The sequence below is a fragment of the Choloepus didactylus genome, chromosome 18 (genome assembly GCF_015220235.1).
Source record: "Choloepus didactylus isolate mChoDid1 chromosome 18, mChoDid1.pri, whole genome shotgun sequence".
Classification (NCBI taxonomy): domain Eukaryota; kingdom Metazoa; phylum Chordata; class Mammalia; order Pilosa; family Megalonychidae; genus Choloepus; species Choloepus didactylus.
The window spans coordinates 3,363,135-3,651,492 of NC_051324.1; the positions used below are offsets into that span (position 1 = coordinate 3,363,135).

Consider the following 288,358-nt stretch of genomic DNA (forward strand, 5'->3'; position numbering starts at 1 on the left):
GCTGTGGAGGGCGCTGTCGCCCGTGCCCACCACCCTCCCCAGGGGTGGATCCGGTCCCCTGGCCCAGGCCCGCCAAGCTGAAGCACGTAATCAGTGTCCCGCATTTCCCCCTTCTTTTCAAATTGAAGGAAGAAGCTTACCGGAGAGGTCCGCTAAGGGATGAGGGAAGGGGGAGGCCGGGGAGGGGAAAAGGGGTTGACGGTGGCTCAGTGAGGCTGGAGCTTGACGTTGGTGTGGCGCCCGGGCGCTCGACAGGGGCCTCGCTGCTTGCGGGATGGACGAGGGTGGCGACGCTGAGGAGGGTCAGCTTTTTCAGTGGAGGCAAGTTGTTGATATTGGACTTGCACAAATGATGAGAGGACAGCATTGGTATTGGCCTGGCTTTTAGCAAGTTGGCGAAGTCTGCGGATAACCCAGGGTCCTAGGGTGAGAGCTTTACTTGAGCGAGGGCGGATGCACTTTCCTGTAAAGGAGACTGAATGAAAGGTTAGGGGGACGGCAGAGGTATTCCAATTGCATTCCGAGGGGCTGTCCTCTGTGTTTTCTGAAAAGGAGAGGTTGGAGGCAATTGGCTCATACAGGGGGGAGGAAGTGGAGAGGCAAAGCCAACAAGAGGAGGTAAGATTGGGGTTGGAGGAATTCACTGAGGCGAAGGCCGCTTGGATAAGGCCGAGGAGGGGAGAGGAGTAACGAGAGGGGGGTAGGAAAGGTTGGGGTGGTGGGGTTGGCGATGCGTTGTTTGCAGCTGAGGTGCGGCTGGTTGGAGCTGAGGTGCGGCTGGAGGGCTGTGGAAAAAGGGGGTTCACTCGGACTGGGGTCCAGGCCCAGGTGCACTGTTGTCATCTGGTGCACCAGGTTGCGAAGACGATGGCATTCTCGTCTCGTTAGACGCGTGGTTGCTGGTGGCGGGCCGGATTGCCCTTCCTGGGATCCAGATTGGCTGTGCTGCATCATCTGGGAAAACACAAGCAAACCCGCGCCCCTGGGCGAGGAGTGGGGAGGGACCCTTCCAGGCATTATTCTCTGGGTCCTTCCAGTAAACCATCGGGGCCTGGGTGGGCCTATACGAGGGCCCCCAATGTTTATGTAGGGGCGAAAGCCCTTCTTTATTGAATGTGAGTAGATTAAGGTGAATAAGGGCTGCTATGATAAGGTCCCCTGGAGTTGCCTGGGGGAGCATTGCCCTTTCTTTTTCAATTTGTGTTTTTAAGCGGCGATGGACTGCTTTTACAATGGCTTGCTCCTGTGGATTATAGGGGATGCCGAAATGATGGGTGATGTTATATAACTGAAGAAAGGCCGCAAAGGAGGCACTGCGATAGGCAGGCCCATTGTCTGTTTTTATGTCCCAGGGGACTCCCATGAAGAGAATTCCTTGTCTTAGGGCCTTGATACAGTGTTTGGCCATTTCCCCGGCAAGGGGGACTGCATAACACATGGCCGAGAAGGTGTCAATTATTACATGCACATATTTGAGGCGTCCAAAGGACGGAACGTGAGTTACATCCATTTGCCATCTAGAATTGGGTTTTAGGCCTCGTGGGTTGACTCCCTGAGGTTGCAGGGGGCCAAGCGGCGCAAAGGGCGCACAAGTTGCACAATTGCGGACAAGATGTTTACAGGTATCTAGGGGGAGGCCACATAAATGATGCAATGACGTAGCCGAAAAGTGAAACCTGGAATGCAATAACTTGGCCTGGTTAACAGCGTCCCCCGGAGGGGCCGCTGTGTGGGTCAGCATAGCTTGGGTAGTCTGAGCTGAGACCGCTTGGTCTACTATACTACTGCCATTAGCCAGGGGCCCCGGAAGGCCTGAGTGACTACGAATGTGGCTAATGAACCAAGGATCCTGTCGATGCTCCAGGATGCTTCTGAGGTCAGAAAGTGCTTTATCAATGGCCGAGTCTCCCGGGAAAAAGGTGGAAAACGCGAGGACTCGGCAGACCTGATACGTGTAGAGGCTGTCTGTGAAAAGGTTTACTGGGTGGTTGCAGTGGGCGTTTAGCGCGTATGACACCGCCAGAATTTCCCCCACTTGGACTGAATGAAGGTTGACATAGCTGAATAGGCGGGGTTTTGGGTGGTCCTGAGAATAAGAGAGGAAGGCGAAATGGGTTTTGGAGGCGTCAGTGAAGACGGTAGTGGCACCCGGGATGGGTGCAGAGGAGGGGAAAGGATGGAAGGGGCTGCGGAAGGGAAGCTTGGCGAGCCCCTGTAACAGTCGATGGCTAGGATAGTGGCAGCTGAATTCCCCCTGAAATCCTTCTAAGAGGATTTGCATGTCCGGGTTATCACGTATAAGCAGGCGGGTTTGGCCTGCGTCCAGGGGCCAAACAATTTTTTCTGGCAGCTCTCCAAATACATGAACAGCCAGAGTGACTAGATCTGAAGCTAGGCTGATCCAGAGCCGCACTGCGGGGCAAATTTTCCTAAGTCGACTTTTAGCAGGGTGCACCCAAAGTAGAGGGCCTGGCACGGGAGTGGGGGTAGGGGCAGCGCTGTCCGAAGGGTTGCCTTGAGGTGTAGAAGGCAGCCAGGGGTTGTTAGTCGGCAGGGTGGGAGGAGTAGCGGCAACTGCCGGTAGCGGCTCCGAGGGGGAGCTTGTCGAAGGGGGAGGCGGAAGTGGGAGGCCCCAAGCGTCGCAAGATGGCGGCGTGGTGGGCGTGGCTAAGACACAAGATGGCGGACTAGCTCCGCCCTATGAAAGGGCGGGGCTTAAGGCATAAGATGGTGGACTAGCTCCGCCCTGTGAAAGGGCGGGGCCTAAGGCATAAGATGGCGGACTAGCTCCGCCCTGTGAAAGGGCGGGGCCCAAGGCATAAGATGGCGGACTAGCTCCGCCCTGTGAAAGGGCGGGGTAAAGCGCATGCGGTTTCCGGCCGGCTTAGGGCTGACGTCTGACGTCATCACTAGAGCACTTCCTCCCCTCAGTAGAAGAAGAAGGAGGAAGTTCACCATTTTGGAGCAGTCTGGGGGGGGCGGTTACAAAGAGGCACACGGCGCCAAACAAAGAAACAAAGACACAAAGGACTACAGCAAAGTAATGGAGGGGAAGAGGGAGAGCTACTGGAGGAAGAGTGTCAGGAGGAATGGGGGACATAGGAAGAGAGGACGAAAGGTAGTCGGGGGCAATAGCCGGGTTAATACGGGAAAGGAGGAGCGGCTCGGGCGCGGAGCGGCGAGGGAGAGGCGGCTCCGGACGTGGGGCGGCGAGGGAGAGGCGGCCCTTACCTTGCAGGCGAGGAGAAGGGGAGCTGGAGAGGCGTCCGGGCGAGCGGGCAGTTTACTGGACCGCTGCGTGGAGAGGACGGGCCCCACGTTGGGCGCCAGTTGCGGTCGCAGTTGATTCGTCTGGGGGGGGGGGTGGCGGCCGGTTGCTAAATCCTAGGCTCTCAGGATTGCTCCGAGGGTACCGGCGGCGGGGGCTCTTTCCCGGAGGCGAGGGCGAGGCGGGGGACTTGGCCAGGTCCCCGGCGGTGGCGTGCAAGGTGTGGAGGGCGGCGAGAAGGGAAAGACAAGACACTCTTCCTCCAGTAGGGGTAGAACAAAAGGACAAAAGGCCTTTATTCAGGGGTGAGCACAGGTTATATAGGCTGGCATAGAGGGCGGGGGTTGTTACAAGCCAATGCTGAGGGGATAAAGGCTAGGATTGGTTCTGAGAGGGTGCGGAGGTTAGGATTGGTTCTAAGAGGGCACGGAGGTTGTTTGAAAAGGGGCGGGAGTTGCTCTGGCAACGGTGTCTGGCAACAATGTATGCGCACTGGTGGTGATGGGAGTTGCACTGGCAACTGGGAGTGTCCGGGCAAGATAAGGGGGTGGGGAAAAGGCGGTTCCCTCCGGCAAGCCTCCCCTAACGGTGGTATTTTGGGTGAGGAAATGGGGCCTGCCTCCGGCCTCACTTTCCCAGGCCTGGGGGGCTGTGGAGGGCGCTGTCGCCCGTGCCCACCACCCTCCCCAGGGGTGGATCCGGTCCCCTGGCCCAGGCCTGCCAAGTTGAAGCACGTAATCAGTGTCCCGCACTAAGTGATGATAATGTGAGATATGGATGGATTATCATGGACAGAACATATGCTCTGTGAACTTAGGAACCCTCTACTTTATAAGTCAAGCCCTTGATCTTGAGGGTGGTTCTTCTGAAACTTATGGTTGTAAAGGGGAGGCTAAGCCCACCTTTAAATGTGGTTAGGAGTCACCTCCAGAGAACCTCTTTTATTGCTCAAATGTGGACTTTCTCTCTCTAAGCCCAACTCTGCAAATAAATTCATCACCCTCCCCCCAATGTGGGAGAGAACCTCCCAGGTGAATGATCCTCCCTGGCAACATGGGACATGGGTTCCAGGAGTGAGCCCGACCTTGGCATCGAGGGGTCGAGAATGCCTTTTTGACCAAAGAGGGGAAAAGCAACTAACAAAATAAGGTTTCGGTGGCTAAGAGAATTCAAACAGAGTTGAGAGGCTGTCCCGGAGGTTACTCCTAGACATGCCAAATGGCCACAATATTGTAAGGCCAAGACAACAATAGTCCCCAAAACTCTAAAGGATACCCAGATCCCTATCTGAGACTCTATAAAAGTTTCACTCACTAAGTGTATTCATCAGAAACTTAGATCCTTCAGAGAACTCCTATGCCAGCTAAGTCCCAAAACCCAGAGGCAACAGCCTCTTCAAGAACATCAACCGGATGTGTCCCCTTTACCAAAAATGTTGACTTCTCTTTTCAACATGGAAAAGTTAGGGTGGTCACTGCCTAGACATCCCTTTAGATTGGGAAAATGATTAAACTACAGAAGGGGTCACAATGGACAAAATGGAATTTCACAAAGGATTATGAATACTGAATCTCTATATGATTTTCATTTTCTTAGTTGCTGGGATATTAGAATAGCTAGAAGGAAAGAACTGAGATGGTGGAACTACCAGAGCATTCTTTGAAATTTCCTCTATAACTGCTTGTTAAATAATTGGAAAGTTATCACTTTATTCTATATATTTCACAATAATGAAATAATTAAACTGTGGTACTATAACTCATAACAACTTTGGAAGTCTCCCATATATCTGCTTTTTAAATCATACCTTGAAAAATGTTGCCTTTTGTATATATGTTATATTTCATAAGAAGGAAATAACCGAAATTACAGTACTGTAACTCATAATATTTTTGAAAATTTCTTATGTAAGTACTTGTTAAATCATACTCTGAAAGGTACCTCTTTGGATATATGCTATATTTCACAATAAGGAAATAACTGAAATGTGGAAATTTGACCCATAACATTCTTTGATAGTTGTTCTCTAACTACTTGTTAAGTTGCACTTGGAAAGTTATCATGTCCATGTATTGTAGAATATGTGATTTACTACAATAAAAAACATGATTAAAAAAAACAAAACAGGCTGAGGCAACAACATTGACCCCTGTCCTCAGAGGGGGAGCCTGAGAATCAGACACGTGAGCAGTCTCAGGTCCCCAGTGGAAGGTTCTCTTGGACACGAGTCCTGGGTTTGAGTCCAGCTCTCCCACCTGTGGGCCCGGGGAGGCCCCACCCTTGGGAGCCATCATCCCGGCTCCGACCAATCAGATCCCTGGTGATGACCTCACCAAGCCATTGTCAGGGCAACCAGGCATTGTTTTGAAAGGACACTGCCTGGTGACTAGGCAGTTAGGGTGGAGAGTGAGGCTGGCCCAGCCCCTGGAGAAGGTTCTAGTTGGGACCACCAGGGCGGGCGGGCAGCAGCAGGTTCTCCCACAGCCCTGCCCCCCAGACCCATGTGACGAGGACAAGGAAAGTCAGGAGAAATGGATCTTCTCACCGTGAGTGTCTACTGGGGAGAGCAGCCCTCGCTGTCCCTCGTACAAAACCTCCGCTCTCCCCACTGGCAGGGTCTGGACAGCATCTCCTACGTCACCAGCCCCCGGGGGAGGACACTAAAGAGTCCCCCGTCCACACTCTGCCTGCAGCCCCAGGAGGGGCCTTCAGTGGCCCTTGGGGGGACTCGGGTCCTCTGTCCTCTAAGTGGGGAGGTCTCTGCATCCCTCCAAGGACCAGCTTCTCCTTAACCCAGAGCTGACCACGGCTGTGGGGAGGACAGGCCCGGCCCTCCCCCCGTGGAAAGGCCTGTGGGAGAGGGTGGGGGACAGGGGCAGCTCCATGCTTTGACCCATCCTTGGCTGCTCGTGTGGGCAGTTAGTGGGAGCACATGGAGGGGGTGAGTGTGCCCCTCTCTCAGGTCACGGGTGGTTCTGGCCATGCACTGGGGAAGGTCTCAGAAGACTCTGAGAATCCACATCTTTCTTCCTGAGCTCTGAGCCCCAGCGTACACTTGGGAGGGCCTCAAGGAACCTCCTGGATTTAGGGGATAGAGTGACTGTGGGGTCCATGAGAACACAGACACACATCCGGGAGGGGGTCCCAGCTTCCCCCACCTCCAAGGGACAAATGGCCCACAATCATTTTCAGTGGACAAGGACCTCTGAGTTGACTTGGCCCAGGGTGGCTGGTCTGGGGGGACCTGCTGGGCCCAGGGGCTCCGTGACTGCCTCCTCGGGACCAATTAGAAGGAAGCTCAGGATTTCCAAGCTTGGCCTGCAGGTCACATGAGATGAGCTCATGACAGAGTGTGGACGTCATGAGGTCTATGGGTTTCTGAAGTAGGAGCTCAGTGACCCCAGGGGTGAGGACCCTGGTGGGCGGAGCCTTCCCTGCTGCAGAAGGTGCACGTCAATGGCCCGAAAGAGGGTTTATGGAGGAGACCCTCCCTCGTGTCATCACGTTGGACAGTAGCTCCACCTCACTGGGAATTGGGGGACTCCATAGGGAGGAACTCCCCATGGTTCTCAGGACTTGGGGTGCACTTAGGTGAACAGGACCTGGGGGGAGCTCACCGGCGGCCAGGCTCACAGCTGAGATTTCAGGGAGTCCTGTGAGCTCCTCCCTTCCTAAACACACCTGGACCTGGACATTTACACGTTTCCAGCACCTGAATATAGCTGGGACCCCCCGGGAGGGACGTGTCTGTCATCCGGGCTGCACAGCACACCCCTTGGCTCCTCAGGCTCAGAGAACAGGGACCAGGAGGGGCTCCCGGGGCTCAGGAAGCCCCCGCTGCCCTGTGCCCTCAGCCTGGGGCCTCACCTGGAACCCTCCCCTCCCTCCCCTCCAGGCCGTGTGACCTGCCCCTGGCCGCGCTAAATGGCAGCATCGGAGCAGAGCGCGGGTCGGGGAGCACGTGCCCAGGTAACGGGGCTCATCCAGCCCTCAGAGGGGTCCCAGCCCCAGGGGGTCCCTGGACGGGGGTCAGACCCTGCAGGAGCTCACCTTCCGCAAAGAGCTAAGGAGCCCTGGATGGGCGCCAGGGGCCCTGCGTCCACCTCCACGGCCAGAAAGGTCTGTCCCTAAACCAGATGCATTCAAAGAATTTTATAATTATTTTAATATCTTCTGGTCCTGGAAATATGTCCCTGTTCCGATGCTCAGCTGAAGGATGTGAACTTCACACTTTTCTATCTGCGTTAGGCAGGTGGGGATTGGTTTCCATGACCCTCACTAATCCCACTCCCCGGGGCCCTCACCAGACACTCGCATCACCTGGCAAATGCCCACTTCCCATTTAGGTTCTGCTCAGCCACCCCCCCCTCAGGAAGCTCTGCTCTGCGTCCAGCTCTGAGCCGGGCAGGCCCGTCCCCGCTCGAACCCCAGGCTCCTCCTGGTCCCCGCAGGGCTGGGCAGGGGGCTGTTCTCTCCCACCCCCCTCAGCTCTGCTGGAGGGTCAGAGGCTCCAGGCCCGGGGAACCCCCTCTGCCCAGGGCCCCATTTCTCACCTAGAATTATAGGGGTGAGTGAGTGGGAACAGAAGGATCTGGGGACTCTGTTGAGGACCGAGCTCATTGGCAGCCAGGGAAGGGCAGCGGGTGGGGGACGTGGAGCTGGAGGCTCAGGGAAGGTGGCGACTGAGTGTGGGATGGTGGCGCCAACGGGGCTGGGCCTGGACAGAGATTTAGAGTCAAGGGGGGACAGCGCACCTGGACGGCCCTCGGCAGACCCGTCCCCTCTGTCTGCTCGGGAGCTAGAGTGGGTGCAGGAAAGGGATGGGGACCCCGGGCTGTGTGTGGGGTTCGGGAAGCTTCTGTGCGCTGCCCCGTGGGACGTCCCCGGCCTCTTCCCTGTCCTGAGGGTCATGGGGGGCCCTGTCCGTGGTCCTGGGAGACCGCAGGCTGCCCGTCGTCCGCTGAGTGGACACATCCCCTGGGCTGGGGCTCCCCTCCCCCAGCTCCCTGCAGCACCCCTGCTCCCCGTCTTCTCAGGTCCGCGGGGCCCGTGTGGAGGAACCACCTTCCCCAGCTGCAGCCTGGCCCCTCAGCAGAGCCACCATTGTGGGCTGAATCAGAACCAGCCCTTCGGGGGTCCTTTCCGGAAGGTTCCACAGGTGCGGGGTGGGGACCGAATCCCAGGGGCTTCCCCCTCCCCCACCCCTGCTCCCCCCGCGCAGACCCCTGTCCTCACGGGGGCTGTGTCCTGCTTGCTGTGACTGCCGAGCCGTCGGGGGTCTCCGTCCTCGATCTCAGGGGCCACCCCTGACCCAGGAGTGTTGACGTGTGAACCCCAGGGTCACTGGTCAGTCTCCAGGTCACACAGCGCTGCTCGGACGTGACCACGGGAGCCCCAGTGGCCTCTTCCTTCTGAACATGGGGTCCGAGGGGAAGCTGCAGGGACCTTTCTGTCTGGGGCCCGAGTTCCTCTTTGCAGCAACTCTGGGGTCGGTCGTTGTCCACATCTCTCTCTGCCCCTCAAGGTGGTGGGTGCTGGGGAAGACCCTCTGTCTCATGGCTGACTCCTGTCCCTGTGCCCACAGGGGAGAGCCCTCCACGGGCAGGCCCCCAGCCTCCCGGGGGAAACAGGGGTCCAGGGCGCCCTGGAAGGCAGAGCCAGTGGGACCAGGACGAGCAGGGCCGTGAGCCAAGCTGCACGGACGCCCGACCTGGGCGCCCAGGGACCCCACTGCTCACCTGGTGGGCAGGTCAAGGCCAGGAGACCCTGAGAATCAGTTTATTTTGCTTCTGGGTCCTTGGGGTACTTTTAAAGGGACCTCACCTTGGGTCACCCAGGGCAGTGGCTCAGCCCGAGGCCCCCGCCCTCTCCTGTCCCATAGAACCGTCTGTCCCTCAGACGCTCCTGGGAGCTGTGGCCATCGCAGGAGCCCGAGCTGCGGAGTCTCATACCTGCGGACCCCAAAGGGAACCCTGAGGAGGAGACTGGGGTCCACAGCAGGGACCCCGAGGAGACTGCGGAGCCCAAATTCAAGGTGGGCCCTTGCACCTGAACACCAGTGACCCTTCTGAGCTTCCTTCCATGTGTGTGTGAGCACTGGGGGTGCTCGGGCATCACTCTGGGTCGGAGGGGACAGCAGGGACCGTGGGGACAAACCAGATGTGGTGACTGTCCCTCCCATATGGTCCTCCCTAAGTTACACCTCTGGCCGTGTGTTTGAGTGAGGGTCTGACGTGGATTCGGTGTTTGTTGGTTTTAGGTCGGACACCTGGAGGCTGAGGGTGACAGCCCCGTGGTCCCCGCTCCGTGTCCCCTGGACAACACCCCGCTGGGCCCGGGGCCGCACGGTCTCCCGGGGGCCGTCACCTTCCTCTGGCCCCTGGGCCTGGTCCTGGCTCAGCCCCCGCCGAGCCCCAGGCGCTTTCAGAGGCTTCTCCTCCTCCAGGCCTGCCTCCAGCTCCCCTGCTGCGGCCCCGGAAGGTTCTCTGTCCAGAGGGGGCAGTTCCGCCAGGACGGGGTCACCTCGGTGAGGGCCCGGCCTCAGGTGGGTTGAGTGTGGGTTCTCCTGCTCCTGTTTCAGCACCGTGGGGTCTGCGGGCAGAGGTGAGGCTCGCCCAGGACACTGCTGAGATATTTAGCTCATTTTACTTCTGAGCCTTTGGGACATTTTTATGGTGACCTCACCTGGGTTCACCCAGGACAGCGGCTGATCCCGAGGCCCCCTGCCCTCTCCTGTCCCGTAGAACCGTCTGTCCCTCAGAGGCTCTTGGCTGCTGCGGTCATCGCACAAGCCCAAGCTTCCGACGCTCTTTCCTGCTGACCCCAAAGGGAACCCCCAGGAGGAGACTGGGGTCCAGAGCAGGGACCCCGAGGAGACTGCGGAGCCCAAATTCAAGGTGGGCCCTTGCACCTGAACACCAGTGACCCTTCTGAGCTTCCTTCCGTGTGTGTATGAGCCCTGGCTGTGCTCGGGCGTCACTCTGGGTTGGAGGGGACAGCAGGGACCGTGGGGACAAACCAGAGGTGGTGACCGTCCCTCCCATATGGTCCTCCCTAAATTACACCTCTGGCCGTGTGTTTGAGTGAGGGTCTGACGTGGATTCGGTGTTTGTTGGTTTTAGATCAGACACCTGGAGGCTGAGGGTGACAGCCCCGTGGTCCCCGCTCTGTGTCCCCTGGACAACGCCCCGCTGGGCCCGGGGCTGCACGGTCTCCTGGGGGCCGTCACCTTCCTCTGGCCCCTGGGCCTGGTCCTGGCTCAGCCCCCGCCGAGTCCCAGGCGCTTTCAGAGGCTTCTCCTCCTCCGGGCCTGCCTCCAGCTCCCCTGCTGCGGCCCCGGAAGGTTCTCCGTCCAGAGGGGGCAGTTCCGCCAGGACGGGGTCACCTCGGTGAGGGCCCGGCCTCAGGTGGGTGGTGTGTGGGTTCTCCTGCTCCTGTTTCAGCACCGTGGGTTCTGTGGGCAGAGGTGAGGCTCGCCCAGGACACTGCTGAGATATTTAGCTCATTTTACTTCTGAGCCTTTGGGACATTTTTATGGTGACCTCACCTGGGTTCACCCAGGGCAGCGGCTCATCTTGAGGCCCCCTGCCCTCTCTTGTCCCATAGAACCGTCTGTCCCTCAGAGGGTCCGGGCTGCTGCGGACATTGCACAAGCCCAAGCTACTGATGCTCTTTCCTGCTGACCCCAAAGGGAACCCCCAGGAGGAGACTGGGGTCCAGAGCAGGGACCCCGAGGAGACCACAGAGCCCAAGTCCAAAGTGGGATCTTGTACCTGCCCACAAGTGACCCTTTTGAGCTTCCTTCTGTGTGTGTGTGAGCCCTGGCTGTGCTCAGGAGTCACTCTGGGTCAGAGGGGACAGCAGGGACCATAGGAACAAATCAGATGTGGTGGCCGTCCCTCCTAAATGATCCTCCCTAAATTACACCTTTGGCTATGTGTTTGAGTGAGAGTCTGACTTGGATTTGATGTTCGTTGGTTTTAGGTCGGACACCTGGAGGCTGAGGGTGACAGCCCCGTGGTCCCCGCTCTGTGTTCCCCGGACAACTCCCCGTTGGGCCCGGGCAACTCATGAGGTTTTTCCGAGGGGCTGAGAACTGCAGCTGCAAATCTGGTCTCCCCTCCCTGAAAAGAGATTCCCCTTCCAGAGTCAGCCTTGGGGTCTCCAGGTTTCCTCTTTATTAATGGAGATTATATTTCTTTGCAGTCCATCCCCTAGCCAAAGTCTCTTTCTGGCAAACTTTATCCCACCCGGCACTTATGCTACAGCCCCCAACCTTCCCTCCTTCCATAGACCCCACGTACCACGGTGAAATCCATCTTCCCCAAATACAGCTCACTCCCTTCCTGTCGGCTCAGGGCCTGCTCAATAAAGTTCAAGTTGCTCCACCAGATGGTCCCAGGATTCCTTTTGTGCCAGTTTGAATGAATTATGTCCCCCAAACGCCATTATGTTTGATGTAATCTTGTGTGGGTAGACCTATCAGTGTTGATTAGATTGTAATTTTTTGAGTGTTTCCATGGAGATGCGCCCCACCCAACTGTGGGTGATGACTCTGATTGGATAATTTCCATGGAGGTGTTGGCCCACCCATTGGGTGGGTCTGAATTAAATTACTGGAGCACTACATAAGCTCAGAGAGAAGGAGCAAGCTGCTACAGCCAAGAGGGACACTCTGAAGAACGTCCAGGAGCTGAGAGATTAGCTGCGGATGAGAGACAGTTTGAAGATGGCTGTTGAAAGCAGACTTTTGCTCCAGAGAAGCTAAGAGAGGACAAACGCCCCAAGAGCAACTAAGAGTGACTTTTTTGAGGAACTGCAGCCTAGAGAGGAAGTCCTGGGAGAAAGCCATTTTGAAACCAGAACTTTAAAGCAGACGCCAGCCACGTGCCTTCCCAGCTAACAGAGGTTTTCCGGATGCCATTGGCCATCCTTCAGTGAAGGTACCCAATTGCTGATGTGTTACCTTGGACACTTTATAGCCTTAAGACTGTAACTGTGTAACCACATAAACCCCCCTTTTTATAAAAGCCAGTCCGTCTCTGGTGTTTTGCATTCCGGCAGCATTAGCAAACTAGAACACCTTCCCAGGCATATCCTCTACTACACTCATCCCTGATCCCTTTGCTCCAACCAATGGAAATCTCACACCCGTTTCTGGGCTGCCTTTATTCGTAAAATTCCCTACACTGTTTCTGCCCATCACAATTCCACAATTCATCTTATTTTTCTGTGCCCACCTTTAAATTCCACCTCCTCTATTTAGCTCTCCTTGATTCCAGAAGCAAGCGCAACCCCCACCCCTCGCTCATTGTTTCCATCTCTCTCCTCCCTTCCAGCCTTCAGATAGCACTCATTCTGCATTACTTGAATGACACTTATCCTACTTTTTCTTTTGTGAAATATCTCTCATGACACCGTGAGCACAAGGGCAGCTCTATTTCCTCTCCACAATGTGGTCATGTGTGTGGTGCAGCACCTGGTTCATAAGTCTCCAAGAAATGTTGAGTTGGACAGAGCTGCTGCCCCAGCTCCATGTGCCCTGCTGCCCCTTCCAAGTTCTTTATTGCTACCACCCCCTTCTGAGTCAATGAACACTCAGTCTGCCAGAAGGAATATTTTTCTCTCTCTTTTCATATTTTGACCCATGGAAGGAATTGATTTTGTTCTCTGCCCCTCTAGGGGAGTGTTGAAGAGAGCACGTCCAGCCTTTCTCTATATACATCCTTCCAGAGAGGAGAAGTGATTATCTGATTCACCACAACTTGAAGTTGATGATGTCTACCAGTGGGCTGGGTGAAAGCCAGCGCCGTGGGCCACCTGGTCCCTCTGGGGGCTTCAGCTGCTTCCTACAGCGGCCGGTCACCATCAGTCCTGTGGGAGAGTCACCAGCTGAGCCCGGAGTCCTCCTGAGGCCAAACGTCCCCTCTCTCCACTGGCACCTGAGACTGTGGGTCCCCAGGTTTCTACTCTGGGGTAAGGGTCAGGAAGGAAGGGACCCCCATTTTATCCCAAGCCTGAGAACTCGTCTCCAATCCAGATATTTCCAGAACTTTGCTTGAGGTTCTGGGGTCTTCATGGGGACACCTGCTACCCCAAAGACCAGGAGCAGGGCTGGGTTCTCGGTTGCTTGGGGAGATGCACCCCACCAGGAGGACAAAGACTGTCCCTCCACATATCTATTTGGGCCATGGCGATTGGTCAGAAGAGGGAAGGAGAGCTCACGTAATAACCGGGGCAGCCAGCGTATAGAGGGTAAAAAATTTATAAAGGGTTTGGGGTAATGAGAGGGACATTGTCTGATAACCTGGAGAAAAACATGCCCAGTTCCTCTGGACATCTCAAGCTTTCACCCTTTCAATTTGATTCTCATTTTCTAAGAACCATAGAGGTAAGGTTCTCAAATTATCTGCCTCTAGGCGTACAGAATTCTGCTGATATCTTTTCACAAATCGCCTAAATACAGCCTCTCCTGAGCATATGAGCTACCCCCCATCAAAGTTGTTTACTCAGAAATATGATAAACTTAATTTGCTGGTAAATTACCTTCCTGACCAACCCACTCAGTGGGAAAATGGTTTCCGTTGAAGACTGTAGAAAATGGAATATTCCTTTAAGTCAACTTTTATTAAACATATCTGTTCTGTACAGTGAGGTCTCCCTAATTCATTTAACACTTATTTTTATTTTCTTTGAGAGTTATTCTATGTTTAAAAAAAATGTATCCACTTTTTGTTGTCACTGTTGTGTTGTATTAAATCCCCAGTTACAAAAACGAATTAATGACTCACAAATGGTTTGTTAAAGAATAAAAATATACTGAAAAGAGTAACTTAAATACTACAGATCAAAATAACTTCAAAATATAAATAGGAAAGAGAACTCCAGTCTAGTTCTAATATAGTGTCTGATCTGCGTGTACCAGAAACAAGTGATAGACAAATATATTTCCTACAAACAGCTCCAACTGAAGAGTTAAATGGGAAGTCTGACAATGAATTTTCAAATCTGATTTCATGGGACAAAGGAATTTATTTGCTTCTACTCCTCAGTGCGTTGTCTGTTTAGAAACTTTGCTAAACAGGGATATGAAGATTTTTCATCATTTTCCAACAGTGACCTTTTTAATAAACCATTGAGATTTTGAGGTGGTTTTTCTTTCTAGAACAAACACAAAATATTGCTTTCCGGTTTTGAATTGAATAATTTTTTTATTGGCGTCTAAACCTCCCAAGGCAACGATCAAAGCCTTCTCCAAAGCATACGCAGGTTTGAGCCAAAATATTTCCCCAAAGTTGGTAAAACTAATTGCAAAGTTTTGGGCACCATGGTCTCAGAGGGTTTGCCAAATAAGCTTGTGGAGGTCAATAGCACCATGCACCACTTCCTTGCAACTCTCTGCCTTCTGTGCGTGATGGGACCGCAGTTCTCTGCTGCCTGTGAAGTTGGACATGGCCATGTGGCCTGTTTCAGTCAATGAAATAAGAATGGACAACAGCTTCTAAGACCCCGTGTGCAGTGCAGCGTGCTGCCTCCTCCGCTGCCGCCACGACCACTTAGCAGTGTGGCAGTGGGGGCTGTTCCACCAGCCTAGCGCCCAAAGGGAAGGGTCCACGCAGCAGAGCCCGCAGCTGATGGGCCGTGGACGTGAGGCGGCTCTGTGAGGTTCGGGGGTCACTTGTGACTGCAGCATAACTCAGCCCTTCCTGAGCGATACAGAGTCACCGATGGAATTCATTAGCCAGTGGGCACAAGTGGAGAATTACAGCATTTCATGCAGAAGAGTGACATCCCGCGGAGGTGGTAGAAGGGCTTTTGTTTGTTTTTGGTTAATGGTTGGATTCCACCACTGTGTACAAACGCTTGGAAATTGTTCTTGCTGTTTGGATGACTTAAGAGCAAGGAAGAAGTGGCCAATGACCTTCTTCCGTTGGAAACTTATCGCTTAGGTGAAGACGTGTTTGCTTTAGCCAGTAATTATTGCGTGAGTCATGGTGAGGACTGGAAAATGTGTGCTGGGGTTGGGATATCTGGAGCACTAGCTAAGCGGGCATGGAGGAAGGGAGTTGCCATGAAAATCTTTCAAAAAATTTACTTCTCAATGTGAGTATTCTCGCCACTCTCTCTCCAGAGAACCATTGGTTTTCACCAATATGCATCCTGATCATGACCCAGTAATGAAGGAAATACACTCAAACTGGAAGTTAAAATCAAGTGGGAAGGAAGCAATTGTCAGAGAGTACCAGACTTTATTTTTTCACACGGGCTCTATTAGGTAAAAAGCCACTCACATGAGTATTTGAAATCAGAGACAAAGTTTTATTTTTTTAAGCCTTTCTTTGCAGCACTGATAACACCAATTAAGGACCCTTCTGTGATGTCAAGTGGCTTGCCCAGGTGACATGGGGAACATCTTAGCTATTTATTTGACAACTTATGAGGATTCTTGATGAGATGGACTCTTGGTGCAAATTACTTAATCATTAAGAATTTGACTCCTTCCTGATGTTTGATGATTTTTTTTCTATCACTGGGAAAGAAATAGGAGCCATGTCATCGCATGTACAGTTGTTTAAAACTCTAACAGAATTTGAAAAATTCCAAAGTCAGTTCAACCAAAAAGTGCATTAGGAGCCATTCACTGCTATTTTCCGGCATTTGAGTTTACCGTGCTCTTGTCATAGTTCTGGATGTTTGAGTGGATGCAGAGAGCATGGAAGTGTTTCTCAGTACAGGTTATTTCATCAGATGCTTTCTGACACCCAGCAATTGCTTCTCTCCTCAGTGGCTGTAATTGTGAGTCTTAGAATTTATGCTTTTGATATCATGCTTAGATTATTTAAAAATTTACCTGTATTTCCTTTGAGGACATGTCATGGTTTTTGTCATCGGCAATCATCTAGGATTTATGCTAATATATTACCAAAAAATGACTACCTAAATGTATTTTTTTCAATTAGACTACTGCTGAACAACCCATTTCCTCTCACAGTTACAATGTGTTGTTTTCATTAGCTCCACATACGTACATGGGCTCATTTTTGGTCTTTCTCTTCCCTTGATCTGTCTGCCTACCCCTGTGCTAGTACAATAGTTTTAGTTACTATAGTTTTAAAATGCTGCTTCTGGAATAATAAACAAGGATGGCCCAGAAGATTATTGTGAAGGACAGTGAGAGAAGTCTTACCTTAGCATAACGTGAAAGTCGTTATCAAGAACTTCACCCATCATAGAACATAACATGTGTGTGTGATTCTTCCCATATATTGAAGTTCTCTCTCTCACTGTTTCTTTGCCTGTGTCTACAACAGGAACACATTTTCTCTATCTTGAAGAAACTTGTGTTGACTTCATTGTGTGTTTCTGGTTGTTGTGTTCCTCGCCTTTCTGTCACTGCAGCCAACCCCTGCTCTGTTCTTCTGCATAAGCCTCATTCCTTTAATTCCTGTGTTATCTGGCTACACCACACCCCCCAAAGAGAACTATTATAAGGTCCCCGTGACCTCCGTGTCTTTCACACCTGTTTTGGGTCCTTGACCTCCCACAACCTTTTCCGCCAGTGGCTGCAGAGCCTGGCCCTACCTTTGGCCCTGGTGTTTGCTTTCCGACCCTTGACCTCTTCGGACCTTTCTGGGGGTGCTCTCTGCCCCTGGCTCTCCCTGGCTGCTTTCTCACGCACTTCTCTTCCAGGTGGGCCGCACAGCCTTGTGCAACGTCCTTGACCTCAGTCTCCCCCAAATCCAAAGAGCACGTTGTTGCTCAGCCTGTGCAGTTTAGCTCATGCTGACTGTGGGTGAGTGTCAGGCACTGCTGGACGTTTCCGCAGCCTGCCCTGCTGGCAGTTAACGTCCCCTGCTCTGCAGATGCACTGCTCACCTGTCCGTGGCCTCCGGGGCGGTCCGTCTCTCGGATTTTTCTGTGTCGGACGTCGATGCCTGCATCGTTCCCAGCAGCTCCACGGTGTCTGCTGGCTGGGAGAGGAAGGAGCCCCTAGGTTACAGGGCCTCACCTCCTAGCTCCTCCTGAGCCCCCTGCACTTCCACTCGGAGGCCACCACCGGCTTGCTCTTCCTACAGCCCCGTCCAAGGCTTCTGGAGCCTCCTGCAGCCGACTGCGTCAAATCCAAATCTCTCAGACAGGGCACACATCCTGTTTGCAGCATCTGCACCCACCAAAGCCCTAAATACCACTCAGGCCAGCGAGACCTGGATTTCAGTCGTGGCTGCATCTCTGAGTAGCTGGGGGACTTGGCGTATTACTCAGCCTCGCTCTCCCCACGGGAGCTGGGGTTGCGTCACCCACGGGGTTTGGCTTGCGCAGCCACGTGCCAAACCCTGAATGACCTTGAGGGCTCGTGAGTCCTGCGTGGGGACGAGAGAGGCAGCAGGTCACTGGCCTGGTGGCAGCAGTCGTGGTCACTGGGCTCAGGAGGGGACAAAGCAACCCTGGCCTCATTCCTCCGTGCTCTAGAGGTGAACCTGGAAACTCCGTTCCTTTCACAGTGCTCGTGGAGACAAACACAGGAGCCTGCTCTACCTTTCTCTGTGTTCAGAGGTGAACAGAAGGGCCCTCTCTTCTTTCCTTGGTGCTCTAGGAGAACACAGGGACCCTCCCCACCCTCCTTAAGGCTTTGGGAGGTGAACAAAGGGATTCTCCTTTTTTTTTTTCTAATTGCCAGCCCCCCATTGACAGAAGGAGACATTTTATTTATTGGCATCTACAAAATACCTGTTACACTTATTAGGTGCTCAACAAAACTGCAAATAAATGAATGCAGGAGACCTCTCGATCATAGTGTAGAGGAAAGATCATTGAGAAGAAGAAGACAGGTTAAATCTGGATTTCTCCTTTCGTAGCTGTGTGACACAGGGGAACTTAATTAACCTTGCTGAGCTTCATTGCCCTTAACTATTAATGTGGAACTGAGGGTAAAGGTGCAGCCCACCTCACAGGGTGTTTTCAGGGTGCAGTGAGGTAATGTTGTGAAAGCTCTGAGGCTGCAAGTGTAGACATCACTTGGAACACCTGGGTTGCTTGGCAGGGGGGATTCCCCACCCCCACCCCCACCCCGAGCTCTCCAGAGCAATCCCAGGGCCCTGGGTTCCCCCTCCGCGGCTCAGCCCCCAGCCCACCACACTGTCTCTCCCATGGACCCTGCCGGGACAGCTCCGTGGACCCCGCCATTCCCCTCTGCCCACACCACCGCTCTATTTACTCACCCAGATGCTCAGAGCTCAGATCTGTGTCTACACAAGGAGAGCAGCGGCGAGGGCCCCAGAGGTCGATTTAGAAAATTACTACAGTTCCGTCAAGACGGAAAAACGGTTCTGTGGTAGAGTGACTTGTGTCCCCCACAAAGCTTGTTCAGCCACCACCAGAACCCTACGGACTTTGGGGAAAGTGTGGCCTGTCAACGCCTGGACTGCAGACTTCCAGCCTCCCAAACTGTGAGACGGTAACTGCTTGTTGTTTAGCCAACTAGTCTGCGGCGTTTTGTTACAGCAGCCCTGGCAGACCAACCCTGCTTTAGTATGTTTGTTTGTTTGTCTTTGAAACACTATACACCAAGGAGAGCAAACCAAATGAGACTTGAGAGGCGTGTACCAGGACAGGAAGTGGGAAAAAAACACCAAGAGGACCATTTCTGTCACATTCTCTGGGGCACATACAGCATCTCGGCAGAAGGATATTCTTTTAAACAAACTAAAACATGCGGGTCTTTCCGCAGTAACCCGTGCCCATCCCTGGGAGGTGCTACCACTGGCCATGGCTCTCAGTTGCGTTTTTCATATGAATGACACCGAGATGTGTTCATCAGAGCTGCTCTTTAGATTTTTAAAAATGGTGCCTCTTGGGACTGGGGGAGGAGGGAAGGCCGAGTTTGTGTGGTGCCTTCAAAGAGTTGTTCGGGGCAAGCTTGAGTCCCAGCAGAAGGTGAGCACGTCACCCTGTCCCAGGCCTCTCTGCGGAGCCACCCCCAGGCCACGGCCGATGCCCAGTCTCCCCCCGCAGCTGCCTTCCAGGCTTCACCCCGATCCCCATCTTTCCTCGTCTCTGCCTGTTCCTCTGTGTTTCTCACTCTGGTGTCCGTAACTCACACCACTGCAGTCTTTTAAGTAAATACTCTGTCTTTGGACATTTTTCAGCTCAGGCAATTCTGGATTGTTCTCCTCCCCCTTCTCCTGCCCTTCCTCAAGTTTTCTAACACCAGTTTCTTTTGTTTGCACCAAACACCCTGACTTGTAGATATCACCACATCACTTCAAGTTGGCTCCTATGGCAGACGGCTAGCGGCTCACCCCAACTTCCATTTCCTCTCTTCTCTTTCATAACAGGACAGCACAGTCTGACTCATGGGGGAAGGTTGTTCCCCAGGATATGTGACTCTATGCTCCAGGTGCCTTGCAGTGGCAATGTGGCAGAGACTGTTCAACAAAAGCATTTCCTTTTCTTCCTAGGGACACAGGTAGACTGTGTTTTCCAGCCTCCCTTGCAGCTAGACATGGCCGTGGGCCTGAGGTCTGGTCAGTGGAATGTGAGCAGAAACAGGTGCCTCTTCCTGACCTGTCTGTAAAAGTTTCCTGTGTGGGTCCTCCCTGCGCTTTCCTCCAATCCATGAGGCTGCTTGGTGCAGGTGATGCAGCAACCCTGCAGGTCACGGGGGGAAGAAGGCCGAGCCACAAGAAGGAGAAGCCGGGCCCCTAAATCATCTCTGAGGGAAAAACCAATCACTGGGCAGGAAAATGTGTTTTTTACTTGTTGTGAGTGAGAAATAAATCACGATAGTGTTAAGCCTTTGAGAGTTGGGTGCTTAAGTGCTAAAAAAGCACATACAGATACCTTAAGTAACATAGAAATACATGTACGGAACCTCCAGAAAGGCTGTTAAAGGGAGACTCCACTGGGAGATAACACCTTTTGTCCCTCTGCCTTTTCCCTCTCTTGTAGTTGGCCGCTCCTATGCAATAGCTGGAGCTCCAGCAGCCATCTCGACCAGGAGACGGCCTTAGAAAAGGAAAGCCGGGAAGGTAAAGCACAAAGACAAGAACCTGGGTCTCTGGTGACACTGTGGGATCAGCTGCCTGCACTGCCTGTCTAGACTCCTTTTATATGAGAGAGAAACCAGCTTCTCTCTCTGTTGTTTAATCTGCAGCCAAATGCTCTTCCTAACTGATAGAGACCTGCAAAAAATTTCTAACCAGAGTTTTAGCATGTCTTTAAAAGGCTGGTAGAATTCTGTTAAAGAACAAATTAACAGGGCCTGGGGATCCTTATTGTATGAAGGATAAGTCATCCCTTTGGGTTGAGGTTAAGAATAAACTCAATGAAATTTTTACAAGCTCAAAATGGTAAAAACGAGTTTTAGAAGACATTCCAGGAAAACTCTGCCTCTAGGGATCAGGTTTGTTCATAGTCTGAAGGAAGAATAGATTCATTCAAAAAGAAAAAAGGAGGTTTTGTGCTTGTAGACACAACAGGAGCAATGGAAAATTAAAAGCAGAATAAAGAAAACCATGCTGGTAAACCTGAAATAAAAGAAGGATTTCCTTAAATGAAAGGAGGCTAAACTAGATAAAATAGCAAAGAGAAAAATGAATTTCACTTAAAGATTGGATGAGGGCATAGTAATTACTAGAGAGGGAGGGTGACTGGCACTCAACGTGATTTAGTAGAAGACGAGAGGTGAGATCACAGTAAACAAACTGGGACATTCCCAGAAGGAGCCTGAAGTCCCGGAATCTCTTCACCAGTATCCAGTTAAAGCTTCAGACGGGGGGTGAATAAGGAAAGTTAGTCAACTGCTGCTTAAATAGTGAGAGCACTACAGTCGGCAGCTCCAGAGTATTTGGACAGATTTGTGGAGGAAGATTAAGAAAATCCACACAAATATCTTCAATCATTACTAGGTGAATTTCAAGGAAAACTGGTCTTGGTTGATGGGATGCAGGTGTGGCTGGGAAGGAGGCTCGAGGACGGCACGAGAAGGGACACACGGAACAGGACCCGGGAAGGACTCGACTCCGCAGAGTCTCCTCCTCCTCGGGGATCAGTTCTGAAGCCAACTCAGAGGGCAAATGGTGAAGCTGCTCAAAGTTACCCTCACGAACTTCTTAAATTGCCCTCCAAGCACAGAGTCATAAAACCAAATCATTCAATTGTTTTATGCGTCTAATTGGATGACTTCAGTGACATAAATGAAGATTCCAACTTGCTCCTTCGCGGTTGTCTTCATCCTGTTTGTCTTCTGTAGACTATTTTATTCGTTCCTCTGTACACTGTGTCTCCAGGATCCTCAATGCTTCAATTGCTTCCCAGGGGTGGGATTTGGGGTGGAAAGTTGTTATTCCCTACTTAGCTGGCCCAGGAACGGTGGTCACCTTTTTTAATCAGTTGATCAGGAAATCCTTAAAATCATTCCTTTTCATGGATTTCTCAGACATGCATTGACTGTTTCTGGTGTGGTCGTGCTCACATTTTGAAAAGTACATGGGGCTGAGAATAAGGGAACAACAATCACATCTCCCGACACACACAGCTGCTAAGTGCACGTGCTTGTCAGTGGACTGGTGGGCAAACTGCTGAGCGCATAGAGTGTTCTCCGTCCATCTTTCCTCTCTTTCTTCTATATCCCCCACCCCACCCCACCAAATACTAATAGATAAATTCACCTATGTTCAATGCACTTATGACGTGGTTCCATTTTAGAGGGACCCAGATGGTGGACGGCAGAAGCAGGTATCCTGGGTACAATGACTCCACTCTAGAAAGGTCAGTGGACAAGATTTACGGATGCTTTTGGCAGGTGGAGAACCTGGTGACTTTATATCTCTCACTCTGGGAAAATCCCAAGGCAGAACCCAGAAGAGCATACGAGGCAAACCAAGGTCTAGGCCCAAGAGAGCACAAAAGGAAAGGAAAGGGAAAATTAAAAAACAAAAAAGAAAGAAAGAAAGGAAATGTGCCAGCCCAACACCTGGTGGACGGAGGACAAGTTCAGCTTTCTAAAGAGTCAGACTAAAATGCTAACAACTCCCTGAGCCTGCCTGAAAGGAACAGAACCACGTGGAGAAACGGATCCCAAGGGCACATCTTCCCATCAGAGACACAGATTGGCAGAAATGAATATTTCTGCTGCTCTTTTTGGGCCAGTGACATGAGGCCTGACAAAATTCCAAAGAGGAGGAAAAGAGGGTTTCGAGGATACAGGCTGAAAGTATATACTGATGTTCGCTGGGCCCTGGCGGTACACGTGTGATGTGAACATCAATAGCAGTTTCAGTTCTGGGTTCTGCTGAGGGGTCTCTCCAGGTGAAGCAAATGCAGAGATGATGAAGGAGACAGGAAGCAGGTGTCCGAGGCCTGAAGACGTCTGGAAAGAAAGACATCACTGTGTCTTGGTATCTTTTTTGGGGGTGGCGGAATAGAACAGGGGAGTGGGCTTCTGTAGCACGCAAAGCTGGGAGAGTTTTCAGCTATCAGTGTGGGGTGCCCTGTTTCAAAGGGGATCGGGGCAGTTCCCTGTCTTTTTAATTCTTTTTGTCATGGGAAACTTCAGACATATTCTAAAGCAGTCAGAACGGTACAGTGAACCCCATGCACTCATGACCCATCTTCAACAACCTCCAACTCAATTACATTTCATCTACACCCCACCCCTCCCATTGCAGAAAATACAAGAAATCATATCATTTCGTGCATAAATGTTTAAGCAAATATCTCTAAGAGATAAGTTCTCCCTTTTCAAAGAATCTCAATACCATTATCCATCATAAAAACATTTATAAAAATTTCTTATGTATTCAGTCAATGTTCAAATTTCCTACTGTCTCATAAATATCATGGAGTTGTTGCTATCTTTTTTTCCAGGTTCTTTCTTTGATATGGGCTACACATTGCAATTGGTTGCCCTCTCTCATCTCCTCAAGTTGGACCTCCCCGACTCTCTCACTATGGTTTAAATACCCCAGCAATAGGGCATGGAAGTGTGACTTTCCTGTGCAGCAATCTGTGGCCACAGCAGAATAGCAGCTCCCTCTTTCAGACTGTGCACACACTCTTCATTCTGTTCAAGACCTGCTCATCAGCCTCCAGCACTCTCTGCTGTTTCTCTAACACAGAAGCTGAATTTCAGATGCCATTTATTCTCCTGATTGCGTGATCTTTCTTATAGCAGAATAAAACCAAGAAAGTTAAAAATTTTTTCATTTCCATCTTCCAGCTAACCTGGCAGACATTTGTGTTTGCCATTCCAGCCCTGCAGCCCTTGGGAATTTTGACAATAAGTTTCTGTGGGTTGTTTGGGCTCTTACAGACTTGGGAACACCTGTTTCTCTGGACTGGCTGCTTCTGTGCTTGGAAGGCCACGTTGTGTCCTATTTCCAGCCTGCTACTTCTGGGGATGGAGTGGTTACTTAATCCAGTTGTTTACTGCTTACATTCTGGGAAGATAAGGAGGCCGAATTTCAGAGTGGAAAATGCCCATTCTCCACTTAGTCCCTGCCTTCAGCTGTTTCTTTTTTTCTGGTGGCTGGTGTATCAGTAAGGATAGGATAGGGTATGCTGCAGTAACAAACACCCCCAAAGGGTCAATAGCTTGAAACAACAGAACTCTATTTCTGACTCATGCTACTCAGCCACCATGGGCCAGCAGGTAAGTTCTGCTTATAATAATCACTCAAGGAACATCACAAATGTTGCTGTTGTCATGTCAAAAGGAAGAGAATTCTGGAGGGTCACAAACGGCAATCAAATACTCAAGCCTGAAGAGGCTCACATCCCTTCTACTCATACCTCACGGGCTAGAACTGGTCACAAGGATCAGCTCATCCACCAGGGGACCAGGGGGGTGGAACGCTGGAAACGACTCAATGTGCAACACTAACGGCCACCATCACTGGTTCCCAATAATGAAGCTTAACTAATAGAGCAACCCTCTCCTCAGTTCTTTTCTTGGTCACAGCTTTTGCCCCAAATTCAGAACAAACCATCATGTGGCCATCTCATTTCTGCATTGTGCCCAATGGGTTCCTTCGCCTCAAATTGTGTTGTGTTTTTTTTTTTTTTTTTTTTTTTTTTTTTTCCAGTTCTAACAGGCCCTATAAGGCACAACTTTATTTTTTGACCATGCTAAAAAAAAAAAAATGGAAATGATTCCCTCTGCCATCAACTTTATCACCAGCATTCAACAAAGTTTAGTTCCTTAAGGTGCTTCCCTGATTAATATTTGTAAAGATAAGCACTCAAAATATTTTATGTAAAAAAAGGTTGTATATCAACACCACAGTACATGCTTACAAAATTCACTTTCACTACTGTCATTAAGTCTTTGGCCAAAATCGATGCAAACTTGTGGGCTCACTTGGATCACTTATTTCAAGCAATATTTGTAGCATAAAATTCAAATTGAACAAATAATTTGAAGAGTCACTTGGAGTTCATTATATTTTATGACTAGTGGTCATTTAAGATGTTACCTTAAATTGAGTTCAAGTTTACACTCATTAATTTCCTTTTGCTCCAGACTTAATTAGCAGTTCAGAAGATTACTATTTCAATGACTTTAGCTGCAGTTCACGCTTCACTAATCTTATTGACTTTAGAACTACCCCAAACTGAGAAATGTCTTTACTAAGTACTTTTGAGAGAAAAATTGGAAGATTCTCTCAACATTTTTAATTTCTGAAATACAAATCAAAATATGTTTTTGTTACATATCATTTTAACAAGCTTGACATTCCTTTCAATACAGGATGACTTAAATAGGTACTTTAAAAACTGCCTTTTAAAAATATGTTTTATTTTAGAATGAAACAGCTCATTAAAAAGATACATAGATACATGGCTATTATTTTTCATTATTTTATTTTATTTATTTTAGTGTTTATGAATGCCCTCCAACTTAAAGTTTGGTCCACTAAAAACCATAAGGATTCCTCCTATAACAAAAATAAATTACACCTTATGATTGAGAAAAAAAAAAAAATGAAAATTTTGGCATAGGCCTCCAAATCAGCTTGGAAAACAAGGGTAAGTTTCAACTGTATGGAGGAACATTCTAGAATCCACCTAGAAACATTTGGCAAAACAAGTGGCCTGGTGCTACTGGGGTTGTTTTGCCTCAGAGGGGGAGACGGTGCACGGGAGGATGCCAAAGATGCACAATGATCACAGACTCACTTACCCAAAATTAGCTAAAATTCAATATAGAATAATATACAACAACAAGAACACTCTCAACAGTTATTCAATGCTTGGACAGCAAGTTGTAAGCTTAGAACAAGTACCTTAGCAAGAACCATATTCAACATGTTACAAGACTTTACAGGTGAGAAAAACTTCATCATACATAGATGAAGTCTTGTGCACAAAGTACATTAGTTTCCGGGACATTGAGGACAACCATAAAATTGTGTTGTGTTTTGCAACACTATTTTGCAATACAGCAAGAGGCAGCACCCGCCCGGACAAGGGCAGCAGAGCAGAAGTTCCCCAATGTGGACCCCAATTGGGATAATAATGATCAGGGGACTAGAATACACATGGAAGATCTTAGAGAACTAGTTAAACTGGGAATATAATTGGCTGTACACAAATCCCAGAACCTAAGTAAGGTCTTTGAGGTAAATCCGGAAAAAGATGAGACCCCCTCAGCCCACCTGCAAGGGTTGAGGGACCAGGTGATGATCCTGTGGCCCAGGGAATGCTAAAGGTCAGCTACGTAAAGGGATCTTGGCCTGATATTCAGAAAAAGATCCAGGAAATGGACGGCTGGCTGGATAAGCCATTGGAGGAGTTATTGAGAGAGTCTCAGAAAGTGTTTGTGAGAAGGAGGAGGGAAAGCAGAAGCAGAAAGGCAAGGTCATCATGAGCACGGCTGACCTCAGGGTCAAGGAGAGATTAGGGATGAGGCAGGAAGGAGACAGACAGAGGCGAGATAGAGAAGTAGTCGGGGCCAGTTAGAAAGAAAGAGGGGGAATTGGTCTGGAGGGAACTCAGGCCATGGTTGGCTTGCCTCTTCCCTGGACAAAAAGGGAACTAAGGAAATTTCTGGGTTGTTGGGGTGTCATATACGTTGAGATGTAAGGATTCTGTGGCATGGGGTTTGTGTGATTCTCCATCCATATACTTAAGTGATGTGGGGCTGGGTAGGTATCGGTGGACATATTTGCATACTTTAGCATATGCATTCTGGGAGTTGAAGATTCGTGTATCTAATGGAAGCTTGGGTTGTGTGTTTACACAGGGATGTGGGATAATTGTATTTGTATGTAACGGAAGCATGTGATACGATTATGTAGGAGTCTTTGGAGACATGGGAGTTTGTCAGTGTATGGTTTGGGACTTGGCAGAGGTTTCCTTCCAAGGAAATCTGTGGTAGACTGTTGATATTACTGTGTCTTTGTAGCATATACTAATTTGTGTGTACTCTAGAGCTGGACAATTGTGTGCAGGTTCACAATAGTTTGGAGGATGAGACAACTCTTTACTTGAAAGTGTGAGAGAGACTGTGTTTGTGTAGAGGTTTTCTGTGTACATGTAACAGTGTGTCGGCTGTACGTGCTTGAAAAGGGTATAATGTTGCGTGTTTTATACGGTTATGGGTGTGTATATATGAATTTTCCTGTGTGCGGCATTTTCCCTTAGTTAGGTAGAAGTGGTTTGAATATGTGTGAGTTGTGTGTGTTTGTCTGTGTTCCAAATATATATAAGGGGCTGTGTGTTCCTGTGATTCGTAGTATGGTTTTCTTGATATCTTTTGGGCAAAAGCAAAAGCTTTGTAGTCAGATTATATGCACATGTTTCTGTAAAAGGGGTTGAGGTTCACTGAAGCTGAATCGAATGAACTTGGGACAGTGAGTGGTGCATGTCTCTTCCCAGCTCTGCATTTGGTGATGCCGGGTTGCTAGTTTGAAATTGGCTCTGGTGGGAATAGAGACACCACATATATTGTCAAATGCCACACACCAAATCTTGTTGTCATCCCCCTGGAGAGTGGGTTATTACTCGTCCAGCAGCAAACCTTGTTTGTGTGTTTAAGGTGTACATATACGTGAATCAAGTATATTCAGGCATCACTGAACTAGGTGTATTGAGGACTGGATTTGGAGTGGGTGTTTCAGAATGGTGAGCCTTTTGTGTTCATTAATCCTGGGTTATTCTGAATTAATGTTGTCCTTCAGTCTAATTGCTCCACTCTTTTTAACCAGTAAATAACCTTAAATGTTGATGAATTCTTGCTGTGCTTCATGCAAATAAGTTCAGGGGCGTCTGTACCTGAGGGAGGTGTTAGCAGTTTTACACCAGGGAAGTCATTGGAGAGAACAGGCCATGTGTGTTCTGGTTTTCTCACACTACCCCTTCCTCTAGTTTAATCACTTTCCCAATCTTAGGGATGTCTAGGGAATGACCACCCTAACTTGTTCATGTTGAAAAGGGGTGTCGACATTGTGGGAAAAGGTACAAACTGGTGGATGTTCTTGAAGAGGTTATTGCCTCTGGGTTTGGAGACTTAGCTGGCAAAGGAGCTCTCCAGGGGATTTAAGTTTCTGATGAATAAACTAGTGAGTGAAACTTCTACAGTCTCAGAGAGGGATCCGGGTGGAGAGAGAAAGGAAAGGTTTCCATGACCCTCACTAATCCCACTCCCCGGGGCCCTCACCAGACACTCGCATCACCCGGCAAATGCCCACTTCCCATTTAGGTTCTGCTCAGCCATCCCCCCTCAGGAAGCTCTGCTCTGCGTCCAGCTCTGAGCCGGGCAGGCCCGTCCCCGCTCGAACCCCAGGCTCCTCCTGGTCCCCGCAGGGCTGGGCAGGGGGCTGCTCTCTCCCACCCCCCTCAGCTCTGCTGGAGGGTCAGAGGCTCCAGGCCCGGGGAACCCCCTCTGCCCAGGGCCCCATTTCTCACCTAGAAATTATAGGGGTGAGTGAGTGAGAACAGAAGGATCTGGGGACACTGTTGAGGACCGAGCTCACTGGCAGCCAGGGAAGGGCAGCGGGTGGGGGACGTGGAGCTGGAGGCTCAGGGAAGGTGGCGACTGAGTGTGGGATGGTGGCGCCAACGGGGCTGGGCCTGGACAGAGATTTAGATTCAAGGGGGGACACCGCACCTGGACGGCCCTCGGCAGACCCGTCCCCTCTATCTGCTCGGGAGCCACAGTGGGTGCAGGAAAGGGATGGGGACCCTGGGCTGTGTGTGGGGTTCAGGAAGCTTCTGTGCGCTGCCCCGTGGGACGTCCCCGGCCTCTTCCCTGTCCTGAGGGTCATGGGGGGCCCTGTCCGTGGTCCTGGGAGACCGCAGGCTGCCCGTCGTCCGCTGAGTGGACACATCCCCTGGGCTGGGGCTCCCCTCCCCCAGCTCCCTGCAGCACCCCTGCTCCCCGTCTCCTCAGGTCCGCGGGGCCCGTGTGGAGGAACCACCTTCCCCCGCTGCAGCCTGGCCCCTCAGCAGAGCCACCATTGTGGGCTGAATCAGAACCAGCCCTTCGGGGGTCCTTTCCTCAGGTGCAGGGCGGGGGCCGAAGGTGGATCAAGGTAAGGACGGTCCTGACCTCGGAGGGTCACGGAGGGAGTGACGTGGGGAGCAGGTGACGCTGTCCGACCCCAGATGGAGGCCCCGGGGGAAAGGGCTGGTGAAGAGCCACGACCCGGGGCCTGGGGTTGGCTCCAGCGTCCTCCCCGGGCAGTGAGGGCAGGAGGGGCCGTCTCGGGCTGTGACACGTCCTCCTGCTCCTGTGACAGCACCGTGGGGGCTGCAGGCAGAGGTGAGGCTCGCCCAGGACACTCCTGAGACAACTGGCTCATTTTACTTTTGGATCTTTGGGACATTTTTATGGTGACCTCACCTGGGTTCACCCAGGGCAGCGGCTGATCCCGAGGCCCCCTGCCCTCTCCTGTCCCGTAGAACCGTCTGTCCCTCAGAGGCTCTTGGCTGCTGCGGTCATCGCACAAGCCCAAGCTTCCGATGCTCTTTCCTGCTGACCCCAAAGGGAACCCCCAGGAGGAGACTGGGGTCCACAGCAGGGACCCCGAGGAGACTGCGGAGCCCAAATTCAAGGTGGGCCCTTGCACCTGAACACCAGTGACCCTTCTGAGCTTCCTTTCGTGTGTGTGTGAGCCCCGGCTGTGCTCGGGCGTCACTCTGGGTCGGAGGGGACAGCAGGGACCGTGGGGACAAACCAGATGTGGTGGCCGTCCCTCCCATATGGTCCTCCCTAAATTACACCTCTGGCCGTGTGTTTGAGTGAGGGTCTGACGTGGATTCCGTGTTTGTTGGTTTTAGGTCGGACACCTGGAGGCTGAGGGTGACAGCCCCGTCGTCCCCGCTCCGTGTCCCCTGGACAACGCCCCGTTGGGCCCGGGGCCGCACGGTCTCCCGGGGGCCGTCACCTTCCTCTGGCCCCTGGGCCTGGTCCTGGCTCAGCCCCCGCCGAGCCCCAGGCGCTTTCAGAGGCTTCTCCTCCTCCGGGCCTGCCTCCAGCTCCCCTGCTGCGGCCCCGGAAGGTTCTCCGTCCAGAGGGGGCAGTTCCGCCAGGACGGGGTCACCTCGGTGAGGGCCCGGCCTCAGGTGGGTTGAGTGTGACCGGATCGAGGTACGGCCCCCCATCGGCTCGGGCCCCTCACACCCCAGAACAGAGGCCAGCGGGCCTCGCCCAGGGGACCCCAGGGGCCTGGAGCTGGGGGAGGGCGGCCCTCAGCCTACGGGAAAGCAGGGGCCTGCACCCCCAGGGGCTGGAGCGGGGGCCTTGGGGTGCCCCCACCATGGAACTGGAGGTCCTCAGGGCCCTTTCTGCTGTGCCCCTGCCCGCTGAGCCCCTCAGCACCCCCCGAGCCTCCCGTCATTCTCCCCTTTAATGACCATGGCCCAGGCCTGAGGACACTGCTGCACCCAAGGGGCCCTGCCCCCGGCACCCCTGAGCTTCAGGGATCCTGCCGTATGCACCTCCCTTTCCATCTGGGCCCTGGTGGCCCAGGAGAGGGGTCCTAGGCCCCCTATTTGTCTGTTCTGGGCCCTGGGGAGGAAGGGGCAGCACCGCCTGCTCCCAGCACCCACAGAGCTTGTGGCTCACCCAACGGCCAGGCCTAGGGCGGGTGCAGGGCCGGGTAAGTGGGCACCACACTTGGCAGGACCGAGGTTTAAGGCCCAGGCTCTGCCCTGGACCCTGGTGACTTCGGTGAAGTCACCCTGTCACTCTGACCCTCTGTGTCTTCCTCTGTCCATGGGACACACTTCGTCCACCAGTCACCTGGAGGGGACGCACTCAGGCCCCCGCTTCTCCCAGAGCCATCCCCACTCGCAGCTGGGCCAGGGGTCTGCTCCCCCCTGGCCTCCCACGGCCCCTGGGTGGGTCCTCAGGCCCTGGGCCCCGGGCGCTGGGTGACCGCTTCTCTCCCTCAGGCCTCCGCCCGTGTCCACGTCAGGAAGTCACTGCTGCCCTTCGCCAGCGTCAGGCCCGAAGTTCCTGGAGCAGCGAGAGGTTTCAGCCTCATCATGGAGGAGAGACTCTGCCCTCTTCTTGGTTTCTAGGACATTTATTCGCAAGCGGATATTTAGGGATTTTACAAATACTCTCTTATTTTGTTTACCAGCCTTTTCGGGGGGTTGGGGTGGGAGATGGGTGGGGAATCGTAAAAAGATTTTCTCTATTTTGTTTTGGGGAAATAGGATCCATTAAAATTTGTACCTTACAGATCTGCTGTTCGTTATTTACTCTTTAATGTTGTTCAAAACTCCTATTGATTTTCCACATAATCTTTTTTCACATAAGTTGTTCATTCATTTCTTGGTACCCCTTTTTTTTTATTTTTAAAATCTTTTTTGGGAAAAGATGGAAAATACTTCTGCACAAAATCTAGAGAGGTTTTAGGGGCAGTTGCCTAAGTTTGTCTTCACAGGGTGAAAATTCAATGTGGCGTTTTCATGGATGAGGGTCTTACAGCACACACTCGAGCACTCGGTACCCCGTCACCTCTATTGACAGGACGGGTGTTTACTATTTGTGCTCACGTTCTACTTCTCTCACTTTCTCTCTCTCTGTCTCTCTCTCTGGATATACACATGACACACAGACACACACACACACCCATGTATGTCCACTTACACAGACACACACAAACGTCCCCACACATTGTAATTTTTTCTTTGAACGATTAAGGTGTGGTTCCTTCCACTTTGGCATCTGCCCCTGGGCCCTCAGTGTGTTTTTACTAAGAATCGAGATATCCTCATACATCAGGACATGTATTTACGTGGGGACAATGGTTTTTATCTCTCTTACTCTCCCTATTGTAATTTTGTCAAATGACTCAAAATGTACTTTTTTCCCTGCGAGACAGTTTCTGGTCTACACTGAATTACCGAGTATCTCTTGCTGGTTTTACTCTGAAGTATTTCCACGCTTTTCTAGAAATACAGGTTTAAAAAGAGCAACCCGAACTATCATTAGCTCTGAGGTTCACGATAATTACAATTACTCGGGTCATTCTCAGAAGACTCCACGATCCGGCGTCTTCCCAGCGTTTCCCATTGGAGGCACCACAACGTCCATCTGTCCCTCAGTGGGAACGGTAACTGCATGACCCCCGAGGACGTTCTCCCAACTCTACAATATGTAATTGGTGCCCCCACCCCGTCCCCTCCTGAGAACTGCGGGGGACACACGAGAAGACCAGGCACGTACCCGGCCCCTCAGAGACCCTTCCCCTGCGTTCCCCGATGTCCCCCCTCGTGGGCGAGTCTGGCCTCATCCGTCTATGCTGGGTGATGGCGGAAGGGACGGTCTCCACCTGAGTCCTCCCCGTTCACCAGACGGGTCTCGGGTTCCCCTTAAAGGAGGAGTCATCCTACCTGTCCTCCTTATTGTTTATTGTCCATTAATACTCAGTCAATATTTCCATACTCTGATTGTCCCAGCTCTGGCTACTAGGCCCCCTGTGAGCTGGTTGGCTTCTTTAGGAAAGGCCCAGTTAGTTTTTGACATTTCCTTTTTTTCCTAACAGTTTTTTATTTTCCACCTGAAGAAAATGTTCCACGGATATTATATTCCTACATGACACAGACAGATTCAGCCCCCACCATAAGACTCCCGATCTTATTGATTTTTAGAGACTGTGATCTGGTCACTAGGTGTGCTTTTTGTTGCTGGGGTGCCTTTGGCCTGTTGTCACTTAGAGTGGGTGGAGATGTGAGATACAGGCATGTATATGCACGCACACATATATGGTTAGACATTGCCATACGTGTGTTTATATATCTGTGCATCTGCACATGCATGCCTATATGTGTGAATATTTGTATATATGTGTATATACTGTGGAAACCCCTTTGAGCCAGCTCCATCACAATGAGCCCATTATTCTAACTCCTTCCGTACACATGTTCTGGCTTAACAAAGTAGCCCAGAGTCACCTTTTTTTCCCCTGTCCTAGGCCTAGACTCAGACTTTTCTCCCAACTGCCCTGGCTCCTTTTGATAGCAAATATCATTTCAAACTAAGATATTGACCCTAGATGTGCAGGGGTTTCTTTTCTCTCAGATGTTTTCAGTGGTCAGAAGATTTTACTCTAATCCATCTGAAATACATGTTGATGTGTGGTGTGAAGTGGGGCTCTCTCTACCTTCTATATGGTTCACTAATTCTACCAGCACTAGTCCTGCTTAATTCTGTCTTTTCCCACTGATTTGTGAGGTCTCCTTCATTACAGATTTAATTATTAAACTAAAGAGCCTTTGTTTCTGGGTCTGCAACTCCAAGCCATTCTTCTGTAAAAGTGTGCACCATGGCCACTTCATATTTCAATTTTTTTCTTTTTGTTTTTAGGTAGTGTTCTAGTTTGCTAATGCTGCCAGAATGCAAAACACCAGAAATGGACTGGCTTTTCTAAAGGGGGTTTATTTGGTTATACAGTTACAGTCTTAAGGCCATAAAGTGTCCAAGGTAAGGCATCAACAATCGGGTACCTTCACCGGAGGATGGCCAATGGCGTCTGGAAAACCTGTTAGCTGGGAAGGCACGTGGCTGGCATCTGCTCCAAAGTTCTGGTTTCAAAATGGCTTTCTCCCAGGACGTTCCTCTCTAGGCTGCAGCTCCTTAAAAATGTCACTCTTAGTTGCTCTTGGGGTGTTTGTCCTCTCTTAGCTTCTCTGGAGCAAAAGTCTGCTTTCAACATCCATCTTCAAACTGTCTCTCATCTGCAGCTACTCTCTCAGCACCTGTGCATTCTTCAATGTGTCCCTCTTGGCTGTAGCTCCTTTTCAAAATGTCACTCTCAGTTGGTCTTCAAAATGTCACTCTCAGCTGCACTGAGTTCCTTCTGTTTGTCAGCTCATTTATATGGCTCCAGTGATTTAATTTAGACCCACCCTGAATGGAAATTTCCATGGAAATTATCCAATCAGAGTTATCACCCACAGTTGGGTGGGGTGCATCTCCACAGAAAAACTCAAAGGATTCCAAAATCTAAACACTGATAGGTCTGCCCACACAAGATTGCATGAAAGATAATGGCATTTATGGGGACATAATACATCTAACTGGCACGTGTAGTCATTGGTTTAGTCTTCCAGAAAGGCATTAGAAAAATTTTGTAAAGTTCTAAAAAATCTCTATTGTTATTTCGATTGGGTTTGGGTCAAGCCTCAAATAAGTGGGCACAAGGATAGCCTCAAAATATTTAGGACACTATTTCTTCAAGCATTTGTATAGCTTAAGAAAGTTGTTTACTTTTTTTTTTTTTTACAAAGATCTAACATATTTCTTATCAAGGTTACTGTTCCAGTTTGCTAATGCTGCTGGAATGCGAAACACCAGAAATGGATTGGCTTTTATAAAAGGGGATTTATTTGGTTACACAGTTACAGTTTTTTTTTTTTTTTTATAGTTTTTTTTTTTAATCATCATTTTATTGAGATATATTCACATACCACGCAGTCATACAAAACAAATTGTACTTTCGATTGTTTACAGTACCATTACATAGTTGTACATTCATCACCTAAATCAATCCCTGACACCTTCATTAGCACACACACAAAAATAACAAGAATAATAATTAGAGTGAAAAAGAGCAATTGAAGTAAAAAAGAACACTGGGTACCTTTGTCTGTTTGTTTGCTTTCCCTACTTTTCTACACATCCATCCATAAACTAGACAAAGTGGAGTTTGGTCCTTATGGCATTCCCAATCCCACTGTCACCCCCTCATAAGCTACATTTTTATACAACTGTCTTCGAGATTCATGGGTTCTGGGTTGTAGTTTAATAGTTTCAGGTATCCACCACCAGCTACCCCAATTCTTTAGAACCTAAAAAAGGTTGTCTAAAGTGTGCGTAAGAGTGCCCACCAGAGTGATCTCTCGGCTCGTTTTGGAATCTCTCTGCCACTGAAGCTTATTTCATTTCCTTTCACATCCCCCTTTTGGTCAAGAAGATGTTCTCCATCCCACGATGCCGGGTCTACATTCCTCCCCGGGAGTCATATTCCACGTTGCCAGGGAGATTCACTTCCCTGGGTGTCTGATCCCACGTAGGGGGGAGGGCAGTGATTTCACCTTTCAAGTTGGCTTAGCCAGAGAGAGAGGGCCACATCTGAGCAACAAAGAGGCATTCAGGAGGAGACTCTTAGGCACAAATACAGGGAGGCCTAGCCTCTCCTTTGCAGCAACCGTCTTCCCAAGGGTAAAACTTATGGTAGAGGGCTCAACCCATCAAACCACCAGTCCCCTATGTCTGTGGTCATGTTAGCAACCGTGGAGGTGGGGTAGGCAAATACCCCTGCATTCTCCACAGGCTCCTCAAGGGGGCACTACATCTTTTTTTTTTTTTTTCCTTGTTTGTCTTTTTTCTTTTCTTTTTTTTTTTTTTTTAACTTTCCCTTCTTTTTTAAATCAACTGTATGAAAAAAAAAGTTAAAAAGAAAACAAACATACTATAAAAGAACATTTCAAAGAGACCATAACAAGGGAGTAAGAAAAAGACAACTAACCTAAGATAACTGCTTAACTTCCAACATGTTCCTACTTTACCCCAAGAAAGTTACATAATATAGCAACATTTCAGTGAACTTGTTCCTACTACATCCATCAGAAATTAACAGACCATAGTCATTTCTGGGCATCCCCAGAACGTTAAATAGCTTATCTGTTCTTCTTGGATTATTGTTCCCCCTTCCTTAATTGCTCTCTACTGCTAGTTCCCCTACATTCTACATTATAAACCATTTGTTTTACATTTTTCAAAGTTCACATTAGTGGTAGCATATAATATTTCTCTTTTTGTGCCTGGCTTATTTCGCTCAGCACTATGTCTTCAAGGTTCATCCATGTTGTCATATGTTTCACCAGATCGTTCCTTCTTACTGCCGCGTAGTATTCCATCGTGTGTATATACCACATTTTATTTATCCACTCATCTGTTGAAGGACATTTGGGTTGTTTCCATCTCTTGGCAATTGTGAATAATGCTGCTATGAACATTGGCGTGCAGATATCTGTTCGTGTCACTGCTTTCCGATCTTCCGGGTATATACCGAGAAGTGCAATCGCTGAATCGAATGGTAGCTCTATATCTAGTTTTCTAAGGAACTGCCAGACTGACTTCCAGAGTGGCTGAACCATTATACAGTCCCACCAACAATGAATAAGAGTTCCAATTTCTCCACATCCCCTCCAGCATTTGTAGTTTCCTGTTTGTTTAATGGCAGCCATTCTAACCGGTGTTAGATGGTATCTCATTGTGGTCTTAATTTGCATCTCTCTAATAGCTAGTGAAGCTGAACATTTTTTCATGTGTTTCTTGGCCATTTGTATTTCCTCTTCAGAGAACTGTCTTTTCATATCTTTTGCCCATTTTATAATTGGGCTGTCTGTACTATTGTCATTGAGTTGTAGGATTTCTTTGTATATGCAAGATATCAGTCTTTTGTCAGATACATGGTTTCCAAAAATTTTTTCCCATTGAGTTGGCTGCCTCTTTACCTTTTTGAGAAATTCCTTTGAGGTGCAGAAACTTCTAAGCTTGAGGAGTTCCCATTTATCTATTTTCTCTTTTGTTGCTTGTGCTTTGGGTGTAAAGTCTAGGAAGTGGCCTCCTAATACAAGGTCTTGAAGATGTTTTCCTACATTATCTTCTAGGAGTTTTATGGTACTTTCTTTTATATTGAGATCTTTGGTCCATTTTGAGTTAATTTTTGTGTAGGGGGTGAGGTAGGGGTCCTCTTTCATTCTTTTGGATATGGATATCCAACTCTCCCAGCCCCATTTGTTGAAAAGACCATTATGGCTCAGTTCGGTGACTTTGGGGGCCTTATCAAAGATCAGTCGGCCATAGATCTGAGGGTCTATCTCTGAATTCTCAATTCGATTCCATTGATCTATATGTCTATCTTTGTGCCAGTACCATGCTGTTTTGGCAACTGTGGCTTTATAATAAGCTTCAAAATCAGGGAGTGTAAGTCCTCCCACTTCGTTTTTCTTTTTAGAGTGTCTTTAGCAATTCGAGGCATCTTCCCTTTCCAAATAAATTTGATAACTAGCTTTTCCAAGTCTGCAAAGTAGGTTGTTGGAATTTTGATTGGGATTGCATTGAATCTGTAGATGAGTTTGGGTAGAATTGACATCTTAATGACATTTAGCCTTCCTATCCATGAACATGGAATATTTTTCCATCTTTTAAGGTCCCCTTCTATTTCTTTTAGTAGAGTTATGTAGTTTTCTTTGTATAGGTCTTTTACATCTTTGGTTAAGTTTATTCCTAGGTACTTGATTTTTTTAGTTGCTATTGAAAATGGTATCTTTTTCTTGAGTGTCTCTTCAGTTTGTTCATTTCTAGCATATAGAAACATTACTGACTTATGTGCATTAATCTTGTATCCTGCTACTTTGCTAAATTTGTTTATTAGCTCTAGTAGGTGTATCGTCGATTTCTCAGGGTTTTCTAGATATAAGATCATATCATCTGCAAACAATGACAGTTTTACTTCTTCTTTTCCAATTTGGATGCCTTTTATTTCTTTGTCTTGCCGGATTGCCCTGGCTAGCACTTCCAGCACAATGTTGAATAACAGTGGTGACAGCGGGCATCCTTGTCTTGTTCCTGATCTTAGAGGGAAGGCTTTCAGTCTCTCACCATTGAGTACTATGCTGGCTGTGGGTTTTTCATATATGCTCTTTATCATGTTGAGGAAGTTTCCTTCAATTCCTACCTTTTGAAGTGTTTTTATCAAAAAGGGATGTTGGATTTTGTCAAATGCTTTTTCAGCATCTATTGAGATGATCAATTGATTTTTCCCTTTCGAGTTTTTAATGTGTTGTAATACATTGATTGTTTTTCTTATGTTGAACCATCCTTGCATGCCTGGAATGAACCCCACTTGGTCATGGTGTATGATTTTTTTAATGTGTCTTTGGATTCGATTTGCAAGTATTTTGTTGAGGATTTTTGCATCTATATTCATTAGGGAGATTGGCCGGTAGTTTTCCTTTTTTGTAGCATCTTTGCCTGGTTTTGGTATTAGATTGATGTTAGCTTCATAAAATGAGTTAGGTAGTGTTCCATTTTTTTCAATGTTTTGAAAGAGTTTGAGTAAGATTGGTGTCAGTTCTTTCTGGAAAGTTTGGTAGAATTCCCCTGTGAAGCCATCTGGCCCTGGGCATTTATTTGTGGGAAGATTTTTGATGACTGATTGGATCTCTTTGCTTGTGATGGGTTGGTTGAGGTCTTCTATTTCTTCTCTGGTCAGTCTAGGTTGTTCATATGTTTCCAGGAAATTGTCCATTTCTTTACATTATCCAGTTTGTTGCCATACAGTTGTTCATAATATCCTCTTATAATTTTTTTAATTTCTTCAGGATCTGCAGTTATGTCACCTTTTTCATTCATTATTTTGTTTATATGGGTCTTCTCTCTTTTTGATTTTGTCAGTCTAGCTAGGGGCTTGTCAATCTTGTTGATCTTCTCAAAGAACCAACTTTTGGTGATATTTATCCTTTCTATTGTTTTTTTGTTCTCTATGTCATTTATTTCTGCTTTAATCCTTGTTATTTCTTTTCTTGTACTTGGTTTAGGATTGGTTTGCTGTTCATTTTCTAGCTTCTTCAGTTGATCCATTAGTTCTTTGATTTTGGCTCTTTCTTCCTTTTTAATATATGCGTTTAGTGCTATAAATTTCCCCCTTAGCACTGCTTTTGCTGCATCCCACAGGTTTTGGTATGTTGTGTTCTCATTTTCATTCGTCTCTATATATTTAGCAATTTCTCTTGCTATTTCTTCTTTAACCCACTGATTGTTTAGGAGTGTGTTGTTTAACCTCCAGGTATTTGTGAATTTTCTAAGTCTCTGATGGTTATTGACTTCTAATTGTATTCCATTGTGGTCAGAGAATGTGCTTTGAATAATTTCAATCTTTTTAAATTTATTGAGGCTTGTTTTATGTCCCAGCATATGATCTATTCTGGAGAAAGTTCCGTGAGCACTAGAAAAGTATGTGTATCCTGGTGATTTGGGATGTAATGTCCTGTAGATGTCTGTTAAATCTAATTCATTTATCAGATTGTTTAGGTTTTCAATTTCTTTATTGGTCTTCTGTCTGGTTGATCTATCTATAGGAGAGAGTGATGTGTTGAAGTCTCCCACAATTATTGTGGAAACATCAATTGCTTCCTTTAGTTTTGCCAATGTTTCTCTCATGTATTTTGTGGCACCTTGATTGGGTGCATAGACATTTACGATTGTTATTTCTTCTTGCTGAATTGCCCCTTTTATTAGTATGTAGTGGCCTTCTTTGTCTCTCAAAACATCCCTGCATTTGAAGTCTATTTTATCTGAGATTAATATTGCTACACCTGCTTTCTTTTGGCTGTAGCTTGCATGAAATATTTTTTTCCATCCTTTCACTTTCAGTTTCTTTGTGTCCCTGTGTCTAAGATGAGTCTCTTGTATGCAACATATTGATGGTTCATTTTTTTTGATCCATTCTGCGAATCTATATCTTTTAATTGGGGAGTTTAATCCATTTACATTCAACGTTAAAACTGTGAAGGCATTTCTTGAATCGGCCATCTTATCCTTTGGATTATGTTTGCCATATTTTTCCCTCTGTCTATTAATATCCTTTATTGTACCCATACCGAATCTCTTTAGTACTGAACCTTTCTCCAGGTCTCTCTGTCCTGTCTTTGTTTCTCTGTCTGTAGGGCTCCCTTTAGTATCTCCAGTAGGGCAGGTCTCTTGTTAGCAAATTCTCTCAGCATTTGTTTGTCTGTGAAAAATTTAAGCTCTCCCTCAAATTTGAAGGAGAGCTTTGCTGGATAAAGTATTCTTGGCTGGAAATTCCTCTCACTCAGAATTTTAAATATATCGTGCCACTGCCTTCTTGCCTCCATGGTGGCTGCTGAGTAGTCGCTACTTAGTCTTATGCTGTTTCCTTTGTATGTGGTGAATTGCTTTTCTCTTGCTGCTTTCAGAACTTGCTCCTTCTCTTCTGTGTTTGACAGTGTGATCAGTATATGTCTCGGAGTGGGTTTTTTTGGATTTATTCTATTTGGAGTTCGCTGAGCATTTATGATTTGTGTATTTATGTTGTTTAGAAGATTTGGGAAGTTTTCCCCAACAATTTCTTTGAATACTCTTCCTAGACCTTTACCCTTTTCTTCCCCTTCTGGGACACCAATGAGTCTTATATTCGGACGTTTCATATTATCTATCATATCTCTGAGGTCCATTTCGAGTTTTTCAATTTTTTTCCCCATTCTTTCTTTTATGCTTTCATTTTCCATTCTGTCATCTTCCAGGTCACTGATTCGTTGTTCAACTTCCTCTAGTCTTGTACTATGAGTGTCCAGAATCTTTTTAATTTGGTCAACAGTTTCTTTAATTTCCATAAGATCATCCATTTTTTTATTTAGTCTTGCAATGTCTTCTTTATGCTCTTCTAGGGTCTTCTTGATTTCCTTCATATCCCGTACTAGGGTCTCATTGTTCATCTTTAGTTCTTTGAGTAGCTGCTCTAGGTGGTGTGTCTCTTCTGGTCTTTTGATTTGGGTGCTTGGGCTTGGGTTATCCATATCGTCTGGTTTTTTCATATGCTTTATAATTTTCTGTTGTTTTTGGCCTCGTGGCATTTGCTGAACTTGATAGGGTTCTTTTAGGGTTTGTAGACCAGTTGAAGTCCTTATCTCTAATTTATCAGATCTACAGCTTCGTGGAGTACACTTTCTCTAACTAACCAGCAGATGGCGTCCACGAGCCACCTGTTCTCCACAAGCCAGATCTCCCCTGCTTAGCCTTTTTGGTGAGTGGGGGAGTGAGTCTTGTGGGGCCCAATTGGTGTACCAAGCTTGCGTGTGTAGTTGGTGTTGCCTGCCCTGTATGTGGGGCGTGTTTCTGGGCAGTCGGGGAGGGGGGGTGGCCCTAACAATCACACAGTTACAGTTTTAAGGCCATAAAGTGTCTAAGGTAACACAACAACAATCAGGTACCTTCACTGGAGGATTGCCAGTGGTGTCTGGAAAACCTGTTAGCTGGGAAGGCACGTGGCTGGCGTCTGCTCTAAAGTTCTGGTTTCAAAATGGCTTTCTCCCAGGACGTTCCTCTCTGGGCTGCAGTTCCTCAAAAATGTCACTCTTAGTTGCACTTGGGATATTTGTCCTCTCTCAGCTTCTCCGGATCAAGAGTCTGCTTTCAACAGCCTTCTTCAAACTCTCTCATCTGCAGCTACTCTCTCAGCTCCTGTGCATTCTTCAAAGTGTCCCTCTTGGCTGTAGCAAGCTCACTCCTTCTGTCTTAGCTTATACAGCGCTCCAGTAATTTAATTCAGACCCATCCTGAATGGGTGGGGCAACACCTCCATGGAAATTATCCAATCAGGGTCATCACCCACAGTTGGGTGGGGCGCATCTCCATGGAAACACTCAAGAATTACAATCTAATCAGTACTGATAAGTCTGCCCACATAAGATTACATCAAAGATAATGGCATTTTGGGGGACATAGTACATTCAAACCAGTACAGTTATTGTTTTACATGTCACTTTTTGTTATGCTGTGGTGAATAAAATTTTTTTTTGCTTTTTTCCTTTATTTTTTTATGGTGAATATATTCTTACTTTTATTGCCAAATTAAAAAATTTATCACAGTAACATATGAATATGTGTATACATGCAAATATATACATGTGGATATAGGTATATCTACAAATATGTTTATATTACATGGGTATTACATGCATATGTGAAATATGGATATGTTGTATGCATTATGTGATACATGTGTATATATTATATAGACATATGAATATGTGTCTATATAGCATATACATATATGTGAATACTAGTATATTTCTTTAAAATAAAATAATGCAGACTTAGAAAAATAAGCTTGTTCATTATCTCAGGAACTATTCAATGAGCTTATTTACTTACACATTTTATTCAGTTATTCACATATGCAATTATTTCTACATGACAGATTTCTAGAAGTTACATGACTAGATATTGGATCAAAGGGTATTGCACTTTAAATCTCAAAGGTTATTACCAAATTATCTTCAAAAGTGGTCCTACCAATTTACATCCCCATCATAATATATGAGCTTGCTAGTTTGCCCACAGCTTCCACCTTGGCATTCAGCTTTTTGGTCATGCCAATCTCGTGTTAAATATAGCTCATTGAAATTTTAATTTTAATTTGCATTTCTGAAAGCACGTCCTTTTCATATGTTTAAAATCATTCATGTTTCATTTTCTGTGAAACGCTTTTCTCCTTTACCTGTCGTCATAATTTATCAGGCCACTATGACACATAGCACACAACGGGTTGGCTAAAACCACAGGGATTTAGTAATATACAAGTATTCATATATATGTATATGCTATATACACACATATTCATATGTGTTTCCAGCAGTATTTGCAGCTTGAGAAAATGTTCCTGGGAAGGAAGGGGTGCAGTCTGTTCCAGCAGGACTTCTGTGTCCCACCCCCACCCCACGCCCAGTGTGTGGTAATGTCCCTCGAAGGCCCATCTGGGAGGCCCGGTCCCTGGAGAGCCACTGCCTGCAGCCTTTCCTTTTTGGGGGGTTGGAGGGGGCATTTAAAAAAATCTACTACCATGAGTTGACATCATAGGAACACCTCCCTAAACATTTTGGTGGCTCATCCTTGGAGTTTGGTCTTACAGACAAATCCAGCCTCATCTTTGACCAACTCTCCTAGGGGGAGGGGATCGGTGTGGGGAAAGGAAAAAAGAAACGAAACGAAGAGCAAACCTCACTGCCATTTAACCAAACTGAATCTGCACCGGACCATTTAATTGATGACCGGGTATTTTAAAGACAATGTTCATTGCAAGACGGTTGTAGGTATTGCAGTTCAGTACAGCTGTCTGTTTTAGTTTTTATTTGCTAAATCGGAAACAGAAGCTTAAGGTTTTGGGGGGACAGCAGAAAACAAGTGACACCAAGCTTACCTTTCATCCGTGTGGTTTTTACCACCACCACCTGCGCGGGGCTCATCCGTGCGCGGGTCGGGGCGCTGAGCACCCATTTAGGCTCCGCGGCAGGTCAGTTCCCGCTCCAGCGCCCGGGACTCGGGGGGCTGCCAGCCGGGGACCTCGGCCCCTTTCCCAAGGGCATGCTGAGAACCCCTCCGCGGGCCCTGCGGACGCCCCCTGCACCCCGACGGCCCAGCCGCAGCCGCAGGAGCCGCAGCGTGTGCTTGCCGGGTTTTCAAGTGGATTTCTGCAGCTGTCACATCCCGGCTTATCTCGTCCCGGGACTGGCATAACGGTTGCTGCAAAGGAGAGGCTAGGCCTCCCTGTATTTGTGCCTAAGAGTCTCCTCCTGAATGCCTCTTTGTTGCTCAGATGTGGCCCTCTCTCTCTAGCTAAGCCAACTTGAAAGGTGAAATCACTGCCCTCCCCCCTACGTGGGATCAGACACCCAGGGGAGTGAATCTCCCTGGCAACGTGGAATATGACTCCCGGGGAGGAATGTAGACCTGGCGTCGTGGGACGGAGAACATCTTCTTGACCAAAAGGGGGATGTGAAAGGAAATGAAATAAGCTTCAGTGGCAGAGAGAATCCAAAAGGAGCCGAGAGGTCACTCTGGTGGGCACTCTTACGCACACTTTAGACAACCCTTTTTAGGTTCTAAAGAATTGGGGTAGCTGGTGGTGGATACCTGAAACTATCAAACTACAACCCAGAACCCATGAATCTCGAAGACAGTTGTATAAAAATGTAGCTTATGAGGGGTGACAATGGGATTGGGAAAGCCATAAGGACCACACTCCACTTTGTCTAGTTTATGGATGGATGAGTAGAAAAATAGGGGAAGGAAACAAACAGACAAAGGTACCCAGTGTTCTTTTTTACTTCAATTGCTCTTTTTCACTCTAATTATTATTCTTGTTATTCTTGTGTGTGTGCTAATGAAGGTGTCAGGGATTGATTTAGGTGATGAATGTACAACTATGTAATGGTACTGTGAACAATCGAAAGTACAATTTGTTTTGTATGACTGCGTGGTATGTGAATATATCTCCCCTCCCCCCTCCCCCTCCCCCTCCCCCCACCCCTCCCCCTCCTCTTCCCCCTCCCCCGAGTGGCCCGGTGGAGGTGCTGCGGGCGGGCAGGAAAACACCCCGTTTCCTCCTCCCAGTGCAGGGACCTGGGGCTGCTGGGACCCGGGAGAGGCGGGAAGGCGGGGCTCCCTCTGCATTTACCCCCAGAGGGTCCCGGGACCCAGGGCCTCCGTGGGGGAAGGAGTCCCGAGGCCCGTTTTCCAGGCCGCCCGGGTGACTGGTACAGGGGCTTCCTGACGCTGTCCTATTGTTCCGTACGTTAGAATTTTTTCCTATGGAAGAGTGAGAAGGCAGCAAGCTCCACGGGGCTGCGAGGAACTTTTTAGAGGAAAGTCATGTGGGATTTCTTTGGTCGACTGCATAGATGTATTTAGTAAATGTTCAAGCTGGTTTCTTTACAAACACAACTATTTTTTTATTTTTTAATTGTCTTTCCTAAAGCAATGAAGTATGCAAACAGACACCCTCCCTGCGGCCTGGGGCAGCTCCCAAGAGGGAGCGGCTGTGTTTCGGATGAGAGAGCAGGGCCTCTGCTGGGTAGGCGGCGGCCGAGGATCCACTGCCAGGGCCCGGGGCTTCCCTCCCCTGGGGCCCTTCCCCGGGGAAGGGCGCGGGCCTGATGCATCCCCAGCGGACACGAAAAGATGCTGCCGGCTCAGCTGCAGGGAAGCCCGGGGTCCGCGCACACCGCGCTGGCGGCGGCCGGAGCATCAGCTGGGAAAACTGGCGGCCCTGACCCCGACGTGACTTGAACACGCAACCTTCTGATCTGGAGTCAGACGCGCCACCATTGCGCCACGGGGTCACTGGCGGATTCTCTCTCTCTCTCCTGTCCTTTAAGACTCTGTCCTCTGGCTAATCCCAGCAGTTTTTCCTGGGAATTTCAGGTCGAGCATGAAAGGAGGAAAAGGACGGGGCGGAGCAGCCAATGGGCGCCGGCGCTGGGGCCGGGAGGCGGGAGCTCGGGAGCTGGGGACGGGGCCGGGTTCGAGGGGCGGGGCAGAGGGCGGGGCCTGGTCAGGAGGGGCGGGGCCCGGCGAGGGGCGAGACAGAGGGCGGGGACTCGCCGGGAGGGGGTGGGACCCAGCGAGGGGCGGGGAAGAGGGCGGGGCTTGGCCGGGAGGGGTGGGACCCAGCGAGGGGCGGGGGCAGAGGGCGGGGCCTGGCCGGGAGGGGTGGGGCCCGGCGAGGGGCGGGGGAAGAGGGCGGGGCCTGGCCGGGAGGGGTGGGACCCAGCGAGGGGCGGGGGCAGAGGGCGGGGCCTGGCCGGGAGGGGTGGGGCCCGGCGAGGGGCGGGGAAGAGGGCGGGGCCTGGCCGAGAGGGGGTGGGGCCCGGCGAGGGGCGGGGGAAGAGGGCGGGGCCTGGGCGGGAGGGGGTGGGACCCAGCGAGGGGCGGGGAAGAGGGCGGGGCCTGGTCAGGAGGGGCGGGGCCCGGCGAGGGGCGGGACAGAGGGCGGGGCCTCGCCGGGAGGGGTGGGACCCAGCGAGGGGCGGGTCAGAGGGCGGCGCCTGGCCAGGAGGGGTGGGGCCAGGCGAGGGGCGTGGCCGAGGGTGGGGCCTGGCCGGGAGGGGGTGGGACCCAGCGAGGGGCGGGGAAGAGGGCGGGGCTTGGCCGGGAGGGGTGGGACCCAGCGAGGGGCGGGGGCGGAGGGCGGGGCCTGGCCGGGAGGGGTGGGGCCCGGCGAGGGGCGGGACAGAGGGCGGGGCCTGGGCGGGGCCTGGGCGGGAGGGGTGGGGCCCGGCGAGGGGCGGGGCCGAGGCTGCCATCCCTGCGGGCTCCGATTTTGGGGCGAGGTGGGCACCCCGCGAGGTTACGCCCCCTCCGGGTACCCCAAGAGGCGCGCCGCAGTGCGGGTGGGGGGGACGCGCGACCCCCGACTTGGGCAGTTGGCGTAAAAACAGCCTGCGCATGCATTCCCCGCCCCACGCCCATCGTAAACTAAAACTCAGTTTAGAAAACGTGGACGTTATAGAATAAGGAATGAAACTTTGATTCATCGATGATCCCCTCACGCACTCCTCATATTTGCATGCGCTTCTCTCCAGCTTTCCCAGTCGACACGTGCGCACCTCTGAGTTTTAAACTTCGGTGACACACGGTCACCGAAGGCCGCGCAGACAGACAGACGCAGCTTAGTGCGAGCTCGAACATGGGGAAGCTTTTTGCAGCTTCTTGACTCGGTAGCTTAGATAAGTGACTTCCAACTTATTTTCTGATGTGTGCATTGAAAACAACACACCGTCTTCTGAAGATTGCTTTAGCTGCAGCCCCCAAGCTTGGATATGACATATTTTCTTCATCATTCAGCCCAAAATATTTTACTTACATTGTGAATTTTTTTCTTTAACCCATTTTTCCCCCTTTTAACCCAAACATGAGAGCTTTTCTCAGTTATCCTTTGTTGAGTGCTACACAGCCCGCCAGGCCCCCGAGGCTCGTCCCCCGCGACCCTTCCTTCCCCAACACAACCCCCGGCCTCACCCCGGTGGCCACTGCCCTGCTTTCCTCTGCAGCTTTAGTCTCCAGAGGTGCGCCCAGGAAGGCCGCAGTGTGGTTCTGCCTGGAGCATTTGTTACTCTTAATCTGCCGGTGGTTTCTGTACGTGCAAACGGGGTTCGTGTCTGTCTTGTTGCTGGCGATGCCCACTTGGATCACTGAGTTAATGGGGTCCGCTGGGTTTTCCCACTGAAAAGCGACTATTTTCCCCTTTGTCTTCCATAAATATCCTGGCATAAATACTTTGAGACCATGCAAATATACTGTTTCTCCTCAGATTTGCAACCACTGATGCACACACACCAAATCTATATTCACTAAATATACTGGCCTGTGATTTTTCTTCCTTGCAATCACTTTGCAAGGTTTTAGTATCAAGGTTATGTTGGCCTCATATAACGAATTGGGAATTGGTCCCTTCTTTTCTAGTCTCTGGAGGAGTTTGTGTAAGACTGGTATTTTTCCTCCTTAAATGTTTGTAAGAATTCACTGATGAAGCCATCTGAGATACAACTTTTCTTTACAGGAACTTTGAAATAATGGGCTCAGTTTAATTAATAGATAGAAGGCTATTCCGATTTTCTATTTCTTTTTGTGTCAGTTTTGGTATATACTGTGCTTTACAAGGACTTTTTCCATCTTGTCTAAGTTTTAAAATTTATTTCCATAAAAAATTTCATGGTATTCTCCTATTCTTTTAATGATTGTAGGACATATAATGATAATACATTTTTTATTCCTTATATTTGTATTTTGTACTCTCCATTTTTTAAAAATTAAAACTTTCCACAGGTTTATCAATTTTATTGATAATTTTAAGGAACCAATTTTTAATTTCATTGGGTTTTCCCTACTTTATAACTTTGTTCTATTTCATTATTTATTTTACTTTTTTAGTATTTCCTTCATTCTACTTAAATATTTGGGGTGCTTTTTCCAGCTTCTTGACTTGGTAGCTTAGATAAGTGACTTTCAACTTATTTTCTAAAGTGTGCATTTAAAGCAATACATTGTCTTCTGAATACTGCTTTAGCTGCATCCACCAAGCTTCGATATGTCATATTTTCCTCATCATTCAGCCCAAAATATTTTATTTACATTGTGAATTTTTTTCTTTAGCTCAATTTTTTCTTTTAACCCAATTATTTCTTTTAACCCAGAAATTACAGCTTTTCTCAGCTATCCTTTGTTTATTGAGTTCTAGTTTATTTCAATAGTTGCCCAAGAACATACACCATATAATTTCAATCCTTTGAAACTTATTGAAACTTGCTTTATGGCCCAGCATACAGTCTATTTTGATTAATTTGCTATGCACAGTTGAAAAGCTGTATTTCACATTTGTTGTATGGCATTTCCCAGGGCAACATGGAAAATATGCTGATCAAATCTACTATATCCTTACTGTTTTACACATTGCTTATTTCAATATATTATGAAAAATTTTGAACATACACCTAAACTGAAATATTACAATAGATACCCAAATATCTACCACCTCAATTTTATTATTATTGTTTTACTATACATACGTTATCATGTTTATCCATTTATACCTCCATTGAGCCAACTTATTTTTTATGAAGTTCAAAGTAAATTGCAAATATTAGTATGCTTGCTCTTAAAATATTCAGTGTATATACATTAACTACAGTTCAATAATTCTTACATTGTTTTCCTTTGAAAATTTTACAAAAATGAAATGCACAAATGTTAAGCATATATTCACTGAGTTTTGACAGATATATATACCTATGTGACCCAAACCTGTATCAAGATCTAGAATATTGGCATCACTCTAGAAAGTTCCCACATGCCACTTCACAATCCATTCTACAGCCAGCCCCTGGATGGAACCACTATTCTGAAATTTTTCTAACATAGATTATTTTGCCTGTTCTAGAATTTCAAATAAGTGGAATCATACTGTATGTACTCTTTTTTTGTAAAAGTTTCTTTCATTCGACATAATGTTTTCATTCATCTTGTTGTGTGTATCTGTAGCTTATCCCTTTTTATTGCTGAGTAGTATTCCACTGTATGCATAACATTTTGTTGACCTAGTCTTTTGTTGATGGACACTTGGATCACGTTATTCAAAACAGTATGATACTGCATAAGGATTAACAAATAGTTAAATGGAACAGATAGATAGATAGCTCAGAAAAATACCAACACTTATATAGTCATTTGATTTCCAACAAAGACACCAAAGTAATCCAATGAGGAAAGGAAAGTCTGTTGGAATAACTCAATATTTACATGGAAAAGAATGAATCTCCTGCTTCCTACCTCACATCATACACCAAAATTAATTCAAGTTGGATTACATGTCTAAACCTAAATGCTAAAATCATGAAGTTTTTAGAGGAAAAATAGGAGGACATCTTCATGTCTTGGATATAGGCAAAGTTTTCTTAGACAGGTTATACAAGCAATGGGTATATGAGAAAAAATTGATCAATTGAACTTCATCAAAATTAAAATCTGCTCATCAAAATCTTCTACTTCATCACCATTAAGAAAATGAATAGGCAAGTTACAGACTGGGAGAAAATATTTGTAAAACATATATTTGACAAAAAAAATGGTATCCAGGATATAAAAAGAACCTCTACAACTCAATAATGAAAAACAGCCCAATAAAAGTGTAGAGAAGTTTTTAAAAAACCCTTCGCAAAAGAAGATATATGAATGGCCAGTAGACACATGAAAATGTATCATCATTCAAAAGAAATGAAAATGAAAAGCAAAATGAGATGTTACTACAAACTCATTAGAATAGCTAAAATTAAAAAGATTGACAATATCAAATGTGAAGATATTCTGCAATCATAACTTCCATACATTGTTGGTAGAAATGTAAAATGCAGCTTCTGATAAACTGAGCATATGCCTACTCGATGCAATAATTGCATTCCTAGGTTTTTCTTAAGGGAAATGATATGATATGCCTACAAAAAACCTTGCCCACAAATATTCATAGAAGCTTAATTAATAATGGCCCAGAATTAGAAACATCACACACATACTTTTTTTAACTTTTATTTTGAAGTAATTTCAAACTTGCAGGGCAGTTACAAAAATAATACAAATCCCATACAGAGAACTCCAACATATCCCCACCCACCCTAGATTCACCAATTTTAACATTTTGCCCCTTTTGCCATTTATTTGTTTGCCTTTCTTTCTATCATCACAACTGTTCCATTTTCTGAACATTTGAGAACACATAATACTTCTATGTACATTTCCTATGAACAAGGATGTTCACTTAAGTAATCACCTTAAGTACAGTTACCAAATTCAGAAATTTAACATTTATATAAAGCTTACATTCTATATTCCAAATTGTTCTTATGTTCCAACAATGTCCTTTTGAGCCTTTTCTCCTCCATTCTTATATCATATCAAAGATCATGTATTGCATTTAATTGACATTATCTCTTTAGTTTATCTTTCTATTTTTTAATTGTGAACACATATCCAACATAAATCTTACCATTCCCACCCCTCCCAAGCACAGCATTCATGGGATTAATTACATCCACAGTGTTGAAGTCCCCTCACTTCCATCCACTGATAGAGCTTTCCCTTCACCCCAGACAGAAACTCAACGCTCAACACTCATTTTGCAGTAACTCCCCACTGTCCCTTCTGGTAACCTGTACTCGACTTTCTGCATCTATGAGGTATTTTCTTTGTGGTTACCCTGGGGCTTAAATTTAATATCCTAAATCTATAACAATGTCATATGCTCTGTTACCAGCTTAAATACTCCAACAGCATACATAAATTATATTCCTACACCCCTTCTTCCTCCCATCATTACATAGTTCTTGCCACAAATTATATGTTTATACATTATATGTCCAAAATCATTGATTTATCATCCCATTTTATGCATTTTCCTTGTATATCCTGTAGGAAGAAAAAAGTAGAGTTACAAATAAAAATACAATAGTACTGTGCTTATATTCCCCACGTCATTATCTTTAATGAGGTCTTGATTTCTTCATGTGGCTTCAGTCAGTCGTCTGGTGTCATTTCCTTTCATCCTGCAGAAATCCCTTCACCATTTCTCGTAGGGCTGGTCTTGTGGTGACAAAGTCCTTGAGCTTTTATTTATCTGGAAATGTCTTAATCCCTCCCTCATTTTTGAAAGGCAGTTTTGCCATATATAGAATCCTTGGTTGGCAATTTTTTGCTTTTGGCACATTAAATATGCCTTCCCACTGCCTTCTTGCCTCCATGGTTTCTGATGAGACTTTTACTCTTATGCAGTTTTGCTTGTATGTGACACAATGTTTCTCTCTTGCAGCTTTGAGAATTCTCTATCTTTGGCACTTGACAGTTTTATTGTAACATGGAATGGTGTAGTTCAGTTTGGGTTGATCCTTTTTGGAGTTTGTTGCACATCATGGATATATATATTCATATATTTTGTTAAATTTTGGATGTTTTCAGACATATTTATTTGATTATTCTTTCTGCTTTTTTCTCTCCTTCTTCTGGGATTCCATAATGTGTATGTATATCGGTATGCTTGTGTGGCAAGAGAAACCCCCTTTCCCAATTTCTATAGGATGCAAAAATTCTCAAAACTTAGGTAAGAAAATTTTATCAAAACATCAATTATAAAAAGGATGCGATTTCCTGATATTGGCCAAGGCGTGTAGAAGCAAGCCCATTCATACAGAACTGGAGAAAGTGCAATGTTTTGGGGAGGCATTTTGGCAATGTATCTCAAAATGCCTTATTGATGTGTGTACTTTGCCACAGAAATTCCATTTCTAGGGCTCTATGGAAAAAATTAAGTATGTTTGCAAGTGTTTTCCATTAGTGTTATAAAAATTGTGTATCTTACAGTGGAAAATTAGAAGCAATATTAGCTGCTCTGTTCCATAAGTGAGGTTTAGTTATCAAGGCATGGAAGGAGATTATCCTATTGAGTTCCCCAGGAAGCAGACCTGGAGATGGAGGTTTGCTTGGAAGCCTTAGGGATCACAACCTGTGGAGGGAAGAGAAGGAAGCAGGACTGGATGGAGGGAGAAGTTTGGCTGTTATGCAGTCATAGTGAAGGTATCAGCTGATTCCACCAAGATCTGCAAAGCTGATGGGGCCCATCAAAATTGTCCCAACTTTGAGTCAGAGGGCCATATCCTTACACCCCTGTATCAACCAGTCTTTGGATGTGTGCTGCCCCAGGATGGGTGTGCTCTGGGGTGAGGTGATTTCTTCATCTGAGGTCTGTCTGCCAGCAGCACCTGGCATCTTGAGAGTAAACTCTTCAGATCTGAAGGGTGAAACTGTGTAACACACCCACAGCATGCACTACAGTTCTGACCTTCCACCACTTACATTTAATTCTTCATATAAATTTTGGAAGAAGCAACTCCAGGATTGGGTTGAGTCTCTTTTCTTTTCCTGGGAGAAACTAACAAAGGCAGAGAGATGAACTACAGCCCCTGCCTCTGCAGCAAGTCTTAGGGCTTCAATAGACTTCATTGTTGCCCTCCTCTAATAGCTGTTCTAGATGCACCCCAACGTGGGCTAGCTCCTCTGTTGAGCTTGCTGGCTTACTTCCAGACACTCATCCTTCAGTCCCTGGGCACCAATTCTATCTCAGACTTTGTAAAGTACTGCCACCAAGCCGGCATTTCAGCTGCACTTTTAATAGGTAACTTCACCCCTGTCACTCTGTCAGGCTGACAGCTTCTGGGGGATGTGGGATGTGATATGATCAGTGGATCCCATGACAATATGCCCACTCATTCATCCCCTTTGCTATAAGTTGGTTTCTTTGTTTGACGTGATATTATATGGGATCCCATGCCAGTGGATCAAACACTCTTTAAACCTGTAGATAGTGAGTGCTGTTGTCTCAGGCCCTGCAGGTAGTAAAGCCAAACACATATCCAGAATATGGGTTGAATCCGGTCAAATTAATTTCTGCTGCTACCATAATAGAAGGGATCCAGTGTAGCCAACTTGCCACCAAGTGTCTGAGTAATCTCCTACTAGGATGGTAACCATATTGAAGACAGCATTGGTCTCCATCCCAGGAAGGTTGGACATTCACCAGTTGCAGAGCTAGATCTGTTTTGTAAAAAGGCAGGCCGTGCTGTTGGGTATTTGTAAAGCCTCCATCCTTGCCACCACGGCTACTCAATTCATGCTTCCATTGTGCCGGCACTGTGTGGATAATGAGAGTAGCTGGCTGATGCCAAGTATCTTTGAAAGAAACGAAGTCTGAGAGGTGAGCTCTACATTTGCCTGGCTTTTCCTCTGTAGGAAGTTTGCAGTTCACTGAGGCCAAGCAGAAATGTAACACTTTTACTTTCAGAGTTTAGGTATGCCACTAGAAGTAAGGGGCAATATCCTGGAAGAGGCAGACCGAACGGAACATTTTCATTACATTTCCCTCAACTCTTTAGCTGACTCCTAAGCTGTCTGTGTTCATGGTGAGAATCAGAGAAACCCAGTGGAAAGCAGAAGCTAAGAGGGTAAAGCATTGAGCATAGATTCCAGCAGCTGCTCAATACTAGGAAGACAAAGATTACAGTTTAAGATCAAGCCCTACAAGTTGAGAGGGGCTTAATAAACACCTTGGAATTTACACTGAGACCCCAAAGGATCATGCTATAGAAGTAAGGACAAAACAGAAATAGACCAGGTTTCACAAAGCCTGAAATCAGTCATAAATGGGATGAGGATGATCCACTAGTAACATAGCTATTTATTAAAAGAAAACAACCCTCATTGGAGGGAGATAAGTCAGAGGTCTCTAAAAATTTTTCATCTGTAATGTCTGGGATCATATTAAATATAGAAGGCATGATTAAAAAAAAGATCAGCCGACCAGATAGCAAAAACAACAACAAAATAAGAGACTCACGTGATTCAGATACTGTAGTTAAGTCAAGGAATTTAGAATAAATACTAACATATTCAAGAAAAGAAGAGAAAAGAATGGAGAGTTTCAGCAGATACCTAGTATCCATACAAAAAGAAAACAGATTATACAAATTAAAAATCTGACTAAAATTATGAATTCAAAAGTTGGGGTTAATAGCAGATTAAAAACAGAACAAATATTAGTTAACTGAAAGACAGGTTAGTAGAAAGTATATAGATTAATGTACAGAGAAAAAAAGGTGTGGAAAATATAGAAACCTTTGAGACATCTGGACATAATGAAAAGGTCTAAAATATGTATAGTCAGAACCCCAGGATGGGGGAGAGAGAAGATGGGGCAGAAGCAATATTTGAAGAAACACTGGCTGAGAATTTCCCCACATTGGTGAAAGATCTCATGAATTGATAGATGACTTTTAACAGAAACTCTGGAAGCCAGAAGACAATGGAATGTAGTTGTTTTTTTAGAGTGACAGCAGTGTGTTGGTCACAAGGACTCACACCCCAGGGGAGGACACACAGGCCATGTGGGGCCATGAGGGGTGGGGGCACGCGGGTGGAGAGTGGACCAGCAGGGGCTGCGGGAGGCGGGTGCTGGAGTGACAAGAGGCTTCCTGCAGGGGACGTGACTGTCGTGCTTGAATAATTCCACAGACGGGCAGGGAGCTGAAATCCACTACTCAGTAGCAGTGCCTGGTCCTCTGGCTAAGGAGGGTTGTTTGGCTTAGGGACCTTATCTCAGGAGCAGCAGGGAGGGGACCTTGCAGTTAGGCCACTGGGGGCTCTCCCAGGGTCCCCAGCTGTCCAGGCAGCACATCATATTGGACCTTAAAAGGCACGAGAGAGGTAGCCCAGTGGAGATCTGGGGAAGAGACCCCAGGCAGAGGGAACCATCAGCCTATTTCAGAGCCAGAGGCCAGAGCTGAACAAAACCATTGAAGGATTTTGGGGTTTATTCTGCAAGAATGTAATTTTTTAAAAAGTGCTGACAGAATTAAAAGCCAGTCTATAACTCTATCCCAAGTGAAAATATCTTTCAGAAATGAATGCAGAATAGATATTACAGACAATAGCAGCAGACCTATGACACAAGAAATGCTAAGTGGAGTTAATCAGGCAGAAGTAAAATGATCCTAGTTGTAACAAGGAACTTCTGGAAAGAATAAAATGAGCCAGAAAATGCAAATATCTGGGTAAATATAAATAAATATTGCTTAAAACAATAACAATGGAACAGTCAGGGTTTTCCAGAAACAGAAGCAATAGAATTTCATGTATATATAAAGAGATTTGTTTAAAGAGTTGTCTCACATGGTTGTGAGGGATGGCACGTCTGAGATGTGTAGGGCATATTGCTGAGCCCATGCGCAACCTCCATCCCTGAGCCCACTAGGCAGTGACAGGAGTGGCTGAGGAAAGAGGCTGAGGGCATCCACAAATGGGTCATCCTAGCCACGTGATTATTAAAATCCTCCTCTGCTAAGGTCACTCTGGTGAACATTAACATAGGACATAAATATCTTCATGTTTTTTGCCCATTCAAAAAGGTCTATCCACATACTGTTCCCCCAGACCTCCTTGTCACCAATTTTCCAATCATGTTCTTTCAAAGTTCCTGGCTATCCAGCCAAACCGTTGGCCACAGCCTGTAAATTGGTGCATGAGAACACCTCAGATAATTTCTCTTTCCAAGAAAAATGAACAACCAGCTGCACTACTTGAAGTTCTGTGCACATGATTTCCCTTCACCACTGCCCTGCAGCGATGTCCCACAAAGGGGCTCCCGTGCTTCAGCTGTCCACTTTCATGTGGTGCCTGTACATCGTGCAGAGCCATCCATAAATGAGGCTTGAGTTCTACTGTCCTTATTTAACTGATCTTAGGGAACTCCCTAGGAGGCCACAGGTCCAGGCTGGAAGTGAGAGAGTAACATGGCAGGAGTGGATACCACAGGCATTCAGGCCACTCCTTTGTGTATCTTAGTTGTGCCTTCAGGGCCTGATTGAGTCTGATCTCATGTACACCACTTCCATTTGATGATGGAGTCCTTCTGTGAAAGCCTAACTTTATGGCTTTGTTGGTCACACAACACCCAGCTCATGGTGGGCAGCTCAGGTCTCACAGTAACTTGGTGGCCCATGGTTACACATTCGGTCTCTACTGAGGCCCAGCAGCAAGCTAGTCAAAAGCTGTTTCTCAAAGGGAGAGTAGTTATCTGCTGAGATTGACAGGGCTTTGTTCCAAAATCCATGCCCATATAAAGAATATGTAGCCTCCAAAATTCAGAGAAGCTCATTTGGCTTTTGTCTCTTCTCTGGTTATAAGCAACAACTTTTATGCCACCTTATAAGGGTTATTTTGACAAGCTCTACACTACTGAACCCCTACAAATTTCACTGTGGAAGTCCCCTGAATTTTTGTTTGGCAGATTCCAACCCCCCCCCCCCCCCACATTTCTAACATGTGAATTTCTTACCAATAAGTCTAGAGTAGTCACTACTTCTTCCTCATTGGGTCCAATCAGCACACCGTCATCAGTGAATGGACCAGTGCGATGTGCTGTGGAAGAGGAAGGTGATCAATGTCCTTGCCGACTAACTTATGATATGGGGCTGGAGAGTCGATATGCTCCTTGGGTAGGAAAGTGAAGGTGTATTGCTGGCCACGCCGGCTAAAAGAAAACTGCTTCTGGTGGCCTTTACTAACAGGTGTCAAGAAAAAAAGCATTTTCCAGATCAGTGGCTACATACCAGGTACCCAGGGTGTGTTTTTGCTCAAGCTGTGATACCACATCTGAAGCAGCAGCTGAAATTGGAGTCACCAACTGGTTAAATTTATGATAATCCAACTGCCATTCTCCAAGAGTCATGTGTTTACTGCACAGGACTAATAGGCAAGCTGAACAGGGATGTGGTGGGAATTACCACCCCTGCATGCTGCAAGTCCTTGATGGTGGCACTAATGTTTGCAATTCCTCCAAGAATGCAGTTTTGCTTTTGGTTTACTATTTTCCCAGGTAGATGCAGTCCTAGTAGCTTCCACTTGGCCCTTCTTACCATTAACAGAGTTCACTCCAGAAGTCAGGGAATCAGTGTGTGGATTCTGCAGTTGCTGATAATGTCTATTACAATTACACCTTCCCAAACTGGAGAAATAACCACAGGATGTGCTCAGGAATCCACTGGGCCCACTGAGAGATGGGCCTGAGCTCAATCTCCATTGATTACCTAACATCCGTAAGCCATTACTCTTGACTGCCAGACCACACTGATGTTTTGGCTCTCCTGGAATGAGTGTCAGTTCAATAACCCCCCTAAAGTCTGACTATTTCCTTTTCCCCTATGCAGTCACCCTGGTAAAAGGCTGTAGGTCTTTTTGGTGACATCTGGAAGAAAGATTAACAGTACAAATTTTTGACATGTAGCAGGTGCCTTCCTCAAGGGGACCCCACCTCCCTTTCATTCAGGGAGTTCTGCATCTGCAAAGTGTCTCAAGCCCGGGAATTGACTGACTCTCTGTTTGGGTAATTTAAGTTTCACTTCCATTCACTTGACCTAGAACTTTTCCATTTATATGAATCAAGTAAAAATCGAGTAGATGGCCCATCTACTTTGCTTCTAGGCAGGATCAACTAGAAGCAAAGTCAGACTACTCTGATTACTGAGTTGACTTTTTGTCCACTACGATAACCATGCCCACCTTGTCTCTGACGAGTAAGTGCTGCCACTTAGCCCCTGCCACTCTGGGATTCAACTATCCCCACTGCATTTAAGGATCCCAGGCCAGTGGTAGCAGTTCCCACTGTAATTTCTGACCTACAGACAGGGGCATCCACAGGGCTTTTCAAGGATGTTGGGACTCCCCTCACAAACTTATTTCTCACAGTTGTGGTGCAAGATGTGTCCTTTGGACACTCCCATAGAAGGCAAGCAGGTCTTACATGATAAATCCACTTTAACATTCCAATCTCCCTAAGTCATTGGATACCATCCTCCAAGGTACATCAAGGCAGTTCTGGCATTTCAAGTTCATTTCGTGCAGGTCACTTTTGGGTCCATCTTTCATCCAACTACCCAACACAGCTGTTAGAACCCTTTCTAAGTCCTCCAGCTACTAGATTGGAGCCTGAAGCCCTGCTTAGTGGACCCGTATCAATAAATTCAGCCTGATCCAACTTTATGTTCCTTCCATCATTTTCCCACACCATCAATATCCATTCCTAGGTACATGACCCTGGTATCTGTCTGAATAAATTGGAAGAGTTACTCGTGATTTTTTGGAGTGTGGCCCACCTCCCGGGGTCACATTTTGTACCTCACCTTTCAGGGCCTGATGGGACTTCAGTCTAATTATAGTGCTGCAAGCAGAGGTGGTTCCTGAGAATTATCCATGTCTACAAGTCAGTTATCACAGTGGAGTCCATTACAAGTTCATCAAGCAAAGCACGGTTGACTCCCTCAGATGGGGCATGTAAGGGTTGCTTCTACTTGCAAAGACGACTCAGCAGACTTTAGGATTCAGTGTCCCCAGTACCACCAAGATCTGCACATACATCCCCATTGCAATTTTCAGGAACACATCCCTTCCAAAACAATGCCCTCATTTTAACAACAGACACCCTGTGAGATAGGGAATTCAGCTTGCGTTGTAATTAAGCCACTCACAGGATAAGACTCTTGTTTTCGGAAATCACAACTCTGAGGCTACAAGAGATAAGTGTTTCTTTGAAGGTACACATAGAAAGCTTTAGGTGTTGTGAACTTTGCTTGGGTGCCATGTTGAAAATGGCTTGTGGTCTCCTGGTATATAGTCTGGACACAAGTCCCAGGTATTCTTGGATATATTTTTAATGTATCTAGAATATCCATCATCTTTGTACCCTCCTCCAAATGAAATTCAGGGGGTAAGGGAAGTGAGGTGCTGGATACTTTCGTTTGGATGCCTAGACTCTTGGATTCATGAGCTTGCAACCACTCATATAACCCCTACCCACAATGTCTACCCAATCCCTAGGAAAGTTCCTGGTGCACAGAAGGTGCCCAATAAATATGTTTCACAAGCAAAATGTTTTTCCTGTTTATAAATATTACATATTTGTTGCAAGGAAAATTTAAAAAATACAGAAAAGAAAGCCAAACAAAAAACACCTGATACTCCACCAACCCTGAAACAACCATTGTTAACTCTTTTTTTGGAGGGCATTCATTCATCTCTCTCAAAACTAATCCAAATACATAACTTTACACAGAGTTTTATGCCATATATGCTGCATTTAACATTTTCTTTTTTAGTTGTATTGGATTTTTTTTTCTTATCTCCCACTTCCCATTTTTTCCATCCCCTCAAGGTAACCAATATTAACAGACTGGTGCATATCTTCCATACCTATCTCCATGCTCACCTAATCATATACACACATATATACATACATGGGGCAGGTCATTTAAACAAAAATGAAATACACACACACACATATATACACACACACAGCTCTGTAATAATTATTTATTAGAACATTGTGGAAACTCCTTGAAGTCAACTAGTATACATTTAACTCATTTTTAATGACTCCCATGTTAATCCACTATATGGATATATCATAATTTTATTCAACTATTAACCTACTGATGGGCATTACCTTTGTTTCCAGTTGTCTTTTTTTGTGCCTTTTAAAACAATACTTCAGTAAACACCTTAATTATATACATTGTTTTGTGTTGACACTTTTATTTCAATGGGACAATTCCAGAAGTGAGACTACTAAATCAAAGATTATGTATATTTAAAAACTGTTAATACATATTTCTGGATTGCTGGTGGAAATATAAGTTGATATAATCTTTCTGGAAGAGTACATCATTTGCCAAACTCTACTAGCAAATGATCTGATTTTGCCAACTCAAGGAGTGCATAGAAGAGACATCTCACTGGTATTTCAATTTCTATTTCCCTGAGTACTATTTAGGTTGAAAATCTTCATATGTTAACAATCATTTGGAGTTGCTCTTCTATGAACAGCCATCCAGTACAGATGGATTAAAGATGTCAGTGTATAAAAAAACCTAATTCATCAAAATCTTAGAAATAAATTCAGGAGACTAAGTATAATTCAAAGATTAATGAGACCCTTTTAATTAAAAGAGCAAATCAAGAATCTAAAATGGAAAAGATATAAACATTTTACTATAAAATAATGTGGCTTCTTTTGCTATATAAAAATGTATAAACAAATGTTTTTTAAAGAAAAACGTGCAACACACACGACGAAGGATTAATTTCTAAAACACATAAAGAACATCCACAGACATCAAAGAAGACTGAAACCAACATAATAGGCAAAAATGTTTATGCAATTCATAGAAGATAACTTATTGAATGAATAAAATATGAAATCTAGATGAAGGCTTTCATTTGTCCATTATTTTTCTTTAGTGTAAATGTTCCTATAATCTCTAACATTTAATATGGCTAAATGTTTTTCCACATTTCATTAAGTTTATAGAATATATCTCTTCAGTGTGTATTTCTGGTGAATTGTTCTAGAAGATTTTTCCATTCATGAAAATATATAGTTCATAAGATTCTTCTTGTGGAGCTGACATCTTATTGAATGATTTATTGTTCTCTATATTAACTGAGTTTCTCTCTGATGGATTCTTTGATGTACAGTAAGGCTTGAGCTACTTCTGAAAGCTTTTCCACACTCATTACATTTATAGGGTTTTTCTCCAGTATGCATCCTCAGATGTACAGTAAAATCTGAGTTAGTTCTGAAGGCTTTTCCACAATCTTCACATTTATAGGGTCTCTCCCCAGTATGAATTCTCTGATGTAGAGTTAGCTGTGATAGAGTAATACAACCTTTTCCACATTCCTTACATGTATAGGGTTTTTCTCCAGTGTGTGTTCTCCAATGCACTGTAAGGTATGAACCCCTCCTGAAAGCTTTCCCACAGACATCACATTTATAAGGTTTCTCTCCACTATGGATTTTCTGATGTTCTGTGACATGCACCATCTGGCTAAATGCTTTCCCACAGTCACTACATTTAAATGGTTTCTCTCCAGTATGTGTTCTTTGATGAGTATTAAAGCCTGAGTTACTTGTGAAAACTTTCCCACATTCATTACATTTATAGGGTTTCTCTCCAGTATGCCTTCTTTGATGCACAGTAAGCTGTGATGTATTAGTGAAAGCTTTCTCACATTCATTACATTTATATGGTTTTTCTCCAGTATGGGTCCTTTGATGTACAATAAGGTATGATTTAGTCCTGAAGGATTTTCCACAATCATAACATGTATAGGGTTTCACTCCAGTATGAATTTTCTGATGCTCCTTGAGATTTACCATTTTGGTGAATGCTCTCTCACAGTCAGTACATTTATATGGTTTCTCTCCAGTATGAATCCTCTGATGTACAGTTAAATGTGATTTTATTCTGAAAGATTCCCCACATTCATTACATAGGTAAGGTTTCTCTTCAGTATGAATTCGCTGATGTATAATAAGAGATGAAGAACGCATGAAGGCTTTTCCACATTCATTACATTTATATGGTTTCTCTCCGGTATGCATTCTGTGATGTACAGTAAGGCATGAATAATTAATGAAAGCCTTCCCACATTCATTACATTTATATGGTTTTTCTCCTGTATGAATTCTCTGATGTTCTGTGAAATTTGCTATTCGGTTGAAAGCTTTCCCACATTCATTACATTCGTAGGGTTTTTCCCCAGTATGAGTTCTTATATGTACAATAAGGCTTGAATTACTTCTATAGGCTTTCCCACATTCATCACACCTAAAGGGTTTCTCTCCAGTATGAATTCTCTGATGAACATTAAAAATTGTGGTGTTCTTGAAAGATTTTCCACACTCATTGCATTTATATGGTTTCTCTTCAGTATGGGTCTTTTGATGTACACTAAGGTATGACTTATTCCTAAAGGCTTTATCACAATCATTACATTTGTAGGGTTTTTCTCCAGTGTGTGTTTCCTGATGTCTTGCAAGTTTTGATTTATCACTAAAAGCTTTCCCGCACTCAATACATTTATAAGGTTTCTCTCCAGTTTGAATTCTCTGGTGCTGATTAAGGCGGGCACATTGGCTGAAGGATTTTCCACAGACATTGCACTGATAAGGTTTCTCTTTAGTATGAATTCTCTGATGTACCATAAGAGATGAAGAAGCAATGAAGGCCTTTCCACATTCATTACATTTAAAGGGTTTTTCTCCAGTGTGAATTTTTTTATGCTGGCTAAGATATGAAGGCTGGCTGAACGTTTTCCCACATTCATTACATTCATATGGTTTTTCTTTAGTGTGAGTTCTCTGGTGTTGAATCAGTAATGACCTATAACGAAAGGCTTTTTCACATGTACTACATTTATAAGGTTTTTCTTTATTGGTTTTCTTTTCCAATGTAAGTTCTGAAGACTGCCTTATGGCTTTGTTGCCTTCAGTATCCTTGTAAATTTTCTTCCCCAAATAGGTATCTGTAACCACATCTAAATTCTCTGTGAAATTTTCCTTATGTGTTGGACATTTGCTGTGGGGTTCTGGGAAAAGAGCAGACTCAAATCTAAAGCCTCTCTGACCAGTGGGAGTTTTCTTATATGTAATTATTCTTTGATTCAAATGACTCTCTTGACTATTTTGCAATCTCAGTATGCTATTATTCCATTTCCATGATCCTCTCAAACTGGAATCCCATAGACCATTCTCTGTGACCACTATGGTCCTCTGTGTTATATCTTCGGAAATGTCCTCTATTGGCACTGCATCCTTGGTTGCCTGTCTGGTCTCCAAGTCTGGGGGGGAAAGAGAAAAATCTAATGACTTTTTTTTCCTAAGTTGGGGAGACCTTGTTAAACAGGACAGTAAAATGGGGAACTGGCCTAAAATGAATACATGGCTTTAACTGCTTGTAAATTGACAGGTAATAATAATGTCTTATGGTAGCTGACATATGTATAGAATTTAAATACATAATCTCAATAGTATATAAGTGAAGTAAATGAAATAAACAGTTCTAAGATCCTTACATTGTTTGGGAAGAGGGAAAATATATATTTGACCCTGTTGACTCAAGGTGCTTTAATCTCTAGGTTAACTACTTATCAAATAATAAAAGAATTTATAATTACCATGTGATCATAAGAGGAAAATAGAAGTTGATAAAACAATTAAAGATTGAACAATAAAAGATTATATATCTAAAGTCAGGCATGAATGGTTTGAAAAAGAATACAGAACAGGCAAGACACATAGAAAGAAAATAGTTACATGGTAGATTTAAACATTATGTAATTACATGATATATAAATGGACTAAAAGACTAAAGACTGTCAGATTGGTTAAAAAGAGAGAAGAAAACCTAAGAATATGCTACTTATAAGAGAAACACACAAAATACAAGGATATAGAAAAGATGACAATGAACTGATGAGAAAAGGCATACCATACAAACAGTAAACAAAAGAAAGGTGTTACAGTAACATTATCAGTTAAAATAGACTTTAAGATAAAAGCATTCTCCGAGATAAAGAAGACATTTCATAATATAAAATGTACAATTTACTGGGAAGATACGAGTTCTAACTTTGTATTCACTTAATAACCTCAAAATACACAAAGCAAAAACTGATGGCACTAAAATAAGAAACAAATGATTCTACAGTCATGTTTGGAGACTTTAAAAAACCTTTATTAATAACTTATAAAGTAAGCTGATGAGCAGTTTAAGTACATGGACTATTTTAACAACATGATCAACAAACATGACCTCTTGACATATCTAGAACACTGCAGTCAATACCTGCAGACTCCACATTATTTCTACAGGTATAAAAGATGTTTACAAAAATTGAACTTGTGCTGGGCCTTAAAGCAAGTTTTAAGAAATTTGAAAAGACTGAAATCACACAGAGTATGTTCTCTGACTGCAGGAGAATTAAAGATAATATCCTTAGGAAAGCCCCAGATGGTAGAAAATTAAGGAAATTCTTCTAAAAAATCCTAGTGTCAAAAGATATCACAGTGGAAATTATCAACTACTTTGAACTCAATAATTACGAAGGTGCTACATAATAAACAGCCCTAGACACATTATTAGAAAAATGGCTGAAAATCAATGATGTAAAGCAGCCAACTGAAGAAGTTAGAAAAGATCAGCAAATTAAACCCTAAGAAAGTAAAATTAATGAAATACAGATAAGAGCAGAAAGTAAAGAAACAGAAAATACAACAGAAAATATTCAAAAAACCAAAAAAAAAAAAACAAAACAAAAACCAAAACAAAACAAAAAAACACTGGTTCTTTAAAAGACAAATAATGCTGATAAACTCTGGCAAAATTGACTAATGGATAAAAGAAAGAAGGCACAAAAAAGTTAATTTAAGAATGAAGGACTTTGTTGCTCAGATGTGGCCCTCTCTCTCTAGCTAAGCCAACTTGAAAGGTGAAATCACTGCCCACCCCACTACGTGGGATCAGACACCCAGGGGAGTGAATCTCCCTGGCAACGTGGAATATGACTCCCAGGGAGGAATGTAGACGTGGCATCGTGGGACAGAGAACATCTTCTTGACCAAAAGGGGGATGTGAAAGGAAATGAAATAAGCTTCAGTGGCAGAGAGATTCCAAAAGGAGCCGAGAGGTCACTCTGGTGGGCACTCTTACGCACAATTTAGACAACCCTTTTTAGGTTCTAAAGAATTGGGGTAGCTGGTGGTGGATACCTGAAACTATCAAACTACAACCCAGAACCCATGAATCTCAAAGACAATTGTATAAAAATGTAGCTTATGAGGGGTGACAATGGGATTGGGAAAGCCATAAGGACCACACTCCACTTTGTCTAGTTTATGGATGGATGAGTAGAAAAATAGGGGAAGGAAACAAACAGACAAAGGTACCCAGTGTTCTTTTTTACTTCAATTGCTCTTTTTCACTTTAATTATTATTCTTGTTATTTTTGTGTGTGTGCTGATGAAGGTGTCAGGGATTGATTTAGGTGATGAATGTACAACTATGTAATGGTACCGTGAACAATCGAATGTACGATTTGTTTTGTATGACCGCGTGGTATGTGAATATATCTCAATAAAATGAAGATAAAAAAAAAAAAATGAAGGAGATATCACTTCAAATCCACACAGGCATTTAAAAGATAAACAGAGGATATCATGCCAATAAATTTAAAATTTAGACAAATGGACTAATTCCTAGATAAATATAACTTACTAAATTAAAACAAAAAATGATGAAAATATGAATAGTCCTAAAATTACTAAAGGAATAGAAGCTATAATTAAATGCCTTCCATGATAAAAGTTTCAGACCAAGATGGCTTCCTTGTTGAATTCTATGTACTCTACGTACCATGAAAAATACAGCTTTTCCTCTTTCACAACTCTCTTTTGCCCACTCTATAAGCTGATTTGCTTCCATTTTACTGAGAACAGGGAAACCACCTTTATGGAATGAATGCTGTGATCTTCCCGCCACCAGCTGGCCTACACCTGTACCCGTCTTCTCCACCTTTCCTTGTGTTACAACAGAGGACGTGGCCTCACTGTGTATCAAAGATAAATCCTTTCTTTTCCATCTAGATTCCACCCTGTTTCATTTTCTCAAAGACTTTAATCCTTCAGTGGTCTCATTTGTCTTGCAACATCGATTTCTCCCTCTCTGTTGGGCATTCCTGTCAGCACTCAAACATGCCAAAAAATGCCCATCAAAAATAAAACAAAGGGGTTTTTTCTTGACTCCATATTTTGCTCTAGCTGCTGCTCCATTTCTGTTCCTCTTCATGGAGAAAAAGAAAAATATCTCCTCTAAATCTTCTACAATAAAACTTTTATTCACTCTTAAAAATAGAAAATATTTGATATATATAAAAAAATAAATGTAACACATATGTAAGTTATGGATGGCCTTGTAATAAAATCAATATCCAAATAAACTAGAATTTATTTTTTCCCTTCTCCTCTAATTACCACCTTAATTAAAGTTACTGTCATCTCTTGCCTAAATTATTGCACTAACCTCTTAATTGATTGCCTGCTTTATCCCCCCAAATTCAATATCCATAAACAGGGTTGTCTTCTAAAATACTTGATTAAAACCTTTAAATGCTTTCCTACTCATTTAGATTAAAATGCAAACTCCTTACCATCATCTACAAAGCCTTGTATGGGCAGGCTCCTGTCTAATTCTCTAATCTCATTTTATACCAGTCTCCCCCTCAAGTTAGGCTTTAGTCGCAGAAGCTTCCTTCTGGTTATTAGAACACCTTACACTCTCTCCTGCGTCAGGTCCTTTGCGTCACTGTTGCCCTTACCTGGAATGCGTCTCTTCTCCCCTTCCCATGACTGCCTCATTCCGACCCGCTGTCCCCCTCAGAGCCTTCCCCGGCCTTCCAGCTGAAGGAGGCATCCTCATCCCAGTCCCTGTTCCTCTCCCACATCCCTTAGTTTATCTCATAGCCAAAAACTTATTGCAGTCAGTAGTTAACAAGTTTTGTTTATTTGTTAATTATCTATTCTTAGAATTAAAGCTTGGGGGGGTGTCCATCTTACTTATTTCATTACTGTAGCCCTAATTTATAGCATACATATGTTTAATGAATATTGATTAAATAAATGAATTTTGATTCTCAATTGATTCCTAGTTTGTATTCGGAATTATTAAGAACCTGGAGGGCAGGAGGAGGGTTCCCCTCAAGTTTTGGCAGGCATGCAGGTAAAGAAAGTTAAACAATGAGTAAATAACTTTGACTTAAAAGAAACCAGGGGCAACCCTGAAGAAAAAATTTTCAGGAAAACTAAGGAAGAGATGTCAGAGAATGGTGAAAGAAATGAGAAAAACTAAAAATTAACTACAGTGGTTTTATTCATGTTTGAATGAACGAGGAATGAAGGAATAATTACGAAAGCCATGCCCCCAAGGAAGCATAGTACTGGAGGGGAACCAAGTAGAGAACTGGGAGCGAGAAAGAGAGAAGGGGTGGGTGAGGGGACGGAAAGAGACAGGAAGGGAGGGAACATTTCCTTCTCTCAGACAGCTTTGAGCAGTCACCGCAAGAAGTATTTCAAATGTGCTGCTCCATCTTTGACCTACTAATTGAAATAAATCCCTTCTTCCCGGTTCCTATTCACTCACCTGAATAGGGAGCTCTTGGAATTTCTCTTACTAGCACCCAAGGTCCTTTCCCATCCTCCAAATGAGATATCATGTCTGGTTTGGAAACTGCAAGCCCTGTTCAGAGAAAAATCATCGGGATTTGATTGTGGCTGTGAGCAAGAACTATTTTCAAATTCAGTCTCGTTCTTAATCTTCAGTGCAGAGTGGCTACTATAGGAAGTCGTAGAGCTGTGCTAATACAGTTGCTACTAGCCACATGTGGCTAATTAAATATTAATTTGAGTTAGTAAAATTAAACAAAATTTAAAACTCAGTTCCTCAGTTGCACTAGTCAACTTTTAAGTGCTCAACAGCTACACATGTGAAGTGGCTTCCATACGGGACAACACAGCTATAGAATATTCCCACCGCAGCAGAATATTCTAATATATAGTGGTGTTCTAGAGAATTAAAAAAGTATCTCAAAGGATCTCAACACTATAATCCCAGACTTTGGGATAACAAATCTTGGGAATAACTCAAGTTTAGAAAGGAAATAAACACATTGTTTCCTCTCTATCTAAAGGCGTTGACAATAACTTCCATTTATTGAAGTGTCTAGAAAAGACTGGTCCTATGTTTGGAGAACAATCCACAATCTCCAGTATTCCAATGAAATATGTATTTCTTTTTTTACAATGAGTAGCGGCTTTAGTTGAAAGAAAGGAACACCATAACTCCCACAAACGTGTCCTTAAGATTTGAGATTTTATTGCCTACACTCTAAAACAAAATTCGGTTAACTGCTAGAGCCTCCATATTTTTGGCAAACCTGGTAAAATGGACAGAGACAGAAACACAGAAGAGAAGTTACGCTTACCCAGGGAGACCAGGTTCCTGTAATTCTCCAGCATCACATCCTTGTGCAGGTTTCTCTGAGTAGGGTCCATCAGCCTCCACTCCTCCAGTGTGAAGTCTATAGCTACATCCTTAAAAGTTACTGATTCCTAAAACAAATACATTGTGATTGTCCAGGGACTATACAAGACATGTTCGGCAAAATAATACATACAAAACTGAGGAAGAATTCCAGAAATGAGAATCACCAAATGGCTACGGAGATCACCCAGTTCAATCCCTAGAAGATGTATGAATCTCTCCAGTGACAAGAATTTAACACATCAAGATAAAGCCCATTCCATTTTCAGAGTTTCCACCGTTAGCAGGATTTTTCAGACTAATTCAAACCTGGCTTTCATATGGTGTCAACATACTGGTTGTCAATGGAAGCGTTTTGGTAATGGACAGTGCTGATGGCAGCACAACACTGTGAATGTGGTTGGCAGCAATGAAGTATGTATCTGAATGTGGTTAGGAGAAATGTTAGGTTGTATATATGGTGACAATAAAAAATTTTTAAAAATCCATGGAACTACACAAATGGTGAACCCTAAGTTAAAACATGGACTATAGTTAACAGTACAATTATGAAAATGTGTGCTTTCATCAATGGTAACCAATGTTCCACACCAATGCAAGGTGTTAATAATAGGGTGATATATGGGAATCTTGTATTTTATGTATGATTGTTTGGTAAACCCATAACTGCTCTAATAAAAAAAACATTGGTTCTATTATATTATCTGGAGGCAAACAGCATTGTTTCCTCCTTCCCTGGAAACTCTTTTCAGCTAGGAGTTCCCACCTAAATAATCTTTTCTCCCTCAAAACCGGGCTTACCTATATCAGCAATCTTTCAGCACTAATCTACTACTAGTGTAAACAGAATCCTATAAATTCTCTCTTTGAGAAAGAAAAATAAGAAATCATGTGACTTTGGGAATGTCTTTGGTAAGGATATGAAAATATCTATATATAGTTATATAAAAAATGGAACAATGACAGATAAAATTTTTAATGGTTACCTATGGGGAAAGGAGGAATATTGTGTGTGTGTGTCGGGGGGGGGGACTGGAATAGAAGCCAGATTTTTCTGAATATTAGTTATTTTGTAGATTTGGCTTTTGAACCACATAAATACTTTACAGTAGTATAAAACAAAAATTAAAATTTTAAAAATAGTGAAAGTAAAAGGAAGCCAGTTGGTAGCATATTCATGCAGAGAGGAACTATGCTGAGTACCTTTAAAACAGTAATTTGACTATGTACTCCTAGTGAAACATACCCTGAGGATGAAAAGAACTGCCAAAAAAAAAAAAAATTAACTGTTTTCAGTAATATTGTTGGTGGTAGTGACTGTGATGCTATTCTCTAACTGTTGTGTGTGTGGTGTCAGATAAAGCAAATGGTAATTACACCAAAGTCATCGAGAAATAGTAAATTTGGCATGGGATAAAGAAGATATCAATGTAATATTGATGAGATTAGGCAAAAACACTGTAGTTCTTAATCTGAATTGGAAGTATAATTATAAACATGTGAACTATTTTATCTTGAAGGAAAAATAAAAAAAACATAAAAACATACTTCCTAGCTTCATCCACTGAAAAGGCCTAGAAACAATAACCAACCCAGTAGCATTATGCAACCCAGATTGTGGCCTCTAAATAGTATTTATCACTAAAAGGAACTGGGAACATTCTGTCATACTAAAAGGGAAGGAAGCGATCAAAGACCATTACAGTCATGTCTAAGGCTCAGGAGAAAACTTGAAGAGGCTCCCATTGGCCAATGATGGGACAATTTGAGCATCAATAAGAATAATAACTGCAATGGATTTGAAAAATATCTAATACATTTTACTGAAGTAAAAACTCATTGATCTTCTTTGGAGGATGTCTGGAAACTGGTAAATAAAGAGAAAGAATCAAACTTTTGTCTTTTCTTTCTTACAGAAATTATACATCAGTGTAATCAAATATTTAATAAGAGGGGGATTCTCTTTATGGAAGTACTCAGGCTAATAAATGAAGAATGAATGACAGAATTAGAACATCACATTTTGCAACTTCTAATGAATTAAATCATCTAAGCAACGACCATCAGAGGCTGCTAATATAACAGACAGGGACTCAACTAGGCATTATGTACCCTAGTTGGAGTATGTATCACCAATATGAAATATTCTTGCTCAAAACAAAAAAAAATCAAAACCTGAATCTAATCAAGTCTTTAGAGCTAACAGTTTAAAGGAAATATAGGGACCAGAGGGGCATGACAGATAAACACATGGGGATATAATCAGTAAAACCCAGGCTATGGGAAATTCTAAAGCAATGCTGTCCAAGAGAAATATTATGCAAACTACATATGTAATTTAAAATTTTTGGTAGCCATATTGAAAAAAATTGAAAGAAACAGATTAATTTTAACAATATACTTTATTTAATCCAATATATTTAAAATACTATAATTTTAACATATAATCAATATAAAACTATTGAGGTATTTTACAATTTTTTGTATTGTCTTTGAAATCTGATTTTTAAAAAATTTACAGCACATCTCAATTTGGACTAGTCAGCTTTCAGATGCTCAATAGCTACATGTGGCTGGTGACAATTGTATTTGAATAGTGTGGCCCTAAAGTACAAACAGTGTAGACCTAGTTTCTTGAATACATTATTACAGGAAAAAGAAAGAGGGAGGGGAAACCTCTTAAAAGTGATCTAAGAGACTATTAACTAATTAAAACACATGAATCAACTGAGAAAACAATTATTAACTAGAAATTTGAGGAAATGAAAGTTTATTAATTTTTTTAACTGTAGTAGTCAAATCATAAATAGCATTTAAAAAGTAATCTGTTAAAGATGTAAAATATTTATAGATGAGATGAAGATGATACGATGTCTTGGATTTGATTCAAAATAATTAATGATGGAAGGTGGGATTGGAAAGGAAATATGATTGTCCTCAGTTGACAATTTTTGAAAATGGGCAATAGATACATGGGGATTCATCAGACAACTCTCTCTGATTATAACCACTATAAGCCACTGAATAAACTGGTCAACTAAGTAAAGGCAAAGGTCTCAAGTTATATCAAATCTGGCTATGGTCTGATCTATACCAAAAGAAACAGTTTTCCTCTGGGGTGATTTCTGCCATTCAGATACATATGCTCGTCAAATTGTTTAAATCTCTATTTATTTGGATAGCAAAGTTTGTGAAACATGTTTTATATAATTCTGCAAAAAAAACACCATGGCTAGTGTGGGATATGATGACAGTTCAAAATTGTATTGTTAATCACTTCAGACATAACTTAAATTATAACAAATTTACTGGGATTTATTTTCTTCTCACCACCAAAAACTAAGTCCCAGGAAAAGTCCTGGTAAAGCCTTCAGCTCACACCTCTGGCTGACACGGTTTCTTTAGTTCTTTGAACACATTTGTAATAGCTGAGTTAAAGTCTTTGTCTGCTAAGTACAATCCCTCCGCTTCCTCAGGAAGAATTTCTATTGTTTTGTGTACGTGTGTGTTTTATACTTTGTTGTTGAAAACGGAATGTTTTAAATAATATGATGTAGCAATTCGGGAAATTAGATGTCCCCCCTCCCCAGGGTTTGTTTGTTTGTTGTGGTTTGTTGTTGTTGTTTCTGCTGCTGTTTGTTTAGTGATTTTCCTGGACTAATTCTGTCAAGTCTGTATCTTTTGTCGCATGTGGCCACTGAAATCGCTCGTTGGTTAACTTAGGGTTAACTACTGATTGAACAAATGTTTCCTTACATGCCTTGAACTTATAAGTCTTTTGGCATTTTCCAAAGGTTTCTGGGTATGTGTTGGAGCACACCCTCTACTCTCAGGCAGGCTGTTTATAATTTTGACTTAGCCTTCACTTCTTGCTTGCACAGACTCTAAAGGTCAGCCGTAACTTTTGGGACTATCTTTTCTGAGTAACAATAATTTGTAATTTATCAATCTTCTCAAATTAACCTCTTGAGGATCTGCATATTAATAAGCCAAACAATGTAACTTCCCCTTAATATGTCAGATGACCCTTAGACAGGCTGGTGAGGCTGAAAGGGCATTCATTTATCTTTTGCCTTATTTTTAAGTTTTGGATAATTTTTCTGGAAAGATCAGGTGGATTCTGTACTCAGAATAAGAAAGTAAGTTTAACCAGTGTAATAAAATTTAAAATCCAAATGAATTTAAACTCTTCTTTAAAATATTTCTCCAAATATTGATGTATTCTTAGTATTTTTAATAGCACTGGGTCTTAATACAAAGCAAGAATCACTATTTGATGGCAGGATTCAATACTTAGCAATTATGATGTGACTATCTGTCAAATTAGGGCTGTCACTTCTGAGAGAAATGAAATCTGTCAAATTAATGCTACCAGCCCTGGGGATACCACACCTAACAGGCAAGATGGCATGCACTGTAAACGTACGATGGACTGGGAACCTTAAGACTTAGTGACAGTAAAAAGGGGCATGTTCCCTTTCTCTTTTTCTTACATACAATGCTAGGTACTACCTTTACCAGTTCTGGTTCTTCTGCTTCCCACTGAAGATCTCCATCTGGCTGGGCAGCTCCAGGACTCTGAAGGGACACACAGGAAGGCCACTCAGCGGCAGGCTGCCCATAACCTCAACAAGCACCCTTGTTTTACTCAGGGCTGAAATTAAGGTCCCATAAAAACATCCAAACATAATTTTTCACCTTGTTTGAGACAATGACAAACACACAAGGCTGAGACAGACGTAACTGCATAATTTAAAAGGGAGCTTTTAAAAAAGAAGTTTTGATATAGCATAATTACCAAACAAAATAAACTTAAAATAAAGGCCTTCAGACACCATATAATTCATCATAGAATGAAATCTATTTCTCAGAAACTATGTTATTCAAAAAATAATATTAAAAAGCTACGAACACCATCTATTCTTACACAACTGAAAAATCCCATTACGTCAAGGTGGGCTGTGTCTCAGGAGCCATTCAGCAAATATTTCAGGGACCCCCCCAATATTGTTTTCATGCAAACCTTAAAAACAGTATCGCTGTAAGGGCCGGATTTTATAAATGAAATGAAATTTTTTTTTAAGTGACACAAAACCTAAGAAGGATATGTTATGGGTAATAAAACTATTTAAATCCAAATGGGGAAAATGCTATCCTAGATCCCCCCCACCCCCACCACTGCTTCTCGGCCTTTTGACTAAGATCACAAGTAGCGTCTAGTTACCCCCTCCCAAATTCTTGTCTAAAAAAGTACATAAATTCATCTTCCAGAAAATTAATGATAATATGAATCTCACTTTCTAATAATTAGGGATGAGTTTGAGCTGACCGTGATCTATGACCAGACACATATGGATGGACTACGGATCAAAGGCAACATTTTGCTCTTTATTTATCTTTTTTTTTTTTTAATGAGAGAAGTTATAGGTTTACAGAAAAATCATGCAAAAAATACAGAGCTCCCATATATGACCCTATTATGAGCACCTTGCATTAGCGTGGTACATTTGTTATACTTCATGAAAGAACATTTTTTATAATTGTACTTGGAAATATGTTGAGCAAAATAAGCCAGACACAAAAGGACAAATACTGTACAACCTCCTGATATGAAGGGATTATTTATCTTCTAAGGGTATGTTTTAAGGATTAAGTATGTGTTCTATAAGCTGGCTACAAAGAATAAAAGATTATTACCACAGAATATGGCAGATCATTACTATAACGAATTATATTTGACGGTATTACCTTACTTCTGAATCTCCTATTAAAAAAAAAATCCCTAGTAAAACATGGCTTTTGTCATATTGATACCTACTTCAAACACACAGACACACATATGTATACACTCACATGCCTTTAGGGAAAGATTAAAAGATTTGGCCTAAATACCAAATTTCCAGCCTTATCTTTCACAACTTTCCAATCTGAACCAACAGCTTACCCATTGGTCTCTGCTTCAGGGCCTTGCCCCTAAACTCCCTTCTCACCTGTAGTATACTGACAGATACTTCATTAGTATTTAAATACCAGTTGCAACTGAATGCCAACTTAAATCTAAGTATCTTCATGAGCTTTCCACGGCCAACTTAGCCCACACTAATCTACCATTTCTTTCCTTACACAGCATTCATCATTTTTATCATTCTGCTTAGCAACTATCAACAAATTATATAACTATTTCTTTTGTATGCCTTACCTCAATGAGACTGTAAGCTCCCTACAGCCAAGCACTGTGTCTTACACATCTTCTTTCTCTCCATGTCATCTATTAAGCTTGATCACTTCTTAATGGGTAGAAAAGAGGAGATCACTGAGAGTGGGCACAAGGGGAACAGTCCCTATGAATTAGGAATCTGTGGGTGTGGGTGTGTATAGATCTTTTCCCAAAATCTCCTAAACAAAATTTCCCAATTAAGAAATATTTCATTCTACTGCCCCATAAATCACTGACATTTCCATTTTAACATCAAAAGTAAATTTCTCAGATTGCCTATCATATCTAAAGATAGCCCACATATTCTTCAAAAGAACATACGTCCTGAAATTTGGTTCGATATGTTTAGTGAATCCTCTTATAGATTACGACCTTTACCATGACAAACTCAAGTTCACGGGTCAAGAAATTTGGTTCGGTTCTCAGATGGGGAGTGGGTGAAGAAGAGAAGTCACAAGACTTCAGGAAAAGCAGAAATGCTCTCAACCCAAGAGAGCAATTCGGAAACAGAAGAAACCCAAACTTACCAGAGGTCCAACTGAAAAAACCACAGCAGCCATAATTTCTTCCTCTGTGTTCCCCCTTCTGGAAAGAGTGGAGTCCCACAAAGACATATCTGAGGACGAGAAATAAGGCATGAAAACTGAATCTGCCATGGAAATCTCAGACTCACCATGTTAGAAATCCTGATATTCAAATGAGCAGGCCTCCCCTTAAGGGAAACAACAGCGGTCCCCAGGATCAGGGGCAAAGATCCTTAGCAGGCTAGGCCTTCTACAAGGAACTTTTTAAAAATATCTCATTGAATCTCACAATAACCCACTTGGCATTCTATTTCCATTCCACAGATGAGGAAAACTGAGGCTTAGAAAAATTAAACTACTTATCCAAGGCTATACAGATACATGACTCCAGATCAGTCTAATTTCAAAACCCACACTCTCCCCACTGAATCAACTTGCTGTGTGATGTGAAAGAAAAGAATTCATTAAAGAGCATCTTCCATGAAGAAATGACTGATTCCAGGTGTTGGGAGAACATTAAAAGATGAGCCTAGAATATCCTGTCATATTGCATGACAGGGAAACTATTAAATATTTTTTTCCTAGGGCTGTGTTAAAAAGATTCAGGACACCACTTGAAGAGGCTCCCGCTGACCAAAACTGGAACAATCTGAACATCAGTAAGGTATAATAATGACTGCAATCAAGTATGTTTAAACATCAGTTCATATTCATACAGTGGTCACCTCTAGAGAATGGCTCGAAAATATTACTAGAAAATTAGTAAAGATTAGCAAAGAAGGGGAAAGAATCAAGCATTTATTCAACCATTCTTATAGAAATATACCAAATAGTTGATGAGGGGAAATTTGTTTTTATATAAGTATTCCAGCTAATAAATGAGTCAATGAATGACTCATTGGAATGTCACAATTTTGCAACTCCAAATGAATTAATGGCTCTAATCTAGATCTAGGCATTGAACATCAATGGCTGCTAAAAATACAAAAAGATTTTTTATGTGATTATAAACCTCCTGATTAAAGAACATACCACCAAATTAGATGCTCAAAACTCATCTAATCCAAACATGATCAAGCCTACAGATCCAATTAGGAATTTTCAAGAAAAACAGAGGATAGAAAAATATAAAATACAGACTTTGGGAAATGGCAGGTCAAATGATATGGTTTCTTCAACAGAGAGAAATAATAAAGGTAAAAACAGAAACTAATAAATTAGAAAACAATAATTATAAAAAAAGCAGCTGACAAAGCCAAGAGCTGATTCTCTAAGTAATGAAACATAAAAACAACTGGTTAATCAAAAAAGAAAAAAAAAATCAATCAACCGAAATAGTAACACGTAGGAGACTGTAACAAATAAAACATTTTAAAACTGTATGCTATTAAAAAATAAAATTTCCCTAAGAAAATTTGTTAAATTTTCTAAAACTGACTCAAACAGCAGAAAACTTAAATAGGCCAATGTAGCAGAGACGGTTAATTGCCTTTCAATATCCAGACTCCTCTTCTTCTGTTTGACAGAGCCTTGAAGTTAGGACACACAACTGGACATCCCCTGACCTCCCCTACAGGCAGGTGTGGCCATGCCACTAAATTATAGCAAAAGAGATCTGAGTAGAAGAGATGTATGCAACTTTCAGGTCACATCTTTAAAAGGGAGCTTCTGGCCCTTCATGTCCCTTCCCCCTCCAGTGGGCTGAAATGCCAACACTATGATACGGAGCCAGCTTGTACCACAGGAGGGGGACATCAACCCCTAGGGGACGGTGGAGCAACAAGATGGAAGGAACATGGGTTTCTAGAACACCTAATAAGTGGATCAGAAGCTGCCTACACCTACCCACCTGATCACTACCAGCCAGCTACTAACTCAGACTTTCATGTGAGAAAGAAATGAACTTTCTTGTTCAAATCACTATTATTTGGTGCGCCAGTTCAATGTATTATGTCCCCCCAAATGCCATTATCTTTGATGCAATCTTGTGTGGGCAGACATATTAGTGTTGATTAGATTTTGGAATCCTTTGGGTGTTTCCATGGAGAGGTGATTCAATCAACAGTGGACTAGACCGTTGGTTGGATAATTTCCATGGAGGTGTTGCCCCACCCATTCAGGGTGGGTCTGAATTAAATTACTGGAGCACTATATAAGTTCAGACAGAAGGAGCAAGCTTGCTACAACCAAGAGGGACACTGAAGAATGCCCAGGAACTGAGAGAAGAGCTACAGATGAGAGACAGTTTGAAGACGGCTGTTGACAGCAGACTCTTGCTCCGGAGAAGCTAAGAGAGGACAAATGCTCCAAGAGCAACTGAGAGTGACATTTTTGAGGAACTGCAGCCTAGAGAGGAATGTCCTGGGAGAAAGGCATTTTGAAACCAGAACTTCGGAGCAGACGCCAGCCATGTACATTCCCAGCTAACAGGTTTTCTGGACACCATTGGTCATCCTCCAGTGAAGGTACCCGACTGTTGATGCCTTACCTTGGACACTTGATGGCCTTAAGACCGTAACTCTGTAACCAAATAAACCCCCTTTATAAAAGCTGATCCATTTCTGGTGTATTGCGTCCCAGCAGCATTAGCAAACCATAACATTTGGTCTCTGTTAAAGCTGCCAAACTAATATCTTAATTAATGGAGTGAATAGTCATGAGAGAAAAATTTTAAGTTATCAAGTAAGCAGGGATTAAATCAAGGGAATATATGGATATCTTAAGAATGGAGAGTAGTCTTTTTTTCCATGACACTGGGATTTCACTAGGCACAGTGACAAGATTTCGGTGGAAGAGAAACAATAAGAAATTGAGGGAAGAAAAACATAGTGCAGTATGGAGACAGGATTTTGGTAAAGAATTTGGTCAAGAATTATCTCAGGGATTTCTATATGGAAACCTCAAGGTTAAATTGGTATTCCCTTATACCAGTGTTTCTCCACAAGGTCATGGATCTTTTGGCAAATCTAATGTAATTATTAATCCTCTCCCAGAAAACCCCCATATATAATTAGAAGGGTGTCAAATGTGAAGTCCCATAAAATTCACTAGGCATGTTTATTAAAAAAAGTAATTATCTGGATCCATCCCAGCTCTTCTAAACCAAGGCCTCTACTTTAGGTGTGTGGCACGGAAATCTACATTTTCAACAAATACCTCAAGTGCTTACCTTGAGAGATACTGTCCTAAAGCCAACACCTGAACTTGGATTTACACATTTGAAAATCAAATTTAAATGTTTTATCAAGAGGACTCTAGAGCCCAGGAAAGCTGCAGCCTTGCATTAGCTCCCTCAGCAGAGGTTCTGCTTCCAGCCTCATAATGTATCTCAAACCACTCCTCATTTCACATTTCAGGAGCAACACTTTTGCCAAGTCTGAATACAATTAAACAATAATTAAGGCTCATCTAACAAATACTGACAGCTATATAACAACACCAGTAGATTTTAACTTTTGGAGGGCTGCAGACTCATTTGAGAATCTGATAAAAGCCGTGGACCTTATCCCCAGAACAATGCTCATGCATATAAAATGTTGCATAATATTTCAGGGAGCTTGAAGACTCCCTCATCCAAGTCTACACACTTACCGCAAAGCAAAGAAATCCAATTTTATAAGAAGGGGGGAGGGGGAGGGGGGGAAATGGGTTAGGAGAAATAATAAAAACTATTTTTTTCCCCAAACATAAAAGCCGACATACACAAAACAATACAAGACATTTTCAGTTCCAAGGAACTACAATAGTAGTTTTCTGCATCTTTAAAACTCATTCTGAATGACATGAGTCTTCATTGCTTTTGAAATTGGTAAAAATTACTAAACTCCTCCTTGGCAATATGCCACACAGATACTGTCATTCACCTATGCTTAATAACCAAAATGTGCAATAAACATCTTAATTTTATAATCAAAAATTTTTAAATGTTACTTAAAATTCAATATATTCAGCTTGATCTGAATTGTATAAAAATGCAGGAAAAAAAAAAAAAAAAAAGACTGCAAGTGAATAAGCCAAAACGGTACTGAGACTTCTGAGATCTGGAATTGAGATTTTACCTTTCTTTCTACCTGTCCGTACTTTCCGGGTATTTAATAAGAAGTATCTGCATATACCCAGGAGCTCAGTAGGATAAAATCCCCGAGTGGCTGTCCACACGGCCAGATTTGAATCTCTGATTTGGCTCCCGTAGAAACGGGACTATAGGGCGGACGAATCTCAGTTAACTTATTAGCAAATGAGGTTATTCACATTTTAAGCACCAACATCCCTCTCTGCCACTACGCAGAAGAAATCTAGGCCAATACTTCCCCAGAGTCATAATTTCACAAATATTTTTTTTCCAGATGTGACTTCATCCAAACCTTGTCTTCCCAAGAACGGCAGAAGCACTCGGGGCTTCCGGAGAAACTTCCGTCGCTGTGGTCGTCTGGACGGAGCAGTTATTTAAAATAATAATGAGGGGTCCCCGTTCCTGCCAGCCCCGACACCACGGTCATGACAGGCAGAGAGGAGGGGGCTAAAGCATGGCTTGGAAAGCCCTAAAAAGAGCGGCAAGGAAAAGGAGCCCCAGGTAACGGAGGCCGGCGGGGAGCGCCCACCTGTCAGGCAGCGCAGGCATCAGGTGCGCGCCCAGCGCCGTCCCCGCAGCTTCGCCCCGGCCTCGCCCCCTGGCCCTAGCTGCCCTTCTCTCCGCACCCGGGGTCCCCTCCTCGCTCCGCCGACGGTGCGGGGCTGGCAGGAGGAGGGAGGCCCGGGAGGGGCCGGCTCGCCGCGCCGAGCCCGAGCGCAGGCCCCGCGCCCGGCGCTTCCCTCCGGGGAAGGGGGACCGCCCCGGGCCCGGGCGAAGGGCCCTGAGGGCCGACACCCAGGCGCGCGGCCCTGCCCCGCTCCTCTCAGGCTCGGGGACGGCGACTCGGGAGGGAAACGGCCACGCCCCGGGCGCCGCGGGGAGCCGAGCGCCGAGGGAGGGACGGCGGGGACGCTAGCCAGGCGCCCGGGGCGAAGGATACCTGGCTGCCGCTCTGAGGAAGACTGAGGGCGCGCGCGGAGCAGGGCGGGAACGCGTCCAGCAATGGCGCCCGCTTCCGGGAGCCGGGCCGACTGCGCGTGCGCAGCCGGGAGCGCGAACTACGCCCCCCAGAATCCTCTGCGCCTGGGCTCGCCCCATGCGTCTCTGCTTTGCATGGGTCAGGGAATTGATGGCGCTTATCAGCCCTTTGGGGGGTGGAGGGGAATCTAAAATATTCAAATTGAACAGACTTGTGTTGAGAGGTCACACCATGTGTCGAGCACCGGTCCACATGCGACTAAAGAAATAAAGCCACGGAGAGAACGGCTTGTCCTCCTGTAGCTTAGTTAAAACACCAGACGCTGGAGGACTTATGGGTGTGTGCACGCGTTTGCTTGTCTCTCACTCAAGTTCTTGAAGAAAAACCGACAGTGCCTTCATTATAACTTCTGGGTCTTTGATCCCCCAGCTTCCTTCCTCAGCTCCTGCAAATAGCAACAACCATGCGTTTCCCTTTGCCGCAGTCCCAAAAGCTCACATTGTCCACAGCGGGCAAGCCGAGAATCCTTAGGGATTCCAGAGTTGCTTCCCTCAATGATGGATCCAATTCCTGTCCAACCCATTCCTACCTTGGATTAAGAAATATGTAATAATAAGGTCTGCTGCTTTGATTATGTGTGAAGCCCACAGGGTCAGACCCCTCCAGATGGCGATCTGCAGGGAAATATAAACCTCAGTGGAACTGAAATCTGGGCAAAATCGGGCTCTTGAGATCTCAGAAGTATGCTACAACCCAGTGGTGACCCTTGAACTCTCAGATGGGAAATACAAGTGAGACTTAAGGCGTGAAACAACGTGCACGTAGGTGAATGGCTCTCAACTGAAAATCAAACTGTGTTTTATACCTATATCTTTTCCATCCCTTTCACAGTCACACTTTTCGAAAGAAGTGACAATAATGCTCATGTTCATTTTAGCAACTCCTATTCACTCTTCAGTACAGAAAAATCAGTCCTCTTTTTCCCATCTCTGACACAGATCTGCTAAGGTTTCACATTTCAGTCCTTATTTTAGTTCCATTAGTTCTACACAACAACTAATACTGTTAACTACATTTTACTTTTCAGAACCATCTCTTCCATTAGCTTCAGTGGCACCACAGTCTTTTGGAATTTCTCCTACTTCTCTAGCTGCTCCAACACAGGCTCTTGCAGGTTCTTTAAATTCAAAGATTCCTTAGGTCCTCTTGTCTTCCCAAGTTATCTCATCCACACTTCGGTTGCCATCGTACATGCCAACAAATCCTAAATCTATATATCTAGCTCAAGACTTCTCTACCGAGTTCCAGGTGTCAATAACAAATTACTGTATTGATAGCTCCTCTGGGACGTCCAAAACGGAACTGATTATCTTGCTCCATTCCCTACAACATAAACCTGCTCTGCCTGTGTTCCCTAGTGCATCTCTAGTCTACTGAAGAGGCATTTTCCCCTGCCCCTGCTGCCTATGTTCCAGAAAGTGAGTAGAATTCTAGCTGCCTCTCAGATAGGGGTCAAAGGTATGCATATTTATACCTCAATAAAATTGAATTAAAATAAAAAAATGCATATTTAAAATACAAGTTTTAAATAAAATTTAACCACCTCTTCAATAAATTGGTCAGTGTTGTCTTTTACATTTATTTCCCAAATATATGTCCCAAGCAATATAATAAAGTTAAAAATAATCTTTTTAGGTGAACTTCCTCTTCTGGAAAGATGGAGTACATGTACTTTTCCCTATTCCTCCCACTAAGTTCAACTGAAAAACCTGGACCGTGTATGAAATATACATAAGAAGATTCTGAAAAGTGCAAAGAAGACAGCAGACCAGTTAGGGACCTTGGGACGTGAAAAACAACGTGGTGGTGAGTTACCTGAGTTTTCTTTTTTCCTAATGTATCCAAGACATTGTACTAGAGAAGCTTACAACTCAGAAATACCAGTGGGTTTAGACCAAAAATCAAAACAAGTAAAAGTCTACTCTCTCCAGGTAAAGGACCAGGAAAGGAGAAGGCTAGCAAGACAGAAAACTTTTAGATAGTACCCGCTCGATCCCATCTAAACACCACCGAAAACTCTGTGCCTCTCATCATGTGCCTGCAAAAGCTGAGTGGAAAGCCTTGACTTCCACCATTCCAAGGTGTGATGGCTTCAAGCTGTTTGTACCCAGGAAAGATCATGTTCAGAGAAGATCAGCTAATCCATTCCTGTGGGTGTAGACCTATTGTAGGTGGGAACTTTTGATTAGGTTATTTCAATTGAGATGTGACCCACCTCATCAAGGTGGGTCTTAATCCTCTTATTGGAGCCCTTTATAAGAGGATAAAAGACAGAGAGAAGACACAGAAAAAAAAACAAAAAACAAAACAAACCCACGGAAACTAAGAGAGACAGAAGCTAAAAGAGAGAAACACGCAGAAGCTCAGAGAAGAAGCCACTGAATGCAGAAGCTGGAAGCAATGAAACCCAGGACAAAAGGAACAGCAGACCTTGCCGTGTGCCCTGCTATCTGACAGAGGAGCCCAAGCTTTCAGTAGCTGGTCTTCAAGGTGAAGGGATCATCCTGTTGATGCCTTAATTTGGACATTTTTCACGGCCTCAGAACTGTAAACATGTAGGTTAGTAAATCCCTGTTGTAAAAGACAACCCATTTCTAGTATACTGAATTTCATCAACTTTAGCAAACTGTTCTAGTTTGCTAATGCTGCGGAATGCAAAACACCAGAGATGGATTGGCTTTTATAAAAAGGGGGTTTATTTGGCTACACAGTTACAGTCTTAAGGCCATAAAGTGTCCAACGTAACACATCAGCAATTGGGTACCTTCACTGGAGGATGGCCAATGGCATCTGGAAAACCTCTGTTAGCTGGGAAGTTACGTGTCTGGTGTCTGCTCCAAAGTTCTGGTTTCAAAATGGCTTTCTCCCAGGATGTTCCTCTCTAGCAAGCTTGCTCCTCTTCAAAACATCACCCACAGCTGCACTGAGTTCCTTCTCTTTGAGTCAGGTCATTTATATGACTCCACTGATCAAGGACCATCCTGAATGGGTGGGGCCACGCCTCCATGGAAATATCCCATCAGTTATCATCTACAGTTGGGTGGGGCGCATCTCCATACAAACAACCTAATCTAAATGTTCCAACTTAATCCCCACTATTATGTCTGCCCCACAAGATTGCATCAAAGAATATGGCTTTTTCTGGGGGACATAATACATTCAAACCAGCACATTCCACCCCCTGGACCCCAGAAAAACATATTCTTTCCAAATACAAAATACATTCATCCCACAATACCACAGAAACTTATATCATTTCAGGAACAATAGTTAAGTACAAGATCCCATCAAAATCAAATATAGGCATGGTCAGTCCTAAGGCATACTTTTCCTTTAGCTTTGGATCTGTGGACTTAGAACAAGTTATATGCTTCCAATATACAAAGGAGGGACATTCATAGGATAAACATTCCCACTGCCATAAGGAGAAACAGTAAGGTAAACAGAGTTAACAGGACCAAAACAGTTCCTAAAACCTGCAGGACAAACTCCATTAGATTTCAAAGTCTGAGAGTCATTTACAGAACAATGTTGCATCCTTGGGGCTTGAGAGAGCGGGAGCCTAACCCTTCCTAAGGGCCTTCTTGGCAGCCCTTTCCTCTCCAAATGCTTGGGTGAGTGCTCCAACATATCCACACATTGGGGAGACCACCTTCTCGGCCCCACCCTCCTCAAACATTGGGGCATTCAAACCGGCACACAAACTAAAATACAAGGCTATAAGGATGTGCCCCAACATTTCTGCCAGTGTGACAGCAGGCAAAGTCACATGGGACCTGACACTTCCACCCACAAAGGGCAGCAAGGACCACCCTCCCACACACACTCTCTGGTATGGGTGGGGACCATATGAGGAGCCTGGACATCCATCTCCACTTGGTGACAATGAGGTCATCCTCATCCTCCCCCTCCTTTCTGGGGTGGTGGTGGAGGAGGACTCCTAGAGAGCCAGTGTTCTCACCACCAAGGTTTCAAGGCACATTTACCCATCCGGTGTCAGTGGAAGCCATGTGAGGAGCAATAACCAGACATTCCTCCCTCTCCCAGTCAGGGTGGTATCAGAAGAGGTCCAGTGGGATGCCTGAGTTCCCCCACCCAGCATTAACAGCAAACCACCCCCCACCCCCTGTCAACAGAGGCTGAGTGGAGAACCTGGATTCCAGCCCCACCTGGCAGGAATCTGTTGGAGCCCCCTTTTTACCTTCCAAAGCAATGTCAAAAGAGGCTTGCTAAAATAGATTTAGATAAGAGCCAGAGTCTTAGAACATAAAACAAAATGTCCAGGTTTTGATAAAAAAATTACTTATCATACCAAGAACTAGGAATATCTCAAATTAAATGAGAAAAGACAATCGACAGTTGCCAACATGGTGATGATAACAATGTTAGCATTATCTGACAAAGATTTTAAAGCAGTCATCATAAAAATGATTCAATAAGCAATTATGAACATGCTTGAAACATGAAAAACTATAAAGTATTGGCAAGGAAATATAAAGTCTCAACAGATATATAGAAGATATAAAGAAACAATGACAATTTTAGAACTGAAAAATACAACAACAGAAACATTAACAACTTAATGGATGGGTTCAAGCACAGAATGGAGATGACAGAAAAAGAAAAAGTGAGCTTGAATATAGAATAGAAATCATCAAATCTAAAAAAGTGAGAAAAAATTTTAAAAAGAGAACAGGACCTTATAATCTTTTAATTTTAATAAAAGAGGTAATATCCATGCCATCTGAGTCTCAGAAAGAGAGAAAAATGAGTTTGAGGCTGAAAAAAATATTCAAAGAAATAATGGCTGAAAATTTCCAAAACTTGGCAAAACACATCAACCTACTGAATCCAGAAACTGAGCAAACCTCAGACAGAATAAATTCAAAGAAATTCAAACCAGGGCATGTGATAATCAAATTTCTGAAAACTAAAGAGAAAGGAAAAAATTCTTGAAAGCACCTAGCTATAAATGATTCACTATCTATAGGGGAACAAATAAATCTTCAGGACCTAGGATTTGTTGAAGGGTTCTTAGACATGATACTAAAAGCATGATTCATAAAAGAAAAAAAAAAAAAGATAAATTGGACTTCATTAAAATTAAAACCTTTGCTCTGCAAAAGATCCTCTTAAAAGAGTGAAAAGCCAAACTGCACAGTGGGATAAAATATTTGCAAATCACATATCCAACAAAGGATTAGTATCTGGAATATAGACAAAGCAATCTTTCAAAATTGAAAACACACACACACACACACACACACACACACACACAAAACAATCTAATTGGAACATGGGAAAAGACACAAAGAAACATTTCACCAAAGAAGATACAAAATGGCAAGTAAGCACATGGAATGATACTCAATATGATTATGCATTAGGGAAATACAAATTAACACCATGGTGAATTATAAGTACACACTTACCGGAACATTTAAAATGAAAAGTAGTGACAATACCAAATTCTGGTAAGATTGAGGAGAATTGTCTACTCATATGTTGCTGGTGGAATGTAAAACATTACAGCTACTCTGAAAAACATTTTGGAAGTGTCATAGAAAGTGAAACCTGGACTTAGCTGCTCTCCCCCGATGGCGGCTCAGCGCTGGGGGCTTGAGCCAGGAGCAGCAGCTGCAGGACGAGGGGTGGCCTTCGATGGCCAGTCCACAATACTGGCTTTAAAATGTCCCTCTTCCAGTGGAATGAACAATGCAGACATCTCTCTCATAAACTTACAGTGTGTTTCAGAAGTGGAAATAGTGAACAGACACCCCACCTCCCCTAGCTTTGCTCAGTGTTGGTAAGCTGGCCAGCAAAGCAGGGACGGAGAAGGTGGGGAAACTGAGTCAGGCTGGCCAGCAGCTCTTCCAGACCATTCCCAAGACCATTAAAGACTGTAAATGGCAAGAAAAAAAAATACACTGTAGTCGTGGAAGAAGTTGTTATTACACCCCCGTATCAGGTGGAAAACTGTAAAGACAAGGAGGGCAATGCACTTAGCCATGTATGCAAAATAGTTGAAGAACATTTTAGAGACGTGGAAAGCCAAAAGATACCGCAGCGTTCAGGAGCCCAGCAACCACAGGGGGAGGCTGCCCCGTCACCCTGGGGACTCTCCCAGCGTCCGGCCAAGGAGGCGACCTCGGCTTCAGTGACGCAGACCGGGAGAGGGAAGCCATCCTTTATTTCCCACTGGCTCCTGTTAACAAAGTCTAAGATTTGGCATTTCCAAATCTTAGACTTGAACAAACAAAACACCCAACAAAAAAGAACGAGAGAATAATTTAAAAGTTGGGTCATTACTTGACTGACAGACCTCGATCCACCCATATCCTTTCCACGGCCCCCTTTTGGAGCAATCACCTTGTTAATTTTATTTTTGAAAATTCTCTTCCTCTCCTGCTCTGCCCTCTCACCTCCGACTTTCCTTTTCTTCTCTGTTCCCTGCCATTCTGTTTTTATAAGTGGTTACACTTGCCATCTGAGTGATTGAAAGAAACTGTTACATCTTCTCTTCCAAAATAAAAGTAACAAGTTGACTGTGATACTTAAGCTGAGACCAGAGCAGCAGATGGAGAGTTCTCAATTTAAATTTGTCTTTTTTTCTTTTCTTTCTCTCTCTGTCTCTCTCTTTTTTTTCACACAGGGCATGGCCTGAATTAATTTTATGTTTCATAACTTTAAATATATATGTATATATATATGAAAATATATATTAAAATGTTCTCTAAATATTTTTTGCTTCTTGCAGGCCTCTTTTTACTAGATCATGGCCGTATTTTTCCCATCTCATCACTCCAAAAATAAAAATGTATTGCCCTCTCACCACTTATAGCCAGGCAATTAACTTGACTTAGTTCACAGCATGAATCTCCTGCGGCACTTTGTAGAGTCAGTGTGTGCAGATGGGATTTGGGGATTGAGGGTTCTTGATGGCTTTTTAGGCTTTAACTGGGTGTGCCAGTCTCACATCTGGCTAAAACCTCAGGATTCTCCCTCTGCCTTTTATCGACTTCTTGGTACTAGAAGAACCTTCTCACCACATGGCACATCTCAGCTCCTCCTCCTTGAGGAATGACTTTCTTTTATAAGGAACCTGGAGTTCACCCACCTGACCTCTCTTTATGTTGAGCCACTAGCCCTGGAAAAAGCTAGGGTGACCTATGGTTTCTTTTCTCCAGCCAACCTCCTGCTCCGGTGTGCTGTCATCCCCCAACCCCTTTACATTTTACAAGCTTATGAGTTTGTATGTGCTCTCAGCCAGTGGGCAGAAAACCCAAAGTTTCTGGACTTTGCCCACCAGTCTGTCTGGTTTTGACCAACCTGCCGAGAGCTAAAACTGGCACCCATTGGCCCTGTGCCTTCAGGTGGTCATGTGGGACAGTATGTGCCACCAGCTGAAGATCAAGCACTGAGGGGGATGTGGGTGACACTCGTGTGACTGGCTAGAGCTCTGGGAGTGGGGTTAGTTACTATATTTTTGGCCATGATCTCTTTCCCCTTCCTTTTTTTTTTTAATTAAATAAATGGATCAAAATTAAATAATTCAAGCCCTCCCTTCAAAATGAAATTTTTTTAGTATTGTTTAGCAAAAACAATAAAACCAACTTTTTTAACCATAAAAAAAAAAAAAAAGTGAAAGATGCAACTACCATAGAACCCAGCAATTTCACTCCTGGGCAGGAGAGAAATGAGAACTTAGGTCCACAGAAAATCCTGTATGTGGTAGTCTATGTCAGCTTTATTTCTAACTGCTAGAAGCAGGAAACAGACAAAATGTCCCTCAGTAGGTGAACAGTTAAACTATGGTGCATCCATACCATGGAATGCTACTCAGCAATAAAAAGGAATGAACCACTGACATTCACAATAACTAGGATGAATCTCAAAGGCTTTAAGCTGAGGAGGGGAAAAAAGAAAGCCAATCTTGAATGGTCACACAATATGTAACTGTATAAAAAATTCTCAAAATGATAAAATTAGATGGAAAACAGATTATTGTTGTCCCGGGTTAGGGATGGTGGGCAGAGGGGATGGATGTGACTATACCGAGGTAGCATGAGAGCTTTGTGATGGGACAGCTCTGGATGTTGATTGTGGTAGTGGTTATATACATGGTAAAATGACATAGAACTATATACATGTATTGTACAATGTCAAATTCCTGGATTTGACATTGTACTATAATTATACAAGATATAACCTCTGAGGGAAACTAGGAGAAAGGTATTCAGTACCTCTCTAGTGCTATCTTTGCAACTTCCTGTGAATTTATAATTATTTCAAAATCAAAAGTTTTAAAAAATCATTTGAACTTAATATATCTTAAATAGACCTTTATTCTAGTAGCCATCTGCAATAGAAATAAATGAACATTTACTCTGAGATGAATTTATGTTTAACCCAAACTTCTACATGTTTGATAGTTATACTAGGATACAATACCTATGTGTGCAGAGAAAAAACTTGTAATTTAATTTTCAAGGTAAAGAGCAATAAAATATGTATTTCATATCTAAATTCCATGGGCATTTTGAAAAATCAGATAGTAAGTTTACACAATTCATTTGAAGATACTCTAGGTATCTCCAATATGAAATTTGGCAGTATTATCCAATGATAAGTTTAAAGTAATTTGGGCATATTTCAAATTAGAATTCTAAGAAACAATCTTCAACGGACTCTTCTCTTCCAACAACTAGACATTAAGTTCCACGTAATAAAGAGCTCAAGTTTAAGGCAGAATAAAGCTGATTGCCTTAGATGGAATTTACTCTCCTATAAGAGCCAGGAATTTATTGTTTAATTTATTTGAATTGCCTATATTTCTCATTTTATTTTACGTGAATGACAAACTAATAAAAATCACTATAATGCTATTGAGAAGAAAACACAGGAGACAATATTTGTGGCCTTGTGTTAGGTAAAAGACATTTAGATAAGACACCAAAAGAATGATCTATAAAATTGAAACTCTGCCCTTCAAAATACAATGTAAAAGAATGAAGACAATCCACATACTATCAGAAAATATTTGCAAAACACATATCTCATAAAGGCTTATAAACATATACAAAGAATTTTCAAAATTCGATAGGAAGAAAGCAACCTACACAACTTTAAAAATAGGCATAAGATTGCCTGAATGTCAATGTCATCTTCCTCAACCAGGGGAGGCCTCATCTGTAATCCATGGGTTGGACACAGTAGCTGTGATGTCACCATGGTCAGGCTATTCCACAGCAACCAGGAAGGAGACCCCCGAGGCCACCTCACACTCAGCCTGGTGGGCACCATCAGGCATGTCACATTAGCTTTCTGGACTCGGCTGCCACGTGGGCAGGGGCCACCACTGGGGCATCCTGACCACCGTGGCCCTCCTCGAGCTCCGATGGGAACGAGACCTCCTAGGACGTTGCAAGGTGGCTGTTACCGATCTTATCTCATCTGATCCAATAGGTTTGCAGGTTAAACCTTTTCTCAACTCGTGCTGTTTTAGACAATCAAGGCTTCACTGTGACTTTAACAAATACTATCTCCCACACACCAGAACTACTGGATATTTGTTTCACATGGGAAAAATTATTTAGAACTTTTCCTGAAGTTGCAAAAAATTAAACAAAAATCATATTTTGACACATTTTCTCTCCCAGAATGAAGAAAACAGCAAAATTTAATGCCTTGTTTCCTGTATTGGAAAATGGAAGCAGCTGTTATAAGAACATGATAATAAAAACAAAAATAGTGTCTCTAAGCAGTGTGTGTGCGGTGGTGGTGGAGGGGTGTGCCTGGATCTTTATAAGCTCTTAATTATAGCTTTGAAACCTAGAAGAGAAATGAAAGAATATGAAGAATGCCAGCCAGAAGGGTGGAAAAAGGGAGAAAGTTTAATCTGGAACACTATTGTCTCTTACCTATATTATTGCTACAACTTCCTAATTTGTTCCCAGCCATTTATTTTGCCCCTCTCCAGTCCGTTCTTCTCATTGCAGCCATGACGATATTTCAAAAATGAAAATTTGATCATGTTACTCTCATTTGGAAAAAAAAAAAACAACAAAAAACACAATTCAAAGCCTGTTACCTTTCTCCCCCCATATCCCTCAGGACCAACTCCAAATGAACTTACAAAGCCCTTCAAGATCTGACCATCCTTAATTCTCACCATTCCTACCCTTGTTCTCTAAGCCTGAGGCAATACTAAACTACACACAGTTCCTGAACTACATCACTCTCCATCTCTCCATCTCACACATTGCTCCTTCCACTTAACCTCTTCACCGTGCAATTTCTCCTCCTTGGGATCTAGCTGTGATGGCATCTTCCTGACTTTCTTACCATGAAAGGCTGGTTTAGGTGTCCCTCTTGTGTGTTCCTACAGTCTCTTCTGCATTCTTGTTTTGCAGCACTTATGCTTCCATATTGTAACGGCCCATTTCCTTAGCTATATCTCTCAGTTAAGAGCAGAGTCTGTCTTAACCATCAAATTATCCCTAGCCTCTAGCATATGGTGCCTGGCACACGGTAGTCGCTAAAAAGTACTTGCTGAATAATTCTGAGTGTTGACAGGGAATGGCCACAAGAGCATACTGCTGTAGTGAAAAGCAGTGGTTATTCAAACTGAGGAGTTCAAATAACTGTTAAGGTCAGAATATTGGGGTGCCATCCATATGGCCTCTGATATCACTCATGATGATAATGAAAGGGATGCCAAAATGGAGAACATCAAATGTCTCAATGAATGCAGAGGAGTGAGCAGGGAGTCTGTAGATGATGGTGACAAGGAGGGTAAGAAGAAATATGGTCAGAGTTATTAGCCTCAGAGAAAGTATGTGTACATGGGGATTGATGAGGATGCTTCTAAAAAGTAGAATGGAGGGCAAGGATGCGGGGCCATTTGCTGATCCTAGGGAGTGAGAAGTGTGGGAGAATGAACCTCCTCTCCTGCAGAGAGCTGCACAGGAGGTGGCACTTCCTGACCCTCGCTTGAGGTTGGACAGAGCCATGGGACTTGTTTTGGTGAATACAGCTATGAGTGGAAGTGAAGTCTGTCAGTGCAAGGCCCTTTGCATCCCTCCTCTCCTTCTAGCATGGCAAAACGACACTTGAGATGGTGGCTGCTTCATCATTTTGGGTCCCTGATTGACTAGGATGGATGGAACTTCCCTGTCAACCCACCAAGAACAAGCCACACGAGAAGGCAGACAACGACACTCAAGTGTGTTGCTAACGTCACAATCTGGTTAAGTGACTGGGAAAATCCGGGAGATCCTTCTCTGATGTCACTGCAGGGGGAAAAAATACCAGATACCACTTCCACTCTCTCACATATTTACCTCTTCTTTGGACTCCTTCTACTTTAGGATATGTTGGAGTAGATGTGGCAAACTGCCTCACCATCACGTAAACCTCAGATTTCCTCCTCCTGCTTTCGATTATATTTATCACAGATGACAGATGGGACTCAAACTCTTAGGGAGGCTTTAAATGTCAAAGGAGATGGAATTAAATATTTAGCAACTACTACAGGGGCTAAAATCCACTCAACTCGATCCTTTTCTGTGGAGGGCATGAAAGATCTGTTTCAATGTTTACATTGATGTGCACACAGAGCCCTCTGAAATAAGATCCCTGGAAATAAAAAGCCAAATTCTTCTACCCTTTTGGATTGCCTTAAATCTGAGGTAAACTACAACTCTGGAGAGAGATGAAATCAGTAGAGTAATTGGTTTTCACAGTTCTTGTCATCTCACATTACTGCCTTCCAGCTCTATAGAAGGCAGAATGCTTTCATTTTGTACTCTCTTAGTAAGTAAAGTCTCTGTCCTTTGATTAGTAGGCATAGATCCTGGCTTAATTTTTTGTTTTGATCAGCACACTTTCCCTGCTCCCCTTCTGAAAATGGAATCCTTGTGGGAACCTGTTCTAGTTTGATAATGCTGCCTTTTTGCAAAACACCAGAAATGGATCAGCTTTCATAAAGGGGATTTATTTGGTTACAAAGTTACAGTCTTAAGGCCATAAACTGTCCAAGGTTAAGTCATCAACAATCAGGTACCTTCACCAGAGGATGGCCAACGGTGTCTGGAAAACATCTGTTAGCTGGGAAAGCACGTGGCTGGTGTCTGATCCAGAATTCTGGTTTTAAAATGGCTTTCTCCCAGGACATTCCTCTCTAGGCTGCGGTTCCTCAAAAATGTCACTCTCAGTTGCTCTTGGGGTGTTTGTCCTCTTAGCTTCTCCGGAGCAAGAGTCTGCTTTCAACGGCTGTCTTCAAACTGTCTCTCATCTGCAGCTACTTTCTCAGCCTCTGTGCATTCTTCAAAGTGTCCCTCTTGGCTGTAGCAAGCCTGCTCCTTCTGTTTGAGTTTATAGAGTGCTCCAGTAATTTAATTCCGACCCACCCTGAATGGGTGGGGCAACACTTCCATGGAAATTATCCAACCAAAGGTCTTGTCCACAGTTGACTGAATCACATCTCCATGGAAACACCCAAAGGATTCCAAAATCCAATCAACACTAATATGTCTGCTCACACAAGATTGCATCAAAGATAATGGCTTTTGGGGGAACATAATACATCAAACTGGCAGAGAACCCATTCTACATGATTTGGATAAGATTAAATTCCACCCAGCTGCACCCCAACTCAGAATATCTAATTCCCTTGGCCACAATGATTGGTTAAAGGATGGGTAAGTGATCCAAGTCATTCAATCAGAATCTTCCTTGAGATTTGTAATGGCATGATGGACAATGAAATACTCTTTTCTCCAGAAACAATAGCTGTTAGAATAATGCAAGTCAATGACCATCTTTACTATTCTCCCTGCTGAGAATGAAACCAATTCCAAGGAAAGGTGCCAAGAAACCAAGAGAATAATCTGGTGACATTCGAACACCTGAATCCAGTCACGTCTGGAGCCAGGTCTACCCCTTAAACTCTCTTGTCAGAGCAAATTACTTTTGTTTAAGCTAGCCTGAATTGGTTTTTCACAAATTAAATAGTCCTGGATAACCCAGTAGATTAAAGTCCCTACAACAGGTGATGCATGGAACATGAGACTGGAATTGAGTTAACTATATTTAAAATAATCAAGTTTTAGTACGGTAAAGTAACGTTTAAGATGGTAGCTGCTCGCTATCCTTAAATAACCATTGAGAAGCATGAGAGACTTCCTATCAACATCAACCCACAAAGGAAAGTAGCATAAGCAAGAATTAAGAATTGGAATCCTGGTGAAAAGAATATGGTTTTTGTGTATATACCAAAGCGTGACACCAAAGAATAGAAAATAACTATCGTAATACTATAATTTGGCAATGTGCTTTATAGTTACAAAGCACTTTCACATATACCATCTCATGTAATCTCCCCAGATATCCTAAGAGGTAGGTGTTGCAAATGTTTTCTTAGGGTTTGGCCTTCTTCTATCAGTGGGTTACTGCTTCATCTTCGGCAAACAGCTCTTTTATTTGGAGGAGGGGGTGCTGAAGTTTGCTTCCCAATTGCAGTGCACGTCTGTTGGTTTTACCTGCCCAGCATCTCTGGATTTCTTTTAGGGAAGCACCTCTTCCCCACTCACTGTGCAAGTTGTTTGAGTGGGATGGACTTGGCTCCTCCCTGCTCCAGGGGTTTACCTGGACTCAGGCCTGGTCATTGAGAGGACCCCATTTCCGAAGCAGTAAATGGTTAGTTCAGTTACCAGCATGACTCAGGCAAAGCTGAGAAGTACCCTGGAGAGATTTGCTGATGTTTTTGAAAGAGGCCCTCTCCTTGGGATTGTAAATGTGAAGAACCACACTGGCTTGGGGTTGCCCCTGGACTCCTCTGTAACCACTGGAGGAGAGACATGAAAATGTAGTAACACGGAGGCAACCAGCACAGAGGTGGAGTAAACCATCCTTGATCTAGCAATGCCCAAACATTCCCCAGACATGTGAACTTATTTTGACATCATGATAACTTGTTTGGGGCCGAATTGGTGGGAGTGGGGAACGGATGAGGTATGCACATTTTACGTACAGTGAACTCAATCTAAGGGCAGATTATGTGGTTTGTGGACTAATAACAGAGGTTGAAAAATAAGAAGTTACATCGAAAAAAAAGCAAAGAAACCTTTTTAATGAAAACACCTGATTTCTAGAGGGCATTAACTGCAACCACAACGTAACACAGTTGTTACATTACATGTAGGACCAGAGAGGACCTCTTGCCAATAAAACCTGTGGCGAGGGGCAGCTCAGGTGGCTCTGGAGCTTGAGACTGCCCACTGGGGACTTGGCAAGACTTAGGTAAGGATAGGAAGAGGGAAAGCAGGGATATATAGCTTCCCACTTGGGTCCAGTCCTGATATTTAACTGATAACTTATCTAAGAAAATAACTATTATGACTTTTAATAGATAATTTAGTTAGTAATTGTCAAGTAATCTGAATAATGTTTAGAATTTTTTTTTACTATTGTTTTTATACTTTTGGATGATGACACACTGTACTCTCCCAGACCAACTTTAACTCTAAATTTACACTAAATCAGTTGTTTTAGCCACATTTAGCCTAGTTTTAATTGTGGTTTTGATATGACATTCTTCTCTCCCACTTCCCCCCATTAAATCTGCTAAGTGAGAGGTGCTTGTAGTTGGTCTCAGGACTCTTGGCACCATTTGGTAGAAACTCTACTCGCTTTTCTTCTACTCTTTTTTGCAGATATGTGGGATATGTGGGCCCTCATCCCATCTCTTCAGAACTTATGAAGTTCAAACACAATTAGAAACACAATTTCCTGAATGATATGGAGATATTTTATGGTTGCTCTTTATCTCTGAAAATGTGCTAAAATTAGAAGAATTTAAAAGGAATTTACAAAAAGTTTCTGACAATATATAAACAACTTTTTATTGACAGTGGGTCAGTAAGAGCATAGGTTTCATTTAGAAGACACAAAAAACATGTGGAATGTAGAACATTAAAACTTCCAACATTCATGTTCGAGTACAAACATGTAGTCAGATTGAACACCGAGCATAAAAAGGACAAATACTGAAAGGCAAGGGGCCAGAGTTCCCAGTAAAACCAACCTGGACGAAGTTCTTTAACACTATTGAAACTGCAATTAGAGTGCAAACTTGAGTCTCTGGAACCAACAGGTAGCTCCTGGTTAAGTGATGCGCATATGGAAAAAAAAAAAGCAGATTCCTCCAGGTCTCAAGCAGGCTGTGTAGGGATCAGCACCAAATGGAAGCAAAAGCAGAAAGTGAACCTCTGTTTTTAAGTCCAGAAAGAATGGTCACAGTTCTTAATTGGTAAACACAAGGTGTGGAAGATACACTCATTCTTGGGTAATTTCTACTGACTAATGCTTAGCTACTTCATTAAAAAAACAAGAAAAAGATATGGATGTTCTAGGCCTTGGGTTGGCAAACATTATCTATAAAGGACCAAATAAAAATATTTTAGGCTTTTCTAGACATACAATATCTGTTGCAACTATTCAACTCCACTTTTGTAGCACCAAAGCAGCAATAGACAACATGTACAAGAATGAGTATGGCTGAGTTCCAATAAATTTTTATTTATAAAAATAGGTGGCGGACTGAACTCGGCCCAGGGGTGCAGGCCACTGCTTCTCAATCCTTGCTCCAGACCATTAATTAACATGGAGTATTACAGTAATGACACTTAAGAACATGGAATATTAAAGTAATAAGAATTAAGCCCTTTCCAGTATTCTGTTCTCAAGTCAGCCATTCTCCTCCTGATATCTTAGACTCTGAGCCTTTCTACCCATCTCAACCCCCTTCAATGTGTTTTTCATTCCCAAATCTCTTCCCAGCTGAGTCTGGTTTTCTATGATTTCCACAATTGCTGGATATATGCTCTATCCATCCTTAATGAGCTTGCTTGCTGCTACCACCACTTGTTTAAATTCTAGCCCCTAGTTTTCCTCAATAACACAATGAAGGTCTGTTGAGAGGAAATTAGAAGAGTCATTGGGATAAGGTAGAGGGGCAGAAGTAGGGACTGGGTGGTGGACAGTCATGGAGGGCAGGACTTCAGGATAGCAGAAAGAAGGAACATAGGAAAGAAGGAAACTATCACTTTTTCTATAATTCTCTATAGTTTTCTTTCCATACAACATGTAATATGCACTAGAATAACAATAAAAACTGTTATTTGCATAATGTTTTACTAAATATTTATTTGAAGTTTTGCTTTTGTGTCACCAATCCCACGACTGGTCTTTGGTCACCCCTGTAGCTTACGTCCAATGTATCTTGTGGTTTCACTTTTTCGAGCTACTTTAGGGCTCTGGGACATAGCAAACACCAGCCAGCACAGAGAGAGAACAAGAGTGACCACAGAAAGGTGGGTGAACATGAGAGCCAGGAAATGGCAACTTGTTCTTCATGGAGGGAAGCTGCTTATTGTCAAGTACGTCTGTCCTGGGAGCTGTTCTCCATACTCTGACAGAAAGGCATGTGCTGGTGTCTCACGGGTGCTTCAGTTCTTCTATTTGATCAGCATCCTAAATACAGTAACACATTGAATCCATCAACTTTTCAGACATTCAGTGTCCCTGGGGCCTCTTTTCAAGGTGATATATAAGAGTTTACAGAAAGCTGAATAATGCAGAGAAATGGTCTCCCTGATAATGTGATTTTAGAAAACAAAGGACTCACTCAATACTGAGGATAAGAAAAGAGCAACTTGATCAACAACCACTGTTAAAATTTTGACCCATTCTCTATTTCAGGGTAACCTCCAGGGAAATGGAAGAATAACTATTATTTAAATCTGTAACCAACATAACCCATGTGAACATAACTTACAAACTGCTTTGTAAATAAATTCTAGTTACGTTCATCAAATTAGATTGCAGCTTGGGGAGGGGCCCTAAGCAGCTTCCAACTTTTAGTCTTTAAGTTTTTATGGCTAACATAAAAGAAATGACACTTTCTAGAGAAATTCCACTGTCTGTATATTTGGATCTCTATTTTTGATGATAAGGATATGAGCCTTTGGCCTAACTGAAAAAATAACAATTTCCTTATAAAGTTATAAGCTTCACTGGGGCTTTGATATGAACAAGAGCAAGGGAAATTTGATTTCCCAGTGATTATATTGTTACCTACCCTCAGGGATGTCTTGAATTTCCTCAAGCGGGTATTTGGCAGGGGAGATGATTAAAATTTGAGATCTCTGGCTAGAAGCTTTCAAAATTCTCAAACCAGTGAATATAAGGGACATTCTGTCTATGGCTCGAAATTACGTATTATGCAAGTGAGATGAGATGGTCTTCAAGCAGCATTTTATGTGTCCTCCACTTAAACAACCAAGTATTTAACAAGTGATAAGACTGACTTACATTTCTTCTTCTCACTCAGTATCTTATCAGGGTTGCCCTTCAGTGTGAATTCTTTGATGTCTGAGGAGGGAGGAACTGCACTTAAAGCTTTTCCCACATTCATTACATCTATACGGTTTCTCTCCAGTATGAGTTCTCTGATGCTGAATAAGAGCTGATGAATGAATGAAGGCTTTTCCACATTCACTGCATTTGTAGGGCTTTTTTCCAAGATGAATTCTCTGATGTTTAGCAAAATTTGAACTCCGGCTGAAGGTTTTCCCACATTCATTACACTCATAGGGTTTCTCTCCAGTATGAATTCTCTGATGCTGAACAAGATGTGTGCTCTGACTAAACGTTTTTCCACACTCACCACATTCATATGGCTTTTCTCCAGTATGAACTCTCTGATGTTTAGTAAGGGAAGAACAATGGCTAAAGGCTTTCCCACATTCTTGACATTTATAGGGCTTCTCTCCAGTATGAGTTCTTTGATGTTTAATGAGGGCTGATGAATGAATAAAAGCTTTATCACATTCATTGCATTCATAAGGCTTCACTCCAGTATGAATCAACTGATGCTGAACGAGATGTGTACTTCGATTAAAGCCTTTCCCACATTCACTGCACTCATACGGTCTCTCTCCAATGTGAATCCTCTGATGTACTGCAAGGGATGAGCTTTCTGTGAAGGTTTTCTTACATTCACTGCACTCAAACAGAATTCTAGTATGAGTTCTCTGATGCTTGGTTAAATTAGCTCTGTGGCTAAAAGATTTCCCACATTCATTGCAGGTATATGGTTTCTCTCCAGTATGGACTCTCTGGTGTCGAATAAGTACAGAATGGTAAGTAAAGAGTTCACCACAATCATTACATTTATGAGGTTTTTTCTCTTTATAAGTTCTCTGCTTTTTCATTAAGTTTGATTTCTGTTTCAATCTTTTTTCAAGTGTATGAAAGGCACAGGATCCTTTGGGAACTCTGTCTTGAGTGATAAGGACAGACTTCTGACTGAAAGTTTTCCAATATATATCATGTTCATGAGTTTTTTGCCCAGAGAGTGGATTCATATGGGTAAACATTTCTCTTAAATGTCTCTCTTGATTTCCTTGCTGATTCCCTAACCAATTTTCACATTCAAGAGTTGTTTCCAAGTTGGAATCATAAACACTATTCTTTGTCAATCTGTCAATTATTGCAACCTGGCATGATTCTTCCTTGGAAAAATCTTGCACTGAAGTTGATTCCTTGCTCTCAGGTCTAGTCTCCCAGTCTGAAAGAAATTGGAAATGTGAAATCCTTTGTTTTCTGTGCTCAAGAAAAAGGCAGTTCTTTAGTAGGTAAGAATTAAAGAAGATGAAAAACAAGCCTTCAAGGAGTGTACATACAAAAAGAAGAAAGTGAAGGAAAACTAATGCACAGTATAGGTAGAGCAAATGAGCAGGGCCCATCTAGGAGAGTAGGAAAATGGGAAAGATGACCAGGAATAGAGGAGAAGAAGGAAGGATGCAGATGAAGAAACACATCTTTGGATGAGCAGGTAATGAAAACACTAGGTCAGGATAAGGGAGAAATAACACAGAACCCTACTATTCTAATAAATATCCAGGCAGTTAATACTTCGGTTTAGATTATAGTTTTGATTTCTAAATTTCCATTCCTCCAATCTTACTCATGTCCAGATATGCATTCCTTTGCCAGTTTAATATTCCCCTACAATGCTCTAATAGTACGCCCCTAGTAAAAAATCTTCTATGAGCTCCGAAAGATACATTTGCAAAAATATGACATGATACCTGCAGAAGGCTTGTATACATATCAAATACTCTACTATGGAGAATAAACTATGGCATGTTCATACAATGGCGTCCCATGCAACCTTAAGGGGGGGGTGGTGATCTCTATATATTGCTATGAAGTGATCCCCAGGACATATCAAGTGAAAAAAGAAAGGTAAAAGTGAGTGCATAGGAAAAAAAATATGGGGATGGGGAGGCGGTTAGATTCATATATACAGACATATTTGGTTCTATTTTCAGAGACCATGGAAGAATCAGTCTGAAGCCAATAAAAATTGTTACCTATAGGGTAAGTGTCAGAAAGAGGTGAGAGAGCAGGGATGGAAGTAAATCTCCTAAACACACCCAATATAAATATATTGGAATGTTTATATCCAATGTAAAACTATTTTATAACATTAAAATAATCTGAATAGTGTGGTTCTGTTGAAGGAATAGACAAATGAGTGAAACAAAAGAGCAAGCTTAGAAATAAACTGAAGTATATACAAGAATTAAAGGCAATATGAAGGTGACATTTCAATCAATAAACAAAAGATTTTGTTTTTCCAACAAATGCTGCTATAACTGAATAAACATTTGAAAAAAAAAATTAAGTTAGATCTGTCCCTCACTCCACATACCCGAATGTATTCTATTCATTCATCTATCTATCCTTTTGTCTATCCATTCATTCGGCAAGTATCTACTGAACGAGCACCATGTACTACACTCTGCAGCAGGCAGTACGGAAAAACAGATGCAGTCCCTGTGCTCAGGGAAGGGGGAGGAATTTAACGTAACATTAAAAAATAAGTTTACAACTGTGGAGAGTATTGGGAGAGAACGTCAAGTGTTGCTTTGAGAGAATCTGGGGAGACACGGGGAAGCTTTCCTGAAGAAGGTATCACTGAGCTGGGTGATGAATACAAGGAAGAAGAGGCCAGGTAAATGATACTGGGTTTGGGTGAGTGTTCCACGTGACACATACAAAAGCACTGAGGATCGCCTTCTGGGTAGAGGGAATGGGACGTACAACCCTGAGAAAAGAGGGACATTTAAGAACAGCAGCCTGGCATAATGGTTGAGAATGTGGACTGTGGAGGGAGGATGTGTGAATTTGAATCCCAGCTCTGCCATTTACTGGCTGGTGACCTTAGGCAAGTTATCTAACCTCTCTGATCAATTTCTTCCGTGTAAGATAGGGCGATATAGCAGCTGCATCCTGAGGGTTAATAAGAGCACCTACCTGTACGGGAATTAAGTAAGAATAAAGCATTTAAAACTCTGCCAACACTGAGTAAGTGCTACACAGGTGTTTGCCAAAGAAATCAAACAAATAAGCTGACGTAAGTTTGGTGGAGGTGGGTAGAGGTAGAGATCGCCAATGTGGTCGATGCATCCCTGGCAGTCTGCAAGTTCAAAACTATTTCCAAAGTAATATGTAGACGGTATTTGTCTTTTTCACTGTCTTGACAGTCATGCTGACAGTGCAAAATCAACGATGGCAAAACTGCCGGGGCATCGGCATGAATCAGGATAGTGACTCCACACTAGTCTAGTTATTTTCCTTCCCACCATGTACTCAGTTGCCAGTTTCACTTTAAAACACCCAAGGAAGCAGTAAAAAATTATTAATTTCATTAAATCTCAGCCCCTGGGAACATGCCTTTTTAATATTCTGTGTGATGAGATGGAAAACGTTCCTAACAAAGTATGATGGCTGTCTTGAGAAAAACGACTTATGCAATTATTTGAGTATAGGGGGCTGTGCTAGTCACTCTTTTTATGGAACAGCATTTTTATGTGACAGGCAGACAAACAATGTTATTTAGGTTGGGTATTTGGCAGACATTCTCTTGAAATGAACTTCCCAATACTTAGAGACTTTTCTAATGACATCCGTGGTGCTATTAGAAAACATAATGACTCAATGTTTGGAAGATCTGCATAACTTGGTGAACCAATATTTTCCAAAAGAGCAATGGAACTTAATATAACAAGATTATGAAAAGTTTCTGCATATGGTTTCAGATTCCACAATGTACCTAAGCTTTAAGAAATTATCACCTGTCCAGTTTTGGTGTGGTATCACAGAATATCCACAATTTTATGAAAAGGCTATTAAATACTCCTCCTATTTCCAACTATATATTTGTGTGAGATTGGATTTTCTTCATACATTTCAACTAAAACAAAATTATCACAAAATTTGCACTCAGAAGCAAGTATGAGAATCCCATGCTATTAAGCCAGACATTAGAGATTTGCAAAAGTGTGAAACAATGTCATTCTTCTTGATAATGTTTTTCATTTCAGAAAATAATTTTCTTTTAAAAATTATTTTATTTTGTAATATAGTAGGTTTATAATTGTTATTTTTAAATGATTTAATAAATAGCTTAAAATTTGATCAGTTTTAACTTCGAATACACTAAATATTAGTAGATACAGCTCTTGAGGGTCCTTGTGGTAGGTTAAATTATATACTCCAACAAACACAGGTTCTTAATCTTAATCTATGTCCCTATGGATGTGAAACCACTGAAAATAGGACTTTTTGAAGATGTTAATTTTAGTTAAGGTATGGCCGTCTGATTAAGGGTGGGTCTTAATCCATATTACTGAAAGTCCCAAAAGCCAGAAGGAAGAAGACATATAAACCATAAAAACCAAGGAAACTCAAGGACTGCTGGCAGCCAGCACCAGGATACTACAGATTCCGAGGGAAGGCAAACCTTGCTGATGTCTTGATTTTGAACTTCTTCTAGTCTCAAAACTGTGAGCCAATAAATTCCTGTTGTTACGCCGCAACCAACTGTGTGCTATCTGCTGTAAAAGCCTGGTAAACCAAGACAGTCGGCAATGATTTTCGAGGAGTTAAACTAGGTCCTTGGTCAAAACGTGTAAGAACTGCTAGGATAGAACACAGAGAGAGAAGGAAAATAGTCTGAGATAAGGCTGGAAGAATGAATAAAAGAAAGATTTTGCAGGACTTTGGAGGCCTCGAGAATTGGCATTGTTTTCCTAACAGCAATGGGAAACCGCTGAACTGTTTTAAGCAAAGGGGTGACATGATCAGATTTGTATTTTGAAAATCTGCATTTTGTACAATTTGAGAAGACAGTGAGTGTTGTTAAAAGAGGAAATCTGAGTGTATATCAGACATTCAGTTTTAAACATGTTGTATTGAGGTATTTTTGACAGGCAAACAGAAACATCAAGCAGTTACAAAGGAAATATAAATTTGTGATTCATCTGCATAGAGATGATAATTCGGTTGAGGAAATGAATGAAACTATCTCAGGAGAAAGTAGAGGCTGCAAACAGGTGGTGCTAAGAAAACGTAAAAATAAAAAAAACATAATTGTAATGCCTAACCATAACGGAATGGTTAAATAAACTATGGAATATAATTATGATGACTATTAGGCAAGTATAAAGCAATGAGATGAAATAGATCTATATCTATATATTTCCTTGAATGATCTCCAGCACACACACCATCAGCTAGGGGGAGAGGGGAGGGAGAAAGTAGCATAAAAATGCATTCGCTATGGTACTATTTACCACCAAAATGATAGTAGCAGAGAGGAGACTGAGGATGGAAGGAGTGATCAAGGGGGGATTTGGTTTGTTTATACTGTTTTAATTTTTCACTAGGAGACTATAATTAAAAACACACTTAAAGGATGGAAAGCAATACTTTGACCTTTAAGACAGAGAAAGCACAAGAGGAAGAAGTCTAGCTCCACTTCCACATTTCCCATTGTCTCCTCATTCCTCTCCAATGTGTTTCCTGGGCCTTCCACTCCATGGAAACTAACTTTTGTTAAGTTAAACTATGTCTTCCATGTTGTCAAATCCAACCGTCTCCCTTCTGTCCCTATCTTATTCCACCTTTCAGCTGCACTCAATATTCTTATCCTTTGTGAAGCACCTTCCTTACCCAGTCTCACGGCTTGAAGTACCTCTATTCGTCAATGACTCCCAGAAGTTCTTAAGAAGGAAATGTACTGCCTTAATTGCTCTTATTAGAATGGCTGAAAATTAATGAGCTATTCTTTCAAATAAAGAAGTTAGTAAGAGATCAAGTTTTAAAAAGTACAAGGAAGGAAATAATAAAGATTAGAGCATAAGGTAATGAAACAGAAAAGAATGACAAACAGACAAACTTCTGATAGTACCCAAATGCAACAATATTTGGAAAGAAAAGGGCAAAATAACAGATAGAGCAGAGACTTAAAAATTGTAAGAGAACATTATGTACAATTCATGCCAATTACTTTAGAAATCCACAATAACATGGATAATATCCTAGGCAAAACAATTTAACAACAATAAAAACAAATTGTCTAAAAAAAGAACTAGAACTGTATCCATTAAAGATACTGAATCTATAGTTAAACACACATACACACAAACACACACACACAGGCCCAAGTGGTCTGTAAGTACCTTCTGAAACCTTCAAGAAAAAAGGATCAATAGTTTTTACACTGGCACCTCTAGGATTATATTATTCTTTCAGTTAGAGAATAATGGAATCCAATTCAATTAATTTTGTGAGACAATTATAATGGCAATACCAAAAGTTTATGAGAAAACAATTAATGGGCCAATCTCACTTACGACTATGGGCACAGAATTCCCAAATAAGATAATGGCAAAACAAAGTATAAAAATGGAATACATCATGACCAGAGATGCAAACATAGTTTAACTTTAGAAAAACTATTATTGCAATTCACCACAATAACAAACTTAAAAGAAAAAATATATGACCAGATCGCCAAATGCACAAAGAACAGTCAATAAAATTCAACATTCAATTTAAAAGTGAAAACAAAACCTTAGCAAATCAGGAATAGAAAGTAATCTTTTAAATGTTACCTATCAAAAAATGTACTGAAAACACATTTAATGGTGAAAAGTTCACAGCAAAAGAACATGAAAAAGATAGCCTTCTTTTTAAACATGATTCTGAAAATCCTAGTAAAACAGTAAGACAAGAAACAGAAATAAGATATAAGGATGGGAAAGGAGGAAATAAAACCGTCATTATTTGCAAACTAAATGACTTCCCATGTAGAAAACTTAAAGTCTCTACAAATAGTAATTAGAACTAAAAAGAGTTGAACAAGGCTAATGGTTATAAGATCAGTATATAAAATGAGTTTTCCTATACATTAGCAATATAGGAAATATAATTTTAACAAAAGAAAAACACCAACAAATCAAGAAAAAAAGATGACCAGCCCAATTTTAAAAGAATGGGGAAAGGATACCAACAGTTAATTCAAAAAGAGGAAATCGGAATACCCCAAAACAAACAAAAAGCTCTAACTCATAACTAAAGAAATAAAATGCAAAGAAAATGAGATATTTCATACCCATCAGAGTGACAAAAATTTCTAAGTCTGATGACATCAATTGCTGGTGGGACTGTGACAGTTCCTAGTAAAGCCAAACGTGATACTTTAAGATCCAGTATTCCTTCCCACTGTCTACCCTAAAGCAACTAGCACAGCTGGACTTAAGGAGTCAATAAAAGGATGAACACTACAACTCTGTTGCTAATGACAAAAAAGAGAAAATAAACTTTGATTCACACAATGGACTTACTACGTAGCAGTTAAAATGAATAAAGGCTATTCATATGTATTAACATAGATGAATCTCAAAACACAATGTGAAGTTTAAAAAAATCAATTACAAAGAAAAAAGCAAAACACAATAAAATATATGTATATTTTATGTACACAAAAACAAGGGAACAGTTCACACTAACTTTAGGAGAGTGGTTACCTCTGAGGAGAAAGTGAATACAAGGATTTTAATGGAATCTGTATTTTATTTTTTAAAAAGTAAAAGATATCACACACCTACTGGGATGGCTAAGATGAAAAAAGGACAGGCAACATTAAGTGTTGGTGAGGATGTGGAGCAACCAGAACCCTCAAACTCTGCTAGGAGTGTGAATTGGTATGACTTTGGAAACCCTACAACTGAGCAATCCCACTCCTACATTTATAACCAGAAGAAATGCATGTGTCCACCCAAAGATGTGTAGAAGAATGTTCCTAACAGCCCTATTTCTAATAGCCCAAGCCTGGACACGACCCAAAGGCCCATCTTCAGTAAGAGGTAAACCGAGGTATGACATAATGGAACACTGTTCAATAATAAGGAAGGAACTACAACTGTATGAGACAGTGTGGACGAATTTCCCAGCTCACGTTCAGTGAAGTAAGCCAGGCAGGAAGAGAAGACACAATATGATTCCATTTATATGACGTTCAGGAACAGTCCAAGCTACTCTGTGGCGCTGCTAGTTAGGATGAGGTTGTTCTTCATGAAGGGAGATGTGGCGGGAAAAGCGCACCAGGTGCCTCTAGGTGCTGATGAACTTCCGGTTCTAGATCTCGGTGCTGCTGACAGGAAAGTGCTTCAGTGTGTGAAAATCACAGAACTACAGGCTCACGATAGAAGTGCCTATGTCCCTCTACTTTTTTTTAATATTAAAAACATTCTGAATAAAGTCCCAGAAGCACTTCTAATATTACTTATTAAGCAAATGAAAAGTGCCACTGCTTCACTGCCCTCTGGGCTATTATTTCTGAAGACACACTTCTAATGGACTTACCTGAATAGCTGCTTTTGGGTTTTTTTTTCTCAAGCATCCATGGTTCTTTTCCATTCTCCAAATTGTAGCTTTCAGCTTTGGAAACTGGAAGCCCTGCTCATAAAAAAGTAAAAAGAAAAAAAAAAAAAAGAAATGGACCTTAGCTCTTTGTGATGGGCAAGAAGGTCTCTCCTGGAGCTGAGTGATCTACAGAGAAGGGATCTGTAGAGAGGAGAGGATATCGCAGAAAGATCTGGAGTGAGGGAGGACAGGCTTCTAAATGGAGCTGAAAATACTTGCAGCAAGTATGATAAGGACTTCCCTGGGTTTGAAAAGATAAATGTTTTCTACAGTTAAAATAAAGGAAATTTCCCTTCCCTTCCTGAGTGAGGATATTTTGGAAACACATTGGGGATCGGTCCTTGGCTTAGGGAAGCAGCTGGAGCAACTGGGACCTCAGTGGCAGCACCACAAAGTGGTGACTGTGCTAACTACAGTTTTCGTCTTCTAACGTTTTCCTTTTCCTGTATCTTTAGTCACTTTCTTGGGGAATACAGTACATGAGGTTTGTGAGGGGCTAACACTCCTCACACAAACACATGCACACACAACGGTGGACATGGGATCTGGAACCCACCCGAGTTTCAATGACGGCATGTGACCCTATCTGAGCCTCTCTGAGCCCTCTCCACGTTTTGCTGAAAACTCCAAGGACACAAGCCCTTCTTTTTCTTGCTTAGCTCTCTAACCAGAGAAACAATGTAATCCTAGAGGCGCCAATGGCTGTCTTTGCCACATGGGGAGATCCTAAGAATAAAGCCAACATGGGCAAAGCCAAGTCAAATGGTAGAAAATTCCTGATGATATATTTGATTCTCTGAATCAAGATTTACCCTTTAAGCTAGTGTGAATTGGGTTTCTAATCCTTGAATCCAAAGAATCTTGACACACAAGCACAGACATTTCACCAAGAACCTAGAGCAGAAACAGATTTTTCCCTAGGCCCAAAGGGATTAATGCGTTATGAATCCTGAATGCCAGAGTGAAAGCTTTATGAAGCTATTTTATTTTCAGTGATGTAATGGTGCCCCCCAGGCAGGTTTCAGAGTCACAGTGAGACGCTGTCCTTACAAAGTGACACCAGGTTCCTATAGTTCTCCAGCATCACGTCCCGCTGTGCAGGGTCCAGCTTCCCCCACTCCTCTGGTGTGAAGTCCATGGCCACATCCTTGAATGTCACTGACTCCTAAAACACAAAACATGCTTTTGCTCATCATTCTTCACTCCACAGCCTCCCTTCCATTCCCCAGGTTCCTGTGGCCCTGGAGCAGAGGCGTGAGATACATTCAACAGAGGGATGTAACTATGACATATGAGAACGGTTCAAATAGAACTCAGATTGTGCATATTCTACACAAAGTCACTGGGTATCAGTTACTTGCTTGGCGCACCGTGCTTGACTCAATGTGGGAACCAAAAAATGATTCCAGGGTTTCTCCATTGAGACTACAATGTTTCAGGGGAATAAGGAACTAAAACGTGAAAGAATGAGTCAACAATGTAAGCTGGCCAAGTAAACAAATGGAGGCAAAAGCAAAAAAAAAAAGGCATGCCTGCATAACTCAATTGTAAGTCATCAATGAAAACGTGAAGAAAATTTGAAGAATCCAGCCAATAAGAAGATAAATCAAAATATAGGGCTTAGGAAGGGAGAAGTCATGGAATGAAAAGACTGGCAGTGAGCACCAAATCCAGTTAAACATGGAATCAGGTCAATAATTTTGGGTATCAACTTTTCGTCACTACCAAAAAGAATGCAAATATAGAAGTATTTTAAAAGTTGCATGCGGAGGTGGGGCAAGATGGCGGCATAGAGAGGAGTGGAAGCTAAGTAGTCCCCCTGGAACAACTACAAAAAAACCAGAAACAACTAGTAAATAATCCAGAATAACTGCGGGGGGACAAACGAGACCATCCACTCATCATACACCAACCTGAATTGGGAGGAATGCCCGAGAACACAGCATAAAATCTGTAAGTAAAACCTGCGGATCCAAGTCGTGAGACCCCCTCCCCCGTAGCCGGAGCTGCAAAGCCTCGTGGTGCCAGAGAGAAGCTCTCTCCCAGCAAGCAAATATAGCTCAGCTGAGCTCCAATTGGGGTTTTAAGTAGCGAGTGTGAACTGCTCACTACAGGTACGCATCCCCAAAAACAGACAGAGGCTTTGGGTGACAACTGACCTTGGAGAGCCGGAGGGTCGCCTTGGACTGGGTCTGAAGGGGACTATCTGTTTCTTTTTCGGCTCGGTGGAGAAAGCCCCAGTCATTTTCAGTTTCCAGGGCTGTGACTCGGGGAAGGGTGGAGACAGCACAAGCAGAGAGCAAGACCATTGAAATGCTAATGACCTCCACCTGGGGGGTCTATCTTCTCTAGGAGGAAAGGGGTGGGGCCCTTTCCATTCAGAACCAGACCCCAGAGCCTGGGGGAACACGGCCACACCTCCTCACACCAGTCAAGAATTATAGGCTAACAGGCATCACCTGCTGGGCAGAAAAGCACAGTGACCTGAGGCATCACAGGGTGGAGAAATTTTCTAAGACACACCCGCAGGGAAACCAGATACTGAATATTTCTTCCCTCTGGGACCTGAGCCTGTTCTGGTCTGGGAAAACTTGATTTGGATAACCAAGGAAACCATGCCTAGACAACAGAAAATTACAACCTACACCAAGAAAAACAAAGTTATGGCCCAGTCAAAGGAACAGACACTTCAACTGAGATACAGGAATTTAAACAACTAATGCTAAACCAAATCAAAAAGTTTAGAGAAGATATTGCAAAAGAGATAGAGGCTGTAAAGGAAACACTGGGCATATATACGGCAGAAATCAAAAGTTCAAAAAAACAACTAGTAGAATCTATGGAAACGAAAGGCACAACACAAGAGATGAAAGACACAATGGAAGCATACAACAGCAGATCTGAAGAGGCAGAAGAAAACACTCAGGAACTGGAGAACAAAACACCTGAAAGCCTACACGCAAAGGAGCAGATGGAGAAAAGAATGAAAAAATACGAGCAACGTCTCCAGGAACTCAAGGATGAAACAAAGTACAATAATGTACGTATCATTGGTGTCCCAGAAGGAGAATAGAAGGGAAAGGGGGCAGAAGCAATATTAGAGGAAATAATTAATGAAAATTTCCCATCTCTTATGAAAGACATAAAATTATAGATCCAAGAAGCGCAGTGTACTCCAAACAGAAGAGATATGAATAGGCCCATGCCAAGACACTTAATAATCAGATTATCAAATGTCAAAGACAAAGAGAGAATCCTGAAAGCAGCAAGAGAAAAGCGATCCATTACATACAAAGGAAGCTTCATAAGACTATGTGCGGATCTCTCAGCAGAAACCATGGAGGCAAGAAGGAAGTGGTGTGATATATTTAAGATACTGAAAGAGAAAAACCGCCAACCAAGAATCCTGTATCCAGCAAAGCTGTCCTTCAAACATGAGGGAGAGCTCAAAATATTTTCTGACAAACAGACAATGAGTGACTTTGTGAACGAGACACCTGCCCTACAGGAAATACTAAAGGGAGCACTACAGGGTGATAGAAGACAGGAGTGCGTGGTTTGGAACAGAATTTTGGGACATGGTAGCACAACAATGTAAGTACACTGAACAAAGGTAACTATGAATACGGTTGAGAGAGGAAGGTGGGGAGCATGTGAGACACCACAAGAAAGGAGGAAAGATAAAGGCTGGGACTGTGTAACTTGGTGAAATCTAGAGTACTCAACAATTGTGATAAAATGTACAAATATGTTCTTTTATGAGGGAGAACAAGCAAATGTCAACCTTGCAAGGTGTTAAAAATGGGGAGGCATTGGGGGAGGGATGCAATCAGCATAAACTAGAGACTGTAACTAATAGAATCATTGTATTATGCTCCCTTTAATGTAACAAAAGTGATATACCACGGTAAATGCAGATAAGAAGGGGGGATAGGGGAGGCATGTTAGACACTTGACATTGGTGGTATTGTCTGATTCTTTATTCTACTTTGATTTAAGGTTATTTTTCCTTTTGCTGCTTCTTAGCTGTCATTTTTTTTTTCCTCTTTCTTTTGCCTCCCTACCTTCTTTGACTCTCCCTCCTGCCTTGTGGAAGAAATGTAGAAGAAATGTAGATGCCCATATATAGATAGTGGTGAAGGTGGTGAACACATAAATGTATGACCATGCAGAGAACCATCGATTATTTACTTGGGATGGAATGTATGGTGAGTGAACAAAACCATATTAAAAAAAAAAATGGGTTGATGACAAAACCTCGAGGGCAATATACTGAGTGACATAAGCCAGACACATAGGGACAATTATTGCAGGGTCTCACTGATAGGAACTAATTATAATATGTAAACTCATAGACATGAAATATAAGGTACCAAGATATAGGACAAGGCTTAAGAATGGGGAGTGTTTGCTTAGTATGAGCAGAATGTTCAATTAGGATGAACTTAAATGTTTGGAAATGAACAGGGGTGTTGGCAGCAAGATGTGAGAATAACTAACAGTGCCGAATGGTGTGTGAATGAGGTGGAAAGGGGAAGCTCAGAGCCATATATGTCACCAGAAGGAAAGTTGGAGGTCAAAAGATGGGAATGTATAAAACTGAATCCTATGGTGGGCAATGTCCATGATCAACTGTACAAATACTAGAAATCGCTTCCATGAACCAGAACAAATGTATGACAATACAATTAGAAGTTAATAATAGAGGGGCATACAGGGAAGAACTATATACCTATTACAAACTATATACTACAGTTAGTAGTGTTTCAACATTTCTTCATAAACAGTAACAAATGTACTATATCAATACTACGAGTCAACAATTGAAGGAGGTTGGTTAGGGATAGGGGAGGATTAGAGTTTCCTTTTCTTTTTTTCTTTTTTCATCTTTCACTTTATTTCTTGTCTGGAGTAATGAAAAGTTTCTAAAAATTGAACAAAAATTAAGTGTGGTGATGGATGCACAGCTGTATGAGGGTACCCAGGGGCAAGTGATTGTACACTTTGGATCTTTGGATAATTGTATGGTATCTGAACAATCTCAATAAAAATGAAAAAAAAAAAAAGTTGCATGCAGAATACAAAAATACACAACAATAGAGTGTTTATGTGTGTGTACGAGAGGGTGAGAAGGGTAAGGAAGGTGAAGAGATAAAGAGAATGAGACAGAAGGGAAAAAATACATAGTTGTGTTGCTCTTTCCATCTTTCCTGGGGGCAGAGGCATCTTGACAATTTTATTCCTGAAACTAATAAGTTGAGAATTATAGGTTTGCATACATTATATATCCAATAGTAGCAAAAGTAGACCTCCAAATATTTTCTAATTAACCAGGACATGAGGTAAAGACAAAGCAGGGAAAGAAAAACAAAATGAAATAATGAAAAACAAAAAATAAAAAAATTATTTTGCAGAAGATAGAAAACAGCAAGAAAACAGAGATAAGTATTTGTGTTTGCAAGTGCATAGGTGTGGATAGTTAAGAAGATGACAAAAGTGACCTAAACATATAAAACCAAAAATAAACTGGGTAAACTTACTTACTAAAAAAAAAAAAAAAGATTTTTAGAGTAGGTAAAAAATACTATATGTTAACTAAAAGATAAAAATCTAAACTAAAGGCACTACTAAACTCAAAAGCAAAAATATAGTTATTGGGCAAATGCAAACAAACTTTTAAAAAATGTCACTATAGTATTATCAAGAAAAAATGAGTTCAAAGCAAAAATGCTAGATTGGCAAATGATGTCAACAAATTGATTAAGGGTACAGCTATTAACTCATAAAAGTTTATGAGTAAAATATCATAGGACTAAGTTTGTGTAAGAGAAAAACTACAAAAACTATAAAGAGATGGATATGCATCAATATTGAATGACTTTAACATATCTCTTCAAGTAAAGCCATAGAGAATATTCCAAGGTTATTCAAGTAAATATGAATCAAATACTATAACTTCACAGAAAACAACTTCTGTTTAAACATTTGTGAAGTATTTGCAAAATGTGACCATGAATTAGGACACAAAGCAAATTTCAATAAGTTCCAAAACAGCAATAGAACGGGGCAATAACTGTTGATAATGGAAAAAACATATTGCAAAATTATCAAAATAAAAATAAAACATAAAAACAAATGCCACATGGCTAAAACTATACTCAGAAGAAACTGGGTAGCTTTAAACACTTCCATTTCTTAAAGAGAATGCAAACAAATGCACTGAGTATCCCAGCCAAGTTAGAAAAAGAACAAGACGTTTGAATGAGGTCAGCAGGTTATAGTATTATATAGCAATGCTAATTTCCCAATTTTGGAAAAGGAGAACAATAAAGTAAGTTAGGAAAATATTAACTTACGGAGAATCTGCATGAAAGTTATATGAGACATTTTTGTACTATTAACGACATTTATTTAAGTCTGAAATCATTTCAAAATGAAGTTCTGACTAAATAATCTTGAGTACTACAAGAATGGTTCTTTGAAAATAAAATTAACTGTATAGATCACAAAGCAGCCATCAAGTAGACAAGCTGTGACAAGGACAAAGTTCCTGGATGGCAGAATCTGCACAGAAATAGCTAAACTGACCCTCAAGTGGGAATGAACCTCCAAACCCTAAAACCATTAGAAGAAAATAACCGGGACAACAAAAGTGCAAACCAAAGCGCAAAGGGCATAGAAAACAAAAGAAGAAATAAAGAAAGCATCATGAACAGAATTATAAAATCACATGGCAAGAAAAATTTGAAACACACAAGTAAGCCAATAAATTACATGAATAATTAATTTAAATGAGAATGGGTTATGTTCCCCTATAAAGAAAACAGGTTTTGTTTTGTTTTTTTTTTTTAAAGCCACAGTCTATTTACACGATGAGACACCCAAACAAAATAATATTGCAAGGTTGGGGTGGAGGAAAGACTGGAAGGAAATATAGTATAACACGTGTCTAAATACAGCAGTATGAGCTCTACAAAATCGATGGGGAAACAGACATCAAACTGTTAACTGCAGCAGGGAGAGAAGAAAGGAGTTAAATTTGGAAAGGGGGATAGTATTACTTTTTTCTTTATATCCATCTAAGCTGTTTAACTTGTTACAACGAGCAAGAATTAAAACTTTAATTTAAAAAAATATAGGGAAAAGATACAAAATATTCTAGGCAAACTCTAAGAAAGTTGCATATTAGCTTCAAAAAAATCAAGTGCAAAGCAAAAAGGGTTTATTTCCATAAAAGGTTCAATTCACTTTGAAGTTATAAGAGTCTTGAATCTTACATCAAAGAGTTAAAATACATAAAGCACTTTTCCTATTTTCCTCTGGCCAATATCCCAGGTCATTTTTAGTCTGTGTAGCTCAGGAGGTACTCACTGCACCTGTGCTTGAGGGGAGTGTGTGTTTGTGTGTGCACACTTCTATATGTGTGCAGGTAGGTGTGTTCCACAGCTTTGGGCAATTAGAGAACAATATGGAGATCTGGTCACTGATGGTCCAGGAATGGACAAAATACTCCCAGGACTTCTGCTAGAAAGACTGGGAAAGATGGCTGGGAGAGAAGCTGGTCCTCAACTTGGGAAGACGGTAAGCCCAATCAGATAAGGGCAGGCAGGACTAGGAGAAAAGCTTGCCTGACAGCAAAACCCACGGACACAGAACAGGTCAGTGAAATGGAGAGAACAGGACCTAATGCTACCCTATATCTACCCCAACTGGAAACCCCTGGATTGTTCAGTTATGTTAGTTCAGAATCCAGGTTTGGTTTTGTTTTGCTTATGCTAGTATGAGTTGAGTTTTCATCAGCGTTCGTCAACTTAAAGCATCTTGACATTAAGGCTAATGAAAGACAGTCAAGAAGCCAATGGAGACAGGCAAATATATAAAGGACTCTGAGAAGTGACTTTTACAAACATTAACGGTGTGCAAAAGCCACCTTTTTATATCTAAAGGCTAAGTAAGGAATCTTTGGGCTGCGGCATGCCATGTCACAGAGAGTTCTTTTTTTTCTACCCGTTTATGAATAAAAATTTTCAAACATGGAAAAGTTGGAAGACTGATACACTGATCACCCATGTCGTATATCCACCACCTAAATTCTACAATTCTTCCTATTTGCCATAACGCTCTTTTTGGGGGTGGAGTGGGTGGATTTCAAAGTAAGTTACAGACACAATAACATTTCGCCCATAAAATGCTCTAGCATTCCTCATCTTGGAAGGCTGGATTCTAACTGTAGCTCTAAAAATTCTAACTGTAGGCTGGATTCTAGCTGTAGCATCCCTGCATTCCTCTCAACTACTGCAATATTATTTGTATAATTTGCTCCAGCACTTAAGGTGCTTTCTTAAATTCTGACTTAATGGCCATGCGTATCTTGTTAACCCGAGGGAAACAAAAGTTTTAACAGGTGTGTACCACATTTTCTTTTAACGTAATTTCCCACATTACCAAGCTGTAGATTTGAATGATGTCCTCTAGAAGGACATGTTCAGGCCCCAACCTCCAGTCCTCTGGGTGTAGACTCAATTGTAAACAGCATCTTCGGAGATCCTAGTTAGATGAGGCCAAATTAAATCAGGACTGGAGTCCTTACAAGAAGAGGAAATCTAGACAGACACACAGAGGACTGAACAGGAGGGAGAGAAGCCACAAGAGACAGATTGTCAGGTGGCAGAGAAAGAGAGTGAGCCACCACCGGAATGCTACAGATTTCAGAGAAACAATGCCTTGCTGGGCTAGTCTGGATATATTATGTCCCGCCAAAAGCCATATTCTTTATAATGCAATCTTGTGGGGGCAGACGTTATTAGTGTTGATTAGGCTGGAATCTTTGGATTAGATTATTTCCATGGAGATGTGACCCCCACCCATTCAGTGGAGGTCTTGATTAGTTTACTAGAGCCATATAAAAGAGCTGACAAACAGAAGGAACTCAGAGCGGCAGCTAAGAGAGGACAAAAGCAACATTTTGGAGAATGCCATTTTGAACGCAACCTGGAAGCCATGTGCCTTTCGAGCTAACAGAGGTTTTCCAGACGGCAATGGCCATCCTTCAGTGAACGTACCCTGTTGTTGATGCTGTACCTTGGACATCTTATGGCCTTAAGACTAGCTTTGTAACCAAATAAACCCCCTTCATAAAAGCCAATCCATTTCTGGTATATTGCATAACGGCAGCATTAGCAACCTGGAATACATGCCAACACCTGACTTTGGTACTTCTAGCTTCTGAACCTGTGAGACAATAAATATTCGCTGTTCAAGTTACCTAGTGTGTGGTGTTTGTTACAGCGGCCCTGGTAAACTAAGACACAAGCAAAGAAATCATGTAGGAGGCTGAAGAAGGTAATGACTCATCATATAGAGTGACAGTTAATGCTAGGCAGAAAAGAAAGGTGCCATAGATAAAGAAAAAACTGTTTCTACTGATTCCGTTTGTCACCATCAGTAGTCTCTTAGAATTAGAACTCCGCTTTCTAGATGGGCTTTTGTGGACAAATAAACTCCACAGCTAAAAAAAGGAGTTGTGTCTGTACTCTGAGAAATAAGGAGGAATTTCAGTCATCAGTGGAAACTCAAACCCACCTGGGATCTGGCTGTTAGGCGCAGAGATCCCACTTCCCTCTCTTCTGTGCTCCTCTCTCGGGGAAGGGCAGGATCCTGTGATGGCAGAGCTGAGGGCAAGAAAGTAGCAAAAATGGGGCTTGGAATTATCCTGTGATTCAGAGTCTAGATATCCCTCCACCATATTCATGAAGCTTCCTCTATGCTCTCTACAAAAACTGAGGCTGAAAGGAGCCCCAAACAACTCTTCCCAGGATTGTGGGAGAATGTCAAGGAATGTTGTTACTTGGGGCTCAAATTCGGTACCTTTGATCATAACACATTTGGAAGATGGCACTCGTTGGTCTAGAAATTAGAACAAGTCAGTTGATTGCCTAGCTTAATCTACACTAAATTAACACCAGAGAAGTAGCTGAAGGGTTTTCAAAAATCACCCTGAATACTTATTTAAAATGTAGATTCTCGGACTCCACCCTCAAGTCATTTTCATTGGTTGAATCTGGGATGTAGTCTAGAAATCTGAAGTTCTAACTGCCACCCCAGGGGGATAATTCTGATATAGGTTATACACCAAAACCAAGAATTCAGTCAGGCATCGACCTCTATGCCTCTTCTCTTTTGTAAAACAAATACAACATTTGCTCCATTAGAAAACATCGCTTGTTGTGAGAGCAAAGTGAGATAAACGGCGTGGAAAAATATTTTCGCCAACTGAAATGCTAAATTCTCAGACCCACTGATGGAGACTACAATAGCATCGTCGTTTGGGAGGAAGAATATGTGAGAAATTAAAGTAACTGAGGTTATGGTCAGGTTTAGTGGCTAGCAGTTTGCCCACATTTTTGGGGTGACTTTGAAGGGTCCTTTGTGGACATAGCTGGAAAGGGGAGTGATTCCAAACCGAGCCCCCCACCCAACCCTGAGGTAAAAGAGACAGCCCTCTCTGGAGGAAACCGAGGAAGAATTTCGCCCGCCAGGACCCCAGTTCAACCCTCCAGCAATGCTCACCTGTCTTCTCAGGCATTTCGGCCAAATCGGTCTCCATGGCCACCGCCGCCTCGTCTTCAGCCCAGTTCAGACAGCTCTGCGCAGAACAGTGAGAAGTCCCCGAGACCTCGTGGTCCTCCTTGCTGCCCGTCCTCGGCGGGCTCCGCCGAGGGGTCTCGCTCAGGTCAGGTGTCCTCACTCGGGAGCCCGGCTCGGTCCTGCGGAACCCGGGACAGCATCCCTGGGGCTGGGTCCTCACCGCTCGGATGCCCGCCTCTACCGCTGGGAGCGGTCCCCGGGGGGCACCGAGCGCTCGGCCGTGGCCCGGGAGCGCAGACTCGCCCCGCCGCGGACCCCCGACCCCGGGAGGCAGCAGCGCCGGGAGAGCGCACAGGACGCGGGAGCCCGCAGAGCGCGGGGCCGGAGGGATGCAGGCCCGGGCCGGGGGGATGCGGCTCAGGGTCTGCCCTCAGGGCCCCTTGCAGACACGCGCACTCCACCCCGATTCCGCGCAGGATGACCCCGGGGGTCACCACCCAGACCCCGCGGCGAGAAGCGGCGTCCGAACCGACAACTCACCTCCCTCCGCCGACATGACAAAGGATACCAACTTCTTGAGCCGCCTCGAAGTCGCGCATGCGTAAAAAGGAGCAGGACGAGGGCGGCAGGCATGGTTCCGCCGCGGAACTACAATTCCCAGAAGACTCTGGGCGCCGCAGGCGCCGTTTCCCAGCAGGTGGGAGCGGATGGGAGACTCGAAGGACTGGCACGTCCCGCACCTCTCGCGAGAGTTTCGGGTTGCGGCGATGGAGTCAGATTTAGTATAGGGTGTGTGCACGCGCACGCGAGTTCTTGCCTCTGTTCTGTTTTTGTCTGTGCAGTGCTCAAAGCTTTGATCACTCTAATAAAGAATATATTAGAGTATATGGCTTTTACCCATGTGTTTCTTCTCCCCAAACTCATTTTTTTGCCTTCAAACAATGTGAAAGGTGTGTTTTCAGGAACAACACGTTCCTGGTTGTACATTCAATCCCCGATGTCACGCGTCTGTAGACAAAGGCTAAAACTTCACATAGGTGAGATGGGTAGAAAAGATCAAACCAGTTTCAACACATTTGAACAATAGGTTCTTTGCAGGCATAAAAAAATTTCAATTTATGAAGAGAGGTTGTTCTTTCAAGGGAACTTAGTTAATTGTCTAATTCTGTTATCAGACTAATCCACCCACCTAGAAATAAACGTGTACAGAATTTATCTTGAGTCTCAAACTCGCTCAGCGATACTTATTCTTACTACATGCAAATGCACTCTAGTGTTTTTTTCTCATTTTCTGTTTTATTTCCTTCTCTTTTACTTCACATTTAAAAAAAAAAATGCTGGTGGTGTGGTACTGAATTGATTATATGAAACTTTAATAGTAAGAACTTTGGATTTTACTCTGCAATGGGAGGCCAGCTGAAGATTTCAAGCAGAGGAGAGGCACAATCTAACGTGTTTGCTTTTTGTAATTTAATTTTAAAATTTACTTTATGGAAAACTTCAAACATAGACAAAAATAGAAGGCAAGTATAATGAACTGTCATGTACCTATCACCCAGTGTCGACAACTATCAACAATTTGCCATTCTGGTTTCTCCTATAACTCCTTCCCCCATTTTTAATAAACCATTAGATGATCGAAGACTCTTTTTGGTGGGGGCAAGGGAGGGAAGAGTCGGGAGGACAGAGTGTCCTGTGCCATTTCCCTCCTGGTCACTGAACCCAAAATTGTACAGGCTTCAGCACTTTTCCAGAAATCCCAGCACAGAGGGTTGAGGTTTTTCCCGATGCCCAGAGTGTTCTGTCCAGAAGGTGCTTAGAAAGACAGGACCCAGAACATGGGTGTGAAGACTGGATAGAGTGGATGTAGGTGACGTTCTCCTTCTCAGGGGAGGGCTGGGTGGTGGAGGTGGTGGTAAACCTGGGGCTGCCCTGGAAGTTGGAGTCCGCCTGCTGTCAACACCTGCCACTTCTGGAAGTGATAAAGTCCCAACAACCTGATTGTCTTCTGTCCCAACCCAGTAGAACTGAGTCTAACTGAAGGTCCCATTGCAGAGCAGAATTAACTGAATCTTGGAGAACATATAAAATAAATCACCAAGGCATTTGGAGGACTGCCATGGATATGAAAGTGGCTTACAAACAGGAAATAACGAATGGGAATAACGAGACACTTTTCTAGGCAGAGACGTGTAAAAACATTGTGGTGTGGTTCTTACAGTTACACTTATCAGATTTATTCATCGCCTAGTATATCAGAACACTGCAATTCAGTGGTAGAAAACCAAATGGCCGTCAAAGAAGGACACTCTCAGCGCTAAGAGTACAGGGGTGTGGGAGCAACTTTAGAAGGTGGCATGCTCAAGTCCCGGGACTACATTTCCCAGGAGCCTCGGCGCGCATCTCTGCTTCCGGCCCTGTGGTCTGGACGCGCTCGGCATGCTGGGAGGCTGTGTCTCCGCTCTCCTCCCTGGCCCGGGCGTGGCGGGTGTCAGGACCCGGCAGGTGCAGACGCGGTTCTGGGGTGCGTGTCCGGCCGGGGACTGTCAGACTAGGGGCCCGGCTGCGCCCCGCTGAGTCTCTTCCTGGGCCTTCTGGTCTGACCGTAATCCCCCCTTCAAGAGCTGGAGTGATGCCTGTCTGGGCTCGGCCACCTTGACCCTGTCCCTGTGCCCCACGAGTGTGTCTCTGGGTTTTGTCTGTGCCTGACTGTGGGTGTGACACCTCCGGGTTCTTTGCTTGGAAGCGGGGTGAGAGTCCCCACAGTCTGAAGCAGGTAGGACCCAACCCACAGCGTGGTGGAACCGTTTTATGGACTGCGACGGTGTTCACGTGGGAGGGGATGGATGAAAGAGATCCCGCTCGTCCACTTGGCAAAACACGGAATCGCTCAGAGAGGGGATGTTAGGCAAGTTTCTGACCTCTGTGCTTTGTGTACCTCACCTGTAAAAAGAAGTTTATTGTTCCTTCCGTAAGTGGCGAATGTGAGGATTAAATGAATTTGATAGAAGACAATTGAAGGAGTGCCGGGCACGGAGCAAGGGCTCGATCAGTAGTAGCTATAATTATTAGTAGGCATTCATCTCCCCATTTGACATAAAAAGAAACAGAGGCCCAGGGAGGTAAAGTGACTTGTTCTGGGTCATCCAGCCACTGGGCACAGAGTAGAAATTAGAACCCAGGTGCCCTCACTCCCAGCAAGGGCATTTTCACCTTCGGTCTTGTTGGTAGCAGTATCTTTATCGCTGATTGTGATTGTCTGTGTTCCTGAGTGTCTCCCTGTGCAGGTCCCTGGGGTAAAAGTTGTAGTGATGCTCGCTGGTGTTCAGTGCTTCCTGGAGACCAGTGGCTGCTGAAATTTGCAGCTTTAGCCTTAGTGAAAATGATACTGCTTCAGAGTCCCTGATTATTGTTATGAGTGGGATCTGAGAGAATGAAAAAAAAAAAAGCAACTGAAAAAGGAGAAAAATTCAATCCAGAATCTCAGAGTTTCTGGGAGAAAACTGGCAGTCCCCAAGAAGAGATGTGGAGGACTTAGGTGACGTTGCTACAACCATTTGATGTGAAAAGGCTGTGATTATGGAGAATTGGACCTACACACTTGAGAACAGAGTTAAGAAATACACAAATGAGGGAAGTTCTGCCATTAGCTGGGCACCTGGAGTGTGCAGTTAGTCTTTTAGTTTTTCTTTACAGCAAGCTTGTAAAATGAGTATGGGCAGCTATGAGATCTTGTGCAAGTTATCAGTTTCCTTGTCTGTCAAAAGTGATTTATGGAAAGTACCTGGTGAAAGGAGAGTGTTCAGTAAGCGCTGGTGATTTTACTAATATCGTACTTTTTTGACTTGAAGCTCTGAGAAAGTAAGAAATCTCACTCATTCCATTATACTGTCTGCCTTTCTGAGGGATGAGAGATTGGGCAAGTCTGATGCCCAGGAAGGAGAAGGAGATGGAGAAGCTGATTTGATTGGGCAACAAAGGAGGACTCTGGTCTGTTGAACCTTCTCTGAGCCCAAGTACAGAGCCCTGCTGCCTGGTTTTGGCAGCGTTGGGGACAGCCCTGGCTCCCTTTCAGTTCACTCTAAGAAGTGTTCCCTTTCAGGGAGATACGAAGGGATGGTCTGGGTTACAAGGAACTTGCATAATGCCTCTAACATAATGATGTGCCCAGGGCCCCTTCCTGGAGCTTATGAGATTCCTCTCTTTGCTTTACCCAACCACTGATTCCCAGTGTTCACTCCAATGAGGGGCAGTCATCTTGTGGGCAAGTGGGGACTTGGGAAGCTGACCAATCATATAGATAGCATTATTATTCCCATTTTTCAAACCCAGACCATCCCTTCGTATCTCCCTGAAAGGGAACACTTCTTAGAGTGAACTGAAAGGGAGCCAGGGCTGTCCCCAATGCTGCCAGAACCAGCAGCAGGGCTCTGCACTTGGGCTCAGAGAAGGTTCAACAGACCAGAGTCTTCCTTTGTTGCCCAGTCAAATCAGCTTCTCCATCTCCTTCTCCTTCCTGGGCATCAGACTTGCCCAATCTCTCATCCTTCAGAAAGGCAGCCGGTATAATGGAATGAGTGAGATTTCTTACTTTCTCAGAGCTTCAAGTTAAAAAAATACTAATATTAGTAAAATCTTTTGTTGTCAGAAAACAAAGTAGAGAAAGCAGACCCCATAAAATCTTGGTTAGCGGTGACATGCTGAAAATACAGTAATCATTGGCTGATAATTAACTGACTGCTTATTCTGTACCAGGTACTGGTTTGGGTTTCTTATATGCATTAGTGCACAGTGTTGTGAAGTAGATAGCATTATTATTCCCATTTTTCAAATGAGGAAATTGAAGCACAGAAGAAGCTTGCCTGTGGTCATGTAGAGCCAGAGTGAAAGCAGATGCCAAAGCCAGTGTTCTAGTGGGAAAGGATTGTAGGTGGCATGGATTTAAGTATTGCTTTTTGAGAGGATAAAGGCTAGAAGGGATGATTAAACAAATAATGAACTGTAGAATATTAGGAAAATACAGAATCATATATAGGGTAAAATAAATAGCCTGTAACTCTACCCTACTACTCAGAGATAAGCTCAGACAATGCTTAAAGTTAATATGATCGGCAGTTTTCTCCTATAGGCAAAATCGAAATGTAAATGTAAATCATGAGCAGAAGGTTGCTTGATGGGCATGGAAATCAGATAATAGGAGTTGGGTGGATCATCATTCACTCATTCACAATTTATGGGGCCTGCTGTCAGCCAGGTGCACTGTCAAGATGCTCAGATACAGGGATGAATGAGGCGACACACTACAATTTAGAGGAGTGTGTGTGTAGTGGGACCAACCCAAGATGGTCGCAGCTTACCATGGGGTTGGAATATCACAGTCCAGTGGCCCGGAAGCTCCCTAGGAAGCACCAAGACCCTCAACTGCTAGAATGACCACTGTTGACCTTTGCCTCTGTGCCTCCTTTATCTATAATGTTGGACAGTTTCCATTTTTGTGAATAAGGAGTTGAGGCTAGAGGTCTTGGAGGTTTCCTCTGACTCTAACTTTGTGTGCTGTTTTTGGTCCCAGGGAATGTTTTCATTTCCTTGGCTGCTCAAGCAAATACCATGTAATGGGTCAGGTTAAACAATGGGAATTTATTAGTTTTGAGGCTTGGAGAAGTTTGGTCAAGGTGTCATCAAGGTGAGGCTTTCTTCCTGAAGACTGTGGCCTTGTGGGACTGGGTCCCAGGATCCTTGGCTCCTCTGTCACATAGCAATGCACTTGATGGTGTCTCCTGGCCTCTCCTTTCTCTACTGGGTTCTGTTGAATTTCAGCTTCTTGCTTCCCATCTGTATCTGTATCTATCTATCTGAATTTCATTCTGCTTATAAAGGATTCCAGTAATAAGATTAAGACCCATCCTGATTGAGTTGGGCCACACCTTCATTGAAGTAACCTCCTCAAAATGTCCTGCTTACAATGGGTTCACACCGCAGAAATGGATTATTTTAAGAACATGTTTTTCTGAGGCACATAGCTTCAAACCACCCCAAGGAACCTTATTTTCAGATCAAAGTCTTGGGCAAATCTTGAGACCAGTTAATTGTCATATTTTGCTCTGCTTCGGAAGTGACATTCAGTCTACCCTTGGGGGTTATCTTTGCGTTGTCTGCATAATCTTCAAACCATACAACAGCCAAGATCAGAGGCACATTTTGTCATAAATGGCTGTTTCTAATCTCATAGGTCTGAGATACATAAAGATCAGTGAATACCTTTTTTACTTCTCTTCCAGCTCTGCCATCTAGGGACTCCGCCCTTCCCCAAAAGGGGCATCTTGAAGAGGAAAACACGGCTGCTCTTCGCCAGACAGTAAAGTCCCAGGTGAATTGGAAATTTTCCTCTCTTCCCTAAAATCTCCATTTTAATTCCTGAAGCAAATAGATTTCTTTTCTCGTAGCATGAAGTTTGTCAGCCCCTCTAGCAGCAGCAATTTGAAAAAACAGGAACAAGTGGTGGGGGGTGACGTGTCAAGAAAATGGTGACTGTGGTGTTCATCAGGTTTCTGGAAGTTGTAATGACAGTCAGAAGGCTTGGCTGCCTCCCACTGGTTTGTAGTGGAGGAGATGGGGAAGATCAAGTCTCTTTAGCAGATTACCAGGGAAGAGGACTGATAGAGCATGGTTGGGGGGGATCAGGCTTTGGTTTGTTTATTTGAGACATTTAGCTTAGATATCCAAAGGCACATGAGATTTCTCTTACTTCTATCTACTTAGAATCTCCTGGGGAGAAGAGACGTGAACACAAAGCTAGATCATACAAATCAGCAGATTTATTACAGGCCTACTCAATAATAAAATTATTTCCTTATTGTGATATATAACATATATATAAAAAGGTATAGCTTTCAAATTACAATTCAGAAAGTAGCTATAGAACAAACTTCAAAGGATGCTCTGGGTTACAGTTCCACCATTTCAGTTCTTTCCTTCTAACTATTCCAACACCCCAGCAACTAAGAAAAAGAAAATTTTATAAAGATTCAGCATTCATAATCCTCTGTTAAATTCCATCTTGTCTGTTGCTACCCCTCCCTCTAGTTTAATCACTTTCCTGATCATCAGGGATGCCCAAGCAGCAACCACCCCAACCTGTTCATGTTAAAAAGGGGTGTCAGAAAAAGGGGGTATCAACTTTATAAGCAAAGGGGACACATCTGGTTGATGTTCTTGAAGAGGCTATTGCCTTTGGGTTTTGGGATTTAGCTGGCATAGGAGCACTCTGAAGGATCTAAGCTTCTGACGAAAAAAATTAGTGAGTGAAACCTTTATAGAGTCTTGGATAGGGATCCGGATATTCTTTAGGGTTTTCAGAACCACTCTTGACTTGGGCTTATCATACTGTGGCCATTTGGCATATCTAGGTGAAGCTTGCATAGGAGTAACCTCCAGGACAGCCTCTTGACTATTTGAATTCTCTTAGCCACTAAAACCTTATTTTGTTGCCTTTCTTTTCCCCCTTTTGGTCAGAAAGGCATTCTCAGTCCCTCGATGCCAAGGTCAGACTCATTCCTGGAATCCACGTCCCACATCGCCAGGAAGGCTTATTCATCTTGGGGATCCTGTCCCACAACGGGGGGCAGGTGATGAATTTATTTATACCTGATTTTCAGAGAAGGAATTACTGTATCAAAAGAATATGAACATTTGAAGGCTGTTTAATACACAAGTCAATAAAAAACTTGCCTTTGACACTTAAAGCTGTGGACACCGTGGGATCCATTTCCTTTACATCCCATCAGTATCTCCCAGTTCTGCCTTTTTTCAGCCTTTCCTTCAGGACCCCAGGCTGGTGTTTCAAGGCTTTGTGTCATTCAGAGATGTGACTGTGAACTTCACAGAGGAAGAAAGGAGAGAACTGGACCCTGCTCACAGAGCCTTGTACAGAGCTGTACTGCTCAAGAATTATAGTAACCTGGCCTTCTTGGATAAGGTCAGGACCTTTTGTTTCAGGTCTGTCTTTTGTGGTGCCTTTGCTTTCTGAAAACTCCCTCGTTCCTATTATGGGGAAATAACAAATGGGCTTTTGTGTTTTTTTTTTCCCCCAGAATCCAGATCAGATCCTTAAATTGTTTCTCACCTACTTAGGTACAACATTCATTTATTTTGACAATTAATTGTCCTGTTCTTTGCTCTCTAAAACAAAACAGAGTGGGAGTAAGAATAGGATTTTTGTCTTTCAAACCAGCAATCACATTCATTTTTCTTTCCCTTGAGCAGGATTTCCATTTTCTAAACCTGGTATCATCTTCCAGTTGGAACGAGCAGTGGACCGGTGGATGATGGAGGGAGAAGTGCTAAGAAGCAGCTGCACATGTAAGTGAAAACAAGGCAGATTGCATCTTTTGAAATATGAATTAGGGAGTCTTTCCAAATTCCTCTAGGCCTTTAAAATGTTGAGGCTTCTGATGGTCTTATTTTGTTTTAAACATATCAGAGTCCTGACAGCTTAACTCTCTACTTCTGCCTAGACTCAGGGAAGTTACACCCTAACACTTGATTCTGGAGTCACATTTGCGCCTTGCCCACAGGCATTTTATGCCATCATTCCCTTATCCTGTCTGGTAGCCTAATCATACCTAGTTTTCCCTACCTAAAAACATGAAGAGAATGAAAGAATTTGAGTAATTTTAATCATATAGAATTGGCCGAATTTGCTGCCTGAGTAGATATGAGAGATGAGAGAATAGGAGACAAAGATAATTCCCAGGTCTGACTTGAAGTGTAGGTGAATGGATGCTCTTTTCCTTGAGATAGAGAAGTAAGGAGAAGTATCAGGTTTAGAGGGTGGAAGATGAATTCGGTTTTTTCTAAGTTGAATTGAAGTGTCTGTGGTAGGCCTGAAAGTGGTTCTCAACTAGGGACAGTTTTCCCCCCAGGAACACTTGGTAATGTCTGGAGACTGGGAGAGTGCTGTGGGCATCTAGTGGGTAGAGGCCAAGGATGCTGCTAAACATCCTAAAATGCACTAGACATGCCTCCACACAAAGATTTACCCAGCCTAAAATGTCAATAGGGCTGTATTGAGAAACGCTGGTCCAAATGGAAATGTCTGGAGGTAGAGGATATAAGGGGTGTGTCAGGGGTCCCCAAGACCACTCTCGGGTTCTGTTCAGTAATTTGCTAAGAGAACTCACAGGACTCAGCATATGGCTGTCGGTGCGGCTATGATTTATTACCGTGAATGGATACCAAGCACAATCAGCAAAGGAAAAAGGCACATGGAGCAAGGTCCAGGGAAAACCAGGTTCAAGTTTCCAAGGGTTCTCTCCCAGGGAAGTAGTTTCCCCAGCAATGAGTTGTGACAACACGAGTGAAATGTCATCAACTAGGAAGCTCATTAGAGACTCATTGCCCAGGATTTAACTGGGGGCTGATTAGTAGGCACCCCCTGCTTGTTATGTCCCCAAATCCCAGATTCCCAGAAGGAAAGCAGGTACTTAGCATAAACTGTATTGTTTACATATGCAGGCACAGTGAGCTACTCTTACCCGTTAGTGGCGGGAACCCTCCTGAAATCCAAGTTTCCAGACGCCAGCCAAGGACCAACTTTGTAAGCTGCCCTTTTGTAGGATAAGTGGCCAGGTCTGCTGTGCTAACTCTTTTACACACAGGGGGATTTGTTAAATGAATTTTAGTGAAAGAAGGAGATCTTACTCAGTAGTACTGATTTGGGAATCAGGTGAGGATAGATAGTAATTTAAGCCAGGGGGAGTGGATGAGATCATGAAAAGTATATGTCAAAAGAGGGTCTAGAACCCTAATGAACATAAACATTTAAATATTTGCAAAATAAGTCATATGTATATATCACATGTGATTTTTTGAAAGGAAATATATGGGGAAAAACTGGTAACATATATAAGAAAATGGTAATAGTTTTTTGGTAATGTGGGGGGAAATAGAGGTATGATATATAAATTTTTGTATTTTTAGCATTTCTCAGCATAAGAAAAAGAAAGAGATTCCAAAAGAAGTTTGAGGAAAGAGTTGCCAGCGTGAGGAGGAAAACCAGGTCAGATTATTTGTCATGGAAGCCAAGAGAAGAGAGCATTGCAGTAGGAGGGGCTGGGCTCAAGGTGTTAAATGCCAGAGAGGTCAAGTGCAAGAGGGTTGCAAGTTGTCCATTGGGCTTAAAAGTAATAGGTCGTTCGTTCTTTTTGGGTGGCCTAATAGTGGATTAGTCCCCTCGCTCCGACTTCTGTCCTCCACTCAATGCTATTGACTTCTTTTAACTTTCATTTTCTTAAATTATATAAGAATGTCAAATCCACAAATTAAGATTATTTTAAAAATAGTCCTCAACTATTTATGTTGAGGAGATATATGTTGTTTGTTTTACCCATAATAAAGTTGAAATAGTACTAATTGTAGGCCTAATCCCCTGATCCTTATAAAGTTTCTGCATTCTTCTGAACTTTGACCCGCTGTGAGCCTTGGATGGGAGTGTGTGTGTGTATGTGTGTGTGTGTGCACACGTGCATGCGTAGGTGTGTGTTGGGAGGCTCAGAGAGAGGGAAAGACAGTGATGTTAAAGGAAGTCTCTCACAAATGGGTAGCATCACTCAGGCTAGCAAAGGAAAATATGGAAAATTATTGAATCTGTTAGCAACCCCAGCAATCATCAAGGAAAGTTTTTTTTTCAGGGTACTGTGGCAGTAGGGGTGGCATTAAGAGACGACCCTTGCTGGGGTGGACTCCAGGCAAGGGGGCTATCAAAAGCCAGGGAAGGTTCCTGTAATTCAGAGGCTAGGGCCAGTTACCATTCAGATGTACAGTATTGATCATTCTCCAAATGAGATTCATCCTACTTGAAATTATTTGATTAATCCTTGTGTTCTCCAATAGACGGTAAGTTTTAAAAGAGCTTGTACTGTATGTGTTTCTCTAATCACTGAATCCTAGCATAGCACAATGCCTAGCACATAATAGATATTCAGTAAATCATTTGTAGACTGGGTTACTTACATTTGTGACTACTGATATATTTAGTATTATTACCTCATTCCCACTCTAGCCATTTCCTTTCAGGGAGCAGTTTTACTTCTGACATGGAGACTTGGAAGTCAAAACCAAAGAAGGTATTTTCTAGAAAAAAAAGAAAATCATCCTAAAGGATAAACATGGACAGAAACACAAAAGGTGATCCAAGGACCTCCACTTTGAAGGAGACCTTGAGATATTATGGTCACTCAGAAATTGTACAGGGTAATCAGGAGAAACTCTGGAAACAAGCAACAGTTATTTACAAGAAAAACACTTCTGTAGCAAGTAGCAACCCTAAATGTATTGAATATGGCAGAAATGTTAGTCTGAAGTCCGACTTTGTTATACAATCAGTATTTCCTAAAGAAGCAAGACTTTATGTATGTGATGCTGGAAAGAGTTTGAAACAGAATTCAAACCTAGTCAGACGTAAGAAAGCTCAAATGAGAAAGTTCTTCAGTGGAATGAATGTGGTAAAATCTTCAGTGATTACTTGGTCTATGTTAACATTGTATAGTTCATACTGGAGAAAGGTTTGGAATGTAATCCGTATGAGAAGGTTTTTGGTCATTGTACACCAAACTGAACATCAGAAAACAAATATTGGAGAGAAATCATATGAAGGTAGAAAAGCCTTTAATTGGAACTTGTGCCTTACCAAACGTTATCGGAGCATTCACAGTGGGAAGGAATATATTGTGCATGGAAGAACCTTAGTTTGAACTACACCATTTATTCGACATCAGAGAATCCGTAATAGAACAAAACCTTATGAATGTAGTGAATGTAGAAGAACTTTAAATAATTGTTCAGCCCTCATGGTACATCAGAGGATTCTTAATGGAGAGAGAAACCCTATGAATGTAATAAATGTGGGAAGGCTTTTATTCAGATAACCCACTTTATTCAACATCAGTGAATTCATACTGCAGAGAAACCTTATGAATGTAAGGAATGTGGCAAAGCCTTCAGCCACAGTTCATCCCATATTGAACATCAGTTCATGCTGGAGCCTTTGGTCGCAGCTCTTCCCTTATTGTCCATCAATTTATTCACACTGGAGAGAAACCCTATGAATGCAGTCAATGAGGCAGAATCTTCAGTCAGAGCTCACATCTTTATCAACATCAGAGAATTCACACTGGAGAGAAACCTTATTCCTGCAATGACTGTGGGAAAGCCTTCAGTGATTGATCAGCCCATATTAGACATCAGAGAACTCACACTGGAGAAAAAACCTACAAATGTAAAGAATATGGTAAAGCCTCCTGTCAAAGCTCAATGCTCATAAAACACAAAAAAATCCACACTGGAGAGAAACTCTACACATGTAAAGATTGTGGGAAGGCCTTCAGCCAGAGTTCATCCCTTACTCAACATCAGAGGGTTCATACAGGAGAGAAATCCTTTGAATATAATGGGTGTGGGAAAGCCTTTAATAGAAGTGCCCATCTTTCTCAACATCGAAGAATTCATGCTGGAGAGAAATCTTGTGAGTGCAATGTATGTGGTAGAGCTTTCAGGTGTAGTTCAGCGCTAGTGAGGCATCAGAGACTTCACAGTGGAGAATAACCCTGAATTTATGGACAAATTCATGCAGATACTAAATACCAAAGAATCACACTTTTACAGATTGTTACAATTGTGTTGCCTTTTGATTTTGAAGACTGAAAATGGCCCCCTCCATTTTCTGCCAGAATATTACACATTCAAGTGAAGAAATGCTGATCTGAAAAATCTGGAATAGCCTAATATAGACTGTAAACATCAGTCTTCACATTGTGTGTGTGTGTGTATGTGTATTTTTATCCATACCTGTAAATTACTGACATCACCAGGCTTCTGCTTGCAGTGATTTTTTTTTTCATGGCCTCAGGCTTAGGCTATTCCAACAGGCCATGAGCCTCCAACTTTCCAGAATTGAGCTGCCTGCCTCTCTCTCTCTTTTATTTCCCCAAGTGTTGGAGAGAATGCAGAGCAGTAGGAACTCATTCATTGCTGGTGGGAATGCAAAATGGTGCAGCAGGTGTGGACGACAGTTTGGTGTCTTCCCAGAAAGTACAGAATTACCATATGACCCAGCAATCCCACCGCTAGGCATATAGCTAGGAGTATAACATTTTTTAAAATTTTTTAATGCTATTTTATTGAGATATATTCACATACCATATAATCTTCCAAAGTGTATAGTTGTTCACAGTATGATCATATAGTTGTGCATTCATCACCACAATCAATTTTTGAACATTTTCATTACTCCAAAAAAAAAGAATAAAAATAAAAGTAAAAAAGAACACCCAAAACATCCTATACCGCCCTTTTATTCATTTACTTTTTGTTCCCGTTTTTCTACTCATCTGTCCATACACTGTATAAAGGGTGAGCCACAAGGTTTTCTCAATCACATGGTCACACCATTTGAGCTATATAGTTATACAGTCATCTTCAAGAATCAAGGCTACTGCTCAGAGCTAGAGCTCGGCAGATATGAATGTCAGTATTAGTGCATACAGCCACTGTCAAAAAAAAAAAAAAAGCTGAAAAAGAGCCCAGACTTCAATTAGTGATATGAATGAAGCAGGTCTGGTTAAGACCAGGGCAAGCCAGGCCAAAGGATAAAGGTTGAAACTGATTGTGTTTTAAAACTTCAACTTTCATATGAGACTAAGGGAATAGATATCTATTTGGTACAGGATCTAAATTTTCTAAACGGTACAACTCTACAGTCGATTTGTTCAAACACCACAATTGCATGGAACTTTGAATAGGAAGTGAGATACGGTAGGTTAGTATAGGCTGGAGTGAAATAGTGACACATCCTAGAGTAATTTGGGCAGATAATAAAAAATATATTTACAGCCTCCACCTCCCCAGCCCCGAGGATCTGGGGGAAGGTGCGGATGTGTTGGACATCCTCACCTGGACTGGTGTTGATGTTGTCACAAACATTGGGACTGGCGGTTTGATGTGCTGAGCCCTTGAGCATGGGACTTGCCCTTATGAAGCTCATTACCACAAAGGAGAGTCTAACGTTGTATGTAATGGTGCCTAAGGGTCTCCCCCTGAGAACCTCTTTGTTGCTCAGATGTGGCCCTCTCTCTCTCTAACTGAGCCATCTCAACAGGTGAACTAGCTGCCCTCCCCTCTACGTGGGACCCGACTCTCAGGGGTGTAAATCTCCCTGGCAATGCAGAGTATGACTCCCGGGGATGAATGTGGACCCGGCATCGTGGGACTGAGAGTTTCTTCTTGACCAAAAGGGGGATGCAAAATGAGACGAAATAGTTTCAGTGGCTGAGAGATTCCAAATGGAGTCGAGAGGTCACTCTGGTGGACATTCTTATGCACTATATAGATAACGCCTCTTAGGCTTTAATGTATTGGAATAGCTAGAAGTAAATACCTGAAACTACCAAATTCCAACCCAGCAGTCTGGACTCCTGAAGACAATTATAGAATAATGTAGATTACAAGGGGTGACAGTGTGATTGTGAAGACCTTGTGGATCACACCCCCTTTATCTAGTGTATGGATGAGTGGAGGAATGGGGATAAAAACTAAAGGACAAATGGGGTGGGATGGGGGGATGATTTGGGTGTTCTTTTTTCACTTTTATTTTCTATTCTTGTTCTGGTTCTTTCTGATGTAAGGAAAATGTTCAGAGATAGATTGTGGTGATGAACGCATAACTATGTTATACTGTGGACAGTGGATTGTATACCATGGATGATTGTATGGTGTATGAATGTATTTCAATAAAAATGAATTTAATAAAAAAAAAATCAAGGCTACTGGATTGCAGTTCAACAGTTTCAGGTGTTTCCTTCTAGCTGTTCTAATACACTAAAAACTAAAAAGAGATTTCTGTGTATTGCATAAGAATAACCTCCAGGATGACCTCTTCATTCCATTTGAAATCTCAGCCACTGAAACTTTATTTTGTTTCATTTCTCTTCCCTCTTTTGGTCAAGAAGGCTTTCTCAATTCCACAATGCTGGGAACAATCTCATCCCTGGGAGCCATGTCCCACCTTTCCAGGGAGATTTATATTCCTGGGAGTCACGTCCCATGTAGGGAGAAGGGCAGTGAGTCCGCCTGCCTGCCTCTCTTAATTATGGGTATAGTGCCATGTCCAAGCTATAGAGAAATGCTTGGTTGATTGTATTTACTAATACCACCTCCCTATAAATCTCTGCCCCAATATAGCCATCCTACAGCTCATTTCCTCCTGTGTTTGTTGTCTGCTTTACCTTTTCCTACTGGTTTCTGGTTACCTCTCAGAGGCCAGAAGGGCCCCTTTCCAATTAATAGGTCAGCTGTTGAGACTGACAACACTTCATACACCAAGGGGATGTGAAAGAAGTGTATTACTTCCTTACACAAGCAAGTTCATGGGAGAGCAGAGTACATGCCAGCCAATTTGGAGTAGCAAGGGCAGAGAGTAGGTTGGGCCTTTCTAGTGTTTAGGGGGTGGATATAGAGAAGTTCCTCCACATGGGCTAGTGCTGCAGGACTCAGACTTCCTGCTGGTGACAAGAGTTCAGAAGGCATGCACAGGTTTCCTTCTCTAAAGTACAAGATGTGTGCTGGCAGGAAAGGGGAGGGTAGAAGTCCAAATGCTCTTGATGGTCAAAATGGAGTAAGACGCTGTGCTGGTTTGGATTTATTACGTACCCCCCAAACCATGTTCTTTAATGTAATCTTGTGATTGTGGGGGCAGATTCATTAGTCTTTTGATTAGAGTGGAATTTTTGATTGAGTGTTTCCATGGAGATGTGACTCACCCATCTGTGGGTGATACTTTTGATGAGATTATTTCCACGGAGGTGTGGCCCCACCCATTCAGGTTGGGTCTTGATTAGTTCACTGGAGTATTTAAGAGAGAATCTAAGAGCTGACACAGATCCAGATGCTTGTTGATGCTGAGAGATGCTTGGAATTGTGGACAGAAAGATGTATGGAGATGCTAAGCTAAGAGATGAAGCCCAGAGTTTGCCCTGGAGAAGCTAAGAGAGGACCCCCAGATGCTTAGAGTGAAAGCCGCTGGACTCAGAAGCTGAAAGCAAAGCAACTCAGGAGCAAAGGGCCAGCAAACACCAGCCATGCGCCTTCCCAGCCAACCGAGGTGTTCTGGATGCCATCGGTCTTCCTTCAGTGAAGGATGGAGGTATCCTCTTGTTGGTGCCTTAGTTTGGATACTTTTATGGCCTTAGGACAGTAAATTTTAACCAAATAACCCCCCTTTATAAAAGCCAATCCATTTCCTGTATTTTGCATAATGACAGCATTAGCAAACTTGAACAGATGCGTTATTACACCCACTTTCTTAGAAAATCTTTGTTCACTGATCTCAAAGTAGGTCTTTTATTTCAGTCTGTTTTCTCTTGATGCTGGATCTATAGTTTTCTCCATCTCCACATTTCTAGAATCTTCTTTCTTTCCCCTTTCCACAAGGCTGAAACTATTGCCATCATTTCTCAGAAACACCATTTACCCTGGAAACTGACAGTGTACTTAGTAACTACTGTCTCATACAATCCTGATGAAAGGGTTTTAGTGGACTGAAAATAATATCCTTAGAATATTTAAGGGAGAAAAAAAAAAGAAATAGACATATGAATTTGTAGCAAGCTATCCACAGATTATATCACATGGAGTTGCTTGATGAAGATACCTGTACATGACTAAGAAGTTTTATGTGTCCTTCATAATGCCATGCATTATTTTGTTAGTCTATGGCAAGTGTATGCATTTATGCAGAGTTTTTCTTTCTTTAGAATCAATCCAAACGTAAATTGCTCTTAGAGTCATTTGTTTGTTTGTTTGTTTCTGTGAATTGGTTCTGCTTCCTTTTTTCTTATTTTAGGCATTTCTCAGTTACTTAGGAGGAACCTAAGATATGCATAGGATTGGTGTACTTTGATTTTCCTGTATCATTCCTGATTATCTATCCAGGACTTGAGATTTCCATGCTTTATGTTTTTCTCACATCCAGGGCTACTCTGAACTCTTCCTTTCCTGCCTTTTTTTTCTGTTTAAAGTATGCTGTTAACTACTGCATGAAGTTCTATGGAGCTTGAGTTACAGAGCTGGAAAGCACAACTGAAGTTAGAGAAGAATGGATTTTTGTTCAGAAGATTAGTTGTAACAGACCAAAAACTATTTGAAGAAATAGTGAAATCCAGCAATAATTTTCATGATACCTGAAATCCTTAGTAACTTCCTTTTGAAATGGAAAGGTCATCTATAAGAATGGTGATCTTTAGAATCAGACCTCTTAAAATAATGTTTGTTAACTTCAGTAACAAAGTCCTTCAACAAATATTTCTTCCTTTTTGCCAGTGCTTTGGTTGGGGAGAAACCTTTGCCCCTCTTTCAGAGGCCTCATCTATGGTAACCTCTTTTTTAACTAAAAACTCAGGACAGGTGTCCCTGACTGAGAAGCCAAGCTTACAATGGGTGGCTTGCATGAGTGAATAGATTGCACTGCAGTGAACTGGTTTAATTCCGATTTGGTCTAAATATAGTTTGGATCTTGAAATGTTAAAAGTTGTAGGAGGCAAGATGGCAGCATAGAGAGGAGTGGAAGCTAAGTAGTCCCCCTGGAACAACTACAAAAAACCAGAAACAACTAGTAAATAATCCAGAATAACTGCAGGGGGACAAACGAGACCATCCACTCATCCTACACCAACCTGAATTGGGAAGAATGCCCGAGAACACAGCATAAAATCTGTAAGTAAAACCTGCGGATCCAAGTCGTGAGACCCCCTCCCCCATAGCCCAAGCTGCAATGCCTCGTGGTGCCAGAGAGAAGCTCTCTCCCAGCAAGCGAATATAGCTCAGCTGAGCTCCAACTGGGGTTTTAAGTAGCGAGTGTGAACTGATCACTACAGGTACGCAGCCCCAAAAAACAGACAGAGGCTTTGGGTGATGACTGACCTTGGAGAGCCAGAGGGTCGCCTTGGACTGGGTCTGAAGGGGACTATCTGTTTCTTTTTTGGCTCAGTGGAGAAAGCCCCAGTCATTTTCAGTTTCCAGGGCTGTGACTCGGGGAAGGGTGGAGACAGCACAAGCAGAGAGGGAGACCATTGAAATGCTAATGACCTCCACCTGGGGGGTCTGTCTTCTCTAGGAGGAAAGGGGTGGGGCCCTTTCCATTCAGAACCAGACCCCAGAGCCTGGGGGAACACGGCCATACCTCCTCACACCAGTCAAGAATTATAGGCTAACAGGCATCACCTGCTGGGCAGAAAAGCACAGTGACCTGAGGCATCACAGGGTGGAGAAATTTTCTAAGACACACCTGCAGGGAAACCAGATACTGAATATTTCTTCCCTCTGGGACCTGAGCCTGTTCTGGTCTGGGAAAACCTGATTTGGATAACCAAGGAAACCATGCCTAGACAACAGAAAATTACAACCTACACTAAGAAAAACAAAGTTATGGCTCAGTCAAAGGAACAAACGTACACTTCAACTGAGATACAGGAATTTAAACAACTAATGCTAAATCAATTCAAAAAGTTTAGAGAAGATATTGCAAAAGAGATAGAGGCTGTAAAGGAAGCACTGCACATGTATATGGCAGAAATCAAAAGTTCAAAAACACAACTAGGAGAATCTATGGAAATGAAAGGCACAACACAAGAGATGAAAGACACAATGGAAACATACAACAGCAGATCTCAAGAGGCAGAAGAAAACACTCAGGAACTGGAGAACAAAACACCTGAAAGCCTACATGCAAAGGAGCAGATGGAGAAAAGAATGAAAAAATATGAGCAACGTCTCCGGGAACTCAAGGATGAAACAAAGTACAATCATGTACATATCATTGATGTCCCAGAAGGAGAAGAGAAGGGAAAGGGGGCAGAAGCAATAATAGAGGAAATAATTAATGAAAATTTCCCATCTCTTATGAAAGACATAAAAGTACAGATCCAAGAAGCGCAGTGTACTCCAAACAGAAGAGATATGAATAGGCCTACGCCAAGACACTTAATAATCAGATTATCAAATGTCAAAGACAGAGAGAATCCTGAAAGCAGCAAGAGAAAAGCAATCCATTACATACAAAGGAAGCTTCATAAGACTATGTGCGGATCTCTCAGCAGAAACCATGGAGGCAAGAAGGAAGTGGTGTGATATATTTAAGATACTGAAAGAGAAAAACCACCAACCAAGAATCCTGTATCCAGCAAAGCTGTCCTTCGAATATGAGGGAGAGCTCAAAATATTTTCTGACGAACAGACAATGAGAGACTTTGTGAACAAGACACCTGCCCTACAGGAAATACTAAAGGGAGCGCTACAGGGTGATAGAAGACAGGAGTGCGTGGTTTGGAACACAATTTTGGGAGATGGTAGCACAACAATGTAAGTACACTGAACAAAGGTAACTATGAATATGGATGAGAGAGGAAGGTGGGGAGCATGTGAGACACCACAAGAAAGGAGGAAAGATAAAGACTGGGACTGTGTAACTTGGTGAAATCTAGAGTATTCAACAATTGTGATAAAATGTACAAATATGTTCTTTTACGAGGGAGAACAAGCAAATGTCAACCTTGCAAGGTGTTAAAAATGGGGAGGCATTGGAGGAGGGATGCAATCAGCATAAACTAGAGACTGTAACTAATAGAATCATTGTATTATGCTTCCTTTAATGTAACAAAGGTGATATACCAAGGTGAATGCAGATAAGAGGGGGGGATAGGGGAGGCATGTTAGACACTTGACTTTGGTGGTATTGTCTGATTCTTTATTCTACTTTGATTTAAGGTTATTTTTCCTTTTGATGCTTCCTAGCTGTCATTTTTTTTTCCTCTTTCTTTTGCCTCTCTACCTTCTTTGACTCTCCCTCCTGCCTTGTGGAAGAAATGTAGATGCTCTTATATAGATAGTGGTGAAGGTGGTGAACACATAAATGTATGACCATGCAGAGAACCATTGATTATTTACTTGGGATGGAATGTATGGTGAGTGAACAAAACCATATTAAAAAAAAAGAGTTGATGACAAAACCTCGAGGGCAATATACTCAGTGAAATAAGCCAGACACATTAGGACAATTATTGCAGGGTCTCACTGATAGGAACTAATTATAATATGTAAACTCATAGGCATGGAGTATAAGGTACCAGGATATGGGACGAGGCTTAAGATTGGGGAGTGGTTGCTTAGTATGAGCAGAATGTTCGATTAGGATGAGCTTGGATGTTTGGAAATGGACAGGGGTTTTGGTGGCAGGATGTGAGAATAACTAACAGCGCCGAATGGTGTGTGAATGAGGTGGAAAGGGGAAGCTCAGAGTCATATATGTAACCAGAAGGGAAGTTGGAGGTCAAAAGATGGGAATGTATAAAACTGAATCCTATGGTGAGCAATGTCCATGATCAGCTGTACAAATACTAGAAATCACTTCATGAACCAGAGCAAATGTATGACAATACAATTAGAAGTTAATAATAGAGGGGCATATAGGGAAGAACTATGTACCTATTACAAACTATATACTACAGTTAGTAGTATTTCAACATTTTTTCATAAACAGTAACAAATGTACTATATCAATACTAGGAGTCAACAATTGAGGGGGGTTTGTTAGGGATAGGAGAGGATTAGAGTTTCCTTTTCTTTTTTTCTTTTTTCATCTTTCACTTTATTTCTTGTCTGGAGTAATGAAAAGTTTCGAAAAATTGAACAAAAATTAACTGTGATGGATGCACAGCTGTATGAGGGTACCCAGGGGCAAGTGATTGTACACTTTGGATCTTTGGATAATTGTATGGTATCTGAACAATCTCAATAAAAATGAAAAAAAAAATAAATGCGATTTTCCTTTTCCCTTGGAAAAAAAGTCTTAAAAAATGAAAAATAAATCCCCATTGTAAAAGCCAACCCATTTCTGGTATATTGCATTTGACAGCTTTAGCAAACCCAAACAGGTAGTATTGGTGATTAAAGCAGGACTTTATGCCTTTTCTGAGGAGGAATTAACACTTTAAAGTTCTGTTGTTTTAGCAAAAGAGGTTCTCACATTATCACTCTTTCAGTTTGCAGTTAGTCTCCTTTAGGTCCTACCTTAAAGTGTCATCGCCTCCCCAACCTTTTCCTTGAGCACCAGAGTTGGAAACAGTCTCCTCTGAATACCTGTGCCACTCATTGTTTATATCACTCACATATGCCTATACCACATGATATTTTAAATTTGATTTTAATATATACTCTTATCCCCAACTGTATTACAGTTCTTCCCCTAAGGAAGGTAACTCTATCGTTTACATCTTTTGCTGTTGCTGATTGTAAACAATGATATTTGCACATGGTTCTGAAAACCTTATAAAACAGAAGGGTTTCCAATAAAAAGTCATCCCTCTAGTGCCTTTGACCTATTAAAGACACATTATACATTTGATGATTGCTGCCTATTGTTTTGCCAAGATTCATCCATACAAAACAGTGGCTTGAGATAAACATCTTGGGGAAAATCATATCATACTTACATTTTACTTGGTGAGAATTCATCTGTAAGCACCGAGATTCCTCCCATCCCAACCCCCAAGAAAACCAACAGAGAAATAGATTAGTGAAATTAAAAATATTATAAAATTCTATTTTGCATATTTGTATTACATTCTATTATTTACTTATACATTTATACAAACGTGGTATTATCAGAGTTACACATAAACTATACATCCATATTTTGTGTGCAAATTAAGGGATTTACAAGGGCAATAGTGATGATCCCCGATTTTCACCTGGATTGTGGTAGCTAACCTTGTGTGAGAGCTTGTCTCCAAGAATCCACTGGCATAGCCGATGTCCATGTGTGTTCATTTGTTCTTCTCTGTTAATATTTTTACTTGGTTTGCTAAAGGTAACTATATCAGAAGATACGCCAATTTATCCTATTAGGAAGGTCGATATGACAGAGCAACATAGAGAACTGAGAAACCCATCTCGCTAACCAGGACAAAGAGTTCCTATCCCACAATACACCTGTCCCTAGGTATCTGCATAATTGCCTTAGTTTATAAAGCAGGTGTAATTTAAATCTCCTTTTTAGTAAAGGTAAAAAAGGAAATCTACCTGACTTTCATCCTTATCCTAGAAATGTGACAGGGGAGTTGACATTGATATTCCATGGGTTATCATTTTTATGGGTTTGTGGTAAAGGAGAATTTATAGGCTTCCTCTTCTAGCTCCTCCCCCAACCCTGGTGCCAGATGCCCCTGGCATAATGAGTGCTAATGCTTTCAAAGCACACACGTGCCGAGAGAGGCCAATGTTTTTGGCAGCTCCCACGCAGTCCCTAAGAGGAGCTGGAGGTCTGGAGATTAAATGTTGTGCCCAAGCCATTGCACAGTTCATAGCAGAGCTAACTTCAGCAGATATTTTGTTTCCCAAAAATACCTCTCAGCAATAAGTAGAAGAGGGATACCTTGGGTGCTGTGGACATGGGGACGCTCCCAAATGGGGAAACTAGTGGGCTGGACGAGGGACAAGAGGGGACTGGTCAGTATTTAGTGGTGGTCATGGACTGGACAGCGGTGATGGGGTCTCTACCTAGAGTGTGCGATCACTGCGGTAGGCCTGGCATGTGGGGCACGTGTGCCAGGGCTTGCCCTCCTGCTGCCTCTGCCCGAGGCAGTAGGGATTCACTGAACAAGACTGGATTTTCTTCTTCCTGGATTTAAACTTCAGAATATCCCAGACCTGGGACAATAACTGTGTGAGAGCCCCATGGATTAGACATCACGCAGTTCCCACTGATGCTAGAAAATCATCTCATAAATGCTTTGCCCTCGTGTGATGTGCGAGCGAATGAATGAACACGTTTTGTTTACATGCTTTGCACTCACAAGACTTGTGCTCGCTTGGATCAGTGGTTCTCAATGGGCGGAAGGGGGTGGAGAGGTGGTGGCGATTTTGCCCCGCAGGGTGCGTTTCACAATGTCTGGGGACATTTTTGGTTGTCATAACTTGGGGAGGGAGTGTTACTGGCATCCACTGGGTAGAGCCGAGGATGCTGCTCAAAATCCTACAGTGTGGAGGACAGCTGCCCACGGCGAAAAGTGATCCTGCCACAGTTTTCCATGGTGCTGAGGTTGAGAAAGCCCTAGAGCAGCGATCTGGCAAGGCGGGGTGCTGCCACCAGAGGGCCGTCCTGTCCGCCACCGAGACGCTGGGTGCGAGCTGCGCTTGGGGTTCACCGAGGGCGGGGCTGGTTGAGTTAATCAAGCCATTCTATTCAGTCCCGCAAAGCTGAACAAAGACGCAACACCCTTAAATGGCTCTGCAATTACAAAAGTGAACTATTATTCATGACAAATTCACATAATATAGAACTGTATAAAGTAAAAAATAAGGGTTCCTCGGTTCCCACTTCAATTTCTTATCCTTTAGGTTTAAATTTTATGTTTCAATCCAGATTGTGTGTGTGTGTGTGTGTGTGTGTGTGTGTACACACATAACTAGTGTTTTTACTGTTCCTTTTGTTTTGTAACTTGCTTTTAACTCTCAATATTATACTGTGGACATCTTTTCAAGTAGTTTAGAGCGATCTCTTTTTTTTTTTTTTTTTTTTTAAATGGATGCATAGTGTTCTGCTGCTGGATGTACCATAATTTATTTATATATATTCCTATTGGTGGGAATTTGGTGTTTTTTTATTTAATTTTTAAATTTTATTTATTTATTTATTTGCTGCTGGCAGCAGTTCTGTGGCCCTGTTGTTACGTTATTTCTATAGAACTGTTTCCTGGGAATGTGACAGCTGGGTCAGAACATGTGTACATTTAAAATCTTGATGAATTGACCATGCTAATATATACTTTGACTAACAATGCCCATTTTCCCATATTCTCCCCAACACTTGATACTATAAACATTTTATTATTGTTTTAATATATATTTTATATTTCATTATTAATGAAGTTGACTTTCTTTTCATATGCTTGTCAGTCATTTGTATTTCTTCCTTGAGATGCCTATTTATTTCCAACATTTTAAAAATCAGTTTGAAGTTGCTCTTGATATATTTTGCTTATGAATGCTTGGGCTGCAGTTTGTTTTGACTGTGGGGTGAATTAGGGATAAACTTAATATTTTCTCTTAGCCAGTCTAGCTGAGAGCATCTATGAAGCCATCCCTCCTTTTGTGGTTGAATTGAATGCGTGTAAGCATGGCTCAGGGTTTGGAGGCTGTTCTGCCTAATCCGGTGCTAGTTTCACCATATTTGATTTATTGTAGATTCATAGCCTCTGCAGAAGGGTGGGAGGACGTCAGGTAGTGTGGCTGGGATGGGGCCAGGGCTAGAGGAAACACGGCAAGGGCTTGCAAGAAGGCTGGAGGCTGGACAGGGAGCAAGGTGGAGGCTGGACAGGGAGCACGGTGGAGACTGGACATGGAGCAGGGACAGAGGAGAAAGGGAATGAGGTTGGAATGTGGTTGAGGTTCAGCTCATACAGGACCCTGAAGGCCATGTTAAAATTTGGTTCTTTTTTCTTCAAGCCACAGAAGGGTTTTAACCAGAAGAATAACATGATCAGATCTGTGTTTTATAAAGTTTCCTCTGGACTTCTGTTTCTAACCATTATGGAGTACCAGACTAGCCCTCCCCTCATAAACTGCTGTTGTCTTCCTCCCAAAACCTATCGCCCGGTCTAAGAGACTGTCACAGTCAGGAGGCGACGTGACAACTAACTGCATGTGTGGGACCCTGGGACAGAAAAGGACAATAAGTAAAAACTAAGGAAATCTGAAACAAGTATGGACTTTAGTTAATAATAATGTAGAAATTTTGGTTCATTAATTCTGATAAACATATCACAGTCATGTAAGATGTTAACCATAGGGGAAACTAGATGTGGGGTATATGGCAATGCTCTGTAAGAAAAAAAAAAGTTTCTTCTACCATGGGAGAGAAATGCATTCTTTCTATAGAGATATAAAGTTCTCATTTGAAGAAACACTCAAAAAGAAGGCAGCCAGAAATACAGGAAGAAAGTATCAGAGAGGTGTGTCAGGAAATGAGTAAATTGAAATATTGTTATTTTTTTCTGGGAAAAAAAAAGTTAAGCTTGCATCTCATACAATTGCACATGTGCATTTCCTCTAGAAAACCATCAGAAGTGCCTTTTGCATAGTTACCTTTTTGTCGCTTAGAGGATTTTAAAAAGTTGTGGACTCAGGGTCTGAGCTTTAATAAAGTTATTAATTTTTGCTGCTTTGTTATGTATATGCTTAAAAGGCCAGTTTTTTTTTTAAAAATCTGCAATTGTATGGCGGGGAAGAGAATAATGGTTTCTAGTACATCTTGGTGCCCCTGCTTTATTCCAAGACCCCAGCAGTTTTTTTCCACTGTTGCTTCCACATCAGTGCAAATGTCAATGCAGTGAAAAAGGCAAATAATATCTGAGTTATTATTATGAAAGTGGTTTTGATCTCACAGACTCCCTGAAAAGGTTGTAGTGAATCCTAGGGGTCTGCCGACCACATTTTTAAAACCAGAATTTTTGGTATCCAGAGTTTGGGGAAGATGAAAGCAGGCCTTTATAAATATTTTATCCCATTAATAAAATCAATTAGTTTGCCTCTCCTCCAAAGGGAAAGCAAGGCTAACCCATATGATGCTTACAAAAGATGAGTTTTAAATATCAAGACCCAGGTAGGTTGGGAAAAGGATGAGAAAAAGATAATCCCACACAAACAATTAGCATAAGAAATTTGGTATGGCTGTGTGAATATGAGATTCATAAAAGCCAAAAACTGTAAACAATAGATGAATAGAGAAACACATCATGGTACATTTATGCAACAGGATACTGCTCACCCAAAAATGAACAAACTACTGATATACACTGTAACACAGATGAATCCCATAGAAAGTATGCTGAGTGAAAGAAACCAGACACAAAAGAGTACGTACTATATGTTTTCATTTATATGAAATTCTAGAACAAACAAAACTAATCTATAGTGATAAATAAACGTCAGATTTAAAACAACCCAGATCAGTGGTTACCTGGAACCAAAGGTGAGAGAGATTAACTGTAAAAGGGCATGGGGAACTTCCTGGTGCAGCTTGGTACCACTGCTTGGATTCATGCCACAGCCCCAGCAGTTTTACCCAACATTGCTTCCGCATCATCAGTGCAAATGTCCACACAGTGGAAAAGGCAAATAGTATCCTAGCATTATTAGCAAAGTAGTTTTGACCTCATAGATCCCCTGAAAAGGTTTCAGTGAATCCCAGGGGTCTGCAGACCACACTGGAAATATTCTTTATCTTGGTAGTATGGTGGTTAGGGAACATTGTGTCAGTTTGGATGTATTGTGTTCCCCAAAATGCCATGTTCTTTAATGCAATCTTGTGGAGGCTGACGTGTTAGTGTTGATTAGGTTGGAATCTTTAGATTAGGCTGTTTCCATGGAGACCTGACCCACCCAACTGTGGGTAATACCTTTGATTAGATTATTTCCATGGAAGTGTGGCCCTGTCCATTCAGTGTGGGTCTTGATTAGTTCACTGGAACCCTATAAAAGCTCACAAAGAGAAGGACCTCAGAAAAGCTACAGTTTAGAGAGACATTTTGGAGAGCGCCATTTTGAAATGCAACCTAGGAGCAAGCAGACACCAGCTACGTGCCTTCCCAGCTAACAGGAATTTTCCAAACTCCATCGGTGTTCTTCAGCGAAGGTACCCTACTGTTGATGCCTTTGTTTGGACATTTGCATGGCCGTAAGACTGTAACTTTGTAACCAAATAAACACCCTTTATAAAAGCCAATCCATTTCTGGTATTTTGCATAACAGCAGCATTAGCAAACTGGAACAAATGCATACATTTGTCAAACTCATTGACATTTACAGTTCAAATCTGTGAATTTTATTGCATGTAAATTATATCTCAGTAAAGTTGATTTTTTTTCTAAAACTTTCTCTGGATGCAATGTGGAGAATGGATTGGAGGGAGCAAAGAGTGGGTGCAGGCACTCTAGTGTGGAGGCTTTTGGCATAATTCAGGTGAGAGAAAATGATGTAAAGGTGGTGGAAGTATAGAGGGGAAAGATTCTGGAGATCTTTGGGATGTAAAATAGTGTTGTGGGGGTATGGAGGAGGAAGAAAAGGGAGGAATCGGGGTGCTCCCTGGGATTCTGGTTTGTACACCTGCTCTGTGCAGTTCCCAAGAAAAGAACCATGAAGGGGCCAGGTTTGTTATGGTGAGATCAGGGAAGGTCATATGTTTAGTTTTAGATATGTTATATCCAAGGTGCCATGAGAAAGTAAAACTTTAATATTGAGAAAGTGGTTGGATATATAGGTAGGAAAGTCAGAGAAGTCTGGGATGGAAACATCAATTGGTGACTCTCTTAGTCTGCCAGGCTGCTATGACAAATATCAGACAATCATTGGCTTAAAAACAGGAATTTATTGGCTCAAAGTTCCAGAGGCTAAATGTTCAACATTGGCAAGTGTTCCAGGTTGCCAGTGCTGCCATTATGCAAAATACCAGAAATGGATTGGCTTTTATAAAGGGAATTTATTAGGTCACAAATTTACAGTTCTGAAGCCATAAAAATGTCCAAACTAAGGCATCAACAAGAGATACCTTCACTGAAAAATGGCCAGTGGTGTCTGGAACACCTTTGTCAGCTGGGAAGGCACGTGGCTGGAGTCTGCTGGTCCTGGGTTGTGTTTCAGCTCCTCTCTCATCTCCCATATGTCCTTAGCTTAGCATCTCCAAATGTCCTTCAGTCCACAACTCCAAGTATCTCTGAGCATCTCTGTCAGCTCCCAAGCATCTCTCCAAAAGTCTGTCTCAGCAGCTCTTGCAGCATTTTAGCTTCTCTGGAGCAAACCCTGGGCTAGCATCTTAAAGTGTCAGCAAGCATCTGGGTCTGCTCCTTTTAAAGGACTCCAATAAACTAATCAAGACCCACGCTGAATGGGCGAGGTCATACCTCCATGGAAATAATCTAATTAGAAGTATCACTTACAGTTGAGTGAGTCACATCTCCTTAGAAACAACCTAATCCAAATATCCCACAAGATTGGATTAAAACATGGCTTTTGGGGGGGCATAATATATCCAAACTGGCACAGCAAGGTTATGCTTTCTCCCGGGGTCAGTAGCGTTCTGGTGCTGACTTGCCACAATCCTCGGGGTTCCTTGGCTTGCATCTCTACCTCCTGTCAATGGTGATGTCCTTGGTTTTCTCCTCCAGCTTTCCTTGACATCTCTTTATAAGGCCTCCAGTGATATGATCTTGACCCACCCTGATTCAGTTGGAACACACCTTAACTAAAAATTACGTCTTTAGAAGGTCATGTTTACAATGGGTTCACACCTCCAGGGATGTGGGTCAAGATTAAGAACATGTCTTTTGTCGGGATACCTAATTGAATCTACCACAGTGACTCATTTCTACGTATGGTAGCTGAACCCTTGGTAATGGAGGAGCTCTTCTAAGGAGAGAGAAGAGCTTGGGAAGAGGAGGTGGCCAGCAGTTGGGCCTTGAAGAGCTTCTCACCTTTAACAACCAGGTAGAGGAAAAGGAGCAAGAAAAGCAGACTAAAAAGTAATGGCTGCAGAGATGAGGGTAACCAGGAAATGTGTCAATTGAATGTTACCCATTCATTATCTAGTTTTCCAATTCATTTTCTTGTCTTAAAATTTAGAATCCTAACAATAACCCCGAGGGTTAGGCAAAGCAGATGCTACACTAATTTTGTAGGTGAAGAAACTTGAAGCACAGAAGATAAATGACTTTCCCAAAGTCCTAGATAGTAAATGGCTGACCTTGGATGCAGCCAAAGACTTCTGACTCCTAGGTCCTCCATGATTTACCATGATTTACCCAGGCAGGGGCAAGCAGACTAAACAGTATCAGAGTCCTTTCATGACATTTACTATATGGAGATTGGTCGGGAGAAGATCTCTTTCCTGTTTGGATCTGGAGCTGTAAGGGTATAACTTGGGCCCACCAACTGCTATCTTTCCTCCAGATGAGGGAGTGTATCACTTAGGATACTTCCAGATAGAGCAGTAAGGACCTTCATTATCTCATATAATTGGAAGCCTGAAGATAAGCTTTTTTAAAGTTAGCAACTCAAGAATTTCACCACTGCCCTTTCCATTTTTCAGTTCTGTCATCTTCAACTTACCAATGCGGCTCTTGGGTTGATCTTCATGATCCCAAATGGCTGCTCCATAGCTGTCAGTCAAGTTAGAAAGGAAGGTGAAGTTCCAGAGACTTTGTACATATAGGGTTGGCATGTATCCTTTTTGAATCCAGGGTATGTGTCACCCCCTGCTACTTGTTTTGTGACCTCCACAGTATCTAGCACTCAGCATGTCATGGATGCAGAATACATGCTTGATGAGTGACTGAACCAGTCCCAGGTGGAAAGGAGACAGGCACCTGGAAATATTCCCGTAGTCACCTGGTTCAGACAGGCCTGGCTCTGGGGCAGACAAATGGACACACTTCTCTCTGGAGGTCACATGCTTAGTCAGAAAAGATTTCAAATGAGATAAAGGTGTGTCGAGAGAGAGAGAAAATGCAAGCTCATTGGAAGTTATTGTGTCCATTTTCTCCTCTCTTGAGGAGAAGGATCCTTGGAAGACCAAGCTCAAGTGAAGATGGGAAAACAGTCCAGTCTTGGCACTACCAGCTAAGTCAAAAGAAACTTGCATGAATTTCCTACTGAGTAACCACCTCACTCTCTACTGAGAGATTAAAATATATCTACAATTAGCCCTGTTCTATCCCAGGACCAGGGAGAAGGACCACTTTCCAGTATTCCTAGAACCTTGACTGGCTTTGGAGTCACCAGTACGCATTCAAATTCTGACTCCACCCTATATCGAAGTGTGGTTTTGGGCAAGTTACACAATCTCATTAAACTACAATTTCTCATCTGTTAAGACCCTATCTCATAGAATTAACAAGTATTCATTGCTTAGCACAGTCCTTGGCACAGAGTGAATAGTTAGCTGTTATTACGATGCTAATGGTGGTGGTGGTGGTGGTCATGGTAATGGAGGTGGTGGTGATGGTGGTGGTGATGGTGATGAGAGTGATGGATGTGGTGGTGATGGTGATGGTGGTGGTGGTGGTGATGAAGGTAGTGGTGGTGATGGTGATGTTAGTGATGGAGGTGGTGGTGATGGAGGTGTTGGGATGGAGGTGGTGATGATGGTGGTGGTGATGGAGGAGGTGGTGGCGGTGGTGGCAGCAGCAGTGACAGGATTCAAAGACAGGGAAGACTTTAGAACGGAAATTACAGCTTTATGCTAGAAATGATCTGTTACTGGGAGGACAGAAGAAAGAGTTCTAAGGTCCCAACTGTGTGACAAACTGGAATTTGAGAACTGTGGGGGACTGAAGGATTCAAAATAGAACAGTGTATAAGTAGTAGAAGAGAGGGAAGTGAATGTTTACTTAAGATGTTCAAAGAAACTCCACACTGTATTAGGAATCTTGGGACTCTTGTGAGAATTGGGGAGCAGTGTGACTAGAGACTTGGTTTTGAGGTGGCCACATCTGGGCTTACATTTGACTTTGGTCCCAGCCCTTCACAACCAGGTCTTGGTAGATTTCGTTTGAATGAGATTTATTAAGCACCTACTGTATACTTTATAGAACTTACCAAATGCCATACTGTTAGCATAGATGATAAATAATAGGGGCAGTGGAACAGAGGAAAATCATTAATTACGAAGGGGTTAGTGAAGGAGAGTTTCATAACTTGAGCTGGCATGTGCAGGATGGATGTTTAGGGGGAAGACAGCGGGAAATCGAGGCCAAAATGGTCCTCTGACTTGAGCTTTGCATCTGGGATAATGGGTGTATGAGTTAGGGTTCTCTAGGGAAACAGAATCAATGAGAGATATCTATAAATATAAGATTTATAAAAGTGTCTCACGCAACTGTGGGTATGCACGAGTCTGAATTTCACAGGGTGGGCAGCAAACTAGCAACTGCAATGAAGATGTTTGATGAACTCCTCAGGAAACAAACTGGCAACTTTGATGGACTCCTCACGAAACACTTCATTGGGCAGCTGAAGAAGTGAAGGTCCTCTATCTGTCTCACTTAAAAGTCTTCAACTGATTGGATTAAATCCAGTGGACTGCATTCTCTCAATGTGGAAGACATGCCCTTCGTTGACGTCATCAGTCACAGCTGCAGCCAATTGACTGATGATTTAATAAACCAGCCTTCTGGTTTATTAACGAGCCACAAACGTCCTCACAGCAGCCAGTGCTTGCTTGATCAGACATCTGGGCACCATGGTTGTTTCCGTGGAGATGTGACCTACCCAACCGTGGGTAATACCTTTGATTATATTATTTCCATGGAGGTGTGGCCCCGCCCATTCAGTGTGGGTCTTGATTAGCTTACTGCAGCCCTATAAGAGCTCAGGCAGGAGCTCAGTGCTGCAGCTTAGAGAGACATTTTGGAGATGGTCATTGAAAGCAGACTTTTGCTGACGCTTTGGAGATACTAGCCCAGAGTTTGCCCCGAGAAGCTAAGCCTAGAGACATTATGGAGAACTCCATTTTGAAGCACAACCTGGGAGCAAGCAGACGCCAGCCACGTGCCTCCCTAGCTAACAGGTTTTCCATCGGCCATCCTTCGGTGAAGGTATACTCATGTTTATGCCTTGGCTGGACACTTTTATGGCTGCAGAACTGTAAATTTGTAACCAAATAAAACCCCTTTATAAAAGCCAATCCATTTCTGGTATTTTGCATAATGGCAGCATTAGCAAACCGGAACACACACCATATAATCCATCCAACATGTACAGTCTGTGGCTCCCAGCATAATCAAAGAGTTGTGCTTTCATCACCACAACCAATTTTAGAACATTTTCATTTTTTCACAAAGAAAAACCCCATAACTCTATGCCCCCCTATTAGTGACACTTAGCATTGGTGTGGTACTTTTGTTACAATTGTTGGAAGAATATTATAATATTACTGCTAACTATAGTCCATAGTTTGCATTGGTGAATTTTTTCCCCATATACCCACCCTATTAACACCTTGTAACAGTGACATGTATTTGTTTTAGTTCATAGAAGAACATTCTTTTATTTGTACTATTAACCACCTTCATCAACCACAGCAGGGTTCACTGTGTGCTACAGCCCCATGTTTCATCCTCTGGCTTTCCTTCTAGTGACACACACAACCCTGAGCTTCCCCTTTCAACCACAGTCTCACGTAAGATTCGTTGCTGTTAATTACACTCACAATAATGTGCTACCATCACCTCTATCCATTTCTAAACATTTACAATCAACCTTATTAAAAATTCTGCACAAATTAGGCAGTGTCTGATTTTTTGTTGTTGAATGTGGGATAAGAGAAGAAAAGGAAGAGGAGCTGTGGGTGGACAGGCCATTTCCCCCAAGGGGCCATCTTACACAGTCACATATTGGTTATCGTTTGACCTTTCATCAAAATTTCCTAGGGAAAAATGCATGTGGGGATTTATTAGATAAGGCCTCTGTTCTCACTGTTCTCTCAGGAAAACAAAAAGCTGCATCCTGCCATTGGCGGTTTAGAGTGGATGTTGACTGTGGGTTTCAAAAAAGTCTGGGCATATTTTGGGAACTCATGGGGCAGCCCCCAGGAGAGTTGCTGTGGGAGAGACCGAGGAGCCTCCTGGCGGAGCGCTCACCCTGGGAAGGAAGTAAGTGTGAGGAGTGACTCAGGGGCAGGGTGCAGAAGTGGTTGTGAGTTGGGCGGAATCTGTCTCTAGGGTCTGCCCTGGAGCTGGTGTGGGGGTTTGGAGCTATACGTACCCCAGGAAAGCATGTTCTTAAAACTGAACCCATTGTAAGCAGGACCTTTTCAGGGGGTGACTTCAGTTAAGGGGTGGCCCACCTCCATCAGGATGGGTCTTAATCCTCTTACTGGAGTCCTTGATAAGCAGAGTGAAATTCACACAGAGACAGAAGAAGCCACTGGAAAAAGGGGTGAAGGTCAACAGAAACCAAAGAGAAGGCAGAGGCCAGGAGAGGCCACCGTGTGCATCGCCATGTGACAGAGGAGCCCAGGACCAAGGATCACCAGCAGCCAGCCCAGAATGCCAGCCTTTGGAAAGAAGACATTGCCTTGATGATGCCTTGACTTGGACTTCTCCTGGCCTCAAAACCATGAGCCAATAAAATCCCATTGTTTAGTTCCCCCGGGAAGGGTACCAGGCCGGTTGGCGCCCGATGTGGGCTGGGAATGTCAGACGCTTAGGCTCACTCGTCGCCGAAATAGGAGGCTTGTGTAGAAGGAGGGTTCAAGTTATTTATGCTTAGGTCCTGGGACAGAGATAGGAAGGACCCCTGAGTGGTGAGGTTGGTTTTAAAAAACCTATCTTTTGTTAATAAATTTCTCATCCCTGTCCCAACCCTAGACCATCTGTCCATCATGGCCCTCGCCAAGACCTGCTCCAGCTTCCAGTGAGACCTAGATTTCTGCCCGGACTGCAGCTCGGTTCTGCCTCTGCCCGGGACTCAAGATACAGTCATTTGTACTCGCTGTGGCTTCCCCGTCAATGTGCGGGACTTCAAAGGAAGGTTGTGAAAACCTCATTTGTGTTCCACAAACTGGGAACAGCCATGCCTATGTCAGCGGAAGAAGGACCAGAGTTCCAAGGGCCCGTGGTTGACAGACGCTGCTCTCGATGTGGTCGTGGAGGCAGGGCGTACCACACCAGACACATGCGCTCTGCCGGTGAGGGGCGGACTGTCTTCTCCACCTGCACCAACTGCAAGTTCCAGGAGAAGGAAGACTCTTGATCTTTTTTTCTCAGCTACTCAGCAATGCCTCCCTCTCCTCTTGGAAGGTGAAGGATACTAGGTCTTTAGGTCTCCTGTCCATCCCCCCTGGGTGTAATGTCTTGCTCCCAGAAGGAGTATCAGATCCTCGAGTGGAGATTGCCATTGTCCTCGGAGCATCCTACTCCTAGTTGAGTTTCCTTAAAGTCATATTTCTCAGTAAGAATATGTCATTTACAATCTGCTCTGTTGCCACAAAAATTTAAATGAGCTAGCAGAGATATATTTGTCCTTTCAGCAAATATATCAACTGCAAAAGATAATATAAACTAATAGTATGCGAGAAAGAAAAAGAGGGAGAAAAAATTAGAGCCAGAAGTTATGGTAATATAAAAAATAATTGTAAGAACCCTCACCTTCCAAATCTATTTGATTACTGAGTTTAGGAAAACAAAAAGTGGAAGTTTGGATAGTGAGAATTCAACTGAAAATTTAACCAAATCTGTTTGGTATATAAGTTTGGACAACAAAAAATTCTGATACCAATTGATATAAATGAACAAGAAGTTACTTAAATGGTAATTGTGGTCTTTTAATTGCTCTTGAAGTGAATGTAATGTATATATTCTTTGTAATAGATTCACATATAGAAAGGAGGAAAGAAATAAAGTACAAAGCATGGGGAATTCCACTATTCAGAGATAAACAAATGATATACATGTGTGTGAATTGTGAATATATATATATTTAATGGGTCTTACTATACATGCTGAGCCGTATCTTGCTTTTTCAGTTTGAACCAAAAATTTACAAAAGAAGTAGAGTCCAGAAACAATAAACATTTTCAAAGTTTAGTCTGGAAAAAAAAAAAATCCCATTGTTTAAGCCACCCCATTGCATGGTATTTGCTTGATCAGCCAAGGAAACTAAAACAGCCGGCCTCCAAGGAGACATGGAGCCTTGGGAGAAAAGGGGCTCTGAGTAAAACCAGAATGAGTGATTTCAGTAGAATCCAGAGGGACATGGTGTACGGGGTGAGCCTTGTTCGGGGCTCCTCTAACAAAGCACATTACACTTTGCTCCCTGCAATTCCCTTCGCTCCCCTTGTGGGCACCAGCACCTCCGTGGCTGGGGTTCAGGGGAAGTGTCCAATGGATGCTGTGGGCCCCCCAGGATCTCCAAGAATTACCGGGAGGAGGGGTTGGGGGCTGAGAACTGAGCTCCAGTCACCAGGCGAAGGAGCAGGGAACAGTACGGTAAGTATGAATGTGATCCCGCTGATATTCGCAGGCTGCTGTGACCTCGGGAAACTAGGGTTTCAGCCACTCTGGGGAGAGGAGGGTGACCCTTGGCTGGCCCCCGTTTCACACCCAGCACATCCCGGCGTAATAGTGATTGTGACCAGGATGTTAGGAGTCTGCTGGTTAGCTTTATGTGTCCCCTTGGCTGGGCTCTGGTGCCCAATTATTTAATCTGACACTGAGCTAGGAGTGGCTGCGAAGGTTTTTTGTAGAGGTGGTCAATGAGCATCTACAGCCAGCTGACTTGAAATAAAGCAGATTGTTCCTGATGATACGGGTGGGCCTCCTCCAAATCAGTTGAAAAGTCCTAAAAGCAAAGCTGGGCTTTCCCTAAGGAAGAGGAGAATTTGACTTAACTCCTGCCACACAGACCATTTCCAGCCAGCCTGCCTGTTGTACGGATTTCAGACCTGCCGGCCCCACAGTGGCATAAACCAAGTCTTTGAAATAAATCTCTTTATAGACATATGTTTGTGGGTGTGTGTCCCACTGGTTCTGTTTCTCTGGAGAATTCTGACCGGGGCAAAGTCACTTGCATTTGTGTGGTGTCTTTACTTCCATTTCCTTATGAACTGTACCATACCATAAGGTAGTTGAAACAGAAGCCGCATCCCCATTTGACAGATGTGGAAAACGAGGCTCAGAGAGGTTAAGCTACTTACCAAGGTCACACAGCCAGCAGGCACCCTTGCCAGGTCTCTGACCCGACATTTCCAACTCCAGATTCTCCTTCCAGCTAACTGTGGATTCCTCCCATAACATACGCTTACAAGCTTCATAAGCCTGCATTCTTCCAACTAGAATATTCTCTGCGAGACAGCAATTATTTCCCTCTCGTGGAGGTGATGGCTCCGCCATCTTGGTTTGTGCACTCTTGCTGTTTCGATTATTTAGTTCCTTGGTCTCTGCACCATGCTTTGGAGAACGGCTGCACCCCCATCCCCAGAAAACCACACCTAGATGTTAAACTATCTCCACCCAGGCAGTCGTGGTGCGGTAATACCATGTGGCTTTCAACAAGGAGGCAGAAATAGAAACCATTCGAGCAAATGGATGTCTCGGGAAGTGGAACTAAGTGGTTCTAAGTGGAGCGAAGGGACCTGGGTTGTCCTGAGAAATAAGCGATCTTCTTCCAGGGGGGACCCTGGGGAGGCAGAGAGAGCGTGTGCCTGTGCTGTTTCTGGAAAATGGGGCCCGTTACCTTCTGACAACCCACCACAAACAGTCCCTGGGGGAGCGGCGGGTTTCTGGCCCCAGAATGAGAAGTGTTTTTTTCCTGCTTTTGATCAGGGATCTGCGTCAGTAGTTCCTACCTATTGTTAAAAAATAAACAAATAAAAGGAGACCCATTCCCAGATTGAGGCGGGGAGCTTTAATACAATACGGTGTTGTCATTCACGTTGTCATAGAAAAGACGTGTCCCTCTTAGCCGCACAGGCTGAGTTGCCTGCTGGCCTCAAACCACTCACTGCAGGTCTCTGGGCGGGTGATTGAACCCCAACAAGCCTGCACCTCCTCACCTACCAAAGAGGGGTCCTGCGGTCCTTGGGCTGCTGTGAGGATAAAGTGAGGCACTCTGTGTGCATCCTCGGCACTGACGTTGCTAGTGCTGTCCTCGTGCCTGCCATTGTTTGAGCCTCTTCCAACTAGACACTTAGAGATAGCTCCGCCAGCTCCGGATCGTACCTCTTCTGGATTGTTCTGGATTTCGTGTTTGTGCTGCCTGGGCCAGCACGTGCCCAGTTGTGCCAACTTGTGCACCAAAAGTGGCAGGAAGGCTCTGAAACTTTGGGCAGTGTCAACTTCTTGCGGCGGCCCCTGTCCCCCATTCCACCTCTCTCCTTGGGAAAGGCTCCCCTTCCCTGTCCCCTGGGGTGCCTGGCTGTGTTCCAGTGGCACGGCGGCATCTCGCTCTTCACAGATGGCACACCAGCTCCGGGGTGGCCCAGACGCCCGCTTCTGGCCTCCTCGTCTCCCAGTTAGTTTGTGACCCCCTTGGGAGTGGCCGGCAGGGTTCCCGGGAGCATGGCCCACTTTGATCAGAGCCAGACGCTCCAGTGACACACACGTGGTGCACATGCAGACAGACATTTGACTGCCCCTGGGTGGGGGCAAGGCTTTTGGTTCATCTTTCCGCATCCTGTGGTCATCCTTTCCCTCTGCGGTGATGTGTGCAACTCTGTTCCAAACTCAGATCCCGTTCCTGGGTAATGCACAGGTCCTCTTAACTGCTCTTGTGCATGTTGTCAATCCTTCTCCGTCCTTTCTGATTTATCTGACGTCACACGCGCACTCTCCATGCCTCGTGGTGGAAGCAAGAAGCTCCTCACCTGGTTCTGTAACCTGTCGTCTCAGCAGGCTACTGGTGCTTGTCACGCCTGGGCTGGGCGGAGGTCACTCGGCCCTTATCAAGGTGCTCTCACACCCTGGAGTAGGTGCTATCCCAGCCAACAGCAAGATCCAAGGTGCCCATTTTGACGGGGGGCTGGGCAGCTGCCCGGAAAACCGGCAGTTCCAAAACAGGTGGCTTAAGGCCCTCTGGGGTGAACCAAACCTGGAAAGCATCTTTCATCCCCAACAAAAGAGAGAACTTTTGTACATGCTTAAAAGATTTAGTTCATGTGTTACATGTAGGCTATTTTGCCCTTTTAGGCACAACCCTTAAAGATAACTAGATGACTCGTGTCATTACTTGGGGCTTTATTCTACTGTAATTCTTAGAGTTATGACGGAAGTTGCTACGAATATTTAACAGAGCACAGTTCAACAAACGTGCTAACTATGTGCCAGAGAAAATGCCTGCCATTGTGCATGGGATTTATTAAGAATAATTGAGGGGCATGGTGCAATTCCTGAGGTCTCCATTTCCAGCCTCCCCGCCACTTCCAGTAGCTTCCACGGTTGTCCGGCTGCTGATTCCGGTCCTGTAAGCTCAGGTGGCTTGAAAAGGGCTGACCAGGGTGTACCAGCGCCCCAGGACCTCGCCTCCTTGGCAAACAAAAAGGGGCCCCGGGGACAGCCAGAACCAGGCCTTGGTGACTTGGGCTGGAAATGAGCCCAGTGCACTTCCCTAGCTGGAGGGACAGGGGACGCTGGTTTGGGCTGGTTTTCTTCACCCAGCAGCAGCTTTGCCTTCAGGCCTGGCTCTAGGGGCTGGGCAGAGGGGCGGTGAGCGAGGCAGAGCCTCCCCTCCTTCCGTGGAGCTTGCCATCGATTCCCACGGGCATCCTCCCGCCTCTGTGCAGGGGGGCACGGGCAGAGCCCTGGGGCCAGCACCTGCTCACTGAGGCCACCGGTCACTACCCCGTAAGGAGACGTCGGTGGCTTGGGGAACCACGATGGCCATCGTGTTCTGAGACTGTCACGCTCCGTTCTCCTCTTCTTCATTTTCATCCCTTGTTTTGCTACCAATAATCAATCACCAAGACAACCCAAGAGGCTGTCTTCTTCTGATAGGAGAAGAGACTGGGTGGGACTGGTTTGCTGATGTTGACCTCAAGCCTGAGAAACCACTGGGCTGACAGCCCCAGGCGAACCAAGGAAATTCCGGGCTCTTTTCTGAAAGAGTGGTGCACCTTCCAGATCAGAGGTTCTCGCTCACCTTTGGGGATTTTCCCAGCAGACTTTGGATGTGACTCTTCCAGGCAAACCCACCCCCATCATTTTCACCATTATTTCATAAAAGTTAAGACTTTTAATGAAAAGAATAATGGGAAGGACCCAGTCTCATTAAAGTCCAATCCCTTAACTCGATCAAATTCAGCTTCTGACCAGTTTATGATATTCTGTTTCTCAGTCTGGTGGGCTGAGACTCTTATTTTCTGCAGTCTGATGGATAAATATTACCTACATTTTTGAATCACAGCTTTATACGGCTCAGCAGAGACACAAATGAAAACACCCGGTGAGATTTTCGGAGACCACCTGAAGGCTGTTTGCATAAGAGAAAAATTGGGGTGTGTGTGGGGGTGTCCCTATCCAGGAACAGCCAGAAAGAGACTCTGGGCCTAGAAGGCTCGAACAGTGAATTCTCCCGGATTACTCGGGGTGGCAGCCCTGAGCCCCTGAATGAGGAGAGCGTCTGTGGGCACTCATTGTTAACGCACCCGTGGGTCGTTTGTCAGTTGTTGGGATTATTTGTCACAGACTCAACTGGATGAAAGAATGATATGATTTGGTAGAATTTGAGTCCCTGAAATTCTGAGTGGGAACCTACCCCATTCTGGAAAGGAAGACCAAGCCACTACATGGCCCCAACGTTCCTGGTGGCAGTTTTGACTCAGAAAAGAAGGATGCCCTGGGGGAAATGGCTGAGAGCCTAGAATGCACTCAGGGGTGTCCAGTTAATGACACTGGCTGGGCCTCCACCCAGATGACATTGTTTGCCTGACCTCGTTTCAGTGCATTGTCCGGACACTATAATCTGCTGCCGCGGAGAGCTACCAGCAGGCCGGTGAATGCTGGGAATGCCAGGGAATGCCAGGGAATGCCGGGAATGCCGGGCAGCACGTGGAGCCGGAGCAGGAGTGGCTGGGGCCGGGGTGGAGGACACTGGCAGCCAGACCTCCAGGAAGACACCCCCTGTGTGGCCATGGGGAGCAGCTGGCCTTGCTCAGGGCCCGGCTTCCTGCTGTGGCATGGGACATGGCACGGGAAATGAAGGACAGGCCGTTCCAGCCGGAAGGGGCCTTAGACAGACCAGCTGAGCCGCAGGAGCAGAGTCAGTCACTCGCCCAGCAGGTGTACAGCTCAGGTGACAGGTGCTGGGTAAACAGTGACACGGAGCAGCAGGAGTGGCCAGGGACACTGAAGCTAAGGCAGGTGGATCAGATCCGGACGGGCATGGGGTGGGGGGAGTCCAGGGAAATTTTCTTTTTTAAGATGGAAGGTACTAGAACATGTTTGCCTGATGCTGGGAGCTACTGGCAGAGAGGAGCACAGCTGAAGGGGAGGGTCCCCATTAGGTAAGAGGGGAGGGAGTGCAGCACCCACGAGGAGCAGCTAGACCTGAATGGGTGAAGGGATGGAAACCACTTCCATCCCGCAGGAAGGAAGGGGAGAGAGCCTGCTGGTGAAGATCTGGTCACAGGAAGATGAGGGGCTCCTAACTGGTGGCTTCCGTTTTCACAGTAAAGAATGAGTCAAGGTCCTCTGTGTAGAGTGAACGTGGGAAGAAGTGGGAAGGCTGAGGACGGAGGGACACGGCCCTGGGGGAGAGAAGAGGGTCCTCCCCAGAGAAACGCAGAGGGTGGCTGTGCCGGCTGAGAGCCCACCACGCGGGGAATCACAGTCCGGCCACTGCGATGGGGCATGAGGTGGACCCCAGCCCCCTGCACCTCTAAGATGGGTGGAGTGGGAGAGCCCCCAGCTGAGAGCGCTGCAGGAGAAGTAGTGTCTTCAGGAGACAGCCAGATTTCGGATAAGGCAAGGAGGCAGAGGAAACTTTCCAAGAAGACGGAGGACATGGAGATGCCACCGGGCCCGGCGGGAGGGAAGGGACAGGGCTTGGTTCACCAGGAAATTTGAGTTTAGAAGACACACGTGATTCCATGGGCTCAATCTGAGGTAAGTTAAACAAGGGATTCAAAGCCAGATGAGATGTGGCACCGGCCCTGGAGTAGAAGCTTCGACCTGACAGCTCGTTCCTGAGGCTCTGCTTGGAGCTTGACGATGGTGGGGATTCTGTCATCGTGGTGAATTCTGTGGCCCTCAAGGGCCGGAGGCAGGTTCCCGGGGGGCTGCGGCTCTCCAACCCTTCCTCCACTAATTGTGCTCTGGGCTCTTTTCCAATAAGTTCAGACGTGAACTCTCACCACAATTCCCCAAACCAGAAATCTACTTGCCAGCCCTGGTTTAGGCCAACACACTCATGTTATGGATGAGGAAACTGAGGTTAAGGGAGGGCAAACGGTTTGCTCACACCAGGCTGGGACCAAAACCGAGGTCCCCTGTGTTGTCTCTGTACCCCAGGCCTCCAGCGGGGCTTTAACCAGGAGCTGAGCATTGCCTTGAGCTGCCTGCAGGGTTTAGCAGTGGAGAAGGGGCATAGAAAGCAGAAAGCGTGGGCACCAGACGGAGAGGGAGAGAATGAGAGAAAAGTGAGAGGCCACAAGGAAGTCTAGGCAGGCTCAGCCCCTTCTCCTCCGCCCTGGAGCCTGGGGCACCTGCTGGGCAGGGCCAGCCCCTCCCTTCCTCCTCCTCCTGGATCAGAGGCTCTATGATGAGGGTGGACCAATTTAATCAGCACCAGGTCATTCTGCAAACGGGAAGAAAAAGGAAGCAAACCTGTTTGTTCATATCGGAGCAGCTGGGGAGAAAGTGCTAGAAACAGTCTGGATGGGTAGGAGCCAGCTCCTTTCCCTCCTGGCCAAGATGTAAAGACCTTGAGATTAAGAGCAAGGAAATTTCTTCTGCAGGTTTCAGCCATGAAGGAGGGTGCTCAAGACAGGGACATTTAGGAGCCTTTACCCCACTGAAAGGGGCTGCTGTCGGGCAATCGTGGTGTGTATATTCCTCGTGTGGTTGAAAATAACCAGAGATGCACATGAAATGGGTTTTTAGTCTTCCGTGTCCTCTGGGTGGCCTGTGGAATCCTTAGATTTCTGAAATGTCCTGGTTAATGACAAGAAACATCCCTGGGTTTATGCAGTTTAATCCAGATCCTGCAGAACCCACTGCATCCACTGGATCCACCCTCTCCCACCACCCCATCCTGCTGCGTTCCATTCCCTTTCCAAATCCATTTGAGTTCAAACCTACATCTGAAGAAATTCTGAGGGGAAGCTTGGCGCTTCTCCAAGATACAGAAGTTTGGGTCCAGGGTCCTGGAATAATTCTGGGTTTCTTGGTGCCCCTCAGGCAGTTGCCAAGTACCCTGTGCAGCCCCATGCAGCCGTCCAGCCTAGAAGCTCCTTCTTCTAAGATGCTGAATGCACCACATTTTCTCGTCCCTCGGCCGCGTCTAGAACTCTTTATTAAGTGGGCAAAGGGGCTTGTCTTCAGCACCCACCACCCTCTGGGGACCCCAGGGCAGGGCGTGTGGCCTGGAAGGGATAACTGGAGGCAGTTTCATGGGGAGAGACAGATCTTCCCCTACCTTTCCCTTCCCCACTGGGTGCTCATCTCCTGGAATGTTCCGGAAAGAGCTATAGAAAAGGTCAGAGTCAGAACACGGTCCTTTCCCGAGCTGCCTCATGTCTGGTTCTGTGAGGCAGGGGGGCGGACAGGCTGCCTTCCCTCTGAGGTCCTACAGGTCAGTCCCTCACCAGGAAACGGGGGTGGGGGGTAGGAACTGAGCCTGTCCCACAGCGTGAAGCAAGAATGACGTGCGGCAGAGTCTGGGAATCTCTGGGCCCTTCCACAGCAGCCGCAGACATGCGCGGGCGTCAGCAGGGGCAGTGGGTCCAGTGATCCCTGTGGGAATAGAAGTTTCCGGACCCGAGGCGGGACCTGAGCCTGTGGGACTTCCTGAGCTGAGTGCTGCAGCTCTTGTCCCCCTTGTCCCCCCAGCCCCTTGTCCCCGCAGCCCCTTGTCCCCTCAGCCCCTTGTCCCCGCAGCCCCTTGTCCCCTCAGCCCCTTGTCCCTTTAGCCCCTTGTCCCCTCAGTCCCTTCTCCCCGCAGCCCCTTGTCCCTTCAGCCCCTTGTCCCCGCAGCCCCTTGTCCCTTCAGCCCCTTGTCCCTTCAGCCCCTTGTCCCCACAGCCCCTTGTCCCTTCAGCCCCTTGTCCCCTCAGCCCCTTGTCCCCGCAGCCCCTTGTCCCTCAGCCCCTTGTCCCCGCAGCCCCTTGTCCCCTCAGCCCCTTGTCCCCACAGCCCCTTGTCCCCTCAGTCCCTTGTCCCCACAGCCGCTTGTCCCGCAGCCCCTTGTCCCCACAGCCCCTTGTCCCCTCAGTCCCTTGTCCCCTCACTCCCTTGTGCCCACAGCCCCTTGTCCCACAGCCCTTTCTCCCCGCAGCCCCTTGTCCCTCAGCCCCTTGTCCCCGCAGCCCCTTCTCCCCGCAGCCCCTTGTCCCCGCAGCCCCTTGTCCCCTCAGTCCCTTGTCCCCTCAGCCCCTTGTCCCTCAGCCCCTTGTCCCCGCAGCCCCTTGTCCCCTCAGCCCCTTGTCCCCGCAGCCCCTTGTCCCTTCAGCCCCTTGTCCCTTCAGCCCCTTGTCCCCACAGCCCCTTGTCCCTTCAGCCCCTTGTCCCCTCAGCCCCTTGTCCCCGCAGCCCCTTGTCCCTCAGCCCCTTGTCCCCTCAGTCCCTTGTCCCCTCAGCCCCTTGTCCCTCAGCCCCTTGTCCCTTCAGCCCCTTGTCCCCTCAGCCCCTTGTCCCGCAGCCCCTTGTCCCCTCAGCCCCTTGTCCCCTCAGCCCCTTGTCCCGCAGCCCCTTGTCCCCTCAGCCCCTTGTCCCCGCAGCCCCTTGTCCCTTCAGCCCCTTGTCCCCTCAGCCCCTTGTCCCGCAGCCCCTTGTCCCTCAGCCCCTTGTCCCCTCAGCCCCTTGTCCCTCAGCCCCTTGTCCCCGCAGCCCCTTGTCCCCTCAGCCCCTTCTCCCCGCAGCCCCTTGTCCCCGCAGCCCCTTGTCCCCTCAGTCCCTTGTCCCCTCAGTCCCTTGTCCCCCCCAGCCCCTTGTCCCTTCAGCCCCTTCTTCCCTCAGCCCCTTGTCCCCTCAGTCCCTTGTCCCTCAGCCCCTTGTCCCCGCAGCCCCTTGTCCCCTCAGCCCCTTGTCCCCTCAGCCCCTTGTCCCCGCAGCCCCTTGTCCCTCAGCCCCTTGTCCCCTCAGCCCCTTGTCCCTCAGCCCCTTGTCCCCTCAGCCCCTTGTCCCCTCAGCCCCTTGTCCCTCAGCCCCTTCTCCCCTCAGCCCCTTGTCCCCGCAGCCCCTTGTCCCCTCAGCCCCTTGTCCCCGCAGCCCCTTGTCCCCTCAGCCCCTTGTCCCTCAGCCCCTTGTCCCCGCAGCCCCTTGTCCCCTCAGCCCCTTGTCCCCGCAGCCCCTTGTCCCCACAGCCCCTTGTCCCCTCAGCCCCTTGTCCCTCAGCCCCCTTGTCCCCGCAGCCCCTTGTCCCCTCAGCCCCTTGTCCCCGCAGCCCCTTGTCCCCGCAGCCCCTTGTCCCTGAGCCCCTTGTCCCCTCAGCCCCTTGTCCCTCAGCCCCTTGTCCCCACAGCCCCTTGTCCCCTCAGCCCCTTGTCCCTCAGCCCCTTGTCCCCGCAGCCCCTTGTCCCCTCAGCCCCTTGTCCCCGCGGCCCGTTGTCCCCACAGTCCCTTGTCCCCGCGGCCCCTTGTCCCCTCAGTCCCTTGTCCCCTCAGCCCCTTCTCCCCTCAGCCCCTTGTCCCCGCAGCCCCTTGTCCCCTCAGCCCCTTGTCCCCTCAGTCCCTTGTCCCCTCAGCCCCTTGTCGCCGCAGCCCCTTGTCCCCGCAGCCCCTTGTCCCCTCAGCCCCTTCTCCCCTCAGCCCCTTGTCCCTCAGCCCCTTGTCCCCTCAGCCCCTTGTCCCTCAGCTCCTTGTCCCCGCGGCCCCTTGTCCCCTCAGCCCCTTGTCCCCGCGGCCCGTTGTCCCCTCAGTCCCTTGTCCCCGCAGCCCCTTGTCCCCTCAGTCCCTTGTCCCCTCAGCCCCTTGTCCCCGCGGCCCCTTGTCCCCTCAGCCCCTTGTCCCCGCGGCCCGTTGTCCCCTCAGTCCCTTGTCCCTTCAGCCCCTTGTCCCCTCAGTCCCTTGTCCCCTCAGCCCCTTGTCCCTCAGCCCCTTGTCCCCACAGCCCCTTGTCCCCTCAGCCCCTTGTCCCCCGCAGCCCCTTGTCCCCTCAGCCCCTTGTCCCTGCAGCCCCTTGTCCCTCAGCCCCTTCTCCCCTCAGCCCCTTGTCCTCGCAGCCCCTTGTCGCCGCAGCCCCTTGTCCCCGCAGCCCCTTGTCCCCTCAGCCCCTTCTCCCCTCAGCCCCTTGTCCCTCAGCCCCTTGTCCCCTCAGCCCCTTGTCCCTCAGCTCCTTGTCCCCGCGGCCCCTTGTCCCCTCAGCCCCTTGTCCCCGCGGCCCGTTGTCCCCTCAGTCCCTTGTCCCCGCAGCCCCTTGTCCCCTCAGTCCCTTGTCCCTCAGCCCCTTGTCCCCGCGGCCCCTTGTCCCCTCAGCCCCTTGTCCCCGCGGCCCGTTGTCCCCTCAGTCCCTTGTCCCTTCAGCCCCTTGTCCCCTCAGTCCCTTGTCCCCTCAGCCCCTTCTCCCCTCAGCCCCTTGTCCCCGCAGCCCCTTGTCCCCTCAGCCCCTTGTCCCCTCAGTCCCTTGTCCCCTCAGCCCCTTGTCTCCGCAGCCCCTTGTCCCCTCAGCCCCTTGTCCCCACAGCCCCTTGTCCCCTCAGCCCCTTCTCCCCTCAGCCCCTTGTCCTCACAGCCCCTTGTCGCCGCAGCCCCTTGTCCCCTCAGCCCCTTGTCCCTCAGCCCCTTGTCCCCGCAGCCCCTTGTCCCCGCAGCCCCTTGTCCCTGAGCCCCTTGTCCCCTCAGCCCCTTGTCCCTCAGCCCCTTGTCCCCACAGCCCCTTGTCCCCTCAGCCCCTTGTCCCTCAGCCCCTTGTCCCCGCAGCCCCTTGTCCCCGCAGCCCCTTGTCCCCTCAGCCCCTTGTCCCCGCGGCCCGTTGTCCCCACAGTCCCTTGTCCCCGCGGCCCCTTGTCCCCTCAGTCCCTTGTCCCCTCAGCCCCTTCTCCCCTCAGCCCCTTGTCCCCGCAGCCCCTTGTCCCCTCAGCCCCTTGTCCCCTCAGTCCCTTGTCCCCTCAGCCCCTTGTCGCCGCAGCCCCTTGTCCCCGCAGCCCCTTGTCCCCTCAGCCCCTTCTCCCCTCAGCCCCTTGTCCCTCAGCCCCTTGTCCCCTCAGCCCCTTGTCCCTCAGCTCCTTGTCCCCGCGGCCCCTTGTCCCCTCAGCCCCTTGTCCCCGCGGCCCGTTGTCCCCTCAGTCCCTTGTCCCCGCAGCCCCTTGTCCCCTCAGTCCCTTGTCCCCTCAGCCCCTTGTCCCCGCGGCCCCTTGTCCCCTCAGCCCCTTGTCCCCGCGGCCCGTTGTCCCCTCAGTCCCTTGTCCCTTCAGCCCCTTGTCCCCTCAGTCCCTTGTCCCCTCAGCCCCTTGTCCCTCAGCCCCTTGTCCCCACAGCCCCTTGTCCCCTCAGCCCCTTGTCCCCGCAGCCCCTTGTCCCCTCAGCCCCTTGTCCCTACAGCCCCTTGTCCCTCAGCCCCTTCTCCCCTCAGCCCCTTGTCCTCGCAGCCCCTTGTCGCCGCAGCCCCTTGTCCCCGCAGCCCCTTGTCCCCTCAGCCCCTTCTCCCCTCAGCCCCTTGTCCCTCAGCCCCTTGTCCCCTCAGCCCCTTGTCCCTCAGCTCCTTGTCCCCGCGGCCCCTTGTCCCCTCAGCCCCTTGTCCCCGCGGCCCGTTGTCCCCTCAGTCCCTTGTCCCCGCAGCCCCTTGTCCCCTCAGTCCCTTGTCCCCTCAGCCCCTTGTCCCCGCGGCCCCTTGTCCCCTCAGCCCCTTGTCCCCGCGGCCCGTTGTACCCTCAGTCCCTTGTCCCTTCAGCCCCTTGTCCCCTCAGTCCCTTGTCCCCTCAGCCCCTTCTCCCCTCAGCCCCTTGTCCCCGCAGCCCCTTGTCCCCTCAGCCCCTTGTCCCCTCAGTCCCTTGTCCCCTCAGCCCCTTGTCTCCGCAGCCCCTTGTCCCCTCAGCCCCTTGTCCCCACAGCCCCTTGTCCCCTCAGCCCCTTCTCCCCTCAGCCCCTTGTCCCCGCAGCCCCTTGTCCCCGCAGCTGGCTGTGGTCCCCGTCTCGAGCCGGGGGCTGAGTCACAGCGCTCCTCTGGGAGACAGGAAACAGTTAAGCTCCTGCAGCCGCGCGGTCGCCGGGCCGTGGCTCCTCTAGTGACTTGGGCTGCACAGTTCCCAGCCGGGGCGGAGGGCGGCCGGCCTAGAGCAGAGCCCTCCGGATGGCCGAGCTGGACCTGACGTTCCCGGGGCCCCCGGCCCGGGTCGGCGCACACGCCCCAGGCCCCCTTGGCCCGGACCCCGGGAGGACCAGCCCGACGGGAGAGGATGGGGGTTCCCCGGAGAGGCCCGAGGGGGACCCAGGGGGACAGGGCGGCGACTCTGCAGGGCAGGGGGCTCCCGGTGACGGCGACGCGGCTGAGGAGGACATCCTGTGTGACTTCTGCCTCGGGGCCAGCAGAGTGCCGGCCGTGAAGTCCTGCCTGACGTGCATGGTCAGCTACTGCGGGGAGCACCTGCGGCCGCACCGGGAGAACAGCAGGCTGCACGGCCACCAGCTGGCGGAGCCCCTGCGGGACTGTCACCTGCGCACCTGCCGCGCCCACCGCAGCCCGCTGGTGGCCTTCTGCCGGCCCGACCGCCAGTGCATCTGCGAGGAGTGTGGCCAGGGCCAGCACAGGGGACACGCCACCGCCCCCCTGGACACAGCCCGCAGGGACACGGAGGTGAGTGTCTTGGGGATCCCCAGAGGGCCGGGGGTGGGTGCCGCACGCAGGGACAGGCCCCTGGGCTTGTCCCGTTCCCCTCACTTGGAAAAGGACTTTCATCTTTTTAAAGTGGCCCTTGGCTTTGGAAACTGTGAGTAAGTCACTGTGTCCCCAGCTGGGTCCCCCTTGTCCTGCTGAACCTCTGCCCGTTCCTCGTCTCCCCACGCTTGCTAGTTTCCTTCCAGCTTTTGGTGAGGTGTGTTTGGGGCTCAGCATGGAGACACTTCTCTCTGACTGCCAACACACGGCATTTCCACCGGCAGTTAAAGTTAACAAAACACAAGCTTTGGCAGCATTTCAAGAGAAAAGAATTCAGCCTTTGCCCTACTTCTTCTTTTCCCTGTACCCCAAGCAAAGGACCTGTATAGAGATACAGATATGAAATCCAAGCGCTGGAAAACATCAGATTTGAAACCTACAGCCAGGTGTAACATCAAGTGTGGCTTAACGTTGGGAAAACATACCAGCTCCTCACCTGACAGGGGAATCAGGAGACACTGAGCAGCACCGCGTGCTTAACTGTCATTTTATTCCCATCAGATGAGGAAACTGCTTACACAACAGCCAGCTTTTCTTTGCCCTACAGCCGAGACATGGAGGAGTTCTTGGATCTGAGAAGAACAACTTTCTGTGCTTTCTCATACATTGACTTTCCACGAACACTTTTTTTCCATCGAGAAGTGTAGCTGACTTTTGTCCCACATTCCCATATTCACGTGGCACTTCTCTCTGCACACAGAATCCGGCCCCCAGATCCACAGGGACCCCTTCGCTCACAATTCCTGGGCAGCCACAGAAAGGGGTTCCTGGGAAGGAGGGTTCTTTCGGATGGTTTGCTCCCCCCGCCCCTCCCCGCCCATCCCTAAATAATCTGGTCTGTCTAGTGTTAGTGGGAACTGTTCTGGAAAGCTCCGTTTCCAGTGAGTCACTGTTTCCGGCTTGTGAAACCAATTGCAGCTGTGTCTGGCATCTCCAGGGCCAGGCTGCATCCTGTCAGGACGATGCAGCCACCTCATTTCCCGGCTTCCGTAACCAGTTACAGCTCCGCAGCAACAGATAGATGCACCAAAGGGGAGCACTCCAGAAAATCGAGGAAGGTAGCACTGATTCGTCATCACTATGCGCTAAATGCTTCACGTACTTGAGTCTTCACAGAACTCCATGAGGCGGGGACTCATTACTTTTGCCACATTTGTTCAAGCTCTTACAATTAGCTAAGTCACGGAATAAGGAATGGAAGCTTCTGGAAAGCCCTCCTACTAGAGGAACATGTGCGAAGGACCCCAGGAACACAGCATTATAACCTCACTTTTGTTTTTTTGGCACCAAAATCTGCCACACGTATGCCAGCAGAGATGTTAAAACAAAGCTTCTCCTCTTGGGTGTGCGATCTGAATTTTACTTTATTTTTACCTGGAAAAGTAATGCATGTACATGTTAAAAACAATCTCCAACAAACATTGCAATAGACTACACCTTCTAGGAGGCAAACACTGTCTACAATTTCCTGTTTCTTTTTCGATGTGTTCTGTGCTTGTACCAGAACATAGACAACGTGAATTTTAAACATAGGACACCTGGTGTGTATAAAAAAGCCTTAGAGTCATTGTAATTCCGGGCCCGGAAGAGTCTTTTTGAGCATGTCCAGAATCCCAAATTGAGATATCCTAGAACTGAGCTGTGTGAGGTAAAGTAAGGACACCTGGGTAAAGGGACATGACAACAGTTTTTGGTGCCAAAAAGCAATCACGGCTACAGGTACAGCACCATGTCCCAGAGCGCAGATTTCTAGTGATGGCTCCAATTCAGTCTTCTGCTTCCTGGTATCAGCTCAGAGGGCAAGTCTACTCCCTAAGGGGATTTACACTCCGGGTGGTTCCTCCAAATAATAGTAGCTGAAAGTTTCCTTTCAAGGAGCCCAGGAAACCAGCCCAGAAGACATGGTTCCCTGATGAGCCGCACCTCTGCCAGGGTTATCAGATGCAATCACCAAGGCTCCAGAAACCCCGTGTTCCCTTAAGTCAGTCCCAGCTTGCGGGGGTTACTTGCTGAAGGTCACCTTGGAGCCCCTTAGAGGCTAATAATTACTCAGGCTGGCATGTTCTGCATAGGAAATTGCAAATGGCAGGGGAAGCCAAGCACATGAGGGTCCACAAGGCTAGTTACTTCTCTATCAGGGAAGTGAGAACTTTCTGAAGCACCTATGGTTCCTGACTATGTCAGTGAGCAGAAGCTGTTTGGCTTTTGAGAGGGGGGTACTCTTTGATTAAATATCTGTTCTGCCCTGCTGGGATTCCAGGGCCCAGCTCTTCCTCTGGGGAGCTTAGCACTCCCCTAGACCCCAGGCCAGCTTCCTGAGGACCCTCCCCTCTTAAGAGCTTGGTCTTGCCTGGGCGTCGTTTGGTCCTCTCCCCTGTTCTGAATCTCAGGCTGGCTGCAAATGAGAGCTCGTCTGTGTGTGTGTGTGTGTGTGTGTGTGTGTGTGTTGTAACATTTAGACTCCTTCTGAGACCTACTTTTCTAGTTTGTTCTGACACCTGGTTCTTTCCTGTACTTCTTCAAACTTCTCAAACATTTCCGAGTGCATACTATGGGCTAAGTGCTAGGCTCCACTGTCTACCCTCAGGGAGCTTGAACTCGGATCAGGAAGCCAATGCACATACCACGGCTCTGTGGTGAGCCAGGTTGGTTCAGTGCAACCACCCTGTGTTCAAAAAAGGGAGAGCTCAGCAGCCCGAGACGCCGGGGCAGGATTTGGAGGAGGAAACACTGGAGCTGGGCCTGTCTTGGATCCTTGAAGTCCATGAGTGCCAGGTCAAAACATTCAACCGCAGTCTCAGTATTGGTTCCGGAAAGTTCTGGACTGGATGCCGACCCGGGGCACAATCTCTGCATAGAGCAGAAGTCCCAGTACCCAGTATCCATGCTTGTCTGGTAGCCAAAAGAGGATGACTCAAGGCCACTCAGGAAAAGAATTTCTTCTAGAACTTCTGAAGAATGTCTTGCATTCAGTGTTGTGTAACTTGTTTTGTCTTAACTACGCCATCAGGCTGTAAAGTCTTTCATGAGCAGGGAGTTGGTGTTATTTGACTGGACTGGCGTGTGGGAGGTTCTGACCAAATGACGGAGGTTTGGAGTCAGAATCCAGAATCTAGAATAAAGGCAGACTCCCCGGACGAGCCAACGTGGCATGGTTGGAAACATGGAGGGACTGGCACCATCTGGAATTTTCTTCTCCCTTCTCACTCCCTCTGCTATACTTTTTGCCTCTTCATCTCAACCCCCGGCCACCAAGCTCCGGGTGCAAACTTTGCCCTAGAGATGAAGCAGGAGCCTGTGTGTGTGGCTAGAACCAGAGCAGAGGAAACTGAATGATTGGTCCCAGTTCGATTAACCAGCAAGGGGCAGGTCTTCTGCCCCCAAATATTGACCCTTTTGCACAACATTTTTCAGTGCCTTGCTGAAAGAGGCAGGATGTGCGGTCCCTTAGACCTGTGGCCATCTAAGCTTGTAGGCAGCAACGTCCTGCTTTTGTACAGGGTCCACCCTGGCCTGAGATGTGTATATGGAGCTCTGAAGCCATCACTGGAAGCACCCCATCATTTTCTTAGAATAGAAATAACCGGAGACACTGGTCTCCCAAAGAGGCCCCACCTTTTGTCATCATTGGGAGAGCCTGCTCTCGGGTGTCTCACTCAGGGAGGCCCCGTTAGTTGGCTAAGATCCTTCTCTCCTTTTAAGGCTCTCTGGAGAAGGGCAAGAAGCCTCCTTCCCCAGCCCCCTCACAGGATCCTCCCTGAGCGTGTCCCCAGGGCTTTGGGTCATGCTGAGTTGACTGCAGACACCCATTCTCGTCTACACTGTGTAGGTGCCCCGTCACACGAGCCCGTTGATAGGGTGTGTTTTGTGCGTCTTCCGCCACCTTTGATTGAACAGTTCATGTTTTCTGCTCCCCTGGAATGGGTCACCTTGGGGCATGATTGCTCCCAGGCAGGCAGGTCAGACGTCCCCCAACCCCTCCCCACTCCTGGTCTCAGGTCTCGGGGGTCCCTCTGGGGTGGGAGGGTCCTGGGGCTCCCCCCACTCCACATCAGCTACCCAGAGCCTCAGACCTGCCCTATGGAGCGTGTCCTCCCCGCCTGCTGCTTCCTTCGCAGTTGGGGCTGGAATTCCCCCAACCTCAGTGCCCGAGGGGAGAGACACTCAGTGGGCGGCATGACTCAGCCTCTAACGCAGGCATTAGCCACTGAAAGTGCTTCAAGCTGTTCTTGACATGTCTTTTTGGCTGTCTCCTGCCCTCGCAGAGCAGGAACGTGGTGGGACCTTTGAAGTTTGGAAAGGGCTAGGTTTTGTGCCTTGGCACACTTCCTGGCAGAAAGTGCTGGTGAGCGTAGGAGGAGACAGTGGTGCTTGGCAGTGAGGTCAAAGCAGGCAAACCTCAGCTTCTCCAGAGAAGACAGAGCAGGGAGGGTGACGATGAGAGCGATGACGCACCATGACCACGATCACGATCGTGACAATCGCTGCATGTGCGGATCATTTACGGTGTGCCAGGTGCTATACTGAATCCTTGCTTAACCCACTATAACCATGTAAAGCACGTGCTTTATCTTCATTACACAGGTAAAGAATTGGAAGTTTAGAGAAATTAAGCCAACGTGTCCAAAGACTCAGCTGCTGGGTAGAAAAACTGGCCTCCTGGCTCCAAAGCCGACCCTCCTTGCCGTGCTATTCCGATTTGTGGACTCGGGTCAGAATGAGCAAGTTCAAATCCACTGATTACCCTGTGTGGCCTTATGGATAAATGCTTCAATTTTGTCACCTGTAAAGTGGAGTTAATGGTTATATCTACCTAATACGGTTGTTGTAAGGATGATGTGAGGCCATCAGTATATAGTGCTTAAAATGATGACCAGCACAACATACGTGTTCAGTGAGTTCTCAGCTGATGCTTGCTGAGTTCAGCCCTGGGAGGACACTGGTGCACAGCTGATCCTTTGACCTCTGCTTGGGGCGCTGTAGGATAGTTCCTGAGAGCACCTCCAGGGTCAGACTCTCCTCTCCCTGAAAGAAGGCCTGGGACCTCAGAGGTGGATAGAGCCCTTGTTTTGGGGGGAACTTCTATGTGGGCTGAGCTGCTCCCCCTGACCACTCTCCTTCCTCTTCTCAGGCTGAACTTCAGCGCACCCAGGTAGACCTGGAGAGGAAACTGAAGTTGAATGAAAATGCCATCACCAGGCTCCAAGCCAACGAAAAATCCGTCCTGGTAAGTCTGCTCTGGGTGACTCGTCAGTCTTCAGCCCACCTGGCTGGGGGTGTGTGGGCGTGGGGCAGCCATCCGTCCATCCATCCATCCATCCATCCATCCATCCATCCATCCATCTGTAATACATGGACTCGTTTAATTTCCTCTCCTCAGTGTTTACCACTAACTAGCTGCTGAAGGATGAACAACTCCTTCTTTCCCACATAATCTTCTGAAGGGAAGAAAAATAAATGCCATTTTAAAGCCTTATAAGCCTTCAAAGATTGTTGTTTCCCAGGCTTAAGATAATCGGAAGCCTCCCCCAGAGCACTTTGCCTATTCCCAGCTCTTTAATTTCCAGACACTTTGATCCCTACTCGGTTGTCTGATATCTGCACAGTGATGGAGGAGATGGTTATGACAATGGCCACCATGTACAAGGGAACTGATGACACAGAGATGACACGACCTGTCAAGGGCCTCCTCGCTGCTTGGGTGGGCAGGAAGACCTGGGGTTGTTACTCCTTTGACCCAGATTGACAGACATGTGCACCATCCTAAGCATCTTTAAACCATAAAAAGAAAAACAATTGGCCACTTTTATATGTCTGTAGCCCCTTCTCTCTGTAGCATTTGCTTGTCATCACTTGGGCAGTAAATGACATCCTTGGCACATTCCATTAAAATGCAAGAAAGAAGTGTTTCTCCATGGGAAGTTTGAAGAATGAGAAGCCACAGATGATAGTTAGAAGGGTCAATCCGCCAGCTTCCCTGAGGCCTCCATTCCCACCATCCTTCCTCAGGAGGCCTCTGTGGGGGGCGGGGGGGGAGATTGGGACCCTGAAATCTGTCATCAGGCTCGTGCCTCTCTGTGCCTTGGTATGGTGCGTCCATGAGGAACCCACATGTCGTAATTGTGGAGACTAATGGATTCTGCTCCTCTCTTGTGACATCCGTGTGTGGGTCCCCCATGCTTTGTCCTGCTTCTGCGTTCTGGTGGTGACCGGGGGTGGCTGCTATGGCTGAAGGAGGCTGGTCACCGGGATCCCGAGTGGGAGGGAATGGGGAATGGGGGAGGGAGCTGGAATGCATTACTTAATGTGCCCCCCACCCTCCTTCGGCAGTACTTCCCTCTGGAATAAGTTTATGCAAAGTGACCTGTCTTCTGAGATAGGCTCCTTCCATCTTTACCTCGTTGCATCATCAAAATATGATTTGACATTTAAATTTAAATACAGTTATGATTGATTGTTTCAGAACTCACAGGATTTAGAATGACAGGGTGGCAGGTCTCGTAAACGGTTGACTCGGGAGTTGCTGGGGAGGCTGTCCGTCTCCATCTTTCTCTTGACCACCAGGTCAGCAGCACCCTGTGTATTTAGTCTATTCCGAGCGTAGGTGGCCCTGCTTGGTGCCCACGAGGGGCTGAGTCCTGTCCATTCTCAAGTGCTTGGAATGGTGCTCAAGGGCTTCAGTTTTAGAGGCTGAGCTTGAAGTCTCCTTCCCTGAGTCTGTCACAGGGCTACAGTCCACGAGCTGAGAGCTCAGCTCAACCACCCACTCATCACCCCTCATCGTCCTCAGGGGTGCCCATGTCCACGGGGTGAGGGTCGGGCTGTACCTGCTAAGCTGCTGAATCTATCACCATCCAGGATCTCAAACCTCGGCACTGCCCAAGAGGCAGAATATGGAGTTTAAAGAACGGGCTCTGAAGATGGGCTGTCTGGGTTCAAACCTTAGCTGTGTGATTCTGTGCAAATTACTTAATTTATCTGTGCCTTAATCTCCTTATCTGAGAAATGGGACCATAATCATACCTACTTCCTAGGGCTGCTATGAGATAATATGTGCAAAGAACACGTGTGTGGAGGGCTGGGGTGATGGGCTTTGCCGCCCGAGCATTGGGATCACAGAGTTCTAGGTAGGAGAGCCAGGTCTTGGGAAAAGTGACAGGTGGTCTGCTGCCCCAGGAAGGTGACTGACTCCACAGCATCTTTCTTAAAGGGGCTGCCCAAATGGCCTCTCTGGCCACCCGTGCTTCCCAGCACCACCATCTGCCTCCAGGCTCGTCCTGGTTTGGGCTGGCGGAATTTGGAAGAAACCTCCCATCCACCCTCTTCCTTAATTCTGCTACTACTGTTTACTTGCTTCCAGCTCGGTCCGGCTGCCCCAGCCTCAGGGGATCCAACAGGCAATGGAACAAGTAGGCATAAAAATGAGAGTGTAGGGAGGACCTACATTTCTTTCTAACCCCCCTCCCCACTCCCTCCAGGAGAGATGCCCCGGCTTTCTTCCCCTTTTCATTCCTCTCTCCTCCATCCGATCAAAGACTGGCAGACCCTGGATATCCCATGTGATTGCATTCTGGGGCCCTGGACTGAGCCAGGGTCCCCAGCCAGGTGTGGGCCCCATCTGTGTCTTCACTGCTTCTTCCCAGCTCCCTTCAGACCTCAAGGCACCCACAAGCCCTGGGCTCAGAGACCCGTCCTAGCTGAGGCCGCCTCCTCCATCGGGGTCTTATTCTCCTCCCCCCACCCCAGCCGTCCTCCCCACCGGGAGAGCGAGTCTCAGCCTGAGGATACCTGTGGCTTTGGCTCCCTTTGGAGCTCTGGATGTCCCGGCCTGAGCCTGGTCTTGGGATGAGGAACCGAAAACTGATTGCACCTGGATGGGCTGCTCAGGGCCGCTCTCAGACGGGATGGGGTTGGGTAGGAAGAGTCGGGGAGACCAAGGCAGGCAGAGACCAGGCTGAGGGGCTGTGGGGTGGGGCGAAGGAGGCAAGAACCAAAGAGATTGTTTCTGACACCTTTATATGAAGTTTAACAAAGTCACTAGAGAATGTGCAATGAGGATGAAATGGCACATGTCAGAGAGAGCTCTCAGCACCAACACTTACGAACTACCAAAGAGAAGAGGAAAACATTTGCAACTTGGATTGGCTTTGCAAATACAGTGTTATGGGACGCATTTATAAATGGGGTTCATCAGGTGAAAAAATCCCACGTGTGCGTCATCGTGTAAATCATTAATATTTATTGCTCCAACAGGTCTGCTCGTCCTGCTGTTACAGGGGCTGTGTCCATCCTCAGTAATTTGTGGGGACTTTGTGCCAGGTAGAGACGCCTCCAGCCTCGATCTGCTTTCAGCTCTGATGGACGTGGTGGTCAGTTTGACCAGGCATTAAGAAACGCTAGGGAAAATTAAGTTGTGCTGAATTATGAAAAAAAAAATCCAAATTATTAATTTACCGTGAGAAATAGAACTATCAAGTCAATGGAATACGTGTACCACCCTGGTAGGAAAATCTGTTTCAGGAGCCTGAATCCCAGCCCCAGAACGTTAGAGCTGGAAGAGATCCCAGAGGCCACACAACCCAGTTTCTCATCAAACGGAGACTCGGGTTTACCAACGACTAACTAGGGACTTATATCCTGAAGAATAAATCCATTCCCAGGAACCCAGAATTCAAATCAGAGTAAAAGCTTCCTTTCACAATAGAAAATTGTTTTCTAGTTTATGGATTTCTTATTTACATTTTTAAAACTTTTTATTGTTCGTAAAATAAGTACTACCCAAAGTGTCCCATTTTAACCAGTTTCCAGTGTACAATTCAGTGGTATTAATCACATTCCAATATTGTGCTGCCATCACCACTGTTACCCCAACTTTTCCTTCACCCTAGACAGAAACTGCACCCATTAAGCAATAACTCCCTAGCCCCTGGTAGCCTGTAATCCATGCTCCGTCTCTATGAATTTGCTTATTCCAGATAACTCACATAAGCAAGATCCTATATCTGTCCCTTTGTGTCCAGCTGTGTGCTGTCTTCAAGGTTCATCCATGGAGTCGCCTGCATCTGAACATCATTTCTTTTTAGGGCTGGATAATATGTCGTGTGCATAGACCATGCTGTGTTGACCATTTTTGCGCGTTGAGCTTGGATGACATCGGATGCCTTGCTAACAGGTCCTTGGCTCTCTGCCCGTCCTGCCCCCAGGTGTCGGTCTCGGAGGTGAAGGTGGTGGCCGAGGAGCAGTTTGAGGACCTCCTTGGTGCTGTGAGGAAAGCCCAGGCCGACGTGATGCTCTTCCTGGAGGAGAAGGAGCAGGCTGCCCTGAGCCAGGCCGGTGGCATCAAGACCCACCTGGAGCACAGGGGCGCGGAGATGGAGCGGAGCAGGCAGGAGCTGGAGAGGGTGGCTGCCATCAGCAACACCATCCTGTTCCTGGAGGTACGGGGTGGGCGGAGGAGGAGGCACCCATGCTCGCCTGGGCCTGTGTTAGAAATCGGGGTATAAAGTCAACAAAGGGGTGTCCCTGCCCTCAGAAAGCAGCCTGATGGGGTGACAGACCCGTAATCAATGACGGAAACTCTCTGTGCTAAGTGGAGAGCGGAGAGAAGGAGGTCTTGGCTCAGAGAGTGAAGGAGGGGTGGGGAAGACTTCCTGGGAGACAGTCTGGAACCAGGTCTTGCCTTTCCTTTTCCGAAATGTGATGCTAAGGGGTTCGTGGGGAGCACCAGCCTTTCCGCAGAAGTTGTTCCATCTGGGTGCGAGTTAAGGATGGTTCAAGCCTTGCTTTCCTTGTATGGCTTCTGGACCAAAATCACGGCCACCAATTGACCAAGGGCAGCAGGTAGGACTTGGACCCTAACCCTACAAAGAGTTTATTCCTAAATGAGGGTGTTCAAATGCCTTCTCTATCTGTCTATTGAAACAGCCACCATGTGGGCTGCCCAGGGTGGGCTTGATTCTTTGGAAAGATTCCAACAAAAGGACAGACTTCTGTCTTCTAAATAAAAGCTCGTTGATTGAGAAAACAAAAGAGAAGTTTGTTCCAGACAGAGGGCACAGCATTGCAAAGCCAGAGAGGTTTGCGAAGGCACAACTGATCTGGAGAACTAATGCCCCTTGTAAGGATGGAGCCCTGGTGCCATGTGCACAGTGATGGGGCCAGGCAGGCGTTAGGTTATGAGACACATCTGTTTCCATGTTTATTTTCCTCCTGTTTGAGATCCTGAAGTCACAGAAGCCAGTGAGGACTTTAAGAGGAAAAGCGAAATGATCATATCAGAATGTTTTATGAATCCCTCTGGCAGTAGTATGGGGGCTTGCCTGGCAGGGATGGGACGGGAGATCTGCTGTCTTTCGGAAAAAGCTGCATGTGCTGGGGGAATTAAGGATGTCTTCTCAGAGGACATGTGACTTTTCATGCAGTGCATTGGTAGCCACTAAGCAATATATGTTTAGCGTGAGAGCTGAAGAATATATAATCTTGCAGGGCAGGAAAACTGTATTGGGCATAAGTGCCACCATGCTGAATGTGTCACCAGATAGCTGTGTGCTTTTTGTCCAGTTACTTACCGTCTCTGAAGCTCAAATTCCTCATTTATCACTGAGCAGGTTGGAATAAGTCATTTCCAAAGCTCCTTTCAGCTCTAACATTTATAAATGAAAACAATTGTTCTTGATTGCATTTTTTTAAAAAAATCCCTTCTAGTTACAATAAACATAAATGTTTGTGATGAAAAACTTGGAAAATACGGAAAAATATGAAGGGAAATTTCCCACAATCCCTCTACCTAAAGAGTTAACCAGGATTAACATTTGAATGAGTGAGAGAAAGAGAAGTAGACAAGGACAAAAATATTGACAGAATGTCCCTCTGTCATTTCCTTTGCTTTTCATGATCAAAACTCAAAGAAAATAGTAATAAAAATTAGGCTTCCTATATTATGGGTTTTCTCAAGACCGCCTGCCCAAAGGGTATATAAATAATTTTCTGTTATTTTCTTCTCTCCTTTTATAGCTTTATGTTCCACATGAAAAAAAACTGTAATGCATATAAAATGTATTTTAGAATAAGATTACTTGTTTATCTACTTCAGTGAGAGATAACTTGTTTCTCCCCAAATTGTTAGCAAGTTGAACGAACACCATTTGCTACATAAGCCATCATTTCCCCCCACTGATTTAAATAGTTAATTTTATCATGGGTAGGACTAAATCTATACACACTGTTAAAATGATAATCCATCTTTCTCCCAATCTACTCTCTGGTTCGGGACTTTTTCTTCTTTTCCATCGATCTATTGAACAATTTTGGTGCAAGTGTTTTCATGACTTAATTTTTTTCTGCATCCAGTCTGCTCTTCAATGCTTCAGTGGTATTTGAATTTTAATATTTTACATCTGAAAGCAGTCATCTCCTGAAACTTAAATGGTTTAATATAAATATCTATGTGAAAATGTGTTTCAAACTCTAATGCATGGTATAAATTATTTATTGAATTGAATTGACAAGGAAAAGGAGAGAGGCAGGCTTGTGCCTCGTGGGGAAGCTGCCATAGCTCCTCGCTCCCCTGCTGTGGTTCGCATTTAAAATAGCAAAGACAAGCACTGAGGGAATGAATGGAACAAGAGCGTTCCCTCCTGTTGGCGATTGAATCACACCCTCAAAAAAGACATGCTCACGTCTCAAGCGGAGTGTGACCCCATTTGTAAATAGGACTTTGAAGATGTTATTATTAAGGTGTGGACTCATTTGTGAATAGGATCTTTGGAAGATCCATATTGGATCCATATGACTCGAGTCTTTGTAAGCAAAGGAAATTTGGATGCAGTTGGTCAGTAGAAGCCAGAAGTCAGAAGTCAGAGAAGGAAGGCAGATCCGCATGTAACAAAGGCAGGGATGCAAGCCAAGGAGCCCTAGCATTAGAGCGCTACAGACCCCAGAAGAAGACATGGTCTGCTGAGACATTGATTTTGGACGTTCAGCCTCCAAAACCACAAGACAATCAATTCCTGTTGTTTAAGCTACCCGTTTTGTGGCATTTGTCGTAGCAGCCTGGCAAACTAAGACATCTCCATTTGGGGTGTTGGCATAAAATGTGTTCCTGTTTTTTGGCCCCCATCAGGGCTGGGTATTGGAGCTGTCTTGGGGCATCCAGCATCCCCTGATTTCTTCAGCCCACTTTCCCAGCCTAAAAGATAAATGCTTTCCACGTTGTCAGACCCCAAGCTCGGAACTTTGCATACACTTTCTTTGTGAACTACATATTACTGTCAATGCCATTTTACAGATACAGAAACTGACATCATGAGGAAAGAAAACTATTTTAGTTTCCTGGCTGCTAAAACAAATACCATGTGATGGGTTGGCTTAAACAATGGTGATTTATTGACTCATAATTTTGAGGTCAGGACAAGTCCAGTATCAAGGTATCTGGGGCTGGCTGCCAGCAATCCTTGGTCCTTGGCTTTTCTGTCACACAGCAATGCACATGGCGGCCTCTCCTGGCTTTTCCTTTCTCTTCTGGGTTCCTTCAACTTCCAGTTTCTGGTTGCTCCCTGTGTCTTTCTCTGTGGCCTTGCCTATAAGGCCTTCAGTAATAGGATTAAGACCCATCCTGATTAAACTGGGCCCCACCTTAACTGAAGTCACCTCATCTAAAGGTCCTACTTACAATGGGTTCACACCCACAGGGATGGATTAAATTTAAGAACATGTTTTTTGGGGGTACATACAGCTCTAAGCCCCCACACAACCCAATTTAAGAAATGGAGAAACCAATCCAATTTCTGCCATGTTTCCTGTTCCGCAGGAATACAGCAAGTTTAAGAACATGGAGGATGGTGCCTTCCCCAGTGTTTACATTGGACTCAAGGACAAGCTCTCGGGTATCCGGAAGGTCATCACGGACTCCACCGAGCACATAATCCAACTGCTGCAGAACTATAAGGAAAAGCTCCGAGAGTTTTCCAAGGAAGGTGAGAAGCTTTCTGAGCATTGGGGTGGGTGATACGGAAGGCGAGACAGGGCCAGGGAAAAGAAGGTGAAATTGGGAGGAAAGCCTCATTTTTCAAAGCCGTCCTTCAGCTGGGCCATGTTACCAGTGGACACTTATCTTGATGGTTTCATTTTATAATTGAGAAGGTGAGTTGGGCACATTCCATGCAATTGGCTGACATTTCTAAGACTAGCTTCTCGGGTCTCCGATGCCTGTAGCCTTAAGTGAAATCCAAGTCAGTCTTGGGCCTTTTAAAGCTTATTTTGCTTCATCAACGAGAGAAATGTGATCCATGGAGCATGGGCCTCTGAGATGTTACTGGGCTTCTGCCCCTTATTCTCCCAGGATGCCCTGGGAAGTTTGGCTGGGAAGTCCTGGTTCTCTTTGGGTTCTCTGGATCAGCTGGATGTGTGTGCATTCACAACTCTCTGATTTTCTAGAGGAGTATGACATCAGAACCCAAGTGTCTGCCGTCGTTCAGCGTAAATATTGGACCTCAAGACCCGAGCCCAGTGGCAGGAACGAGTTCCTCCAGTGTAAGTTATGGTGAACAACTTCCCATTTCCTAGTCTTTGATATCGGTATATTGATTTAAGCCATCTTTCATGTAGGTTTCAGGTTCTTGTCACCTTGTGTTTATCCCCAAACAAAACACTTAATTTTTTAACTTTAAAAAATTTTTTTAACTTTTAATTTTGAAATAATTCCAGACTTACAGAAAGGTGCAAACATAAAGCAAAGATTTCCCATATGTTAACACCTTACAGAGCCATGGTGCATTGATCAAAACCAGCACATTAACGCTGATACGATGCTTTTAACTTATCTACAGAATTTATTCACGTTTCACCAACAATTCCTTTTTCTGATCCAGAATCAATCTAGGATCACAGATGTTTTCACAACTCTTCGGCCTCAAATCTGGGACAGTCCCTCAGTCTTCCCTTGTCGTTCACGAACTTGGGCAGTTGGTGAACGATATACTTTTGAGTCTGGTTTGGCCAGAATTGCGTAACCCCCTGTCCTGGTCGTTACGTGGTACTGACTTGGTCTGTTGGTATCATTAAAAGTACTGTATTTTTAACTAGTACATTATAATCAACCCATCCACAGTGTTTCTTTTTTTACTATTATTAACTTTATCAAAAAATTAAAAAAAAAACAGGCAATAAAAAAAACATTTCAGACAAAACCAAAACAAAGGAATAAGAAAAAACAAATAACCCAAAATAACTACACTACCTCCAACATGTTCCTATCTACCCCAAGAAAACAAATCCACAAGGTTTCATTTCCTAGGAGAGGAGGGACGGCCTCTGTGTAAACAGTGCTCGTTTTAGGATATTTGGCTGATCCATCTTTTCGGAACATGCTGTCGATTCTTGCTTCTGCTTGGTTTCTGGGGGTGGCCGCTGGCTGTGTAAACTCCGGACCCCTTTCCCCTGCTCCTCACGTGGGGCCTCAGCTCCCAATGACTGTCACCTGTTTTTTCCTAGGACCTCTTGGCTTCCTCTTGGTTTCCTTTGTTTATTCTCTCCTGCTTCCTGGCAGAAGCACACCTTATTTTACCAACAGACATAATGAATACAAGAAACCAAATACTCTTTAATCTTAACACTAAAATAAAAAGTCAACTTATCCCATTATAAGCCCTCTTTTTGTATTGCAGATGTCTTTTTTCACATGTGAAAAAACAAAGGCTTACCTCTTCTGAGTCCAATGATGAACTCATAACCTTTTATAGACTTAGATCATCCCAATTGCCAAAGCTCTGCTGCCCAAATTGCCAGCTTGGCCGGTGGGCACCACTTTCCAGCTGCCCTGAGCCCCTCCAAGTGCTGCCCCTGACGTTCTTGAAAGCATCGTTGCTTTCTGGCATTGGCAGGTGATCCAGACCCAAACTGATTCTTTCCTTGTCTCAAGACTTAGATTCAGCCAAGGAGACCTGGATCCAATTAGAGGAGAAAAATATTATTGCTCAAAATCTGGATGCTAAGGGCTGCCAAAATCGATGGTGGGCAAAAATGCTGGCATTCTTGGGCCATTTTTTGTAACATGGGGCCGCGGAGCAGAAGCCTTTTCCAGGCAATGAGTTCACCCTCATTTTTCCTTTTAAACCTATTGTGTGTCCTTCTTGTCTCCCAGGATGTGGTGCCCTGACCACTAAGAATTTCTGTTACCTCATTAAATACCTGGGTTTTCACTCGAGACCCTAAAAGTGTGCTGCCCAAGAAACAGGGCTAAACTAGACATAGAGAAAGGACGTCGGGAACTGCCTTAAAAGGCATCCAGTCCGAAAAGGGGCATTGGGGAAGTTAGGGTGCCGCCCCTCAGCAGTCTCAGAAGTTCAAGGTCCAGAAGGGTTTATCTCAAAGAGATTTGTGGGGCTGGCTTTTGTCTCATGGAGTAAACCCCACAAGGAGCCACAAGAGAGATAACAATTTCTCTGACATAGGCACAAAGACATTTGAAAGACTCTGGGTTAAACTAACACAATTTTAAAAAAAATCACAGGAGGTTTTATAGCCTTTAAAATGCTAGTTCAATTGGCAAGTATTGGCTGAACATCTTCTCTGTGCCAGGACCTCCTGTAACAGAGCCCCCACAAAACGTGGAGTTTATAGATTCAGAGGGAAGACAAGTCTTAAAAACACACACACAAATATATTGTTACAAAATATCATGAATAATGTGACGTTTAAAAAAGCCAGGATGCTGTGAGAGAAACTGATGGGAAAGGTTGGGATTTAGATCAGGGGTTCACAGAGGACCCCTTGAAGGACACGATCTCTCAGCCGCAGCCCAGAAGGATGATAGGAAACACCCAGACAAAGAGCAGGGCAAGACCCTGTCGTGGAGGACGGTCTGTGGGTGCTAAGCCCCACGTGGGCTCAGCATGGGGTGTCTGAGGTTGGTGTGGCAGGACGTGGTTATCCAGGGGGAAAAGAGCAGGAGATGAACCTGGAGGGACAGGCAAGGGCTGTCAGAAGGGACCTCGCCGCCAGGGTGCAGGGTCCCGGTTTTATCTTAAGAGCAAGCGGGTGTCATCAAATGGTTTTAAGTGAGAGCAACGTGGCTCACCTTCGTCTATACCTTCAAACAAGCACCGGGGCTCTGGGGAGAAGGTACTGAAGGGACAAAAGATGGGGAGAGAGCAAATCATTGCTCAGAAGCCCCTTGCTCCGGGTCAGGAGAGTTTGGTGCTGGCTTAGGTGGGCGCTGAAGCTGTGGGGCTGGAGACAAGTAGTTAGACTGCTCAGGACTTGCTTCTGCTTCTACCTGTGGACAGGGCTGAGAGGGGAGGGTGGGGGCAAAAGAGATGTCAAAAATAACTCACTGATTTGGACATGAGCAGCTGGGCGCATGGAGATGTGTTCACGGGAATAAGGGCCTCTGAAAGAGAGATCTATTTGGGGGAATGTCCAAGAGTTCACCAGGCTCAACGTTAGTCAAATATTTTTTTTAATGAATAAATGAATCAGATGTGGGTTTAGGAGTGCTATTTCCTCCAACCCACGCTGACCGTGGGTAGAGCAGCGCCTGGCTTTCCGTGCATATTTGCTGAATGAATGAATGAGTAAGGGAATGGACGAATATTACCTCTTGATTCAGCTCAGCAAATGATCCAGTGAATGCCAAGAAGTTTGAGCTTCAGAAAGGAAGTCAGCGCAGTGACTTTTGTTCTCCATTTTCTGGCTGTCACCCCCGTACTCTTTTATGCGGGGAGCAGAGAGTGGCCTGAGTGAACAGAGCAGGGAGGCTGCTTCCTCACGCTTGGGAAGCCAGCTGGGTTGAACAAGTTCTGTCTGCATCAGTTGTCCATTCTGAACCGCTCCCCCTGCCTCTCGTGCCCACACAGATGCATGTGACATCACGCTGGACCCAGACACGGCACACAGGTATCTCCGGCTCCAGGAGGACAATCGCAAGGTCACCAACACCACGCCTTGGGAGCACCAGTACCCTGACCTCCCCAGCAGGTTCGTGCACTGGCGGCAGGTGCTGTCCCAGCAGAGCCTGTACCTGCACAGGTACTACTTCGAGGTGGAGCTCTCCGGCCCGGGCACCTACGTGGGCCTGACCTACAAGGGCATCGACCGGAAAGGGGAGGAGCGCAACGGCTGCATTTCTGGAAATGACTTTTCCTGGAGCCTCCAGTGGAACGGGAAGGAGTTCACGGCCTGGCACAGCGACACGGAGAGCCCACTCGAGGCCGGCCCTTTCCGGAGGCTTGGGGTCTACGTCGACTTCCCAGGAGGGACCCTGTCCTTCTATGGCGTCGAGCCTGACGCCATGACTCTGATTCACAAGTTTGATTGCAAGTTTTCCGAGCCTGTCTATGCGGCCTTCTGGCTCTCCAAGAAGGAGAGCGCCATCCGCGTCGTGGATCTGGGGGAGGAACCGGAGAAGGCGTGATCATCCTCAAGGGAGGCTGCTCCCTGGGTGCCCGGGGCTACAGGTTGACGTTGGCCAACCACAGAGATGGGACAGCAGGGTGCACGCTGAGGGTGGCTTCTGGGGAGAAATAACAGGGGGCTTCAACCAGCCAGCAGTGGCAGCTGGGTTTTGAAAGCCTGAGGGTCTGTGGCTGAGGAGGAGGGTCTTGGGCTGCTCCTTTGTGTCCCAAGCAGCATCATTTTCTGTGTGTTGGTAGCAATTCTTCGGCGCTTCTCCAGGAGGGCCTCGGTCCCCCATCATCATCTTCCAGTGATCCCCTCCCGTCTGCTCAGGTAAACACCACACTTGCCCAGATTTGGCAACCAAGAAAATTCAGAGTGACTTCAAAGCTTGCGCTATGGCCATAATAAATTGCTAACTTTCCTGGACATTTCCTACGTTCCAGATGCTGTTCTGAGCGCTTCTTGTGCATTGACTCACAGAATCCTCACGATGATGTAGTTATTGTATCCTCCCATTTTGCAGATGGAAAACTGGGGCTCAGTTGCTCAAAGTCACAAAGTCTTGGGGGCTGAAGGGGCAGGGGCCCTTGCAGGGAGTCTCTCCGTGCTCCCCTCACACCAGGTCCACGGGCAGGGCACAGAGCACGGATGGCTCAGGGGCTCTACCTGAGAGCCAGGCTTTGCTGGGATGCACCCAGTTTTCCTCCATATTTCCGGTTGCTCTGAAGTTTTGTTGAGTAAATCCCACCTTCTCCCCAAGGAAGGAGGCCAGATACTGGAAATGAAGAGGGAGAATGGATCATTTAATAAGGGCAGAGAATAGCATAGCAGTGATTGCCATTAGAGGCTAAAATTCTTCCCCCCAAATTAATAACTTAAGTAATGATCCCAGTGATTACTTGAAAAGAGGCATTATATTTTTGTGTGTATGTGTGTATTTATATGTGTACATATGTGTGTTTATATTTGTGTGTACGTGTGTGCATGTATTTGTGTATATATGTGTGTGCATTTATTTGTGTGTATAGATATGTGTGCATTTATGTGTGTGTACAGATATGTGTGTATTTATGTGTGTAGATGTGTGTGTATATTGTTGATAGGCAAGTTGAAGACAAGTTTGCAAATTACAGCATTTTATTTGGGGCACTGAAGTTTTGCTGCAGCAAGGAAGCCAGATAACTTGCAAAACTGGAAGCAGCTTTGGGCTTCTAGGGGTGATAAATTATTTTTATAGATATAAATAGTAAGTTAGCTTGACTCCTGTTGATTGAATGAGGGTTTGTCCATCTCATAGGGGCGGGTTTAGGGCAAGTGGGCTTTATTTTGTATTGGGTCAAACTCAGTGAACTAGGTGCTTGATTGGACAGCTGGGTCAGCCACCTTGGTGCAGATTCAGGTTTCAAAAGACATCAAGAGGAAACTCAAGAGGGTGTTCAAAGAGGAAGTAGGGCACGGTATTTGGGGCCCTGTCTCAGGGCCTTCCCTATATAATTTTATCAATATATACATTTTTATATCTTACATAGAAAAAATAATAATTTTTAAAAATTCTACCAAGCTGTCATAGCCAAACTGCAACTAACCCCTTATGCATCTCAATGGCTTAGGAGCAGTGGGAACTCAGTGCTCATAGACTTTTCAATTTATAGTATGCATGAAAATTCTCATCGTCCTTTCTTTTCTTCTAAGCTCGACCCTCAACTGCTCTTCTCTTCCTCCAGCTTCTCCATCGTCCCTTCAATCAATTTAGAATTTAATTTTGAAATTAAAATGTATTTTCCCATGGGGTGCTGCAGGGTTTTTGTTGTGAGGTTAAGGCAGTGTGATTGGGTTTGTGTGTCAGTCTGTTCTGGTTTGCTAATGCTGCCGGAATGCAAAACACCAGAAGTGGATGGGCTTTTGTAAAGGGGGTTTATTTGGTTACACAGTTACAGTCTTAAGGCCATAAAGTGTCCAAGGTAAGTCATCAACAATCGGGTACCTTCACTGGAGGATGGCCAATGGTATCCGGAAAACCTCTATTAGCTGGGAAGGCACGTGGCTGGCATCTGCTCCGAAGTTCTGGTTTCAAAATGAGCTCTCTAGGCTGCAGCTCCTTAAAAATGTCACTCTTAGTTGCTCTTGGAGTGTTTGTCCTCTCTTAGCTTCTCTGGAGCAAGAGTCTGCTTTCAACAGCCGTCTTCAAACTGTCTCTCATCTGCAGCTACTCTCTCAGCTCCTGTGAATTCTTCAAAGTGTCCCTCTTGGCTGTAGCTCCTCTTCAAAAGTCACTCTCAGTTGCACTGAGTTCCTTCTGTTTGTCAGCTCATTTTTATGGCTCCATTGATTTAATTTAGACCCAACCCTGAATGGGTGGGGCCACATCTCCATGGAAATTATCCAATCAGAGTCATCACCCACAACTGGGTGGGGCACATCTCCATGGAAACACTCAAAGAATTACAATCTAATCAACACTGATACCTCTGTTCACACAAGATTACATCAAAGATAATGGTGTTTTGGGGGACATATTACATTCAAAACGGCACAGGTAGCTATCTCTTTGACTTACCTGTGCACACTGCCAGAAGTGATGGCAGGACCCAGGGACGCAGGGGACAGTGGGGGTGGGCATGAGGGTGGACTCAGGGGCCACCATGGAGGAGGTCCACTGGGAGATGTGCTCCCTTCACCTGCAAAGACCCCTGCTCTGTTTTATCCAGCTTTGTTTGGGGGAAGAGTAGGATGCCGGGATCTGTGCAACTGGCTTGTTTGCCGTATAGCTGCTTGAACAGAGGGCTGAATAATAACCAAAAATGTATGGGGTCTGATTATTAGTCAATTTTCTGTTCTCAGCCTGTTGCTTTAGGTTTTCTTGGTCTCAAGCTCAGGGAAGCCAATATCCCCTTCTGCCTCTGAGGCTCAATTCCTTCTCCTCCCGGAATGTCTCATTTGCCGCTTTATTTTTCATTATTGTAGCCTTCAACTCGGGAGTTCTTATCCTAATTGCACTGGAGCTCTCACAGTCTGTGGTTTTGCTCTCATCTATAAAATGGGGGGAAGGTCTCTTAGGGGGTACCCAGCCCTAAACCTTGACCCCTTTCCTTATGCACAGAACATCAGCTGATCACTTTGGCGCCTTTAACAACAGATCGTGTTGTTTCTCAATGATAAACGTATAGCCAGAGCCTGTAAAAAGCTATCGTAGTGTAATTTAAGGGTCTATCTAAAAATAAACCAGACAGCTGTCCCACAGAAGCCTTCACTATTCTGGTGTCTCCTGAGTACAAGTTGAGATCTTGTGATTGCAGATTCAGCTGGTCAGATTTGTCAGAGCATCTCTGTTTCCTCGTTCCTCTGCTGTGGTCTGGCTGGGCTTCTGAGCTGCCCTGTTAGAAGCTTAGATCCCTGAGGGGCAATGAGAGGGAGAAAGGACTTTTGCCTTCAGAGTTCCATTCCTTGTCTCATCGAATCTCCACAGAAAACTGGGGCTCAGAGACGTTAAGTCACCGACTCAAGGTCACTCAGCAAATACGGTGTGAATATATAAACAATGAATGCTTGTTTCTAAAAGGAAGTCACTCTCATAGACTTTGAGATCTGAGCTTTGTTTACATCAGGGCTTCTCAAAGCGTGGGCTCCATGCCAGCAGCTGCATCTGCTGGAACTTGTTAGAAATGCAGATTCTCAGGAGACCCCAGACCCACCACATCTGTTTTAACAAGTCCTCTGGGAGAGTCTGATGCCCGCTCCAGTTTGAGAACCACTGGTTTGAGGCTCTCTCTCCTCTTTAATCAGTCCTGATCTTCAGCTGCCAATAGCAAGTGGTTGTGAGTTTTAGAACAAGCAGGAAACCTTGGTTATTCAGCTGTCTCAGGCAAAGTTTCTAATTTTTCTGTGCTCTCTTGGTTTTCCTCCTTCTGGGCAATTCAACATTTCTAGCCAATTCCCTTGTTCAGCCACCAGCTCTTTTTTAAGCCAAAGAGCCAACTGGTGAAATGGAAAGTCACCGATTAAAAAGCTTTTCTTATTTAACTTTGCCAACAAGTGTGATACCACATGATGGAAAGGGAATGGATAAACCGTCACAGCTTTCCTCTTCCCCTGATGATAATAATACACTTGGATAGCTCTTCATATCTTATAAGGCGCCTTATCAAATGCACCCATTCGTCTGACCCTCACACCCTGCGGTGACCATCTCCACTTTACAGAAGGGGACAGGCTGAGAGCAGCAGGTGAGTGATCGGGGGAATGTCACAGCTCGATCGGGGGACTGTCACGGCTCCCCAGCGGAAGCCAACTTCCTCCTGCCACCGCCTCCTCCAAAACCAGCTCCTTTCCAGACTTCCGGATGGCGCAGGGCAGGTGGCCGTGACGGGGAGGCAGGGACCTGGGGCAGGAACCAGGGGGGGCCTCCGGAGCTCTGGTGCAGGGTCTGGCAAAACAGCAGAGCTGGGTGGGGGTGATGCAGGCCCCTAACCCAGTCGGCACAGATTGGGGTTCTCCATACCAGGTGGGAGGGTGGGAAAGGGAAGTGGAGATTTGGGGTGGTTTGGGGAAGGGGTATAATTAGGACCAGGAATAAAACATAGGGAGGGGCTGAAAGAACACCCAGGGGCCTGGCAGGAAAGCTCCAGGTAAACCAGGCCGCCGTAACGTGGATATTTGAGGGGTGTTTGATGTTCTTTTCGGCCCCACTGGATCTATTTGATTAGCCCCCTCTCCAGGTGCACCCAGTGCCACACCCCTTCCCCCACAAGTCTACCCCATCAGGTCGCCTCAGCCTCTGCCCTGCTCCCAGGCCCCGATCTCAGATCCCAGACGGCTCCAACGTCCCAGCCTGGGCCCCGCCCCGGGCCGGACCCTCCACAAGCCACAGCTCCAGAGAGAGGGGCCACGGGGGCAGGAGGCAGGTGATCCCTGGCTCGGGAGTGCTCCACCGGTGTCCTCCCACGAGGTTGACCGTCCTCAGCCTCTCCCTGCGGCTGCCAAGAAGAGGAGGCCCCGAGTGCGGTGACGGCGTGTACATTCCCCATCACGTGTGTGTGTGTGTGTGTGTGCACGCGTGCGCGCATGGGAGTGGTGGCGGTGGCAGGTGAACCGCGGGTGACGTGGTGATCCAGGCTATTTGGCTCTGATGAAAAGCCCAAGGGAGGTGCTGTGTGCACACACACATGCCGTGCAAGTGAAGACGTTGTGCCCAGGGCGGGGATTCATTGATGTAATTAATTAAAGCCGGCCGGGGATGCTCACAGCCTTCTGCAGAAAGGGAAATGGGGCTCTGAGAGGTTCCAGTGGTTTGTCCAAAACCACTCGCTCGTAAGAAGCAGAGATGGGACTAGAGCGCGTGTTTCTTGGCTCCCAGGTCTGCACCGGGCCACAGTGTGTCTTCAACGTGGAATAAAGGCTGGGTTGGCCAGATAAACTGCTTCCCCGATGGCCGTCAACCTGATGGACTAATGGCCTCATTTACTACATCAGTAAAACAAGTTTAGGCTGTTGCATTGCTGGATAATGTACCCCCCTTTAATATTCAAACGCTATACCTTGATCTCTCTACTGATTGCCATGCTCCTTTATCTTTCCTAAGGGATTAGATGTTAATCCCGTCCTGGTCTTTTCCAGATGTCTCTTCGGATAGAAGAGCCTGAGATGTTAGAATGGATCTTTCCCCAACCATGATAAACTGCCATGTTCAGCCAACTCCGTGATCAGTTTCCATTGCCTGGTCTCAAGTTGTGGGCACTCAGCATGCCTTCGGGTTTTACTGAGGGTGATAATAATAATAATAATTAATAATAGCAATAGCAATAATGATAAACCTTTGGGTTTTACCGAGGGTGATAATAATAATAATAATAATTAATAATAGTAATAGCAATAATGATAGCAGCCACAGTTGGTCTCGTCCATTATATCCAATCCTTACAACAACCTGAAGAGGTAGGTGGTACCCAACTTCACCTCCTCTATCCTCATCAGGAAGGTGGAGAAACTGAGGCTCAGAGAGGCCAAATGGGTTTCTTAAGATGCTGTAGCTCCTATGGTATGGGAATCGGTGTTTGAGCCTAGTCTTGTCTGAAGTAGGAGCATTGTTTTCAGTATGTTTCATCAAAACTCTCTTCCAGGCTATCCCACATTCATGGGGGAATTTTGGCTGCAGTGGCAAACTGGGTTGCTACTGTTAGGTGCCAGTCTATTACAGCATTTCTTTCCAACTTAGCAGCATAGCTTTATTAGTTATTTTGCAATTTTTCAAGCCTGCAGAAAACTTGAGAAAATAGAACAATGAACATTTGTGCAATTGCATATTCTTCACACACATTTGCACTATCTCTTGCACTCATATTATATATATACACACAGACTCATATATATATATACACACACACATACTCTCTGTATGTGTGTATATTTGTGTGTAACCTTTTGAGAATTGCTTGCTTGCACCCTGAAACATGTCAGCACTTGACAGTGATTTTTAAACCATTTTCTATGGACTCTAGGTTCCCTGCAGCAGCTGCTAATTTAAACTTTGTGGATGTTGAGGATGATATAAGACAATATCTGTCATCTTTACCAGGTTTACGGGTTGTGTCTTTATCAGAGTAGCTCCATTGTTCTCAATAATTGGCTGGCTGTCAAGTAAACTTTTGAAATCATAACAAATTTGTACTAATAAAATCTCACTTTTGTTTGCATTACATGTTGAACTTTGATAGAAGTTATAACTGGAAAACAGGATTCCGCTATTGAAAATGTTTGAAATCCTTAAGGAGCCCCTTTCTGGGAGAGCCGAGGAGAACCAAGGGCTCTTGCTGGCTGGTAACTGGCAGCCACAGTGGGTCTTCTGTGGGGGCTCCCCCAGGGTCAGCTGTACTCATAAATTTGGCTCTAGAGCCCACGTCTTCACCCCCAAGAGTATCGAAAGCTGGGGCCTTAGATAAAGATCTCACAGGTTAAGTCAGACTTATGTTTTCCTATAATTTTTATTTTAAAAACCACACCCAAACACCCAAACACACACCCACTGTTTCTTTAGTTGTCTATCAGAGTAAGTACCCACACATAGATGAATGGTCATAAACATTGATTATTTGACTGTCCAGGACAATAATCACAATGACAATAATGATGATGAAAATAAGACGATGGCATTTTTTGAGGGTGACACGTGTGCCAGGCCATCTTCTACGGGCTTTACAGATAGAACCATGTGATCCTCACAGCAGTTCTATGATGTAAGAACCATTTTGCAGGTGAGGAAGTGGAACGATACAGCATTTAGTAACCTGCCCATGTCCACATGTCTAGTAAGCAGTCGGGCTGGGGCTCGAACCCAGGGGTCTGACTCCAGACCCCAGACTCTTAACTGCTAAGCTGTGCTGCCTCCCAGACACAGGGGTGGCTGTGTGATTGAGACTACAAGGCCCCAAACATACTTTCAAGTCCAGTGACATTTTCTCCATCAAGGGATGGTCCCCTGCAGAGGTTTCCAGGCATCCTGCAGCAGTTAAAGAGCTTGAATTTAATTAAAGTCTTGTGATTTTGCTTTGATAATGATTTAAAAAAATGAATATGAACATTACATATATAGGTATATACATTCCATATAAATATACACATATACATTCTTTATACATATACACATATATACATGTACATTCTCTATACATATACACACATATGTATACAGATACACATTATACAAATATATACACGTTCTCTATGCATACACAGGCACACACACATACACAGAGGATCATCTGAAAAGCCATCTTATTACTTAACAACTATAAACATAAGAAGTTTATGTCTGATTTTATATTTGTAAATATTTAAAGGCCATAACAATAAAAACAATTGAAGCTCAACTCCAGGTTCCACAATATTTTTTTTCTCCTTCTAGAGGGGTCCATATATTATTTAAGTTGGACTAAGACTGTTCTTGTTGTTCTAGAATCGGGATGACCAGCTCTTACAGAATATACAGCAACGGCCTCCATATAAGCAGTGCCAGGTTTAGGAGATTTACGGTAAAGCTATGTTTCCAAGGAGGTCAGTACAAAGCCAGACTTCTACCGGCAGTTTCTGCGAGAGATGAGCTTTCCATCCATTGCAGCATTTTATTTTCTCTCTGGGAGATGTTTATAACAGAAAAGGCTCAATCGGGGTATCTAGGAGTCACTTTGGTTCCTCTGGTGTTCGGTGGAGCTGCTCCCAGGCAAGGATAAAATGAGCTTGTCATCTGGGGATCATGGAAAGCCTGGAGTTGAGGCTCAATCATGCCACGTACTTTTGCTGTGAGAAGAGGAGCGATTCTGTCCCCGTGTGCCAGAAGTGTGAAACGTGTATCCTGGCTTGGAAGATCTTCACCACCAAAGAGTGGTTCCAGAGGATCAGTGAGATTTCGCAGAGGAGGTTTCTGGTGAGCATCCTGAAGCAGTTGAATAGCTTATATTTGTTGCACTATTTCCAGAGTATCCTGCAGACCACGCAGGGGAAGGATTTCATCTACAACAGGTCCCGGGTGAACCTGAGCCAGAAGGAGGAGAAAATCGTCAAGTCTTCTTTGAGCCAGATGTTGGACAGAACGGTTGAACTGAAAATGAAGGACATCCTGTGTTGGTTTGGGAACAGCCCCCAGCGGACCAAGGCCAGCTACACGCTCCTGCTGCTGCAGATGTGCGAGCCCAAGTTACTGCTCACTGCCGCCCATGTCGTCAGGGTCCTGTTTCTGAGAGAGCAGAACAGTATCTCAGGTAAACACGGCCACAAGGAGAGAGAGACCAGGGGGGGCCCCAGAGCCCAGGAGCTTTCCAAGATGCAGGATAAGGTTCTTGTGCTGACACCCGATCCTGTTTGCCGAAGGAGGAATTGTGAATGTGACTTCCTTCTAGAGAGACTGTAAATTCACCAGGGCAGAAGGAAGTACGGAGTTTTTAACTGTCAAGCACATCCAATGAGTCTCTGCCTTCCTAAGACGGGTCCCCGTCCTTTCACCATTTAATGTCCTTGTGATTCCTGCAGTAGGGATTGGATTGGGCTTGGAAGAGATGTAGGGGGAAGCTGGTAAATTGTTTTGCCCTTCCACTGCACAGCACAGAAATCAGGTCAAAAGGTCAAAATTTAGGGCTTTGTTCATTTATTGCATCATCTCTTGCTTATGCAGAAATTCACAGCACAAAGTGGATTTTACCCAAGGCTGGAAACAGCTAAGGGGTCCAGTGAGCCTAGTGTGCAGTTGTCAGGCTTTAGCTTGACAATCGCCTGGAGGGCTTGTGACAACACGGATTCCCGGGTTCCACCTCCAGGGCTGCTGGCGTGGTGGGTCTGAGGTGGGACCTGAGAATTTGCATTTCTAACAAGTTCCCGGTGGAAGCTGACGTGGTCTGGAGACCACACTTTGAGAAGCTCGGGTCTAGGCTGTTGGTGAGAGCCTCTTGGAAGCATTTGGGTAGCTAGATCACGGTGGCCAAGAAACCAGAAGTGAGGCCAGAGACTTGGAGATCAAGGAGGGAGCCAGGAGTGGAAGGTCCAGTGTGGGAAACACAGGTCCAGCAGGAAGCTGTGCCAGGGAAGGCTGGGAGGGGGCAGTTAGGTGGAGGAATTTCAGCATTTGGCTTTTGAAGGTGGGAAATTCCCATTGTCGATGATACCTCCATTAGGGTCATATCTGTAGACTAAAGAACTTGAAAAGACTTTCAAAGCTGGATGATATAGGGGGCAGTTAGAGCCCCATCTATGCCACTTGATTTCTTTGGTGCATTGAGGATATAAAAGAAGGATAATCTGGAATGAGGAAGTGGTGGGAAAAAAATCAGAGAACTCTGCAGTGTCAGAACTATAAATTAGATTAGAGAGAGATCAAACAGACCAGCTTCTTAGTTTTCTAGGTAAGGAAACTGAAGTCCAGGGAAGCTGGGAGACGTGGACTGGGTCACAGAGGAAGTAGTTGAGAACCAGGATCCGCCCACCGCACCCCACCCCGGCCCCAACTCCAGAGCACCTTCCCCTGCAAGGCCCCCGCCCAGCAGGGAAGACAGATTAAATGCAGTCCTAAAGGCTCTCCTCACCCACTGTAGGAATCGGCTACTTATATTGGAGTTGTATAATCCAGTTACAAGTTGTGGCAGCCTTCCCCTTTTCCTAGGGGAGATTGTCTCTTAGAAAGTTACAATTTCTAATTTGGCTTCAGTGATAAAAATACATTGAAGAAAAGTCAAGTAAGAGCTACGGAAAAGCAGACCCTCTACCAGCTCCCACCCATAGCTGTCTCTCTCTCCTGGTGTATAGAGCTCTGATAAGTTTTGTATTGTGAATGGCCTTCCAAAATCTACCAGGGGGCTTTCTGAGTTTTTTTGCAGAGATACTCAAAGGCTCCTAAAAAAAAAACAGATATAACTGAGTTGGCCTAGTTACATGAAAAAGCAAGTAAAATAAAGCAAGTAAAAATAAAAAGCATTTCTGTCCACCTGTTTTTCCTCTGCCCGCCTGCTTAACGAGCCACATTGCCTTGGTCTTTTGCTTTTCAGGACTCATTCAGGACTCCACAGATGTCTTTTTCTTTCCCGAGAAAGAATACAACCCCAAGTCTGCAACCTCACATGTTTTCTGGGCAGCTAGAACCAAGCAAACATCCTTCCCTATGTCTAAAACCTCAGGAAAAGAAAGCTCTCCTGGAAATGTGGGAGGAGGAGTATCTGCTACAGGTGAGCCAGCTGTTAGCAAGAAAGCCGATCTATGCAAGTTTGGGAAGGCCCAGTGGGGTTAGCAGAGCGCGCAGAGTACTGGCATTCGGGGACTGGCAAATCTGGAGAACTAACATTCATTGAACACTTACGTGTTGGGGTCTTTGACCCAAAAGCCCATGCTTTCACCCATTTGCCTTGTGGCCTCTGAGAGACGCAGGGAAAGAGAGATCAGAAAGGAAATTCAAGAGTTTCCATTGGAGTCTTCTTCTGCCACAGGCTCGAGCTGCCACACAGCCCTGAGTTCTGTCACCAGTGGTACCCCCAGAATTCGATCCACTGGTGGTCACTTTCGCAGCATTGGAGTGGGAAATTTGGTGCCTGACCTCAAGGCCCTCCTAAGTAGGTTTTTGAAGCAAGATATTTACATGAATAATTATAGGAAACAGGGAGTATAGGCAAAACACAACAACTTTTCACATGGAAAAATTCAAATGTCAAAAGAATATACTTTGCACCCATGTACTCATGAGTGAGTGTCATCAATTCTTGACATGGAACCAATATTACTTTATTCATTGCCCCCTTTTTAAATTGTTTAAGCATTTTTCTTGTTGTGGTGTCTTAAAGGAAGTTCCAGACATCGTGTCATTTCTCCCGAGCAGTGCAGATTTTGATGCTGTGGACATCTAGCTCCTTGAGCTGGGCGGGCTGAGAAGTACTTGTGTGTTTGGTTTGGGACGTTGTAGTCTCATGTGGCCTAAGGAATGACCAAAATCCAATGACCCGAGTGTAGACTGTGAAGATTTTTGTTTCACGAGAAGGCCCTTGGTAAGGGCTTGCTCTTGGCCTGGAGTTACCACAAAGACAACCCGACAATGTCCCCTTCTCTGCTTCCCTCTAGACGGAAGATGGAAAAGTTCACTGCAGTGCATCTCCGAGATGAATAGGCTGTTTTCCCCAAAATCGGACTTGTCCAGGGTGGACGGTGCTCCCTTGGGTCTGTTGGTTGACCTGAAGGCTGTCCAAGACCTGTCTTCCGGGTTCAGTAAATACCGGGACTTTATCCGCCATCTTCCCATCCACATCTCCAAGCACATTCTAAGTATGCCGGGGTGTATTGGGGGGTTCCTCAAGAGACCTCCCCTCTTGGCCCAGGGCTGAGGTTCCGGGGTCCATCTGTTGTTTTTCTTCAGGTCTGCTGGATAAAAACTCCCTGAACAGGTGTGCCTCCGTGAGCCGGCATTGGGCCACCCTCGCACAGCAGGTCAAGATGGACCACTCAATGCACGCGTTTATTCAGACCCAAATAGCCGTCCTGCAGGTACATCCCGAGTGGGAGGGGTGACCTGGAGACCGGCTTCATTTGTGGCCTTTGGTTCTCTCTGGTGGGCCCTTAGCTGAGCCCCCTGCCGCTCATCTTTGCTGCTTCTCAGACCTGCACAATCCCTTCCGTCTTGTCTGGACTTCCCGTTCACCACCGGCCTTTCTCCCACCATCAGCTTGTTTCTAGCAGTGATGACATGTGTGGGAAGCTCTCAGCCACACAGAGGCTCTCTCCAGAACTTTACAAAGCAAAGGTTAAGTCTCCAAGGGCTGTGGTGCGACCTAAGTGAGCCGATGCCCAGATGTGTACATGTCCACAAGGTTTAATTTTGGGTCAAAATGCAACTTCTCCCCTACTAGCAATCAGCTCCATCATTTTTACTTCTCTGTTTCTTGCCTGAAGCCAGATCCTAATCAATGGATTCTCAGTAGCTTGGGTTTTTCCCAGCAGAGGTAGATGACAGAGGGCGAAAGGATGTTGGCCAACTATGAGGCAAAACAGTCTGGAAGGCTGGGAACTGCAGACCTCCTCTTGCCGGTCTCCCTTCAGACATTCGGTACTCATTTTCCTCCTCAATTTCATCCGCACACTCTGCTGACATCACTGAGCAGCCCCAGGCCCGCCTTCCTTAGTTGAGCCGGCTCTTACCCAGCTTTCAGATCTTGCCGAGAAGTAGCCATTTCCCCATCCTTTGGAGAGGAGGACCCAGGAGTGGCCACTGTCTTTGTTTTTGGTGTGTTCGTTTGTGTGTTTGTTTCCCCAGGGGTCCTACACCAAGGGAATAGATCCTAATTACGCCAACAAGCTTTCCATCCCAGTTCCCAAAATGGCGGATGAAGGGAAGCACATGCATGCGAAAAACCAGAAATGGAGACTGAGAGCAAAGGTGGGTTCCCGGGGCTGTTTGAGGGGGGAGAGTGTGGTTGGGAAGGAGAGTGGATCTGGGTGTCCTGGCTTAGTCATCCAGGTCCGGATCTTAGGACTGTTCAGAATGTGTGTGATGGAAAAGGAAGAGAGGAAGGAAAGGAGGAAAGGAGGGAGGGGGGACTGGAAGGGAAAGGGAGGGGGGGATACGCTCCTGCTGAGACCTGATTAAATCGCCTTCCCCTCTCCGAGTCCCAGATACCTCATCTGTAAAATGGCGAGGCTACTTTCTGGGACAAGTGATCTCCTTTGTGAGGCAACTGTAAGGACAACTTAAGGCTGCAGATGTGTGAAAATATTGAAAAGCAGATGCGTAGAGTGTGTAGCCATAATTCCACATCCACAAGTTCCCGAGATAGGCCTCGCCCTATCATGCACATGCAATATAAATCTGAAAACCCCACCTCCAGCGAAATGGTCAGCCAAAGGGCACTTGTGACTTCATTTTGCGGGCTTGTGTTTAGAGAAGTTGTGTACTCGAGACGTTAGGAATTCAGCATTGAAAGTTCTTGGCATCAGACAGGCCAGACAGAAAGTTCAAGGAGGCTAAAGAAGCACTGGGACCCTTGGCTGCACGTTTGCTAGCTCCCTCTGTAGCTCACTGGCCTCTCCCCATCACCACTAGCAGCAGCTGCAGCTTGAAGGGGGAAGAGCTCCTGGGCTCCCGGGCTCTTGCACGTCTGCAGCCCTGCAGGCAGGTTGCCGCGGTGCTTTGACTCCAGATGTTTCCTTGTTAGATGGACTACAACCTGTGGACCGCCTACCAGAACCAGGAGACGCTGCCCGTCCAGATGGAGGAGAGAAATGTCTTTTGTGGCTCCTACAACATCCGGATCCTTTCTGACACGTAGGTATTGGGGTCCGGACCCAGATCTTCAGGACCAACACTGGCTTCTGAGGAGCCCCCTAACCCTTGTTTATTTGTAAGGAGGGACAATCCTCCCCTCACCCCAAGCCCCAACCCCAATCTCACGTGAGACCTCGTTTGGAGAAGAGGTGCTTGATTTTGTGCTCTACTCGGCAGTGGATGGCGCACAAGTTCCCCTTATGAAGTTTGGCTATACAGGCCAATAATTTTTTGCATAATTTGCATGCATGAAATCCTTCTTTTTGAAAAGTATCTTTATTGTCTTATTCTAATTTTAGAAGTAATATGGAAAAAATCCCCCAAATTCCAGGAAAAAAAAAAGCAAAACTCTCCTGTAATCTTATCTCTAAGAGATAACCATTGTTAATATTGAAAAATATCCTTCTGTAATTTTCTAGGCATATATAAACACATTTAAAACAGAAACGGTTTTATATTACCCATATTTGTCTATAACCCACTCCAGCAAAATATGGTGGACATCTTTCCATGTTAAATGTGAAAATTGTATTTGTAATGATTGCATAGTGTGACATCATTTGGATATGCCGTGAGAAGCCCCTTTAATAATCAAATATCTGCTGTTAGGCCCAAGTCTTCAATCTTTACTCACAGGGCTTTATGAATGCCACCGCTACTATGTTTTTGTCCATGACTCTTACTACCAAATTGCATCTTGAGAATTGACCAAAAGGAGAGAAGACAGAGCAGTTTGGGTCAAGGCTGAGTTGGGTTTTGACGGATTGTAGATCAGTGCTCCTTAGAAGAGTAATGGTTGGTTGAACTCTAGATATGACAAATGAGGACACAAACATCAAGACTTCTGCCCCATGTTTAGAGTAGCTATACATCCGTGTTTATCCAGAACAATCCCACTTTGCTCTGTGGCTCCAGGTAATAAATAATAATGTCTCCATTCACAAGCAAAAGTGTCTTAGCCTGGATAATAGATTATTTGGTCACCCTGTTGATATTTTGCCGGTTTGCTAGTAAACTTATGATTGGAAAGTTAAATCAACTAAACCTCTTGTATCAGAATATAAGCTCATTGAATGCAAGGTCTATGTTTTATTCATTTTCACATTTCCCATGGTGTCTGTTAGCATAGGACTTTTAACACAACATATGCTCATTGGCTGTTGATAAAAAAGAAGAAAAAGAAAGGAAGGGAGGGAGGGAAAGAGAGAAGAAGGAGGAGGAGGAGAAGGAAGGAAGGAAGGGAGGGGGAGGGAAGGAGGAAGGGAGCAAGGAAAGAAAGGAATCAGTAGGATACGCAGCACATATAGGGATTCTCAGCTGTTTCCTTGAGATTTTCCATGTCAAAAGCTTTCCATGATCAAACAAATTTGGGGACTAACACACTCTATCCTTCTCACGGGACTCCATTCTCTCTCTTGGGGATTTAGCATGCATTAGCAAATCAAACGCTCTAAGGAACTCTGCGTTAAATGAAGCTCTTTAAGTGTGTTTAACCTCGTTTTCTTAAACCGGTCAGACCAGGCAGGTGCTCTTCCGGAACATTTATTAGTAACTCATGGAGCTGTGTGCTAACCAACACAGTTTTGGGAAAATAAATAAAGTTCAAACATAAGGATCAATGGACTTTCAGACACTTTTGAAGGGAGACAGCTGTTGGACTCCTGCTCAGGAAGTTTCTAGAAGCATATTTTGAGTACAGCCCTACCCTGGTGAGTGAGTTCAGCCCCTCTCAGCACTTGTGAACTCAGTGCCAGTCATGAGCTGCTTGGTGAGGCTATAACTAGGGTGGCACAGACCCTGCCCCTGAAAAGTTCATGATACACTAGGAGGGAGAGAGAGACTTTTTAAAACCTGCAAATAATTCATACAGAGTGTGAGAATAGCTGTGTGTGTGTGTGTGTACGTAAAGTGTTGTAGAAACACAAATTAGGAAATTATATAATTAGTTTGACTTGGAATAAAGAAATGGGGGCAAAAAAAGTCTCGAGCATGGAGCTGATCAGTTTGATTCCACACACATTGCTGGCAGCCTCCAGATTCCCCAGGAACCACCATTTAAGCCCTCTGTCCTTTGCCCCCATTGGAAACTCCCCCCCACCATGATCCCTGCTGGATCAGGCCTCCTAGGGCTTGGCTGGGCTGTCCACAGGCATAATTAATACCTTGTGGGATGTGGTGTCAAACGAGGGGCACCTTCAAAATCTGGAAAGCTTCCCTGGTAATAGAGCTTGCAGCCAGATTTTGCAGACGGGCTGCTGGTCCCCAAAAGAGAAGTCCACAACCAGCATCTCCTTAGACTCCCATCAGGATCTGTTAACAACTGGCCTTGCCTTCTGCTCTCTCCCTTATTGGAAGGCCCAGAACGTTCGGGCACCCCACTGCTGCAGGGGAAAGCCACGGTGCTGAGCGAGGTCTGGGAACGACAATTTCTCCTCTTCCAGATAACCCTTTTTCCTGGCCACCCAGGTGGGACCGAAACAGAGTCATCCACTACTCCGGGGGAGACATGGTGGCTGTGTCCTCCAGTCGGAGGATCCACCTTCTGGACATCATCCAAGTGAAGGAGGTTCCCATGGAGTTTCGAGGACACGCGGGGAGCGTCCGCGCCCTCATCCTGTGCGAGGAGGAGAACTTCATCCTGAGCGGAAGTTACGACCTGAGCATCAGGTGAGCGGCTCGCGGGGGTCCCGGTCCTCAGCTCCCCTCCGTCTGGGCCTGGAGTCAATTCATGGAAGAGGCAGGTGTGCATTTCCCACTTTGTAGTTTTTAAAAAGTTATCCTTAATGACCTTGACTTCCAGAGTAGCCCACGTTTTATTTGGCAAGATTAAAGTCAACAATTTGTGCATTGTTTAAGTTTTGAATGAGAAAGATTTATAACAATTAACAGATGTGTTTTCTAGTGGAAGACTGTGAATCAGCAAATGTTTCTTTTTGAACATTTTTGGATGAAGAAATGATTTATTTTTCTTTTTAAATATCCCTTCAGGGAGAAGTAGGTTTTTTGCAGGTGTGAAATATAGAATAGATGTAAAATAATATTTTAAAATGCACACAGAGAATCGATTCTCATTATTCCTGGTAGTTGTGTTCTAAGAAGTCGTCATGAACACTGAATCATTAAAACTGAACCATTGCTTCTGGGGGAAATAGAAGGTGAGTTTCCTGTGAGTCTCTGGCCACATTTTCATCAACCAATCAATACATAACCTCCCTATATGTGTGTTTCTGTTTAAAATCACCTTATGTAATCTATAGTGTTGATTCATTAACACTGATCTCCCAGCCAACAGCTCTACAACTCAGGTGTGAATTCGTTCTGCTCTAACACATGTGTTTTCTCCAGAAGGCACATCACAGCTTTTTTTGGGCTTAGAAACACTAGACAGCACTATACTTGGGGGCCATTTTAAAGAGTGAACTCACCAACAAAAAGCACAGAAATTGCATGAAACAGTGAAAAGGACACTTGTTTGCAGAATGAGAGCTGAGACAAGAAGGCAGAGTGTCACCTTGTTTGACCTCAGCTGGGGATGTGCACATTGGGCAATTCAAAATTTTCACCACTTGAGGTATATTCATGTGAGTGTGTTGATTTTGGAGGTAGACATAAACCGTAGTAATTTGGTGAATTCACAAATATGGAAGCTAGGAATAATGAGGATCGACTGAACATATGTTTTTAACAATACGATAAACATCCATGGACTCAAGAACTGAAACATTACCTTCCCTCAAAACCTCGTCTGTGCCCTTCCCTTACTGATTCTTTCTTCCTCCTATTTAAACTAATTATCCCCTTGCATTCCTTTATAGTTTTTACTACCTGTTGGCATATCTCTAACTTAATATAAATGGAATCATATTTTTAAAATTTGCCCATGATTTGATTTTTGCACTGAACTGTTTTTGAGTCATTCATTTGATGTAGGTAGAGTAATTAATTTTCACCGAGCTATGGTATTTTATTGGATGAATATATCATAACTCATTTATTTATTCTTTTGTTGACAGACATTTGCCTTGTTTCTAGGTTTTTATTCTTTGAAAGAATGCTACCATAGACATTCTTGAACATGTGTCCTGGTGCTGTGTACAGGAGTTTTTTTTAAAGGTATACTGTTAATAGCATAATTTTCAGGTAGGAATACCAAATTATTTTCCAAAATGGTTGTACTAATTTATACTTCCTTCAGCAGGATATGAGAATATCCCTTCTTATAAATCCCCAGCAACACTTAGTATTGTCAGTCTTTAGCATTTTGGGAAGCTGATGGATATTAAATAAAACCTCATTGTATTTTCTTGATTACAAACGAGATCAAACATATTTTTGTATGTTTTGGAGCCATTTGTGTTTCTTGTATGAAATCCTTGTTCAGTTTTTTTGTTTGTTTGTTTGTTTGACCATTTTTCTGTTGATTTGTTTACCTTTTCTTATTGAATCAAGATTTCTTTAGATTTTCCAGATACTCAACCTTGTTCATCTTTTGTGTTGCGAATATCTTCTTCCAATTTAGGGCTCATCTTTCCCGTGTCTGTGTTGTCTTTTGATGCACAGCAATCCTTGCAGAATTTGTTGGTATTTGCTTTGTGGTTAATGCTTTCTGTGACATGTTTAAGATATCCTTCCTGACCCAAAAGTCATAATGATATGATCTCACAGTATCTTTCTAAAAAGTTTTTAATGTTTACTTTTACCTTTCATCTTTAGGTCTTAAATCTACCTGAAATTGACTTTTGTTATCATATGAGATAAGGGTCCAATTCTTATTTTCCTGGTTTGGATAACCAGTTATCTCAGTATCCTTTTACCTGCCTTCTTAGTCATAAAGCAAGTGTTGATCTATGCTATTTCTGGGTTCTCTTTTCTATTCCATTAATTAGCCTATCTGATGATCCTTGGTCAATACTATACCATCTGAATTACTTTAGTTTTTTAAGTCTTTGCTTTGGTAGGGCAACTCTCCTCACTTCATTTTTCCTCTTCAAGAGTATTCTTGACTGTTCTTGGACTTTTGCACTTCCATCTTGATCTTTCAACTGTTTGTTCATTTTTATTGGTTTTTGGACCTTGGGTGACAAGAATTGAGTTGATTATGCTCCTCAGTTCATTAATATTGTCATCCTTGCTCTGTTCAAGGCCCCAGTTCTGCCTTATTTACAGATTTGTCTATTTATTTATTACACTTTATCTCCATTCTCCACTCCTTTTCCTGATTCTCCCGTGGGCAACCATTCTAATCTTGTAAAATGTGTACCTTGTCATTCATGTGTGTTCTTCCAAAATGTGTGTTGATGTCTTTTATGTATGTATTTATAATTCACACGCACGGTGTCGTGTTAGACATCTCTTGTTTCTAGCTTTTGTTTCCAAGATCCATCATGTTACCAGATGTGCATCTTGTTGGTTCTTTTTAACTGTCATGTAGTACTCCAAGACTGGCAGACATGTTTTACCTACTCACTTTCCCAGTGATGCATTGAACATCTTCTTCTATGTCCCTTCATGGACATTGCAGAATTCTGAAGGACAGGGACCCGGGAGTGGACTTGCCGAGACATAGGGGACATGTACCTATTTTGACTAGGAAATACCAGATTGCAGTCCAGAATGATTTGTAATGGTTTACACTCTCACTTTTGGGACACCTGTGTCCCTACATCTCGCTAACATTTGGCATCATCCAACTTTCAAAATATTGCCAGTTGAATATGTGTGAAATCACTTCCAATGGCATTTCTCTAGTAATTAATGAATTTACTTATTGGCTTTTGAAGTTTCCTCTTCTATAAATTGCCTAACTCTATCCTTTGCTCATTTTTCTATTGGGGCTACTTTACTTTTCTTACTGATCTGCAGTTTCTTGTACTTTCTAGATATAAATTTCCTTTCAGCTTAACATTGCAAATATCATCTCCTATTCTTTCTTGGTCTACTAATTTTATTCATAGTCTTCTTTGTTAAATAGCAATTCTTAACATTGATGTAATAAAATTTAATGATTTATCTTTTTTTTTGCTTGTTATTTTGCCTTATGTCTGTGGTACCTCCTATCTCTAAGTCAAGAAGATATGTTTCAACATGTTCTTCTATTAACTTTATAGTTTTACCTTTTGTAGTCAGGTATTTAATCCATTTACAGTTCAGTTTTGTATGCAGTGTTAAGTGGGGGTTTCCATTTTATTTATTCATTTTTAAATAAAGTGAGCTGTTTTCCCCACAGCATCTACTACATAACCTCCCATTTTCTCCATTGATTTGTGGTGCCATCTTTATCACATGGGTATTTTCCATATATTCATGAGGTTGTCTCTGAGATCTCTACTCCAATCTTGTGGTCTGTTTTTTCTGTTTTTGCATCAAAATCACCCTGTTTTTTAAAAAATTTGATTTGTTTTGTTTTTAGCTATGCATTTGGAGAATCTTTTAGTTTATGACGGTAGGGCAGGTTCTACTCTTTGCTTTTATTTTTTATGTAACTTAACTATGGTATGTAGCTTATGAGATTTTTCAATAAGTTTATCAAGTTTCCAAAACATCTAACTTAAGTTTTGATTGGTGTTGCATTGAATTTAAAGATTAATTTGAGAAAAACATTCATTCAGCTAATCTTAGTGCTTTTGTAGTGCTTTAAAGTTTTCCTCATAAAGGTCTTGTGTATTCTTATTTGTGTTAATGCTTATACACTTTGTAATTTTTTTTGCTATTGTGAATGGTATCTTGTTTTCTTTTATACTTTAAGTTGGTTATTGCTGGTATAGAGAAATGCTATTGATTTTTTTTTACATCAATCTTGTATCTAGCAACTTTGCTAACCTCTTATTTGTTCTAAAAATATGTGTTGATTTGGTTTTTCTATGTAGATAAGCTTAACTGCAAATAATGTCAGCATATATCTTCCTTTCTAAAACTTACAGTACTTTTCTTCTTTTTCTTTCCTTTAGCTAGGACTTCCAGTGCCATGTTAAGCAGTAGTGAGAGTGGACATCTTCATCTTTTCCCCCTTCTTAAAGGAAATACATCTAAGTTTCCCCATTAAGTATAAGGCTTGCTGCATGATTTTGGTTTATAAGCTTTGCTAAATCAAGGAAGTTCCTTCTATTCTTAATTTTCTAAGAGTGTTCATCAAATGCCTTTTCTGCATAAATTAAGAAAATCAATAGAGATACCTGGTCTACCATGTTTCTAGAAACAGAAATTCTAAGCATGTTTTCTTTCTGACCGCTTGGTCATCGTAAATGCACGGCGGGTACATAGGAGGCTCTGACAAACTACGGCACTGATAAAGCTGTAGGGCCTTTGGGAACGTTAGAAGGAAAAGCTTAACACATCCAAAGAGAAACAAAAGAAACATTAATTAACAATTTATTATGTGCCAAGCCTCACAATAACTCTATGAGATAAGTTCCATTATTATTCCCGATATCCAGATCAGGACACTGGTACGCAGCATTTCAGTAACGTACCCAAGGTCACCCAGCTAGTAGGTGATGTATCAGGCCTCCGGCAGCCTGGCTCCAGAGCCCACTCTTGTAATGTCCTACTAGGCCATGTTGCAAAAGCGGTCTTGTTCAAGTGGAAGCCTGCACCAGTGACAAATGAGAACCTGTAGGCTAGTTGTCCTATTAAAAGAAAACAGTGTGTGTGGCCATGTATCTCTTAGATATGCTTTAGAAACACACATAACGTATTTTGGATCTAAGTGACTATGTAAGTTGCTCTGTCGTTCTTCTTGTTTGAAGATCAGCTCTACCATTGAACCAGTGCCATGGATTCTAGGCCTGATGATCCCTCCAGAGCCCTCCCACCTGTATTAAAATACCACCTAACATTTGTCAAGCATTTTCAATGTGCCACTCTCTGTTCTAGACTTACATGCATCGGTGCAGGGTTTCTCTACCTCGGCACTGTTGACATCTGGGACTAGAGAATTCTTTATTGCGGGATCTGTCCTGTGCATCATGGGATATTTAGCAGCATCTCTGACCTCTACCCACAAGATTCCAGTAGCTCACCCCTCCCCACTTGTGACAACCAAAAGTGTCTCCAGACATTGCCGAATATTCCTGGGTGGCAAAATCACCGCTGGTGGACAATCACCACACTAGTGTCTTTCATTCTTCACAGAAAGCTTAGGAGGTATCCACTATCATCATCTCATTTTTATCAATGAGGAAGTGAAGCTTACAGGGAAATTAAATAACTTTCCAGAAGTTCTGCACCCAGCTGGTGCTGCAGCTGGGATTCAAATCCAGACCTTCGGCTCCTAAGTATAACTGTGAACCTTTGCCGCCTTCCAACTACCGTTCAGCCTAAAGGAACTGTGTACAGTGGGATGCCTTGGGCCCTCAGAAAAATCTCAAAAACATTTCTTTGGCCCGATTCCTGCAGATACTGGGATATAAAAAGTGGGACTTGCATTCGCATCTTCAATGGCCACCAGGGGACCATCACTTGCATGGATTTATATAAGAACAGGCTCGTATCTGGAGCAAGAGATGGCCAGGTGAAAGGTGAGAAAGAAATGCCTTGAACTTTCTAAGAAGTTTCCCCAAATCCGTGTGTTGCCAAAATGTTCATCAGCTAGTCTCATTTATATAGGCAGTCATTTATTCTTTTACTCATCTACCCACCCATCCATCCATCCATTTATCCACCCATCCATCCATCCATCCATCCACCCACCCATCCATCCACCCATCTACCCATCCATCTATCCCTCTATGCATTCAACAACTATTTGTTGAACAGCTATAATATGCAAGAAACTGTGCTAAGTGCTAAGGCAAAAAGAAAAATATATGGTATGGCTTTTTAAATATGGTATTTTGTTCCTCAAAAGGCTTGTGGTCTCATAAGGGATACAGAGATGTAAGTACATAATGGGGATATAATGAATATATGAATGATAACAGTTACCATTTATTGAGCTCTAACTTGGTGACAGGCACAGTGATAGGTGCTTTACATCTTATCTAACCCTCACAAAACTTCACAAGGTAGATGCAGATGATGAATCCAAAATTCAGAGAGAGAAAAAACTCTCAAATCAAGGAACTCCCCACATCAAAGCTGCTAAGTGGCAGAGTGTGGATTTGAACCCAGGCCATCTAGCTTTAAATCATGTGTGTGCAAACATGTGCAGAGTTCTAAGGGGTCATTGAAATCATAGTATATTAGGAAAGCCCCGCATAGAGGATACCATCAGCATGGTCTTGAGGATGAGTAGTTTTACAGGCAGAGGAGAACGTAGGACTTTCCAAGCAGAGAGAACAGCGCAGACAAGTGCACAAGGGGCTGAAAGAAAACAGTGTCCTCGGGGTGTTGCCCGTTGTTTGTGTGGCTGGACAGCAGTGTATGGTGCTGGAGATGAGGTTGGTAAGTTTGCTTGGGGCCAGATTATAAAAGACCTTCTGTGTTGTGGCTGGAGGTTGGACTTTATGCTATAAGTCACGGGAAGCTGTAAATATGTCGTAATCTGGGGACTGACAAGATCAATGTGTAATTTAGAAGGATAACTCTGAGGGTAGCTTGGAGGAAGGGTTTGGAGAGGGGTGACCATTTGGAGGCAGGGAGCAGCGAGGACACTATTCATCTAGAAGACGGCCATGGTGCCTTCAGAATATTGGAGAACAGGCGAGTGTGAAGAAACTCAGATGGATGTGAACTCACATGAGGGGTCCCAGGCTGGACGGAGATTTCTAGAGGGAGAGAGGTAGGACTTCACTGCCAACTGGGTATGAAAAGTGAGGGAGAAAGAGGAGAACGGGATAAGGCCAGAACTTTTAACTCAGGCCAGTGAGCACATAGAAGTGACATTTCATAGAAGTGACCAGTCTGGGGCTCCAGATACATCAGTTAGGTAGTTAACCATCATAAACACGGGTGGGTTCACAGGTGTAGGTGAGATTTTCCCTAGAAAAGTAGGAGAAAGAGTGAAAAGAGGAGAGAAGCGAGGGACCCAGGATACCCCAGCATGTCAGGGTCAGGTGGAGGGGAAGGAGGAGGGCAAGACAGCGAAGGGCTTTCACGTGCAAACACTCAGGCCTGCCTCAGTAATTTCACCCTCCACCTCTGCCCTCCATGAGCTGGCTGAACCTCTCAGTGCCGTGATTCCTCTGAGGATCAGGAAGGGTGAGGACGGAGTGACGGGCAAGGGCTGCGTGCTTGCCGGGACAGCTTCATGGACCCTCTACAGGGCAGGAAGCCAGTTAGGCCCTTGCCTTAGGGGTAAAATTTAAGGGGGCACCAAAACATCCCGTAATCAAGATAAATATTTTAATGCAGTATTTAAAAAATCAAAATTAATGCAGAATATCCACAATGAAACATATATCAAAATATCACTGGCCTCAGTCTAATCTTGGCCCCAGGCACCGGCCCCCTGCTTCCCCCGAGCTCTCCCCACCTGCCACAGTTACTGACACACAATGAAAAATGAGAGAATTAGAGACCTGAAAAGTAGCACCCCCTCCTCTTTTCAAATTCATTAAACCAAGGCACCTTGCCAATGAATCTTGCAATTCACCTTTCAATTCTCTCATCGATGACTCGATAGAAGGGCCAAGATATATAAGGAATAAATAAGTAAAGGGAAACATGCTTACATAGCCAGGATTAGCCTAGCATTATTGGTTAGGAGCGTGGCCTCTGGAGCCAGACCCCCTGGGTTCGAATCCCAGCTCTGCCTTAACTGTCTTGCCGTCTGGAGCAGATTTAAAAAAAAAAAAAAAAAAAAAAACTCTCTTTGCCTCAGTTTCCCCATCTATAATGTGGAGAAAAATAGTAGTAGCTCTCTTGTGAAGATAATGAGGTAATACATGTAAAGCGCTTTGAATGGTGACCGGCTCATTGTTAGAGCTACGCAAATATTGGCTGTTGTTACTTGTTACCATTTTGTCTTAGGCTACTGTTTTAGTTTCCTGGCTGCTAAGACAAATATCATGCAAGGGTTGGCTTAAATGACGGGAATTTACAGGCTCACTGTTTTGAGGCTGGAGGTAAAAAATCAAGGCATTATCAAGGTGATGCTTTCTCCTGATGACCATGGGGCTGGCTGCTGGCGATCCTTGGTCCTTGGTTTTTCTGGCAAGCCTCTCCTGGCTTCTCTTTTATCTTCCGGGTTCTGTTGCTTCCCATTTCTGGCTTCTCCCCGTGGCTTTCTCCTCCGAGGCCCTCTTTATAAGGACTCTGGTAATAGGATTAAGACCCATCCTGATTAAGTTGGGCCACACCTTATAACTGAAGCAACCTCATAAAAAGATCCTATTTACAAGGGTTCACACCCACAGGAATGGATGAAGTTTAAGAACATGTTTTTCTGAGGTATGTAGCTCTAAGCCACCACAGTTACTCATTCTTCTGCCTGAGGAAAAGGTACTTTGGGGGCCCGATGAAGCAGACTGTAATGTCCACATCCTCGACTTCACGGTGCCTGCTTTTAACCCCTTCCCTGATCTCCCACCCACTCACCTGATCTCATGTCCACCCTGTGCCTGTGAGACACTCAGCAGTTGCTTTAACACAGTCGATGTGGAAGCAACATAATCCCACCCCTATCTGTGACAATTTCTCAATTAATAAAATCCAAAAGTCACAGGCAGAGATATTTTCAAATGTCCCTAAGGATAGAGACTCCTTTCTGGGAGTGGAGCAGAAGGTGTGGTTCGGGAGCTCCGTAGCAAGCGTTTCTCAGGCTTGGTGGCGATGAGCTGCCCAGCACTCGCACCCCAGGGCCAGAGCCAAGGTCAAGTGTGTTGCTGTCCCGGCCCAGAGCCAGGGAGCTCCGTGCTGCAGGTCTGCGGAGCTGTGGGTGAGCCCGAGTGGAAGTCGAGCGGAGCCCCCTCACCCTCCTCCACCTCCCCTTCTGTCTCCCCCCGCCCCGCCCCCTGCAGTGTGGGATGTGGAGACAGGGAAGTGCTTGAAGACATTTAAACACAAAGACCCCATTCTGGCCACCAGGATCAGTGACACCTACACTGTGAGCAGCTGCGAGCGAGGGGTCGTCAAAGTGTGGCACCTGGCCACGGCGCAGCTGGTGAAGGTGAGAGGGTGGGGGGCTATGGGGGTGGGGGGCGCCTGGTGAAGGTGAGAGGGCGGGGGGCCGTGGGGGTGGGGGGCGCCTGGTGAAGGTGAGAGGGTGGGGGGACCGTGGGGGTGGGGGGCGCCTGGTGAAGGTGAGAGGGCGGGGGGACCGTGGGGGCGGGGGGCACCAGGTGAAGGTGAGAGGGCGGGGGGACCGTGGGGGCGGGGGGCGCCTGGTGAAGGTGAGAGGGTGGGGGGACCATGGGGGCGGTGGGCGCCTGGTGAAGGTGAGAGGGTGGGGGGGCCGTGGGGGTGGGGGGCGTCTGGTGAAGGTGAGAGGTTGGGGGGGACCGTGGGGGCAGGGGGTGTCTGGTGAAGGTGAGAGGGTGGGGGGACCGTGGGGGTGGGGGGCGCCTGGTGAAGGTGAGAGGGCGGGGGGACCGTGGGGGTGGGGGGCGCCTGGTGAAGGTGAGAGGGCGGGGGGACCGTGGGGGCGGGGGGCACCAGGTGAAGGTGAGAGGGCGGGGGGCCGTGGGGGTGGGGGGCACCTGGTGAAGGTGAGAGGGCGGGGGGCCGTGGGGGTGGGGGGCACCTGGTGAAGGTGAGAGGGCGGGGGGACCGTGGGGGCGGGGGGCACCTGGTGAAGGTGAGAGGGCGGGGGGACCGTGGGGGCGGGGGGCACCAGGTGAAGGTGAGAGGGCGGGGGGCCGTGGGAGTGGGGGGCATCTGGTGAAGGTGAGAGGGCGGGGGGCCGTGGGAGTGGGGGGCATCTGGTGAAGGTGAGAGGGTGGGGGGGCCGTGGGGGTGGGGGGCACCTGGTGAAGGTGAGAGGGCGGGGGGCCGTGGGAGTGGGGGGCATCTGGTGAAGGTGAGAGGGTGGGGGGACCGTGGGGGCGGTGGGCGCCTGGTGAAGGTGAGAGGGTGGGGGGCACCTGGTGAAGGTGAGAGGGCGGGGGGCCATGGGGGTGGGGGGCGTCTGGTGAAGGTGAGAGGGTGGGGGGACCGTGGGGGCGGGGGGCGCCTGGTGAAGGTGAGAGGGTGGGGGGACCGTGGGGGCGGGGGGCGCCTGGTGAAGGTGAGAGGTTGGGGGGACCGTGGGGGTGGGGGGCGCCTGGTGAAGGTGAGAGGGTGGGGGGACCGTGGGGGCGGGGGGCGCCTGGTGAAGGTGAGAGGGTGGGGGGACCGTGGGGGCGGGGGGCGCCTGGTGAAGGTGAGAGGGTGGGGGGACCGTGGGGGTGGGGGGCGCCTGGTGAAGGTGAGAGGGCGGGGGGGGCTGTGGGGGTGGGGGGCACCTGGTGAAGGTGAGAGGGCGGGGGGACCGTGGGGGTGGGGGGCGCCTGGTGAAGGTGAGAGGGCGGGGGGCCGTGGGAGGGGGGGGCATCTGGTGAAGGTGAGAGGGCGGGGGGCCGTGGGAGTGGGGGGCATCTGGTGAAGGTGAGAGGGCGGGGGGCCGTGGGAGTGGGGGGCATCTGGTGAAGGTGAGAGGGTGGGGGGACCGTGGGGGTGGGGGGCACCTGGTGAAGGTGAGAGGGCGGGGGGGCCGTGGGGGTGGGGGGCACCTGGTGAAGGTGAGAGGGCGGGGGGACCGTGGGGGTGGGGGGCGCCTGGTGAAGGTGAGAGGGCGGGGGGCCGTGGGAGTGGGGGGCATCTGGTGAAGGTGAGAGGGCGGGGGGCCGTGGGAGTGGGGGGCATCTGGTGAAGGTGAGAGGGCGGGGGGCCGTGGGAGTGGGGGGCATCTGGTGAAGGTGAGAGGGTGGGGGGACCGTGGGGGTGGGGGGCACCTGGTGAAGGTGAGAGGGGGGGGGGGCCGTGGGAGTGGGGGGCATCTGGTGAAGGTGAGAGGGTGGGGGGACCGTGGGGGCGGTGGGCGCCTGGTGAAGGTGAGAGGGTGGGGGGCACCTGGTGAAGGTGAGAGGGCGGGGGGCCGTGGGAGTGGGGGGCGCCTGGTGAAGGTGAGAGGGTGGGGGGACTGTGGGGGCGGGGGGCGCCTGGTGAAGGTGAGAGGTTGGGGGGACCGTGGGGGTGGGGGGCGCCTGGTGAAGGTGAGAGGGCAGGGGACCATGGTGGTGGGGGGCACCTGGTGAAGGTGAGAGGGTAGGGGGACCGTGGGGGCGGGGGGCTCCTGGTGAAGGTGAGAGGGCAGGGGGCCCGTGGGGGTGGGGGGCACCTGGTGAAGGTGAGAGGGTGGGGGGACCGTGGGGGCAGGGGGCGCCTGGTGAAGGTGAGAGGGCGGGGGGGCCGTGGGGGTGGGGGGCACCTGGTGAAGGTGAGAGGGTGGGGGGACCGTGGGGGCAGGGGGCGCCTGGTGAAGGTGAGAGGGCGGGGGTGCCGTGGGGGTGGGGGGCACCTGGTGAAGGTGAGAGGGGGGGGGGACCGTGGGGGCGGGGGGCGCCTGGTGAAGGTGAGAGGGCGGGGGGGCCGGGGGGGGGGGGGGGCACCTGGTGAAGGTGAGAGGGTGGGGGGACCGTGGGGGCAGGGGGCGCCTGGTGAAGGTGAGAGGGCGGGGGGACCGTGGGGGTGGGGGGGCACCTGGTGAAGGTGAGAGGGCGGGGGGGCTGTGGGGGTGGGGGGCACCTGGTGAAGGTGAGAGGGTGGGGGACTGTGGGGGTTGGGGCACTTGTGATGGTGGACAGAGGACACTGATGACTTCCCCCACGTGGCTCCCCAGTCCACCCAAAGCTGTCGGGCTACGGTAACCAAATGGGTGGTCCCGAGGAGCTGAAGGGGAAGGGAAGGCCATGAGAGGAAGCCTTCTGAACCGGTGGAAGGGCAGGGTCCCTACCACCCACCTTGGGCCCCCTGTTGGCATGAGGGGCGGAGGAAGGCACCACATAGGGGACTCAGGGCCTTTTAACAGCGGCCAAGGTAGAGTTCCTTTGTCTCTTCCAGAACATTCCATCCTGGTGCTAGCATGGGATAAGGAGATGGACATTGTTTTTCTCTTTACTCTCTGATAAGGAGAGCACGTGGGCTGTCTTGACGGGGATTGGATGTTCACCCAGAAAATGGTGTTGCTGGATCTGACCCCCTGGTCCAATGGGTGGTGTTAAGACATCACTTGGGCCAGGAACACAAGACCACGGGGGGAACTGCTGTCACGGCTTGTGGAATTTTTCCCCCACCAATCGCACTGTCATGTGGTCTATCCAGCCGGAGCAGGGACAGGGCTGCCCCAGGTGCCCTCCCGGACTTGGACAGGGAGCTGGGAATGGAGCACCCTAAGTCCTCACATCTCCCAGCAGGGGACGGGAACTTCTGGCCCTGCCCGGTGCTCCGGGAGGATGGGGTCTGCCCCGGCCACTGACCTTCCGGGAGAAAGGCTGCCCCCGATCACACTCCTCCTTCCATGGGGAGGGGGGACATGGATTCCACCGGTCATTGTTGTCTTCTTCATTTTTATTTTTAAACAATTTTTATTGGAGTAACATACATACAACCTACAATTTCCCACTGTGACCACGTTCGACTGTATGATTCAGGGGTGTTAATCACATTCCCAGTGTCGTGCTCCCATCACCTCTGTCCATTACCAAGACTTTTTCATGACCCCAAACAGAAATCCTGGAATGCAATAATTCACTGTGCCTCCTCCCCCCAGCCTGTGGTAAGCTGTAATCTACTATCTGCCTCTATGAATTTGCTTACTCTAGGTATTACATTTAAGTGAAATCACGCAACATTTGTCCTTTTCTGTCTGGCTTATTTCACTCAATGTGATGTCTTCAAGGTTCATCCATGGCGTTGCATGTCTCAGAACTTCATTCCTTTTCACAGCCGAATACTATTCCATTGCGTGGATAAATCACATTGTCTTTATCCATTCATCTGGATAAAGATGGACACTTGGGTTACTTCCACTCTTTGGCTAAGTGAATAATGCTGCAGCGAACTTGGTGTACAACTATCTGTTCAAGTCCCCGCTTTCAATTCTTTCGGGTACACACCTCCGCTGGTCTTTGAGCAAACGTACAATCAGCTCAGGTGAATGGCAGGTCAACGGCAGGTGTGCACTGGTGGACTGTGGCTTTGAGATTCATCTAAAGAGCTCTCCAGCTTTGGAGAGAGGCTAAAACGGTGGCATCTTTTCTTGCAGACTCTCAGCGGCCATGAAGGGGCTGTGAAGTGCCTGTGCTTTGACCAGTGGCATCTTCTCTCGGGAAGTGCTGACGGGCTGGTCATGGCCTGGAGCATGGTAGGGAAGTACGAGCGATGCCTGATGGCCTTCAAGCATCCAAAGTAGGTGCGGGGGGAGCCTGGACTGACAACCTCAGTGCTCTTTCCTTTTCCCATCAGAGTTAGACTGGAATCCCTTCTGCTCTCCGCCGACCACTTGGCCTCTCTGCTCCTCACCTGTTTCTGCTTTCCTCCTCTTCCATCTGCTACCCTCTTCCCCACCCCTGCCCTCTGTGCTCAGCCATCCCCTCTCCCAACCTCACTTCTTTCTCTTGATAAATAAGAATAACAGATGAGGATTTTGAGAAATTATTTAAATTTTATACTTATGATTCAAGTGATAAATTCATATCTCTGACCCACCAAATTTAGAAGTATTGGCAGAACCATCCCAAATAATGCCAATTCTTGTAAACTTAAAATTCTTGGATTTGGTCTTCATTCCATAGGCTTATGTTCAGAAGAACCTGAGTTATCCAAGTGCCAAAGGTTTAAAAATAACCATGGGCTTAGAAGAAGAGCTTACTTAAAGGTCTGTGGGCTGGGTTCTATTCCAGGACAGCAAATGGACTTCATTTTTCCATACCAGTTCAAATTTAGTGGCGGAGTCTGCTTGAGACCAGTGAAGTATTCTGAGGTCACTTCTGAGCTGATTCGGGAAGGATATTGTGGTCAGTTAGTGATGTCTTCTGTGGTTATGGATTTTAGAGGCTGCTCAAGGCCACTACTGCACTACACAACTAATGCTTGTCCCCTGAGTGCTTATAACAATGTCCAGGAAATGAAATGGGATCCCAATTGACAAAAAGAGTAAGTGGATTTTCTAGGGGGTTTAAGAGGGAATCGTTATTCAGTAAGAAATGGCCCTAGATTTCCTTGTTCCTTCATAGGAACCCTTTAAGCAGGCACACGGGCTTCATGGGGGTGTAAGAGAATGCGGGTGGATCTGTGTATATCGCTGTCTGCGGTGTCTGACTGCGTTATCGGCAGGTGGGTGCAGGAAGGGCCTGCTTTCAGTGATTTTGCACAACTCTGAGATGATGATCAGCATGCCTGTTAGCATGTCATCTGCACTATTGAGCCTGGACCTCAAAAAGGGAGTCAAACTTTAGGGAGCCATCCCCAAATTGTAACTATATGTTTCTCAAACCTTGGAGTCCAGAGGGTAGACCGATGTGGATTGAACTGCCATCCCCAGTTGGGACATGGTCTTGGTTTTGGTCTGCATTCCCGTGGGTGTGGCCCCATTGGAATAAGATCCCCTCAAGATGGGACATCAGTTAAGGAGCGGCCCCGCTGCGTCAGGCTGGACTGTAACCCAGATGACTGGAGACCTTTATGGGCAGAGTCAAAGTCAGAGAGAGAGAGAAGCCATGGCGAGCAGCCAGAAGGTGGAAGTCAACAGAGCTCGGAAGAGAAAGGAGAAGATGCCACCATGTGCATTGCCATGTGTCGGAAAAGCCAGGGACCAAGGATCACTGGCAGCCAGCCCCAGGGCAAAATGGTCTTCCGGGAGAAAGCATTGCCTCGTTGACACCTCAATCTTGGACTTCTCCTGGCCTCACAACCATGGGCCCATAAGTTGCTGTTATTTAAGCTAACCCCATTGCATGGTATTTGTTTTAGCAGCCAGGAAACTAAAACCTCCCCCCTCCCCAGGGTTTCTTGTTGCTAATTCTTTGTTGTAGTTGTTCCTATCTATTTGTTTGGTGACTTTTCTGAACTAATTCCATAATGTCTGTATTCTTTGTCTCATGAGACTCCTTAAGTCTCTTTTCCTTTAATTTGGTGGTGGCTAATGATTGGACAGAGATTTCCTTCAACACTTAGAGCTAAAATATCTCCCAAAGGGCTCTGTGTGTCTTCTGAAGCAAACCCGCAATACTCAGCCAGGCAGTTTCAACTCTGCCTTAACCTTCACTTCCTACTTGTGCAAAGAATCAGCTAGAAGTGAAAACTTAGGGCCTTGTCAGTTCTTTCCCGAGCAGGCTCACAGCCCTGGGCATGTTTGTGGTCATCGAGATTCCCCGGAATATGTCTGAGCCATTCAAAGCCCTTACGCACCTCTCATTCCCTAGCCTTACCTCCACAACTTTTTGGGTGGTTGTTTTATTTTTCTAGGCCGCTAGGGCAAATACCACAAAGTGGGTCAGGTTGAACAATGGGAATTTATTCGCTCATGGGAAGAAGTCCAAATCAAGGTGTCATCAAGGCGATGTTTCTTCCTGAAGCCTGTGGCATTGGGGCTGGCTGCCGGCAACCCTTAGTCCTTAGCTTGTCACATGGCCACACACTTGGCACCTCTCCTGGTCTCTCCCTTCCCTTCCAGTTTCCACTGATGCTCAGCTTCTTGCTTCCTGTGACTTTCTCTCTCTCTCTGCATCTGAATTTCATTCCACTTGTAAAGGATTCCAGTAATAGGATTAAGACCCATCCTGATTGAGGTGGGCCACCTCTTAACTGAAGTCACCTCATCAAAAGGTCCTACTTACAATGGGTCCACACCCACTGGAATGGATTAGATTTAAGAACATGTCTTTCTGGGGCACCTACATCTCCAAACCGCCAGAGTGGTGTGCTGATTGCCTCAACTGATAGCAATTGCCTAAGGCACCAGCAACTAAAACATTTGCCTGTTAAGTTTTTTTTCTAAAAACACCTCTCGGGCAGCAGCATTAGCATTGGGTAAGTTCCCAGTCAGACAAAATAAGGACAAGCCTTTGAGCTGGACTTTTAGGAAGCCACCAGGCAGGCCAGATAACTCTTTGTAAATGAGGTCATCCTTTCTGCTCTGTCCCTCTAGTGCTAGGAATACCTGCTCTTTTCCTGGCTACCTCTGGGCTGAGGAATGGGGAATGGAACTAGGGTAAATTAAAGTGCCACAAAGCTTGCTGTTCTTACTGAGATTTGGTCTTTTTTTTTTCTTTTTCCTAATGAGTGCTCCATGGGTTGTTTCACGGCTTTGGTTAATTTCCAGAGTTCCGAAAAAGTTGATTCTGACTGTTTTTGCCAGTTTTTTTCGTTGCTTTAATGGAGGGGTGGAATTTTGGAGTTCCTCACTCCACCGTTTTCACTGCTGTTGCTCCTTGCAGTATCTTTTGATGAAGAAGGAGCAAAGGAGGAGACAGATGATTTATTTCTAGGGCAGAGATAAAACCTGATGGGAGATGAGGCTATGCCAAAATCATAATAACCGTGATTGTGTCAGGTACTGGGCTAAAACTTTTACATTCCTTAATTAACTGCATCCTTACAGCACGCTGGTGAGGCAGAAACCACTACCCCCTTTCCAAGGAGCAGAAAACTAAGGACTGGGCAGTGAAGTTACTTTCTCAAAGTTATGTGGCCACTAAGTGGGGGAGTCAGGGCTTGATCCCCAGTTTCCTGATCCCAACGCCTGTGCTTTTAATCACTGGGCTGTAATGGAATAGACTGAACTACCGAACGTCACAGGAATTTATGAGACATATAAGCTCAGATCCTCAAGATCAAAAGAAGTACCCAATGTGGCAAACCCTTCCACCACATGACATCTAACCCTTTACAGGATTCCCCAATGGGGCATCTAAGATGCACTTAGGGCACCACCAATGATGTTATATTCTATCCTGGAGGAAAAAAAAAAGAACTTTGCTGGACTTTTGTTATCCTTAGTTTATACTTTAGTTTGTCTGTCTATCTACATATCTATTTTTGGGCTTGGGGTCAAGCCCCACTGGCCTCCTTGCTGTTCTCTGAACCTGTCTAGTAGGCATCTGCCTTTCCAGGCCTTTGCTATTTCTGTTTAGTTAGTGATTGGGGCCTCACAAAGTCTCCCTCTGGCCCTGGGATCTGACCAAGGCTAAGAATGAATGGCATTGGAGCCGTGACCAGGATCTGAAAACATGAGCAGACATCCACTTCTCCAACCAGCACTGACTGAGGGCCTTTTGTGGTAGTGGTAGATGGAGATGAGGGGTGGATTTAGGGAGAAGGCAGCATGTGAGCTAGACCTGGGGTGGATTTGGATGGGTAGCGATGACAGGGATCTATGGACTTGCTTTGCCTTTAGGGTCTAACAAATTGGTGACATCAAATCCAACTTTCAGCATCACTACCAGGAGTGGGGTAATGACACTTCTCAACTTGACTATTCTACGTATCGGGAGTCCAACTTGGGTCCAGCTGTGGTAGGGAAGGTTTGCTGGAGTTGTCTGTGTAGGTCTTCTCCCATCCCCTCCCTTTCCTGCTGGAATGTCCAAGGGACCCTTACCCATCTCATCTCAGGTACAATCTTCCTTACACCTGTTGCTGCTGAAAGAAGGAAAGCCACTAATTTAAGATCAAAAGGAAACCGCTTGAATGCAAGTGTTTTCTTGCTTCACACAATCATTTTCTCTCCCGTTTTTTTTTCTTTTGCATATAACATTACTATTTTTTTAATAACCAAACATTAAATACTTCTGAGCATATCTTTTGTAGAAGGAATCAGTTAGGAACCAAATTGCAAGAGAACACCAGGAACATCTCTAACCTCTTATCTCAGATGGAAAAAAAAAATGTCTGTGACATGAGCCTTTCTGTCGTGCCACCTTGTGGCCCTGGGACCAAATGCAGAAAAAATAACTGCAGTGTGGGAAGAGGTTGCACTGCACGTCCTGAGGGTTGAATGTTTACACCCGAAGTGACAAAAGGGCGGCAAACGTCCCTTCGAGGACAGTTAGAATCACCGCCTCCCCACCACACACACAGTGCACCCCAAACCACAGGCAGCCCCCCGCCCCTCACCAGCAGCCCCCCTTCCCTTCCAGGGAGGTGCTCCACGTGTCCCTGCTTTTCCTCCGGGTGATCAGCGCCTGCGCAGACGGCAAGATCCGCATTTACAATTTCTTAAACGGGACCTGCCTGAAGGTGATGAAAGCCAATGGCCGAGGGGACCCCGTGCTGTCCTTCTTTGTTCAGGGCAACAGGTGGGTGGTAGGTGTGGAGGTCAGAAATGGGGGCACTTGGGGTTTGGGTCATCTTCCGTTTTCTCTCTGGATCTGCTGAGAGCAGCAAGGAGCGTCAGTGCTGCATCTTATTTTCCTGGGGTGCAGGAAGAGTCTTGAGTGGGGGTTACCGAGATTCCATGAAGCTGAGCATTCGGGAAGCAGTCAGGGCTCATTTGGCTCTTCATTCATTTTGGGGGATAGGATGATGCAATTGGAGGGGTGTGTGATCATAAAAATGGGTGCAAGATGGCTGTGATGCAAGGACCCCAGTTCTGCAAATGGCCAGGCCGGATCGTGCATTCAGCTGCCTGCTAGCTCCACTGGCTGACTCGCTTCTGGACAGTGGGGGAATGACAGTAGCCGGGGGTCCAGCCGGGCAGAGCCGAGCATCTGGGTTTGCAGAAACCAGAGCCATGACTGAGCGAATGGCATCTTACATTAGTTTGCTCTACGCTAGGGTCAGGGTGTTAGTGCACATAACATAAAACACAGATAGTGATTTGCACACTGTGCATATTATATGTCAAGGTGACGGTAGGTGAAAATAATCAAATAGAATTAACTTGTCGATTCTACTATGGACTCACTCGAGTCATCCTTCATCTCCTTAAACCATATTGCCTTCCTTTCAATGAAACTGGAGATATACCCTTTACCATTTGAAAGAGGGCTTCAGGGTGGAAATAAGGCTCAATAAATTAACCCTGTTTAGTTACAAATAATAAACCCGTTACAGATCAGCTCTGATCTTTTTATCATTCACAAGATCCAAAAGAGAGATGATTTCCTTTGGGCTGGAGTAAAAATAAATCCGAAAGGGATTTCTTAATGGGAGTATTCCCCAAATTACATTCCAGCTTTTCAGACCCAGACAGTCCTTTTTACACAGAGATTTATGCTGTCAGTCAGTCTTCAAACCGTAGGCTTTTGGAGCAGGAGGAAACCTCCATCTATCATCTCGATTTTGTGTTTATAGTCACGCAGCTCTAGGTAGAGGGGGGGAAAGCAGGTTGCTCCATGAACGCTGTGAGCCACAGAAACCAGTGGTGGGGGGCGGTATGGGCAGCCTGGGCTTGGAAGCTGTTTTGTACCAGGGGGAAGACAAGTGGGGCACGGGGAAGGTAGAGATCAACCTGTTTTATGAAATGCAAATATTCTGTCTAAACCTGGAATACGTGCAAAGACGCCAGAGTGATGGAGTGGAGAAGTGGGGGCAGGGGGGTCAGCGGGGGAGGGAGGGGCTCCATGCCGGAGAGTTTTCCTTATCCCTATCACAGCAGCAGCAACCTTGGGTTTGGGTGCTGTGCTTAAAAAAAAAAAAGGTGCATTTCAAGACGTGTTTGCAAAGTGCTTACATCTGCTGGGAGCACCCTTGGTACTTGGTACCCACTCCAGGAACTGAAATTCACTTAAAAACATTTTAGCTGGGGAAGAGAAGCAATCAGAATAAATATGCCCTGTTCACAATTATTTTTAAAGAAAGTAGCTACAGGGCCGAACACCCCTGTTGCCTGGGCAGACACCTTTCACCACTCTGGCCCCTCCAACATCCACCTGTGCCACCCTGGTTGTGCACCCTGTGCACTGGGCCCTTGCCCTAAGGACTGGGTGGAAAAGTACTTAAAATGCATGTTTTGGAAGCTGGGCAGCGGTGACCTCCGTTCTCCAGATGGTGATCTTGTTGTTTTGGTTCCAGGATGGTGATCAACACGGAGAGTAATATTATCATGTTCCAGTTTGAGAATATTAAGTGGCAGTACTCTCAGGACCGGAGTAAACTAAAGAAGATCAGGGACAAGGAGAGAGAGGAGGACAAGGAAGAGAACGAGCTCACCGATATTCTCTCTAAGTCCAGCACTCTGGTTCACAGCCTAAAGGAATCTGTATCCAGTAAACAAACTGTGGCCCAGGAAGTTTTACCCAACAAACCTCACAAGACCCACGTTCTCCTAAAAGTGGCCAACGTACCCACAGGTAAGAGTTTGATGTCAGACAAGTTCATGGTAACCGATGGAGCAGGGGGTGGTGGTAGTGGTGAGAGCACTGCTTTCTTCGTGGAGTAATTTGGCCAGGGGTTTCTTGAGGATTTAAGCCCTAACCTTTGAGGAAGGTGGGAGCTGTTCTCTTTGATCCATCGTATGAGGTGGTAGACAGCCAAATGGAATCTCCTGGTTCTCAAGGCCTAGTTTTTCAAACTTGTTGAAATCTTTGTGGAGCAGATAAAGCCAGTCCTCCATACTTGCTGTTAAAAACAAAAAACAAAAAACAAAAGCAACCCCCCTGCACCCCCAAATCCAAACATATAGCACATAACCGTTTCCCCAGGACAGATGGAAGAAGTTACTATAAACACAAAAAATTTTTATGTTGAATGAATTCTTCTTAGACCTCTGAGAGATAAAGTTTATATCTGGAAAATATTAGTTATAAAGGAGATGTGTGTGTGTGTGTGTGTGTGTGTGTGCGCGCGTGCGTGTGTAGGGCTTGGTTCTTGCCATTTATAAGATATTCAAAGAAGAAATTATGTTTGCATTGGATAGAATGCCCAGATTCCCTCCCTTAGCCCTCCTTATATTTGGCCTTTGAAACTGGATCCACAAATCTAGAGAGATGATCAACAGATCTTCCCTGAGTTTACTGCACTAAAACAATCAGCTGTCTCTTGAGAGCCTAGAGTCTTAGGTAATATCTAAAGCTTGATCATCAGTAGGAAAAGTGGGTGGGAGGAGAGGCAGGAGGTGATGTGGAACTTAGATTCTGGTTGACATGTAGTTTCATATGAAGAAAAACAATAAGGTGATATTTGGGGTGAAAATCACTTGAATTATCAGCTATTTACCCATTATTCCGACCTGATTGAATTATATAATTACTACATTTTCCTTCTCCGTCTTAATTTATCAGCAGCACTAGAGCCAACTCAAAGTCAAAGAAAGCCCAAATCACCCCGAAAAGATGGCAAGAAGAAACCTCATCTTTTTTCTAAGGAACCAAATGACCTGGATGTTGGGCAAGAGAATTTGGAGGCAGAACCCTCAGCAGGAGACAAAATGAACGGTGATAGTTTATTCTGAATTTGTGTCAAGAATTGACTCTCCCCCTCTCTGTCTTATTTACTTCTGTTTTTCGGCAGGCCAAGAACTGCTGCTTTTTGAGATTTCAGAATAGATACCGTGCCGGGCTTCTTCTAAGAGTCTTTGGTTTTCCTTAATTGTCCCTTTACTAATTTGAAACCCTACAGGGAGAGTGTTTTAGAGACCTGAGTTCCCGTTTTTGGCATCCAGCCAGCCTCCCTTCCCTGCCATTTGACCTTCTCACTTCCTCAACTGTTGTGTTATCAACCTGGCAGTGGGCACAGCGGTCACGGCTGGGTTTACAGAGTGTTCTAGGGCATTTCAAGGGGGAGGAGAGAGACTTCAAGGAGGTGAGCTGCTGTGTATATGAGATAAGGAGGTGAGGGAGAGAGGGCTGGGACAGGGATTTTAAGAAAAGTTTCTGGACATCATGAATGGAGTTTTCCTTTATGGCTCTTTGAGAGATTTCTAATGTGTTTCAAATATTTTTGGCTAATATTTGTGTTTCTTGGAGTGGGACTCCCTGCAGAGATTGGCTTCAAAATGAGGGCAAAATATGTTTTAGGAGGTCTATACCAACAATGACATCCTTGTAAATAGACTACCTGTGTCTGTATGCCTTTACAGGTATAGCTGTATGGTAAAGTTCTGGGAGTGAAATTGCTGGATAAGTGCACTTGAAACCTAGAAAAATTGTCCTTTAAAAAATCGTTATCAATTTACACTCCTAACAACAGGATATGAAATGAGAGCTTGCTCACAGCCATATCAACACTGGGCATTCTTCATCATTTTGTACTCGCTAATACGATATGTAAAAGTGGTATGTGTAATTCTTTTAGATTGGTTGTTAGCAAGTTAAGTGTCCCTCAGGGGACAATGGCTTAGTTGATAATGAAAAAATCCATACTCCAGAATATTTTACAATAGCTAATAATTGCATGTTGAGTGTCTACACATACTGATTTGGAAAGAAAGCAATAACACATTATTACGTGCAAGAAGGCAAGTTACCGAACAATGTGCTCATCGTGATTCCATTTTTATAAAAGGACAAAAACTGCTTTTTATGTATGTAACATGTATATCTTAGCAGAGTGGTTGGTTCTGGCATTGGAAGGAAAATGGGAAAACTTTGACATCTTAATTTCACTAAATTTTATATGTTTTAATAAAATATTATTTTAATAAATGAATTAAGTAAAGGTCAGGAAAAAACAAGTTTTATTTCATCCTAATATGCCCTTACACAAACATTCTTGAGATAAAACTGATCTGCTCAAGGAAAATTATATACTTAGCACACTGTTGAATTTTATTTGGTTGGTATAGATTTGTACAGTTCAGAGATAACTTTTTTTTTTTAATTTTAAACTTTTTATTTTGAAATACTTTCAAACTTACAAGCCAGTTACAAAAATAATACAAACCCCATTCAGAGAACTCCAAAATAACCCTTACCCCCCCTTCCCACCCCTGCCCCAAGATACCCAAGTCAACCAATTTTAACATTTTGTCACATTTGCTGTATCATTCTATCTATTCATCAGTCTGTCGAGCCAACTATCTTTCTATCTATCAATCTATTTTCTGAGCACTTGAGTGTAGGTTGTATATATCATGCTCCTTAAACACTTAATACTGCCCTGTGCATTTCCTAACAACAAGGATATTCACTTATGTCATCACCTTAAGTGCAATTATCAAGTTCAAGAAATTTAACTTTGGTTAAAGCTTACATTCTATATTCCAGTGTTTTCCCGTGTCTCAGTAATGTCCTTTTGAACCATCTCTCCTCCCTTGTTAGACCCTATCCAGGATCCTGTGTTACCTTTAATTGTTACTGTTTCTTTAGCTGCTTATTATTATTATTATTACTGGAACTTATTTACAACATAAACGTTCCCATTTTAACCATTCCCATTCCCAAGCATACCATCCAGTGGGTTAATCACATTCACTATGTTCCATTACCCTCATCACCTTCCATTACTAAAACTTTCCCATCTCCCCAAACAGAAACCCTACACCCATTTTTTATTAACTCCCCGTCCTCCCTGCCACCTGCCTCGGGCAACCTAATGTCTGTTTCTAAGAGCTTGCATATTCCCTGATATTTTCTTTGTAGTTACCCTGGGGCTATAACAATCTTATTTATTTTCATACCAACTTAACTTCACTAATATACACAAACTATGCTCTGATACCTGTCTGCTTCCCCACCTTTATGTAGTTCTTGTCACAAATTACATGTTAATACATTATGGCTCCCAAACCATTGATTTCTCATTGAATTTTATGCATTTATCTTTTAGATCCTGTAGGAAGTAAAAAGTAGAGTTACAAACCAAAATACAGTAGTCCTGGTATTTATATTTATCCCTGTTGTTACCCCATGAAGATCTTTATTTCTTTGTGCTGCTTCAATCTACTGTCTATTGTCCTTTCCTTTTTACCTGCAGAAATCTCTTCAGCATCCTCTTGTAGGGCAGGTCTAATGGATAAGTGCACTTAAAACCTAGAAAGATTGTGCTTTAAAAAACTGTATCAATTTACACTCCCAATAACAGGATACGAAATCTCTTCAGCATCCTCTTGTAGGGCAGGTCTAACGGTGATAAATTCCCTCAGCTATTGTTTATCTGGGAATGTATTAAGCTTTCTCTCATTTTTGAAAGATAGTTTTGCTGGATATAGAATTCTCAGCAGAGTTTTTTTTTTTTTTTTTTTTTTTCTTTCATCTCTTTAAATTTATCATCCCATTGCTTTCTTGTCTTCATGGTTTCTGATGAGAAATCAGCACCTAATCTTATTGAGGCTTCCTTGTATGTGACATGTTGTTTTTCTCTTGCAGCTTTCAGAATTCTCTCTTTATCCTTGGCATTTGACAGTTTGATTGTAACTGTGGCATGGGTTTGTTTGCGTTCATCCTACTTGGAGTTCTCTGAGCATCCTGGATGTTTAAATTCATGTCTTTCATTGAATTTGAGAAGTTTTAGGCCATCATTTCTTTGAATATTTTCTATGCCCCTTTATCTCTTTCCTCTTGTTCTGGGACTCCTGCAGTGCACATATTTGTACATTTGATGGTGTCCCACCAGTGCCTCAAGCTCTGTGCACTTTTCTTCATTCTCTGGTCCTTTTGTTCCTCAGACAGGATGATTTCAATGGTCTTATCTTCAAGTTCACTGATTCTTTCTTCCACCAGCTCCAATCTGCTGTTAAACCCCTCTAAGGAATTTTTAATTTCTGTTTCTGTGGTCCTCAGAGCTGTTTGGTTCCTTTTCATAATTTCCATCTCTCTATTGATATTCTTTTTGTGTATATCTATCATTTTCCTGATTTCCTTTAGTTCCTTGCCCATATTTTCCTTTAGCTCTTTGAGTATATTTAGGGTCATTTTGGAAATGTTTTTCTCTGGTGTATCCCAGGTCTGATGCTCCTCACTGAGGGTTTCTAATGCTATAATCTTCTCCTCTGCCTGGGCCAATTCATGTTCCTTTGTATGTTTTGTAATCTAGTGTTGAAACCTGGGTGTTTTAGTTTGCTAATGCTGCTGAAATGCAATATATCAGAAATGGGCTGGCTTTTAACAATGGGAATTTTCTACTTTACAATCTTACAGTTTTGAGGCTGTGAAAATGTCCAATGATGCTTTCTCCCTGAAGATTGGCAGGTGGTCCGGGACCCCTGTGTCACACAGCCAGGCACTGGCGGCATCTGTGGGTCTCTTCCTTCTCTTCCGGGTCCTGCTGTCTTTTTTTTTCTGTCTGAATGAGGTGGGTCACATCCTAACTTAAAATCCTTCTCACCCAAGGTCCTACTAACAATGGGTCCACACCCACAGGAATGGATTAGCCTTCAGAACATAAATTTCTGGGGTCCTTACAGCTTCAAACCATCACACTGGACATTTTGATAATGTGTTATCACTGGAATTTAGACTCTGAGGCATCAGTTCCTTAAGCTTGTATCCCCCTGGTATAATGCAGAGCTTCCCTTGAATGCCTGGGGCTAACAGCAACAACAAAACAAACAAACAAACAAACAAAAACAAAGAAATAAAAGAAAGACAGGAAAAAAGAAAACGCCTTTCCCTGTCTTTACAGATTGGCCTTTGGAGCAGTCTCTTTCAGGGCTTATCCATATGATGAGTTTAGAAGATAGCTGGTGTCAAAGCGTTGGGGCCTCCCTGATCCTTTCTGCACATGTGTCTTGCCTTGGGCACAAGCATGTGGCCCTAGGAATTCCCCCATTTACACAGATACCAATGTCCCCTCTTCCCTAGAAACATTTTCCTCCTGGTCCTGGGCACTGCACTGTATGTCCTCCAGCCAGCAATCCCTTGCCCCAGGCAGCCATGCTCCACCCCACATTCTGTAGGAGAGCTGGAGGAGCCACCTTCCACACCCAGGGCAAGTTCTGGGGCTGCGAGTCCCTCAGGACTCCACCACGCAGACGGGGCCAGACCCACACACTCCCAGCATGTGCACGAGGGTTACTCTGCTCCCTCTGGAACCAGGACCAGGGATCCACACTGGGAGCGCGGGCTGGGGTGGGGTCAGGGAGGAGCCATCCTGGACACCAGGAGATCCTACCGCTTCTTAGTAGCCTTTTTCTGGATTTGGTGCTCGCCCTGTTACTGCCATCTATTTACTGTTTCCTGGAGCTTTGAGAAAGACATTTGGGCCAGTTCTTGCTGGTTGTTCAAATCTTCTTTGGGGGCACGGAGCCCTGTGACGTATAGACTTTTAACTGCTGGGTTAGAGTAGGCAACTACTTTTATTTTTCATGACTCAGTTACTCTTTTTGTAATGTGGGGACAAGCTCTCAGAGTATCTGTGAGGTGTTGTGGGGATTGAAAGGAACAGATTGGAGAGACATAACAAGTTTTCTCACCCATAAAGAAATCTTTGTTAATTTAAGGGTCTATCTAGATGCCTTGCAGATCTTGACCATAATGTCATATGCCGCTTTCTGAAGAAAAAGATGCCAGAATGTATACAGTCAAATGAGTGTCTTGTCCTCTTTGGATGGCTTTGGAGCTGCTGCTCTTGTTCAAACATTTTGGGAACTTATTTTCAGGAAGTGCCTTTTAGTCACATAGACATATTTTGCATCTACCCAAGAGTTGCATGGTCTTTGAGGCAGGTTTGATTCTGGGAAACATCCAAAGATCATTTGACTTCAAATTTGATTAGTAAGGCAGAGATCAAACTTTGCAATACACTTTTTGTTTTAAAAGAGAGGTATGCTACTTCAAATGCACAAGAACTATTTTGTATGTGAATCATAAAGAAGGCAATATATCCAAGGCGAAGTTTCAAAAATGTACGGAGCACTGTGATACACACATTCCCTTCAAAATATGTGTATTTAGAGGCAAATACACATTCACATGTACAAGTCCTAGCACATGTGAAAAACCTGCTTTGTTAAATGTGTAGGTATTTCTGGTATTATAGGGGAAGTTTGCCCACCTGGGGGTGTATCTGTTGGGCAAGATTTGCATGGTAGTTGGGAATGGCTTTAAGTTTTATATAAAAGTACTTAATCTTTTTCATAGAACACTGACTTGTTTTTATCTTCTTTTGAAAAAGCAGCTGATGTGGGAAAAGTACAAAAACCCGAACAACTGGGCACTTCTGGACAAGTGTTTTCTTGCCCAAAGAAGTTGTTCCAGCAGGTCCCCATGTCGCCTGACCAGTTCCTCCTGACGGTCAATGCTCTGCAGAAGGCCCACAACTCGGGGGCCTTTGCCTACCCCCACAGGCCCCAAACCCAAGTCATCGACGCCTGGGGACCCTCTATCTCCCACCCCAGGAAGGTCCTGAGTTTCAAGGGAAAACCGGTCCAGCCTGCACTGGATCGGTTGAGGCTCGGCCACCCCCCCATGGATGTGAGACAGACCAGCACCCCTCTGGAAATCCAGAAACTGCAGCCCAACTTGAAGAACTCGTTGCACAGTCCCAGAGTCCAGTCCACCGTACCCCAGCCCGTGATCATCCGCTGCAGGGTTTCGGGCAGCCTGAAGGGTGAGGACGGAGTGACCAGCTCCATGGAAGGAGGGGCGCACAGTCCGGGCCCACTGACCAGCACGCAGGTCATCAGGCCCAACCGCATGCCCACGCCGAGTGTGGACACCGGGACCCTGTCCCTCAGGCGGGAACGGCCTCGCTTCTACACGGCCACCACGCTCAACCCCTTCAGGATGAACACCGGGTTCATGCTTCTGACCGTCAGGCAGGAGAACGAGTACGTGGAGGCCAAGAGGAAGGAATGTCAGGCCAGAGTGTCCCCTGCAGCGGTGGATCCAGAAAAAGCCAGGAGAGGGGCGTGGCTCCGGATGCTCAAAGGCCTGCCCATCGATAACTTCATGAAGCAAGGGAAAACGGCGGCCCCCGAGCTCGGACAAGACGCCTTTATCTGAACCAGCCTTGCGCAATGACAGTGTCTTGCAATAAACCAAACCAAGTGGGTGTCGGTGTTTGGCCTTCTGGGTTTTGTTCTGGACTGTTCCCTGGCAATTAATATGGGAACTCTGCATTATCTTCCTGTGAGCCAGAGAATAGATCATAGCAAAGTGAGAAAACACGGGGAGTCTGGGAAAATTGTGGCTGTACCCCTGAAGCCCAATTATAGTGATGGGGAGAGGGGGAGGTAATCATTGGAAATTAGTTATCATTTGTCACCATCTACCATTCTGTTCCAACAAAGGAAGTGATAGAATTGTATCTTTAGCATACCCTGGTGTTACTGCACCCAGTGCTGATGAAGCACAGCAAGTTCAGTTAATCTAACAGAAGAAGGACTCAATGGAGTTAATATATTGGATTTGGGAAAGTTTTGTGGGTTTTTTTTTCCTTTTCCCTTTTTGGGGCTCTTTTGGAAGAGAATTAAATATACTCATTTTCTCTACAAAGAGGGTTGCCAATATTGAGTGTTTTGATGTTTCTATTAAAACTTTTAGAGAAGTGGTGTCAGGGACCCCGTGGGTAACTTAGGAGAGGAAAACCCACCTGTGAGACTAAGACCCTGGGGGCAGCACCTACAAAGCAGTCAGCATCGCCAAATGTCTTACTTCTTCAAGAGAAGTCAAGAAATTCAGATTTTTCTTTCTGTGAAATACCCGCGTTTTTAAAGGATGGTAATGAATTCAAATAGAAAGCAAAACAAAAATAACAATAAAAGTCACAAAAAACCAGGACACTGGGTGAGCCACAGAAAAACACCGGCATGGGCAGGCCTCACTTGCCACCTCCAATGACAGGGTATGCAGTTGCTTTGCCAAGCCCTCCCTCCTTTGGGAAATGTTTTTGCTTGTTTGATTTTGTTTTCTTCCTTAGGATATCAAGTTTAAAATAGCACTGACCAATAGCCGAGTGAAAGCTGTGATTGTAATGGAAAGAGGCCGTTCAAGTAAGGAAATGTGTTAACACACGTTCTCGGGTGCGCATCCGTGAGCAGCCTGCGGTGCGCCGCGGACAGAATATTATCTCAGTTTCAAAGTTGATTTAATGCCTCTGAATTTCAAGCCACACCCTGGGCGGCCAGTGAATGCTGGACTCCCTCACCCTGTATAATAGATGTCACTGTCATGCCCACTCTACGATTGAGGAAAGAGGAGTGCATAGAGGTTAGTTTCATACTTTGTAGGATGAGGCGCTCAAACTCCAGGGCCCACGGTCTCTTCCCTGGTGTCTCGAGGTTACTTTCCATCATTTATTCCAGGGTCCTCTTGACTCCTTCTTAATAGCTTTTAATCCCTGCGCATGGGCAGATTTATTTTTTCAATTGCTTCTAAAATTTAAAGGACAAAAGGAATACATGCAGGAATACGTATCGTTGTAAAACATTCAAGCCAAATTATGGACTCATAAAGCCCCGCCCCCTGCACCCAGGGCAGCGGGGGACAGCTGCACAGTTTGCGCATCGGAGGCAGCAAAGTCCTCGACACAGACCGCGAAGCCTCCAGTCGACTCCCAGAGCAGATTTCTGCACGGAGCTGTTGACGTCTCCATTCGGTCTGCGCACCTGCTTGGACCCGGTTCTCGACCCGGCCGAGGAGTTCGGCCCCGCCCCCTGGTGGCCCCGCCCCCTGGTGGCCCCGCCCACGTGCCCGCCCAGTCCCCGGAATTGCTCCTCCCACGAGGCGCCTCGAAGCGGAAGTGCGGCCGGGGTGTAGCTGGAGCTTCGGCCCCTCCCGGCCTGCGGTGGGCAGACCGCATCCGTTCCGCCACCCGGACTCGGCGGCTGCTGCGCTGACGTGGCCGCCCGGAAGTGGGGCCGGCTCGGGGCCGCCATGTTGCCGCAGGTGAGGGCTGTGGGCACGGGAAGATCCGGGGGTCCCGGACTGCGGGCTTCTTTTGGGGGCGGGTCGAGCGTCCCCGAGCCGTGTGTCCGCGACCCCGCCCGCCGCCCAAGCTCCGGGAGGAGCGGGCCGGGCGCGGGGGAAGGGCCCGAGGAGGGCCTGGGCAGGGTTCCGGGCTGGGCACTCCAAGGCCTCTCGCACCCGGCGAGCTCAGCTAGTGTAGACTAGCGGGGTCGTGGAGGGACTGCGTTTTGCGGGGAGCTTCGGGGTGTGTAGAAGCGCATTGTAAATCAACGCGGTGCGCCGGGGCCGAGCCGGCGCTGGGCTGCGGCCTCGCCGGCTTCTCCGGAGCTCTCTGGAAGAAGTTATTATCTTCCTCCCCTGTGCTCCTGTTTGCACTTATATTTCTCCTGGTACTTATCAGTCTGCCATGTATTGTAGGTAATTGCCTCCTTTGTTTAGTCATTCATGCCTGCAAAAAATACGTACCACTTGGCCAGGTGCTCTGCTGGAAGCTAGGGATTATTCCAGGCAGTCCTTGCCCTCCAATAGTTGAGAATCTAGAAGGGGGTGAGAGGAAGCCACACTTCAATAAGAATACCTGAGATAATTGTTCAGTTGGAGATACTTCTGAGGGCTGTGAAATTTGAAGGATGATTTGGTATTCGCCAGATGGTGAGCTGGGTTAGGGGATGGGAAGGGAAGCGCTTCCTGGGTGGAAAAAACATGTGAGAGGTAGAGAGATGGAGAGCGTCGTATTTTAGAGAACATAGAGTGACAGTATGGCTGACGTGTCAAGTGCGAGGGAGTATCAGAAAGTAAGTGGGGACCAGGTCATGAAATATATGCTGCTTGTGAAGGAGTTAAATTTGATTCTGTACATGTAGGGGAGCCATTGAAAAATTTAAGTAAAGGAGCGCATAGTATGTTTTCCATGTTAAGAAGATTACTCTGAGGGTAATGTGGAGGAAAGGCTGGCATAGAAGGGAGCTGAGACTAGAGATGAAGGCGGGGAGGTAAGTTAGTGGCTGCCACTGGTAAAGGGAGAAGGAACAGATTCACTGCTGTGGTTGAGGCTGGAGGTGAATTGCAGTTCATTGAGGACTGAACCAGTTTTAGGAGCTTGGTTGTATGGAGAGCTAGAAGGGGAGATTCAGGATCAGGATCTGATTTAAAAGATCCAGTAGAAAGACTTGAAGATGCAACAAAGAATAAATAAAGGAAAAATTGGTAGAACAAGGCCCCGAGGAGGCAGGAAAAGAAGGGATCCCGAGCACAAGCAGTTGGTTTAGCTTTGGATAAGAAGAGAAAGAGTTGTGAGATAGGGTCATGGGAACAGGTTGCATGCTGGTGATTTTGCAAGGGAGCCTGAAATGTTGAATTTATCCCCCCAATCACATTTTTCTCTGTGACTTGCAAGACAGCAGCTGAGAATAAGTTTTGAAGTTTGCAGGAGCATTATATGCAACCCTGGGTGGTTTTCTCATAGGGCTCAGGGGTAGGATTAGAGACAGCAGACACTTGGATTACCATGGACAGTTTTTCCACACGATTGCAGCAGGATTTGTGTGGGGGTGGGGTCATGGTGCATGTATGTGTGTGTGTGTGTGTGTGTGTGTGTGTGTGTGTGTGTGTGAAGGAACTAGCATGCTATTTCTCTAGGCTGTGAATTCCCAGCAGCTGGGACTGTCTTAAATCTTCCATTTTGACTAGCGAACTGTCTTGCAGGTAGTAGGTATGCAAATGTTGTTTCATTTTGCTTCATGGATATTGATTTTCTTATTAGGACAGTGGTGATGACACTGAAGATGTTTCGCTGTTTGATGCTGAAGAGGAGACTACAGATAGGCCAAAAAAATCCAAAATCAGGTATGAGGATAAGTTACAGAAGTTGTGTTAGCGTCCAGTGCTGTTGTGTCTGGAGAAGGGTGACAGCTTATGAAGTTCAAGGCAGAGGGGTTGTAAGTTGACTGTGGATATAGTGCATCAAAGACAAAGATGACATTTTAGATATTCCTTGGGTATATCTGGCTTATGGAATTTTACTCAATGCTGATTTTTTATGTCAGCAAACCCAGTTATTCGAAGATGCCTACAATGTGTTTTAAGTCCGTGCTGGTGACTGATGACCAAGAATACACCATTTCTTTATGTAATTGTAGTGACATTACTTTTGATTCATTGTTCAAATTTCAGAATTGTATCTGGCATGAAATATCAAGCTAAACATATCAATGCTGTCTATTCCAAATTTAATTCTCTCTATGGATATTCATCTAATGAAATAAAATTCTACCTGAACTTTGAACTACCTGGTATAGGTTCCACTGATAGGAGAAGTCCAGAATAGGCCAATCTATAGAGACAGAAAGTAGATCACTGGTTGCCTGGGGCTGGGGACATTGGGGAGATTTGGGGAGTGACTGCAGTGGGTACAGGATTTCTTCTTGGGGGGATGAAAATGTTTTAAAATTGATTGTGACAATAACTGCACAACTCTGAATATACTAGAAACCATTAAAATATACACTTTATGGGAGAATTGTGTAGTATGTGAATTATATCTCAATAAAGCTTTAAAAAAAAAAAAACTCTACTTGATGGTGACCTTTTCTTAATGCTTCCAGTGGTTTCTATGCCTGAGAATCCTTTTGAACTGATCTTTTGCACAAATGAAAATAGGATTCAAATCCTAAGGCTATAGTTTCTTTATTTCTTCTAAGCTTAGTAAAGCTTCTTGTTATATATTTTGTGAAGATTTATATTTACTGAAGTATTGGTGTTATGTTTACATAGTGTTTTTTTCTGTGACGGCAAGGCCTGGTCAAATAATGGGACGTATGAAAAAAAAGAGGTAGACAGTTTGCTTCTTCCTTAAGCCATCTGTTTTATTTTGACAGAACTCTGCATGGTTATGCCCTAGCTGAAACATTTTTCATTTTCATGTTACATCTCTTAGTGCCTGTAGTAAAAAGTAATGCATTTCTTTTATTATGTTTTGGTTTTCAGACACCCAGTGGCATCATTTTTCCATTTATTCTTTCGAGTCAGTGCAATTGTAGTCTATCTTCTCTGTGAATTGTTCAGCAGCAGCTTTATTGCCTGTATGGTGACAATTATCTTGTTGTTGTCATGTGACTTTTGGGCAGTGAAGGTAGGTTTGATTGTTTTTGTTCTAAAATCATATTTAATATGATGAGATTGAACAATTTATGTTCACTAAAGAATATGACACTTAAGCATGTTAGATCGGTGTTGATTTATCCTTTTGTTGCCTCAGGACATATCTGTGTTAAAATGCCAGGCATACTAGATTGCATGTTGGTTATAATACAGTTGTCTATGCTGTATATCAGTCTAAACTGTCTTTAAAAATAAACAGCTTAATTAATTAGTTAATTAATTTAGAATGTTACCGGCAGCCACATCCCTACCATACCAGGGTTTTGTTTCAGGTTCACCTCCAGGAGTGGGGTATGTGATTTGTACACAGATGCTTAAGGAGTGAGTGCCCACCATTTGCAGAGGCTCCTATGAGTACTTCTAGGAGCAGTTTTGCTGCCCAGGGAACATATGTCATTGTCAGAAGACATTTTTGGTTGTCACAAGTGGGGGTGGGTACTCCTGGAGTCTAGTGGGTAGAGGCCAGGGACAGTGTGCAGAACAGTCCCCCCACAACAGAGGATCATTCAGCCCCAAATGTCAACAGTGCCAAGATCAAGAAACCTTGCTCTAGGTTATGGTAAAGAGTGTAAGAAACGGTTTCAAACTCAAAGGTAGTGATGGGTGCAGAGAGGCACAGGTAGATGGAGGGAGAGATAGATAGGTGATAAAGTATAAAAATTAGTAAATGTAGAATCTGGGGGGTGAATATATGGGTGTTCACTTTTCTGTGTTTGAAAATTTTAGTAAAATTTTGGGGGAAAACTTCAAAAGTAGAAAACAGAAAAAACAAAGAAAATTTACTAATTTCGGGGATATGTATATTGATTCAAAGACCAGTAAGATGTTACAAGTTTACTTGGACCCACCAATCCAGTCATTTTTAGATATTTCAATTCTTGTAGATGTCAGAAGTGGCTGGCTTGATGGCAACCAGTTTCTGTAGGCCACATTATGTCAAGAATTGTGGTGTGCCTCTAAGGAAGATTTCAAAGGTTTACATTCTGCTTTAAGCCTTTCCTTTGTTCTCTCTAATTTGGCTGCTGCCTCTTTGAATTTCTTCTGTTGCCTGTTGCTCTTGTGTTTACTGTATCCTAGTCACAGGCTTTTGTTTTGATGAATGTTTCTTTTTGTTTTTCATGCAAGTTCTGTTTAGCCAAGTAGAAGCTGGCCTTCAACCAGCTTTTGCAGTCCTTTTGCTCTCATAGTCAGTGCAGAGGCCTGTAGCCACTTCTTCCTGTTAATTTCCAAACTCTTAGAATTAAACCATTCTGGGTTTCGGGTTTCAAAAATTATGACCCCAACGTTTATTTTCTGATAAGCTGTCCTTTTTAAATGAGGGCTTAAACAATGTCACCCATGAATCCTTGGTAAACTAATTATAGATGTAATCCAACCAACTGAGATGCAAAGCAAAAGTAAATCAAGAATGGGGAAATTATTAAATGGACTTGAGAAAAGAGATAGGGTAGGGTTGTGAAACCGGTTAGAATAGAGATGTATTATAATTATTACAAATCTCAATGCGTTTGTCAAAAGGAAAAGATATAATTATTTTTAAAAATAAGTAATATGCATCTAAACCCAAGGTGATGTTAATGAAGGCCAAGAAGAGGTGGAGAAGGAAAGCTAGTTTTTAAAAAGTATATTTAAATGTTATAGCTTATATAAGGAGTTCTTGTGTTATTCCTTACTCTGACAAATAGAGTAACGAAAGTTAAACAATGGTTTTGAAAATTTAATAATAACTATTAGGAAAATTTAAAACAAGTTGTGTACCTTCTGCAGCATTGGAGAAGACAGCAATGAAAAGATAGTTCATGTAGCAAAAGAAGGAAGACAGAGCCATTGTCAAAGAAGCTTAAATGTCACAAAGCATAGGACAAGATGACAGAAGTAACAAATTTGTTATACAGTTGATGTAATTTGATTCATGTCGCTTTCTAAAGATAAGTATTCTAAGATTAGGTCAAACTAAAAGGGAATCTAACTAAAATAGCAACATTAGAAAAAAATAAAAGAAAGCAAAGATAACATCAGGCCAATTCAGGCCAAAAGAAAGTTGCCATTATAATATTAATAGACAAAATAGAAATCAGGGTGAGAAAGCATTAAATGGAACAAAAAAGAATCATGTTATGTTAATAAAGGTGAAATCACAGTAAGGACCATTCACAGAATAACATGGCCTCAAGGTATGCACAGTGAAAAGCTGTTAGAAGTAGGAGAAGAGAAGAAACACTGTCAGGATGGGAGTCTTTAAAAACCTGCCTTTGACACGTCAAAGCAGCAGAATAAAGTCATAAAGGATCTGAATGAAATAATTTATAAGGTCAGCTTAATAGCTGTACTCGGAACTTTGTACCTTTGAACCCTCTTTTTCAATGCCTGTGGAACATTTACCAAAAATGGTTGAATATTATGAAGGAAAACCAAATAAATTGTCCAAAGCAACTATATTTTCTAGCCCAAAGCAACAAAATAAAAAAATTACTAAAAACTGGTTCTCAAAAATGATCTAACCACTTGGAGATTTTTTTGAAAAACAATCTCTTAAATGTCTTGGTTTAAAAGGAAACAAAAACTGTAACTATAGCTTATTTAGCCCTTAATGACAATGAAGATCTATGGTCAGACTTCTGGATTTCATTCCAAACATTGATTACCTGGGGAGTCATGTGCTGACACCCAGATTAGATAACTTTCCCTGGTATTCTTTCAGAGCTTCCCTTACTTTATTCTTGTGGCACTTCTCACAGTTGGTAAGGGTACGTTTGTGTGTTAATTGATTGCCTCTCTTCCCCGTAACTCTTGAGGCTTCAAGAGGACAGCGTTGATGTCTTCACTTGCCAGCACATCCAAAGTGCTTGATAAATATTTGTTGACTAATAAATGAAACATTAGGAGACCTATTAAAATAATTTTTTTATGTCAGTAAGCAGGAAAGGAACTTGGTACTTTCAGGGTACTGAATGAAGGCCCATGCCTATAACCATTTTTATGGATATGTGGTTATAAAATATATGTGGGTACAGTACAGTCAGGATACATGGGGAAGGGTAGGTCATGGTAGCCACAAAGCAAGGGGCTTAGGAACATTAGGGAATGGGAAAGAGGACAAGTGCTCAGAGGGAAAAGGGATGGGAAATATTTACGGATAGAATTCCTACTTATCCTGTCACCTCCATTCCTGCTTCTGCCTCTGCTGCTCGGTTCAATCTTTTGGTCTCTGTTCACTGGATAATATAGAGGTAAAGGTGAAGATTTTTATGTTTATGAAATGTTACACTAAGATATGAACTTATGATAGAATCTTTAAATGATACTTTTAAATTGTGTGTGTCTGTGTTAATCTTTACCAGAACGTCACAGGTAGACTAATGGTTGGCCTACGATGGTGGAATCATATTGATGAAGATGGCAAGAGCCATTGGGTGTTTGAGTCCAGGAAGGTAATCTTTTTTTTTTTTTTTAAACAGTGTCTTTTGTTTAAATGTAGATTATAGTTGAATATATAAGGATGAAGAAGTATTCAAGATTAAAAATACCACCCTAAATCACTTGGCATGTCAGCACGAAACCAGATGGGCTACTGAAACTTCGAAAACTTTTCTGTCTAGTTCAGACCAGAAACAAGGCAGGTACACAGCAGGGTCCTCTGAGAAGAGGACGTGGGGTCAGAGTTTATACAGTATACTAAGCTGCCTGCCAGGTGTCCCTGGTAAGGCCTCTTTCTGGTGGTCCTCAGCTTCTGTTGCATTGTCTGGTATCTGCATAGGTCCTGTTATATTCAACAAATAACCATTTCTAATATCCTGTTCTGTCTTTGCTTCCATGGTCCTCTTACACTCTGGTCAGGAAGAAGAAAGAGTAGGATTGCAACTGGATAGAAAATCAGAATTAATCTGGAGCAATCTGTTCTTTAAGTCTGTGCCTTCAAGAGCTCCGGAACACTCGGAGTTAGCCTGGGTTAGCCTACTCGATAATGAACACTGAGTTCATTCAGTTTCCCCATGGAGATCAGTCTGGGAGGCAGAGAACAAAATGCTTGGGAACATTTCCAGTTAAATTCTTACCTTCTGTCTGGAAGAGTTTTCTCAGAGAGCAGCATTGTGCTTGGCGAACCATATTCCTTTCTGTTGTAAGATCTACCTTGGAAATACCTGCATATTGCTAAGTTGTTTTGGTCATTATCCAGAATCCCTTGATTCCATTTCTTTTTCTGGATCCTGATTTGACCTTTTAGACTCCAGGTTGACTCTAACCTTGATTTCCTTGATCCTCACCCAATAATATATTATCCAAAGATTTCTTATGAATAAAAAGGGCAATGAAAGAAGAATTGAAAAGAAACTTGTCAAAGACCATCTTTTACTGCCTTAGTGTCATGACAAAGTGTCCATTCTGCCCCCAAAATGTAAAATTGTTGAGTTATAAAAAAGTATATTAGCACCAGTTCCTAAAACTGTAAAAGCAGTAAGAGTCAATTTAACTTGTTTTTGACTCTAACTTAGGACTTGGGTTGTCTGTGTTGATGTATTTGAGTTTGTGTGAAATGTGTTTTTCATTAAAAATGTTTACCCTTTTACCAGTAAATACCACAGTGTGACTGTTGATTCATGTTCTTTTGTAGGCATCCCGTCAGGAGAATAAAACTGTTTCGGAGGCTGAATCGAGAATCTTCTGGTTAGGGCTCGTTACCTGCCCGGTGCTGTGGGTGGTTTTTGCCTTCAGTGCCCTCTTCTCCTTCCGGGTGAAATGGCTGGTGTGTGTCCACGTGGAACTTCCCACCAACCCTTGGTGTCTGAGGGATAAGCAAAATAAGCAGTTCTCTGTGCCCTTAAAATTAGTAGGCAGCTTCCTCATGTATTTTCCAAATTCTGTTTCCCAACTCGACGCTACTAGAACAGGATAGCACTGGATAATAGAGTCCTGGTGAAGGCCCCATTTCACCAATTTTCCAGGATATTAGTGCTTAGCAGCATTTTGATTTAGCCCACCTTGTACAGAGGTCACCACATTTGTCATAATAAATTATCTTGTTGTTGGGGATGTCTGATAAACTCACAACTGCCAAGCGTAGCTTAGTTTAGGAAGTGAGACAATGACCTTTTCGGAAAATATTACTTGGCAACTTGTTCCAGTTACCTATTGCTGCCTAACAAATCACCCCAGAATGTAGTGCTTTAAAACAGCTGCTGTCGTTTTATCTCTGTGGGTCAGCACCTTGGCTGGGTGGTCCTGGCTGGGTGCTCCTGCAGTCTGCTGGGGCCAGGGGGCTGGCAGGGGTCTCTTCTGGGCTCCTGGCCTCCCTCTGGGCTGGGCTCCCTCAGCCTGGTGCTCCCATGGCGGCTGGGCTGGTGCGGGGAGGCTCCCCACGCTGGTCAGGGTGCCCCATCTCCCAGGCCGGGTCGCCTCTGCAGTCACAGCGCCCCTGCTGCCGCCCGCCCTCGTTCCAGGGAGTGGGAGTTGGGCTACCCCTCTTGCTGGGGAGCAAGAGGTTCTCAGCGAGCACAGGGACCAGGAGACAGTACTGCTGCCATCTTTGGAAAATGCAGTCTGTCCCTTGACCCAGACGTTGAGTCTTCCTCATTTGATAGATGAGTTTATCCCACTTAACATTTATTGATACCAGATGTATGTTGGCCTTAATTGTGTTGTTTTTTTTTTTCCTTTTTAAAAAGCTCCTTGTCTCTATTTTTTATATATAGTTTCTCTTTTTCTTTGTGTGTGTGTACATACATACATACATTTCTTTTTGGGATTTGGAAGGTTTGTTGTCTATTTTCAGTTCTTCTAGTAGTTGTATTAGTTACTTTATATGTTTATATCATGCTCTTACAAATTAGGAAAATTATTCAATATCTGTTGATTTCCTGCTGTGAAAGAAGGGAAAGCTAACATTCACATGCACATCTTCCCTGCTTCCACCTCGAGATTTTTGTGGGTTATTTTCTTATTTTAGCTCCTCTCGTGGTTTCCTTTGTAACTTAAAGTAATGTACTAAATCTTATGGACTGTGCTTAGAAAGGAAAGGAAAGAAACACATTCCCTCCTGTCTTTCTTTTTTTTGAGTTGCCAAGGTTTACAACAATTACTTTTTGAAACAATATTTCTTACTGGTTGTTCTGTCTTAGATTTTTAAAAATACATGGATTCAGTGCTTACCTGCAGTCCTTATACTGGAGCTTATCCTTTTATCTCTTGGTTGGCTAAATTTCATTGTTGCGTGATTTTTTTTCAGAAAGAGCTGTGTTGGTTCTTTGGCTCTTGTTCCTGTTTAAGAAAATGAGCCTTGAATGATGACTTGGCGAGGTTAATATTCTTGGGTCACAGTTTCTTTCCCTCAGCACTTTGGAGATGTTATTTTCTGGTATGAAATATTGTGGAGAAATCTGAGGCCAGGCTTACTTATATAAGTCAAAGTGAATAATTTTTCTCTCTGGTTGAAGAATTCTTGATTTATTCTTGAACTTTAATATCATAACCAGGATATGTTTCTGCATTTATCTGTCTAAATCAATTTTTATGGAACTTACATCTTGCTTTCCCTTCCAGTATACAGACTCAGGTTTTGCTTTGAATCACGAAAATTGTCCTCTAATTCTTTACATTGATTTTTGTTCCTTTTTTTTTTTTTCTGGTTTCTCTAATTTGATAGTGCCAGTTATCTCTAAGTTGGATCATTTTTATCTGTTCTTATCAACTATATTCTAATTGCTTTAATGTCTTCTATTTTTCTTTTGTATTTATTCATTCGGGAAGTATATTTTAGAGTCCACCATTTGCTATCGCTTTTCTAGGTGCTGGGGATACAGTTCAGGGAAGACAGATAGGGTACCTGTTCCCGTAGAGCTTACGTTCTAGCGGAGGGTAGACAGACAATAGATAAGATCGTAGGGGATGTTAGAAACAGGGTGATCACAGGGTGGCAGGAAGGAGAGGGCTAGGGAGAGACCAGTGGCTCCTCTGGATGGGTGGTCAGCAGAAGCTTCTGTCTGCATTTCCTTAGCTCCATCAGCTCCTTTTTCATCTCATTCTGTGGTTCTCAGATTTGAACTGTGCTAAAACCCGAAGTGCTGGGCCCCACCCTCGGAGTTCCTCATTCTGTAGATCTGGGGCAGGATCCCACAATTTGTATTTTCTAGCATGTTCCCAGGTTGGGACCTCCTCATGTTATTCTAATTAATTTTTCTTCCATAATATTTAGAGTGGGCTTGAGTTTCTGATTGCCAGTTCTCATTGATCTTTATGGGGTCCCCTGTAGGGTCACTGAGGCAGCTGCAAGGAAGAAACAGCTCTGCCAAGTGGGGCTCCACCTCGGTCACCCTTGTCACGGGGGGCAGGTGCACACCGATGGTTCTCTCGAGGCGTGAGGTCAGCTTTCCCAGAAACCAGTTGTCACACACACACAGTGGCATGGAGCAGAGATTCACCTCTCCATGCTCTCAGTTTATCGAGTCAGATCTGCCTCTTGATCATTCTTTTTTAATCCTTAAAGATAATTAACGTGTGAGCCTTTTCAGAGTCTCCCAGCTCATGGGAAACATTAGAGAAACATGTCCCGGTGCTGGCACATATCTTGTGCTCAGTAAGTATTAGTTGGGTGAGAGGCTCAGTGCCTGGTGCAGAGCACGTGTTGATAGGTCTGTGCCTGCAGGTGAAGGGGGCTTTGCAGAGCTTCCTTTCCATTCTCTTTCCCCGTGACAACACTGCCTTAACTCATTTCATGGCAAAGAAAATGGTCAGTTAAAGCCGATAATCATGGACCATTCCCCTTTTCCCAGGCGGTGGTTATCATGGGCGTGGTGCTCCAGGGTGCCAACCTGTATGGTTACATCAGGTGTAAAGTGGGCAGCAGAAAGAACTTAACCAGCATGGCCACTTCCTACCTGGGAAAGCAGTTTTTAAGAAAAGTAAGTGTTTTCTGGGTGTGAAGGTCATTTTGACATGGTCAGTGATGATTGTGATGATTTCTCACTTGTAGAGTATAATTTTTATGAACTACTTCTCAACAGAAATGTTTTTAGGCAGATACTTATTTAAATATGAGCTGGTTATGAAGTTGTTTTAATTACTCTTTGGAGGCTTTAAAAATATTCCAAAAATGTATTGTCACTGCCTTGAAATTATTTTAAAACTATGTGGGATAAACCATCATTGATAATCACTTTTATTTTTTTAAAATTACCTTAGTTCAGTTGCTCTCAATGAATTATCATTTTAAATGAATAGTTTTGAAGTATGTTTAATGTATGATTTTAGGATTTATAGCAAGAGCAAGTTGAAACATAATAAGACCATATCAGTAAAGAAAGATTGATTTAAAGTACATATAGGTCTCCCCACCCCACCCTGAACATAAAGATTTTAGAACGGTTCCCCAGAGTGAGGGTTTAGGTCACGGTTTTCAGTGGGATAAGCAGTCTTCATAATGTGTTGGGTGTATCTCTTGGGATCATTGGCTAGGTCTTTCTGGAGCCACACCTCACGTTTGTATAGCGCAGTAGGAAGGGCAAGGAGTGTTGGGGAGGACAGTGGTCCTCGAGCTTGAGCTTCAGAATCCCCTGGAGGGCTCGAACCCAGAGTGTGGGGCCCACCCTCAGTTTCTCGTTCCCTACCTCCAGGGCAGGAGGCTCATAATTTGCATTTCCGGTAAGTTCCCTGGTGGTGCTGATACTGCTGGTTTGGGGATTACCCTGTAGATAACTAAAGCCCTGAGAGAGGGAGTGACTTAGGAATATGCAGCTAATAAATGGTGCAAAGCTAGGGCTTGAACCCAGCTTTCCTCACTCGAAACTCATTGTTCTTTCCATTCTGCCATAGTTTCTCTTGTATAAAGATACGAGGTAGGGAAGACTGACGTTCTTGCAGGGACATGATTCTCAGCCTGAGGGTGTTTTGGCATGGCCCCAGTGAACCTTCCCCTGGTCCACCTTGTGGTAATGGTCATGGGTGCGTAATAGATGTTTCCTTAGGATTTTCAGTGCTTCTGGAGGGGGAGGGACATTGAATACAGGTGAACTCAGACCTTGAAAGGGTTGGTAGACTTGCATGGCACCTGGAGATGCTCTGCACAAGTGGAACATCTAGCCATCTGGGATGGAGGCTGGTACCCACTGATGGACTTCGCCAGCAAGCCCTCTTTTAACATAATAGGGTCGTTGACTGTAAGGTAATTTAGTAGTTAGATCTGCATGCAAATGTGGCAGTTTCCGTAGGCCTGCTGCTTTGAAGTCCATGGTGTGTTAAGTGCAATAACTTTAATATTAAGGAGATTTTCTCTTTTGCAGAACTTGGAAAATGATCAGACTTCCTGAAGAGAGACAAAGCTTATGTGTTCTATTACATTGGGGAAAAACTGAAGAGATTCTTGACTGAACCGTTTAGAGCTTAGTACTTGTTGCAAAGAGGAGGGTTGGGTTCGTTTCTCCATTTAAAATGTTTATTTTTAAAAAAGGAAAAAAATAGTTTGTTTTTTCTTTTTAGTTTGAAGGTTTGGTAACACTAGAAACATTGTCATAATTTATTTCATGATATATTTAAGTAGGTGCATAATCTTGTAATCTCTGTATGTCACAAATTAGTGAAAGCATCTGTGTACGTTCATGTAGGTAATGGAGACCTCTGCATTTTGATCTCTAGTTATTCATAGAAGATGTTCTTAGTCTGTCGCAAAGCTATGAGTTTACATACTATTTCTGTAGATTATTTTCAGAAGAAAGTTTTCTTTCCACAGTTAAGAGTATGCCCTTTGGTTTATGTTTAACTTAGAAATAACTGTTAATTTTACAACTGACTATGTACTTCATGGCAAAACATCTTATCCTGGATGTACACAGGAAAGTAAAAACCCAATTTGGGCCAGTGGTGTTAGTTACTTTCTGAAATTTTATTTTTATTTGCAAAAGGTCATGTACTTAAGTTCCAGTTAATATAAGCAGAATTATGTTTAAGGGATACCTAGAGATAGCTGCTTTTCTATTTATTTTAGGGAAAGGATAGCCAGGTTGTACTTTGGAACTCCTTGGATGCTTTTTAGTGGTCTTTGGCCTAATGAGCTCTTTTACCACTTAAAGAGGATTATTCTTATGTTGTAGTGGGAATAATAATTTAAATATTTGGCATAATAAATGCCTGAAAGATTTTATTTTAGGAATCTTATTTTTTTTCTTTCTATTGTGGGGATACTGTAAATCATGCGCTTGTATTAATGGTACTTTTTAAAGCAATATATGTCATTATAAACTAAGCCAATCTACACACTGTTATAATGATCTGTAAATTCTGTTGTAGGTTCTATAAAGTTTGTTGGAGTCTTTTATTAACAGATTATTTTGTGAATGTATTTATACATTGTTAACAATTTTTAAAAGATGTTTTGTTAAATTCACTGAGTGTCTATTGGAGTGATAGCTTTGGAGGTGCCTAACTTTATATTTGTATAAAACTCTACTGTTTACAAAGCACTTTGACATGTGTAATCTCATTTAACCCTCACCAACAAACCTGTTATATGTAATCCCTGTTTATAGATGATGAAATTGAACCTCAGATTATATTTGGTGACTTGCCCAAAGAAACAGATTACAAGAAGATCTATCAAGATGTGTGACTGTTAAGAGAAATATTTGTGTCTAAATATCTTTTTCTTTCTTAGGAAACATGTATTAGGTGCTTGCTTACTGTTTTACTTAAATTTGGCTATTCCATCTAGTGGAAGAAGTTGATACATCATTATAGATGTGCTATTATTTAATCTGAAAGATCTAACCTACATCTTTAGGGTTGAGAATCTACCAGGGGATATATTGGTGTAGTTCTTGGGGTAGCTATGTGTGTATTTGAACCTGCAGTCCTAAACCAAATGTGAATTGGATTTTGTAATATGCACATGGAAGGATCCACCTCCTCTTCCCCAATATCCCTTTTTCTCTTCTTCAGTAATATTATAATAATATTAACTGAGACAGGACAGCCTGGAATAGAGACGGCTTTTCCTTCCTTTCCCTGCTGCATTGAGTGTGGCCGTGTGATGCACTTCCAGGAAGTATCCTTAAAAAGAGGGGGCATAGCTGTTTCCTGCTCCCTTCTCCTTCCTGCTAGCTGAAGTGTAATAGTTGGAGCTTGAGCAGCCCTCTTGGGTGATGGTACGGAAGTCTCATTTTGTGAGTGGCCGAGAAATAAGTGGGAGATTGCGTTCCATCAGGGGGATATAGCAGCCCTGAACTGCCTATCTGAATTTCTAATTGAGAGAGAAGCAAACTTCTGTCCTGCTTGAGTGCTACTCTTTTGGCTTTTCTGTTGCTCATAGCCTACCTGAATCATCAATACAATGCATTTTTACCATCACCCATAATTGTTTCCTTTAGTATAGCATGCGAGATGCAGTGATTCAGCAGATACATACTTGAAGTCTGGGTTCCTTTTTCTCTATGTAGTAATTAAGCTACTATAGAGGTGCCGACGAGCCCACTATTCCAGATGCTGTTGCTGCATAACAAATCACCCCAAAACTCAGCAGTATAAAACAACCACAAATAAAATGCTCACAGGTTCTGTGGGACAGAAATTGGGATGGGGCTTGTCTCTGCTCCACTATCTGGGGGCTCAGCAGGGAAGCTGTGAAGGCTGGGGCAGGGGTCACCTGGGGATGTCTTCGCCATGTGACCAGAGGTGACTGTTGGCTGTCAGCCAGGACCTCAGCTCGGTTGGTTGTGGTCTGTCTGCATGGACTGGTTTGGGTTCTTCACAGCTTGGTGGCTGGGCTCTAAGCGAACATCCTTCGAGGGCAAGGTGAATGTGCGTGGCAGTTTTCTCATCTAGTCTCAGAATTCATGTAGCGTCCTTTCCGCCATACCCTATTGATTGAAGCGGTCACAGAGTCCACGCAGGCTCAAGGGAACAGGACTTGGACTTGTTTGATGGGTCTAAGGCTTGATTATAAGAAGAGTTTATGGGATGGAAGATGTTGCAGCCCTCTTCGGAAAATTTAATCTGTCTCACCCACTTTAGTCGTTTCATCAAGACTGAAAAGTTACTTGGAAGAGACCAAGGGTGGTGTTTATTGTCTCTTTTCTATTCCCTGGGTCAGCCTTGGATACAGGTGAGTGAATTGGCTGTGTGCTGTAATTAAAATGAAGTTAACATCACATTCTCCAGCCCCAGAGCTCCTCCCTTTGACACCTCTGAGTGTCACTGGTCACTGGTGGGGGTGTGGGTGGGGGCATGTAGAGAGATGTTCCACCCTGGTGCCCTGTGATCCTTTACCTGTGTTTAACTCTTTAGAGTTAATCAAAGTTCTTTCATTTTTATATTATCTCTGCTTCTCCCCATAACCTTGAGAGGAAGGGCCACTATCATCATTAGCTTCATGTTGCAGATGTACAACTAAGAAAGGTAAGATGATTTGCCGAGGGTTGCGTGTAGCGAAGATGGTAGCGCTTGCTAAATACTCCATTTGTCCCCAAGCATGTCCCTTAATTACTTGGGGCCATGAGACTAGTTATGGCCAATGAAATGTGAGTGAAAGTGACCAGGTTTCCCTTTGGGAAAATCTCATAGGAGATTCTCCAGTCTTTCTTTCTCTTCTTGGGCAACTGGCAGTGCTGGAGTTGGTGGATGCTTAGGCAGCCTGGGTCCCTGAGTGACTTGTAGAGAAGAATCCGCTTTCCCACTCCTACTGGACATGCAGAGTAGATGAGAAATAAACTGTTGTGTATTAATCCACTTGATTTCCTGGCTAATTTGTTTCCATAACATAATACACCACAATAGCCTGTTCTGACTAATACAGTTGCGCAACTGATAGGTGATACTCAGATGTTCACCTATGTTCATCGAAGTCCTGATTCAGTAATCTTTCCAATGATTCAAGCTATTTCCTATTATGAGGAAGGTAATTGGATTCCTTGTTGTGTAGAGCAGGGTTGCAGACTGGTGGGGCCAGACAGATAGATAGTGTGGATGGTTGCAGCTACCCAGGTGAAAACTGTCAGATGGCATCCATACCCTATCTGAAGGGACCAGAAGCTTCTCATCGGTTGTCAAGCAGGAACGGAGTCCCCATGTTGCTAGTCTTTCGTTTTTCAAGAGAAATAGGAAAGCTGGATGTTTAATGAAATCTTATCTTTAAGTGCTTGTAAATTAAGTTTAAAAGGAGTAAAGAAAACATACAAAGCCAAATGAAATGTTTGTAGGTCAAATTCAGCTGTGGCTAACCTTTGCCATGTGCAGTGGTTTTCAAACTTTTTTAAACTAGTGGAACTCTTCTAGTAAAGTCTTGTGTCAAAGCCTAGTATCTGCAATAAATAAAGCAGAACTTCTCTAGTGGATGCAGGTTTGGGGGTTCCAGAACCATCCGCTTAGCTCTGACCACCAGTTTCCAAGGAGCCCCTGTTTGAAAACCACTGCAAGAAAGTGAGACCACAGTCTGTTTTTGGTTTAAAGAATACATACTCAAATTATATGTAAAATGTACTTTTTAATTAAAAATAAAGTCTAATGCTTAATTTCTATAAGAAAGGAAGAAGCTCGTAAAACCTTTACATTGCCTTAATAAGAAAGGAGAAAGCATGCCAGTTCCTCAAGAAGTCATAATTTAGTGCCAGAAATTTAATCTCATTGCTTTTTCCCAATGGGATTAATATTTTTTAAAATACTGATTAAAACACTCATGGTCAGAAAATCAAGTAATACAGAAAGATTTACAGAGTAAAGCACCCTAAATTCTGTTTCTGGGAAGCAAACTTTTTTAACTGCTTCTGTTTTTATATTTTTGGATAGTTACCTCTACCTCTAAATAACGTGTTTTTTTGGCTTATCAACTTTATTAACTATTGACTTCCTGCTATGGAAGACTGAAGATTTAATTCAAATTCACCCCCCACCATATAGTTAGGATGCTTTTTTTTTGTTCAGTTGATTGTAATGTTAAAGGCTTTACATAAACCTCTGTGTTTTTATTCCATCAGTTATATGCTGTCCCCATTGACATCGTCTGTTAGGAATTTGTTTAGCTGCAAATAACAGGAAACCCTACAAATAATAATGGCTTAAACAGAAAAGGTTTTTGTCTTTTTTTTCTTTCACATAATTAGTCTAGAAGTAGAAGACAATTGCTGGATTCCTTGTGTTGATTCAGCTGCTCAGTGACCCTACTGCTCCACCATCCTTAGAAAGCTGGTTTTTGTCCCCATGCTTGTTGCCTCATGGTCACAAGATGGCTGCCACAGCTGAAGATGGCATCTGTTTTTAAGGAAGGAGAAGGAGGGAAGCCCCAGGTGCATCTGTCTTTTTTTTTTTTTTTTTTTTTTAACTGGGAAAGCAAAAGCTTTGTCAAATCACAGGAGACTTTTGCTTCTAGTTGTATCTCATAGGCCAAATTTATGTCAACTAGGTGTGAGAAAACAAGTATTTAACTAGGCTCATTGCTGTCTTGAATAAAAGTGAAATTTTGTTATTAAGAAGGGGAAGGGGCATTAAGGAGGTGGGTCACTAGCTGTGCCTACTACAAGCTTCTCATGTGGAGCTTCACGCAGGAGACATTTGTTGCTCCAGTGATTGATGCTCTTGGCATCATTTCTACAAGGTAAATGAGTAGCCTTTTATCAGGCCATTGTTTAAATCTAACTTTTGATGCAAAGTCATTAAAGCACAACTTGGTAACATTGTTCTGTGAAGGGGTAGGTGGATGCTCTCCAAGTATGTCTCCTGCTTTAATGTTATGCAGGGTTTGGATTTAGAGTAGCCAGAGCAGGGGTCCCCGGGGAGGGTGTTTCTGAAATTTATGGAAACACAGTGAATGGGTGAAATTCGGAAACAGTGATGGGTAGGAGCTACTGGTATTTAGTAGGTGGAGATGGGATGCTAGGCATCTGCAGAGCATGGGTTCTGCACAGCATAGAATTATCCTGGTTCTCTCATAACTTCTAAATATCCCTCTGAATATTTATGTGAAAATCCTGTTTATGATGGAAAAGAACAAGCAGTCCCTGACAGCTGGGAGCTGGCCTGGCCTATGGTGGTCTGTAAAAAAACAATTTTATAGAAAATCAACCTTTGACACAGCCACTCTGTGACCATGGTGAGAAGAGACAAAAACAAGGAGCATTCCGTAATCATGTTGGAGCGTAGCCACAAGAAAGCTGGGCAGTCGCAAAAATGGCCGAACATCTCCCTCTCCTGGCTTACACGAGAGAGCACTGCTTCTTTACCAAAGACAGCTTTGCCCCACTCTTCTGCCTCCTAAATAAAAATGATTAAGATCTGCACTCATAGAACTGCTGCTGCTTTCTGAAAGCTCCCAATCTGGAGAGTAAAACCGTTTCATGGAGTCCTCCTTGAAATCCCCTAACTCAAGCCCAAATCCTAAATTAACCTCTCCTAACGCCTTCATACTGAGACACTCCATGGTTACCAGGGGTGTGTTTCTGCCTTGTACAAAAAGTGTGGATAGACCCGACTTTGGTTGACTGCTGGAGCTCCTAACAGCCTCAGGCTGGTGGGTATCAACAGTAATTATCCAAGCCTGGACTATGACTCCATTTCACATCTAAAAACAAGGTTTTTTTTTTTTTTTGTATGCTTGCAATACTCGACTTATCCAGAAATTTAACTACCAATTAAGTGAAGGCAGGTTGTACTCTTTGTTCAGCACTCTACCAAGAGTATTTTTTTTTTTTTTTTTTTGCCATTTTGTAACCTCCTGTCACTTGTGCCAATATTGCTCATGGCTTTTGAATTGCCAAGTCAGAACCTCTGCATTGGTCTACATTTTTAGTGGCTACATTCCACAAGCAGCTGACTTTCATTTTGTCCTCAGTAGTTGTGCTGTTTGTATTTTCATACTGATGTTCAGAGTTTTAACTTGCTTTCTTTTGGTTTCTCCTTTATATTAATGTTAGACATTATATAGCTTTTTTAGAATAATGATGTCTGAGGCAAAGTTATATTGTCTATGAATCTAAGTTTTTTTTTTAATTAAAAAGGGTGTTAAAAAATATTTTTAATAAAAAGCTCATTGTTGGCCTGAAAGAAGAGGTCCATTGGTCTGTAGTCTTTGATGTGTCCCTTAGACGCTCATTCATCAGTTGGAGCTGGAGAGTGGATGGATTTAAGCTCATATTCTGGTGTTCTAGTGTTCTGTTTCATTTACCAAAGGTGGATACCATAGGCTTTGGATACAAGCACTGATATTCTACTATAAAATTTGAAAGTCAAACCAATTTTCTCATTTGGATGGAATATCAAAGGGGACAGTGTTCTAAGTGAATCAAATATATGCTGTCTGCATTAATTTAAGGGAAATCCTATGTATTCTCCTTTCTACTACAAAATCCTTGAAGAAGCACTTGCAGAATGGCAGAGTAAGGTTCTTCAAAATCCACTCTCCATAAAAGCAATGAGAACACTGGCAAAGTAGTCAAAATTAAGTTTTTCAGAACTTCGGCAATTAACGGAAGGCCTGCAATAATCAAAAGTGTGTGTTCAAGAAAAATGGTTGAATCTTGGTAAGAAAAATTAGCTTTGCAGTGTTTTAATACTCGTCACGTACAAGGGGTACTCAATAAAATTAACAGCTGATTTCTTATCAGAAGCCATGGCAGCCAGAAGGCAGTGGGATGATATATTGAAAGTGCTGAAAGAACTTGGGGCAGGGGAGAAAGAGAAAAAGCATGCTTTGGAGAGAAGACCAAGAGCATGATTTCCCTTAAATTAATGCAGGCAGCATATATTTGATTCACTTAGGACATGAGGCACTGCCCCCTTTGAAATTCCATCCAAATGAGAAAATTGTTTTGACTTTTCAAATTTCAAGAATTCTGTATATTGCAAACTGGCCTTCAAAATGAAGAAATTAGGTCATTCTCAGATACACAAAAACTGAGAGAATACATTGCTAGCAGACCTGCCCTACAGGAAATATTACAGGAAGTTCTTCAGACTGAAATTAAAGGACACAAGAAAATAACTCGAATCCACATGAAGAAATAGAGCCAAGGGTAAAGGTAACTACATTTGTAAATATAAAAGATAGTAAAACTATTTTTGTTTGTATCTGATTTAAAGGTCAAACTACATCAGACAATAATGATAAAATTGTGTTGATGGGCTTATGTATAAAGATGTAATTTTATGACAATAGCACAAAGGAGAGAGGAAGGGACAGAGCTATACTGGAGCAATGTTTCTCTATATTATTGAAATTAAATTAGTATTTAAATAAACTCGATTGTTTTATGATGGTAATTGTAATCTCCATGGCAGCCACTAAGAAAATAATTTTTAAATATCAAATAAAACAAACAAGGCAATTAAAATGATACACTAGAAAATATCTAAAAATATACACAAAAGGAAACGAGAAGTGAATAAACATGGTGCACTACAAAACAACAACAGCAACGATTAAACACAAAAGAAGGCAGTCATGGAGGAATTGAGGAAGAAGAAGAAGTGTGGAACACAAATAGCAAAATGGCAGATGCAAGTCTAACTTTATTGGTAATTACATTAAAAGTAAATGAACACTCCAATCAAAAGGCAGAGATTGGCATAATTGATGAAAAAACATGGTTCAACTATATGCTGTCTACAAGAGACACACTTTAGATTCAAAGATACAAATAGGTTAAAAAGAAGGAAAAGGAGGAGGGGGATGGGGATGGGGCAAGGGGGAAAGAAAAAGCATGCTTTGGAGAGAAGACCGAGAGTATGGCTGGACAACCTTCTGCTGGAGAGACTGGGCATGTGACTTACAGACCCCATTAACGATCTCATCAGAAGCCATGAATAGAGATGGCGTTATCCATGAGAAATCTGTGGAGAACCCTCACGTCCATTGGCATGGGTCCCCTGGTCATACGTGGAAAATCCACAGGGGTTTTGATTCTGTTATAACACCCAAATCACTGCCAGTTGGGGCTGAAGGGGGCAGTGATGGGATGAAATGAAGGAAGGCTGTTGGGCTTTGGGATTTTACAGGCAGGAAAAGGGCTGATAGAGCTACTCATCTGCAAACTTGTTGTCCTTCTGGGAAGTGAAGAATGACTCAGGATCACTCAGAGACTGAGTGCTAGTGGGCAGCTGCTGCCACCAGGGGCCCAGAGGGTGTGGTGGTCACCTCCTCGGGCCAGGGCGAAGAGCACTGGGCCACAGGGGTTAACTCTCAGGCCTTGAAACTTGGTGGAATTTGCCCTACTGAGTTGTGAACTTTATTGGTTCCATTTTCTTCCTTTCAGAATGGGAATGTCTATCCTATGTCTCTCCCACCATTGTATTTGCTGATAACTTGTTTTCTAGTTTCACAGTTCTGTGGATGGAGAGGAATTTTGCCCCAGGAGGGTCCATATTGAGAATCTCACCCATCCCTGAGTTATATGATGAGATTTGGGACTTCCAAGTTGATACCAGAATGGGTTAAGACTTTTGGGGATGTTGTGAATGTAATTTGAACTGAGGACAGATGTGAATTCTGGGTGACCAGTGAGCAGACAGTACTGGGTTAAATAGTGATCCCCCAAAATTCATGTCCCCTAGAACCTAAGAATGTGACTTTCTTTTGAAATAGGATCTTTGCTGATGACATTAAGATGAGGTCATACTGGATTAGGACGCATCTTCATCCAGTGACCTGTGTTCTTACAAAAGGGCTGTGCACAGGCACAGACACACACAGGGAAGACGGCCACGTGACAAAGGAGGCAGAGATTGGAGTGATGCAGATGCAAGCCGAGGAACACCATGGATTTTAGCAACCTCCAGAAACGAGGAAGAGGCAAGGAAGGAGCCTTCCCTACAGGCTTTGGAGGGAGCGTGGCCTTTCTGATGCCTTGATATTGGATTTCATGCCTCCAGAACGTGTTTTAAGCCACCTATTTCACGGTGATTTGTTATGGCATCCCGAGGATTTGTTACTAGAGGTAGAGAAGGATGTTTTATAATGAAAAAAGGGTCAATTCATTAGGAAGATATAACAATTATAAACATATATGCACCCAGCTGCAAATCCCCAAAGACGTGATGCAGCAGCTAACAGAGTTAGAAACAATTCAACAGTTACTGATGATTTATTATAATTGTTAATGATTAAATGAAATAATCCATGTAAAATGCTCAGCATCATCACAAGTATATGGTAACTGTTTGTGGTAGACTGACTCATGTACCCTCCAAAGACATGTTCTTAATCTTAAGCCGTGTTCCTGTGGGTGTGAATTTATTTGTAAATTGTATCTTTTGAAAATTTATTTTTAGTTAAGGTATGGCCCAACTGAATTAGGGTGGGTCTTAACTCATATTATTGGAGGCCCTGTATAGAGAAGGAACCGGAAACCAGACATCTGAGAAGTCCGCCCAGGGAGAATCCAGAAGTCAGCAGAAAGTGGAAGAGTAGACACAAGGAGGGTGGGATTGCCATGAGACCAGAGGCAGATGTGAGTCAAGGAGACCCAGGATTGTGGTGAGCCAGCACCAGAGTGCTGCAGATTTTTAGGGAGAAAACATGGCCTTGATGATGCCTTGACTTTGGATTTCTAGTTTCCGACCTGTGAGCCAGTAAATTTCTGTTGTTAAGTCAGTCTATTGTGTGGTATTTGCCATAGCAGCCTGGTGAACTACTGTTGTTAAGAAATGAAAACCAAATTAGTCAGGAAATCTAACTCATAGCACTGTGACTCCTCCTAATTTAGGTTTCCCTTTAAGATAAAGCACGGATAATCCAAATGGAGGAAAGCAATCGGTTATAAGAAATAATGCTGATCTTATTTATTTTTATTTTGGTTAGTACAAGTTGGCAATCATAAGGTTGTGAGATGGTAACTTGCTATAGAGTTCATTTCTAGTTCATTTCCTTTTTAATTATTTGCTGTCATTTGTTGGAAAATGACAAAGGTTGGGAAAAGGTGGTTATTGAAATCTAACAATGCTGTGGATCTGTCTTCATACATTTAAACATTTCTTCTCGGATGCTGCCTTTCTCAATCTGCATATCCCACCCCACCCCCTTTTTTGCTTATAATTTGCCCCCAGTCCACTAGATGGCAGTATACCAACACAAGATGTAAACGAAGCATTACTGGTTTAATGGGAAATGATGGCTTTCCTGGAAAATGAGCCTACAAATGATGAGTTAGGACTAAATTCAGGTCTCCTGTTGGGTAATTAAGATCAGTGCTAATGAATGAGTAGATGCTGAATGAATAAGTACAAAAACATATTCAGCTAGCAGACACCAGGGTAGATACTACAGACACAAAGAAAAATAGGAGCTGTATGGGATATGTGTCTGCCTTGCAGATCTTGCCAAGTTTCCCCATGTAACAAATGAGAAAACTGAGGGTCAGAGGTTCAGTCAGTGTTGGGAGAAGATGATGAGTTTGAATTTAAAATGTGTTGGGTTTGAAGCCAATGGTTACATCCAAGGAACAGAATCCATTGAAACCTGGAACTCAACCTTAGGGTTGGGCAACATTTAAGAGGCATCTCCATGGAGCAGAGTTGAAGCTTTAACAACAGGTGGCTGAATAGGTCTGTTAAAAAAAAAAAAAAAAGCCAACAATGAAGTGTCCCAAGAAACAAGGTGATGTTACAGAGTTTAGGACCCACAGACCTGGGTTTGGGTCTGGCTGGACACTTACTAGCTGTGTGTCCGTGGATAATTTACTTAGCCTCTTTGACCCTTTGCAACCTCTCTATAAGGCAGATATCAAATCCCCATTTTCAGGAAAGACATTCAAGTCGTCTCCAATTTCTAGAAAATGTAGGAACTGGCCAAGGTCAAGGTGCATTTATTACATGATGGAGCCAGAATTCCTATCTGGACAGTCTGACTCAGGCCTCCATCGCTAAGCACCATCTATGATGCCTCCCCATTACAGCACGGGGGCTGCTGCCTGGTGATTACCTGGTGTGTAAGACTTTTCCTCCAGTGTCTGTAAGCTCTGTGATAGCAGGAGACCTGTCTGTCTTGTTCACCTTTATATTCCCAGTGCCGGCCCATGCCAGGCAACTGGTGGCTCCCAATACACATTTTTTTGAGTGTGTACACACTCTGACCACTTAGCTGGAAGCAAACGTGCATCTGGGCTAGGCTACGGACTTCCTTCCTTTGACTCACACGTTACTTTGGGGTTCCCTGGATGGAGCAGCAGGAGGACTCCTACTTGGAGATCCAACCTGGCCATTTCAGGTGGCTTTCCTTTTCAGAAGACAAAGCAACTGATGGTCGTTGCCAGCTGGGGCCATGAGCAGCTCTGAGTGGCGATCATTGTAGGGCAACGTGCATGTGCTGTACCTGTTTTTAGTTTTGCAACTGGCACCTGTTTCTAGCTCTCAGTGATATTTGCAACTTCATATCTTGGAATGAAGCACAAAGGCCTTCAAGTAGCAAAACCTGCTGACATTAGGTGAGAGTGAATAAGTGGACCTATGGGTGCCCATAACCACTGAAAGGGCAGCCCAGGGGGCTTCCCTCTGAGGCCTGGGAGCCCCTTCTGAGACAACAGGGACAGGGTAGCAGATGTCACCCAAACGTTAGAAGCATCTACCAAAAATGAGGCTAAAAATGATCACTCCCCCATGGTACTCTTTGGGGAGCCTTCTTGGGCTTCTAACTTCACACTCCCTCCACACCACAGAGCGTCAAAGGAATCACTTCCCTCTTGATTCCGAGTGTAAACGTCTCTTGGGAAACTTGCTCATCTTTTCCTTTCTCCTCTCTCTGGGATCACATCCTACTCGCCTCCTAGAATTCTGTCTTTCACCCCCTTTCTTGGATTCATCTCAGGAATAACCTGGCAACAACCAAACACTCATCTTTATACCTAGCACCTAGGAGAGAGCTGGACCTGCGGCAGAGACCCAAAGATTGTTTAATAAAATAGGAGAAGCGCATTTCCAGAGTGCAGTGTGGGGTTGGGAGCATATTGCATATCATAATGAATTGTGATCTTTGAAAACTTGTCTAAGAGAGGATGAAAAACAAGCCAAGGAAGCGTAAAGAAGGGAATGCTGATTTCCACGAAGTCTTTTCCAACTCCAGGAACAAAATAGGGAAAGGGCATTCCAAGTCAAAGTGCCTGGCTGTTTTCTACCATGTTTTCTGCAGCAGGGTTTTGTGCTCTTTAGTGAGCATGGGACCTCTTTCTGCATTTTGGATATTTATACTTTACAAGTTACACATATTGCAAATATCTTCTCCCAAGTGTCAGTTCTTTTTTAACTTTGTTTTCTGCATCTTTGATTTATACATAATGTGTTTTTTTTTTTTTTTTTTTTTAATGTAGCCAAGTTCTCCAACCTTTCCTTTTGTGGCTTGGCTCTTCAATATTTATTTAAAACACTCTTTTCTTATGTAGTGTAGTAGGGGTACTCTCTATATTTTTTTATTGAGATTGTTCAGATACCATACAACTATCCAAAGATCCAAAGTGTACAATCAGTTGTCCACGACACCATCATACAGCTGTGCATCCATGAACACATTTTTTTTTTTCAATTTTTAAAACACTTTCACTACTCCAGAAAAGAAATAAAGACACAAAAAAAGGAAACTCAGATCCTCCCATACCCCTAGCCACACCCCTGTAAATTACTGATTCATAGTTTTGGTATAGTACATTTGTTACTGTTGATGAAAGAGTGTTAAAATACTACTAACTGTAGTATGTAATTTGCAATAGGTATATATTTTTTCCCTATATGTCTCTCTATTATTAACTTCTAGTTATAGTGACATGCATTTGTTCTAGTTTGTGAGAGAGATTTCTAGTATTTGTATAGTTAATCATGGACCTTGTCCACCACAAGATTCACTGTTTCATACATTCCCATCTTTTAACCTCCAACATTCCTTCTGGTGACATGCGTGACTCTGAACTTACCCTTTCCACCACCTTCACACACCTTTCAGCACTGTTAGTTACTCTCACAACATGCTACCATCACCCCTGTTCATTTCTGAACATTTACGTTCACCCTGGTTGAACATTCTGTTCATAATAAGCAACTGCTCTCCATTCTTTAGCCTCATTTCTATATCCTGGTAACTTATATGTCATGTCTATGAGTTTACATATTATAATTAGTTTATATCAGTGAGACCCTGCAATATTTGCCTTTATGTGTTTTATTTCACTCAATATAGTGCCCTCAAGATTTCTTCATCAACGCATGAAGATGGTTTTGTTCATACACTATTCATTCCGTCCGAAGTAAACAATCGTTGGTTCCCCGTATAGTCACATATTTATGTATTGAGCACCATCGCCACTCTCTATATAAGGACATCTCCATTTCTTCCACAAAGATGGAGGAAGAGTCAGAGAAGGCAGAGACGCAAAAGAAAAAGAAAAGAGAAAAACAAACAAACAAACAAAAAAAAACACTTGATAGCTAGAAAGTGACAAAAGGAAAGATAGCATTAACCTAAAGTAGAATAAAGAGTTAGACAACATCACTTATGCCAGGAGTCTCAAACCCTTCCCATATGCATTTAGCTTTGGTATATTGCCTTTGTTATATTAAAGGAAGCATAATACAATGTTTCTGTTAATTATAGTCTCTAGTTTGCATTGACTGTATTTTCCCCCCAATCCCACCCTATTTTTAACACCTTGCAGTGTTGACATTCATTTGTTCTACCTCAGGTAAAAATATATTTGTTCCTTTTATTACAACCATTGAGCACCCTAGGTTTCCCTGAGTTACACAGTCTCGATCTTTATCGTTTGTCTTTTGTTCTGGTGTCCCACATGGTCCCAGCCTTCCTCTTTCAACCATGCTCACATTCATCTTTGTTCAGTGTACTTACATTGCTGTGCTAATATCTCCCAAAATTGTTTTCCAAACCTCTCACTGTCTGCAGTGCTTCCTTTAGTGTTTCCTGTAGAGCAGGTATCTTGTTCACAAATTCTGTCATTGTCTGTTTGTCAGAGAATATTTTAAGCTCTCCCTCATATCTGAAGGATAGTTTTGCTGGATATAGGATTCTTGGTTGGTGGTTTTTCTCTACCAGTATCTTAAATATATCCCCTCACTTCCTTCTTGCCTCCAAGGTTTCTATTAAGAAATCCGCACATAGTCTTATGAAGCTTCCTTTGTATGTGATAAATCACTTTTCTCTTGCTGCTTTCAGGATTCTCTCTTTATCTTTGACGTTTGATAATCTGATTATTAAGTGTCTTGGCATAGGCCTATTCAGATCTATTCTGTTTGGGGTACAGTACACTTCTTGGATCCATAATTTTATGTCTTTCATAAGAGATGGGAAATTTTCGTTGATTATTTCCTCTATTATTGCTTCTGCCCCTTTTCCCTCCTCTTCTCCTTCTGGGACAGCAATAATTTGTAAATTCTTGTTTTTCGTTTTGTCTTTTAAGTTCCCAGAGATGTTGCTTGTATTTTTCCATTCTTTTCTCTATCTGTTCTTTTGTGTATAGGCTTTCAGATGCCTTGTTCTCCAGTTCCTGAGTGTTTTCTTCTGCCTCTTGAGATCTGCTGTTGTATGTTTCCATTGTGTCTTTCATCTCTTGTGTTGTGCCTTTCATTTCTATAGATTCTGCCAGTTGGTTTTTCGAACTTTCAATTTCTACCTTAGGTACATCTTATGTTTTCATTATATGGTTCAGCTCTTTTGCCATATCATATTGACTTATTATTAGTTGTTTCAATTCCTGTATCTCAGTTGAAGTGTAAGTTTGTTCCTGTGACTGGGCCATAACTTCATTTTTCTTAGTGTAGTTTGCAGTTTTCTGTTGTCTAGGCATGGTTTCCTTGTTTACCCCAATCAGATTTTCCTAGACCAGAACGGGCTCAGATCCCAGAAGGAAATATTCAGTATCTGGTTTCCCTAAGGGTGTCTTAGAAAATTGGTAAACCCTGTGAGGCCTCAGGTCATTATGCTTTCCTGCCCAGCAGGTGGCGCCTGTCAGCCTGTAACTCCAGACTGGTGTAAGGAGGTGTATCCTGTGGCTGTTTTCCCCCAGGCTCTGGGGTCTGGTTGAATGAAAGGCAGGTAGTAGAGCTGGGCCCCACCTCTTTCCTCTTCAAGAAGATAGACCCCTAGGGGGTGGTCATTAGCATTTCAATGATCTCTCTCTACCTGTGCTGGCTCCATCCTTGTCTGGGTCACAGCACTGGGAACTGAAAATGGCTGAGGCTTTCTCCCCTGAGCTGAAAAAGGAACAGAAAGTCCCCTTCAGGGCTAGTCCACGGTGACCCTCCAGCTCTCCAAGGTCAGTTGTCACCCAAAGCCTCTGTCTGCTTGTTAGGGATTCGTAGTTTGTAGTGAGCAGTTCACACTCGCTACTTAAAATCCGAGCTGGAGCTCAGCTGAGCTATATTTGCTTGCTGGGAAAGAGCTTCTCTCTGGCACCATGAGGCTTTGCAGCTCAGGCTGTGGGGGGAGGGGTCTCCTGACTTGGAGCTGCAGTTTTTACGTACAGATTTTATGCTGTGATCTCAGGCATTCCTCCCAATTCAGGTTGGTGAATGATGAGTGGATGGTCACGTTTGTCCCCACCCCCCCCACAGTTATTCTGGATTATTTACTAGTTGTTTCTGGGTTTTTTTAGTTGTTCCAGGGGGACTACTTAGCTTCTACTCCTCTCTATGCCACCATCTTAGATCCTCCCTATATTTTCTTTTAAAATTATAAAGTTTTGCTTTTTGTATTTACTTTTTAAAATAATCTAGAATTTATTTTGGTGTATAGTGTGAGGTAGAGATTTCACTTTATTTTTTTCCACATAGACAGCCAATTGTCCCAGCACCTCATACTGAATAAATAGTTCATACTTTTTTTCTCACTGATTTGTAATGCCACCTCCGTCAAAATCCCAACATGCCCAGGTCCACTTTTCTTATTTATTTAGAGGGGTACTTTATATATTCTGGATACTAATCTTTGCCATTAATAAATGCTGCAAATATCTTTTCTCTTCTTGAACTTCTGATGAAGAGAAACTTAATTCTAATGCTGATATTATCAATTTTTTCTTTTATAGTTTCTTTTTTAAGGTGACATATTTGGGAATCCCTTTTCTACCCTAAGGATTTAAAGATACACTCCTATGTTGTCTTCTGAAAATTTCATAACCTTGTCTTTTACATTTAGTTCTTTAAGCTACCTGGAATTTATTGTATGTATGTGTGTGTGTGTGTGGAGTGAGGAGAGACCTGTAGTGCCTTGCATTATTTGTCCACAGTTCTTCCTTTCCTTCCTGTCCTTGCCATGGTTTACTGTGGGCAGAGTAAACTCCCTTCCCCACTGTTTTTGAGTTTGATCATGTGACTTGCTTTGGTGAATGGAACAGAATCAATTGGATATAATGTATGCCACACCCAACACGAGGCCTTACATATGCTTTTGTGGTTTGGCTTACCCTCTTGGAGTCTTCTGCCATGTGTGATGTGCAAGTCACAGGTAGCCGTTGCTCCTTCTGCCTGGGTCAGAGAATAAAACATACATGGAGCAGACATGAATCTGACCTGCAGGATGCCACAGCCAACTTACAGACTGTGTGGGAGAAATAAATGTTTGGATTTTAAATCACTAAGATTTGGAGGGTTGTTTGTTACACAGCACCATTGCAGCAACATAGCTGACTAATACAATATTCTAATTTCTTTTTATTTTCCATGTAGATTTCCAATTATTGAAATGTCCATTCTTTCCATGTTGATCTTTTATACCAGTTCTGTCATGAATTAAGTTTCTGTATGTTTATAGGACTGTTTATGGGATCTCTTTTCAGTTCTGTTTCCCTAGTTGAATATCCCTGCACCAATACTAGACTAACTTAATTAGGAATAATTAAGTATAACTAATTAGTATAGATTTATGATTACTAATCTGGTTAGGATTAATTTTCAGGAGTACTTTGGGATTCTTTTGCCCTCTTCCATATAAATTTTGGAGTCAACTTAAGTATCCAAAAAACCCTGTTGGGGTTTTGATTATGACTTCATCGAAACTAAACATCAATTGGAGGATTTCCCATCTTTACAATATCGAGTCTTTTGATTCATGAACATTGTATATCTCTCCATTCCTTGATTTCTTTCAATAATGTTTTAATAATGTTCTCCATAAAGATCTTTTATATTGTTTGTCAGCCTTATTGTTAGGTACCTTACATTTTTTGTTGTATCATAAATGGTATCTTTCAAAATCACAATTTCTAAATGTTTGTTGCAAATGTTCACACTTTAGGATTTTTGTGTAGATATTTTGGGATTTTTATAGAGACAATCACATCATCTGCAAATAAAGGGAAATTTGTTTCTTCATTTCCAATCTTTATATTATTTGTTTATTTATAGTTTCCTACACTGGCTAGGAGCTCCAGATGGAAAGGAAACGGTGATAGTAAGCATCCTTGCTTTTTCCCAGAATTAAAGGAAATGCTTTCAACATTTTATTATTAAATATAATAATTGCTGTAGGATTTTTGTGGATGCCATTTATCAAGATAAGTAGGTTCCTAGTCTAGTTTGCTGATGTTCTGGTTTGCTAATGCTGCCAGAATGCAAAATACCAGAAATGGATTGGCATTTATACAGGGGGTTTATTTGGTTACACAGTTAACAGTCTTAAAGCCATAAAGTGTCCAAGGTAAGACATCTACAATAGGGTACCTTCAGACAAGGATGGCCATTGGCGTCCCAAAAACCTGTTAGCTCGGAAGGCACGTGGCTGGCATCTGCTTGCTCCTAGGTTGTGTTTCAAAATAGCGTTCTCCAAAATATTGCTCTTGGGGTGTTTGTCCTCTTAGCTGCAGCTCCTCTTCAAAATGTCACTCTCAGTTGCTCTCCAAAATGTGATTCTTAGCTGCTCCACATCTGGGCCTGTGTGGCTCTTTTTAAAGTACTCCAGTGATCCAATAAAGACGCACCCTGAATGGGTGGGCAACACCTCCATAGAAATAATCCAATGAAAGCTCTCGCCCACAGTTGATTGAGTCACATCTCCATGGGAACACTGAACCAATAGGTTTCAACCTAATCAACACTAACACATCTGCCCCCACAAGACTGCGTTAAAAAATATGCCTTTTTCTGGGGGACATAATATACACAAACCAGTGCGGATGAGAACTTTTGTCATGAGTGGATGTTGAAAGCAAACACTTTTTCTACATTCATTATGAAAGATCATTTCATTTTCCTCTTTTGAACTATTATTATGAAGATTTGCATTAGGTAATTTTCTAATGTTAAACTAACCTAACATTTGTGGTGATCCCACGAATAAATGCAGTTTTTTCATGATGCCTTATAATTTCTGTACATAGCTGCATTAGATTTGCTTCAAATTTTAAAAGAATTTTTCCTCTATGTTTATGAGTGGGACTGACCTGAAAATTTTCTTTCTCAATCTGTCCTGTCATGTTTTGATTTTGAAGATATGATTGCCTTGTATTGTGAGGGGGCAGACTTTTTTCTTCTGTATCATACACTTGTTTGTGTAACACTGAAAATATCGTTCCTTTAGTGATTGGTAGCGCTCACGGGAACAACATTTTGCGGGAAGGTGCCAAGGTTATGTTCGCGTCATAAAACGAGCTGGAGTATTCCCTTTTATTCTTTCTTCTGGTGTAGTTTTAAAACATGCCTTACCTGTCCCTCGAATGTTTGGTAAAAACTGCTTGTAAACTGTCTGGTGCTTGTATCTGTGTACACGTGCATGCAGATGTGTATTTCAAATTCCCGATTCAATTACTGTTATTGTTGTATTGGTCTCTTGAGGCTTTCTGTTTTTCTTGAGACTCTTTTTTTGGTGATTTGGTTGTTTTTGTTTTATTTTTTTATTTTTTTGGTAAGAAAAATTGCCTTTTGTTTAATTTTGAAATGTGGGAGTGGAAGGCAGATCAGGGTGGACTTAGAAAGCTCTTTTGGCCAGCCAAAACCACAGTGACTGGAGAGTCCACATCTCCATTTAAAGGTCAACATATGTATGTGTTTAGGAGGTGGAGACTTACTGGAAAAAATTTATATCTTACTTGGTTCTTCTTTTTAAGTATTTGGGCCTACCTTGTCTGATGTTGTGAGGCCTGATCACTCTTAACCTCTCTAACCTCTTTGAGCCTGGTTTTCTCATCTGAAAAATGGGGATAATAATACCTATGCTTCAGTTTGCTACAGCTGCTGGAATACAATGTACCAGAAATGGATTGGCTTTTACAATGGGGGTTTATTAATTCACAAATGTATAGTTCTAAGGCCATTAAAAAGTCCAAATTAAGGTGCCAACAGGATGATACCTGGACTCTGAAGACAGGCCGCCAGCAGCCGGGCACCTCTGTCACCTGGGGAGGTGCATGGCCGGGTCTGCTGGTCTGTCACTCCTGGGTCTTGTTGCTTTCAGCTCCTGGGTCCAGTGGCCTCTCTGAGCTCCTGTGGGTCCTCTCTTAGCTTCTCCGGGGCTTTTTGTCTCTAAGCTCTTGGCGTTTTCTGTCCTTTATCCTCTCATAAAGGGCTCCAGTAAAAGGATTAAGACCCACCTTGAATGGGTGGGTCATATCTCAATTGAAATAACCTAACCCAAAGGTTCCACCCACAATAGTTCTGTGCCCACGGGGATGGATTAAAAGAATATGGCCTTTTCTGGGTTGCATAACAGCTCCAAACTACCACAACCTACTTCACAGAATGGTGAGGATTAAATGAAAATATATGTGTGTCTGGCACATTTCATGCTTTTTAGTAATACATAGACATGAAAGAACCTTTGGATTACTCCTCAAGCAGGCATTCTTGCACATCACTTGTGGGACTGTAATTTGGAAAAGTCTCTAAAAATCTTGGGAATAACTTGCAAATGTGTAGAAAAATTATAAATGTACAGAAAACAATAAATTTGTGGGGACTTCCATTTCTAGACATGATGTGGTAAGAAGGACTTAACCTTCCCCTGTAACCAACTAGAAAGCTGGACAAAATACATCAATAACTTTTCTTCCAGACATTGGACAATAGGCAGTTCAAGATTAGGATCCCTAAGAAAAGGGAAATAAATGAAGTGAGCCCTATAGTTTTCTGGGCTTTCTGCCTGGAGGTAATCTCTGAAAACATGATTAGAGAAGAGGAACTGAAACAGAGCCTGGCAGCCTCTCTGAGCTGGGGAGTGGGGTGGGGTGGGGTGGGGTCAACGATGATGCAAAGAAGCTCACCCAGGATAGATCAGGTGATCTGAAACCATGTCACATGGACATCAGTTGAAAGTCCTGGGGCTGTTTAGGAATTGGAAAGACTCAGAGAGAACAGAAAAGCTGTCTTCAGATATTAGAAAGAATTGAGAAGGGGTTATGTGTGTTCTGTATGGCTCTGGAAGACAGAATTAGGACAGCTGGATGGAAATTAGAGGAAGAGGATATTGACTCAGCCCAAGGAAACTTTCTAGCAATCGTAGTTGATCAGACCAGACTGGGTTGCTTTGTGCAGCTGGGCTGATAAGAGGAGTGATCGAAGGTGCCAGGATGTTGCTGAAGGGCACTCCTGCACTGGGCAAGGGGCTGGGCTAAATGATATCCAAGGTCCCTTCCAATTGTCTGATTCAGTGGCTTTTAGAGCTTGGCCTCTGTAAGAGGCAGCTGACTCCCCTGACTGTGTTTTGAAAGCAAGTTGAGAAAGCTAAGGGCCCCTGAAGGCTCCACTCCTTAAAAAAATAGAGCATGCTAGTTTTCCCCCATCATTTTCCCCCATCATTTGCATTTATATTTTAATTTGATTTTTCACCTCTGGATGCCTGTTCTTCAGGGCAGGGACCATGTCCTATACCTGTTTTCGTGTTCTCCAGCACCCCTGAACCAGTAATAGGCCGTTACCAGGTGCTGCCTCGATACCCCAGTGAATGCCTAGCAGTTTGGCTTGAAGGAGGGTTGGAGTCAAGCAGCTGTGAGCTGCGCCCTGTACTGTGCCCCTGGAAGATGCCGCAAGTTACCCACGGAGCTCTTTTCCACCGCGCACAGGATCGGCCATGGAAATCTTTGAAAAACACTGATTCTAGGCAATCACTTCCAGTTCCGCTGAGGCTGAAGGCGTGCTTAGGATTCTCTAAGGCGGGGAACAACCTGTCCTGGTCACGATGTGTGTGGACTGCCAGTCGTCTGGGAACCCAGCTGTCATCTGCTCTCCAGGTGTAGGAGCTCTGTGGACATCGCCGCGTGCCCGGGGTTTGGCTGAGCACCAAGGGGGACAGATGAGGCCGCTGAGTGCTAGGGATGCCTTCCGTATGATGCAAACGGAACGCTCTGGGCTCTGTGTGTGATGCCAGTTGAGTGCCCAGGGTTGCAACCAGATAGGGTAGGAGATGTTACACAATCACTTCTCTGAACTCCCTTATTTTGTGGAAGAACCTGATGCTATTGGGGCCCCATCTTAGTGCTTGCTTGAGGGGTCTTTGTGAGAGCCTATGTTCCCCCCTCCCTTGACTGAGCTTTATCTTAAACCCAATTCGTGGTACAGTGGAAAGAGAATGGGCATTGGGCTCAGCTCTGCGTTCATGGCCTGTATCTGCCCCCTACCTGCTGGGTGGCCACCAGCATGTTCCCTACCTCCACTGCCCTGGTTCCCTCCTCTGTAGGGTGGGGATGGCCGTATCCACCTCCAGTAGCCATGGAGATTTAGTAAGATGATCTAGTCACTCGTCAAGCACACGGTGGATGATAAAAATAACCAGCACTTACTTGAAAGTGGTTACAATGGCAAATTTTCAGTTGTATATAGGTTTACTATGATACAAAGTTTAAAATTAAAAAAAAATATATGCAAAAATAAATAACCAGCACATATGGAGTGTCCACTGTGAGCCCACCTCTGCCCTATGCCCTTTTCATATACGAACTCATTTAGTTTTTGCAACAACCTTACGGGATAAGTATTATAGTTATAACACTCACTTTGTAAGATGAAGAAACAGGCATGGGTTGGTTAATTCTGCCCAGGGTTGCACAGCTAGTTCTTGCTAGTGCCAAGGTTTGGTTCTAGCCCAGGAAGCCCTGAGCCTGTGGTTTTCACCACCACAGCCTGTCCTATCTTCAGTGTCAGAATCTGTCTCCACCACATGGTGATTGACACATTTATTGACCACCTGTTCCTTGCAAGAAACTGTGTTAGATGCTGGGAGGAGCCGTTAGGAAACGCATGAGCAGGGAGAGAGAATTGAGGAGGATACAGTCCCAGTCACAGGAAGCTTACAGTTGGTGGGGGGCTGGAGAGAAGTGGAAGGAAGGAGATCCCCGTGGAAATCATGGCCACTCGTTATCCTGCCAGGAATCTCTGCGCGTCACTCTCACCTTTAAAGTAGCCTCTTGAATTTTTCTCGGTGAATGGACTTGCCAGACTGGGTCAGCACTTGGTGAAGCAGCATAATTGAGCTTCTGAACATGCACCCCTGGGGTGAGCTGCTTGGAACCAGCGGGTTCTTCGTCTAGTCTTACACGACTGTGTTAGTTTTCCAGATGACAAATTCCACAAAAGACAGCAGCCAGACCTGGTTTATCTCAGAGACTAGCATTTTCTGGTGCTGGCTGCCAGCAGTCCTTGCGGTACTTTGCCTTGTGTCTCTACCTCCCATCACATGGCGATGTCCTCTCCTTTCGGGCTTCTGTGACTTCCAGCTTTTCTTTCTAAGGCCTCCAGTAATGCAAATTAAGGCCCGTCCTGGTTTAGTTGGGACCACACCTGAACAGGACCTTCAAAGATCCTATTCAAAGATCCCTGACTCACCTTACCATATTCAAAGATACTATTTACAACGGGTTCAGCACACACGCAGGAACGTGGATTAAGACTAAAAGCTTGGCTTTTCTGGGGGACACAATTCAATCTTCCACAACCAGCATGTCCTCACTCCTGAATTCTATGCCCAAATCTGCAATGCGACCTGCTGGGGCTTTGCACCTGGGAGGTCCTGCGTCACCTCAAACCCAGTCTGTCTGGAACCAACCTTGCCATCACATTGCTAACCCTCTCCCCTGTGCCCACACACCTGCAGAGACCAAATCCTTTGGGTTTTTTTCACAGCTGATTGCCAGTATTTCCCCAGCGCTCTTGCTGTCGCCCTCATGGGTGCAGTGCTGTGGCTGTCTTCCGCTGTCACTCGTCCACAGTCCACGCTGAAGACAGTGGGAGACTCAGAGCAAGGGCCAGGCCTGACGGAAGCTGGGTGTTAGGAAATTATAGTCTCGACTCCTTGGCTCGACATTCAAATACTTGTCTTCCACAACCTGGGCTTTCTAGATTCTAGTTCTCCACAAACAAAAAAGAAAAAAAAAATTACCCTTATTCTCACTCTTTTCTGAACTCAAAGTACTTCTGGGACATTGCAGCACAAATCTGATCAAATGTAGCTCGCTTCTCGTCGCTCACATCCCAGCCTCCCCACTGGGGGTATGTGTTTTCTGAGTGGGGAGGTGGTGCCTTCTCTTCCAGTAAATTTGCCAACAGTGTTCACAGTGGGGCCTTCTCTTAGGTCAGGACCCCGGAAGCAGACACAGCTGAGGTTTCCTGTGCTCAAGATTTCTCCCTGCTTCCAGGGGGAAGAGGAAGAGAGTGGGAGCAGCGGGAGGGGAAGACTGAGGTTTCAGGCTAAGTCCCACGAAGCAAGTTGCCTTCAGCCTGATTCTCCAGGGGAGCAGTGGTGTCAGCCATGCCTTCATAGCAAGGGAGCTGGGCTATCATATTCTCACACCCATCAACCATTGGCCAAGGGCCATGGCCACTATGGGGGGGGGATGGAAACTCTCGTCCCTTCTGGCTGATTCTGCAGCGTGGCTCCCGTTGCCCAAGGGCTGGTCTCCAAAGAAGACTGGTAGGTGTGGGCTGTGGAAGCAGAACCACTCTGGAGCTGGGGAAAGGATGCACCTGAGCAATAAAAAGGGCTCCCAGGGGACCAGGGTGGGGTGTGAACAGCGTCCACTGTGGCGATTTGTACAGACTTGTTTGGTCCATCTGAGCGAGGACTCGTTGGGAGGAGCTGCAGTGGCCGGCAGCCCACCCCGCCACCCGGACACCGAGAGGAAGGTCAGCTCGGCCAGCGGGGCGGGGAAGGAGGAGCCCAGGAGGACATCGGCGAGGCTGTCAGCTAAGCCCGCTCCTGCGAAAGTGGAGACGAAGCCAAAAAAGGCAGCAGGAAAGGATAAATCTCCAAAGAAGTGCAGCCCAAAGGGAAAAGGGCAGCAAAGGAAAAACAAGCAGAGGTGGCTAATCAAGAAACTAAAGAAGATTTACCTGCAGAAAATGGAGAAACTAAAAATGGGGGGAGTTCAGCCCCTGGGGAAGCAGGAAAGGAGGAAGCCAAGTCTGGTTAATATCCTATACCATGTCTTATCAGTAGTTCCTGTCTCTCCCTTCTTGTACAATCCAGAGGAATGTTTTTATCGACTATTTTATAAATGCAAGTTTTTTAGTAGCTCTAGAAGAAACATTTTTAAGAAGGAGATTGAAATCCCACCTTATCCCATTTTTGAAGTATAAATGCTCTTTTTTCTAAGAGGGGAAATCATTTGCTGGTTGTTTATTTTTTTGGTAAAACCGGAAAATAGTCGGTATTGAGTTTAAATTATGGGGGTGATTTGGCTGTCTTGGATGTCAGCTTAACATTCCACAGGGTGGGGGGGTGGTGGCAGTTTTTATACCACATTATACAGTGCATACCAAATGATGATCTGGAGTCACAGTCATGCATTTAATATGTGTTGAGCATTTTAAATTACTTCTATTTCCATGTTTTTTAGTAGAATTGTTTCTTAAAACCGCTCCCTGATCTTGGCTCTCCCCGTCAGCACTTTGTGCACTGTAACATCCTTGGTCATTATCATCCAGCTAGGGAAAATGGGTCATCCATTAGGAAAACCATCCAGTTTTCCTGATAACTTTGTTGGGCACTGTGGAAGGGTGGAAATGTGAGTTTGTAGTGCGTGGGGCTGGTGGGAGATGGTGACGCCAGCCAGAGCTGTGAGCCCTGTGAGCCCAGCTGCCCTCGCACGCAGGTTGGCCCGCAGAAGGGAAGATCGATACATTTAAAAAAATATGGTTCTACTTGTTATATTGAGAAAAAGTATAACTTTTATAATAAAAAAGCCAATAAAATGAAGGTCAAGAAGGTGCTCGGTTGAACCTGATAACCATAATGAAGGTGGATGCAGAAGTGATAACTGTGAGTCAGGGTGCTGCCACACTCCCCTGGGACCCACAAATACATCCTGCGCTCAGGACAAGGTGTGTGGCCCGGCGGGATAAAACGCAATCCCCTAGTAGATAAGGGGGCTGCTGGGACACGTCTTCCCCGATCGTCCGGAGCATGTGTCAGTATTCACCGGAGACGGTCTGGCTTGGTGGGTGTATTTGATGACATCCAGCTTGCACCCTGGGGTGTCTCTGCCCCTGGCGGGGAGGAGGTGGGTTCCATTGCACACGTATCTAAGGGAGAGGGGCTACCTGTAGAGCACCTCCCTGTGACGGCCACGTGTTGGGGCCCGCGGGCTACGAGGAACTGAGGCCCACTGGTGCATCTGACCTTGTGCTGTCTCTTCCATGTGAATAAAACTTTGTTCCACCCCGTGCTGTGTGAGCTGCACCTCTCTTAGCGACCCTGACACCGGTATCAGAGGAGCTGACATCTCTTTAGGTGTCTCTCCTTCCAGCTAACAATATCTTTGTTCTTAGGAAACGTACCTGGAAGTCTTGTGCATTTAAAGAACATGACGTATACAATCTACTCTCAGATGTTAAGGAAATAGATAAGTAGTTAGATAAACCATAGATAGACTGAAGGATAGATAGAATGATATGGCAGATGTGGCAAAATGTTAAAATTGGAGGATCTGGGTATGGGGGGGTGGTATATTGGGGTTCTCTCTATGGAAGTTGTATTATTTTTGCAACCATCTGTAAGTCTGAAATTATTTTGAAATAAAAAGGTTGAAGAAAGAAAAAGTTACTCAGGCTAGGCCAAAAGGGGGAAGAAAAATGAAACAAAATAAAGTTTCAGTGGCTGAGAGATTTCAAATGGAGTTGAGAGGTCACGCTGGTGGACATTCTTACTCACTATATAGATAATAATCCTTTTTAGGTTTTAATGTACTGGAATACCTAGAAGTAAATACCTGAAACTATCAAACTGCAATCCAGTAGCCTTGACTCTTGAAGATGATTGTACAGCAAAGTAGATTACAAGAGGTGACAGTGTGATTGTGAAAACCTTGTGGATCGCACTCCCTTTACCCAGTGTATGGATGGATGAGTAGAAAAATGGGGATGAAAACTGAATGAAAAATAGGGTTGGATGGGGGGGGGTGGATAATTTGGGTGTTCTTTTTTACTTTTATTTTTTATTCTTATTTTTGTTCTTTCTGGTATAAGGAAAATGTTCAGAAATGGATTGTGGTGATGAATGCACAACTATATAATGGTACTGTGAACAGTTGGTTGTACACCATGCATGATTGTATGGTAGGTGAATATATCTCAGTAAAACAGAATGTGAAAAAAAAGTTACTCAGACCAGATGTTGCCTCCTCCGGGAAGCCTTCTCTGATGCCCCCAGGCACTCCCTGCCGGCCTCTCTTCCTGTAGTCCCTGCACAGATGTGGCTACACTATACTCTATTGCCCCCATTGCTGACCCAAGCTCCTTAAGGGCAGGGTCTGCGTCTGATTAATTTCCGTATCCCTAGCCCTCAGTGTATACTGGGCACACAGGAGGAGCTCAATAAATAGGTGTTGACCTGATGGGTGAAAAGTCTGCTCCAACCTGAGAAGCTTCTTTTTGCTTTGAAGGGTGTGCTGCCAGGTTGATGGCTCTGTTCACCTGTAGACTCCAGCCTCTGCCCCCAGATGAAGCCAGGTAAACCCCACAGAGGCCAAGGGACAGTTCCTGAGCCGTGTGCAGAGGCTGCTTCTCCAGGCTGCCGTCAGGTCAGTGACGCACCTAGATCTCCGGCCCCCCTCGCTGTCCTGCCTCACAGGGGGGCATCTTCTCCGTCCAGCTCCTCCTGCTTTATGGTGAATGTCTGACCTGTTTCGATTTTCATTATCATGAACTATTTTTTAAAATAGACTTTATTTTTCAGAGCCGTTTTAGAGAAATGGTACAGAAAGCACAGAGGGTTCCCATATGCCCTTCTCCACCCTGCCCACACTTTCCCCTATTATGAACACCTTGCATTAGTGTGACACATTTGTCACACTAATAACCAAAATAGATACATTATTATTAACTCAAATCCATAGTCTGCATCTGAGTTCCCTCTTTGGGTTTTGACAAATGCACAATGTGAAGTATCCTCTGTTATAGTAACATACCGAATAGTTTCTTGCCCTGAAAATGCCCTGGGCTCCACCTGTTTATCCCTCCTCTCCTCCTGCTGAACCGCTGGTAACCACAGATCTTTTTTATTGTCTCCATAGTTTTGCCTTTTCCAGAATGTCCTATAGTTGGAACCACACAGTTCGGACTGGTTCCTTTCACTTAGCAATATGCATCTAAGACTCCCCCATGTTTTTCTGTGGCTTGAGACCTCATTTCTTTTTATCACCAAATAATATTCCATTGTATGGATGGACCACAGTTTGTTTTTCTGTTCACCAAGGAAGGGCATCTTGGTTGCTTCCAAGTTTGGGCAAGTATGGATAAAGCTGCTATAAACATTTACATGGGGTTTTGTGTGGACATCAGTTTTCAACTCATTTGGATGAATACCTAGGAGCATATTGCTAGATCGTAGGCTAAACTTTAGCTCTGTAAGAAACTGCCAGACTGTCTTCCAAAGTGGCTGCACCATGTGGTGTTCTTATCATGAACTATTGCCTTTTTCCGTGTCTCCAGATGTATTTTCAGTGTGTGTTCTGGTTTGCTAACGCTGCTGTCATGCAAAATACCAGAAATGGATTGGCTTTTATAAACGGGTTTTATTTGGTTACAAATTTACAGTCTGAAGGCCATGCAAATGTCCAGATTAAGGCATCAGCACAAGTATACCTTCATCAAAGGAAGGCCAATGGTGTCCAGAAAACCTCTGTTAGCTGGGAAGGCACGTAGCTGGCGTCTGTTGATCCCGGGTTGTGTTCTAGCTCCTCTCTCAGCTCCTGTGCTTTCTTCAAAATGTTCCTCTTGGGGTGTTTTGTCCTCTCTTAGCTTCTCTGGAACAAAGTGTCAGCAAAAGTCTGCTTTCAATGGCCATCTCCAAAATGTCTCTCTTGGCTGCTCTAATAAATCAGGAGTCTGCAACTCCAAGCATGTCTAAGCTTCAGTGTCAGCAAGCGTCTGGGCCTTGGCTCTCTTTTAAAGGACTCCAGTGATTAAATCAAGACCCACATTGAATGGGTGGGGCCACACCCCCATGGAAATAATTCAATCTGAATTATCACCTACAGTTGGGTGGGTCACATCTCCATGGAAACAACTTGATCCAAAGATTCCAACCTAATCAACACTAATACGTCTGCTTCCACAAGTGCATCAAAGAACATGACATTTTGGGAGACATAATACATCTAAACCAGCACAGTGTGACTTGGGAAAAAGCTTCATGGGGCGGGGGGGAGGTGAGTGGGGAGGAAGAGGATGCTCAGGTATACATTTTAGCTGGGCTTGTCAGATTGTTTATGAATCCCTTGCTCATGTCTTGTTGGGGGAATCCAGGCAAAACCAACAATCAAGCTTTTGGCAGATGCAAACCTCCTATTTGAAAAGAATCCTTTGTCCTGCTAGTTGATGCTATGAAAGGGAATCCTCAAGCCAAAGGAAAAGAGAAAGCATTTTACCTCTTTGCCTTGACAATGTAAATCGCTTTGAGAAATTTAAAATTGCAAATCTTGGTTCCTTGCTATAGTCTTAGGACGGGCAGCCCTTTGGACCATACCACCCAGTGCCCCAAGTGTGGCTGGAACCCCCTCTGTACTTACGATTTCCAGTTGTGAAAATCTAAATAAAGAAAAGGGATAACTGTTTGCAAGAAGAAATACCCAATTGTTTTCACACAGAAAGTTTTTTAAAGCATACTTTAAAATTCAGTCCACTCTCAGGATATTTTTAGTCTCTCAAGAGTTCCAGATCGTTGACTCAGTAAGCCCAGGCTCTTAAAAATGCCTGTTTCTGAACTCCACAATGTGGCATTGTCTGAGTTCCTTGCCACTGGAGTCCGGCGTATTTTCTGCAGTCTGCCTTGGTTTCCTGGGGGCTGTCCACAGCCGTTCTCAGTATCTCTCCAGACACCCCCTAACTTGAATTTGATGACAGTGCAAGTTCCTAGCATAGCACAAAGAAAAGGGACCAGTAGTGGCCTGCAAGAGAACAGAAAGTTGCTGTGTTTTTTGGAAGTCGGAGCCGAAAGGGCGTCTGAGCTAAGGAAATTGGGCATCCTGGCTATGCAGAAGAAGCAATTAAAGCGCAGGTTGGAGAGGATGTCTCGCACACCCGGGGTCTCACTCAGCCCCCTGCTTCCCTCTCCTTCAACCTCCCTGAGCGGGGGGTTCCCTGGGGCAGGGGTGTTGCTTCTCCCTGTCGGTTTGGTGCAGCCTCTACTCTGGGCACCTCTCCTTGATCTGATTAGGTTTGGCCCCGGTAGCAGGATTGGTTTGTTCAAAACACAATGACTGTTTTAGGAGTTGGTGGGCATGGAGAATTTCCAAATCTGAACTATATTGCATTAATAAAAATGTCTCAATTATCATCTGTGGACTAGTTACATGTATTTAAAATTTATATAATGTTTATCCAGTAATCAATACGCACAGCAAAGGGCCTCCTTCCTCCCAGCAGCTTGGAGATCACAGTGTCACAGATCACTCCTTTCCTGTAACTCCCCACGCCTTGCAGGGGTCCTTTGGGCATCATCTGAGCTGCTGGCGCTGGTGAGGACCTCCTGCAGCCTTGGACCCCTGGAGTCCTCCCGGGGAAGGCCCCAGGGAAGACAGAGACAACAGAGCTCGGTCTTACCAGAAGGATCTTAGAGCTCTGTCATTTCTTGCTCACCAAGGGAGATTGCTGTAATATGTATTGAACCCAAACTAAAGAAGGAAACGTTAGCAAAGATTTCACACATGAGACCCATTGGCCTGCCCAATATCACTGGGTCTTCCCCATCCTCTTCCTAAGCTCGACCCCCCCGCCCCCAACATCCTAACGACCAACAGCCCAAGGGAAAGAGAGGGGCGGCGTCTGCTGTCTTCCTGACTCTTCCACCAAGTCAGTGGTTCTCGAAGTGTCCGTGGACCAGCTGCATCAGCAAAACCTGGGAACTGGTTAGAAATGCAAAATTTCATACCCCACCCCAGACCTTCTGAATCAGCGACTCCGTCAGCTGGAGGGGGCTTGGTAGCTGTGACCCACAGCCCTGCAGCTGATCCTGAGAAGCAGGGCTCTAAGGAGCCACTAATGAAGCCATGATCTCCAAACACTCCAGTCCTCCTCCTACCTCTAGATGTGATATTAACCATGAAAGATACAGATTAACTAACTTTTGCATATGCAATATTGAAACTAAGTTATTTTTCTAGAGAGTCACAAAATACTATTGAAAGGGGAAATGAAAACTATAACAGATGTTCTCCAACCTTGTTAAGTGGGAACCGGGGAAGTCCATTCTGTAAACTCAGGGCCATTCAGACTTGGGGAAGGATAGAAACTGATTAGAACAAAGAGAAATGGGGACTATGGGACCAGCTGAAAAAAAGTCTCTATCCTTCAGTTCATTAATTGTTCAGCGCCCGAGCAATTTTAGGAACACCCTCTGTGGGTACTTTGTTTTTTAGCGATTCAAATTGTTTGGCGCCAATTCCTTTGTGTTCCTGGAAAACTGCAGGAGCTTTTAGGATGCCCCTGTATTAATGAGTTGCGATTTCAGCATTCTCCCAGTGGGGCAAAATCTATGCCTTGGGATCAGCGACTCTTGTCTCTATGATGGTGGCACACTGGAGTGAAATAGGATCCTTGTTTTTGATGGCACTGAGCCCTTTCTTATCTGTAATGTCATTGTTTGCCCATAATAACCCCTCACATTTGGCTCTGTGGTTTTCATAGCTCTTGCACATTTGATCTCATATTTTGTCTTCATAAAACATCTCTCATGGAGACTGTATACCTGTCATTAATTTTTCTGACCCCATTTCCTTAGCTATAAAATGCAGAAAGGGGGCTCGTCGAAGGTCCCATGACTAGGCAGAAGCCGCTTTCAGAATCCTTTTGAAAAGAGAAAGAACCAGTGGTAGCGGTGTTCCACTTTTATGAAAATACGTTTATATCTGCAAAAGCTCTTAGAAGAGTGCCTGGTGGGTGGCGAGCCCTCAACACATGTCCTTACTATCATCTTCATCGCCATTACTTCACCTGGGGCATCACGGAGGAATTAAGTGGCTTCTGGGGGTTGTTCAGGCCTCAGCGGAGCTGGAACTCGCACCGGGGTGCCGGGGCTCCGGGCTCCAAACTCCCTCCCCAGACCCACCCGGAGCAGATGCGCCTGCCGGCGAGGAGGGCTTTGTGTATCCCAGCTGGAAAGGTGGGGTCTGTTCCCTCACTCCCACATGGTGGTCCTCAAGCCCCTGCCCTCCTGGACCCCTGGAGCCCTGAGCTGGAACCTCCACAGAGTCCAAAACTGTTTAGTGAGCGCCTGCTGCATGCAAATATGCCCTATTCTAGACATGGGTGATGCGGAAACAAAGATAAATTCGGCACCATGTTTCACTACTTCTAAGTGCTATTTAATTTTTTTTTTCAATTTTAACATCTCTGAAATCAAATCTGGGCACATTTTACAATCCATCATTGAATGGATGGGTTCTTTCTTTCTTGGAGATACATAAAACAACGATGTGTTTTTATATCCGTGGCATCTTAAATTTATTGAAATATGGTAGTTTTTCCCTTTGAGGAGCTTACAAACTTTCTTTGGGGTGAGGGCTGTAGGGAGAGAGAAAGGTAAAAAAGTTAGTCATGATATGTACAACCCACTCTGAAATGTTTAGAAAATAGAGAAAGAATTAGATGAATGGATGGACAGATGGTTGGATGGATAGATGGGTAAATGGATAGACAGAATAATCTGGAAAATGTGGCAAAATGTTAGAAGTAGGTGAATCTGGGTATCCAGGTGGTGGATGTTGAGTTCTCTATATGGGTTTCATATTATTTTGACATCCATCCTTTAAGTTTGAAATTATTTCAAAATAAAAAAATTAAAAAACCAAAAAAAGGTAGCTGCTCTACCAGATGGAGCACAGTAAATGCCCAATAAGAGAATGTGATGAGCAGAGAAAGGACCACTTCATTCTGACTGGAAGCATCAGAGGGTTTCTCTGATGAGGGAGAACGTGGGCTAGATATTGAAGGATGAGCAGAAGTTTAACAGTCAGAGGAAGGGTGGAAGGGCATTTCACCCTCAGGGAATAGAATATGCAAAGACGAAGAAACTTGCAAAGTAGGAAGTGTGTGGTGGCGTGAGAGCTGGTGGTCAGCATCACCGGCTGTTAATGTTCTGAAATATTTCCGGAGGGGCTGTAACCAGCAGCTGCCCCAAGCCTCCTGGGTGCACCCTTGTCACTGGGGCTGCCTCAGCTGCCTGCCGCCTCCACTGGCAACCCCAGCACCTGCCCACACCCAGCAACTGCAGGGTCAGTACCTGCTCGGGTCCCTTCTGAGTGGTTGTGCCCAGGCTTCTCTGTGGCTGTGAAATCACCCTGGTCAAGGGAGAGCCACAGTGGGAGCTGACGAAGCAGGGAAAGCACTCGGGGCTGATCAGAGAACGGCAGACGAGAAATGGGGCTGTATTCTCCAAGACAATAGTCCCTAACCTTTTAAAATTGTGCCTTTTCATGTTTGAGCATGCACCCCAATATCTGTTTCTTTTGAAATGTAAAGTTATGTTGGTGCTCTTGTGTACAGTCTAAAACATACCCACAAAAATAGAAGGGAAAAAAAACGAGATAAAAGTAGATAGGAATTGAAGCCAGAGCCTTTTCTGTCCCTTGGGCGCACGCAGCCCGGTGGCGAGGGCAGCATCTGAACGGAGAAGCTGCAGCTGGGTGTTGAATTCACCCTTCGTGTTGGAAAGAGGAAGAGGGACATGAGGGAGGAAATGGCTATAAAAGACATTGCCCAGAAGAAGATCCAGAAAGACCCCCAGATATTTTTAAACTTTACAATTATGCCTTGTCCCACATGCATTTGTAAGCTACGTTCGGTCACCCTCCTGGTGCGGCTCGATTAGGTGGAGGAGCTCTGCGTGAGGTAGAAGCATTAGGGAAACCATAGGGAGGGGAAGAACGGCCTGGGAACCCCAAGAAAAGAGCAGCCAGAGGCGGGGAGCCCCTAGTGCAGGACCAGCGCCTGAGCAGGTTGCCGTAGCAGCTTGGCCCACTGCACCTGGGGCAGTTACGTGGGGTCTGAGTGGAGAGCGGTGGCCGGGGACCTCTGTCCCTTCCTTCCAGGGGACTTTGGGAATGTCTCCTTAACTAGGAGGGGACGGGCTGCCCAAGCTGCCTGCCAGTGCCCTTTCTTCCTCACGTCCAACAAGAGGCAGGTGGAGACGCTGTCTCTGGGGGTCGTCCAAGTGCCCAAGGTCAAGTAGAGGATCCGGGGAGCCAGGCCCTTTCTAACCCAGCCCACTGTGAGAAGCCTGGGAGGGGACCCAGGAGGTCTCCCAAAGGTTCCTGCCGGTCCATGAGACAAGTGCAAGAGGGTCTCTGTGTTAATCTGGCTGAATAGTTAGTCTGTTTCATGGGCCTGTCCATTTCAGAAAACAGTTCTTGCCCAGTTAGTAACTAATATCTGGGGAATATTAGTTAGTAGCTTCGGCTACTAACTTATCTAACCCTCACATCAAGTCTAAGGGAGCAGTGCTATTTTTTTATCCCCCACTTTACAGATAGAAAGTGGGGATACGAAGAGGGTAGGTGACTTGTCTGAGTTGCACAGGTAGGAAGTGGCGGTGCTGGGATTTGAACCCGTGATCCTCCCGCCTGAGGCTGGTGGGAGAATTGTCAGACGTCCCACAGCCGCACAGCCCCGCTGAGGGATGGCCACTGCTGTGTGCCTTGACCAAAGGTTTCCACACATCTTGGAAAGACGCACAGCCCTGATAAAGCAGATGATATAGGTTTTACTTTTATTATTGTTACTTATTTTTAATTTATTTTTAGTTGGTGGTCTTGGTTTTAAATGTTAAAGGGAAGACAGGTCTGCGTTTACCGCCACCACCTCTGCAGTGCTGGGAATCAGCATCTTACTGGGGGTCAGTTGGGCCCAGTCTGCAAATGACATCGAGTCAAAGAAAGAGCGGTTTTACTGCTGCCCCCCACTCTCAAAATAAACGATTAAATTCCGAGTTTTAGGCGCTCAAGAAAGCACTAAAGGTAGAGGAGCCAGTGGGGAGGAAAGAAAACCTGTTCTGAATGCACAAGAAATCATTTTAAAAATCTCGCCCTCACTGACCTCACCGGCCTTATCCGGAAACAAAACCCCCATCACCACGTTCCCAGCTCTGCCTCTAGTCACCTTTCCCGTCCGCTGTCCCTGTGTCCCAAAGCTTCCTGAACAAGCTGGCAAAGATAAGGATCTCTTTAACAGAGAGAGGAAGGGGGAAAGGGTGTGAAAACCCACAGGTTAAAAAACTTTTGTTCTTGTTGAAAACACAGAAATAAAAAGCCTTCTGCTGGAGGCTGGGCCCTTTGTCCAAACTGTGGACCCCCAGCTCCCGGGCTGGCAGGGGGCTATGGGCTGCACCTGGGGGAAGTTTTCAGATCCTGATTGGATGGTGACAGGGGTACAGCCCCGGGCTGGGCCCTCTCCTCTTTGTCCTTTTCTCCCCATCAGAGAAGATCTCCTCTAGGAGTCGGTCTCCTCCCCTGACCCTAGGGGGTCCCCAAATCCCTGGACCTGTGGCCTCACTCTCTGTGCTTCCGCAGCCCTCCCTGTCCCTCCCTGTCCCCCCTTCCACTGGACTTGAAGTCATTCCTTGCAGAAACCTGCCGTCATTCACCATCTGCTGTTCAGATCAGAACTTCGACGGCCTGTAGGATAGTCGTCAAAATCTTCATGCTCTTTTCTCTCCATGACGGAACCACTTATTTCCATTTGCTTCATTCGCTCTAAATCTCCCTCCTTCTCCGTCTATTAGATTTTACCAAACTATATGCTTACTGGTAAATTTGCATGGGGTCTTCTCTTAGCCGTTTTGATTAACACAAGACCAGATGCAGAACATCTCCAACTTTCATAAGATTTGGCATTACAGACAACCCAGCTGGACAGCACACCATGATTTAAAAGGAAAAGCTTAATTAGAACATAATGGGGCAGTGAAACGGGATAGTGAAGGTTCTCCAAATGCCCCATCAGTTTCTAATCCCCTCATTGTTCTAATCCTTGTCATGTTTCCCCTCGAGGACTTTCCATCAGATAAACTTCCTTCTTCCACTGAGAACTTGTGACCTGAATGTGTGACCGGAACCCTCCAGCCCCACCCGACAATCCCCATCCCTCTCACTACGCTTCCGGCGGACCCCAACAGATGGCGCCAGCCCCCCGGGTTCCCTCGGTGCCTTCTGGGCGAGAAGGAGGAGGAGGTGGGGGGAGAGGCCCGGTGCAGAAGATCTGCTGACACGGAGCCAGGTTTCTCCTGCATCTGGAACGCATTACAGCAGCGCACAGCTCTGGATCTCATCTGGTTGGAGGAGAGTGAAGGCGAGAGGGAGAGAGGGAGGGAAATGGGGAGTCCGAAGCACTAGGAAGGGAAGGGGCAGAGAAGGCGCCCAGCAGCCCCCGTGGCCCCCCAGCCCCCCTCCCTCCCCACCCCCACCCCTGTCCTCTCCCCGTGATGGGACAACACATCCCTGAGGAAGGAAGCCTGGAGCCAAAGGATTCCAAACAAAGGATGGCCTGACTGATGGGGTCCCCAGAGCTCCCACCTGGCCCCTGGTCCCCCTCTACTGGCATCACCGACCCTCCTGGGTGGGGGGACAAGGAGGGAAGTGGTGGGGCCCTCGACCTTCCTCCTTGGCACCCAGCTTCGTCGGTCCACAGAGCGACGTGCCCTCGTTCCTGCGGGTGACTCACAGGTGCGGCCAAGTGGGTCGAGTTCCCGAAAATGTCATCCCTGCCCCCCTTTGATGTCACCTTTTCTTTTCCCCTGCGCCTTCGTGATGAAAAGTGGCTCTAACAGTTGATTGATTTCCCTCCTTAGTGTCTAACAGGCTGCAGGACAACTGGCAATGGGGTGGAGACGCGGCTCCTGGTCAGGGGGGAGGAGGGCAGAGGTGGGTGGGGGTGGGGTGGGGTGGGCCAGCTGGGGACCCCCTCCGGGCTGTGCCTCAGGTGAGTTACGTCTCGGGTTTGGGGAGTCTCCCGGCTCCCACATGGCCTCCCATGGGCATCTCCGCTGGCCTGTTTGTAGCTGGGCCCATGGAGGGGTCACCCCTGTTCTCCAGGTGGGTGGTGGCTCCCTAAATCAGATTGTTTCATACACACCTAAAGCACAGCATTTCCAACGCCACTCCACCTTCACCAGCCACTCACTGCTCCTGTAGGAGGTGTTTTGGTGGAAGCGTGTGGAAGTGTGAGCCAGAGACACCAGGCCAGGCCGGACCCCACCTTCTCCAGGGGGCTCCCCGGGTGCAATGGAAACCATCACTAGGAGGTCACAGGTTAGCCTGAGGTTGGGAGAAGCAGGTGTCGGGAGTAGGGAATGAGTCTCCAGATGGTCAGAATGACCTTCAAGGGGAACTAAGGGCAGAGGAAGTGGATGTGGTGATTGCAGTGAAAGTCAAGTTGAAATGCGGCAGTGGATGGGCAGCGATGAACAGAGAAAGGTCCCGGGAAAGCCTTGACAGAAGTGCTTCAGCCGAGTCTAGTACCTTCTGCACGACCTCAGAGAACGCTCAGGTCTCGGGCTAAGGAATTTAAGGTCAACACGCATTACAGCTAAAAGGCCATAAGCTCCTAAAGGGCAGAAACCGTCGCTTCTACATCTTTTGTGCCTCCACTAGGCCAAAAATTAGTAATTGCCTACATACTTAATATATTTGTTGTACCTGATAAGCTTTCAATAAATTCTTCTTCAAAGAGTCTCCCGCAGTAACATATGGGCCTGAATTGTCAGACCTTCCGTAGCATGGCTGCTCCCACCCCCTCTTTCTTTTCTGTCACTCAGCGACCCTCTCCTTGGCTCTCCTTTCTCTCACTCCTGAGGCAGAGTGGGGTGAAAATCACGTAGGATTTGGAATCAAGTGGCTCCTAGGTTTGAACCCCAGCTCAGAGACAGACTCTTTCTGTTGTCTTGACCCGGACACTTGTGTACTTTGTGCTGTAGTTTTATCCACACAATGGAGACGGTGACAGGGACCTCTCAGGGTTGTCCCAGGGCTGAATGGGATTATGTGGGCCATAGAGCCTTGCAGAGTATTCTAGGGTGGGCTGGTGGTATTCCGTGCAGTAACCTGGGGCTTAACACTTTCTACCCTTTCACGTTGCACCAAATAGAATTCGGATGGAACAAATGGTAACCTGCTGTGTTGATATGTAGGACAATTATATTTTAAATAAAAATAAAGCAGAAACAGAAAGACAAACAATCCATTTAAAAAATGGGCAAAGGACATGAACAGACATTTTTCTGAAGAGGAAATACAAATGGCTCAAAAACATATGAAAAAATGCTCACCTTCACTGGCTATTAAGGAAATGCAAATCAAAACCGCAATGAGATATCATCTCACACTTACCAGAATGGCCATTATCCAAAAAACAGAAAATGACAAGTGCTGGAGAGGATGTGGAGAAAGAGGCACACTTATTCATTGTTGGTGGGAATGCAGAATGGTGCAACCACTCTGGAAGACAGTATGGAGGTTCCTCAGGAAGCTAAATAAAGATTTGCCATATGACCCAGCTATTCCATTGCTGGGTATATACTCAGAGGAACTGAAACTTAAGACACAAACAGACATCTGTAAACTGATGTTTTTTGCAGCATTATTCACAATTGCCAAGAGATGGAAACAGCCCAAATGTCCATCAAAGGACGAGTGGATAAACAAACTGTGGTATATACACATGATGGAATATTATGCAGCTGTAAGACAGAACAAAGGCATGGATCATGTAATAATGTGGATGAACCTTGAGGACATTATTTTGAGTGAAGTTAGCCAGAAACAAAAGGACAGATTCTGTATGGTCTCACTAATATGAACAGACATTAATGAACAAACTTTGGGAGTTAAAAGCTGACAACACAGGCGACCAGGAGATAGAAAGAGGGCAGAGACCAGCCATTTGATGCTGAAGGACTACAGAATGTTTAGGATTGATTGCATAGATCTAGAAATAGATAGCATAATACTGTGTGATGGTAGCATGGTATCGTAAGTACACTGAACAAAGATGTCTGTGAGTAAAGCTGAAAGAGGTGGGATAGGAGAATGTATGACACCAGAGGTAAAGATAGATGATAAAGACTGGGACTGTATAACTTGGCAAAAACTGGAGTGGCCAATGACTGTTACTAAATATACAAATATAAAAATGTTTTTGCATGTGGGAAAGCAAATGAATGTCAACCATGTAGAGAGTTGAAAAAGGGATGGTATTCAGGAAAAAACATAATCAAAGCAAACTGGAGTCTATGGTCAACAGTAACATTGTAATATACCTCCATTAAATGTAACAAAGGCAATACGCCAATGCTAAATGTATATGAGAGGGGGATATAGGGGAGGAATATGGGATTCTTGGTAGTGGTGTTATTTGCTGTCCTTACTAGTATATTGTATTGCATGACATGTTATTTTTCTTTTTATCATTTTTTTCTCATTGCTAAAAAAAAAAAAACAATTTTTCTTGTAGTAATCAATATGTTCAAGTGCTGCTTGTGGTGATAGGTGTACAACTTGATGATGATACCATGAACAACTGATTGTACACTGTGGATAAATGTATGGTATGTGAATATAACTCTATAAAATTGTAAAAAAAAAAAATAAAGCAGAAAAGGCATGTGGGTTAGGTTGAATTATACACCCCAGTTTAGACATGTTCTGAATCATGAACCCATTATAAATAGAACCTCTCGAGGGTGTTATTTTTAGATAAGGTGTGGGCTGATTGAATGAAGTTGGGTCTTAATCTGGAGGAATTATATAGAGAAAAAAACATGGGAAACCAGTGTCAGAGAAGGCCACGGGGAGAAGCTGGAATTCAGTGGGAACCCAGGAAAGAAAGGAGAGGACATCCCCACATGATGGGAAAGCCAAGGAACCCCAAGAATTGCAGGCACGCAGCACCAGACTTCGGGGAGAAAGCATGGCTTTGCTGATGCCTCAATTTTGGACTTCTCCCGGCCTCAAAAACATGAGCTGACAAATTCCCGTTGTTGAAGCCAGCACGTGGTGTGGTACTTGTCGTAGCAGCCTGGCAGACTAAGGCAGCACATCCGTCTCCTGCCTTCCCGAAGCTGGGGTGGTATTCCAGGTTGGGTTCCTGAGCAAGGTGGAGTTTCCTAAGGAGGAGGCTTGGTCAGCAGAGCAGAGAAGCGCTGTGACGTGGCCATCGTGGCCTCTGGGATGTCTCAGGCATTCTGGAACTGGCAGAACTGGTCTTTAGTCTGTGAAGGCAGAGTGCTGGGGATGCCTGGGTCTCAAAGTGCAAGTGAGAAGCCTACCTAGGCCTCGGGGAAGACTCACCCGCCCACTCTGAAAGAGGACTCACCTGTTCTGAGCTGGAGAGACAGAGAACTACTCAGGAATTTCCTTGGGGGTTCGAGTCATCACATTTCTAAGCTCATTTTGCTGTAGGGAAACTGAGGCTCAGAGAGGCAAAGGGATTTGCCTGAGGTCAGTCAGTTATGGCAGAACCAACTCTCAAAATCATGATCTGCCAGATTCTGTGTTTCTTAGCCACGAACAGAGCCTGACACAAGGAACGTGAGCCAGAACTCTTTGGCTTAGAGTACAAAGTGGGGACAGTGTGGGAAGTGCCCTGAAGCTGCCAATGGAGGGTTTTTCTGCTTGGATGAAGCAGGTCCCTTCAGGATGGCATCCAGGGCAGGGCTGACTCCTTAGAAATCAGCCTGAAGAGCAAGGATGCTGAAAGAGCCGGAGTTGAGCTTCTCCTTACGGGATGAGTGTCTGGGGCAAGGCTGCCTGCTGGAGCTTGCACTGGGGATGCGGTGGGCTCAGGCTCCGGGAGCAGGTGGGATTTGGGCAGCTGTAACCACCTTCCAATCTTGCTCTCCAGTCATCATCCTGAGCTTAATCAAGGAGAGGCCCCAGCGTGGAAAGGGCTCTGCCAGGCAAGGGACCCCATCTGGGGCTTCTGAATCCTCGATTCAGCACTCGCTTCCTGAAGGACACAGCTGAGCTCCCACAGCCTGGCTTTGCGGGTCGTTGTCCACTTTCTCCATCCCCTGGCACCCAGGTGCCTCTGCCCTCACCCCATGAGCCCACCTTCGTACCAGCCCCCACCTCGGCCTTGTCATGGAGGGTCTGCAGAGACCCGAGAGTGAGTTCTGTCCTTTCCCTCTGGGCTCGACCCAGGGCAGTGGCCGTGGACATGGACCCTGGAGGCAGCGTCTGGGGGCAAGTCCCCCATCTCTGGCGCTGTGTGATTTCAGCAGGTTACTCAGTCTCTCTGGGCCTCAGCTTCTCGTACGAAAGAAGGGGATACTTATGGCATGTGCTTTGTCTTAAAATTCCTAGGGTTGCTGTCACAAAGTACCATAAACTTGATGGTTTCAAATGACAGAAATGCATTGTCTCATGTTTCTGGAGGCTGGGGAAGTCTGAAATTGAGGTGTCGGCAGGCGTCCCCCTCTGGACCCTGCAGGAGAGAAGGCTTCTTCGCCTCTTCCGGCTTCCGGTGGTCTGCTGGCCCGCCTTGCTGCTTCTTGGCCTCGGCTGCAGTGCTTCAACCTCCGCCACATCACCACGTGGTGCTCTGCCCAGTGTCTGTGAGTCCCCATGTCCAGATTTCCCTCTTCTTATAAGGACACCGTCACGTCGGATTCGGGCCCACCCTGATCTAATTAGGCCCCATATTAACCGACCACATCTTCAAAGACCCTATTTCCAAATAAGGTCAAATTCATGCGACCTGGGGTTGACTTGAAAATATCTTTTTGGGGGAACAAAATTCAGCCCATAACATATTTCATTGCATTATTTGTTGGGTTTAATGAATTAATGCATGTGAATTGCTTAGAAAGTGCAAGACACAGGGTAGGTGCTCAGTCATCTTAGCTGTTAATTGTGCTGCCACATCTTACCCCAGATGTGGCTCTCCTCTGGGAGTTCTGTGCTGTGGAAGAGGGGATGGGGCTAAATGGGTCAGGCTACACAGGCGCTCTGGACCTGTCGTCTTCAAAGTGGGTGTGATGGTTTGAAACTGTCTGTACCCCCCGAAAAGTATGTTGTTAAGGTTAATCCATTCCCGTGATTGTGGACGCATTGTAAGTAGGATCTTTTGGTAAGTAGGCTTTTAAGATGTGACCCACATCATTCAGGGGGTCCTTTATAAGAGAATGAATTTCAGACAGAGAGACAAAGCCACAGAAGCAAGAAGCTGAAATCAAGGAAACCCAGAAGAGAAGGAGAGATGAGCAGACACCGCCATGTGCCTGGCTGTGTGGTGGAAGAGCCCAGGATCACCAGGAGCCGGTCTTCAGGAAGAAAGCACCGTCTTGATGATGCTTGATTTGGACATCTTCACGGCTTCAAAACTGTAAGCTTGTATGCTAATAAAAACCCACGGACTTGGGGTTAGGACTTGAACGTGTCTTTGTGGAGGGGGCATAATTCAATCCCCAGCATGGAAAGGAAAACTTGAACTTCTGCATCAGAGTCTGCCATGTGTTCACCAAACCCAGTTACCTTTTCCTCCCAGGCCTGTAGATGGACTACGTTGCCCAGCCTCCCTTGCGGTTGGGTGGCACCACATGGCTGCATTTTGACCAAAGGAATTAGACATCATGGGTGCCCTTCCAGGTCTGGCTCTTAAACCCCTCTGCACAATCCTCGAGGCTCTCATTCTTTCTCCATCTATTGGTTGAATGAAGATGATCCTGAGGCCCTAGAGGAGAGAAGATCCTGTGTCCTCAGATGAATGGCTGGTACAGAGCTCCTTCCACCAGCCAACACTGGACTCCAACATGCGCAAGAAACCATGAAATGTGGGGATTATTTGTTACAGAAGCTATCCTTGCTGACTAATTCAACTTATTGAGATTGATTTTGAAAAAAAATCTTTTAAAATTTTCTATCTTTTGAGATACATGGTTCAATGTACATAATATACTGATACAGTAGAACATGTGTATAATTTAATGCTTGAACATTTTAACAGATATGTGATCTGCTCCAGACTATTGCAATCAGCTATTTCTCACTCATATCCAGTTGTGCCCAGGCTGGAACCCCTTGTCTCCTTCCCACCTCCTGGGCCACACTGTTATGTTTCATTTCCTTGCTGCATTCTGCTGTCATCCTGGATGAGGTCAGTACTGGGGGTGGAGGTGGGGGGAGGGGGGACACTTTTTTTTTTAAGAGAGTGCTAGTAGTAGATAAAAGCCATCTGCCCCAGGACTTAGAAGACTGGAGTTTTATTCCCAATTCTATTAGCTTGGTAACAATAGGTAATGATATTTCAAGTCTTTGGTGCCCAAATCCTCCTCTGTAGCACAAGGTAGCTAGATTGGATAATTTTGGAAGGACTTTTCAACTCTAACATTTGATGAGCTCTGTCGTCTCTTGGTTTATGTGGTGGTGTGCTTAATTTTGGAGTAAACTTTAAAGGAGGGCTTTGGAAACGATTGTGTTTGTATACTTAACTCCCTCTTCCACTTGCCTGGGGAGAAGAAAGACTTGCTTTTGTCATAACTACAATTTGACAGGATTAACTTGTTGCTTTTTGGGAATTTGCATCTGTATGGAAATTCTCAAGATGGAACTTTGTCTGAAACTGCTTATTTTCCTTGACCAAGAAGAACCCACAAATTCCTAGGAGCTGTAACTTATTGTAAGTCTTTCCAATTCTTGAGCTTCACTCTTGTTTCTGTAAAGGAAGTTCTAGTGTTTCTGAAGACCCCAAAGCCCAAATATCCTTTCCAAGGAAATGTTCTAAATTACAGATGTTTGTTCTCAGTGCTCTCCAAATGTCTCTGGGGCCAAAGTATTCCTAGCACAGGGCATGTGTTTGTGTCATATTTAGGATGGAAGCCAAGGCAAGAACACTGTCTCCACTTTTAGGTTTTTAATTGTCTGATTTTGGTCCTCAAGAATAAGTTTTCCTTATTCTCTTGAGCCTTTCCCCAGATGTAGGATAAAAACCTACATCTTCCTTCAAGCATCTACATTTCTAGATAAGTTCAGAAGTGTTGGGGAATTTACATTTTCAAATTGTGTACTCGACTTTGCAATAGATGAAGATTTATTTATAATTATCCTTATATCATCACCATCATCATCATCATCATCATCATCATCATCATCATCATCATCACCAGATTCCCAATTCTGAGGTTGAATTTCACCAGAGAGTAGAGAACGTAACCTTGGCAATTCAGAGTACGTTTGGTCACTTCAGTAATTTTTTCTTTCTTGTTTTTTCTTTGCTCAAATTCAAGTTTAGAGATCTCCCACCTCTCCATGCTTTTCCAGAGAGGCATTTCAGATCACATACCCATTATCTAACGTTGGGGTGGTGGCTGGGGAAGATCCATCCTAAGGGCCACGGGTCTACGTTAGAGCCCACTGAAGTTTCCTTATCCCTTCGTAGTCTCTAGTCACTGAATCCACACTGGCCTCGGCCCCCAGTCTGCTGGCTCTCAGGCTCTGTCTGCTCCTCTCGCCACCACATGGGAGAACAAGTGTGTGGTGACCACCTGAACCCCAGTGAGGTACAAAGATGCCTGAGGTCCTCTCAGCTCAGCCCCTGGGCCCCTCATGCAGGAGTCTCTGCTTCACCATCCTGGGCCCACCTAACAGGAGATTAGAAACTCTTTGGTCTGGAGGACAGAGAGGTGAAGGGGTAGCCAAAGAGCTGAGCTCTCCTAAAAGCCCCTACCCTGCCTCCTGCAAGGTTAGGCCTGAAGCATAGGATGGGGGGAGTAATGCAGGCTCCCAGTGCATTTGGAAATCCAACGGTAGAGAAGACTTGGGCTGTGTTTGCCCTCTGGGGACCCTGAGGGGCAGAAAGCCCCCCTTCTCAACTCCGTTCCCTCTGAGGAGGAATGTAGCTTTTGCTTCAAAACTCTGCCTCAGTGCTCAGGAGATGCAGCACCCTCATAAGCTACTTCAAAGTCATGGAAATGGCCTTTCCTGACATAATTTTCATCAAAACAAAACAAAACAAAACAAAACAAACAAAAACAAAAAACCCAATCTAATTAAAGTACTCCTCTCAAAACCTCTCTAAGTACTTTTCTCCTTGGGTGCCTGCAGTCCTCAGGGTGGAAAGGAGACTCTTTAACTCGGGTTCCTTTCCTCACAAGATGAGAAGATGGGCTTTCAGTGGCCACAAGTTGACCATCTTCACAGTTTTCATGATTTGCTTCAACACCGAGTCACGACTGGGGGTCAATTTCTTGGCAACAACCTATGATTCTCTGTCCAGGCAGGAGCAGGTGCAACACAAACCCTGGTTCTCCATCGTGTGGGGTGGGATGCTTTGATGTACATCACAGATCAGAAAATATTAATTTAACACTATCATCACCATCATCATCAAAAACAACAACAAATCTCTTTTCCTGTAGCATGGATTTTCAAGGAAGACAGAACAAAAAGTCTTCAAGCTCTTCCTATCTCTTATCATTTCTATCTATCATCTGTCAATCTATCATCTATCATCATCATCATCATCATTTATCTTTCTAATCTCTCTACCTCTGTCTCTCTCTAGCTCTAGCTCTATTTGTCTCCTCCATCTCTATTTCTATATCTATCATCATCTATGTCATCGATATCTTTCCCTTTACCTATCTCCCCATGTGGCTGATTCATATTCTGTACATTACCTCTAGTTATTTAGATCAGGGTTTCTCCATCTTGGCACTATTGTTGGGCCAAATAATTCTTTGTTGTGGGGGCCCTCCCGTACATTATAGGACTTTAGCAGCATCCCTTGTGTCTACCCACTAGATTGCAACATTACGAAAACCAAAAGTATTTCCAGACATTGCCAAATGTCCCCTTAGGGGTGAACTCATCCCCAGTTCAGATCCACTGCTCTCAGCAAGTGACACATCAAAGTATCTGCCTTCACGCTTAGTAGTAATTGCTCTTATGTATTATATTCCTGATATTAAGATGTCCAGTAACACCTGCTTCTTCTTTCAAGCCCAACGTTGACCATTATCTTTAAGTCTGTTTCTCCTGCATCTTAGAAATAGCATGAACTATTTTGCTACTCAAGTATAACTTAGAACGATGTCTCTAAACATTGGTCTCTTCTCCACCTTTAGTGACAAAATTATTATTTTTTTCTTGGAAAGCATGATTTTGCACTTTTCAAGAAAAAAAATTGATTTATCAATTAAATAAATTTCCTAACTGACAATCCACTGAGAATTGGAATGGATGGCTGATCTAATAAAATCAAATCTTAAGATATAAACTATTATAATTCCTATTCACCTATTTTGTTTTTTTTTAGCATGTGTAGGAATTTAGTTCATTTGCAGATTAGTCACAATACATATAAATCTTAAGTCTCCCTCTCCATTGAGGTTGTTGATGATGATGTTATTCTAAGAGATTGTCCATATTTCTACTTCTTCATTATGTTATTCTGAGTATATGTCTGTATCTCTACTTTTTTCAATGCTTTTATTCAGCTACAAGTCACTTTTGAACCCTTGATCCATTCTGTGATTCGGGACTACAAGAGACGAGAGTAACCACAACAGAAAAGAAACCTAAACAATTAAAGCAATAACATGCAAACAATGAAGAAAGGTCAGTTTGGATCTGACGCACCATATCAGAAGAATGCTAGCCAAGCTGGGTAATTGAACGCAGACCCTCTAACCTGCACCCAGACTTTAAACTTGTAACAATTACTAAGTGCAGAATCTTCCATGCACCCAATCTTTCAGATGTGTGAGATGTGGGGAAAACTTGGCTTCCTTATGTTTTCTGCAGATTCTTATCCGATCACCTTCAGGAGTACAGTGGTTTTCTACACCCACTTTCAGAAAGGCTGAGCTAGCGTCATTAGCATGAATGATTAATAAAATAATTAACATGGCCAATCCCCTAAAAGAGCGTACTTTATTCTTGCTGCTTCAAATGACTGTTGGGTTCCTTCGCCCACCAGACAGCTGGACAGAAAGCTCCCTGAGGACAGGGGCAGATTTTCTGAGTCCTTTGCCTCTCCCCATGGCCCCCAGCGCAAGGCTGTGCCCCAAATTCAAACAGATCTCTTGGCACCAAAGAGTGGGAATGTGCACTGCCACTGTTTCCACTTTGCCTGGCCGCGCAAGCATAGAATCGCTTTCACCAAAGGGTGCAGCCCAGAGATTAAATGCAGACAGACGGATCCACAATGAACCGCCCCTGTGGGGTTTGCACTGCACAAATCCATCCTTTTGACAGACTCGTGCTCTCAGGGCGCCGGGCGGCTGGGCAGCGGGCAGCTGGCCCCCAGAGGTCACCCCTGGCCCTGGGTCCTGGCTGTCTGGTGGCGGGGGGTGCAAATGGTTGCCCCCCCCACCCCAACAGCTCCTTTCCTCTCCCAGCTGATTAGCTTCCAGCCCAGAGCCAGACTCAAGGTGGGGGGAGTCTGCTCCCACCTGGGAAAGGGTTCCAGAACAAGCCTGTCTCGGTTCTCACAGCCCCCCTACCCCCTTGGAGACTGGGGCTCACTTTGCAGGGAGTTGGAGCCCTGCTGTTCCTGTGAATAACCCCCACAGAGGGGCAGGAGAGTAGTGGGTGTTTTCCCATTTTTACCATGGATGGGTCTGGGGGCAATAGGGATGTGGGAAATTGAGGTTAGGATTGTTGAAGAACTATTTTATGTTATCTCTTTTTTAGGGGGAAATAATTTTACAGTAGGATGATGGGGTTGGTTAGGATGATACCCGGTGGCAGTCATGGGTGGTTGTAGTGATAGAAATAACGTTTGCTCTTTGTATCATTAAGTTAATGTTTATCACACACTTGTTATTACCAGGCATAGGATGTCTGGTCTCATTTATTCCTGATAATCCTATGAGGTAGGCGCTAACATTCCCCCTATTTGATGGCTGAGGAAACTGAAACTGAGAGATCGAATGGTTTACCCAAGGTCATGAGCTATTAAATTGGGGTGTCCGGTTCTTCTGGCTTCACCAATGTGGTAAGACTCACAGAGTTATGATTTCCCTCCTTGGAAAGTCAAGGTGGATTCGTTGACTTCCACTGATTTTTTTTTTTTTCCTACTGTAACAAAAATTCCCTTATGTTATGATTTCTTAGACCATGTTGGAGAAATAAAATAAAAAACAAAAATCTTCTCCCAACCCCAAAAACCTCTCTACAAAGGTAGAAGAGAAAGAAAATCAATTTTATTATTGAATAAGCATGCAACCAGAAGATGATGCATCAGGGGCGATCTGCTAAAGAGATTGCAAAGAGAGAGAAAGAGCTCAGCCTTGTGTAGCCGAGCAGGCAGGACCCACTGCTTTCATGTTCTCTAGATCTCTTTATGGCCAGAGGAGGGTTTGCAATTTGGAAGAGTCAAAACACCTGAAGTTCTGCTCATCCCCTCTCAGGAAACTGGGACAAAAGGGCACCAGCTTCCTTACTTTCAAGGAAATGTCTCAGTCTTTGAGGAAACATGCTTGAGGTGTGAAGTTGGCAAGGGGCTTGCTTAACCTTTAAAAATGATTTACATACATTTCAAAGGCACAGAGAAAGAATTTAGAAATACAAGTTTTTAAAAAGTAAATGCCGAAAGAAAAGGGAGGGGTGAAGAATCTCTTTCCCTTCTTGCACCAAGGAAAATAAATTCTTTTTTTTTTCTTTTTTTAAATTTGTATTTACCCTTACAGTCACATGCTAAGAAACGTGTGTCAAGAATCTTCTGTTTCTTTCCTTCCCCAAATCCTCACCAGGGATTACTCAGTCCCCTGAAAAAGATCAGTGTCTTTGTGTAATTTACTGCTTCCATCAGAAATATGCTGGATCCTTCATTTACACAAAGGAGTAAACGAATGATAACAGCTTAAAGTATCTTCTTTTCCATCTACTGATGGAATCACAGGCCTCAA

The 288,358-nt window shown here is 44.8% G+C and overlaps 5 protein-coding genes, 1 non-coding gene and 2 pseudogenes across 24 annotated transcripts; 5 read left to right on the top strand and 3 right to left on the bottom strand.

Moving 5' to 3' along the window:
* Window positions 1-44,578: 44,578 nt before the first annotated feature.
* On the bottom strand, window positions 44,579-44,650 carry TRNAW-CCA. Its single transcript has one exon. It is a non-coding gene; the product is annotated as a tRNA-Trp (tRNA).
* Window positions 44,651-59,369: 14,719 nt separating this feature from the next.
* On the bottom strand, window positions 59,370-79,137 carry ZNF624 (zinc finger protein 624). 11 transcript variants are annotated; one of them, XM_037810810.1, is made up of 7 exons: window positions 79,087-79,137; window positions 74,078-74,166; window positions 73,533-73,620; window positions 71,846-71,911; window positions 67,275-67,401; window positions 66,434-66,529; window positions 59,370-62,078 (listed from the first exon to the last, which is right to left on the bottom strand). In XM_037810810.1, the coding sequence occupies exons 5-7, from the start codon at window positions 67,342-67,344 to the stop codon at window positions 59,887-59,889; spliced, it is 2,358 nt and encodes a 785-aa protein (XP_037666738.1). In that variant the 5' UTR covers window positions 67,345-67,401; window positions 71,846-71,911; window positions 73,533-73,620; window positions 74,078-74,166; window positions 79,087-79,137; the 3' UTR covers window positions 59,370-59,886. The 11 variants fall into 11 exon arrangements, with proteins under 11 accessions (XP_037666738.1, XP_037666736.1, XP_037666733.1 ...); XM_037810808.1 differs by having other exon boundaries at window positions 78,676-79,107; XM_037810805.1 differs by lacking the exon at window positions 73,533-73,620 and having other exon boundaries at window positions 78,676-79,107.
* Window positions 79,138-79,148: 11 nt separating this feature from the next.
* On the top strand, window positions 79,149-86,606 carry LOC119513868 (annotated as a pseudogene).
* Window positions 86,607-94,095: 7,489 nt separating this feature from the next.
* Window positions 94,096-116,241, bottom strand: ZNF286A (zinc finger protein 286A). Of its 3 annotated transcripts, none has more exons than XR_005212903.1 (7): window positions 116,155-116,241; window positions 115,597-115,793; window positions 114,610-114,698; window positions 106,078-106,192; window positions 104,968-105,060; window positions 96,326-97,816; window positions 94,096-95,718 (listed from the first exon to the last, which is right to left on the bottom strand). XR_005212903.1 is itself a non-coding variant. In XM_037810817.1 (7 exons), the coding sequence occupies exons 1-6, from the start codon at window positions 116,211-116,213 to the stop codon at window positions 96,585-96,587; spliced, it is 1,785 nt and encodes a 594-aa protein (XP_037666745.1). In that variant the 5' UTR covers window positions 116,214-116,241; the 3' UTR covers window positions 94,096-95,718; window positions 96,559-96,584. The 3 variants fall into 3 exon arrangements, 2 of the variants coding, with proteins under 2 accessions (XP_037666745.1, XP_037666744.1); XM_037810817.1 differs by having other exon boundaries at window positions 96,559-97,816; XM_037810816.1 differs by having other exon boundaries at window positions 94,096-97,816.
* A 1,792-nt stretch (window positions 116,242-118,033) lies between these two features.
* LOC119513986 lies at window positions 118,034-150,237 on the top strand (annotated as a pseudogene).
* Window positions 150,238-162,586: 12,349 nt separating this feature from the next.
* TRIM16 (tripartite motif containing 16) lies at window positions 162,587-181,045 on the top strand. Its single transcript, XM_037809895.1, has 6 exons — window positions 162,587-163,152; window positions 168,365-168,460; window positions 172,437-172,670; window positions 176,042-176,207; window positions 176,668-176,763; window positions 180,087-181,045. The coding sequence occupies exons 1-6, from the start codon at window positions 162,649-162,651 to the stop codon at window positions 180,641-180,643; spliced, it is 1,653 nt and encodes a 550-aa protein (XP_037665823.1). The 5' UTR covers window positions 162,587-162,648; the 3' UTR covers window positions 180,644-181,045.
* Window positions 181,046-186,281: 5,236 nt separating this feature from the next.
* CDRT1 (CMT1A duplicated region transcript 1) lies at window positions 186,282-225,493 on the top strand. Its single transcript, XM_037809894.1, has 16 exons — window positions 186,282-186,388; window positions 188,576-189,377; window positions 191,151-191,327; window positions 192,211-192,411; window positions 192,503-192,630; window positions 193,397-193,519; window positions 194,295-194,404; window positions 196,871-197,071; window positions 202,799-202,920; window positions 206,302-206,450; window positions 209,988-210,035; window positions 210,525-210,667; window positions 215,395-215,553; window positions 217,271-217,548; window positions 218,479-218,631; window positions 224,249-225,493. Exons 2-16 carry the CDS (start codon window positions 188,873-188,875, stop codon window positions 225,076-225,078), a joined length of 3,327 nt encoding a protein of 1,108 aa, XP_037665822.1. The 5' UTR covers window positions 186,282-186,388; window positions 188,576-188,872; the 3' UTR covers window positions 225,079-225,493.
* Window positions 225,494-226,883: 1,390 nt separating this feature from the next.
* On the top strand, window positions 226,884-242,855 carry LOC119513923 (Golgi apparatus membrane protein TVP23 homolog B). 7 transcript variants are annotated; one of them, XM_037809385.1, is made up of 7 exons: window positions 226,885-226,962; window positions 228,746-228,828; window positions 229,969-230,113; window positions 233,484-233,573; window positions 234,755-234,886; window positions 237,909-238,037; window positions 239,415-242,855. In XM_037809385.1, the coding sequence occupies exons 1-7, from the start codon at window positions 226,951-226,953 to the stop codon at window positions 239,439-239,441; spliced, it is 618 nt and encodes a 205-aa protein (XP_037665313.1). In that variant the 5' UTR covers window positions 226,885-226,950; the 3' UTR covers window positions 239,442-242,855. The 7 variants fall into 7 exon arrangements, with proteins under 7 accessions (XP_037665315.1, XP_037665316.1, XP_037665313.1 ...); XM_037809389.1 differs by lacking the exon at window positions 226,885-226,962 and adding an exon at window positions 227,223-227,400; XM_037809386.1 differs by lacking the exon at window positions 226,885-226,962 and adding an exon at window positions 227,454-227,634.
* The last annotated feature ends 45,503 nt before the right edge of the window (window positions 242,856-288,358 follow it).

Bases quoted from the DNA above. Each gene is read 5' to 3' on its own strand.
- ZNF624 (XM_037810802.1), bottom strand. From the start codon at position 74,206: ATGGCAGATTCAGTTTTCATGCCTTATTTCTCGTCCTCAGATATGTCT. The intron at 67,402-71,845 runs GTAGTACCTAGC...TATTTGTTTTAG, and splicing joins AAGAACCAGAACTGGTAAAG to GAATCAGTAACTTTTAAGGA. The intron at 62,079-66,433 runs GTGAGTGAATAG...TTTCCCCCCCAG, and splicing joins TCCAAGAGCTCCCTATTCAG to ACTTGGAGACCAGACAGGCA.
- ZNF286A (XM_037810817.1), bottom strand. From the start codon at position 116,213: ATGCGCGACTTCGAGGCGGCTCAAGAAGTTGGTATCCTTTGTCATGTC. The intron at 105,061-106,077 runs GTAAGGACAGCG...TTTTATGAGCAG, and splicing joins TAGGAACCTGGTGTCACTTT to GGCTTCCAGTTTCCAAAGCT. The intron at 97,817-104,967 runs GTAAGTCCATTA...AATTTCTTTCAG, and splicing joins ACCCAAAAGCAGCTATTCAG to ACTGGGAGACTAGACCTGAG.
- TRIM16 (XM_037809895.1), top strand. From the start codon at position 162,649: ATGGCCGAGCTGGACCTGACGTTCCCGGGGCCCCCGGCCCGGGTCGGC. The intron at 163,153-168,364 runs GTGAGTGTCTTG...TCCTCTTCTCAG, and splicing joins CAGCCCGCAGGGACACGGAG to GCTGAACTTCAGCGCACCCA. The intron at 172,671-176,041 runs GTACGGGGTGGG...CCTGTTCCGCAG, and splicing joins ACACCATCCTGTTCCTGGAG to GAATACAGCAAGTTTAAGAA.
- CDRT1 (XM_037809894.1), top strand. From the start codon at position 188,873: ATGGAAAGCCTGGAGTTGAGGCTCAATCATGCCACGTACTTTTGCTGT. The intron at 210,668-215,394 runs GTAGGTGCGGGG...CTTCCCTTCCAG, and splicing joins ATGGCCTTCAAGCATCCAAA to GGAGGTGCTCCACGTGTCCC. The intron at 217,549-218,478 runs GTAAGAGTTTGA...TTAATTTATCAG, and splicing joins AGTGGCCAACGTACCCACAG to CAGCACTAGAGCCAACTCAA.
- LOC119513923 (XM_037809385.1), top strand. The intron at 230,114-233,483 runs GTAGGTTTGATT...AATCTTTACCAG, and splicing joins GTGACTTTTGGGCAGTGAAG to AACGTCACAGGTAGACTAAT. The intron at 238,038-239,414 runs GTAAGTGTTTTC...TCTCTTTTGCAG, and splicing joins GAAAGCAGTTTTTAAGAAAA to AACTTGGAAAATGATCAGAC.